Source organism: Chiloscyllium punctatum, chromosome 11 (assembly GCF_047496795.1).
Source record: "Chiloscyllium punctatum isolate Juve2018m chromosome 11, sChiPun1.3, whole genome shotgun sequence".
Taxonomy (NCBI): domain Eukaryota; kingdom Metazoa; phylum Chordata; class Chondrichthyes; order Orectolobiformes; family Hemiscylliidae; genus Chiloscyllium; species Chiloscyllium punctatum.
Genome location: NC_092749.1, coordinates 103,989,985 through 104,255,430, shown reverse-complemented (window position 1 = coordinate 104,255,430; position 265,446 = coordinate 103,989,985). Strand labels below are relative to the sequence as shown.

The 265,446-nt window shown below is 41.4% G+C and overlaps 3 protein-coding genes and 1 long non-coding RNA gene across 10 annotated transcripts; 2 read left to right on the top strand and 2 right to left on the bottom strand.

The window, feature by feature from the left end:
• The first annotated feature begins 22,387 nt into the window (after nt 1-22,387).
• Nucleotides 22,388-68,987, top strand: LOC140483283 (beta-soluble NSF attachment protein). The gene is made up of 11 exons (XM_072581434.1): nt 22,388-22,679; nt 27,122-27,201; nt 40,238-40,354; nt 44,241-44,287; nt 44,437-44,514; nt 51,719-51,774; nt 51,861-51,945; nt 57,714-57,818; nt 58,952-59,020; nt 59,526-59,576; nt 65,074-68,987. The coding sequence occupies exons 1-11, from the start codon at nt 22,582-22,584 to the stop codon at nt 65,170-65,172; spliced, it is 885 nt and encodes a 294-aa protein (XP_072437535.1). The 5' UTR covers nt 22,388-22,581; the 3' UTR covers nt 65,173-68,987.
• Nucleotides 68,988-73,982: 4,995 nt separating this feature from the next.
• On the bottom strand, nt 73,983-107,195 carry gzf1 (GDNF-inducible zinc finger protein 1). Of its 4 annotated transcripts, XM_072581442.1 has the most exons (7): nt 106,916-107,195; nt 97,802-99,246; nt 92,349-92,443; nt 84,399-84,566; nt 83,742-83,899; nt 80,656-80,891; nt 73,983-75,430 (listed from the first exon to the last, which is right to left on the bottom strand). In XM_072581442.1, exons 2-7 carry the CDS (start codon nt 99,223-99,225, stop codon nt 75,391-75,393), a joined length of 2,121 nt encoding a protein of 706 aa, XP_072437543.1. In that variant the 5' UTR covers nt 99,226-99,246; nt 106,916-107,195; the 3' UTR covers nt 73,983-75,390. The 4 variants fall into 4 exon arrangements, with proteins under 4 accessions (XP_072437543.1, XP_072437540.1, XP_072437541.1 ...); XM_072581439.1 differs by lacking the exon at nt 73,983-75,430 and having other exon boundaries at nt 75,437-80,891; XM_072581440.1 differs by lacking the exons at nt 73,983-75,430; nt 106,916-107,195 and adding an exon at nt 100,890-101,525 and having other exon boundaries at nt 75,437-80,891.
• Nucleotides 107,196-107,421: 226 nt separating this feature from the next.
• LOC140483288 (uncharacterized) lies at nt 107,422-110,474 on the top strand. Its single transcript, XR_011961927.1, has 3 exons — nt 107,422-107,501; nt 108,656-108,756; nt 110,113-110,474. It is a non-coding gene; the product is annotated as an uncharacterized lncRNA (long non-coding RNA).
• A 3,338-nt stretch (nt 110,475-113,812) lies between these two features.
• On the bottom strand, nt 113,813-176,544 carry LOC140483284 (uncharacterized). 4 transcript variants are annotated; one of them, XM_072581435.1, is made up of 8 exons: nt 176,471-176,544; nt 153,098-154,441; nt 139,029-140,003; nt 138,297-138,391; nt 134,280-134,447; nt 132,909-133,066; nt 131,911-132,122; nt 113,813-113,919 (listed from the first exon to the last, which is right to left on the bottom strand). In XM_072581435.1, exons 2-7 carry the CDS (start codon nt 154,438-154,440, stop codon nt 131,943-131,945), a joined length of 2,919 nt encoding a protein of 972 aa, XP_072437536.1. In that variant the 5' UTR covers nt 154,441; nt 176,471-176,544; the 3' UTR covers nt 113,813-113,919; nt 131,911-131,942. The 4 variants fall into 4 exon arrangements, with proteins under 4 accessions (XP_072437536.1, XP_072437537.1, XP_072437538.1 ...); XM_072581436.1 differs by lacking the exon at nt 113,813-113,919 and having other exon boundaries at nt 131,962-132,122; nt 132,909-133,098; XM_072581437.1 differs by lacking the exon at nt 113,813-113,919 and having other exon boundaries at nt 131,962-132,122; nt 132,909-133,095.
• Nucleotides 176,545-265,446: the final 88,902 nt, after the last annotated feature.

Below are 265,446 nucleotides of genomic sequence, written 5' to 3'. Positions count from 1 at the left end.
ATTTAAGAAAGGAGCATCCCCAATATGCTCCAAATTGTAAAACAGATGTTGGTACTCTTACTCATTGATTGTGGCCATGCCACAAACTTCGTAGGTATTGGGGCAAGTGTTTTGGAAGGGGTCTTGATAACCAAGCTCAAGGTAGATCCAGTATCCCTCCTCTTGGATTCGCCGAATCTCACCTTGGGAAAAAAACTGTTTAATATTCTTTCATTTTGGGTGAAAAAGAATATCCTGATGAGCTGAGTGTTGAAAAATCCCCCGGGACTCTCAGGGTGGCGTAGATTAGTTATGGAGCACATCTGCCTGGACTTCCTCATGAGTATGGTACATCAGAAAACGGAACTGTTTTATAGGACATGGCGACCCTTTCTGAACTATATAGACGCAGACTTGTTGGCTATATTGCTCAGGGGTTTTGTGTAGTCATTTGGGCTGTGTCTGGTGACCGGAGGCCATCAGGAGGAAGAATTCCGAACAAATACAGGTTTGTCAACTGATTCTCCCGGTGATGGGGAGCTTTGGTGGTATTGCGCTGAGTGCTGTAACTTAATTTAATTTAATTTGGTCCAACTCGGTTTAATTTAGTTTCTATTTGTTGGATTTAGTTATTTATTGGATTGTAGTTTATGTAGGCTTTTTTTCTCTTTATTCTTTTATTTTCTTCACAATTGTTTGTGGAATAGTTTGTTTACTGTTATCGTTGTTATGTTATAAGATTGTTATACTATTTTGTAGTAATTCTATAATTTTGTAAAAAATTTCAAGATCATTTTCTCAGTAAAAATACTTACAAGGCACAGTAAAAAAAAATGGTGTTCACATTTGCTGTTTTCCAATCTGCTGGAACTACCCCAGAGTCCAGCGAATTTAGGAAAATTACCACCAGTGCACTTGCTATTTCTCCCACCATCTCTTTTAGTACCCTGGGATGCATTCCATCAGGGCCAGGAGACTTATCTATCCTTAGTTCCATTAGGTTGCCCATCACTATCTCTTCCATGATGATGATTGCTGGTATAGCATTTATTTCAGATTTTGCTGCAGACTTTAGTTTTCAGCATGGCACTATAATAGATTAGATTAGATTAGATTCCCTACAGTGTGGAAACAGGCCCTTCGGCCCAACCAGTCCACACCGACCCTCCGAAAAGTAACCCACCCAGATCCATTTCCCTCGGACTAATGCACCTAACACTATGGGCAATTTAGCATGGCCAATTCACCTGACCTGCACATCTTTGGACTGTGGGAGGAAACCGGAGCACCCAAAGGAAACCCACACAGAAACAGGGGGAATGTGCAAACTCCAAATTGGCAGTCGCCTGAGGCTGGAATCGAACCTGGGACCCTGGTGCTGTGAGGCAGCAGTGCTAACCACTGATCCACTTAGGCAAAATTAATTTGGGCAACAAACACAAAATTGTATCTTAGCTACCATTTAAGTTGTGAAATCAAGAGAAGCAGTGACTGGAAGTTAGGGGAAAACAGTCTTCAACGTGTTTAGAAAGACTCCCCCGCTCATGTGGAGGGGTGAAGTAAGAAAGTACCAGGGGAACATTACGTGAGAGGAAATCCAATGTGGGAGCATGAAGTGGGGTGATGTCTGGGGGTTGCTCACACTGAAGCATCTAGATCTTGGATCCATGGTTAGTAAAGTGGGCATGCAATCAAGGACTACTCTCTTAACATTGAGGCTTCAGTAAAGCGTGGTATTGCAGCATGGCTGAAGGAGGCTTGGTCAAATTCAATGCCTCTGTGCATAGTCACTTCCTATGCTATCCATATGTAACAATGGTTCAATTTTCTTGAAGATCCCTCTGAGCTTAGACAACAGATGAAACAAGTGCATAGAGATAGACGTGGTGTTGGCCTAGGGTGCTGAGTGCAGGGTGATATAATGAGTTCCTGACCCTAGGCAAATCTGTTTATTGAACTCTTAACTCAACACTGCTCTTAAAGTGATAACACTCACTATGAACTACAGCAACATCCAGGAATAGACTCAAAAGACAATGCCACTGTAGTATAGGAGCTCATAGATATTACAGTCATTGTTAGAGTACATCCACAGTGATACCAGGTCTCATACGGTTGGAAATGGAGAGAATAAGGGTCTGATGAAATCCTGCAACAGTCTACCTTAGAAACGGCGTTGACAATAAACATTCAGCACATTGCATCAGTCTGCTTTCTAACCCTCTTCTAACAAAGACCCTCCCCCCCACCAAGCGTGACTATGACAATAATGCATGCTGGCAGCAATCTACAAGTGAATTTCCAAGGAGCACTGTTGATCTCGAGAAAGATGGGAAAATGGGAATGCAGTTAGCTCAGCTCAGCACACTTCGGAAATGTGTATACCAGCAAATTGAGTGAGTCCTGCGAATAGGTATATAGAGATATGACAAACACTTTAGCCTTTCTCAAGCCCTAGGGTTGCTTTAACCAGTACTGCACCAGGACTGATGGAGAAACCAGCCAGGGATGGGGACATTTCACTACAATAGACAATCGGCAGCATTTTGTCATTCTCATTTGCATCAATGATGAACATGCCAACTACAAAGAAGCCCTCAAAGCTTTTATTTCAGACTTTAGTTTTCAACATGGCACTACAATAGACTAGGCACAATTCCCCATGGTGCACCCAGTGAAAACATTTATTTCTTTATAAAGTTACTATGCCACATCACAAATATTGGATATTGACAGAGGAGCTCATGAGAGATCGTATCAGAGTGAGGATGTTGGAGGAAGCTTTATCAGAATTCCTGCAGTCTAAAAAGGACCTTATGTTGGCCAAGACTGTTTACCAGGCAGGCTGAACTTCACAAACTGAACAAGCTATTCAGCTGGAAGGGTAGGGAGGCTGTGTGGGACCAGACTGTCCACTCTGACTCAGTCCAGTTTGTCAATGCCGCTAATGCGCCAGCAACAAAACAGTCAACAGGGATGAGGGTCACCATCACCCTGGACACAATGGATCCACCGGAGGATTTCTGGTACGTACATGTCATGCTTAACGGCTGGCACACAAAGTTGAAACTTGACTCAGGAGCAGGAGTTAGTGGCCACACCATGACTGATGGCTGAAGTTTTCCAACCGTCTTCCAACAATGTCATGGCACAGGAAGCATTCCACTCAGGGTGCGAGGCCAGATTCACGCCATGTTTCAGTGCAATGGGAGGGAGGTCACTGGTTTTCAGGATGCCATCACTATGAACACTGCATTTTATCAAGCAGAGAAGCCCATGTTCCTTTCTATCTTCTTCCATTGGCCAATTGCAATTGAGTTAACTCAATAAGATTAGGTTTCCTACAGTGTGGAAACAGACCCTTCAGCCCAACCAGTCCACACTGACCCTCCAAAGAGTAACCCACCCAGACCCATTTCCCTCTGACTAATGCACCGAACACTATGGGCAATTTAGCATGGCCAATTCACCAGCTCCTGGGAAATACTTCCACCCAAAACATATTAAAACAGCCATCCCCTATGGATAAGCCCTACGCATACACCGGATCTGCACAGATGAGGAGGAATGTGACGGGCACCTGGACGTACTCAGGGATGCCCTCACAAGAATGGGGTATGATGCCCAACTCATCGACCGCCAGTTCCGACGTGCCACAGCAAGGAACCGTAATGACTTCCTCAGAGGACAGACACATGCTGCAACCGACAGGATACCCTCTGTTGTTCAGTATTTCCCAGGAGCTGAAAAACGATGCCATGTTCTTCATGACATGCAACACATTATCATTGAGGATGAGCACCTCACCAAGACCTTCCACACACCCCCACTGCTTGCCTTTAAACAACCGCCAAACCTCAAATAGATCATTGTTTGTAGCAAGCTGCCCAGTTTTCAGGACAACTCCATACAACCCTGTCACGGTAGGCGCTGCAAGACGTGTCAGAGTGTGGACGTGGATACCACCATTACACTTGGGGACACCTCCCACCTTGTACATGTCAGGTAATCATGTAACTCAGCCAATGTTGTCTATCTTATACATTGCAGGCAAGGATGCCTGGAGGCATGGTACATTGGGGAAACCGAGCAAAGGCTACGACAACGGATGAATGGGCACCGCACAACAATCAACAGACAGGAGGGTTCCCTCCCAGTTGGAGAACACTGCAGTGGTCCAGGACATTCGACCTCGGACCTTCGGGTGACCAGCCTCCAAGGCGGACTTCGGGACAGGCAGCAGAGGAACGTGGCCGAGCAGAGGCTGATAGCTAAGTTCGGTACCCATAGGGAGGGCCTCAACCGGGACCTTGGGTTCATGTCACATTACAGGTGATCACCATTGCACTACACACACACAGATACTCCTACACACACACACACACACACACACCTATGCACACATACACACGGACACACATATACACAGATGCGCACACAGACACCCACACGCACCCTTACAGACACACGCACTCCCACACTCACACATGCACCCCCTCACAGACTTAAGACACTCTACACTTAGTACACATACACACATACACTTTCTCACACTCTCAACCCCCAACCCAAACAGACAGACACACACAGACAGACAAAGACCCACATGCACACATATGGGGTGAATTTGTACTTTCAGGGTTACATTGTACTTTGCTCAAAAACTGCATGCATTCATGTAAAACTCTGTTATATCATTTTTTAGATTAGAATCAATCTAAACATCATGGCATAGACAGAGAACACAGGGGGCTAACACCTTCAACATATTGTCTAGCTATCACCCATTGTTAACAGCTAACCTGAGAATGCAATTTTTAAAAAAAGGTTTTGTGATTTACACATGAAAGAAGTGAAACTTTCATGGTATTCAAACAGCTGATAGACTTAACAATCAATTTTTCAATGTATAATTTCAGTTACATCACACTGTAAATTTTTGCTATAAATTCAGTGTGTTAGGATTGAGCCCTCCACTACCACCTGATGAAGGAGTGACGCTCCAAAAGCTAGTGTGCTTCCAATTAAACCTGTTGGACTATAACCTGGTGTTGAGTGATTTTTAACTTTGTAGACCCCAGTCCAACACTGGTATCTCCAAATCATGAGATATATGGGGTCAGTGAGGTCAGATGAAGGACAAATAGGGGCATAGTGGCAACATTGCGAGACTAGTACTCCAGAGACTGAGACTTATACAGTGGGGACAAGGGTTCAAAGCCAACCTTGGTGTCAGAATTCCGCGAAAAGCAGCCTTAAGTTGACTATATTACTACTGTGGATGGTCACTAACCCCATTTACGGAAGGAAATCTGTCACTCTTACCTGGTCTGGCCTGCACGTGACTCCGGACCCACTGCAATGTGGTTGGCTCTTCACTGCTGTCTGAAATGGGATAGTGAGTCACTCAGTTGGAGGGTAATTAGGGGTGAGTAGTAAATTCTGGCCCAGCCAAAGATATCCACATCCCAGGGATGAATTTACAAAGTTGAGGTCACATATAGCTTGAACCTGAGAGAGAAAAGTTTTGATGAAGCCCTGCCACACTCTACTTTGTAAGTAGACAATAAATGTTCACGAGTTTGCAGCAGTGTAGCTTCCAGCTCTCCTTGATCAAAGACACCCAGAGCAGGGAAATGATAATAATGCAGTCTACTTTGGAAGAATCAGGCAGGGTGAAACTACTGGACACTATGTAGTTTTACTTAATGCACTGTTTGTTAAAGCTTGTCCCATCTTCACTTCTTCTCGATCTGAAATTGAAGTTAAGAAATGCTCCAGCCCTCTTTTGCATCATGGACATTTTTGGGGCACATATTTCAACCACAGCATACAACTGAAAGCTTTACAACACTTAAGTATTCCCAATGACATAATACTAGAGGATGACAAAGTTAGTCATGTGGTCCATTTATTGTGATTCTGGCTGACCTGTGGCTCTTTGTTGTTGTTTCCTAACACTTTTGTGGCCTCTTGTGGCACAGTGGTAGTGACCCTGCCTCTGAGCTGGGAGGTCTGGGTCAAAAACTGGCTGAACTCCACCAGGGGCATCTAGAGATCTCCAAAATGGTGAGGAGTGATGTCTGATGGCCAAGCTTGGATGCAGACTTGGCTGCCTTGGTGGGGCAGTGTCCTGAGTGCCAACAAAGACAAAATTTACAGTCAGGAGCTGCCCCACATCTTATGGGAATGGCTGGGTAAATACTGGACTCAGTTATACAGCAACTATGCAGGTTCTTTCGTGGGTTCAATGCTCTTAGTCATTGTAGGTGCCCACTCAAAGTGGTTAGACGTACATAAGGTCCATTTGTCAAACAGTGGGATGATGATAGAAGAAACATCTTTTTCAACTTATGGAGACCTGGAAGTGTTGGTCACAGATAACAGGCCATTGTCTACCAGCAGGGAGTTTGATTATGTCTTGAAGTTGAATGGGATTCGACATATAAGGCCAACTCCATATCTCCCATCATCCAGTGGCTTGGGAGAAAGAGCAGTCCAAACTTTGAAGGTTGGAGTGCAGAAACAACTTACAGCCTCCCTAGATACCAAATTGTCCCTCGGTACCAAACTGTCCCGAGATACCAAACTGTCCTGAGATACCAAACTGTCCCTCGGTACCAAACTGACCCAGGTACCAATCTGACCCTAGGTACTAAACTTTCCCTACATACCAAAATGTCCCTAGGTACCAAACTCTCCCTGGATGCCAAAATGACCTGAGATACCAAACTGTTCCCAGGTACCAAACTGACCCGAGATACCAAACTATCCCTAGATACTAAACTGTCCCGGTTCCTTTTTGATTATAGGACCATTCCACATGTAACTTCAAGGATAGCACTGACAGAGTTGCTAATGGGTAGATGAATTGCCATCAGGTTAAGTCTGATATTCCCAGACCTGGGGGTGAGGGTATTACGGCATCAGGAATGGTAATACCAGAAACAGGACTCTGCCAAGTGCAAGAGAGAGAGTTTAATATCAGGGGCTGAAGTTTGTGGTGTGAATCACGAAGTGGCCCAGTGATGGTAAGAGGCATGGTTGATGCAAGGTCATGGTCAGTGATGTCTAAACTTCATGAAGGCACGGTGGTGCTGAACAAGGACGTGGACCGTATGAAAGCCATGAATTTGCCAACAGTGTTGGCGCAAAATGTGTCCTGACCCTCGGAGCATTTAGAAAGGCTGCAGGAACCTGTGGCTTCACCCTCTACCTCAAATGTTGTCGAGTGCTCAGAACCTGAGGTGGACATGATGGATGTATAGCCACCTTGATGTCTCTGCTACCGAAAGAAGAGAATTAAATTGTCCAGATGCCCTCCAGGTGCAAGAGGTGAACTCCCATGTGTTACACACTGTCAGTATGCAACACAGAGACAGAGGAACCTGACCTGGTGCTAAAACACTCCAGGAGGCTCTCCAAGAAAAAGGATGGGCCTATCTCCTCAGACTCAGAGTGGGAGGGATGTAGTGAGTGTAATGGGGTCAGCCAGGTGTACCTCATAGAATATGAGTTCCCTGATTAGGGCTGTTAACGCAGTAGCTGACTCTGAATGAGGCAGTACTATCGCCAAGGCCAGTTCATGTGTAAATAATGGGGGACTTGGTGATGGGATACTGCCTCTGTGGAGTTATTCCAGAAGTCTCATTATCCTTTGTTTTGCATTAATTCTCAAAGAGAAGAAATGCAAGGTAACTAACTAGGCCGGAAAGAAATGATTCAAGAACTTCCTGTTTGTGAATAGAAGCCAAAGCCAGAACTTTGAATTATATCCATCAAAATACCACAACTATATTTCAGTGAAAAACAGTTTATTTTCAGTCATCTCCTTCTTGGGATGTTGGTAGTGACCCGAAAGGTGTCTTAGTTCCTAACCAGTTTACAGACATTTCTCCTGAATTACAAAGAGGCATTGCACCTGGAATGCCTGGGATTGTACCTACACAGTGAAACTTGGCAGCTCAATGTCAACCTCTGAAAGCTGATTAGGAATGGGTAATAAAGCCACATTCCCTGAATGAACGAGCAAAGAGAGAAAACACGGCAGATCTCAGAGGCGAGATCTGCATTGTCGTCACAGGGCAGTTTTGAAATGTGCCTTAGAGTAATTAAAACAGATGGAAGGGTCATGGTGAAGTTCAATATTATTCTTCAGAGCCGCATGCATGGAAGGATTTGACACATTTCACCATTAACTGAGCAGATGGCAGAACCACGATCAGCTACACTGCTTGTCTGCTGACAGGGAGACTTCCTGAAACAGGCAGTGAGCCCCCTTGTGGATGTTTTGAGACTTCACCTTCAGCATTTTGGGGACTGTTTGGAGGGAACTTTGGTGGGTAGTATCCAAGAGCCTCAGCATCTGGGTCCAGCCAAGAGTTTCAGGTGGACCTGCGGGATGGCACTCAGATCCCAGATACAGTACAAGGGACATGTCTAACATCATATTGTTTATAATTTATTGATTCTGTGGGATGTGGGCCTCCCTAATTACCCTGAGAAGGTGATGGTGAGCTGCATTCCACTTGCAATGGGTTGACCCACAATACCGTGAGGGAGGGAATTCCAGGATTCTGACCCTTCTGTGACACTCCTGTGATGGTGCCTGCTACAGAATCTGATGGTGATTCAAAAACTTTCAGGCAAAGGCCATACAGAGAAGGTTTAGTGAATATGTTTAAGCCTCTGTGCTAAGCTGTGATGTAACTCTGTTCCCTCGGTAGTCATAGAGTCATCGATCGCTGAAACAGACTCTTTGGTCCAGCCATGCTGAACATAATCCCAAACTAAACTAGTTCCATCTGCCTGTGCTTGGCCCATATCACTCCAAATATTTCTTATTCATGTAATTATCTAAATGTCTTTTAAGTGTTGTAACTGTACCTGCATCCATCACTTTTTCTGGAAGTTCATTCCACACACAAACCACTCTCTGCAAAACGATTGCCCCTCACACCTTCTTTAAATCTTTCACTTTTCACTTTAAAAATATGCCCTTGAGTCTTGAAATGTGAGGGAAAAAGACACCCACCTTTCACCTTATCTACACCCCTCATTATTTTATAAACAACTCATAAACTCATTGACCCAATTGATCAAGACGTGTCCTAATACCCTGCTAGAAGGTGGGAATCCCAACAGCTAAGAACATTCTTATCCCTGTATTGCAAACGGACATTGCACCTGGAATGGTAAAATCTGGAATACCTGGAAGGTTAATAAACCTCATTTAAAAGGAAACTAGAAGTCAGCTCTGAGCTGACTCTAAAGAACTCATATTGTAAAGTAATAGCAGCAACAGAGTTGATTAAGTTGTTTTCTTTTGAGGAATCTGAACAGCCACAAGACAACATTGAACAACCACATGGCAAGGGTGGATCACAAGTCAAAAATCCTTAGAGGATTTTCGGAGTATATTGACTCCAAGTGAAACGGTTTAACACTGACCTGAAGGGAAGTGCATTCTGAAGTGATAGTGTCTGCGTCAGATCACCAATCCTGGCCATTCCCTTTGGTTCTGCCGATGATGTGATACATGCACTTAGGTGGGAAAGTGCAGTTCCACAAGTGGCCTCAGGTCTCCAGCTGAATCAGCTCCAGGCCCCAGATCAGTATTTTCTTAGACATATTGGGCCTTATTGCTGAAGAGACCATGAACAGGCGAGGTGCTGATGAGTGCTGGGTGGATTTTCAGTCAGTCCTAGAAGCCTTTGATGCTTACCTTAGTCTCAAGGATTTCATTCATGAACGCACCTAGAACATGATGCAGAGCAGCCAAAGGCCTTGTTACAGACAATTGAAAATTTATAAAAGGCAGCTGTATCGTGTGATGATGAAATATTGAGGGGTGAGCTTATACACATTCGTGAGAGGGCATGCTCTCTGTTTTACTGCAGCCTAAATACAACTTGACGATTGGAGTGATTGGGACCAAATGGATCTCATTGATTACGAGATTGGGGTTGTTAACCTGGGCCAATCAGGAGGCATTTGCTGATCAATATAAACAAGGGATCTCCAACTCTATTTTGATTTGATCCCTACCCTCCCCTTCACTGTTTTGATCACACAGCATTGCCCTGTGGTTTGAAGGGCAGTGCTTGTCACTGGCCACGCGGGTGTTTTTCCTATCTTCCTGGTGGTGGAAATTGAATAAAGATTCGTACACTTTGTGTCTTTCACTGTGTCTCACACCTGCACACACACACCATGGGTGCTGGGGAAAAAATAAGCACTACCGCACTTAGGCGGTAGTGTGGGGGTTAATTTAAAAAAAATAAAAAAAAAAAAAATAAAAAAATAAATAAAAAAAAAAAAAGAAAAAGAAAAAAAAAAAAAATATAAACAAGGGATCTCCAACTCTATTTTGATTTGATCCCTACCCTCCCCTTCACTGTTTTGCTCACACAGCATTGCCCTGTGGTTTGAAGGGCAGTGCTTGTCACTGGCCACTCGGGTGTTTTTCATATCTTCCTGGTGGTGGAAATTGAATAAAGATTTGTGCACTTTGTGTCTTTCACTGTGTCTCACACCTGCACACACACACACACCATGGGTGCTGGGGAAAAAATAAGCACTACCGCGGTTAGGCAGTAGTGTGGGGGATGAAAAAAAAACAAAAAAAAAAAGAGAAAAAAAAATTAAAAAAAAAAAAAAAATAAACAAGGGATCTCCAACTCTATTTTGATTTGATCCCTACCCTCCCCTTCACTGTTTTGATCACACAGCATTGCCCTGTGGTTTGAAGGGCAGTGCTTGTCACTGGCCACTCGGGTGTCTTTCCTATCTTCCTGGTGGTGGAAATTGAATAAAGATTCGTGCACTTTGTGTCTTTTCACTGTGTCTCACACCTGCACACACACACCATGGGTGCTGGGGAATAAAAATAAGCACTACCGCACTTAGGCGGTAGCGTGGGGGTTAAAAGAAAAAAAAAAAGAGAAAAAAAAAGAATAGGAGTGTCCGCCCGGGTGTCCTTGGAGAAGGAGCACGCGGGTGTCCAAAAAAGAAAAACAGATAAAAGAAAAAAAGAAAAAGAAAAAAAAAAACCAAACAAACAGGGAATTTAAGGGCAGTGCTTGTCAAAACAAAACAAACAGGGAATTTAAGGGCAGTGCTTGTCACTGGTCACTCGGGTGTTTTTCCCCCCCATTGTGTGGAGATAGCAAGAAAAAAAAAGAAAAAAAAAAAAATAAACAAGGGATCTCCAACTCTATTTTGATTTGATCCCTACCCTCCCCTTCACTGTTTTGATCACACAGCATTGCCCTGTGGTTTGAAGGGCAGTGCTTGTCACTGGCCACGCGGGTGTTTTTCATATCTTCCTGGTGGTGGAAATTGAATAAAGATTGGTGCACTTTGTGTCTTTCACTGTGTCTCACACCTGCACACACACACCATGGGTGCTGGGGAAAAAAAACAACAATATAAACAGGAGTACACCATGGGTGCTGGGGAAAAAATAAGCACTACCGCAGTTAGGCGGTAGTGTGGAAAAAAAAAAAATAAATAAACAAGGGATCTCCAACTCTATTTTGATTTGATCCCTACCCTCCCCTTCACTGTTTTGATCACACAGCATTGCCCTGTGGTTTGAAGGGCAGTGCTTGTCACTGGCCACTCGGGTGTCTTTCCTATCTTCCTGGTGGTGGAAATTGAATAAAGATTCGTGCACTTTGTGTCTTTTCAAAAAAAAAAAAAAAAAAATATAAACAAGGGATCTCCAACTCTATTTTGATTTAGTCCCGACCCTCCCCTTCACTGTTTTGCTCACACAGCATTGCCCTGTGGTTTGAAGGGCAGTGCTTGTCACTGGCCACTCGGGTGTCTTTCCTATCTTCCTGGTGGTGGAAATTGAATAAAGATTCGTGCACTTTGTGTCTTTTCACTGTGTCTCACACCTGCACACACACACACTATGGGTGCTGGGGAATAAGAATAAGCACTACCGCACTTAGGCGGTAGTGTGGGGGTTAAATATAAAACAAAAAAAAAAAAAAAGGAAAAAAAAAAAGAGGAAGTGGGGCCCGAGTGTCCTTGGAGAAGGAGCACGCGGGTGTCCACTGACACCCTGGAGTTGTGACTGGCCACTTGGAAAAAAAAAAAAAAAAATATAAACAAGGGATCTCCAACTCTATTTTGATTTAGTCCCGACCCTCCCCTTCACTGTTTTGCTCACACAGCATTGCCCTGTGGTTTGAAGGGCAGTGCTTGTCACTGGCCACTCGGGTGTCTTTCCTATCTTCCTGGTGGTGGAAATTGAATAAAGATTCGTGCACTTTGTGTCTTTTCACTGTGTCTCACACCTGCACACACACACCATGGGTGCTGGGGAAAAAAATAAGCACTACCGCACTTAGGCGGTAGTGTGGAAAGAAAAAAAAAGAGAAAAAAAAAATATTAAAAAAAATATATTAAAAAAAAATATAAACAAGGGATAAGAACTCCTGTCACTCTGAGACTGAAAAAAAAGAGAAATGTCTGTGGTTCTGTTCACTCTGAGATCTGGCTCTGAGGGAGCTGGATCAGTGGAGTTATTTCATCTTAGATTTCTGTGGTAAAAAACAAAGAAAAAAAAACAAGAGATACTTTGGTGTTTCCTTTCTTCTTGGTGGTGGAAATTGAATAAAGATTTGTAAACCTTGTGTCTTTCACTGTGTCTCACACCTTCACACACACAACATGGGTGCTGGGGAATAAATAAGCACTACTGCAGTTAGGCGGTAGTGTGGAGATGAGCATAAATAAAGGAAAGTCAGGGATTCTGTAAAAGAAAAAAGAAAAAAAACAGGAATGTCAGACAAGAAAAAACAGGTGCGCCAGAAGTTCTGTTCACTCAGAGCTGGCTCTAAGGGAGCTGGATTAGTATCAAGGACTTTCCATTTTGTGTCAGGGAGGGGACTGACTCTGAGCTGGTTGTCCAGTCACAGCCAGTGTACTGTGAGGAGGGAGAAGAAGAGGAGGAGCGGGCTTTGAGTGGAGAGACATTTTGACTTCAGGTTTTCATTTTTTGTTTTTTTCTGGTTTTTGGGTTTCTCTTTTTCTTTTACCGGGCTGTACTGAATGCACAAGCAGCTAAACAAAAAATAAACAAAGGATACTCTGGTGTTTCCTTTCTTCCTGATGGTGGAAATTGAATAAAGATTTATTCACCTGTTGTCTTTCACTGTGTCTCAAACCTGCACACACACAACACGGGTGTTGGGAAAAATGTTAAGAGGTAGTGTGGGGAATTGAAAAAAAAATATTTTTATAGCCAGGAAACTTAAAATAAAAGATATAACAGTGAGATTTAGAAAAAAAGTACAAAATATAAACAAGGGGTTTAGAATCTCCTCAGTTCAGGAGACTGACTCTGAGCTGGCTGGCCACAGCCAGTGTACTGTGCACCAAGTAAGTAAAGAGTGACCTGTGTTATTAATGGTAGAGCAAACGTGCTAATGGATAAAGCAAATGTTGGTGCAAACTGCAAAGCCTGGATGCAACTTGACCCAAAGTTAGGCCCAAAAGGCATTTGTCTCTGCAACAGGAAACCTGTCAAAAATGAGGAAAAGGCAGGAGGCGCCATTTTGAAGTGCTGATGTTGTGGCGCAAGGAAGCATCCCAAGTGACAGGATTGTCCACTGGGGGAATGACTGTAACATGGGCATATTCAGCCCAGTTCTACAACATGAGATCAGATATTAAAAGGAAGTCAAACAGCCTACCTCCGGAATGAAAAGGCATCCAGCACACTGAGCAGAAAATTATAGATTTTCTCAGTCATGTGGATGTCATTTGGCGCCACAGCAGAAGATAATGATCTGGACCAGGGTCAATAATCTTGGAAGTGAAGAATTTCAATGCCACATTTTTGTTTGATTTAGGAATAACCATTAATGTGTTGCCTAGCAGATTAGAATGGCTTTGAGTTGTACACATTTGACCGTCAAGAATCAGAGATCTAGAGTCTGGGTGGTTATATCCTTCCATTAAAGATCATTTTGAAGCAATGCTTGGCAAAAATGGTAAATCTCTTAAGTCACCCCTTTGTACCTCATCAAATCAGATCGAATCCTTGTAGAGTTGACAAGTAATGTGTCAAATTTGCCCTTCCACAGCAGTTACCAGATGTTCCAAACCAGGTAAAAGACACAGGATGATGACTGCATTGTGGGGCTTGAGGTATTGCCCCAGACTCTTCATTAACATCAGTTTTCATTCACAGAGGATGATCTATGAAGATTTCCCTTGGCTTTCTTTGCTTATTGAACTTCATGGGGAGAAAAACTGAATGTAGAGAAATCTCTCAGCTTTTCAAAGAGTTCGATCAGCTTTCTGATCCTTCCCCAGTTGTGTCAGAAGAGGTCAAACCTCTTCCTTCAGAGATTTCTGCCCAGGATTCATCCAGAGGCATAATCTAATAACATGCTATGATCAGACTCAGTTTCATCATCCTGAGGTATCAGATTCTTCAGTTCCAGATGCAGTACACCACAATCTGTCTAATGCTCTTCCAGACCAGAGAGAGTAAATTTCTTCACCTACTCCTATGTTGATGCCAGTTTTTGTGATTAACTCTTTTCACAAAGAAACCCCACACTGACGATTTGCTGGAGTTTCCGAAAACTACGCCTCACATGTGGTCACCAAGGTCTTGCATACAGAGTGTAGCTTAGGTGATCAGCCAACAGTGCAAGGGACAATACTGAAGCAGGAGGGTAATCTTCTACTCCAGTATGAGAGCCTAGAAATTCTTCATGTTCATTCACTCAAACTGGCTGCAGGGGCATGAAAACTTACAAAGGAAAAGTGGGCCAGGAATGCAGCCTATCGGGTGGGGGTAGTTGCTGGGTTTTTTTCTGCAGAGGTGGAGTATTATTCTTGAAATTTGAGACTTTGCTAGGAGCTGTTGCAGTAATCATGCCTCCACTGATTCAGTATTGCCATCCATCTGGCTTCAATGTACACTTCATCAGTAGAGTGGTTAGCACTGCTGCCTCGCAGCACCAGGGTCCCAGGTTCGATTCCAGCCTCAGGCGACTGTCTGTGTGGAGTTTGCACATTCTCCCCGTGTTTGCGTAGGTTTCCTCTGGGTGCTCTGGTTTCCTCCCACTGTCCAAAGATGTGCAGGTCAGGTGAATTGGCCATGTTAAATTGCCCATAGTGTTAGGTGCATTAGTCAGAAGGAAATGGGTCTGGGTGGATTACTCTTCGGAGGGTCGGTGTGGGCTTGTTGGGTTTAAGGACTTGTTTCCACACTGTAGAGAATATAACCTATGGTCTATCTAATTATGAATTATGGTCTCAAGCCAGCATTGTAAGCACTAATTGCCTCCTTCTCATGTTGGCTCAGGAAATGTCATCAGAGCTAGGCACCTCAAAGCATGTTTCCATTCCACAACCACATTCCACCAGAAGCCCAGTTCTACCACCTTCACACAGCAGGCTGTAGATAGACAAGGGCATGCTAAGTGTATGGAAAGGAGCCTTTACCCCCTTTGTGTGGGGTTGGGCAGATATGATGGTGGCAGAATTTTGCATCCCCCGTTTGACGTGAAAACATTACTTGTAGGGCATACCTTTGGATAAAGTGACATATCTTATCAGGGTTCCTTTTGGAGGCATGACATTGATTTCCTTGAAGGCATCAGCTGCAACTTCATTGTGATGGATGTGAAGGCTCAGTGGTTTGACTTTGCCTTCAACAAGATGTTTCGCTGGATGCTGCAAAGTTTATTTTACTTCTTGTTATGTGAAAAACCTGGTGTTGATATTGTGGGATTGAAAAATCCAACATTCATTTGTATAATAAATATTATGGACAAGCATTACACTCCTTACATACATTAGCATTTGGGCTAATACTTGGCAAGTGATTTTTTTTATTATTCATTTATGGGACTGGGTATCACTGGCTAGGCCAGTATTTATTGCCCATCCCTAATTGCCCGAAGGGCAATTAAGAGTCAACCACATTGCTGTGGGTCTGTTGTAGGCCAGATCAGGTAAGGATGGTAGCTTCTTTCCCGAAAAGACATCAGTGATCCAGAGTGGTTTTCGACAATGAATTCATAGTCATCGTTTAGCTCCAGATTTGTATTGAATTCAAATTCCACCATCTGGATTTGAACCCAGGTCCTCAGAATGTAACTGGGGGGTCTCTGGATTAACTGTCCATCTTCCTTCCCAATTATCTCCTCCACCCTTTGCTCCCAACCTATCACCACCACCCCTCACCTGCATCCACCTGTTGCCTTCCCAACCACCTTCCCTCCAGCCCCACCTTCCCCAACCCCCCCAACCCCATTTGTCTCTCAGCCCCCTTACTCTCACATTCCTGAAGAAGGGCTTATGCCTGAAACATTGATTCTCCTGCTCCTTGGATGCTGTCTGACCTGCTGTGCTTTTCCAACGCCACACTTTTTGTCTCTGGATTAACTGTCTGACGATAAAACCGCTAGGCCATTGCCTTCCCATTGTAGTAGCTTACTACAGAGTTTTATGCTTCCAGTGGAGTGGTATGCTTCACGATATCTAAGGTAATGTGGAGTATGAGATCTTAATACTCAAGGTCAAATGCCATGATAGAGCGATAATATCACAACCATGACTCTTACAGGTATACGCATAGATAGACTGCGAGATCTAACACAACACTCAGAAATTCCTTCATTGCGTAAATTTACTGACGTGTCCCATAAATTATCTGCTCACACATCTTACATTTTAATCACTATGCATGGAGCCATAGTGGCCTTTCCTACAAGGTAAAAACAATGACTGCAGATGCTGGAAACCAGATTCTGGATTAGTGGTGCTGGAAAGGCACAGCAGTTCAGGCAGCATCCAAGGAGCAGCGAAATCGACGTTTCGGGCAAAGCCCTTCATCAGGAATACAGGCAGAGAGCCTGAAGGGTGGAGAGATAAATGAGAGGAGGGTGGAGGTGGGGAGAAAGTAGCATAGAGTACAATAGGTGAGTGGGGGAGGGGATGAAGGTGATAGGTCAGGGGGGTGGAGTGGATAGGTAGAAAAGAAGATAGGCAAGTAGGACAAGTCATGGGGACAGTGCTGAGCTGGAAGTTTGGAACTGGGGTGAGGTGGGGGAAGGGGAAATGAGGAAACTGTTGAAGTCCACATTGATGCCCTGGGGTTGAAGTATTCCGAGGCGGAAGATGAGGCGTTCTTCCTCCAGGCATCTGGTGGTGAGGGAGCGGTGGTGAAGGAGGCCCAGGACCTCCATGTCCTCGGCAGAGTGGGAGGGGGAGTTGAAATGTTGGGCCACGGGGCGGTGTGGTTGATTGGTGCGGGTGTCTCGGAGATGTTCCCTAAAGCACTCTGCTAGGAGGCGTCCAGTCTCCCCAATGTAGAGGAGACCGCATCGGGAGCAATGGATACAATAAATGATATTGGTGGATGTGCAGGTGAAACTTTGATGGATGTGTAAGGCTCCTTTAGGGCCTTGGATGGAGGTGAGGGTGGAGGTATGGGCGCAGGTTTTACAGTTCCTGCGGTGGCAGGGGAAGGCGCCAGGATGAGAGGGTGGGTTGTAGGGGGGTGTGGACCTGACCAGGTAGTCACAGAGGGAACGGTCTCTGCGGAAGGCGGTAAGGGGTGGGGAGGGAATATATATCCCTGGTGGTGGGGTCCGTTCCGAGGTGGCAGAAATGTCAGCCTTTTCGACTTCATCAGTGAGAGTAGCCCCCTCTAGTGGCTGCTGCACAACCTGCAGGGGGAGAAGCAGCAAGTGACAATCCACCAAAAAGGACAATGGAGTTTGATGATCCATGGATCCCGTTGCCACTTTCTTACAGCTCTCTGTAAGACAGGACAGGCTCTGTTTAAGGTTGTCCCAGGTCACTTGCACCAAATTGCATGATCGGCTGCAGCAGGACCTGTGCTCAGAAGGACCTGGTGACAGTCTGCATCCCAGCAGTCCTCAAGGTCACAGCTGTCCTGCATTTTAACCAGTAGCTTGTTTCATGAGTAAACTCAGGACCTAAGAGGTGTCTGCCAATACTCGACCCTTAAATACATCCAGGATCTTTTTGATGCCACTTTGTCCAGAGTATAGTCCTTCAAATGTGATGAAGGGAGTCAAACAGCCTCAGACTGCCAACCATCATGAGTATCCCATGGTGTAGGACTCTGTTGACTGCACCCCTATTGCTGTGAGAGTATCCCATCACCAACCTACAGGGTTCATCAATGGAAAAGGCTTCCATTTCATCAAATTCTGATTATATGTGACCATTGAGGCCAGATTTTGGAAGTGTGAACCAGATATCTAAGGAATTGGCCATTACTCTTAGATATCCAATAAGTCATGGACTCCTCAATCCTAAGACAAAGCAAGGCAAGGTAGGGATATTTCAGGTAGTCTCAAAATAACTGGACGCTATGAGAGTAAGTGAACTGTCCAGAGGTACTGCCTGGTCCAGACCAGGAGCTGTGTGTGTGTGCACCTGAGTGCGCAGTGTCATTACTGCTGTATTATAATAATAGGTGTCATTGTATTCTGAGGTCCAGCACTAGAGTGCAGAAGTGTCCTGTAAGTAGATGGGATGTGTGCCATGAGGGTCCTTGGAGGCTGGCACATATCAGGTGCCAATATCTGTGGATGTGAGGTGCATGCAGCTGATGCCCATTGATTGTACCCTGAGGTGCTGTTGTGTTGTGACCAACAAGGAGATCATTCAGAGCAGATTTCCACTCTGACTTCCATGTTGAGAATTCTTAGTGTCTAGCTTTGTTCACCGTGGTTGGCACAATAGAAAGCTGCATGTTAATATGATGAAATGTGCTGTTAAGAAGCAATAATCCCCCTTTAATAAGCAACTGGTGAGAATCTCGGCTCGATGCTTGGAACTTAGTTAAAAGATGCAGAGTGTTCTTCCCAATGCTGTGATAGGCCTGTGCAACTCTGACACAAATCTCACCGGAGCCCAAATTGTTCAGGTCAGCTTAAGATTCCACTTAAAGTTTCACGTCTGTGAAGTTTCGTCCAGAAGAGAAAGATATTTTGGATTCAACAGCCTTTAAGCAAGGACAGGCATGTTAACTTTTATCAATACAGCATTGGTCCTGTGCACAAATCACATAGTTTAGCTGAGCACACAGTTCTGTCTTTAAATGAAGAACCATCAAGCATGAAGCATTAAGTCTAGAACTAGAGGTTACTTTTTAAAGGAAGAGGGTTCAGATTCTTTGGAACTCTCTTCCTCAAAAGGACGTGGAAGCCGAGTCTTTGAATATTTTTAAGGCCAAGTTGGATAGATTCTTGATAAACAGGAGGGGGCGAAGGTGAAAGGCAATTGGAGACAGGCAGCAACTGAGAGTAATCTCATTAGCCATGAGCTCAATGAGTGGCTGACATGTGCATCTGCTTTGTATGTTTCTAAGCATATACAGCAATCTGGGGTCAGATGAAATGGAATTCAGCCCCATTATCCATCACCCCATCTCATTTCAGTCTCTTGGTTCAGTCCATTGGCACAATGAGACTCATTCGGTCAGTCTGATGAACAGAAATTGCTTTCACGTTGCCAAAAACCACAGCTCAGTTCATATGTTTCAATACATCTCAGCCTTCCAGGCCATGACTACAGCTTAGTTCTCATTGCAAAATGTAGGACACTACAAGGCATATCTAGCACAAATTGAACTGTTTGATAGTTTGCGATGTGTGGTCTCAAATATGGTTTGTAAAGGCTGGGTTGTAGCGCACCTGGAATTAAGAGAAACTTCCTGGTGTGTGTTGGCTAACACCCAATGATATTCAGGGAGTAGCATAAATTTGACAATGAGATGGGAATTACAATCCACTATTGACAGATAGATCTCTGTCTCCCATACTTGCCACATTTGTTTTGTTCCTGTATCTGTCTCAGATTTATTTTCCTGTCTTTCCCAATTTCCTTGGCTCTTTTATTTTGATAATCTAATGTTTTCTTACTGTCCAATGCTCTGCTCTCTTGTCTCACTTCTTTGGTGCACAGAATCAAAATTATGTTTCAATAAAAGCTCAATTGCCTTGTTCTCGTAGCCCTTTGAAGCAAGGAGGACTTTGTCATGGAATACTGTCTGTGGCAAGAAGCTGCACAAGGGGTCTTTAAACATGTGGAAACTATGGTGCTGCAGTTACTACATGTAGCATTTGAACAGGAGGTTCCCCTGCTCTTATCCCCTGTCATAGAGATATTGGAAAGATTTACAAGTTGATGGTCAACCGGTATAACCACACTGTGAACACAACTTCCTTAACTATCAAATTCCCAGAGTGGGACTAGAAACTGGAGCCTCTGGATTAGAACTAGGGACCTTCTCAAGGGCAATAGAGAGACGTGACAAATGCTGGCCAGCCAGTGATGATTACATTCCACATGTGAATAAACAAAAGGTCACTGCACCACATGCCTTCCCTCAAGCTCAAATGGAATTATACAAATAGAGAACAGAGGAAATCTCATCCTTTTATCCTCCCGAACAAAATAGGACTAAGGAAATCAATGAAATCTCAGTAGAGAATAACTCATGTTGTATATACTGGAGGGCAGGAAACAATGTTGTAAGTGGACCAGTGTGAGTAACTAAAATAATTTAATTAAAGTAGGAGAAGGTGAGGACTGTAGATGCTGGAGATCGGGGTTGAGAGTGTGGTGCTGGAAAAGCACAGCAGGTCAGGCACTTTCCGAGGAGCAGGAGAATCGACGTATCGAGCAGAAGCCTGATTGACGGGCTTACGCCTGAAACGTCGATTCTCCTGCTCCTCGGATACTGCCTGACCTGCTGTGCTTTTCCAGCACCACACTCTCCAATTTAATTATAGTGCCAATAATCTGACTCCTTGCACCTCCCAAACAAGATCCTGGAGTTTGCAAAGGGATAATGTAGCCTCGTGTCAAATGTAAGCAGTATATAATAAGGGATTGGATGCCTACAAATATGTGTGCTGCATTAGTACATGTATTCATGGAACCTGGCTGTCACTAGAATGCACTGCCCAAGCTCACTTTTGTGAGACTTGATCTGTTTTTGTCTCAGTATGGTATTAAAAATAGAAAATGCTGCAAGTGATCACAGATCAGGTGTAATCTGTGGTGGGAGAGAAACTGAGCTGACATTTCTGGTTGATGATGTTTTATTAGAACTGGGAGAAATTAGAGATATTCTGATGAAGTAGTAGGACTCTGGAAGCTTGGGGTAAGGTCTGCAGACAGAACTTGGAAAGAGCTGAAAACGAAGATGAGAATTGAATGGATTAATCCAAATAGGTCAGTGAACACAGAGGTGATAAGAGAACTGGATGTTTTGAATGGTACCTAGTTTATAAAGTGTAGAATGTAGAGGGCATTGGAATATTTGGGATTCAAGGATTTTTTTTATTCCTTCATGGGATGTAGGATTCATTAGATGGGCCAGCATTTATTGCCCAACCATAAATGCCTTTGAAAAGAGTGTTGGTAATTTGCCTTGAATGGCTGCAGTCAATTTGCTGTAGGTAGACCTACAAAGCTGTACAGGAGGGAGTTCCAGGATTTTGACCCAGGAATGCTAAAGGAATGATAATATATTTCCAAGTTGGTACAGTGATGGCTTGGAGGGGAACTTGCAGTGGTGATGCTCCCATGTTTCTGTTATCCTTATTGTTCTAGATGGCAGTTTCTTGGGAAGGTGCTGTCGGTGGAGCCTTGGTGAATTTCACCAATGCATTATTTAGATGGTAACACCACTATTACTGAGCATTAATGGAGGTGGTGAATGTTTGTGGATGTGGTGCCTGTCAAGTGGGCTGCTTTGAGATGGTTGGCATCGTATTGTTGATCCTGACCTGAAACATTGGCTCCCCTGCTCCTCTGATGCTGCTTGACCTGTTATGGTTTTTCCAGCTCTGCACTTTATTGACACTGCATTCATCTAGGCAAGTGGGGAATATTCTGCCACACTCATAACTTGTGTTTTGGTGGACAGGGCTTTGGGAAGAGGTGGAATTCTCACCAGAGGATTCATAGTCTCTGATATGGTCTTATAGTATTGGCTAGTCCAACTTGATTTCTAGTCAATGGTAACCCTCAGGTTATTATTGACCAGAGGTAAGGAAGGATTAAAAACAAAACTTGCATTTTATCCGATGCAAGTTTTATTCTGTAGTTTGCATTTTAAAAAAAACCCTTGCTACCTGACATGAACAGACATCTGAACACCAATCTGTCTGTATGCTGTCCAAACTCAATACAATCTCTAGCCCTTTGGCGTCTGGGCTGGCAGGGCGCGATTGGCCCTCTGGGACTTGTAGTCCTGTAGCTGCCGGTCGGGCGCCGGAAGTATTGGAAGCGCTGGAGGAGATAGGACTACAATAGCCGGCACGCTTCGCGCGGCGGCTGGTCCACGGGGAGGGGGCGTGGCCTCCGATCAGCTGGCGGAGTCAGGGGCTCAGTCGCTGCGCTGTCTTGTCCTGTGGGCGGATTAAAGAGGCTCAGCTCTTAACTGGGCAAAGGGAAGAGGGATAGAGAGAGAAAATAGCTTGCACCATTTGCAAAGCTAGGCGAAGGATTGAGCCTGCATTAGCAATAAATTATATGTTGCATTGAAAAAAGAAGAGACGCAACATTTAAAAAAAAATGGATAATTCCGGTAAAGAGAAAGAAGCCATGCAACTGATGGCTGATGCAGAGAAAAAGGTGAAATCATCGCATTCCTTCCTTGGAGGTTTATTTGGGTAAGAGCAGCATCAGTTTAATTTTGTGCATCTTGTGTTTTATTTTGAGGGGGGAGGACAGCCCTTCTGGCAAACCGTCTTGGGGTTAATACACACTGACTCTTCGCCTTGTCAAGTCTATTGGTCATGCATTTTTCAACAAAGGATATACCAAATATTCCAGGGTTTTGCTTTTAAATATTGCATCTGTGGGGGAGTTATTCCGAAGCATTTCGCAGACCGAGCATTCACTGAAAATGCTGCAGTGCTCGCTGGCTGCCATTTTTTTTAACCTCCCAGAGGAGGGTAGTGGGATAATTTCAGATATGTGTTTTGTTTTACTAGGATATGAGGGGATTTTTAGAGGATTGGTAATATTTCTCCTTTCCGACAATCTGCAGTGTCAGGACCATACGGGGAAATTATATAATCATCACTCATTGGGAATTAAACATCTTTTTTTCTTGTTTGGGGGTGTGGTGTGGGTGGGGATAATATTTTAATTCTGTCCAGCAAGATTGCTACAAAGGCCAGTTGCAGAGGCTCTATGCGTCAAGTGTGGCAGTTCAAGGTTACGGTAGCTGTCCAGTCACTAGTGCTGGCTGTTGGAAGCTGTTCTGGCACTGTTACTGGATGTGTGAGGTTCCATTGCATAACATTGCACCTTCGCCTCTCGATGCACTCCTGATTTGGGATTCGGTTCGCGAGTTGTACGGCTGCTGACCAGGAGTACATAGAACATAGAACGTTACAGCGCAGTACAGGCCCTTCAGCCCTCGATGTTGCGCCGACCCTGTGAAAATAATCTGATTCCGGATTAGTGGTGCTGGAAGAGCGCAGCAGTTCAGGCGACATCCGAGGAGCTTCGAAATCCTGAACTGCTGTGCTCTTCCAGCACCACTAATCCAGAATCTGGTTTCCAGCATCTGCAGTCATTGTTTTTTACCAAAATAATCTGATGCCCACCTAACCTACACTGTTCCATTATTATCCATATGTATGCCCAATGCCCATTTAAATGCCCTTAACGTCGACGAGTCTACTACTGTCGCAGGCAGGATGTTCCATGCCCCTACTGCTCTGGGTGAAGAAACTACCCCTCATATCTGCCCTAAATCACCCCTCAATAGTCGCATGCAAATTAATAAATCCCTGAAAAGCTCGCAAGCGCTTACGGTTTTAAGGAAACGAATTTGCTGCTACAAAGACTCTAGTGTATTTGAACTGAAGGCAACTAATTGAAATGTAAATCTGTTGTATCAGCATCTTTAATACAATAATATTATTTGGAAGTTAGAGTAAAGTAAATGGTGCTACTAAAGTGCAGTGTTGTTTATCCATAATGCTCCTATTAGAGTCTCCAAGTGTGAAGTAAAACATTTAAAGCTTATTTGCCCATTAAAGAAAGAAATGGCTAAAAGTGCCCATTTTCTCTCCAGCAGAAATAGAGATTGTTGGAAAAGCTCAGCAGGTCTGACAGCGTCTGTGGAGAGAAATCAGAGTTAATGTTTCAGGTTGAGTGATCCTTGCTTAGAACCCTTTTCTGTCTTCCTGCTTCCTTCCAGCAATATACCCACTGAATCATCAAAGCGGTAATTGTTTATTTGAGTGATGTAGGTGTGTGCACCATTCTGGTATTTGATCTGAGTGGCCATCATAATGTATTCACCAAATAGAGACACCCACACCCCCCCCCACACACACACACACACACACACACACATGCACCCTGACATACACGCACTGCCCCACATCCCCCACACATACATCCCTCCCCCCCTCTCTCTCTCTCTCTCTCTCTCTCTCTCTGTCTCTCACACACGATGGGAGTTGTGGTTACACTGGATAATAAGGGTCACTCAACCTGAAATATTAACTCTGATTTCTCTCCACTGATGCTGTCAGACCTGCTGAGCTTTTCCAGCAATTTCTATTTTTGTTGGAGAGATAATTAACAGCAGGAACTGATAAGCCATTCCCTATCTAACCTAATTTTAGTGCTGCTACATTTGCTTCAGCAGATATCATAAACTCAAACAAAGACCAAGTCATTGAACTTTGGACTTTCATAAGTTCCAGCTACTTGTTGGATTTTCTTGCTCAGGCAATGGAAAATTCCTTGAGGTGATTAATGAGAGATATTACACCACATTGTTCTTATTAAGACCTAAGAGCAGCTAAGCACTTTCTTGCAAGTACATTATTTTCAATGTTTAAGTTAATATTGAAACTAAAATGTTGATTATATAACAGCAAAGCGCTATTATATAAAGTGTTCTGAGACATTGGCAAGTCTGGCTAAATTCTTGTCATAAACTACTATTCCAAGATATAACCACATTTTCAAAAATATTATTCTGCTAAGATGCTATTCTATACATTTGAGCCACCTCTATCAGTCTATAACTGAGACTGTGCCCCTTACTCCTGAACTCTCCAGAATAGGAAATGGGGTCTCAGCATCCTCTTGAGTTCTATTCAAACTCTTCTCACAGAACAATGCTCTCAGCCTAGGAATCAATCCAGTGAACCTTTGTTGTGTTCACTCCCTGAGGGAACCTTAACTTTCCTGAGCTAGCAGAACCTGGTTTGTTCCTGAGTGCTCAAATTTATTGTTTTCATAGACCACTTAATATTGAGAATCTTTACTGTCACACAGAAAGTTCAAGTCCATGTTTCCATTCATTGCATCTACTTTAAACTCTTAACATTTTAAAAAAAAGTCTTCTGAATTCGTCTATGTGAAAACTAAATCCCTAATCTCCTAAAATTCAAACAGGTCAAACTAATGATAAAGATATGTAAGTATAGATAGTATTGAACTTCCTGAATTTTGTGAGTTGTATTTTGGACAGCCCCTGTCTCTAATCTGCACTGTACCTCCACAGCCTTGAGGTACCAATAATGCAGCTTTCTTAGACTGGGACCTCTTGCACTTTAGACTTACTTTATTAATGTATTATATTTCATCCCTGACTTTGCATGGGCTTTATTATTTTGGGCACAATGTCAGCAAAGATTGCTGCTGAATAGGTGTCAATGTAGAAATGGTTGAAGAAAGCAAAGATCAGTCTGCTGATCATCTGTTGGGAAACACACACTGAGTGTTGAGGTGTGTCTGGGAACTCATCAATGTAATTGTGATTGCAGTTGGATCAAATACATGCATTTCCATCAAGGATCACGTGGGATTGGTAGGAGTGTGCTAAGGTGCAGTGACACTGGGAAGCACACTTAATGTTGTTCGTCTCAATTTAAGTTCGTATGCAGCTACAGCAAGTGATTAAAATGGTTGCTGGCATGCTATTCATTATTATGAGAGGAACAGAATTGGTGAGAACCACATCACTGTGTGCAGTTTTGGTTGCTTCATTTAAGGAAGGATGTAATTACTTTTAGAGGCAGTTGAGGGGAGATTGATGCCTGGGTTTTATTTTCGATGGGAGGATGAACAGACTGGGTTAGTTTCCACTCGCGGGAGGGGTGACTTGATGATTGAAGTGTATAAGATCCAAATTTTCTTGACAAGATGGATGTGTAAGGATGTTAACTCTTGCGGATGAATTCTGAACTGGGGAGTGATGCAGCACAGAAACAGACCCTTCGATCCAACCAGTCCTTGCTGACCATAATCCCAAACTAAACTATTTCCCACCACCTGTGCTTGGCCCACATCCCTCCAAACAATACTTATTCATGTACTTTATCTGAACGTCTTTTAAACATTGTAACTGTACCTGCATCCGTCACTTCCTCTGGAAGTTCATTACGCATAAGAACCACACTGTCTTAAAAATTGCCCCTCCTTTTTAAATATTTCTCCTCTCACCTTAAAAATATCACCCTAGCCTTGAAATCCCCCATCCTAGGGCAAAGGTATCTGCCATTAGCCCTATCTATACCCCTCATGACCTTATAAGGTCACCCCTCAACCTCCTACACTCCAGTGGAAGAAGTCCCAGCCTATCCTTATAACTCAAGCCCTCCATTCCTGGCAACATCCTGGTAAATCTCTTCTGAACCCTTTCCAGCTTAATAATATCCTTCCTATAACAGGCGTGACCAGAACTGGACACAGTACAGGGTTTTAGGTCACCTTTTGTTTTAGGACAGAGATAAGGAGAATTATTTTTGAGGGTTGTGGAACTTTGGAACTCTCTGCCTCAAAGTGGCGGGTCACTGAATATATTTGATCTGAGTTTATTAGATTCTTGTTAGGACACAGAATCAAAGGTTATTAGGAGCAGGCGGGAGTGTGGAATTTGAAACCCAAACAGATCAGATGTGACCTTATTGAGTCAAGCAACAGCAGAGGGGCAGAATTTGTATGTTGTACAAACACATCTCCAATCTTGATTGCGACAATGTTTGGAAAGTCGAGGGGCAAGGCAGAACTCTTCAGGCATTCAAATGGAACAAAATTTTGTGGTATGTTAAATCTTTAATGTTGTATTTCTTAACAGAGGCAACACAAGAGTGGAAGAGGCATGTGAAATGTTCGCCAGAGCTGCAAACATGTTCAAGATGGCTAAAAACTGGAGTGGTGAGTTGCTTATTTCAACCTGGATTACAATTTACAGGGTGATTGCTATCTCAATGTTGCTGCTATTAAAAGTTTCAAAGCAAAAGTGATCATTACACTTAAACAATTAGGCCCAGCATTTGATGTTCTAAGAGAATAAGATTTCTGTCTATTAAGTAGGGTTAAGCTGCATGGGCCTCATAATTTATAGTTGAAATTATCATTGGTGATATTACAGCGGTTGAAGTAATCCATGGGTACCTGTATACTGGTTCTGAGGATTCCCCATATTTCTATAGGCCCGTCAAGTGATCACTGAAGAGACCTTTATGATCTGCAGTTTGCCTCCAGTAACATATAAACTCTTAGCATTTGTAGTGCAGCTGTAAATGATAGGTCTGGTGCAAGACACGGTCGAGATTTGATTGTGTGGAATTAAAATTCTGCGAAGTTTGTGCATTTCAGAGGAAGTGATTATGTAGTTGATTTGCAGATGTGGAGCTTGCTGCCGCCTTCCACATCTGCTGGAGTGACAGATGCACAGACTGCCTGTGGCTTATGTCACTGTACCACTGGCTTTCTGTCAAAAGTAAGTCACAGTGCAGTCAAGCATGTGTGTGGCTACTGGGGAAAAAAATAAACAACTATGGAAATCAGAAACAAAAGCAGAAATTGCTGGGAAAACTCAGCAGGTCTGGCAGGGTATGTGGAGAGAAATCAGGGTTAATGTTTCCGGTCTAGTGACTGTATTTTGTATGTGTGACTACTGATCCTCAACCCTTCAGCCATACGGCATCAACGTTGACTTCACCAGTTTCCAAATCTCCGCACCTCCCAATTCATCTGAGATCTAACCCGGCCTTGTCCTCTTGACCTATCCACCTATCCATCTTCCTTCCCAACCATCTGCTCCACCCTCCCTACCAATCTATCACAGTTGCCTCGCACCTGCATTCACCTATCGCCTTCACACCTGCCCCCTCCCCATCCCCTATTTATCTCTCATCCATATCTTCCCCCTCCACATTCCTCATGACTTGCTTATGCTTGATACGTCAACTCTCCTGCTCCTTTGATGCAGTCTGACCTGCTGGTGCTTTTCCAGCACCACCCTTTTTGACTACTGATCCATAGAATCCTTACAGTGTGAAAAGAGGCCATTCAGCCCACCAAGTCTGCACGGACCCTCTGAAGAGCATCTCGTCCAAACATGACCCATTACTCTATACCCATAATTCTGCATTTACCATGGTTAATCCACCTAGCCTGGAAATTCCTGGACACCACGGGGCAATTTAGCTCAGCCAATCCACCTAACCTGCACATCATTGGACTGTGGGAAGAAACCCACACAGACACTGGGAGAATGTAAAAATTCCACACAGACAGTTGCCTGAGGGTAGAGTGGAACCACTGAGTCACTGTGCTGCCCTAAAAAGGGAACACTGCAGAATGATATTCCTGGTACTGCTCGCCAATTTCACCATTTAGAATGTACCTCACAGTTGATTTTGTTTCTGTTTGTTAATTGCTTATTTCTGGAAGTAATTGATTTCAAAGCATGAAGGGAGGGGCTTTAAATATTTTTTAAATGAAGTATCTGCAAAAAATATTCTTGCAATCATCATCCATTTGCAAGCTAAACTTAACATCAAACAAGCATGTGCAGTATTTAGGATCTCATGGGTTGATGGAAGAACAGATTTTGTTTTAAAAGATAGATCTACTTTAGGAGTTAAACATAAAAATAAATCTGCAGTAGGAAGGATGTTAAGAAACCACAAAATGGATGAAAGGAGATTAGAGGATTAACTGTGATGTTTGGCAGTAATCATACACCAATGAATCGGTGAAGCGTTCTGAGAGTTTGGAAGGCAATTCGGGTTTTGATCAGTGTTATTTATTCAAATACGTCTTGCCTTTTAAATGTCAGTGTATTGTGCTTAGAGGTGTTTAGACCAGACATGAAGACGTGTAAACCCAGTTCATCATGTTCCAAGCCAACCAAGAATTTGCATTCTTGGGCATTAACGTTAAGTAGCCTTAGTGTGTATAAGGTCACACTGTATAAATCGAGCTCCAATAATGGGCTATGATTGAGATCTTCTGTAAAAACAGGATTTCAAAATAACATCATCCACCACATGCCAGCAGATGTGAAATGAAATTCGACTTGAAGCACAAAATGATCTCTTGGATTTTGACACCAATTTGTACAATCTATTGTTAAGCTTGATCTTATTGAAAATAACTTCAACTCAGTCTTGATTATTTTTAATATTTGTATCTTTCTGCTTGTGAATTTACAGGCATTGTGTGTAGCTACATGCATTCAAGCTGACAACTCAACTTATAGCTTGAAATGCAGTTTGCCATTCAGATGGATTATCATACAACATGGTCGAAAACAAACATAGGTTTCTCAATTTAGCTTTAGCATTTAATTTTCTTCACTGTCCTTTCATATGGGAATTTTGCTTCCTTCCTCCACACAAATAAATTCATTAAATCACAGAATCCCGACAGTGCAGAAGCAGGCTATTCAGCCCATTGAGTCCATACTGATCCTCCAAAGAGCATCCACCTATCTTTTTGGAAAGATGTTGTAAAACTTGAAAGGGTTCAGAAAGGATTTACAAGGATGTTGCCAGGGTTGGAAGATTTGAGCTATAGGGAGAGGCTTAACAGGCTGGGACTGTTTTCCCTGGAGAGTTGGAGGCTGAGGGGTGACCTTATAGAGGTTTACAAAATTATGAGGGGCATGGGTAGGGCAAATAAGCAAAGTATTTTCCCTGGGGTTGGGGAGTCCAGACTAGAGGGCATAGGTTTAGGGTGAGGGGGGAAAGATATAAAAGAGATTTACGGGGCAACTTTTTCACACTGAGGGTGGTATGTGTATGGAATGAGCTGCCAGTGGAAGTAGCGGAGACTGATACAATTGCAACATTTAAGAGGCATTTGGATGGGTATATGAATAGGAAGGGTTTGGAGGGATATGAGCTGGATGCTGGCAGGTGGCACTAGATTGGGTTGGGATATCTGGTCGGCTTGGGCGGTTGGACCGAAGGGTCTGTTTCCATGCTGTACATCTCTATGACTATGACTCTATTTCCCATGACTAATGCACGTAGCCTGCACATCCCTGGAGTCTATGTGCAATTTAACATGGCAAATCCACCTAATCTGCACACCTTTGAACTGTGGGAGGAAACCAGAACATTCAGAGGAAACTCATGCAGATATGGGGAGAATGTGCAAACTCCACACACACAGTTGCCAGAGGCTGGAATTAAACCAGTGTCCCTGGTGCTGTGAGGAAGCAGTGCTAACCACTGTGCTGCCCCACAGAGAGGCCAAGCGCTAAATATTGGGGATACTTCAAATTTTGAAATTATAAACAGAAACTCCTGGGAGTATTCAGCAGGTTTCAGGAAAGAGAGAAATGGAGTTAACATGTAACATTGTTAACCATTTGCCAGAACTGCTGACAAAAGTCATTGACCTGGAATGTTAGTTCCAAATGTTGTTCCTCCTTTTTTGAATATGTAGATTTGTTTCTTTTTGTTTATTCTGGAGATATTGCTGCTTTCTGATTTCTCTGCAAAGCCCCACAACAATCCATCTGTTAAATAGGAGCATGAATTGAGAGAGGTCAACTAGACTAGTCCAGCTGTCAAGTAAATGGACATACTTTCTTTAATGTAAGCACAATGTTTTATTTTTCTATATGCTTAATTGTTTACTGAAATGGAATAAGGACTGTCCTAGAGCAAGGAACTGAGGGAGGAATTGCTGACATTTTGGAGATAAAAGTGCTGCTGAAACTAAGTTAATCTAATTCATGTTTACATTGCTTCAATGTTCAAGGCTGTTTGTTGATGGACCAGAAGCAAGGGGATGGGTATCAAGTAAGATTCAGCCAGCAACAGGTTGCTGATTGGTTTGTGGAGTTGTGACCAATTGTGAATGCCATAAGCATGGTGGGAACGATCTGATTCTTGTAGGGATGATCAACTTGTGGCTGTGAATGATACTGGCAAAAGACTTTGCACAGCTGAAAAGACAGGAGGTGCATCTTTTTTCTCCAGTAAAATACTTAAAGCCTGAAGAAAGACAATTTATTTCTCCTCACCAGTTACTGTAAGCTATGGCTGTTAGGAAGTAACAAAGAGACTTTGTAGTTAATTTACCAATTGCCTGAGACTCCTGTGGAGAAGTAAAACGTGCCTGGAGAAGAGAATGAAAAGCAGAAAATCCTGGAAAACAAAATGATCATCTGAGCAAACCCTGTGTACTGGTTCCATTGGAATGCTCCCCCATCCTTTTTTTTCACCTCCATCCATAACACCAATTTTTCTTTGTGTGTCTCTGTCTGTCTGTGTGGAGGGAATGGATAGTCTTAAATTAGTAGTATTACACATTGACAGTTCATAGTTGTTTATCTACAGTCAATCTATTCATCTGTAATAACTACTAAAGCCATAGAGTCATACAGCATGGAAACAGACCCTTCAGTTCCACCAGTGCATGCTGACCCTAATCCCAAACTAAACTAGTCCCACTTGCCTGTGCTTGGCCCATATCCCTCTGTATGTTTTTTATTCATGAACTTCTCTAAATATCTTTTAAATGTTGTAACTGTACCTACATCCACCACTTTCTCTGGAAGTTCATTCCATACATAAACCACGCTATGTAAAAAAAAAAATTGTCCCCATGTCTTTTTAAAAATCTTTCTCCCCTCCCCTCTATAAATAGTCCCCTAGACTTGAAATCTCTCACCATAGGTAAAAGACCTCTGCCATGCACCTTGTACCCCACGTTATTTTATAAACTGCTATAAAGTCACCCCTTGGCCTCCGATGCTCCAGGTGAATTAGTCCCAGCCTATTCAGCCTCTCTCTGCAGCTCAAACCGTAAATTTTTTCTGAACCTTTTCAAGTTTCACAACATCTTTCCTGTAGCAGGGAGACTGGATCTGAATGCTGCATTCTAAACGTGGCCCACCCGATGTCCTGTACAGTCCCATTCTGTTCTTATTTGCCAGAATGAATCAGAACCACAATGAGGTGGCTTGCTGGACCTGTCACTGCAACAGCTTCACTGGTCAATGTTGAAATACCCGGTGTCATAATAAACTAGATTATACATAATCTCTGTACGGGAGATTGATTGATTATATTTGGTTACAGTACGGTATGTTTTGAACATTGTTACACGGAACCCTGCCCCTTTACAGGGAAATCAGGGACAAGAATACAGACAGAAAGCTCTAGAGAAACTCAGCAGGTCTGACAGCATCTGTCGGGAGAGAAGCAGCAGTCACGTTTTGAGTCTGATGTGGTGCTTCTTCAGAACTGCGACAAGGGCAAGGAAATGAGAGAAAATAATTTGGTCTATCAACATTCATTTGAATATCCTAAGTATTTGATTTTTGAGCATCTGCTAATGTTACTAACTGATTACTTAATTAGTCCTAAATCATTGAGATATAGAGATTTTTCGTAATTTCGTTTGGATTCTTACCAATTCCCATTTGTGCCATTTTGTTCTACTTACAAAGCTAGCTTTATAGTAGTAATTTGGATTCACCATGTTAATATGTTTAATATTTCTTCATGACCCCTTCCCACCCCCACAAAATCCCCTTTCTAAGTTACTTTCCTTCTGGACTGCAAGTCTTAGGGATTATCTATTCTTTGCTCACAGGAGATATCCTTTCCTCTTCATTCCTAGTTTCACTATTTTTAATTTTTTTTAAAAAAACCTTTCCAATGTATATAAAGCAGATGTGGTTAGAATGGTTGCTCTTGTCATTAAAGCACTATTTGACAGAGTGGGACATCAGTGAGCCCTGGCAAAACAGAGGTTGATGGGGATCGGAGGGAAAAATCCTGCCACTGATTGCATGTAGCACTCTGCACAAAGGGTAGTGGCACATAGAAACCCCATCACCTGAATTGAATTGAATTTATTGTCACATGTACCGAAGCACCCTGAAAAGCTTCGTCTTGTGAGCAACACAGGCAGATCAGAGTTAAGTAGCATAGATAGTAAATAATAGATAAACAGTGGCAAAAATAAAAACACAGATACAGGCGAATGCTAAGAGTTTGAGTCCATTCAGTATTCTAACAACAGTAGGGTAGAAACTGTTACAAAACCGGTTGGTGCGAGTGTTCAGGTTTCTGTACCTTCTCCCCAATGGTAGAGGTTGTAGAAAGACATTGCCAGGGTGGGATGGGCCTTTGAGAATGCTAGTGGCCTTTCCTTGATAGTGGGCCTGGTGGATTGGATTCTATAAATGAGAGGTTGGCCTTTGTGCTTGTCCGAGCCGCGTTCACCATTCTCTGTAACCGTCTCCGATCTTGAATGGTACAGTTGCCGTACCAGGTAGTGATACATCCAGACAGAATGCTCTTGATGGTGCACCTATTAAAATTGGCAAGGGTATTCGCCATCATGCCAAATTTCCTCAGCTGCCTGAGGAAGAAGAGACGTTGTTGGGCCTTTGTAACCAGTGCGTCCACATGAAGAGTCCAAGAAAGCTTGTTGTGGATGGCCACTCCCAGGAGCTTGACGCTCTCTACTCGTTCCACCTCTGTGCTGTTAATGTGTAGGCTGTTAACCAGCAGGCTCCCCTTCAATCCACATTACCAAGATGTGGAACTAACCCCATCGCCATGCCATTGTCAATGGCTCACAAGCTTTTATTCTCTTCCTAACATCACTGTGGATGTATCTATGCCACATGGACCAAGTATCTACTCCATCAGTGCCTTTCAGTTCTATATTCTTAAACTTTAATGGTAAATTTTAACATGCCATTAACCATAGCATTGATTAATTTTAGTATGTGATCTGCACATTCAGAGTGACATGCCAACCATTGCTACCAGCTTTCCCTTAATTTTTCCCGGGCTGAATCTGTTCCATTCAATACAACACAGGAACATTCCCTTTGGCCCTCCAAGCCTGTGTTGACACATTTTGCCCTCCCATGCTAAAATGTGTACACTTGTGATTGCAGTTTTTTTTTCGTTCTGTGTTTACTGTTATGTTTCACAATGCTCCATTTCATCCATCATTTGTCATTCCAGTTGCAAATTCAAAATGAATTTATTTTGCAAATCTTTTCATTGTGTTCTCTTATCCCTGCTGTTTTCCTGAAATTAATATCCCCATTTCCTCTCTGTATTTTCTGATTCAGTTGCTTTAAGTCTGAAATCGAGTTTTGTACAAAATCTAGGATTGCAGTGGATTATAGAGTGTTATCACCATCGTGTTCTGTCATTGTAAGATCATGAGGGTAGTGTGTATTGTTGAGATTGGTTACATAATCAGTTGGTTTCCTACCAGTTTGCTTTATTGTTCTTAGCACTGATATGGAGTTTTGGTGACGGATGAAGTCTGGCAGCGTAGAATGATGCCCCTTGGGCTCCTTGTACAGGAGCAGTATCAGCTTGTTGAAAGAGCTGCCCAGTTTCATCCTAACTTTTCTTCCTGCAAATAATTCCTTTCCTTTTTGGATTGGATTAGATTAGGTTAGATTTGATTCCCTACAGTATGGAAACAGGCCCTTCAGCCCAACAAGTCCACATCGACCTTCTGAAGAGTATCGCACCCAGACCCATTCCCCTACCCTGTAATTACCCCTGACTAATGCGCCGAACACTTTGGGTGAATTGGCCATGCTAAATTGCCCAATCTGCACGTCTTTGCACTGTGGGAAGAAACCAGGGCACCTGGAGGAAACCCATGCTGACACAGGGAGAATGTGCAAACTCCACACAGTCAGTCTCCTGAGGCTGGAATTGAACCCTCTTGCAGTGTCCAATTGCCTTTTAGTCACTCAGAGTAGAATCTGATCTCACTGTCCATTCTTGAATTGCCTTTAGGGTAATGATTCTGTGTGAGTGAGGGGGACTGTTTAATTATTCTATAGCTTTTTCTTGTCAATTATAATCTAAATCCATTACAATGTGGTTCAGTTAACCACTAAATTTCCTTCACAATCAAAAACAGAAATTGCTAGAAAACTCAGCACATCTGGCAGCATCTGTGGAGAGAAATCAGGTAACATTCCTCAGAACTAAATTCCCTTATGTCCAGTAAGTCTCATTGCTCCCAACAAGAAGTAAACCTTCATTTTAATCTTAATTTTGCTTGTCAGAATTTGAGAATATAAGCATTTTTTTAAAAAAAAAAGTTAATACAGTCTGGTTAAAACATAATCTCATACTTTGGACCTTCACCATCTACAATATAATTGACTTCCATTGAGCTTTAGATCGACAACTTTTGGTTACCAACTTAGCAGAGGAAACATTTTCTTGTTCAAGAAGACTTCTCCTGATTTAGAATGGTGCTAATGGGTCTCTCCTTCACCATCTCTCGATTAGAAACCATTTTGTGCATTTATTTATTTAGTGACTATATCTCCTTTTGGCTTCCAACAAGCTTCAGCCAGATCTTCAAATCTAATGCAGTACCATCACTTCCCTCTTGGGGGACTCCTGCTCACTTGCTCGTGCCATCACAAGCACAATGGTTAGAGCATTATAGATGAGTAATATTATATGCAAATATGGGCTTCTATTTATACACCACCTAGCTGTAATTTGAGCCAGTCAGTCATTGTTTTCAGCCTCGGTTGTCTCTTAAAGAACAACTAAAGCAAGGAATGATTGAGATTTAATCTCCTTCTCTTCAGTCTTTATCATAGTGTGTACCTTTGTGTAAAAATTTTTGTTTAGATCTATCTTCTTGAAAATGGTCTGGGACATGCTGGAGGGGTTGGGGGTAGTTGAAAATATAGTGAAAGGCTCTTTGAAACTGGTGTCACCACCAACATTTAGTGAGGAGTGCTGAGGTCCCCTCAGCAATGTTTGCAAGGACGGGCCAGAATTGATTGGAGCATGTGGAGGTTTCCAAGATTTCAAGCTGGTTAAACTATTATTAATTATGAAGGCAGTTTTAATTGGTGGTTGTGCAGAAAGAGAAGATAGACGTAGGCCATTCAGCCCCACAAGCCTGTTCCACCACTCAATATGATCATGACTGGTGGTTGAGCTCAGTACCCTAATCTTTTGCTCCCTCGCGCACTCTCTCTCCCTCGCGCTCTCTCTTCCCCATATCCCTTGATCCTTTTAGCCACAAGTGCTATATTTACCTCCTTCTCGAAAACAGTGTTTTGTCCTCAACCACGTTTTGTGGTAGTGAATTCCACAGGTTTGTCACTCTCTGGGTGAAGATATCTCTCTTCATCTCAGTCCTAAAAGGTTTACCCCTTATTCTTAAACTATAAGCCCTGGTTCTGGACTCTTCCACCATTGCGAATATCCATCTTTCATCTAGTCCTGTTAGAATTTTATGGGTTTCTATCAGATCCCTTTTCATTCTTCTAAATTCTAGGGAGAAATTTGGAATGATATTGGGTTGGTTAATAAATATAGCTTAAAAATATGTTGCTGGAAAAGCGCAGCAGGTCAGGCAGCATCAAAGGAGCAGGAGAATCGATGTTTCAGGCATTAGCCCTTCTTGGTTAATAAATATGTATGCTTTCTATAGTTGACCATTCCTGTGAGGACAGCATGTAATCTCCAGTTACAAACACCATTTGTCACACTTGCTTTCTTCCCTCTCTGCTTTTACTGTGAATATTTCACTGGTTTCTTCCCCTTTCCACCTAAAAGTATTGGCTTGGTTTCTAGGGTTTGATAGCAGGGCACCAATCCTTCTCTAAGAAGATCACCCAAATATGACCATTCCATAACCAACACAGAGAATGCTGGGAAAAACTCAGCAGGCCTGTGGAATGTGAAACAAGTCGAAGGTATTGAGTCTGGTATGATTCTTCAGAGTTCATGCATTTTTAGCCACTCCCTTGTGAGTTTGGATAGTCAATGTGTGCTCACAGTTTGACTGTGTGGGGGAAGGTAATCAAAATCTTCACCGGCTTTCGTAAACACATCAGCAGCAGGAACCCTGGGCTGATTAACTATTTTACTTTAGCTATTTTTAATCAACCTGTTCAGAAATGTTATGTCACATGCTTGAAATAGGTAGGACTTAAACCTAGACCATCTGACCCAGAGATAGGGACACTCCCACTATGCCTCAAAAGCCCTACAACTTTATTTACCTATTATCCAGAGAATTTTTGAGGCCTTTCATCTTTCTAACAAGGACGTGAAGGATGCTCTCTGGGCGGTCCGAAACCTGTTGATCTTCCAGCTGAAGGAGTTGACCCCGACTGAGTGTTGCAGACTGGCACATTCCAAGGTCCAAGACTACGTGTTGAGGGACGCGCTGAAGCTTGGGGCAGCTGCCGCCAAGGCGCGGTGGGGAAAGACCACCGTGTAACATCGGCCTGCCTAAAGAAGAACAGGGGGCCCATGCGGACGTTTTTTGGGCTCTGCTGATGCCTCAGCCAAATATATGCATAAGATTGAGAAATGCACAGACCTGTATATAACAATGATAAATTCTGATCTGTGTATGTAAATGTTGACATATGTACGGCATGACCAAATGTACAGACCATCAAATCATTTTATGAATAAAGTATATTTTTGAAATAAAAAAATAAGGACGTCTCTGCATAACAGTGAAACACCCTAACCTTAATAAGCAGAGCCATTAGGAAAGCATAGTTCATTAGCGAGTTTTGAAAAGATTTTGAAAAGCTCCGGTTGAGGTTCTGGATGTAAATTTGCTTGGTGAGTTGGAAGGTTCATTTTCACGAAAATGGACCTTACAGCTCAGTGAGCAAACTGATCTCCAGCATAGTTCATCTTGTAAGTTGATTTAAGCAGTCACTTAGTGATTGAAACAGGAAAACAAAGTGACCAAAGGGTTAAAAATAAACATTTTCAGTACAGGAAATGCTTGCAATAGAGCATTTGAAGATATCACAAAATCGCTGCATATTCTGATGATCAGATAATAATGGGTCATAAAAATTAGCAACCCCCATACCCTTTGGTTGTGATTCAGGATTTTTAAACTTTCAAAATACAAATGAATGACAATCCTGTGAACATTTTTGGTAAAAATCTTGTTCAGACTGGTGAATAAATGAGATAATTGTGTTTAATACCAGTTTGTTGCTGTGGGTAAATTATATTGATTGAAGGGGTAAATGATGGAATTAGGCACTCTAGAATTTCCAAGGTATTTCTCTGGGCATTTATAAACATTGTAGACTAAAAATCACCACACGTCGTTGAATGCTTAAAATTTTCAGATGATATTTTTCTTTAAGCTGTTTCAACTAGACATTCATTCTGTACAGAGGATATCTCATAAAGATATTATGTCAGACAGGACTAGGCCTTCAGCCTACTGTATATGTGCTGACTGTGGTGCATTCTAAATTAACCCCATCTATCTGCACGTGGTTTATATCCCTCTATCCCCTGCCTGCTCATGTGTCTGTCTAAATGTTGCCATCATAACTGTTTCCAACATTTCCCCTAGCAGTGTGTGTTTTTTAACAAAAGGACTCACATTGCACATCTCCCCTAAACCTATGCCCCCAAGTTATTTGACATTTCCCACTCTGGGGGAGAAGGACTCCCATTATCTACCCTGTCATAACTTTATATACTTCCACCAGGTAGCCCTCCCCACCTCCAATGCTTTAGCAAACACAATCCAAGTTTGCGAGTTTTGAGAAGATTTTTAGCTCCGGTTGAGGTTCTGGATGTAAGTTTGCTTGCTGAGTTGGAAGGTTCATTTTCGAACATTTCATCACCCTACTAGGTAACATCTTCAGTGAGCCTCCAGTGAAGCACTGGTGCTATGTCCCGCTTTCTGTTTAGCTGTTTCACTTTCCTTGGGTTGGTGATGTCATTTCCTGTTCTTTTTCTCAGAGGGTGGTAGATGGGGTCCAAATTGACATGTTTTGTTGATTGAGTTCCATTTGGAATGCCATGCTACTAGGAATTCTCGTGTCTCTCTCTGTTTGGCTTGTCCTGGGATGGATGTGTCGTCCCAGTCAAAGGATACTAGTGAGAGTGGGTCATGTCTTTTTGTGGCTAGTTGATGTTCTTGTGTCCTGGTGGCTAGTTTTCTGCCTGTTTGTCCAATGTAGTGTTTGCTACAGTTCTTGCATGGTATTTTGTAAATGACGTTTGTTTTGCTAGTTGTCTGTATAGGGTCTATTAAGTTCGTTAGCTGCTGTTTTTAGTACGTTGGTGAGTTTGTGGGCTACCATGATGCCAAGAGGTCTGAGTAGTCTGGCAGTCGTGTCTGATATGTCTTTGCTATAGGGGCAAGTGGCTAGGGTTTCTGGATGTGTTTTGTCTGCTCGTTTGGGCTTGTCGAGAAATTGGTGGACTGTGGTCATTGACCCGTTCTTTTTGAATACACAATATAGATGATTTTCTTCTACACTGCAGTGTGTAGACACAACCACACAACCAACGTCTACAGGAAAAAAACATATGGACCAAATACTGAACTACAGAAGTAACCATCCCAACACCCACAAACGAAGCTACATGAACTCATAATTTAAATGAGCCACCATACACTGCAGCACAGAGGAACTATGAAGAGGAGATATTATAATATCGTTGATATGAAGTAATGCTGTTGTGTTGACAAATTAAAATGCACATCAAAACATGTCCATGTTTGCTGCTACTGTGCGATACTGTAGAGTAGAACTGTTGACAGCTAACAACAAATGCTGGAGATCCCAGTGGGTCAGACAGCATCCATGGAGAGAGAGCATGCTAACATTGAGTCTAGTTGACTCTTCTTCAGAGTCAGCTATGATAGGGTCATCTAGACTAAAAAAATGTTAGATTGCTCTCTATTCAAGGATGCTGTCTGACCATTGTTGTTTTCAGTACGGATTCCAGCATCTGCAGTAATTTACTCCTACATTTAGAACTGTTGATCAGCCTGAGAGCATTTAATCATTGCTAAAGTCATAACTTATAACGTGTTGAGATGTTCTGACTCTCCTTAGATTCCATAGATAATGTTACTATTTCACCATGTGCTGACGTGCAGTAGATGTTACTGTTTTCTTTGCATTGACCAGCTGCAGGGAATGCGTTTTGCCAAGCCGCCAAACTGCACCTACAGTTACAAAGCAAACACGATGCTGCCACCAGTTTTGTGGATGCTGGGAATGCGTACAAGAAGGCAGACCCACAAGGTAGGTGACCCTTTATATTGCAGAGCTCCTGCCTGATTTACTTTATTCAGACATTTTGTTCAAGTGAAGGGGAGAAACAGAATCATATTAACTCTTCCTTAAGCACTTTGGTCCCTCTATCTCTAATTGTTCTCCAGCTCTTGCTTTAACTGCTCAGAAGCAAGTGGCTTTGCGGCAGCATGTCCCTGCTCTGAGCTGCGAACGAAGGTTATTGGCTGTTCTGTGGCTGACTTGATCACAGCAACAAGCATCATGCACCAAGCATTTACAGAGCTCTCCAAACCAGGTTTGAACCAGACCACCTGCTTTGTAAGGGAGAGGAGAACCAGCTGTGATAGACTTAGCTGCAGCAGACCTTCAGAGGGCATGCTGTGCTGAGTTTTAATGGAGACCCCTCTCTTTCTAAATTTACATTAGCAGACTTGGAATTTGGCCTGGGGGGGTGTATTAAATTCAGCAATGTAGCAGTTTTCGAGAAATATCTATAGCTGTCATATTTCTAAATTATACAATAGATCACTGCAAAGTAATGCAACTACTATTAATTTTTAGTCCTCTTTTTGTATCTAAGATTTGTACCTAACAACATGGCGTTATAAGTGGTGACATTGTCCACTTTTCACTGTACTTCTGTACTTGAGTACACGTGACCATGAACAATATTCTATTTTTTTTCTACATTCTCAAGTCAAAGAGTGTGGTGCTGGACAAGCACAGCTGATCAAGCAGCATCTGAGGAGCAGGAGAGTCAACATTTCTGGCTTTTCTGCCTTCCATCCCACATCCCATCCTACCCTGCATTCCATCCCACATCTCATCCACCCTGCATTCCATCCCACATCTCATTCCACCCTGCATTCCATCCCACATCTTTATTCCCTTACGGCATTTGTTTGTCTCTGGTAAGGCCAGTATTTCCTGCCTATCCCTAATTGCCCCTGAATTGAGTAGCATACAAGAGTCCACTGCGTTTCTGTATGTCTCGTTCGGACCAAATAAGATTTCCCTCACAGAATCATACAGCACAGAAGAGGGCTTTCAGCCTATCCTGTCTGCCTGGCCTATCTCCGCTAATTCCACTATCCAGCCTTGAATGTTATGACAATGAGCGCACCCCTCCGCATGCATTTTAAATTTGTGAGATGTCCAGTCTCTCTCACCCTCCCAGGCAGTGCATCCCAGATTCCTGGCACCATCTGGGCGCAAATCGTTTTCCTGAAATCCCCTGTGAACGCCCTGCCCTTCACATTAAAATAATGCCCTGTCTTGTTATCAATCCTTCAAGTAAAGGGGACAGCTGTTTCCTATCCACCCTGTTCATGCCCCCCCCCACCCCCCTGTGTACACCTCTATCACACTCCTCCCTCAGCCTTCTGTGTTCCAAAGAAAACAGCCAGAGTCTATCCAGCCTCTCTTCGTAGCCACTAAAGGGCAGTCGTGAACCAAATGAAACAATCAATATTGGTTGTCACGGTCGCCTTTGTTCAAAAGAGGTTTCAATTCCGAATTTTAATTAATTGAATTGAAAACTTCTGTCAGCTGCTGTGGTGGGATTTGAACCGGTGTCCTCACAGCATCAGCCTGGGTCTCTGCATTGTTGCTCCATTGGTGTTTCTGATGGATGTGGGTTCCTGTGCCATGGAAGTGTTGTCAATTGTGCTGTGGGCGATGTAGGGAAGGAGAGTGCTCCAGTTTTAAGCTGAAAGCCACCCAGTGCCAGTGGTGTACAGGGACTGCTGCAGTCACTCAATGTCCTCATAACCTCATAACCTTCTCCCCGTGTCTGCGTGGGTTTCCTCCGGGTGCTCCGGTTTCCTCCCACAGCCAAAGATGTGCAGGTCAGGTGAATTGGCCATGCTAAATTGCCCGTAGTGTAGCTAAGGGGTAGATGTAGGGGTATTAGTGGGTTGCGCTTCGGCGGGGCGGTGTGAACTTGTTGGGCCGAAGGGCCTGTTTCCACACTGTAAGTAATCTAATCTAATCTAATCTAAAACCAGCTACAAAATGAGAAAGAAATCTAAAGTCCTCATTTTGTTCACACTTCTTGGTTTTATCCAGCAGAATAAGTTTGAAGAGAACGGGAGGGGAATCTGGCCACAGGTAACAGTAACGGCACGGTGGCTCAGTGGTTAGCAATGTTGCCTCAGCGCCAGGGACCCAGGTTTGATTCCTGCCTCGGGTGACTGTCTGTGTGGAGTTTGCACATTCTCCCCGTGTCTGCGTGGGTTTCCTCAGGTGCTCCGGTTTCCACCCACACTCCAAAGATATGCCATGAATTGGCCATGCTAAATTGCCCACCGTGTTAGCTGCATTAGTTGGGGGTAAACGTAGGGTAGGGGAATGGGTCTGGGTGGGCTACTCTTCAGAGGGTCGTTGTGGACTTATTGGGCCGAGGGGCCTGTTTCCATATCGGAGGGAATCTAATCTAATCTAATGAAGTTCAATAAAGACACGTTTGCAGTGCATGGGAGGCCCAGAGAGATTGGTCAGGCCTCGAGTTAAGAGGTTTGTACAAAACATCAGTTCTTATATTTTTTTAAGAAAGCTCAGTTAGTTTGCTGATGGAAAAAATTCACCGTGATCCTGCTTTCTGCTTAAACCGCATGCTTTCTTCGCAATAAGTGGTGCATAGACAACACTTGCACACCCAAAACAAAATGTCTCTGTTTAGAAGTGATTTTGCATTTGGGCAGCGCTGACTGAACAATCTGGAATGTACCCGATACTCAGCCAAACCTTTAACGTGGCTCATTTGCTCCTCGGATGCTGCCTGAACTGCTGTGCTCTTCCAGCACCACCAATCCAAAAAAATGTAGCTGAACCTGTCAGGCTTTCCACATAAATAATCTGCACAAGTTGGCAACTTATTTACCTGCATCCTAGTTAACTCCTGGATACCAAAGAAACGAATTGATATCATTGTTACGCTTCAGTTACACAGGACATGGGTGAGACTGTAATTGGATTACTGTGTACTGTATTGGTCTGCTTATTTAAGGAAGGATGGAAAAGCATTGGAAGCAGTTCAGAGGAAGATCACTGACGCCTGGAATAGACAGATTGTCTTGTGGGGAAAAGTTGGACAGGCTAGGCCTGTATCTGCTAGAGTTTAGAAGAGGCACTGAATTCTTAAAATCATAGAATTCCCTACAATGTGGGTGCATGTCACTCAGCCCATTGAGTCCACACTGATGCCCGAAGAGCATCTCACCCAGACCCAACCGCCTACCCTTTCCCTGTAACCCTGTGTTTCCCAATCCACAGCTTGCACATCTCTGGACACCCATGGGCAATTTAGCATGGCCAATCCCCCTAACCTGCAAATCTTTGGGAGGAAACCAGAGCAAACCCACGCAGACACTGGGAGAACGTGTAAACTCCACACAGACATGCTGCCCCTAATGCTGGGAATTGAACCCGGGTCCCTGGCACTGGTAAGGCAGCAGTGCTAACCGCTCATGCAGGATCTTGGCTCTTGAGAAAGCGTGCGTGTGAAAGATGTTTCTCTTCTAGAAGTATCTAGGTTTAAGGGGGTCACTTTTTAAAAATAAGGAGTGGCCAATGTAAGATGGAGATGAGGATGAAGTTTTTTTTTCCCCCTCACACAGTCTTAGGAACTTACTTCCTTTCTTTGGATATTTTTACAGCAGAGATTAGATTCATAAGGGGCGAATGGGCTGTGGTCTTGTTGAATGGCAGGACAGGCTCTGTCAGCTGAATAGCTGACTCCCCTTTTTAATTTATACGTTTGTGGGACTCCTTAGCTCACTTCTTATTTTTTATTTTAAAATGTTAAGTGAAATGACTGAGATACATTTTTTAAATTGAACACCGAAAAACTGGAAGCATGGCTTTTCTGAATTAGCTTTTGTTGTTTTCCCCACAGAGGCCATCAACTGCTTAAATGCTGCTATTGACATATACACAGATATGGTAAGAAGCTTCATTAACATTGCTGTGTTCAGAAGGAGATCAATGTAACTCGACTCTGCAGAGTAACTGATGATGTTTGCATAATAAATTCCATTTGACGTCTCCAGAAACAACTTACTGCATTCTTTGATTTTGTTATTATTTTACAGGGGAGGTTTACAATTGCAGCAAAACACCATATCACCATCGCAGAGATTTATGAATCTGAGCTGGTAGATATTGAAAAGGTACTGTGTTAGACTAAATCTTTTTTTCCACACTCTCCACGCTCTTCTCCCTAATTGTTTTCAGCTGTTTGTCATTCATTGTAAAATCAGATTACAGTCACTGTTAATGGCGACTATACACTCTGGGGGGGAAAAACATTTTGTTGTGTGATGTCCCCTTTAGCGTGTCAAGACTAAAGTAAACTTGGGAGTATTCTGAAAGACTTTTCTTTTTAACTGGTTATGATGCCCAGAGTCCAATAAATGTCAGTGTCACCTGAGATTGCCTGGGGATTAATAAAAAAAGCTATGTAGCAAAAAGGTTAATAGAAAGTTAATGGAATGATGAGGTGGGCACAAGCGTTCGTTTGTTTAGAACATGCAGAATTGGTGAGTCTGAAAGCAAGAGAGACAGTACGTAAATGGATCTGTTTTCTATTTAACATCTTAATATGGAAGTAATTCTGTGTGAATAGGACAGAGACTGTGTATGCAGTTGTAACTTCCAGTGAACTGGAGACGGGAAGAACAGGAAATGATGGATTGGAAAAGACCGACTGCTCCTGTTCCAGTTTACCAGAGCAAACCGGAACATTTTAAGGGATTGACAAAGGAATTTCTCGGGATTCTGTAGCATCAGCACTGATATGACTTGTATGAGAGTGATAATTGTTGGTGTTAACAAAACCCAGAGATTTTGGATGGGATGCTGATGAAATTTATTCAAGGGCCGAACTGACTTGAGTAGGAAAGATTTGGAGACAGTTTGGATACGGTTCACATTTATGTAGGAAGTAATGTGAAGGCTTGTAACTACTTAAGGTATATCTTTGACTATTTGAAGTGAAACTTACTTTTCAATTTGAAATATCCTTCTCTTGTTAAATACTGTTTGAATTATGTTGATTTTGATTGGTTTGTTGCAGTAGAAGTTTTACAAAGTGAAATATTTTATTTCAGTTGGTGTCGTGGGGGTTCCTTTCTTTTTTAATACCTCTGGGTTCAAAAAATACACTTTAGTAACTGATCCTTTATAAATCCTTAGTCGTTTCCTTTGAATATTATTTGTCAAAGTACTCTTGCCACTCTCTGCTCAGTAAAAGTTTTCAAAGCTCTCTCACAATTTCAATGACTAAGTTATTAATATTTTTGGATGTTGTCTCTTGAATAATAAAGTGGCCTTGATAATATTGAAGCCTATATTAGAAAATTATCTTTGTTATAGCCGTTACATATTGCTAATTTTTGCAATAATTCAAAATTTGAAAACATGAAACAATTGATCTATTCATTTGGATGACTAATTGCATTGTTGCGTTTTATGAAAAGTTTGACAAAATAAACAAGTAATGGTGAGGTGCTGCATTTTTTTGGAAAGGTAATTAGGACAAGACTTGTAGACCTTTTATTGGTAAGGTCCTGGGAGTGTTGCCAAACAAAGAGACCTTTTGAGTGCAGGTTCATAGTATTCCTTCATTTTGAAGGAACTGTGTTCAATTCTGGTCTTCCTGCTATACAAAAAATGTTGTAAAACTTGAAAGGATTCAGAAAAGATTTACAAAGATGTTGCCAGGATTGGAGGGTTTGAGCTATAGAGAGAAGCTGAATAGGCTCGGGCTGTTTTCTCTGGAGCGTTGGAGGCTGAGGGGTGACCTTAGAGGATTATAAAATCATCAGGGTAAATAGTCAAGATATTTTCCCTGAGGTCGGGGATTCCAGAACTAGAGGGCATAGGTTTAAAGTGAGAGGGGAAAGATTTTAAAAGGGACCTAACTAACTCTTTGACGCAGAGGGTGGTCTGTGTGTTTTTTTTAAATTCATTTGTGGGACTTAGGCGTCGCTGGCTGGCCAGTATTGATAGTCCATTCCTATTTGCTCTTGAGAAGGTGTTGGTGAGCCACCGCCTTGAATCGTTGCAGTCCACTTACTGCGGGCTGACCCACCATGCCGGTAGGGAGGGAATTCCAGGATTTTGACCCAACAACTGTGAAGGAATGATGGTATATTTCCAAGTCAGGGTGGTGAGCGGCTTGGAGGGAAACTTGCAGGTGGTGGTGTTCCCAAGTACCTGCTGCCCTTGTCCTTCTAGATGGAAGAGGTTTATGGATGAATTTCGGTGAATTTCTGCAGTGCATCTTTTGTAGATTGGTACACACTGCTGTCACTGAGAACCGGTGGTGGAGGGATTGAATGTTTGTAGATGTGGTGCCAATCAAGCGGGTTGCTTTGTCCTGGATGCTGTGAAGCTGCTTGATTGTTGGAGCTACACACATCCAGGCAAGTGGGGAATATTCCATAACACTCCTGACTTGTGCCTTGTAGATGGTGGATAGACTTTGGGGTGTCAGGAGGTGAGTCACTTGCCGTAGGATCCCTAGTCTCTGACCTGCTCTTGGAGCCACTGTGTTTATGTAGTGAGTCTAGTTGAGTTTCTGGTCAATTTTTTTTTAATTTCAAAAATATACTTTATTCATAAAATTATTTTGATATCTATACAATTGGTCATGCCAGTCTTATGCGCACATTGCATTCTTTTACATACAGAGATCGGAATAAATCATTCGTATATGCAAATCTGGACATTGACCATCCAGATATTTAGCTGAGGCGTCAGTGGGGCCCAATTTCTGAGTGGGGCCTCTGTGCTTAGGCAGGCAGACATTACACAGTGGTTTTTCCCCACCACGCCTTGACGGCAGCTGCCCCAAGCTTCAGCACGTCCCTAAACACGTGGTCCTGGATCTTGGAATGTGCCAGTCTGCCACACTCAGTCGGGGTCAACTCCTTCAGCTGGAAGATCAACAGGTTTCGGACCGCCCAGAGAGCGTCTTTGACCGAGCTGATGATCCTCCAGGCACAGTTGATGTTCGTCTCGGTGTGCATCCCGGGAACAGACCGAAGAGCATGGAATCCCCCGTCACGGCGCTGCTCGGGACAAACCTCGACAAACACTACTGCATTCCTCTCCAGACTTCTTCTGCGTAGGCACATTCCAGAAGGAGGTGTATGAGTCACGTCCCCTCCGCAGCCGCGTCGAGGGCAGCGTGCGGTGCGGCTGAGAGTCCGGGCGTCATAAAGGATCTCACAGGCAGAGCCCTTCTCACCACCAGCCAAGCCACTAGTTGGAAAGTTCTGGAGTTGAGGCATTCTGCCAAATGGTTTTGACAGTCTGCTCAGGGAACCGCTCGATAGGATCCGCCCTCTCCTTTTCCCGAAGGGTCTCAAGGACACTAAGGGCTGACCACTTCCTGATGGACTTGTGGTCAAAGGTGTTTTTCTTCATAAATTTCTCCACAAATGACAGGTGTTACGGAACGGTCCAACTACTCGGAGTGTTCCGCGGCAGTGAGGCCAGGCCCATCCTTCGCAACACCGGGAACAGGTAGAACCTCAGTATGTAGTGACACTTGGTGTTTGCGTACCGGGGATCCACGCACAACTTGATGCAGCCACACACAACGGTGGCCATCAGGGTGAAGGTGGCATTGGGTGTGTTTTTTTTCCCCCATTACCCAGATCTTTATACAATGAGTCCATTCGGATTCTGTCCTTCTTTGATCTCCACATGAAGTGGAAGATGGCCTGGGTGACTGCGGCGGCACAGGTTCTGGGAATAGGCCAGACCTGTGCCACATATAACAGCAATGACAGTGCCTCACACCTGATGACCAGATTTTTAACCACAATGGAGATCAACTGTTGCTTCCATGTGCCCAGTTTCTGCCTCACTTTCCTGATACGCTCCTCCCAAGATTTGGCGCACACACCAGCCCCTCTGAACCAAATACCCAGCACCTTCAGGTGTCAGTCTTGACGGTGAAGGGGATGGAGGGTTGGTCAGCCCAGTTCCCGAAGAGCATGGCCTCACTCTTGCCTTGGTTTACCTTGGCCCCAGAGGTCCGTTCGAACTGGTCATATATGCACATGAGTCTGTACACGGACAGCGGATCCAAGCAGAAAACAGCAACGTCATCCATGTACAGGGGGGCCTTAACCTGTAGGCCCGAGCTGCCAGGAATAGTCACCCCTCTCAGGCTCGCATCCTTCCTGACGGACTTGGCAAATGGCTCTATGCAGCACGCAAACAAGGCAGGAGAGAGAGGGCAGCCCTGCCTGACTCCAGATCTGACTAGGAAGCTGTCTGAAACCCACCCATTGATTGAGACTGCACCCACAATGTTGGTGTAGAGCAGTCTGATCCAATTGCAGATTCCCTCCCCAAGGCCCATTTTGGAGAGAATATCTCTCATATATGTATGCGATATCCTGTCAAAGGCTTTCTCCTGGTCCAGGCTGATGAGGCAGGTGTCCAACCCTCTGTCCTGCATGTAGGCAATCGTATTCCTGAGGAATGTGAGACTCTCAGAAATCCTCCTGCCCAGTACAGCATAGGTTTGGTCAGGATGGATCCTCTATGACATCTATCCCCGTTTTCTGCATACTTTCCTGGAGTTGGGACTGTTTTCCCTGCCTCTTTCTTGCCTCATGAACACCTTTTGAGGATGAAGAACCTCTTGATGTTCCCTTTTACCGTTTCCCACCAGTCTGCCTGGAGACTCGGAGGGGCTTCACGGTTCTCCAACCTGTGTAGTCCCTCTTGAGCTCCTCCCTGTTTCCTGGGGCCAACAGCTTGGTGTTCAGCTTCCACGTTCCCTTACCAGCCTGGTGCTCATCCTGTAGGTGACAGTCAGCCAGCAGGAGGCAGTGGTCAGAGAAGAACACCAGCTTGATGTCGGTGGATCTGACCAAGAGCATTCGGGACACAAACAGGTAATCTATCCTTGAGCGATAGACCCGTCTGCCCGTGACCAGGTGTATCTACGCTGCGCTCCATCTGCAAGGGTGCTGAAGACATCATACAGCTTGGCATCTTTGACCATTTCCATCAGGACTCTGGACATGGCGTCCAGTTTACTATCTTTCCCCCCCCCCCCCCCCAGATCATCCATCTGCATTAATGATACTGGTCAATGATAAACTCAAGGATGTTGACAGTGGGGGATTCATTGATGGTAATACTGTTGAATGCCAAGGGGCAGTAGTTAGTGTCTCTCATTGGTGATGGTTATTGTCTGGCATTTGTGTGTGCGAATGTTACTTGCCATCTGATGGCCCAAGCCTGGATATTGTTCAGATTTTGTTGCATTTGAGCACAGACTGCTTCAGTATCTGAGGAGTTGTGAATGGTGCTGAACACTGTGTGCAATCATCTGCAAATATTCCCATTCCTGACTTTGACAGAGGGAAGGTTCTTGACGAAGTAGCTGAAGATTGTTGGGCCTAAGACACTACCCTGAGGGACTCCTGCAGGGATGTCTTGGAGCTGAGTAGACTGACCCTCTACACTCGCAACCATCTTCCTTTGTGCCAGGTACGACTCTAACCAGTGGAGTGTTTGCCCCTGATATCCATTGATTCCAGTTTTGCTAGGGCTCCTTGATGCCATACTCCGTCATATGCAGCATTGGTGTCAAGGGCTGTCACTCTTCCCTCCCCTTTGGAATTCAGCTCTTCTGTCCATGTTTTGAACCAAGGTTGTAATGAGATCAGGAGTCGGGTGACCCTGGCGAAACCCAAACTGGGCATCACTGAGCAGGTTATTGCTGACCAGGTGCTGCTTGGTAGCACCGTTGATGATACCTTCCATCACTTTACTGATGATTGAGAGTAGACTGATTGGGCAGTAGTTGGCCGGGTAGGATTTGTCCTGCTTTTTGTGTAAAGACATACCTGGGCAATTTTCCACATTGTCGGGGTGGCTGCCAGCGTTGTAACGGTACTGGAAGTGCTTGGCAAAGGGAGCAGCAAGTTGGGAGGACACATCTTCAGTAATTTCCCATATTCAGTACCTCCAGGTGTTTCTTGATATCACGTGGAGTGAATTGATTGGGTGGACACTGGTATCTGTAATACTGGGGACCACTGGAGGAGCCCGAGATGGATCATGTACTCGGAACTTCTGACTGAAGATTGTAGTGCATGCATCAGCCTGATCTTTTGCACTGATGTGCTGGGCTCCTGCAACATTGAGGATGGTGGATATTTGTAGAGCCTCCTCCTTCAATGAGTTGTTAATTATCCACCATCATTCATGACTGGCTGTGGAAGGATTACAGAGCTTAGATCTGATCCATTGGTTGTGGGATCACTTAGCTCTGTCTATCACTTGCTGTTTATGCTGTTTGGCACACGAATAGTCCTGTTTGGAAGCTTCACCAGGTTGACACCTCATTTTTAGGTATGCCTGATGCTGCTGCTGGCATGCCCTCCTGCACTCTTCATTGAACCCGGGTTGATCCCCTGGCTTGGTGGTAATGGTTGATGGGGGATATGCCAGGCCATAGGGTTACAGGTTGTGCTGGATAACAGCTGCTTCTGTTGATGGCCCACAGTGCCTCATGAATGCCCAGTCTTGAGCTGCTGAATTGGTTTGAAGTCTGTCCCATTTAGCACCGTGATAGTGCCATACAACATGATGGAGGTTATTCTCAATGTGAAGGCAGGACTTTGTCTCCACAAGGACAGTGCGGTGGTCATTTACTGATATTGTCTTGGACAGATCCTTCTGCAGTTGGCAGAAGAGTAAGGATGAGGTCAAGTATGTTTTTTTTTCCTTCTTCTTGGTTCCTTCACCACCTGCCGCAGACCCAGTCTAGCCATTATATCCTTTAGGACCCAACCAGCTTGATGCTGCTGTCGAGCCACCCTTAGTGGTAGATATTGAAATCCCCCACCCAGTGTACATTTTGCACTGTTGCTGCCCTCAGTGCTTCCTCCAAGTGCTTTCTCAATATGGATAACTGATTCATCAGCCGAAGGAGGATGTGGTAACCAGTTAGAGGTTTCCTTGCCATGTTTAACCAGAAGCCGTGAGACTTCATGTGGAATGAGCTACCAGAGAAAGTGTGAAGGCTAATACAATTGCAACATTTAAAAAGCACCTGACTGGATATATGAACAAGAAGGGTTTAGAGGGATATGGGCCATATGCTGGCAAATGGGATTAGATTAATTTATGATATCTGGTCAGCTTGCCGAGTTGGACCACGCTGTGAAGCTCTGACTCTATAAATACCTCCTCCAATACAGTGCACCATCCTACCTGTGTACTGGGGGTTGGAGGAAGAACCTATTCGTTGGGAAGACGGGGAGAACATGGTAAGGACTGCAAAGAGATGGAACTGTGACTTTTAAACACTGTCACGTATTTGTTTTAATTTCTCAGGCGATTGCTCACTATGAACAAGCTGCGGATTACTATAAAGGAGAAGAGTCGAACAGGTAATTATCAGTGTTTAATGAACATTTACATCGTATTTCTATTAACGTTACTGGAAGCACTACTAATTTGGTCATTCTTGTTTCAGTTCTGCTAATAAGTGTCTGCTGAAAGTAGCGGCCTATGCAGCCCAGCTGGAACAGTATCAGAAGGCAATAGAAATCTACGAGCAGGTCAGTTACAAAATGAGAATTGTTTTACTTATTTATTTTTCTTTTATCTTTTATATCTTTTTTCTTTTTTTTTCTTTCTGTTTCTTTTTTCCCGTGTGTGTGTGTGTGTGTGTGTGTGTATGTGTGAGACACCGTGAAAGACACAAGATGCACAAATCTTTATTCAGTTTCCACCCACCCGAAAGAAAAGGAACACCCAAGTGTCCAGTGACAAGCTTCACATCAAAGGCCAATGTTGTGCGATCAACCAGTGAAGGGGAGGGCAGGGATTAAATCAAAATAGAGTTGGAGGGGGAAATAATGCACTCCACATCCAGTGGCGCCCACCTCTCCCTGAACGACTCAAGGGTGTTGGTGGACACTGCGTGCTCCTTTTCCAGAGACACCCGGACTCTAACATAAAGGGACTTGTTTTATTCTACATTTGCCACACCTCTTGCTTCATTTATCTAATGCTAATCAGAACAAGGGTTAACACTGGGGTCGAATAAGTGGGGCCACTGTGGTTGTGGCTCTGGGGCCCATCCTTGATCCCAATATATTCCGTAACATATCCCTCCACATTGTTTGAAAGGTGGAATGGGAAGAGTATTGTAGCCTTTTTTTGACCTTTTAAACCTTTCACAACCCTGGATCATTTCTGTTCTGTTAAATCAGAGTGCTTTTACGGGAGTGCTTCGAACATTTTCAGAGAGTCTCATCTTAGTCTTGGGGTTTTGTTTTGTTCAGCAAAGCAATTGGCAAAATCACTTCCAGATGCTGGGCTATCTCCCAATAACTTTAATTCCAAGGTCAAACCCATGGTCAGCAATCGCCTGACCTCGGTCCTCAAGTTTAAAATATCAAGCAAATTGCTTAAACAAGCAATTCTTACATTTAACCTGATATAGTTTTAAACTGATAAGAGTTATTTGATTGAAGGAGACAACAATAAAAGATAAGTCAGATGGAAGAATTTCCTCATCACAATCCAAGATAGAGAACAGGAAAAATGTCTGGCCGTAACAGCTGCTCCTTTTTTTTTTTTAGGTGTTGGAGGTGATTTCCTCAAATTCCAGGAGCAAGCAATTACTGTTTTATAAGCTGTTGCATTGTTTCAGAACTTTGGAGGGAAAAGAAAGTCAAAACAACAGCACTTTTAAAAGGGAGAGGAACAGACCAGGACAGTACATGGTCAGGTCAGTGTAGGAGAGAGAGGGAAAGAAACCCACACTGCTAACTGATGCAGCAGTGAACCTGTGCAGTTGCTGCCTTTGCTGTTTGATTTTATGTATCGCTGGACATTGGAGTGCGTCTGGGAAAATTAACAAACAGTGAAATTCACAACTGATTTTGGAGGAACCTGTTAGGAGAGGTCACAGCACAGAAACAGATAAGTGAATAGTACTGAGTGTGGCCTTGCTGTAAGTCTGCAGTAGTGAACAGAGTGGGTTCTTTCTTGATTATATGTTTTATTGAGATATGCCTCTTGATTAAACGTAAAAGTATAAGCCATAATAATTAAGTTAGCCTGGAGCAATGTTTTGTAGAGGAATAAGACGGTGCCATTTTCTGGGTCCGCATATTGGAAGAAACAAAAATGGCCCTTAGTGGAGTGATATGCTCTTCCTGTTGGATGTGGGAGTTTAGGGAGAGTTTACATGTTACTGAGGATTATATCTGCAATAAATGCCTTTGGTTGCAAATCCTTATCAGTTTGAATGGATTGGTTGGAAAGACAGTTAGAGGCAATGAGAAACTTATAAGAGCAAGGGGGATGTGATGGATGGCAGTTATAAGAAGGGGGAAAAGTCACAGATACAGTTGCATAGATGGATTAACTTCAGGAAAAGTAAGAGAGGTATCTAGGTAGTGCAGGAATCTTCTGTGGCTATCCCCATTTCAAACAAGTATGCTGTTTTCGAAAATGTAAGGGTGATGGATTTTCAGGGGAGTTGTAGTACGAACAGCCAGATTTCTGGTATTGATACTGGCTCTAATACAATGAAGGATATGTCATGAAGAGATTGATTTTGTGTTAGGGGACTCTCTAGTCTGAGGCACAGACAGACATTTCTGTGGCCAGCAGCGAAAAATCAGAATGGTGTGTTGCTTCCCTGGTGCCAGGATCAAGGATGTCTCAGAGAGGGTGCAGAATGTTCTCCAGGGGGGAGAGGAGCCAGCAGGAGGTCATTGCACACATTGGAACCAACGACATCGGAAGGAAAAAGGATGAGATTCTGAAGTGAGAATATATAGAGTTAGGCAGGAATCTAAAAAGGAGGTCCTCGATGGTAGTAATATTTGGATTACTCCCAGTGCTACGAGCTAGTGAGGGTAGGAATAGGAGGATAGAGCAGATGAATACATGGCTGAGGAGCTGGTGTATGGGAGTAGGATTCACATTTTTGGATCATTGGAATCTCTTCTGGGATAGACGTGATGTGCACAAGAAGGACGGATTGCACCTAAATTGGAAGGGGACTAATATACCAGCAGGAAGATTTGCTAGAGCTGCTCGGGAGGAGTGGAGGGTGGGACCCAGGGAGATAGTGAGAAAAGAGATCAACCTGAGACTGGTACAGTTGAGAAAACAAGCGAGTCAAACAGTCAGGGCAGACAGGGACAAAGCAGAGAACGAGGTAGGACTGATAAATTAAACTGCATTTATTTCACTGCAAGAGGCCTAACAGGGAAAGAAGATGAACTCAGGGCATGGTTCAGAACATGGGACTGGGATATCATAGCAATTACAGAAACTGGGATATCAAAGCAATTACAGCTCAGGGCTGGACAGGACTAGCAGCTTAATGTTCCAGGATACAAATGATGCAGGAAGGACAAAGGGAGGCAAGAGAGGAGGGGGAGTGGTGTTTTTGACGAGGGATAGCATTACAGCTGTACTGAGAGAGGATACAGCTGTACTGAGGGAGGATATTCCTGGAAATACATGCAGGGAAGTTATTTGGGTGGAACTGAGAAACAAGAAAGGGATGATTGTCTTATTGAGGTTGTATTATAGACCCTCTAATAGTCAGAGGCTAAATTGAAAAACAAATTTGTAAGGAGATCTCTGTTACCTGTCAGAATAATAGGGTGGATATGGTATGGAATTTTAACTTTCCAAACATAGACTGGGACTGCTATAGTGTTAAGGGTTTAGATAGAAAGGCAGTTATGTGTGTACAAAATTATCTGATTCAGAATGTGGATGTACCTAGTAGAGAAGGTGCAAAACTTGACCTGCTCTTGGGAAATAAGGCAGGGCAGGTGACTGAGGTGTCTGTTGGGGAGCACTTTGGGGCCAGTGACCATAATTCTATTTGTTTTAAAATAGTGATAGGAAAAGATAGACCAAATCTAAAAGATTAAGTTCTAAATTGGAGGAAGGCTAATTTTGACGATATTAGGCAAGAACTTTCAAAAGCTGATTGGAGGCAGATGTTTGCAGGTAAAGGGACAGCTGGAAAATGGGAAGCCTTCAGAAATGAGATAATGAGAGTCCAGAGAAAGTATATTCCTGTTAGGATGAAAGGAAAGTCTGGTAGGTGTTGGGAATGCTGGATGACTGGAGAAATTGAGAAGTAAGCATATGTCAGGTATAGACAGGATAGATTGACTGAATCCTTAAACTATAATGGCAGGTGGAGTATACTTTAAAAGGGAAATCAGGAGGGCAAAAAGAGCACATGAGATAGCTTTGGCAAATAAAGTTAAGAAGAATCCAACGTGTTTTTACAAATACATTAAGGACAAAAGGGTAAATAGGGAGAGATTGGGCTCCTCAAAGATCAGCAAGGCGGCCTTTGTGTGGAGCTGCAGGAGATTGGGGAGATACTAAACGAGTATTTTGCCTCAGTGTTTATTGTGGAAAAGGACATGGAAGATGTAGAATGTAGGGAGATAGATGGTGACATCTTGAAAAATGCTCATATTACAGAGGAGGAAGTGCTGGATGTCTTGAAACGCATAAAAGTGGATAAACCCCCAGGACCTGATCAGGTATGCCGTAGAATTGTTTGGGAAGTTAGAGAAGTGATTGCTGGGCCTCTTGCTGAGATATTTGTATCATCGATAGTCACAGTGAGGTGCTGGAAGACTGGAGGTTGGCAAACGTGGTGCCACTGTTTACGAAAGGTGGTAAAGACAAGCCAGGGAACTGTAGACCGGTGAGCCTGACATCGATGGTTGGCAAGTTGTTGGAGGGAATCCTGAGGGACAGGATGTACATGTATTTGGAAAGGCAAGGACTGATTAGAGAGAGTCAACATGGCTTTGTGCGTGGGAAATCATGTCTCACAAACTTGATCGAGTTTTTTGAACAAGTAACAAAGACGATTGAGGGCAGAGCGACCTATATGGACTTTAGTAAGGCGTCCCCCATGGGAGACTGGTGAGCAAGGTTAGATCTCATGAAATACAGGGAGAACTTGCCATTTGCATACAGAACTGGCTCAAAGGTAGAAGACAGAGGGTGGTGGTGGAGGGTTGTTTTCAGACTGGAGTGCCACAAGGATCAGTGCTCTACTTTTCTTCATTTATATAAATGATTTGGGTGTGAGCATAAGAGGTATAGTTAGTAAGTTTGCAGACAACACCAAATTTGTAGGTATGGTGGGAAGGGAAGAAGGTTACCTCCGATTGCAACGGGATCTAGATCAGATGGGCCAATATGGGCTGAGGAGCGGTAGAGTTTAATTTAGATAAATGCCATGTGCTAAAATTTGGGAAAGCAAATCTTGGCAGGACTTATACACTTAATGGTAAGGTCTTAGGGAGTGTTGCTGAACGAAGAGACCTTGGAGTGCAGGTTGATAGCTCCTTGAAAGTGGAGTCGCAGGTAGATAGGATAGTAAAGGAGGCGTTTAGTATGCTTTCCTTTATTGGTCAGAGTATTGAGTACAGGTGTTGGGAGGTCATGTTGTGGCTGTACAGGATATTGGTTAGGCCACTTTTGGAATATTGTGTGCAATTCTGGTCTCCTTGAAGGATGTTGTGAAACTTGAAAGGGTTCAGAAAAGACTTACAAGGATAATGTCAGGGTTGGAGGATTTGAGCTATTGGAAGAGATTGAATAAGCAGGGGCTGTTTTTCCCTGGAGTGTCGGAGGCTGAGGGCTGACTTTATAGAGGTTTATAAAGTCATGAGGGGCATGGACAGGATATATAGACAAAGTCTTTTTCCTGGGTCGGGGAGTCTGGAAGTAGAGGGCACATGTTTAGGGTGAGAAGGGAAAGATATAAAAGAGACCTAAAGGGCAACGTTTGCACGCAGAGGGTGTTACGTGTATGGAATGAGCTGCCAGAGGAAGTGGTGGAGACTACTACAATTGCAACATTTAAAAGGTATTTGGATGGGTATGTGAATAGGAAGGGTTTGGAGGGATATGTGTCAGGTGCTGGCAGGTGGGACTAGATTGGGTTGGGATATCTGGTCATCATGGACGGGTTGGACTGAAGGGTCTGTTCTTGTGACTCTACGCTTCAAGTGCTTTAATATTGTACAACCAGTGCAGAACACTTTTTAATTTACTGACCGTAGCACGGGAACAATAGTTTTCCCGTGCAACTCCCTGGCAATGCTTCAAGCAATCAGAGTTGACTAGCTGAGCAGTGTTTTTCATGTAGTGTACATTGTTGTCCCCTTTTGAGATTTGGTATTCTTGCACCTGTCCTGATGGGCCCAGGACAAAAATATCAAGAGCATATCCCTCTCTCTCTCTTTTCTCAGCAAGAATCTGTTAAATGTTATGCCTAGTAAAGTGTATTAGAGTGCTTTTTATCCTTCAGGTTGGGACCAACACCATGGATAACCCACTGCTGAAATATAGTGCAAAGGAATATTTCTTCAAAGCAGCGTTGTGTCATTTTATTGTTGACGAGCTCAATGCTAAGGTGGGTGTGACTTCCTTCTTCGTCATTGTTACTAGGGCACAGTGGGAAATGGCTTAGAAATGAACTCATGCTGGTGTGTCCAAAACTTATTTCTGCAGCTTGTAAGTGAAAATAGTTTGAACAGCATAAACCCAATTTCTCTGGGGCCATAGAATGCAATCTGCCTGAATAGCAACAAAATGGCTTGCTGGGCTTAATGGCGGTGTCTCCCTAGTGTAAGTAATTGTGTAATTCTGAAATTAAAAGTATTTTTGTGTCCTTTTTTTTGTTTTAGCTTGCTGCTTTTCTCTCTCTCTCTCTCCCTCTCTCTCTGAGGTCTCTTCAATCTGATTTGTTGAGGATCCACCCTGTTTTTTCCCCTTCTCACCAACTCCGTAGATTCCCTGTAGAGGGCGCTGAATTAGATGCGGGACATGTGGAAGTTTCCACTGATGAGTCTGTCCCAGCAATTGCAAGGGAAGTGAATGGAAAAGCCCATTCCTTCTTCCACGCTTATTCCAGAATTTGAGCCAGTATAGCATTTGTTCCTATGTCTTTGTAAGGGCACGTAATTTATAGCAGTGTAATCAGGTTGGAGATGCTGGTACCTATGATGGAGATGGAGATATCTTATATTTCAAGTGCTTCTTAGAATGCGAATTATTCAAGATATTGCCAATCTTAGTTAGTTGACTCCTCTTCCTGATTTTAAATTTAATCTAGGAGAAAGTGAGGACTGTAGATACTGGAGATCAGAGTCAAAGTGTGGTGCTCGAAACACACAGTAGGTCAGGCATTCCTGATGAGGGGCTTATGCCCAAAGCATTGACTCTCCTGGTCCTCGGATGCTAACTAAGATTAATAATTAACACTTCCTGCTGTATATGCATGCCACCCATAATCCAACCAATCAGCACCATCTTCTTGTGCTGTATAAATTGTTCCTTTTCTAGATCTGATTTCTTGCTTCCCAGTGCTGACACGCGCAAGATGGAAAGTTTCAACATTGTGTCATTTTTAAAAAAAATTATCATCTACCAAGCAATTATAAGTATCATCACAGTAAACAAACTTGAGTAGAAATAAGTGAATCTTTATGCCTACATTTTATCTTAGCAAGTATGTAATGAAATTAAATGTTTGTTTCATCACAGCTTGCTCTGGAGAAGTATGAAGAAATGTTTCCAGCATTTTCCGATTCACGAGAATGCAAACTTTTAAAGGTATTGCTTGAGAATAATTGCACGGATGGTTTGTCAAAGAAAGAGTTTGCAGAACACCTCCAATCTTTATACACATTACAGCATGCATATTACCATTTCCATACTTCAATCTCCATACGTCTCACATTACCTCTCTGCACAACCTTTCATACGCATCACCTGATCTTACCCAAAGCCACTGACAGAGTGTGAACTACTAACTTTGGCAGTCTGAATGTCTTGTTTATCATTACACTCTCTGCATATCTGTGATCCACACATGCTGACTAAATGATGAAAGCTCAACTAACTTAACTTCTTCTTAAAAGCTGATCTTTCAAGCCCCTTTTTCCTCTTCGATACCAGAACTGCCCCAGATATGCCCCCCAGTCCTTTGACGTAACTTTCTCTCCAACACTTCATTGTCACTTCATTCAGCAGGGCTGGTGTGACAGCATGTGGATGCCAGGCGGACAATGGACATACAATTACAATAATATTGACTGTTCTTTTTCTTTGTTAATAGAAATTGCTTGAAGCTCATGAGGAACAAAATGGTGAAGCTTACACTGAGGCAGTAAGTACTGATACGTTGTGAAAAGTGCACACATCAATTCACCAATTTGAGATTCTTAATAGAAAAATAATATTAGTTCCATATATATAGGTGTCAATCCATGGTGGTGGGAGTTCAGATTTATTAGTTGTTTGTATCATTTGTTGAAAGAGCTTTGGAATTGCTGGTCTAATGCAAAATATACAATGGTGCTTATAATTCATTTCCATTGAGATACCATTTGGCTGCTATATTGGTTCAACTTTTCCATTGAGAAATATGGACTCCTCTTAACAGGACATGGTTGATGATACCATCCTTGTGGCACTGTTACTGGACTAGTAATCCAGAAGCCTGGACTAATGCTAAACCCATCATGCCAACTGGGGGAATTTAAATTCAGTTACTTTATCAACACAGGCTAGCATTTCCTATCATAATGGAACCCACCAGATTGTCGTAAAAACATTTGAATTGTTATGATCTTTAGATATCCCTGCCTGGTCTGGCCTGCATTTGACTTCAAGCCCACAATAGGTTGAGTCTCAGCTGCCCTCTGAAATAGCCCTGCAAACTAATCAGTTGCATTCGGCCTTCGTGTATGACTGGAGGTCCCTCAATGTTGCTCAGTTGCAGCAAGACTCTGCAGCTACCACACTGCAGGCTCTGTATCTGAATGCACACAGCATTTGTAGCAAAGTAAACAAATTGGTAGCACACATTGCATTAAGCGATTATGATCTGATAGCCATGTGGCCGCATAATCCTAAGAATTGGTTTTCTGAACCTTGAGGGATATATAACATTCAAGCAAAAGTAGCAAGTTAGGTAAGGGTGGAGAGGTCACACTGTTAATAAAGGACATCACTATTGCAGTAACTATCCCTGAATGTAGCAGGGCAGATAGATAAGGTTGGACATGATGGATCGAATAGCCTCCTTTTGTACTGTAAATGCCTGAGTCAATGAGTTAGAGATGACCTTGGTTCGTGAGATCGGTGGAGATCAGGAATAGTAGGGGAGCAAAGTCGCTAGTAGGGATGGGATAGAGGCCACCTACAGTGTGGGACAAAGTATAAAGGAGGAGATATTGTATGCTTATGATAAAGAGAAGGCAATAAGAGTGGGCAATTTTAATCTATAAATAAACTGGAAAAATCAGGTTGGCAATGGGAGCCTGAATGAGTTCGTCGAATGCTTTTGAGAGTTTCTTCAGCAGCACATTTTTGAACCAAGCAGAGAGCATTTGACGAACTCATTCAGGCTCCCATTGCCAACCCGATTTTTCCAGTTCAAGAGGAAGCTGAACGTGGCCCATGCAGCTAAAGGGATCAAGGAATGCAGAGAGAAAGTGGGAATGGGATGCTGTATAATCGGTCATGAACATGTTGTAGGGAGGTGTGGGCTGAATGGCCTATTCATGCACTCTATATTCTATGTTTCTATTAGACAGAATGCTTTTGAGAGTTTCTTCAGCAGCACATTTTTGAACCAAGCAGAGAGCATCCCATTCCCACTTTCTCTCTGCATTCCTTGATCCCTTTAGCTGCATGGGCCACGTTCAGCTTCCTCTTGAATATATCTCCTGAACTGGATCCAACAGCTTCCTGTGGGCGATGTGACAGAATAATTAGTGTTCTCAGAGTAAAGACAGGTCTAGGTAGCAGTGACCATAATATAATTGAGTTTTACATCCAGTTTGAAAGGGACAGTTTGTCCGAGATTAGGATGCTCACCTTTTAAATAAGAGCAATTACATGAGGTTGTAAACTGAGCTGGCTGAAGGGAACTCTGAACCAGACTGGGGATGGATCAATGGAGAAACATTGGCAAATTATTTATGGGGATATTTCGGAATACTTAGGATTATGTATATTTCCACTGTAAAGAGAAAGGTCTAAGGGGAGCACTCACTGTCTGTGGCTAACGAAGCAAGTTAAGGAAAGCATCAAATTTGAGGAAAAAAGCATTTAATTGCACAAGGCAGAGTAGTAGGGCAGAGAGTTGGACAGACTATAAAGAACATGTCTGAGACTGACTAAAAGTTGAGTATGAGAGGAATTAGTCAGAAATGTAAAAACAAACAGGAAATGTTTTTATGGGAATTTAAAAAAGAAAGAGGAGGTAAAGTGAGTGTTGATCCTCTCAAGAGTGAGAATAGAGAGTTAATTGTAAATAATGAGGAAATGGCAGATGGAATAAACCAATGTTTTGCTTCTGTCTTTACTATAGAGGTTACAATAACCATTCTGGTATAAGCAGTAAATCATGAAGTGGATTGGGAGGACAGGAACATGGTGAAATTACATTCGCCTAGGCAAGGGATACTAAGCAAACTGATGGAAGCTGATAAGTGGGTCCAGATGATCTTCATCTTGGAGAAGTAGATGCATTGGTATTTTCCAAAATCTGTAAAGGTTTCATCAGGTTTTCAAGTCGCATGAAAGAAGGGAGATTTTCAACAGAACTATAGGCTAGTTAGTTTGATGTCTGTGGGACAGAATTGATCATTAAGGAGTTACTTAGAAAAACTTCAGTTAATTGAGAAGAGTCAACGTGTTTTTGTGAAGGAGAAATCCTGTTTAACCAATTTGTTGGAGTTATTTGAGGCAGAACTGTACACTGGATAAAGGGGAACCTGTAGATTTGCAGTGTTGGGATTTCTAGAAGGCATTTGACAGGGCACCACACGAAAAGTTATTATACAAAGCAGCAGCCCATGGGGTTTGAGGGAGAGGGGTTGGAGGGTGGTAATATATTAACGTGGATAGAAGGTTGGCTAGCTGTCAGAAAACAGCATTTGTAAATAATTGGGTCTTTTTCTGATTGTCAGGAGGCAATGGGTAGAGTCCCTTAAGGGTCTGTACTGGGTTCTCAGCTTGTTACAAATCATATCAATGTCTTAGGTCAGAGGAGCATGTTTCTTGCCTGGGTGTCATTGAAAGGGAGCGCGTGATGTCCATCAAGGCTCTTAATGCCTTTAGAGATAAGTGGACATCGTGGGGGATCGAGTGCTTTATTTCCCCCTTGAACTTCATTTTGATTTACCCCAATCTTGCTCTCTCTATCCCCCTCACCTTTTGATGGTTTGCATTGTCCATAATGGGCTTTTCATGTGATCACTTTCGATAGTTAATAGTTTTTTTTTTGAAAAGTCAGTGATTTGCTGATGGAAAATCCATTCAGTTGTGTGTGATAGCACTTCTAGATGAGGGAAACGAGGGGTCTTATAGCACTGTGGTAGTGTACCTCTGGGGCAGGAGGCCCAGGTTCAAGTCCACTTGTTTTAGAGGTGTATCATAACACATCTGAGCAGGTTGATTAGAAAATATCTAGATGAGGGGAGTGAGAGCATGGCAGCGTAATTTGCTAATGACGCAAAGATAGATACAAAAGTGAAGAGAACATGAGGATGATTCTGACAGACCTAGATAGTTTGAGCTTGTGAACAAAAATCTGACAGATGGAGTATAATGTGGGAAGATTTGTAATTGTTTACTTTGACAGGAAGAATAAAAAAAGCAGCATCATTTAAGGGAATTATTTTAATGGTTGCAGCTTATATAGTAGTGAGATGTAGAGTGCTCTAGGTATTCAAGTGCATTAATCTCTAAAGGTTAGAATGCAGTACAGCAAGTAATAGAAAAGGCTAATGGGATGCTGTCCTCTTATTATATGAGGAATTTAACAAAAAGTTAGAATGTCTGATTTCAGTTCGGGCTTTGAGATCACATCTAGAGTAGTATGTGTAGTTTTGGTCTCCTTTGTTTAAGAAAGAAGTCAATGTATTGATGACAGTTCTGAGGAGGTTTACCAGATTGATACCTATAATGAGTGGCTTATCTTATGAGGATATGTAGGACAGACTGGGTCGTTTCCATCCCAGTATAAAAGAATGAGAGTGATTTAATTGAAGTATGTAAGAGCCTGAACAAGGTGGATGAGGATTGGATGTTTCCTCATGTGGATGTATCCAGGACTAGGAGGCACTGTTTAAAGATTAGGGATCACTCTTTTAGAACAGAGATGAGCAGAATTTTTTCTTTCTGAAGGTTGTGAAACTTTGGAATTCTCTGCTTGAAAGGGCAGTGGAGGTGTGGCTGAATATTTTTTCAGGCAGACATTCGATTCTGAGGAAAGGTCACCAGACCTAAAATGTTGACTTTGATTTCTCATCATAGATGCCAGACCTGATGAGCTTTTCCAGCAACTTCTGTTTTGTTTCTGATTTACAGTATCCACAGTTCTTTTGGGTTTTTATTGGATTTTTGTTCGGCCATGTCATTGGTTACCAAGAGTAGATGGGAATGTGGAATTCAAAACACAGATCAGTCTTTATAACCTTGGATGGTGGAGTAGACTTACTGGGCTGAATGATCTGCCCTTGCTCCTAACTCGTACATATTGTTCTGCCTGATCAGGAAACCTGCCTGTTCTCCCTGCCTGCCATAAGGTTTACAGGTTGAGAACAAACCTGTTTGGCCTTGTATGACATAACTTCCATGGCCATCAAGTCCTGAGGTGAGACTTGAACCTGAAGCTTCTGACCCAGAGGTAAAGATGTTACCCACTGTGCCACAAGAGCCTCTGCTAGCATGTCTTTGTAGAAAAGTCAAATATAGGAGTTAAATCTGATGGTACCCAGCCGATTATAGATCTGGGCATCAGAAACACCCTGACCAAGTTAATGCTGCAAAGTTGTCCTGGGCCTTGTACCAAAATTGGGAGAGCCATCCCATAAACCAGTCAAGAGACAACCAGGTATGTCCACACTCAATGAATCGTGTTGTGCAGCCATGCCCATACACCATCCCTTCATCACCAGCCCTGTGTGCCTTGTCCCAGCGGAAGGTATGGTGATCGCCACTAGGGAGGTGATAGCCTGGTGCTTAGACTATTCACCATGGGAACCCAGGTTTAGATCATGCCGTGGCAGATGGTAGAATTTGAGTTTGGAAATCTCCAGTTAAGAATCTAATGATGACCGTGAAACTGTTGTCGATTGGTGAACCAGTTGGGTTTTTCTGACAATGTCCTTTTTTAGGGGAGGAAACTGCCATCCTTACCTGGCCCTAAAGAAGGGTTACACCCAAAATGTCGATTTCTCCTCCACCACCTGATGCTGCCTGGCTTGCTGTTTTCTTCCAGCTTCCTGCTTGTCTATTCTTACCTGGTCTGGCCTATATGTGACTCCAGACCCACAGCAATGTGGTTGACTCTTAACTACCCTCTGGGCAATTTAGGAATGGGCAATAAATGCCGCAATACCCCACACCCCATGAATGAATAAACAAAAATATTGGGAGCACTTAATATTGGCTCTGGACTGCAAAACATTTACTGCATCAGGACCCGCATTGACAACTGATGACCTTCCCTTAGTTGGCTAGAGATGCTATCTAAAGGACATTAATAACTCAGTTGGTAGCTACCTAGAACACTTCTAGATGTTTTTATTTAATGTGTGTATTAAATATTCCTATCAATTTGAATTGGCTTTATTTCTGTCTGTCTGTAGGTGAAGGAATTTGATTCTATATCACGACTGGACCAGTGGTTGACAACAATGTTACTGCGCATCAAAAAGTCCATTCATGGAGAAGGGGACCTCAAGTGAATTAGCTTTGCATACACTTGAGGCATTTTGCCAATTGTGACATGCTATTGTGTGTGTGCTGGGTTGTGACAAACATGGATATACCTGTTTCAATGTTAATAATTCAGTTTTGTTTCCTTTGTTTAATATGCCTGATTAATGTTTCATTTTAAATATATTGTTTTCTCCATTCTGCTGATTAATGCCCAATTTGGGAACTGATCCCAGCCAAAAGCATTGCAGCACTATAAAGGGCATGGTTAAGACTCATCAACATTTTTGCTTGAGAACCACTCTAAGTGCTAGTAAAATTTCCTCTTTAGTGCTTGTGAAAAATCTATTGGGTGGTGACTAAATGTTGTAGGAAAGGATTATGAAGAAACTTAGGCTGGAGTACAATTTCTGAAATTTTTATACTCTGCACAATCCTAAAGTTCATGGCATTAGTTCACCAAATAGCACATACCTAATCTTTTTTTAAAGTGTTGATTCCATGGGATACAAAATGTTCCATCTGGAAAACTTAATCTGCACTTGTTCTTCTGTATTTATCAGCTGATAAGTCACTTTTGTTGCTTTGATTTTTAATTTTACACATTGTCAGGATTTATAGATGATTAAAACAATACAAAGGAAAAGATCAATATATCCTTTTCATTTTGTATTTTAGAAAATGCTTTTCATCAGTCATACCAATTAGAGTAATGAATTTAATGGTTGTAAACTAGTGGCCTTTTAGAATGGTGTAGGAACGTATTAAAACAGTTATGCTAAATTGTAAATACTCACCTTATGATTGAAGTAGATTTTTAAAATTGGCATTCTTTTAACCATTTATTCTACTCTTGTGTATTTTATTTTAATCTTAAAATGTTCATGGACAAAATGGAAACGACTTGCATCACATTGGTTACATAATATGGTGGCAGCCACCAATTATTTCTGTTTACAATGTGCAGCTGAAAATGTGGAACCTTTTTCCAATTTGCAAAATATCTAAATGGGTTGTAACTACATGAATTATTCTACATAATGTTTTATATAAAAGAAAGCTTGGTTTTGTAAATCTAGAATTGAATATTTTGTGAAAGGTTTCCACAACTTTTTTCCACATTTGAGTGTGTATGTGCATGTGTGTTCATGTATTTGTAACAACCTAAAGTGTATCTTTGTCTCATAGTGTGCTGCTTTTTGTTGTACATTGTGCAAGTCCAATTGGGCCAGTGTTAGCCTGGGCACATATTCAGTTGTGAACTCTTTTGTTGGAAGCAACTTTGCAAAACGTCCTAGAACAATGACTTGATGTGGTCTTTGTGTGAAACATTTAGCTATATTATGGAAAAACACTAATTATGATTCTAGGATCTTATTATTTCACTGCAAAAATTCATGTAAGCTGATTCCACAGATCAAATATTATCACTGACATATGAATTTCATTGAGCAGTATTATTCTTTAATGCTTTAAAGACTGTAAATGGCAGTCTACCAGTGATAAGTAGCGATAATAATCTCATGGAAGGGCAACGATAGGACCTCAGGGCATAGAGGAAGAAGGCGATACATACAAATCCATTCAGTGTCCAACTCCTTAAGCTAGTTTTCACAAATTAAATATTCTGTTCCTGTATGCAATCTTCAAAAGCTGAGCACTTTATATGTGAGCATGTGGATGTTTTGTAAAATATCCTGAAGAAGCTGGTGAATGAGCTGTATCCTAAGGTTGTGATATACACATCTTCAAAGACATGACTACATTTAATGTGTTTGTTTGCCATGATTGTGACAGTGGCATTAAACTTGACCTTGAACAAAAACCTTAATCCATTCATCTATTTTAGGGCTTCAAACTTGGTTCTTCAGTGAAAACACAATGATACATCTTGCATGAATAGGTGTTTTGTGTTTCAAAATGTTTAGTTGTGTAAAATGCAAATATTGTGTACTGACAAACGGACTCAGTTCAGATATTGGTATGTTTTTCAGCTATAACAATTTCTGTATATTCAGTATCTGCAGAATGGAAATTGCAGGTCAGTCCAGCAGCAAGAGCTTCTAATGCCAATGAGGACTTATTTGTCCTCTTTGTTCATTAGTGCACATCAACATCTGTTTCGTTATCATGTTTAGTGATTGTTGTTATTTTGTCTCTATATTTTGTAAATTGATTTTTTTAAAAAAGAACTAAATCCTCAACTACTTAACGTAAAGAATGTATATTGAATTAAAGTTATTTATTTTTTGACTAAAAGAACAGAAACTAAAAACTCTTTTTCTTTGATTCATATAATTTGTACGGGCAGGTCATTTTGGATTGTGCAACAGCAAAACCAGGAGTTAAAATGATGCTGTGAAAAAATAACTTCTCGTATCAGACACAATTCTGGGATCACCATTTCAATTTGTGGAAAAGACTCAATTTAGCAAGTGTGATAAATTTCATTGAAAGCAATTCCTCATTTAGAACGAATGTAGATTAAAAATTCCTTTTATGGCAGGCATTTCACATTCTCTTAGTAATGGATTTGTTTTTTAAAAAATAACTTCTATTGCAACTTTAATTTCAATGCACAATTATTTGTGCTAAAATTTATATACATAAAAGTTTAAGAAAAATACTTTGGAAATCTATGGAGAAACCCTATTTAATGCTGCAGATATCAGTGTGTAATCCAGTGAATTGTCACACAAACATAGTGATCGAAACAAAGTAATTTTAACTAATTTTGTATTCCTGGAGAATGTATTTCAATACTATTGAGAAATGGCTGTGAATTGCTTTGTTGGAGCTGTTAGCAAAGTTTGAAAACTCCAACAATTTTTTTTTTAAAAAGTAGTTATTTAAAGGTTGTCAGACCTTGTGTTTTTGTTAACTAAAACAAAAGTGACCCACAGTTGTCAAGAGTACTTTTTTCTCTACTTGACAGCAGAAATTCAGAAATCCAGACTCCTTCACCATCCCTAAAAAATTGTAGATATAGAATGATACAAAAAAAATTTCAATAGAGGCCAAGCAACTTGTATATACCTAATGCCTCTTCCAAACATGAGCTCAGTAATTGTTAAAAAGCATTAAAATAGAACTCATCAGTTTAAGTATGTAATGTTGATATTCTCTATATTCATGTCTGAAACTGTAAATGTATTCATAGCTTTCATTTTTAACTAGTAACTCCATAGCTCTTGCTGTGATAAGTTCAAAAATGTTGACAATTGTGGGGCATGATAAATTTATCTATAACCCATAAAGCCAGAGACTTTAGAATGATAAGGATGAAATTTCTTCTGTTAATTACTTTTTCCACTGGAATTATGTTCAATGAACCCCTTTTACATTTTAAGGATAACTGTTGTATATTGGTGAAAAGAAGCTAAATGAAGTCATTTAATGTATTCCCACCACCTTCCCTCTCCCCACTTCCAATTAGGAATGAAATCTTTTTGTATCTGCGATGCTTTTTTTTTTAAAAAGTGAGATGACCAGCAGGCATTTTGGCAGGAATTCCACTGACTTTCCTTGGTATTTTACCTAGCCTATTGTTATCATTCAGAGCTGTAGCCACTATGTTGTGCAGGCTGTATGCTTGTTTCTGTGTATTGTGGTTAGATGTCATGAAGTATTGTCCCAGTGTAATTATTTAGCATGTTTTTGTCTTCACAGGCATTGTTAATAAATCTGTGACACAATCTTTAATATTGAATGCATCAGGACAATATAGTCTTTGTGGTGTTTTGTCAGATTTGCAGAATTATGAAGGCCATGCTTCTGAAAGTTGGTCTGTTCATGAAACACAAAACAAATTCCTCCATTTAAAATAAAATATCCTATCATCAAAGCTTTGTTTTTCTTGACTTGTTCTTTTCTCTCATGTAATGTGCACAAGAGGTTTTCATTCTTGGTCTCTGGATTACATCAGTCTCGCAGGAGAGGTTGGACATGCTAGGCTTGTCTGCACTGAAGTTTGGAGTAAAAGGCAACATGATTGAAATATTAAGATCTTGGGGTGGGGGTAGTAGGGTTTCTTGAGAGAGGAGATGTGGAAAAGACATTTCCTCATGTAGAATCTACAACTAGGGATCAGTGTTTTAAAAATGAGTCACTCATTTAATTCACATAAGGAGATATTTTATTCCTCACAGAGGGACAAGTCTTTGGAACTTTCTTTCTCTAATGTGATGAAAACAGACCCCTTGACTCTTTGACAGTAGCACTAGATAGATTCTTAAGGGAGGGATTAATTGTAGGTAGACAGCATTGGGAATCAAAATTGCAGCCAGCTGAGATCTTATGAACATGCTATTATTCAACATTGCTCCAGGTTGTTTTTTTCCTTCCCCCAGTACAACATAGTGTTTCACTTGAAGGTAGTTCTTGGTCACCACCTTTGTCTCCTCCAACACAGAATGCTTGACTAGCTCCATGGCCAGCAACAGGCACCTGATAGTCTGGATCATGCAGATGAGTGTAGCACTTGTCACAATATGCCAGGCACAAAGCCTTCCCTGCAACACACACATTCGTGATGCTCACAGCTTTGGAGGAAATACTGGTGTTGGGGTGAATCTAGGCACAGAAACAGACACTTCAGTTCAATTCTAGGCCAACCAGCACAGTGGTGCTGTGAGGCAGTCAGTATGAACCAGAGACCCAGGTTCAATTCCGGCCTCCCGCAATTGTCTGTGTTAAGTTTGCACATTCTCCCCGTGTCTGCATGGATTTCCTCCAGGTGCTCTGGTTTCCTCCCACAATCCAAAGATGTGCAGGTTAGGTGAAGGGGTAAATGTAGAGGAATGGGTCAGGGTGTGTTGCTCTTCGGAGGGTCAGTGAGAACTTGTTGGGGCAAAGGGCCTGTTTCCACACTAAGTAATCTAATCTTAATCCCATTTGCCAGCAGTTGGCCCATATCCCTCTCACCCATCCCATTCACTTATCCACGCAGATGCTTTTAAATGTTGTAATTGTATCTAACTCAGTTACCCCTCAGGTCCTTTCTAAACCTTTCCTTCTTCCTCTTAAACCTATGCCTTCTAGTTTTGGACATTTCCCCCCACCCAAGGAAAAAGGACCAGAGTTATTCACAGTATCCATGCTCCTCATGAGTTTATAAACCTCTATCAGGTCACTCCTCAGCTTTGGAAACTCCAAGAAAAAAAACCCAATCCATTCAGCCTCTCCCTATGGCTAAATTCTCCAATCCCAAAAACCTTGTAAATCTTTTCAGCAACATCCTTCCTATAGAAAATTGACTATAATCGCATGGAGTATTCTAATAGTAGCCTCACTAATGTCTTGTACAGCAGCAGCTTGACATCCCAAATCCTGTACCCAATATCATGGCCAATGAAGGCAAGTATGCCAAATACCTTCACCACCCTGTTCACCTACAGCTCCACTTTCAAGGAACTGTACACCTGCACCCCTATGTCCCTTTGCTTGGCAGGACTCTACCATTAACTGTAGAAGTCCTGCAACATCTCACATTTATCTGAACTCCACCATTCCTTGGCCAATCAAAATTACTTTGTACATGATTAAGTTTCTTTCCTGGACTCACTCCTTTTCTCGCCCTTCACTGCTTCCTTATCACTCTCTTGACAACTCCTTTCCTATCCTAGAACCATGAAGAACACCTCTTTATCTCCTCTTCTGATCCCAGTCTGTTGCTGTATTGTCCTAAATATGTGGGTAAACTAAAACTTGGTATCACTTTAAAGTCTGCACATCTATTCACTTCCTGGCAGCAAATAAACCCTCAGATTTGGATGATAGTCAAGCAGATTGCTGGAATCAATCAGATGAATAGGAGTTAGTGGAATATGAATGTATAAAGGAATTTAGCCCTTTAACTTGGATTTTTTTCTGTTGGTATCACACTTGAAGTAACTCCTTCCACAAGCAAGTCACTTGGGCATCATCAACATCTATTTATCTTAGCAATGGCAACATAGTTTTAAACAAATACATAAAGGACAAACTTTCAAATCACATCCTTGAAGATCAGTTTGGTTGAAAACTCTATATTCCAAGATCCTGGGCTAAACTGCACCTTAACACTCCTGCACAACTTTCTCTCAGATTGTGACGTGCATGAGCCTTTTTGGGAACATTATTTAAATTGCTGTCCATCACAGAGACAGAACATAATGCGTTGTCCTGTGATTCTGTAAACAGAACATCGCACCAGCACTACAGGCCAGATGTGTCTGCACAACCTCAGCAAACATTAGTTGAAGGCACGACTACACACAGGAAAACATACAACATTGTTTTAAAAATCCTGTTGTATGTTTGGTATGTTAACAATATTTTGATAGCAGCACTAGCCTCTGCATACTGCTGCAGTTTATAGTAAACTCAAAAATTGTTGAAGCTAGGGTTGAAGACGGAATCTTTGTTTCCTGGGAACACCTTTGTATTCTTCAGTTTTTATTTGGTCAAGCATTTCAAGAATAATAAACTTAAAATAGAAGAGTCACAATTACTGCCTGCAGGATTGATTTGGAGAGCCACAACTGGACTTGCAGTAATTTGGAGTGAAAACCTTTAAAAGGGTACAGCCCTGTAGGTAGGCTAAGTAAGTTCTGAATGTTGGAAGAATTGTCTAGATTTCTCAACAAGTCCACACCGACCCTCCAAAGAGTCACCCACCCAGACCCATTCCCCTTCATTTATCCCTGATTAATGTACCTAACCAGCACATCCCTGAACACTATGGGCAATTTAGCATAGCCAATTCACCTAACCTGCATGTCTTTGGACTCATTAAGGACTTGAAGCTGATCAAGTAAGCTTTAATGCAACACTCCAAAGCCTGCCTCTGCTGGATTGTATCCAACAGCAAAATAAGACCATAAAAAACAGGAACAGGAACAGCCCCTCTGCCATTGAATTGGATCATAACTGATTCAACACTTCTCACATTGACAATTTCCTCCCCTTTCACTCAAACCTTTGATACCCTATTAATCAAGAATTCATCTCAACATTAAATAAACACAAAGACTCTACCCCCACAGCTCTCAAGGCAAGAAGTTCCAAAGACTTTCACCTTAAGTAGAAATTCTACCTCATCTCAGTTTTAAATTGGCACCCCTTATTTTTGAGACAACACCCTCTGTTCCTAGACTGTCCCATGAAGGGGAAACATTCTTTCTGCATTTACCCTGTCAATTCTCTTAAGAATTCTACATGCTTCAATGAAAACACCTCTAGTTTTTCTAAATTCCAATGAAGTGAGTCCCAACCTATTTAACCTTTACTTATAAGATTATCCCTCCATAATGGGGATCATCCTACTGAATGTTATCTAAACTACCTCCAATGAAGTAATACACTCTTAAGCAAGAGGATTAAAATTGGTCATGGTACTCTAGATATGGTTTCACCAGCAACTTGTACAGCATACTCAGCTACTGCTTCCAACAAGAAAGGTACTGACTACTGAGACTGCTCGAAAAACTTGCAATAGTGTCTAACATTAGCTGTGGTTCTGCAATTATAGAGCATTTTCTGGATAATCCTGTGTGCAAAGAATTCGAGTGACAACCATTTAGGATTGCCAGTTAGGCTTGCAGTGGCACACTTGCATGTATCGGAAGCTATGTATATATATTAAAATACAGTGCCCTGTTGTTTACTGCAGGAAAAAAAAATCATACACAAATTGTGCCTGTTTCAACTCAACAATAGGTGATGGACAACAGCTGGTTCATTGCTCAGGCCTGTGCCCTGACCAGAGTCAATCTGCCTTATTTAAAAGTTTAAACAAAGCTTGGCAGGTAACTGTCAATCATTATTTACTGGCACTTTCTTCATGGCAATGCTACAACCAATCAGCATTCTCCACTCATCCTATTTAAACATGGATTTTTATTATTTCCCCCTCCAACTCTATTTTGATTTAGTCCCTACCCTCCCCTTCACTGTTTTGATCACACAGCATTGCTCTTTGATGTGAAGGGCAGTGCTTGTCACTGGCCACTTGGGTGTTTTTTCATATCTTCCTGGTGGTGGAAATTGAATAAAGATTTGTGCACTTTGTGTCCTTTCACTGTGTCTCACACCATGGGTGCTGGGGAAAAAATAAGCACTACCGCACTTAGGCGGTAGTGTGGGGGTTAAATTAAAAAAAGAAAAAAAAAAGAAAAAAGAAAAAAAAATTAAACATGGATTTTCCCTTAAATGGGCATTCTTGCATCTTGATTAGTGCAAGACAAAAACATTTTGATTTTTCAGCAATTTAAGTTTAAAATGACATCTGGAACAAAGCTTTATGAATCTTCTGCACCAATTACCACATTACCATATGTAAACAGGGCAACCTCAACAAGAATCCTAAGAAACTGCACATACTAACTGAAGCATTATCAAAAAATAATTTATATTTTAAAACAAACCCATGCTACCTTAATGCCTGATCAGTGGGCAATGTGAAAAAATAATCACCCCATGATTTTGTAGTCAATGTTGATCAAGCAATCAATATATATTTTACATTTTATTTTCAAGTTAACACCAGCTGCCATCCTACAGGAGAGGCTGGAGATCAACAGTATCGCAGATTGTTTGTGGTTTTACTGATTGAACATTATTTGATTGGACATAAGAAAATTGAGAAGGAGGGACTTATTTGCGATTTCGGCAACATGACTGATCTACCAAGGCAGGCAGGCAGGTCTGGGTGGGGATGGTGTGGGGTGAAGTCTGAATAATACAATAAAATTTATTTATGTAGAGCTAAAAATAATCACTACCACTGAACCACAACTCATAACAGACCACAGAAAGAAAATACTAAACACAAAATTGCTTTTACTTTTAAGCTACTATTTCAAAAGAAATTTTATTTCTCCTTGAAACGGTGTTCAATTCCTGTGAACAATTTTTATGCAATTACACACACTATTCTAATAATCAGTAACAATGTATTAATGAAATTAACGATCATGCAACAAAACAAAGACATGTGCAAAGAGAACATCCAAACAGGCTGTAGATAGCAATTTTGAAATCTCTTCTAATACTAATCAGTAGCTTATTCAGCAATTGCTCTCTTTCTGCCATAATGGAGTTCACTAACCTGCAAACTTCAGAGTAGTATAGAGCAAAATATTGCTTGTACAGCTTAGAACTGTATATTACCAGTAAAACCAAGTACTCTTGCTCAGCTTATCATCGGAATGGAAATAATTAAAACACTTTCTATACTGAATATATTAATTGTGTGAGCGGGCTCACTTGACTGCACAATCTTGTTTGACATTTGCAATGATATAGCACTCTCTTACTATCAAAATAGAGGTGCTGCCTTTTGAATAAGATTAGGTAATAGTGTAGCCTGTACCATCAGAGTCAGAGATGTACAGCATGGAAACTGACCCTTCGGTCCAACCCGTCCATGCCGTCCAGAGGTGGTTATTAAGGATTCCACAGCACTATTCTAAGAACTGGACGTTATCCAGCTACCTACACCAACATTCTTCCTTAATTGGCAGTTGTCGTTTATGGAACCATACTGTATATAAGTGAGTAGTATGTCAGCCATCTGGGTTCAAGTCTCACCTGTGCTGGAAAAGGATTGAACAATTTGATTCAAAACACTTCAACTACTCTAAAAATGCAGATCACTTTTAATCAACTCAAAAGATTTCTAAGCATTAGAAGCAAATGAGAGTATGCACAGTTCTAGAGTTAGAATGTGAATTGGGTTAAAATGTGGTTAGGGAGTAGAGAAAGTAAAAGCATGGACTTTGGTAAGATCTTAATCAACTTTTCACCACAATTTGTTTCTTAACGATTTGCATTAAGGAAGATCTGCAAGTAGTGCAAACGGGAGTAAGCTGCAGATGGAGAGCACAAAACTGAATTTGAGTTTGATGTGGGCTAATGTGACCCTATTATTTTAAAAAAGAGAGAGTTCAATGTCAGATTGTTTTCCAATTTGTCAGAGGTAAGTAGTACAGCAGCCAAGATGTTTAAGAGTCCAAGCAGAGAAATTCTTAAAAGGTAGCAGGCAAGTATTAGGACAATAAAAAGATAACGGGATGTCTTATTTTATATCAAAGAGGCTAGAATCCCAAGAATAACTTCAGTCATGTATTTCTCATCTGGAGTACTGCATTCAGTTTTGACCATTCAGATGATACATCGACCTTGTAAGGAATGCAGCAGATTCACTGGCATGACAAATGGCCAGAGGATTAAACTTTAGGAACACACATTGTCACTTTGAAGATTGGTCAAGATGTTTGACAGTCCTTCACATCCACAGTATTTTCTCTGGAATCAAAAACAAGCGGTCAAAATTTGAGAGCTAGGCCATCTAGGAATAAAATCAAGGAACAACTTCCTCTCAGAAGGAAACATTAAGACAGAACTTATGTCCTTAATATTCCTGAATACATATTTTATGTCACATTTACTGCTAGGATTGGACCTATTAATTGAAACAAAATACTTGAATAAGCTGTTCAAGATCAAGTCTGTAAAGGAAAAGAGAACACAACTTAAAGGAGTTGATTTACGTTTATATTTTACTACCTATATAAGCACTTTCATAGGAAAATAAGAAAATAAACATAGTACTTGATATTTTCTAAGATAAATAACATTTTTGATTGAGGCATTCGACTATTAATACTAACAAACCACGAGAAATAATGACAACATTGCTTCACTCAAAATAGTGATTTAACGTGATGAAAATACACACCATAATATATTTGAAGTATGAAAATAAAATAAATAGGATGCTTTTGGAAGTCGGTGTTAAACTCTGACGACTGAACTTGTGAATATATTTTTATAAACCTGAATGAATAAACAGCAGGGCAATGTCAAGTGTGTTATCTAGTCTGAATTTAACAGGTACCATGTTTGTTCATAAAACATCTCTCAGAATGTGTGCAACATTTACTTTTCTGTTAACACATTCTTTACCTGCATCTATTTTCAGAAAGATTTGATAAGCGGAAGACAAATAGGAATGGAATAACAGCATTACAGTAATGCAAAATTGCATTTGAAGTCAAATTATTTTTTAATACTTGCCTTTTTTTCTGTGAATGGGGGCAAGAGGAGAAGTGTGGTTGGTTGCAGAGACAGCAAGAGCGAAAGCCAGACAGAGAGGAAGCAAGAGGGAGAGAGACAGACAGCTGGAAAGTCACAGGACTCAGGCAGAAAAGATTGGCATCAGGGGACACATACGGCCTGCAGCTCTGTTTGATAGCACCAAATGTTACTCAAAGGTTTGCTCATTAGGAAGTTACAAATAATCCTGAAGAAACAACAAATCATTCCTTATTTTATAAGAAAAGTTACCAAGCAAACACTACAATGAAATTGTTGTATGCCTAACTTTTAAATTCTACTTCTAATACATCTTTCAACTGTTCTGCTTAAAAATTAAGTTAATATTTCAAAGTGCTATTAATATGCCTGATCATAGAACAATTGTAAAAGTCTCAACACTTAATGTCAACTTAAAACTGGAATAACATAAAAAATTACAAAAATTAAAATACAGTTCTCAATTTCAAAAATGCAACTCAAAAATCATGAGAAGGAATCAAAAGATGAGAAGACTTCTACATACTTTGGATACACAATATAATCCACCTTCCCCTACTTTCTTTATGGATCTGCCTCTAGATTCCTTAGAAAGTGTAGCCTATGAACTGAGCAATATCCTTAGTGCCAGATGCAAAATAATTTCAATGTTCACTAGGGTTTCACCTACATTTGCAGGAAACTTTAAAAAATACTATTGTTAATAGATAGCTTTGTGGAGGCGAGCTTGAATGTAGCAAGTAGTATGAATGCGCAGGTTGTGTGTAGGTCACCAACACTTTTCAGTCATCTCTGCCCCATGCAAATATTGCATCATTGTTACCAGTGTGCAAATGTTACTGGGCATGATTATTTAACCCAGCGGAATCATATGACAACATAAGCCAAGTAGTTGATTGAGAGACTTAGATTAAAACTATTTAAATTCTGTAGAGCAGAGATTGTTTTTATTTGCATCTGAGAATAATGCTTTTGTTTTTTCAAATAAGTTGTTCTGTGGAAGACACTTTCCACTATGTTACCTTCCATTTGTGAAAGGGGTAGTCTTGGTCAAAAACTCTACTGCAATCATTAGAATTTCATAATTGAGAAGTGGAAAACATATCTATGGTGAGACAAGGCAATATTACTAGTCCCTGCTTCAAATTGGAACATTCACTATATTTATTAAATTATGATAAACCATCTAAACTCTAGAAGGAAGTCAGAACATACAAAATGGATCATGCCACTCAAGAGAGGATTATATGTAGGCACTGGTGCAGAAGGGGGAAGGAATAATAAAACCTTAAATTGGGAAATAGGTGAACAAAATACCAGCCAATATCAAAAATAAATGGTGTCAGGAATGAGAGGTATATTGATGAACGTGCAAAATATTCAAAAGAATTACTGCAGCAACTCACTATGGCATCGGTAGCACCTACCAAACCTATAACATCTACCACCCAGGAAAACAAGGGCAACAGATGCATGGGAACATCACATGTGGGCTCTGCATCAGGTCACATACCATTCTAACTTGAAGCACGTTCCTGTTCCCTCACTGTCACAGGGTCAAAATCCTGGAACACCTGCCCAAAAAGCACTGTGGGTGCACCTGTTGAATTGCTGCAGTCCACATGCAATCTCACAACTCACCATCATCTTGTCACTGGAAATTAGAGATGGACAATAAATGCAAATAATGCCCATGTGATTCATAAATAAGCAAGGAACTATGAAGGACGTGATGCTGACCCTACAAGAGGAGGCCCATTTTCATTTGGAACAACAGTAAAACCATACCTTTGCAAAAATTGGCAAGGATCTTGCTTCAGAGTTTTGGGCAAAAATGTTAACAAGTCTACGGACAGCAGCAGGAAATCCAAACATCAAAACTGGTAGATTATTATGGGAGAAGCTCTATTTTACTAGAGATTAAAATTAAAAGGTAGGCTTGTTATTAACTTTATTGCTGACCTTAATTTGCACTAGATGAAACTGGAGATCATAAATACTAAAAGGTGTTTTGAAAAAGATAACTTGTAAGTGATGGAGAATTTTTAAACAATTAAGAACTTTCAAGCATATTAAACATTAAGACAATTAAGAATAATAACTGCTTAGGAATGAAGGATGATTAACTGTAAAGGGTAGAGGCTTGGCATATAAGTTAAATAAATACTTATTGTTTTGTCATGAATAACAAAGTATATGAAAATTTATAAATTTCAGGTCACTTGAACAACTAGCAAAGAAAAGAGTTGATGACTCTCATCACCAGCACCTTACAACACACTCCTTTAGAGCGCGTGCGTAGGCTTTGAAGTGTTTTCCAACCCTTGCAATTAACATTCCATACCCTAATATGGAAATTCTGGTGTTGGTAAGAAGCTTTCTGTTCTAGAGGTAAGTGGATGATGTAACAGGTTACTAGTGAGTATATTCTACAATCTTAAAATAATTTGTTTATGTCATGTAATGTACATCATTCTGCTGTTATTGTGTTTTAATGAGACATTGCTTTAAGGTTACAAGATCCTCCATATAAGGTCAAGGAGCATTTATCTTTTGAGGGAGATCGACAATCTTTAATCATTAAAGGGGAGAAAAAGAAAGTAATGACTACCTTTCTCATTCCAAAGTACAACAAACTCTTTCAAATAGTTAGGTAAAACAAATGGTGGTTATCACCACATTGAATTACAGGAATAATTTCTAAAGTTTCTTTTTAAAAGAGCCAGATAATGGGACTGAAATAAACTTGTTTAAAGTCTGGCCAATTTGATAAGAGGCTTGTCCATTATTGAGAGGACACATTGTTGTTTACAAATTCCAGAAGCTCCATCACATGCCTTTTCAAGAGTGCTCACAAACTGAAACAAAAGAATCAGGAAAAAAAATGATCTCCTGCAAAGCATTTCAGAAGCTGTTAAGACAATAAGTTAATGCACACAGATACAAAGAGAACAGTACATCATAAATTACCCAAATTGTTTTTTTAAAAAGAACTGCATGTCATTTTTACTTGACAATCTCTACAACTGCATTTGAGAGATTCACAAAACCAATTTATATTAAAGTTCAATACAAGTTTACAAGATGATCACAAACCCCTAATATTATAGTTAATGATATAGTGAAGCAGATTTCTCCTACTACAAATATTCTCCATGTGCCTAATACACTTAAAATGACCACTTTATACATTTTACAGGTTTAATTATCATTCTGATTTAGGGTTTACAATAGCTCCAACATTTTGGTGGCAACTTTTGATCTTAAAAGGAATCTTTTAAACATGTGTTATGACATTATCAATAAAAATGCGAACTCATACAGCAAAGCTTCCCTCAAACTACTCATCCACCTACATAGTATTAAAAGGCACGTGCATTTCTATGGGGGAATCTGGGATGTAAATACTGCTACCCACATCGTAAAGCTATGGACCTGAAACATGATGGATAACCAAAAAAGAAACCACACTTGCCCATTGCCAGCCAAACAGATTCTTTTTATGAAAACTTAAAGATGCAGTTTGTTATCAAAGACTATAGTATGCCAAAATTAAGGACTGATTTGGAAAAAATATTGTGCAACGCGACAATTTAAACAATTAGCATCCCGTGATTTGCTCCAAAGGACCTATCAAATCACAAGGTTAAAAGATATTTTGATGCTCAACATCCAATTGTCAAACTTCAACAGGTTACTAAAACCATCTCCTCTTTAAAAACAAATTCCCAGAAAGCCCAGCAGAAAAGGTAACAGGAAAAATGGAACAAAAAATAAATTGCAGCCTTGAGAGCTTCAAAAGGAGTTAAGGAAATAAACCGGTGTTCATGATGCTCCAGATTATACGCTGCAACTAGTGAATAAAAACTGCAAATATTTTACAGATAACTAAAAGGTTGACAAAATGTGACTTATTTCTTTTTCACTTGCAAGATTTAGGTTTTGATCATTTAAAATTAATCCACAAGTCTATGGGCTGATGGAAACATTACAGCTGGTTAATATTAGCTTAGATCTGAATATTCTGTATACTGGTCACTCCATTTACAGTACTCTGCAATGTTGATAGATTATCAGTCTGCATAACAGTTAGCTGTGAAGAACCTGTTGATATGGTGACAGGTGTTCCACTCTGCATTTGCCCAACCCCAGCTCCATGTGTTAATATATTACTTATGTGACTAGTCATGGCTAGACATGCAGGCACAGAAATTGTAGTCACAATGCTTGTGCTAGGGGTCCCATTTTTTTCCAATGTGTTATTGTCAAGCACTACAGCTTGTGTACTTCCAGCACCTAACTGTTCAACATTTGCCAAGATATGCAAGTGAGGCTGCACTGAATCGGTTGGTGCATGGAGTACTGCAAGCTCATTAAAAGTTGCTGCCATGGAGGCTGCTTGAGTTACCATAGTGATGGAAGGCAAACCAGCTGACCTCCAATCTGAAGTACCAGATGTGTTTTGTTCATGTGAAGAGATGTTTCCATGGAGCGTGACTGTATTTTGGTCATTGAGTATTTCTGTACAAGTCACTGATTCTTGTGCTTCTGAGGGGGCAACTTGCTCACAATCCACAAATGGATGGAGATCTGTTCTTTGAATATGGCTCTTTTTAGAGCCCTCATCCAAGATGACAAGGAAGGATTGCCATGGTGCATTCTTGTTATGAACCTGTTAATTAAAACATTGAGACAATTGTTAAAAGATCATTTAACTAGTTTAGAATCGCACAGTTCAAATACAGATGGGTTTAAAATATCACATGAAGCATATATAAACACAATATATTTGTGTTTAACTCTTGATAAACATGTTCATTCTGCTGTACTATTCACCATTTTCATGACTATTATACATTGCAACAGAAAATGGACCAGGAATAACTTCAGAGGTTTAAAAGTTCCACAAGTGCAAGTGATACCAGCACTGAAAGTCTATAACTATTAGGAGCGATGAACAAATTGGGATACATGTCTTAAGAAACGGCTGCCTTAATAGAAATTTTAAAACTAGAGGGAGATTAAGTAGGTTTAACATCAAAAATTTGTTTCTCCAAAAATAGTCACTCATAAGGAATTCAGAAGAACTTGATCAAAAATTGATTCACAGTCGCAACATAAGAAGCAATTAGCACAGGGGAATGAATCAGGGAGAAAGAATAGAAGGATACATTGTTATCATTAGAGAAAGAAGATTAGGACATGCAATGTTTCAATGATAGCATAGATTAGTTGGGCCTAATAGCCTGCTTCTCTGCCACAAAATCTGCACAATACATTTAGCAGTTGGATGCTGAAATACAAAAAGCAACTTGATAGTGATAATGAGAATTATACATTCTATGAAAGATGTCACTCGTCTGGTGCCTATCACTGTCCGAGAGATCACTAAGTAATTCTGACATTATTTCAAATCTTGGTTGGTACACCTCAGAGCAGGTAATTTGCAACTTTGGCATTTTAGAAATTCTCAGGAATCCCAAAGGCATTTTACAAAACTACAAGAATCTTTACCATGTTAATGACTTAATGCAACAAAATTAGCTAAAATTCTAAGTTGTTACAGAGGAAATTTGGCATTACAAGGGTAGGTGCTCCAGTTATTCATTAGTATCAATATGGAGCTAAGTTGCATTTAGTCATTAAGACCATCCAGGAATTATAGTAACTAGGTAGTCTTATTGGTGGTACTCTAATTTTGCACTTTAAATGTACTAAAGTAAACACGTTCTTGTCAATTAAAATGCTACTTGTTACATTAAACTTTTGAATCTTCTGTCCATGTTAATTAGATAGAGATTAAATATCACAAATTAAGAAAAAATCCAATTAAACTAAAATGCTGGTGAGGAATGAATAACAAAATCAGAAGCAAAGTACAGAATTCAATTTGAGACACTTGCTCCAATTTAGGCAGAAAACTTCACAATTCAAAAACCATTGGCTGAACATTGAGAAAATAATTTGTGAAATGTAATTGAACAGAAATTCTAGATCCATTCCACTGCTAGGAAAGATTGCCATAGCAAACAATAAAAGGTATTAAAGAAGTTTTAAAATAATATTAAAAGTATAAGGACAAATGCTTTTATGTCAGCTAAGTCAAAAATCAACAATTCTTGCCTCTTACTCGGCCTTAATGAATCTCTTTTCTTTCTGCTTATCGTAAATACTCATTTATAGGTCAATCTCGTGTATAAGTAGACCCCTTATTTTGACTGAAAAATCTGGTATTTTTCAATTAGCTTGTGTATAAGTCAACCCTAGTTTTCAGGGGTCTCTTCCTGACTATCCCATAATATTTGTGATATGTGGTGAGAAGAGTTTTTTGCTGAGAATATCAGTTTTTGATGTAAAGTGTTTATTGTATATTAACAGTTTTATGCAGTCTTTTCATAAAATACTACCAGTTTATTTTTGTTTTTACTGCTCCTCTGTTTTTATTTCATGAATGGTGTTGTACAAATTTCCCCTGGTAGATGGCCTGACCACCTGCTGGCATGCCTATTAACTTTTGTATATGTGTACACCTATGCACTTTACGGTACTGGTAAGTGGAAATCGGTAGGACCGTACTGTTCGATGGTAGCAGGCAGAATGGAGACAGTTATTTTGTAGATAAATATTCAATAATGGCCATAATTCTTTTTCCTTTTGTTGTTTACTATTTTACAGAGAGATCTGGCTCGTTTGTCTATTTTTTGACTCATGCCAAGCATGAATTTCATCTCCGTGAAAACAACAACTCATGTGTAAGTCAACCCTCTAATTTCAGCTTAAAAAGGTCTTCAAAACTCAACATATACATGATAATGTTCTCAATATGGCATCCATTAACAACCATTCCCAGAACGCAAGTAATTAATGCTAGCGGATTTCCAGTATCATTACATCTGTTAGGAGTGTGGGTGAGAAGAAGGCAATTACAATAGGATCTGTCTAATAACAATAACGAGTATATAGTTGAAGAGTTCGATAGTGGAAAAAAATGTGGGAATGCAAAAAATGTGCGCACATGATATCAAAATGATGGGCAGCAATGAAGGGCACAAATACATGCTGCTGTAAAAGCTGAAGAGAAAGACAGTATCTTAGGGAAGGAACAGTAGACAAATCCACATGGACAATTTCCAATATAAAACGTTGATAAATTCAGAGTGGAAAAATTCACAGGAAATTCACTTACAAGCAAAATGTTAAACATTGAATGAAAAGGGACAAAACAAGAATTTTTTAATATATATGCACACTGGCTTTTTTGTGATAAAGTCTCAATCTGTAAGGTTATAATATTTGTTGGTGTTTGCAATGTATTTATGGAAGACTCTTCATTTTGGGCGAAAGTAGATGACATAAGATTGCAATTTTGTTAGGAAACAGGAACACCCAACTATAGCCATACCATAATCCACATTCATTCACAATTCCTTAATGTCACTTTCAACAAAAATATTCTGGTGAAGGAAATTATAGTTTAAGCAGTCTTATAGAGAAATCTGCATGGAATCTGTTAGATACTCACTGAAGCATGTCTTCTGAGCGTAGATTTATCAGTAAAGGTCCTCCCACATGCACTGCACATAAAAGGTTTCTCTCCTGAATGTATGCGATAGTGACGTTGTAGAGCATTCAGCTGTGTAAACTGCTTTCCACACTGATCACAACAGTAAGGCCTCTCACCTGAAAAAGACATTATTAGAGGCTTGTCTCCATTTTTTCAAAGCTTCAAACATTTGAATCGTTGACATTTGGCAATATGTCAGCAGATTACAATATAAAAAATAGATTTGTTGTAAGCTGATATTCATGTTTTCTGGTAGAAATTGTAAAAGCAAAAAGGATCTTGATATATATTTTGCAGTCCAGAAAATTGTCAAATTCAGTTTAGTAAATTATTTATAACACTCAAAAGAATCAGGTTTGAAGACCAAAGACCATTCATCAGCTATAACATCCCCATATCAAAGTTAAGCAGTTGCTTCCCCCAGTAACTAGAGTCTCTGACCTGCAATGCCATTCCTTCAATACAGGTGCTCAGGTGACTGCTAAATTAGTAAACCTCATTTAAAACAAGGTCAGGTTTAGTATTTAGATTTCAAGAAAGAATGAAATGAAGCAGGTCTTTATTTGGTTCACACTGCTTATATAAAAGGCGAAGTCAGAACAAATCAAATGATACCTGTATGAACTCTAAGATGTTGATGAAGAGAATTTCTCTGTGCAAAAGCACGGTAGCAGATCTCACAAACAAATGGTTTTGATCCAGTATGGATTCTGTTGTGATGTTTCAGATACTCCTTAGAAGCAAAACTCTTGCCACATGTTTCACACATAAATGGTCTTTCACCTGTAAGACAATACAGTCAAATTAATACAACTACATAAGCTTGCTTGAGAAATTATGTTTTAGAAATGAACACTGGTAACCAGATGACATGACAACTGCTGAGGTCCATTCAACCTCTGAAGCATGTTCCACCAATCAACATGGTTGATCTGTATCCTAACTCCATTCTCCTGCCTTAGCTTCATAATCCCTTAACACTTTTGGCAAGCAAAAATGTATTGATCTCAAACAAAATTACTAACTGAACTAGCATCTACTACTCAGAGAGAGGGACATTGAGAAGAAAAGCGAGGGGGAGGGGTCCACATTTTTACCATTCTTTACATGAGGTTTTTCCCAATTTCTCTCCTGAACAGTCTGGCTCTAATCTCACCCTCTTAAATGGAATGCATATATCCTAGAGAACATAAGCTTAATTTATGTAACCGTCAATCAGAATGTTTGGAGCATTTATAACATTTTTTAAACCTATTTTGGACTCTTAAGGCACCTTTATAGCACCTTCCCTTGACATTCAATGGTGTTACCATGACTAAATCTTCCACTATCCTTGGGGTTACCATTGACCAGAAAGTCAACTGGACTCACCAGACATTGGCTACAACAGTAGGTCAGAAATACTGTGGCGAGTAACTCACTTCCTTATTCTTCAAAGCCTATCCACTATTTACAAGGCACAAGTCATGAGTGTGATGGAATATTTCCTACTCGAGTGGCTGGATGCAGCTCCAACAACATTCAAAAAGCTTGACACTATCCTGGACAAAACAGCCTACTTTAATATCCACATACATCTACTCCCTCCACCAACACTCAGTAGCAGCAGTGTCTATTATCTACAAGATGCACTGCAGAAATTCGTGACAGATCCTGAGATAGAACCTTCCAAACCCACAACCACTTCCAACCAGAAGGGCAACAGCAGCAGATACATGGGAACACCACCACATGCAGGCTCTCCTCCAAGCCACTCACCACCCTAACTTGGAAATATATCACTGTTCCTGGGTCAAAATGCAGGAATTCCCTCCCTAATGACATTGTAAAAAAAACCTACAGCAGTCCAAGAAAGCAGTTCACCACCACGTTCTCAAAGGCAATGAGGATGGGTAATAAATGCTGGTTAGTCATTGACACCCATGTCCCATGAGTGAATAAACAAAAAAGGTGTACTGTGTAGAAGTGTACACGGTTTTCCATACATAGTCTAGACCCCAGTTTTGTAAAATTGCAGTGACCGTTCCTTAATCGAGATAAAAAGATAAATTGTAATTGCTAGAATTCCAAAACAGAAACAGAAAATGCTGAACTATACACAGATAAATGTCTGAAAAGAGACGATCAGATCAACTCAATCAATAATGACAAACTGATATAACTGCTCTACAAATGTGGATCAATGAAGCTGAGAATGGGAAAACAAAGCATGATAATAGGTTTCAATATAATGACTAGTTTCATGAATTAACAATTATACAAGGGATATGTTTACATGGATGCTGCATTTTCAATTTTAGCCATCGTGGAGAAGGTGTTCTATATTTGTGTTCTATCAAAGCTGCTTTTAAACTGTAGTATGCAAATATCACTTACACGCCACAAGTTTGCAGAAACTTTTCATTCTATTGTGTTCCCAATGTCCAGACAATACAAAACATAAGTACTGAGACACTTCAAATAAAGTAGAATCAAAATGAATTTCTGGAACATACTAGACATGGTTCATGCCATTTGTTTGAACATTTCTAAAGTTAAGATTGTGGATTCATTAAAGTCAACTTGAGACTATAACCTTGCTCATTGTCTTCAAACAGCCAATGCTCTAGTGGTATAGATCATATGCATGCGCTGCAGTTTAGAAACTTATGCTTTATAAGAAAAGTGCAACTTGTAAAGCCTGAATTCAACCACTTCATGAAAGAGGTCCCCCAAATCAGACAATATGAAATCAGATTGTAATGGTAACATTGTGATTAGTCAGCATATTGTATACAATCAACCTAATTAATCATTACTGCATTTAAGCCATTTTACCACTCCCTCTTAGAAGATAGTTGATAGGATGTTAGTGAGTTTTGAGACAGCCTATAGCTCAGGTTGAGGTTCTGGTTGTAGGTTTGTTCGCTGAGCTCGAAGGTTTGTTTTCAGATGTTTCGTCACCATGTTAGGTAAAATCATCAGTGAATCTCTGGATGAAGCACTGGTGGCATGGTCTGTTTTTTATTTGTGTGTTTAGGCTTCCTTGGGTTGGTGGTGTCATTTCCTGCTGTGATGTCATTTTCTTTTTTTCCTCAGGGGGTTGTAAATGGGACCCACGTCAATGTGTTTGTTGAATTAACATATCAACAAACACATTGACTTAGATCCCATTTACCAGCCCAAGAATAAAAAGGGAATGACATCACAGGAAATGATACCACCAACCCAAGGAACACAAATAAAAAGCAGGTCATGCCAGTAGTGCTTCATCCAGAGGCTCACTGATGATGTTCCCTAGTATGGTGACGAAACGTCTGAAAACAAGCCTTCTAGCTCAGTGAACAAACCTACAACCAGAACCTCAACCTGAGCTACAAACCATCTCAAAACATTTTGATGAGGAACTAGAAATCTTATTAATTTGATGCTTCTGTAGAGTGCTTTGTTTTTCATAAATGGAAGAACGTGTCTCTGAGTGCATAAATAATAATTCTTGAGCAAAATAACAAAACCATGTTTATCTGTTCAAGTGATTGCAAAAGGTCCGTACACATGGAAGAATAAGGAAGTTTTCCAGTAGTCTTCGCTAACAGTTATCCCACAACCAACTATACAAATACAGATTAGCTGAATTGCACTGCACTCTGCACTGTATTGAACCTAGGTATGTACAAATTCCAGTTGTATGGGCCTTCATCACAAGAGTCATCTTGCATCAAAATTATTTGTGATGGGTTTTGCCACATTTAGACTCTAAACAGCTTTACAAAATATTAATTTCTTTTTCTTCCTGTGTAATTTTGTTAATGTCTTTAGAAAGAAAACAACACTCTTCCTGTTAGCTAAAGTTCAGCATCAAAACCCTGATTTTTTTCATGTGTCTTGAAAATCCAATCAACAGATACCAAAAATGGCCTAGAGTCAATTAATATACAGGCTGCATTATCTCTTCTCAGTTCAAATACAGCATCCAAAATTCTTCCATATTAAAGATGCCTTCAAGAAATTCAGTTTCTTATTCAAGCATATATTTAATTTTCATTTAAGCGTCTTAATCTAAGGAAACTCTTCTTTCTCTCAGTTCAGAAAAAGTATCGGATAGGCGTTTCCCCCTTTCACGAGACTGCAAACTGTCATGTCTTTCTGTTTTATCAAAGATGTTTGATGAATCTTCTCAAAATTTCTCCAAGCTGCAAATTTGCTGTTTTGCTTTCTCATTTTCTTCCTACGATGAAATGAAGAGTTTATTCACAAGACCTCAAAGCTATGAATGTACCCACAATCATCTTCTTGCTGCAATCTTTCAAGCTTTTAACATTAAAGCTTGGTTTGCTTTTCACCTTTTCAACATAATGGATTATAACTTTTCAACCTTGGCTAAAAAAATTCAAACTTCTGCTGCAATTCAGTTGAAGTTATGATTTAGATTTTACTTTAAAAGCAGAGATTATCACCACTTTGTTGAAACAAATTAAAACTAAACTGCAAACCTGTGACCAAATTAGTGAAAGCAGGAGAGAAGGGAAATTAAGATAACTCAAGACTTTGCTTCCATTATGCTCCAACTGTATTTCTCAACATTTTACATAAAAACCTGCATTTTCCCTTCCCATTGGCCAGGTGAAAGTAGTTCAGATTTTCCAAAGCCATCAAAATTGATGAAAATGACAACCAAAGTTGCTTTTGAGGTATGTAAACAAGAGAAATTAGAAGGTAATCACCAAGAATTTCATGGAGAGCAGAAAGAATAGTTATTTGGCTGAAGCATTCCTTTTCCAAACAGTGTGCTAACTGCAATCCATTCTGAGAAATCAGCTGCACTGTCAGTAATATTGTTGTCATTAAAGTAGATCAAATGCTAAAGAAATGGAGAAATTCTAGAATTGAGATATTTCCTGAACAACCCCTTTGGGATGTTATCATACACCTGGGTATCTAGGTCCAGAGATAGGGACACGACCGCTGTGCCACAACAGTCTCAAATTCCAAAACTAAAAATATCAAGCTACAAGTCAATCAAGTGAATGCATTGTTTAATTACACACTTTAATGATGGTTTCAGGAAGCTTTTAGGTGAGTAATGAAGTCTAACAAGGATTTCCTAGTCATGGTTGCAATTTGAGATTTACCTTGTGCACTTTCATCAGAATTATAATATCCAATTTTACTTCAAAGAAAAGCATTTTCACAAAATTCTACAATATTTCTAATTTCAATTCCCATATAAGACACTCAATTTTGTTTTAACTCATGCTCACAGATTCAAATAGATTCATTTTTGACCAACTAGAAAGCACTAACACAGGCCACAGTAGCATTCCTCTTCTGGTAAACAAGTCTTCATTGTAGGACAAATCCAAGCAAGACGTTTTTCCTTGCGAATTACAGGCATGAATGTTCCAGTTAAAAACAAAGGCCAGGAACACATTGACATTCTTTAAAAAATGCTGATTAAATAGTCCCAATGTTCAGTGTAGTAAGTAGAAGTAAGTGGAAAGTACAAAACGTAAAATTCATATACACTGAAAACAGTAATGGTTGAAAAACAAATGATCAGAATGTTAATTTAAGTCTATTATTAAATGTAAGCATCATTTCAGCTCAGTTTTATTCACACCCCAAGTGTCAGACTATGGGAGCATATGTGCATCATTTCTTGTTTCTCAGAAGTTAATAGAAGGTTGTTAAAAAGTGACTGTTGCGATTATTTAAATAACATGAAAATAATGATAGAATCAGGAATTTATATGTATATTACATATTAATGACTTCGATAAGGGAAGTGAATGTACTATCAACAAGTCTGTACATGGCACAAAAATAGTGGGAAGGCAGGAGGTGAAATTGACAAAAAGGTGCAGAGGGATTATACACAGATTAAGTGAGTGGGCAAACGTATGGTAAATGAAATATAATGTAGGAAAATGTGAGGTTATGAACTTTGGCAGGAAAAATAGAAGTCAAATATTATTTAAGTACAGACAGATTGCAGAAATTTGCAACAGAGGGAGTTTTGGAGGTACCCTTACGTAAATCACAAAAAGGTAGTATCCAAGATCAGCAGGCACAGGGAATGCAAATGGAATGGTAGCCTTTATTTCAAAAGGAATGGCATATAAAAATAGGGCAGGCTTGCTAAAACTGTACAAGGCACAATTTAGACATCTTAAATAAATTACCAAAACTTCACAATATTCTAGACATAGTTGAAATTGTGCCAATACAGTTTTAGCAAGACTTCCTATTTGCATACTCCATTCTCTTTTTTTGTTTTCCCTATTATCTATTGAGCTTGGATATATTAGCATTGCACGGAGGTCTGACAGACTAGGATCAGAGGGCATAATCTCAGAATAAGAGGTCACACATTTATGGGCGGCATGGTGGCACAGTGGTTAGCACTGCTGCCTCACAGCGCCAGAGACCCAGGTTCAATTCCTGCCTCAGGCAACTGACTGTGTGGAGTTTGCACATTCTCCCCATGTCTGCATGGGTTTCCTCCCACAGTCCAAAAATGTGCAGGTTAGGTGAATTGGCCATGCTAAAAAAAAAATTGCCCGTAGTGTTAGGTAAAGGGGTAATGTAGGGGAATGGGTCTGGCTGGGTTGCGCTTTGGCGGGTCGGTGTGGACTTGTTGGGCTGAAGGGCCTGTTTCCACACTGTAAGTAATCTAATCAAATCATTTATGAGAATTATTTTTTAACCATAAAGGGCTGTTGAGGCTGCAATGTTAATTATATTCAAGGCTGAAATGTATAGTTTCAGTTAGGAAATCAAGAGTTATGGGGAAAATGCAAGAGAGTGATATTAAGGATCAGATCAACCATGGACTCAGTGAATGGCACAGAAGACTGGATGGACCAAAATGGTTATTTCTGCTCCTGTGTCCTATGGTCATTTGATCCGTTTGCAGTCCTTTTCAGATATTATATATGTGTAAAAGGGAGTAAAAAGAAAATGAATCAAAGTCAAAATAAAAACTAGAAAACTTTAGAAACATTCAGCAGATTGATCAGTTTCTTGAAGAATATGCTAATGTTTTAGACACAAGATGTATATCCAAAATGCTAACGTAGCCTTTGCTTTGGATGTCCAACTGTGCTGTTCCATCATTTTCTGTTACCACATATTTAGATCCAATGACCATTTATTTTTACATATAATTTCTTTTTGGATATGTAGTGGCTACATACATCAATATTTCTTCTGCAACACGGTTGGCTGAAACTTATGAGTTTGTTCCCCTAAATTCATTTAATCAAACTTGCCTTCATAAAGTATCATATTATATCTCTTGGGAATATGTCAAAGCACAACAAACTTGATAAATTCCTGACTCCTCTCAAGATCCTGGTTCTGTAGAGCTTGACCAAACATTTAAACTTGGACAAACACAAACTTTAGAAGAGTACCAGCAGCTCCTAAATTTCTTCACACATCTGAAATATCCAGAAAAACACCAGTAACAATTATTTCTAATAATTATTACTTATACAAAAACACATATGTTCTTGTTTTGGAGTTCTGCAAAACATTAAGGAGGTTTCTTCAAGGATGCCCCGGGGCTCAACAGTTTATCACAGTAAGCTGCACAAAGTAGTTCAATCTCCAATCTGTGAAGGCTTATTTGATCTGTTAACACTGCAGTAGAACAAGGCAAGGGGAGGAGAACTGGCCAAGGTTTTGCTCCTGACCAATATCCAGTGACCTTTACTTAAACTGAATGAGTGCACATTAGCCAAGGTTAGGCTCAGCTGCAGTTCACATGAGGTAAATAGCTTGTGGACACTCCAAATGACACACCCTCACTAAGAGTGATTGTTGTAAGCACAGCAGTCCAATGAAAACAATAAAGGCCTGTTTAACACTTAAAGAAAAGCTGGGAAGAAAATTAATGTAAAAATAAATGGTCAAATCTGCACAAATATAACTTTTAAAAAGGCTTTTTGAAAAATTAACGTTTTTGCCTTGTTACATTTCGTTTTACATCATCGCAAAAAAGTTTTTCTTCATCTGTACATGATTGTCAAAGCAACCAAATTGACTTCTTCACAGCTTGATTTAATATTACAAATTGCAACAGAGATGCGAGACAGTTCTTTGCAAGGTGATACTTCCATTTTATTTCCTCCATTACCATACTCTTCATTCAGAAACTTATTTCCTCTAGTGTCTAGGTACTTACCTTCCAGAGGTCAAACTGTTCAATGGAGAGCAGTAATAATTTAACAGATTGTGGACCATAATAATTGGGTTGAGGTACTTCCAGAGACAGATCAGCCGAGCCACTTTTAACTTGCACCGGCATATCATGTTTAACATTCATTTATTCTTTATTACTACCAATTTATTTAGCTTCTATTTTCACTTTCTTTCAAATATATGCCATTTGCTATGGCACAGCTCCAAGGTTATCAGCTGTTTCGAGCAGCGCTGCCAATTCCAGATACTTGTTAATAAGCTAGGAGATGTAGCTGAATCACAACTTTTGATTTGCATTTTACACCTTCTTTCAGGCTGTACAAACTGAACTGCCTCAAGTAGACGTACAAATAGAATTCAGAAAAGTGAAAAACAAATTACCTGTGTGAGATCTCTTGTGATATATCAACATATGATTCTGTGTGAACCTGGCACCACATTCATCACAGGCAAATGGTTTTTCACCGGTATGGACCCTTGAGTGTGTGAGCAAGAGAAATAAAGTATTGATATACTTGTATCAAAAAGATTTACTTTAAAAAAATCAAATTACAAAACATTGCATGAAATTTCATAAGAACTACATTAAATTCTAAAGCAGAAATGCCCTTTCCAATGCTGCATGCAGTATAGTTACAACTTCAAACAACCAGTGGCAGTGTGATTACTTTGTTTGAAGGTTCTGAAATTAGGTATGCATTAGTAACTCTGACAAAAATCTCAATTTTCAAGTGGGGATTCACAAATACTATCAAATTGACCTGAAAAGGTTTTTTTTAAACAATATCAGTCCAAAAAATATGATAAAATACTTGAAGCAAGTCTTTCCCTTACTTCTTTCCCAATCTCATTACCAAAGGAGAAAAGGGGATGCAAGAAAGTTGCATGCTCCTACACCCCAATCTGAAATCCACTATTGAAACTTTGGTTTGCTAATTTTTCTCTCTATCTTCAAAAGACTCCTTAAGCCCCCGCTCTCGGATGCTTTGTGATCTTCCCCCTCTAATTTTTCTCTTTTACCTGTTTGGCATTCATACTTTTGTTTGTCATACTGATGTACAGGTAAAACATTACATAAATTCAAATCACCACTAATCTTTCCTCTAAACAGTGGGGGTTTGTGGCCCAAAAGCTCTCAGGAATGTGCCATGAATAATAAAGTGTTTTAAGATATGCCTATGCATGGTCATGTGACAACCTTAGAGACTATGCACTGCAGTGTGCAAACAGACACTGTAAAGAATGAGAGGGAACAATGGCATCCCAATACTACTGGTTTCTAACCAGCTGCTAGACTCCAGAACGTAACTAGGGTCGACTTTCTTTTCAACTTTTGAATCTTCTCTTGATAACATTGGTTGTACATTACAAATTGTCACAATTCCCATGGGAATTCTCTAACAGTAGGAATATACTTGAGAGAGGAATCAGGTGGGCAAAAAGGGGACATGAGATAGCTTTGGCAAATAGAGTTAAGGAGAATCCAAAGGGTTTTTACAAATATATTAAGGACAAAAGGCTAACTAGGGAGAGAAGAGGGCCCCTCAAAGATCAGCAAGGCAGCCTTTGTGTGGAGCTGCAGGAGATGGGGGGAGATACTAAATAAGTATTTTGCATCAGTATTTACTCTGGAAAAGGAGATGGAAGATATAGAATATAGGGAAATAGATGGTGACATCTTGAAAAATGTCCATATTAGAGCGGAGGAAGTGCTGGATGTCTTGAATCACAAAAGTGGATAAATCCCCAGGACCTGATCAGGTGCATCCGAGAACGCTGTGGGAAGCTAGAGAAGTGATTGCTGGGCCTCTTGCTGAGATATTTGTATCATCGATAGTCACAGTGAGGTGCTGGAAGACTGGAGGTTGGCAAACGTGGTGCCACTGTTTAAGAAAGGTGGTAAAGACAAGCCAGGGAACTGTAGACCAGTGAGCCTGACCTCGGTGGTGGGCAAGTTGTTGGAGGGAATCCTGAGGGACAGGATGCACATGTATTTGGAAAGGAAAGGACTGATTAAGAATAGTCAAAAAGGCTTTATGCGTGGGAAATCATGTCTCACAAACTTGATTGAGTTTTTTGAAGTAGTAACAAAGGATTGATGAGGGCAGAGTGGTAGATGCGATCTATATGGACTTCAGTAAGGCATTGGACAAGGTTGCCCATGGGAGACTGGTGAGCAAGGTTAGATCTCATGGAAACCAGGGAGAACTCACCATTGGACACAGAACTGGCTCAAAGGTAGAAGACAGAGGGTGGTGGTGGTGGCGGCGGAGGGTTTTTTTTGCAGAATGGAGACCTGTGACCAGTGGAGTGTCACAGGGATCGGTGCTGGGCCCCCTATTTTCATAATTTTATAAACGATTTGGATGTAAGCATAAGAGGCAAAGTTTGCTGATGACACCAAAATTGGAGGTGTAGTGGACAGCAAAGGTTACCTCAGATTACAACGAGATCTTGATCAGATGGGCCAATGGACTGTGAAGTGGCGGATGGAGTTTAATTTAGCTAAATGTGAGGTGCTGTATTTTGGGAAAGCAAATCTTGGCAGGACTTATACACTTAATGGGTAAGGTCCTAGGGAGTGTTGCTGAACAAAGAGACCTTGAGTGCAGGTTCATAGCTCCTTGAAAGTGGAGTCGCAGTTAGATAGGATAGTGAAGGCGGTGTTTGGTATGCTTTCCTTTATTGGTCAGAATACTCAGTACAGGAATTGGGAGGTCATGTTGCGGCTGTACAGGGACATTGGTTAGGCCACTGTTGGAATATTGCATGCAATTCTGGCCTCCTTCCTATCGGAAAGATGTTATGAAAGGGTTCAGATAAGATTTACAAGGATATTGTCAGGGTTGGAGGATTTGAGCTATAGAGAGATTGAATAGGCTAGGGCTGTTTTCCCAGGAGCGTTGGAGGCTGAGGGGGTGACCTTATAGAGGCTTATAAACGTCATGAGGGGCATGGATAGGATAAATAGACAAAGTCTTTTCCCCGGGGTGGGGGAGTCCAGAACTAGAGGGCACTCGTTTAGGGTGAGAGGGGAAAGATATAAAAGAGACCTAAGGGGCAACTTTATCATGCAGACGGTGGTTAAGTGTATGGAATGAACTGCTAGAGGAAGTGATGGAGGCTAATACAATTGCAACATTTAAAAGGCATCATGATGGGCACATGAATAGGAAGGGTTTGGAGGGATATGGGCCAGGTGCTGGCAGGTGGGACTAGATTGGATTGGGATATCTGGTCGGCATGGACCGAAGGGACTGGTTCTGTGCTGTACATCTCTATGACTCTAAGTTCCGTGTGACAAACCCCATCTGTCAAGTGGCAGGCTTTGAAATAGCACAGTGAAAATTGGACCTTAATAAAGAGGCTCAGCACAAGCTAGGACAGGCAATCTCTGCCAATGAGGCCTCAGTACAACTAATTATGCGCTTGTTGAAAGACAAACAATGCTACACATTATCGAGGTGCTCACTTCCACAAAGTGGTGTAATAATCACCTTAAACTCAGAAAAGAGGTGGCTATTGCCTGGCTTCCTGGAATTGCAGTTGCTGATTAAATAAAAATCAACACCACAGACTGGAGTCTGGCTAAGTGGAATGGCAGGCATGAGGTTGTCTCACCATATGCATGCTCAAGAACATTTCCTTTTTACTTTGGTTAGCAAATCACCTCGTCAATGAAATGATGCATTCAAAGAAAATGCGGTTTTCTAAAGAAATTTCAAGATGAAGAACTCTTCTGCATATTTTTACATGAATAAATTACTTCTTCCATCTTGCTCATAAAACTGTAAAGCACAAGATTATACTTTAATTATGTGTAGATTATATTGCTGTAACTAACAAGATCATTGGGACATCCTCTGGACTACCTTATATACTCGAGTATAAGTCGATCTCATGTAAAGTTAACCTCCAACCTTTCATCAAAAAATCTGGAATTTGCAATATAAGTTGGCCCTAGATCTTCACAGATAACAGATCAACATTTATGAGTCAGTGTGCCTGCCCGTTGCACTCCACTCCAGCTTTCCAGTCTGCTGGGTGTACCACTCCATTCCGACTGGATCTTCCAGTCTACAGTCTACTCTCTTTTCCAGATTGTCAGAATTACTGTAATTTTTGTGTTTTTCTTCTTTATTTGTTTAGACATCAACTGGACTTCTGTTAATGAAACTGTATGAATTTTGAACTTGAACATGAACTTCAGCCCCTCAAAAGTAGTCATCCCTGTAATAGTCATAGAGATGTACAACATGGAAACAGACCCTTCGGTCCAACCCGTCCATGCCGACCAGATAACCCAACCCAATCTAGTCCCACTTGCCAGCACCAGGCCCATATCCCTCCAATCTCTTCCTATTCAAATAGCAAACCAAATGCCTCTTAAATGTTGCAATTGTACCAGCCTCCACCACATCCTCTGGCAGCTCATTCCATACATGTACCTTTTGCGTGAAAAGGCTGCTCCTTAAGTCTCTTTTATATCTTTCCCCTCTCATCCTAAACCTATGCCCTCTAGTTCTGGACTCCCCGACCCCAGGGAAAAGACTTTGTCTATTTATCCTATCCTTGCCCCTCATAATTTTGCAAACCTCTATAAGGTCACCCCTCAGCCTCTGACGCTTCAGGGAAAACAGCCCCAGCCTGTTCAGCCTCTCCCTGTAGCTCAGATCCTCCAACCCTGGCAACATCCTTGTAAATCTTTTCTGAACCCTTTCCAGTTTCACAACATCTTTACGATAGGAAGGAGACCAGAATTGCACACAACATTCCAACAGTGGCCTAACCAATATCCTGTATAGCCGCAACATGACCTCCCAACTCCTGTACTCAATATTCTGACCAATAAAGGAAAGCATACCAAACACCTTCTTCACTATCCCATCTATCTGTGAACTCCACTTTCAAGGAGCTATGAACCTGCACTCCAAGGTCTCTTTGTTCAGCAACACTCCCTAGGACCTTACCATTAAGTGTATAAGTCCTCCTAAGATTTGCTTTCCCAAAATGCAGCACCTCGCATTTATCTGAATTAAACTCCATCTGCCACTTCTCAGCCCATTGGCCCATCTGGTCCAGATCCTGTTGTAATCTGAGGTAACCCTCTTCGCTGTCCATTACACCTCCAATTTTGGTGTCATCTGCAAACTTACTAACTGTACCTCTTATGCTCGCATCCAAATCATTTATGTAAATGACAAAAAGTAGAGGGCCCGGCACCGATCCTTGTGGCACTCCACTGGTCACAGGCCTCCAGTCTGAAAAACAACCATCCACCACCAACTTCTGTCTACCACCTTTGAGGCAGTTCTGTATCCAAATGGCTAGTTCTCCTTGTATTGCATGAGATCTAACCTTGCTAATCAGTCTCCCATGGGGAACCTTGTCAAGTCGACCACATAAATTTAACCTTAAAAAGTAGTCAAAAAAATTCAACTATTACTAGACTATGTATGGTATGTGCAGACCCACATGCATTTTACGGTACTGGTAACTGGAATACTGTATGACAGTACCATCCTACTGCAGGAGGCAGAATGGACAGTTATTTTGTAGACAAATATTCAATAATGTTCATAAAATAATAAACAAAAGGAAAAAGAATTGTATCGTGATCTGGCTCTTGTATGCCCATCTTTGACTCATAACAAGCATGAATTCCATCCCCTTGAAAACAATACTTGTGTGATAGTCAATCTCCTAATTTCAACTTTAAAAACGTCTAAAAAAATTTGACTTTTACACGAGTTTATACAGTACCTCATATCCATGCAGAGATAACTGAGTGGCTCAAAATCCATGTTATAAAAAGTTATTCTGCACAATTTTACCTCAAGTGCACCTTCAGTGCAGATGGCTGAGAAAATTTAGCATGACATTCCGTGCACTCATAAGGCTTATCTCCAGTGTGCGTCCTTTCATGGAGTCTCAAAGCAGTTTTGGAACTCAGTCCTTTACCACATTGCAGACATAAGTGACGCTCTCCACCACCCTCATGAACCTGAAGGTTATGCCGCTTCACATCTTTTTTCCTTTTAAACTTTTTACCACAAAGTGAGCATGGAAAGCGACGCTCTTCAACATGGACATGCCTTTGGTGGCTTTTTAAGTTACAGCGGTTAGCAAAAGTCTGATTGCAAGTGTCACAGCGATAAATTATTTCAGGCGTAACACCATGATTCTGCTCGATGTGTTTCAAGTAGCTCTTCTCATATTGAAAGTCTTTCTCACATTTGTCACATTTAAAATTTCCACCTCTTCTCTTTTTCTCAATCTCATCAGGTGTCTTTTTGGTATCTTCATCTAATTCAAAATCACTATCACTCTCTGCTTCATCTTCATCATCGTCCCCTTCCATCATCCCATCTTCTTCATCTGGATCTTCAACAATTTCCGCCATTGTTTCTTTTTTCACTTGGTCTTCATCAACTTGGTTATCTTCTACACAGGTCAATTTTTCAGATCCCTCTTCCAAATTTTGATCAACCTTCTCTTGCTCACGAAGCTTACGAGTATATTTCTTTTTGGGAATTTCCAAAAAGACTTTTCGGCCTGCCAGCCTTCCACTGGCTCGCTTGGCCTTTACATTGAAAGGTTTCCCCATTTTCTTCTCTTTTTCTGACTTTTCCCAGCCTTTGGCTCTAGTGGTTACTAGCAATGGCTTATAATCTTGATCATGAGATTTCTCTTCATCAGAAATATCATAGGCAGTGGACACTTGGCGAATGTCTACTGTTGAAGGAATTGCTGATGTGTTTTGAGAAGAAATCGAAATACAATCACTGTCCTGTTTATTGTCTATAATTCCTTCTGCTCCCTGGGAATCAGCCAAATTGCCCAAGTCCATTAGAGCTGACTCAAGTATCTGTGATTTTACTTGACTGCAAACTTCGGCTAGTTCCCTGCACTTCAATTTCTCTGCAATCTCCTGTAATCTTTGTACCCTCTCAGCTTCGACCTCTACTTTTGCAGTATATACAAAATCCAAAAAAGAGGCAAAGTCTGCTGTGTAAATGTCTTGCAAAGTAACGATAGTAATCTTAGTGTTCACCATTTCATTAAGGAACAGTTCCTTAAAGTAACTGCTGGCAGCTGCCAATACAGCTTTGTGAGCAACAAATTCCTCTTTGTTGCCTTGGTGCTCTATCTGCACAGTTACATCACAGAAGTAGCATAAAATCCGGAGTTTGTGCATTTCATCCAACAAGTTTTTAGGGGCTGCCCTTGACTCCAGTACAACTTGATTGCTGACCATCTTCCTTTATTTTGTCAACCTCTGCAACATAAACGTGTATATAGTCAAATTCAGCAATTATGTCCTCAGCTTGCCTAATACATTCTGAATTTGTTTGACAAATAATGTGTATAATAAACAATACATCATATACTGTTTCTTCCAATTTTTGTGAGTACTCTTAAGCACCAATTTTTATCAAAAATATCTGATTGCTCTAAACACAAAGGTGTAAGAAATGTATTCAATGTAGAGCAACGTGATTTAATGAAAACAGCTCACTGCCAGCAGAACAGGAAAACACACAAATCCAATGCAAGAATCAAATTCTAAATTTGTTACATCTCAAAATAACTTTTGTTACTGTATGTGAGTCTGAATACCTTACTGTATGATCTGAATAATAATATGTAGACAAAAAATTAATCAATGAATTTTCCCTTCCCAGTCAAAATGTTTTGGACCATCTGATCAACTAAAAGCATTACTGCTTATCTATTACTAATAGACATGATAATCTCAGAATCCCTACAGTGTTGAAACAGGCTATTTGGCCCAAAAAGTCCACACTGAGCCTCTGAACAGCACCCCACCTAGACCCACACCCCGACACTTCCCCGACCAATGCACCTAACCTACACATCCCTGAACATTACGGGCAGCTTAGCACGGTCAATTCACCTAAACTGCATGTCTTTGGTCTGTGGGAGGAAACCAGAGCACCTGGACGAAACCCACGCAGACACGGGGAGAATGTGCAAACTCCACACAGTTGCCCGAGGCAGGAATCAAACCGGGTCTCTGGTGTTGCGAGGGAAAAAATAAATTTAAAGACCATATTTAGAAACACTGGACTACATTAATATTATGGAAGGACATCACATAGCCCTCATGACTTATTCTTTTCCATGGAAAATGTCAGACAATAGTTACAAGGTAGAAAATCAAAGTTTGAAAACAACCTAAACCCAATGGGGTGATGCATAATGTTGTCTCCATTTTTAAATAAAATATCAGAAGCTGACAATTCAATTTTGGATGTGGAATCAGGTTCTGCACACACTTCTCCCTTACCTGACCTGACCTTTAGATGTGGTTTAGTATCAATCAAAATCACCCCATCTCTCAGACTCTTGGCACTCATTCCATATTACTGTCTCATGTTGAACAATACTGAGTGGCATTTATATCTGATGCAACAGCAACTTTAGCTTGGGACTCTGATCTACTATGTTACAAAGTACCTCCTTTCTCCTTGGTTCACCTCAGCCCATGTGTTCTTAAAATATTTAACAATGTCAGACTCAATTATTTCAAAGCTGTTTTAGCCACCCATTCTGCATAAGTTTCAACTTTTCAAATTTCCATTGCTTGATACTAAATAATAATTACCCATTACTCTTGCCCTTGCTCATCTACACTGGCTTCCAACTTTCAATTTAAAATTTTCATCCCCATATACAAATCCATTTCTGATGTCTCCCAATTCCAGGATTCAAAGTACAAGAAAGCCTCCAAATACCCAGCAAAATTCAATCATGGGGCAACCAGAGAAAAGTCATGCTGCACATTGAATGGACAGAATCAGCGAGAAGTTGCTCCTCCAATTACAGGCTTTTTCTCCAGTACCTGCTGCTAACAGGCCAAATATTATGAGCTTCTCATTCAAATGTCTCTGTATTCACCTTAATGTTAGTGGCATGGCTTCAACCATCGAGGCCCTGTGCTTTGGAGTATCATAAAATCTTCCAAGACCTCTTCTTTAGGATTCAATTTAAAATTCGCAGTCATTACCAAGCAGTTTTCATCCTGCTTCCAAACTTTCAAGTTTACTGTCTACTATGAAAATATTTGGAATACTTTTCTAAATTAAAGGTTCTATGTAAACACAAGTGACATGACAACAGAAATACAATAAAGACTGCAGGCTTTAAAGCCAAACAAATAATGCAACTCAGTTGGTTTAAACAGTTTAAAAAAAAACAAAATGACACAGTTGTAAGGTTTAGGATGCCAGAGTCAATTGTGTCATGACTATAAGATGATCAGTATTCTGGATATTAAGTACAAAAATATAGTGTAGATTAAATTGTGGCAATGTTTCCAACCTTAATAAAGAAGTATGGTTGTTAATATAAAAACAATGTGCATTCACTCAATTCTGATTTTAAGAATATTGCTGCTATTTAAAAACATGGATTGAGGAAGATATACAGTGCATGGAAATGATTAAAGCAGAAATCACATCACAGGAAAGGCTAGAAAGTATTCACAAATAATATAAATATGAATTCTGTTTCTAAGTTACATCACCCGGCTGGTAGGTGGAACACAAGCATCGGATGCATAACTTTCAGTTAGGAAAGAAGATAGCCAAAATCTCCAGGAGTCCTGTAATTAAATTAGACTAAAATTCCTCTTTTCTCCCCTCAACAATAAAAAAAAGATGGTATTTTCATTAAGAAAGTTGCACTGATGTTTCATTTTGCAACTTTGTTGTATTAGTCAGAAATTCTTAGTGATGAAAGTTTGATTGCTTGAGAATACACTGATTTAAATCCAAGATCATTATACCTTACTTCTAAAACTTTTGGAGCTTTTAGAAGATCTCCACAGGGACAAGCTATAAAACAAATGAACTCACCCAGTGCAGAAAAAAGTCCATGTCTGCAATGTAACAATGACAGCTAATGAAATAAAAGTACAATTTCAACAGATGGAGCATTCCCCCTCCACACAACCCCCATGCCCCAGGAACAGCTATGGGAGCTGGTATAATTACACATTTTGGTGTACATTATGAAGTGGCATATCAAATTGAAGAATAGCAGGCTTTTAATATATATGTATTAAACACTCTACCATGCATCCTCTGCATGAAAAGGTTTCCTCTTAAGCCCCTTTTAAATTTGTTTGCTCCCTCACCCTAAACCCAAACCCTCTAGTTCTGGATTACGCCACTCCAGAGAAAAGATTTTGTTGATTTATCCTATCTATGCCCCTCACGATTTTATAAACCACTGTAAGTTCAGCCCACAACCTCCAATGCTCCAGGGAAAACGCCCAAGCCTGTTCAGGCTCTCCCTACAGCTCAAATCCTCTAACCCTGGCAACATCCTTGCAAAGCTTTTCTGAACCCTTTCAAGTTTCACAACATCCTTCTGACAGGAGAGAGTCCAGAACTGCATGCAACACTCCAAAAGCAGCCCAACCAATCTTCTACACAGATGCAACATGACCCCCCATTCCTATACTCAATACTCCGACCAATAAAGGAAAGCATATCAAATACCTTCTTCACTATCCTATCTACCTATGACTCCACTTTCAAGGAACCATGAATCTGCACTCCAAGGTCTATTTATTCCCAGGACCTTATCATCAAGTGTTCAGTTGCCAGAGAAAGTGGTGGAGGCTGGTATAATTACAACATTTAAAAGGCATCTGGATGGATATTTGAATAAGAAGGGTTTAGAGGGATACGGGCCAAGTGCTGACAAATGGGACTACATTAGGTTAGAATATCTGGTCAGCATGGACAAGTTGGACCGAAAGGGTCTGTTTCTCTATGATGGTTACTGTGTGACTTTAATGAGTGTTATCTATTGTGGACCAGCAAAATTGTCTTCACTAGCACATATGTGGAAATAAGTTAACTGTTCAAGTTTTACCAGATTACCTTTGGAGATCTGACAGTACTTATGTAAATCATACTACCTGAGGACAGAATGGCATGTCTATATTCACCAAATGGATGGGACCCAAATATGAATACTAGAAATTCACAAGGAGTTTCAAACTTCGGTCTTGCATGCATAGAACAGCAATTCCCTAGACACAGGAACAAAAACAAACTGAATATAGTTCCTCCTAGGAAGATGATTCAAATCAGGACATAATTCAACAGTCTGTGCAATAACTTAGACAAGATTTGTCTAAAATTTCAGTGGTTAATCAGGAAGATAAATACACATTGCAACAAATATTATGTTTCAATAGTGAGCCAATTGATTCCTATGTAGGTGGGATCATGAGCTTTCAATGAAAGTAACAAACTTAATGGGCTGATTGGCTGTTTTGTTTCATACTTTATAGCCTTGGGAGGAGTAGAAAGTTACAACTGCCATAGCTAGAAAGTTTTCATGTCCTTCATGTACACAGTACTCGCAGCAGTATTTAGCAATGGGCATTATAAAGGTAGAGGCATGTTGTTCAGCATACTGCAGTTCAGGAGTGCCTGTATTGAGAATTATTGATGGGGTAAAACAGAACATTATTAGTTTCACAAATACAAGTTTGTCTGCAGAAAAAGTAAACTTACTAAAATAATCACACTGTAGGAACAGCTCAGTTTTCTCAATATTTTGAAATAGTGGAGGCTCCTAAGATGGGATATATAAAATCATAGAAAAGTTTGAAGAATCATCCTGGAGGATGATCAGATAAAAATGTGAAAAATTATAAAGCAAAACAAAAACTGGTGGATTTAGAAAACTGTCAGATTCATGAACTGTTAAAACTGTTAGTTAAAAATTTGAGGAAAAGGTTTGTAATGAAAACACATGTTAATGCCAAGTGCAATGAAACTATTTCCAACTTGCTTACTGCTTGAGGTAAATTCTACAATATATTATACGATAGAGCAGAATTAAATTAATGACATTAACGAAAATGAAATTAATTACTTCTGTTGCAATTCATTGAAATATACTAAGGATTTCTAATACTGTATTTTAGTCAAATTTTAATTGATACTTGCAATAATTGTCCTAGTAGGAATTCTGTAGAATGGATCTTTATTCTCTGGTGTTTGAGAGGGTAAGAGATCATCTCATTCAAATATGTAAGATTTGCAGTGTTTTTGACAGCACTGAGCTTGGGACCCCGGCTAGAACGAGTCTACAGTCTCGGGACAAGGAGCACAATAATTCCATTCTGAGACAAGAAATTTCTTTGCTCAAAGGGCTGCAAATTTCTTGAATTATCCATCCTAGTGGGCTCTGGAAGACCAGTCAATCATTTTGTTCAAAATTGAGACAGATAGTTTTTGGTTTCTTAGGAAGTAAAAGGACATGGAATAGGGTTGGACAATAGAGTTCAAGAAAAAGTTTAGCCATGATTGCACTGAATGGTGTGGCAAGTGTGAGGGGCCTCGTGGTCTCATCATGCACACCTTCTTAGAAATTCCTGTTAGCTAGGTAAAACAGCAAACTAAGTAACTGATTTAAGCAAAATATTTGCATACAACATAGTTTTTGTTATAAAGGCAGTAAGGACATCTTTAATTTAAAAACTGGTAATCTATAGAATATTATTTTCCAAAGCTTACTGATGCAGAGCAGCTTAATGGTCAACTAGCTAGTTTGAATGTCACACAATATATATTAACACTGCTGAATGTTCAATTATACATCAAGTCATCCTCACGTCAGACTGCTTTATGTTGCTGTGAAAAGTCAATAGGATTAAGTAGATGCTACATTGATACTAGCAACTCTGCACTTCTTAAAGGTTCTTAAACTTTTTTAAAGAAAAAACATCTTAATTAACCAACTTTATAAAAGCAGAGAACGGGAGAACGGTGATAGAGATCCTTGAGGTCTGCAATTAACTTAGCAATTCGCCTTCATTAACGGACATTAAAGGACAGCAGGAAGGTGGTCAAAATTGGCGAGAGATCAATACATAAGGAAGGAGGTACTTCTCCCAAAGACTTGTGAACCTCAGCTGGAAGAGGTCACCCTGGTACAGAACTCCCGAGAATGACAAGGCACAACAATCTTTTGGAATTGCTGTAATGTAATTGCCACAGTGGGGATCTGGGAATTAGGATGTTGCAGAAAGTCGACAAGAAAAATTCTCTACTGCAAAAACAGACCGGCTTTGGTACAGGGTAAGAGGTGGGTAAGAGGTGGGTCAGAGAACATGGGCACCTCCTTCCCTGAGGCACCTCATTTAATCGACCCTGGGGCTGGGGTGGACTAGAGGCTCTTTCTGTACCATATATCCACTCACAGTGCCATAACACGCGAATGATGCGGGGAGGGAGAACTGAGTTAAGTTCACTCTCCAACACTGTGGTGGCAAAGAAACAAAACAAAAAAAATTGGAAATGCTCTGACACGGCCAACCCCACACACACAGTCACGATCCCTATACGCCCTACACACCACCCGCCACACATTCGGACGTGACCCCCACCCCCCACACACTCGGTCACAATCTCTCACACACAACCCCCTCCCCAACCCCCACAATTGCAGTCACACCCCACCCTAATCACCCCCCACCCCAACACACTGTCACATCCACTCCCAGTCACACCCCCATCACCTCCCAGCCACTGGTCACACCCCCCACATCACCCAATCACAGTCCAACACCCCCGCCAATCACAGTCCCCATGTTTCCCCCCCACCAATCACAGTCCAACACCCCCGCCAATCACAGTCCCCATGTTTCCCCCCCACCAATCACAGTCCAACACCCCCGCCAATCACAGTCCCCATGTTTCCCCCCCACCAATCACAGTCCAACACCCCCGCCAATCACAGTCCCCATGTTTCCCCCCCACCAATCACAGTCCAACACCCCCGCCAATCACAGTCCCCATGTTTCCCCCCCACCAATCACAGTCCAACACCCCCGCCAATCACAGTCCCCATGTTTCCCCCCCACCAATCACAGTCCAACACCCCCGCCAATCACAGTCCCCATGTTTCCCCCCCACCAATCACAGTCCAACACCCCCGCCAATCACAGTCCCCATGTTTCCCCCCCACCAATCACAGTCCAACACCCCCGCCAATCACAGTCCCCATGTTTCCCCCCCACCAATCACAGTCCAACACCCCCGCCAATCACAGTCCCCATGATTCCCCCCCACCAATCACAGTCCGACACCCCCGCCAATCACAGTCCCCATGTTTCCCCCCCCACCAATCACAGTCCGACACCCCCGCCAATCACAGTCCCCATGTTTCCCCCCCACCAATCACAGTCCGACACCCCCGCCAATCACAGTCCCCATGTTTCCCCCCCCCACCAATCACAGTCCGACACCCCCGCCAATCACAGTCCCCATGTTTCCCCCCCCACCAATCACAGTCCAACACCCCCGCCAATCACAGTCCCCACTTTCCCCCCACCAATCACAGTCCGACACCCCCGCCAATCACAGTCCCCACTTTCCCCCCCCACCAACCACAGTCCCCACATCCACCCCCAGTCACACCCCACCACCAGTAAAAGTCCAACACCCCCGCCACAGTCCCCACATCCCCCCCACCAATCACAGTCCCCACATCCCCTCCCCTGTCACACCCCACCAGTCACAGACCAACACCCCCAATCACAGTCCACATATCCCCCATTATACCCAACCCCCACCCTCAAGTCACATCCCCACACCCCCCAATCAAACCCACCCCGACACTCCCAGTCACACCCCTCCCCCACACTGAGTTCCTCCAATCCCAATGGCCGCCTTTGCTACTCCCTCCATCTGTCCGCCCTCAGACAACAATGCCTCACCGACCACTGCCCCTCAGGCTGTCACAGTCTCTCCCCAGCCCTTCCCCCAGGGCCCAGGCTTCACTTGCCCTCAGCCCGAAAGGGAAGGGAGGTACCACCGAGCGCACCGTACTCTGCTCCCACCTCCCCGCCACCCGAATGGGAAAACGTTTCCCTTCCCCGCCCGGGACAGACTGACCTGTTTCTCGGCCCCCTCGGTCTCCGACGGCCCGGGGCAGTGTGAAGAGTTGTAGAGAGGTGCTTGTGTGTGTGTGTGTGTGGATATGGAAGTTATTGGGCGAGGAGTGGTGCAGGGGGGAGGGGGAAGGCGGTGGATTCCCACACCCAAACACCTCCTTTCCCCCTCCCCACCCGCGGGCCAGCGGGCTCTAGGTCGCCATCGGACGCCTCTCGCGCAGGGCCCCTCTCCCTCGGCGCGAGCAGGCAGCGAGCTTTCCGGGGAGGTGGGGACGACGCGACGCAGCAGCGCGTGCGCGCTCACGCACCAACTGTCAGGGTCAAACCGAACCAAACGGCCGCGCCTCGCGCTCCCCTCGCTCCTGCGCACAGACGCCAGCCCTTCCGCACGACGCAAGCGCAGTTGAGCACCGCCGCCCGTCGCCTGTTCTCCACACCCCGCCCGTCAAAACCAAGACCGTACTGCGCCTGCGTTTCGCCCTTTGCCCCGTGCCGGCGATTGGGTGAGGTTTAGAGACGCATTTGCTAGCAATGCGGGTACTGTCAATAAATCTAGAAAGACGGTTCGAATCCTGCGTTGACAAATGGTGGGATTTGAATTTGGAAATCCGCAAATATTAAGAGTCTGACAATGACCATGAAACCATTCTCCATTCTGAGAAAAAAAATTGGTTCACCAATGTCCTTTTAGGTTAAGAAAGAGCTGTCTTTAGCTGGTCTACATGAGACTCCAGACCCCACAGTAATTAGATTACATACAGTGTGGAAACAGGCCCTTCGGCCCAACAAGTCCACACCGCCCCGCCGAAGCGTAACCCACCCATACCCATACCCCTGCATCTACCCCTTACCTAACACTACGGGCAATTTAGCATGGCCAATTCACCTGATCTGCACATCTTTGGACTGTGGGAGGAAACCGGAGCAAACCCACGCAGACACGGGGAGAACGTGCAAACTCCACACAGTCAGTCGCCTGAGGCGGGAATTGAACCCGGGTCTCTGGCGCTATGAGGCAGCAGTGCTAACCACTGTGCCACCGTGCTGTCCATAATGTGGCTGACTCTTAACATAGGTACAGGAGCTTCCCTGTTCGACACCCCTACTCTCTGGGTACATGTTGCCAGCCAGGAAGTATTACACAGTTTGTAGAGTTTCAGGTGAAGCTGGTCACTTCTGGGTCCTTCCCCCAAACTAAAGATGGAAGTGGTGTTAGCAAGTTTTGAGATTTGTAGCTCAGGTTGAGGTTCTGAATGTAGGTTTGCTTGCTGAACTGAAAGGTTCGTTTTCAGATGTTTTGTCAACACACGAGGTAACATCTTCAGTAAGCCTCCAAATGAAGTACTGGTGGTGTAGCCTGCTTTTTATTCATATGTTTGAGTTTCCTAGGGTTGGTGATGTCATTTCCTGTGGTGACATCATTTCCTGTTCTTTTTCTCAGAGGATATAAATGGGATCCAAGTCAATGTGTTTGTTGATAGAGTACCGGTTGGAATGCTATGCATCTAGGAATTCTTGTGTGTATCTCTGTTTGGCTTGTCCTCAGATGGATGTGTTATCCCTGTCGAAGTGGTATCCTTCCTTATCTGTATGTAAGGATATTAGTAAGAGAGAGTCATGTATCCTGGTGGCCAGTTTTCTGGCTGTTGTGGAATGTAGTGTTTGTTACAGTTCTTAGACAGTATTTTGTAACTGACATTAGTTTTGCTTGTGGTTTTCTAATTCTCAAATCAATCTACAGGGAGAAATAAAGGGCACTACCATTGAAGCCTGCCAAGATGGAACAATGGAGAGGAAATGGCCTGATGGTATTATTTCTGGACTGTCAATCCAAGGACACAGGTAATGCTCTGGGAACCCAGGTTTGAATCCTGCCATGGGAGATGGTGGAATTTGAACTTAGTGAAAATCTGGAATTAAGAATTCTACTGACCATGAAACCACTGCCGTTTGTTACGACATGGTGTAAACCCCCTGCTAACTTAAACCAGCAACACAGAAAAGATTTAACCTATGCTGTAATCTGTTAAAATTTGAGAGGCCAAGAACTATCCTGTGGTCACCATGGTAGGCACAGAAAGTGCTATCAAATGTTGATAGGGCAGACATTCGAATGAGATGTCACTGTCACGAGGACTTGAGATCTGCCTGACGTTATCTAGAGTCACCAAAGCTGCTGGATGAGCCTGGATTGGTTTTGGTCTGATAAGTGTATGCATCCCTGCACAGGTCAGCACTCGTTTGCATTTATTAGCTCTAGAATTACCACAGTTAACCAAGTAACGTTTGGAGCGATCAAAGGAACCATAACTGATTTAATGAGCCATTCGCAGTTTTACTGTACTTAGACATGCGTGGCTTAATCTTTAAGACAAGCATATGCTACTGGCAGGATCAATGAGGTTGAATATTGCATGCAATTCTGGTCTCCTTCTATCGGAAAGATGTTGTGAAACTTGAAAGGGTTCAGAAAAAATTTGCACGGACATTGCCAGGGTTGGAGGATTTGAGCTATAGGGAGAGGTTGAATAAGCTAGGGCTGTTTTCCCTGGAGTGTCGGACGCTGAGGGGTGACCTTCTAGAGTCTATAAAATCATGAGGGGCATGGATAGGATAAATAGTCAAAATCTTTACCCTGGGGTGGGGAGTCCAGAACTAGAGGTAATAGGTTTAGGGTGAGAGGAGAAAGATATAAAAGAGACCTAAGAGGCAACTTCTTCACTCAGAGGGTGGTACATGTGTGGAATGAGCTGCCACAGGAAGTGGTGGAGTCTAGTACAATTGCAACAATTAAAAGGCATTTGGATGGATATATGAATAGGAAGGGTTTGGAAGGATATGGGCCAGGTGCTGGCAGGTGGGACTACATTGGGTTGGGATATCTGGTTGGAATGGATGAGTTGGACCGAAGGGTCTGTGTCCGTGCTATACATCTCTATGACTCTATAACTATCCCAAAGGTCACTATTTAAAAAATTAACAATTTTTTTTTCTTTGACAGTCTAAGAGAATAGTTAACTAACAACTGGTTACAACTCCTTTCTCAAACCTATCTTTTACTTACCATTCTTTAATACTGGTCTGATTAAAAACCCCTGATTAAGATTTACCAAAAAATTCAAATTTCAAAACCAGCCAGCTGTCAAATCTTATCTTTATATCTTCTTCTGTCTTCTTCTTTGGACTTCTGTTCCACAGGTTGTTGATAGATAAAAGTACCTTTATGAGAGCTATTCTGCGGGCAGTCTGCATATGTTGGGAGCTTGGCCGTTCTCCTCCAATTGCTCAATTTATCCTGGACTTATACCCCAAAGCATCAGATCGTTCACTGGTTTCAATAGTGTCAAAATACCAAATTTAAACTTGATTGGAGTTTAGTATCATGAGGCATAATTTAAACTGGTTGGCTGAATTTGAATGTGTTTTGGTCTCCTAGCAACTCAGGTACTGCTAGCTGCTGGACCAAATGTTACATTGTAAATTCTCCAGCACTCTGTGTGCTTGCTAAGTCCTTCAACTCTCTTGAATTACAGTACCCCTTCTACCTTCATAACATTTTGTCAAGAAAATCCCATCTGATTCACGAATGCCCTTTAGGGAAGAAAATGCCATCCTTACCTGCATTTGGCCTACATGTGACTCCAGACTCTCAAAAATATAGTTGACTCTTAAATGCCCTCTGGATCGTCAGGGATGGAGAATAAATGCTGGCCTAGCCAGTGACTTCCTCATGCCACAAATGAATTTAAGGGACTCATGTCCAGAATCACCACTATACATTGTAAAAGGCAAAAAACCCTACATTTGTCAGATACACCTGGTTACAAAAATTGGAGCAGACTCAAGCAGGAGTTTATACTTGTCCAGGATGTCTTGTAAAGATGACTTCACAGGAATCCTGGTGGAAATGAAAGGAGTTGAAATTAAAATACTGCTGAAGTCAGATGTTCATCCACCGAGTCTGCAGGTGCATCCACTACGGTATGCCATTTAGTCTAAAGCAGAGGTGGAACTGGAATAGAACATGACAGTGCAGTACAAGCCCTTCAGCCTTCAATGTTTCACCAAGCTGTGAAACCAATCTGAAGCCCATCTAACCTCTACTATTCCATTATCATCCATATGTTTATTCAATCTATTTAAATACCCTTAAGGTTGGAAAGTCTACCACTGATGCTAGCAGGGTGTTCCACGCTCTTACTACTCTGAGTAAAGAAACTTAGTCTGACATCTGTCCTATATCTATCACTCCTCAATTTAAGGCTATGTTCTCTCATGCTAGCCATCGCCATCGCCATCGCCATCCAAGGAAAAAGGCTCTCCCTGTCCACCCTATCTAATCCTCTGATCATCTTGTATGTCTCTACTAAGTCTCCTTTCATAAGTCTCCTTCTCTCTTACATAAACAGTCACAAGTCCCTCAGCCTTTCCTGATAAGACCATCCCTCCATACCAGGCAAAATCCTGGTAAACCTCCTCTGCACCTTTTCCAATGCTTCCACATCTTTCCTATAATGTGGTGACCAGAACTGTACAGAATACTCCAAGTGCGGCCACACTAGAGTTTTATACAATTGCAACACGACCCCATGGCATCAAAATTCAATCCCTCTAACAATAAAAGCTAACACATCGTATGCCTTCTTAACAACCATATCAACTTGGGTGGCAACTTTCAGGGATCTGTGTACACTGATACCAAGATCTCTCTGCTCATCCACACTACCAAGAATCTTAACATTAGCTCAGTGATTTGCATTCCTGTTACTCCTTCCAAAGTGAATAATCTCACACCTTTCCACATTAAATTCCATTTGCCACCTCTCAGCCCAGCTCTGCAGCTTAGCTATGTCCCTCGGCACTGCTCACAACTCAGCAACATCCTTCAACACTCCCCACAACTCCACCGATCTTAGTGTCATCTGCAAATTTATTAACCCATCCTTCTACGCCCTCATCCACATCATTTATAAAAATGACAAACAGCAGTGGCCCGAAAACAGAGCCTTGTGGTACACCACTAGAAATCGAATTCCAGGATGAACATTTCCCATCAACCACCACCCTCTGTCTTCTTTTCAGCTCACCAATTTCTGATCCAAACCGCTAAATCACCTCAATCCCATGCCTCTGTATTTTCTGCAATACCCTACCACGGGGAACCTTATCAAATGCTTCACTGAAATCCATATACACCACATCAACAGCCCTACCCTCATCCACCTGTTTAGTCACCTCAAAGAACTCAATAAAGTTTGTGAGGCACGATCTACCCTTCACGAAACCATGCTGACTATCCTTAATCAAATTATTCCTTTCCAAATCATTTTAAATCCTCTCTCTTCTAATCCTTTCCAACACTTTACACACAATTGAAGTAAAGCTCATTGGTCTATAATTATCAGGGTTGTCTCTACTCCCCTTCTTGAACAAGGGAACAACATTTGCTATCCTCCAGTCTTCTGGCACTATTCCTGTAGACAATGATGACATAAAGATCAAAGCCAAAGGTTCTACAATCTCCTCCCTAGCTTCCCAGAGAACCCTAGGATAAATCCCATCCGGTCCAGAGGACTTATCTATTTTCACACTTTCTAGAATTGCTATCATCTCCTCTTTATGAACTTCAATCCCATCTAGTCTAATAGCCTGTATATTAGTATTCTCCTCAACAACATTGTCGTCTTCCAGTGTGAATACTGATGACAAATATTCATTTAGCGCCTCCCCTATCTCCTCAGACTCCACACACAACTTCCCACTACTGTCCTTGACTGGCCCCAATCTTACTTAGTCATTCTTTTATTTGTGACATACCTATAGAAAGCTTTAGGGTTTTACTTGATCCTACTAGCCAAAGACGTCTCATGTCCCCTCCTGGCTCTTCTTAGCTGTCTCTTTAGGTCCCTTCTGGCTAATTTGTAACTCTCAAGTGCCCTAATGGAGTCTTCATGTTTCTTTACGTAAGCCTCCTTCTTCCACTGGACAAGAGATTCAACTTCTTTAGTAAACCATTGCTACCTTGCTCAACCACTTCCTCCCTGCCTGACAGGTACATACTTATCAAGTAGCAGTTCCTTGAATAAGCTCCACATTTCAATTGTGCCCATCTCCAGCAGTTTCCTTCCCCATTCTGTGCAACCTTAATCTTGCCTAATCACATCATAATTGCCTTTCCCTAAGCTATAACTCTTGCCCTGAGGTTTTTAGCTATCCCTTTCCATCGCTAAAGTAAACATAACCAAATTGTGGTCACTATCACCAAAGTGCTCACCTACCTTCAAATCTCACACATGGCCTGGTTACCAAATCCAATGTGGCCTTGCCTCTTGTTGGCCTATCTAGGGAAACCCTCCTGCACAGATTGGACAAAAAAAACCCATCTAAAGTACTCAAACTATAGTGCTTCCAGTCAATATTTGGAAAGTTAAAGTCCTTCATAACAACAACCCTGTTACTTTTGCTCATATCCAGAATCATGTTTGCAATCCTTTCCTCTACATCTCTAGAATGTTTCAGAGGCCTATAGAAAACTTCCAGCAGGGTGACCGCTCCTTTCCAGTTTCTAACCTCAGCCCATATTACCTCAGTAGACAAGTCCTCATCAAATGTCCTTCCTGCCACTGTAAAACTGTCCTTCACTAACAATGCCACACTCCTCTTTTACCATCTTCCCTGTTCTTACTGAAACATCTAAACCCTGGAACCTGCAACAACCATTACTGTCCCTGCTCTATTCATGTCTCCGAAATGGCCACAACATTAAAGTCCCAGGTGCCAACTCATGCTGCAAGTTCACCCACCTTACTCCAGATGCTCCTGGTTTTGAAGTAGACTCACTTCAAATCACCTTCCTACCAGTAGGTAGACTCTTGCGACCTTGAAACCTTATTTATGGCTTCAAGTCTCCTCAGCACATCTTGTAACATGCCACACACAACCGAGTAGTTGTTGGCCTCCTTAATGTTCAACCGCTAGCTGAGAACCATGTTTGATTTTCTGTAGCTGGAAGAGATTGGAGAGGTGGTATAGCGTAATCAAGAGGAACCAATGGCTAGAAGCACAAAAACCTCAAAGTGGAGGATATTCCAAAAAGAGAAACTATCATGGCCAGAAATGATGTGCTTTGGGAAAAAATGGGTTACAGCAATGGTGATGGTCCAAATAAAACTGTTGTCATATACAGTGCAGACCAGTGATGAGTTGGTTTGGAGGAGATATGTGGACCAGCTCTTTGCTGCACCTCACTACGACAGGGGGTGTAAGTTCCTCAAAATACAGAGCTGGGCCAGATGAAACCAGGGGTAAGAACTGAAACTTGTGTCACTGAGCCGGGATTGGCCATAACCAGGGAGCTCTCAGCAGCTGCATCGCAGGACAATGGCAGCAAATTAGAGAAGGCCGCATCTACTGAATGGCGGGAGCTTTTGAAAGTCTGGGAGACTACATCAGAAAAGGCTCCTCAGGCTAGAAGATGGTTTTGTTGAAGATCATCATGAGACTAATCATGTCGATTTAGACTACAGAAACTTGTATTGGGAAAAGGTAGTGGTTGTTCACACACCCTTTCTGTAAATATTCCTGACTATGTACATATGTTAGGCAAAAGTGAGGACTGCAGATGCTGGAGATCAGAGCCTAAATTGGAGTGATGCTGGAAAAGCACAGCAGGTCAGGCAGCATCAGAGGAGCAGGAGAATCAACATTTCTGGCAAAGGACCTTCTTCATCAGGACCCTAATCTATGTACATCTGTTGGCCATGATGCCTGTATAATATTTTACAAATATATATATTATTGGGAGTTTTTGAAATAAATGGGGAGGGATATTATGCATGTAGTTGGTGGTGCAGGCTACCGCTTAGAGAACAGGACATTTAGGTCAATCTAGGTCTGACTGTGTACTTGTAAAGACGTATAATAAATTGTTCCTGGTTCAAATTCTATAGACTCATCTTGTGTCTTTTTATAATTATAAATTGACCTAAACCTAATAATCTGAAGTCCACATATCATTCTTGTATACTCACATTGTGCTTCCTCCAATGCCGATATATCATTCCTAAGGTGTGGTGCCCAGATCTGCTCACAGTACTCCAGGTGGGTTCTGACCAGGATTTTGTTTAGCTGCAGCATAACTTCTAAATCCTTATACTCTGGATGTAAACACTAGCATTCCATTAGCCGCCTTAATTACTTTCATCACCTGTTTGTGGTATTTTAAGTGGGCGGCACGGTGGCACAGTGGTTAGCACTGCTGCCTCACAGCGCTGGAGACCCGGGTTCAATTCCCGCCTCAGGCGACTGACTGTGTGGAGTTTGCACGTTCTCCCCGTGTCTGCGTGGGTTTCCTCCAGGTGCTCCGGTTTCCTCCCACAGTCCAAAGATGTGCAAGTCAGGTGAATTAGCCATGCTAAATTGCCCGTAGTGTTAGGTAAGGGGTAGATATAGATGTACATGTAGGGGTATGGGTGGCTTGCGCTTCGGCGGGGCGGTGTGGACTTGTTGGGCCGAAGAGTCTGTTTCCACACTGTAAGTAATCTAATCTAATTTTAAAGGTCTGTGAGTTGTCCATCTAGATAATGAGGGATGGGCAATAAATGACAGTATAGCCAGTATTCCATGAATGAATTAAATGACTGAACCATCTGCAGTCAGTTTTTACAAAATCTGGGAACATTATAAACTGTGAAGAGGGCATGAAAATATCAAAACAAGGTAGTGGAAAGTATAGGTAGAGTCAATGGATGGAAAGTTGTTTTGCGTGATGGACTGGGCTGTGCTCTAGTTTCATGCGGTCTTGGGAAAAGCAGTTGCCACACCACATTGTGATGCATCCAGACAGGATGCTTTCTATAGTGCATCTATAAAAATTGGTAAGAGTCCTTGTGGATATACTGAATTTGCTTAGCGTCCTGAGGAATTAAAGTTGTTGTTGTGCTTTCTGGACCATTGTGTCGACATGGGTGGACCAGGACAGATTGTTGGTGATCATCACTCCCAGAAACTTGACACACTAGGCCATCTCCACCTCGGTACCACTGATGCAGACAGGGGCATGCCTTCCACTCCGGTTCCTGAAGTCAATGACATCGCTGGGAAAATTGTTGCCTTTATACCATATCACTAAGCACTCAATTTCTTTTCTATATTCTGGCTCATCATTGTTTGAGATTCAAACTATAATGGTGGCTTCGTCAGTAAACTGTCAAAGGTGTTGGGGTGGAATTTGGCCACATATTCCTGAGTGTATAAGGAGTATAGTAGGGGATGAGTATGCAGCCTTGTGGGAGACAGGTGTTGAGGATTATGGTGAAGGAGGTGTTGTCGCCATTCTTATTGGTCGTCTGTCAAGGTGCCACCATTAGACTGGGTGGACATGGGTCAACACTCCATTCATTTATATGGTCTTTTGATCTTTCTGCCTATAAATTCTGTGCCTGTGAGATTCTTGCTCACTTCACCTGACAAACAGGCAACATGTCGAAAGCTTGTGATTTCAAATAAACTTATTGGACCATAACCTGGTGTCGTCTAACTTCTGACATTAATGGCTGTGGTCTCTGGGTCAGGAAATTGAGGATACAGTTACAGAAGAGGAAGCTGAGACTTAAGTCTTAGAGTTTAGAGATGGGTTTTTTTAGAATTAATGTCATAGTCATAGAGACATACAACACGGAATCAAACCATTCGGTCCAACTTGTCCATGCTGACCAGATATTCTAAATTAACATAGTCCCATTTGCCAGCACTTGGCCCATGTCCCTCTAAGACCTTCCTACTCATATACTCATCCAAATGCCTTTTAAATGTCGTAATTTTCTCAGCCTCCACGACTTCCTCTGGCAGCTCATTCCAATACATGTACCACCCTCTACATTAAAAGATTGCCCCTTGGGTGTCTTTTAAATCTTTCCCCTCTCACTTTAAACCTATGCCCTCTAGTTCTGGACATCCCATCCTTGCCCGTCATGGTTTTATTAGTCTCTACACTGTCACCTCAGCCTCTTACACTCAAGGAAATACAGCCCTCACCTATAGCTCAAACCCTCCAACCCTAGCAACATCCTTGTAAATCTTTTCTGAATATTGTGTTGAAGGTGGAAAAGTAGTCAATGAGTCAGTGGCCAGACTGCTTAAATGTTAATTCTGACCTATCTCTGCACCTTCTCTGTGGCTGCAACACTATTCTACACTTGGTTCTGCGATCCTGATGCACTCTGGTACGATCTACACGTATAGCATGCAAAACAACACTTTTCACTGTATTTCAGTATGTGGCAACAATAAATCAATCAAAGACAAGCTTGTGGATTAGCCAACTAAATGGCAGATGAAGATTGATGCATAGTGTGAACTGAAACAATTTACTGCAAGAACATAGAGAGGTTGTGGAAAACAAAGGGTACTATAAAGGGTGTGCAGGAACAGAGACTTGTGTGTATATTTCGGATATTCTGTTTATAGTCTGGATTAACATCCAGACTACTGTTTGGGGACCTGTAGATAACTCCCAAGAGGGTTTTTTTTAACCTTAGTATTTCTCAGCTCTATCCACACTGACTCTACATCCCCTGATTCTAGGTCCCCTCACGCACGGGACTGAATATCATCCCTTACCAACATGGCCACCCCACTCCCTCTGCCCGTCAGTCTGTCCTTACAACAGCATGTGTAGCTTTGAATATTCATTTCCCAGGCCCTGTCCACTTGAAGCCACGTCTCAGTTATCCCCACAATATTGTATCTGCCAATTTCCAAAAGAGCCTCAAGCTCATCCGTCTTATTTCTAATGCTTCATGCATTCATGTATAGTATTTTTAATTTGTTACTGCCCTCACCCTTCCCATCCACTCCTATTTCACTCAACCTTACAGTGTGATCCTTTGAGTTTTCTGCCTCATTGATACAGTTGTCTTTCTTGACTTCCCTTGTTCTAACTTTCCCTCCAATTTCCTTCTTAAACATCCAGTTTGTCCCCTCCCCCCTGCTACTTAGTTTAAATGTAGCTGTGTTGCAATAGCAAACCTGCCTGCCAGAATGCTGGTCCCTAACCTATTAAGGTGCAAACCGTCTCTCGTGTAGAATTTATGCTTACCACAAAACATACCCTAGTGATCCAAGAATTTAAATCCTTGCTTCCTGCACCAGTTCCCCAGCCACACGTTCAAGTCCATTATCTCCCTGTTTCTGGCCTCACCAGCCTGAGGAACTGGAAGCAAACCTTGGATGTCCTGCTTTTCAGCCTTCTTCCTAGCTCTCTGAAGTCCTGCTGTGGTAGGTTCCTCCTCTTCTTCCCGACATCATTTGTGTTGACATGTACCACCACCTCTGGCTTTTCACCGTTGTCCTTGAGGATTTCCTGCACTCTGTGATGTCTTTAACCCTGGCACCAGGAAGGCAACACACCATTCTTAAGTCCCGTCTGCTGCCACAAAACCCCGGTCAGTTCCTCTCACTATGGAGTCCCTTATTGACCACGGCTCTGTGCGATGTCCGATTCTTCCGCTCTGTCTCCATGCCAACTTTTGATTGACAGACCTGGCCGCTTCGCAGACTGGGAGTGTCATCTGTCTCTACTGTTTCCAAAAGATTCAACTTGTTCCTGGAAGGTACTTCCCCCGGGGTCTCTTGCACCTGTCTCCCCTCTGCCTTCCTCATCGTCTGCTCTCTTCTGGTATGATTGGTGTAATAACCTCGCTGAAGGTCTTGTCCAGAAAGATCTCATTCTCTCGGATGAGCCTAAGGTCCTCGAATTCTTTCATCAGTGCTGCAATATGCTCTGTCAGTAGCTGAACGTGCACACACTTTCCACACTTATACAAGCCAGACACACCAGAGTCGTTGACCTCCCACATTAAGCACGTAGCACACTGAACCAGCTTGGCAGTCATGTCTTCACCCTCTTCAACTGTGGTGTAATCACTTCACTCAACCTCCTTATCAAAGACTCCTGAGCTAAAGCCTCACTCTTCAATCCACAGGAACTTCCTTGGACCCTCTTTTTGGGGCAAGTCTGTGGACTTTAAATTTAGGTTAGAGGAGGGAGGGAGGCCCTACTTTGTAGGACCTGGGGTCTAGAACACACCCACTCAAATAACAATCACTTACCTTCCCGACCGGCTGTGTGCTCTGCCTTCACTTCTGCCCAGCTCCCGCCGCTCTCTGATGCGAAAGGACCGTTGGCATTGAGGTAAGTTCTTAAATAACAATCACAAGGGTAAAAAGACCCTTTTGGGAGTTATCTACAGGTCCCCAAACAGTAGTCTGGATGTCAGATGTAAGTTAAATCAGGAGCTGAAATTGGCCTGTCGCAAAGATATTACTACAGTTGTTATGGGTGATTTCAACATGCAGGTAGATTGGGAGAATCAGGATGGTATTAGTCCTCAAGAAAGAGACTTTGTGGAGTACCTCGGAGATGGATTCTTAAAACAGCTGGTGCTGGAGCCGACCAGGGAGAAGGCAATTCTGGATCTGGTATTATGCAACGAACCAGAATTGGTCAGGGACCTCGAAGTGAAGGAGCCATTGGGAAGTAGTGACCATAATACAATAAGATTCAATCTGCAATTTGAGAGGGAGAGGGTACAATCGGAAGTGACAATATTTCTGTTGAATAAAGGGAAATATGGAGCTATGAGGGAAGAGCTGGCCAAAGTTCAATGGTGCAACACCTTAGCAGGGATGACAGTGGAGGAACAATGGCGGATATTTCTGTGTATAATGTAGAAGTTGTAGGATTAGTTCATTCCAAAAAGGAAAAAAGATCCTAGGAGGAGGCATGGGTGGCCATGGCTGATGAGGGAAGTTAAGAAACCTATAAAGTTAAAAGAGAAAAAGTATAACCTAGCAAAGATAAGTGGGAAAACAGAGGACTGGGAAGCTTTTAAAGAACAACAGAGGATTACTAAGGAAATATGCAAAGAAAAAATGAGGTACAAAGGTAAACTGGCCAAAAATATAAAGGAGGATAGTAAAAGCTTTTTTAGGTATGTGAAAGGCAAAAAAATGGTTAAGACTAAAATTGGGCCCTTGAAGACAGAAACAGGGGAATATATTACAGGGAACAAAGAAATGGCAGAAGAATTGAATTGGTACTTCAGATCTGTGTTCACTGGGGAAGACACAAGCAATCTCCCTGAGGTAACAGTGGCTGAAGGACCTGAACTTAAGGGAATTTATATTTGCCAGGAATTGGTGTTGGAGAGACTGTTAGGTCTGAAGGTTGATAAGTCCCCGGGGCCTGATGGTCAACATCCCAGGGTACTGAAGGAGGTGGCTCAAGAAATCGTGGATGCGTTGGTGATTATTTTCCAGAGTTCGATAGATTCGGGATCAGTTCCTGTGGATTGGAGGGTGGCTAATGTTGTACCACTTTTTAAGAAAGGTGGGAGAGAGACCAGTTAGTCTGACCTCAGTGGTGGGAAAGATGCTGGAGTCTATTATAAAAGATGAAATTAAGACACATCTGGATAGTAGTAACAGGATAGGTCAGAGTCAGCATGGATTTATGAAGGGGAAATCATGCTTGACTAATCTTCTGGAATTTTTTGAGGATGTAACTCTGAAGATGGATGAGGGAGATCCTGTAGTGTACCTGGACTTTCAGAAAGCTTTTGATAAAGTCCCACATAGGAGGTTAGTGAGCAAAATTAGGGAGCATGGTATTGGGGGCAAAGTACTAACTTGGATTGAAAGTTGGTTGGCTGATAGGAAACAAAGAGTGGTGATAAACGGCTCCATTTTGGAATGGCAGTGGGAGTGGGCTACCGCAGGGATCAGTACTGGGACCACAGCTTTTTACAATATATGTTAATGATATAGAAAATGGTATTAGTAATAACATTAGCAAATTTGCTGATGATACTAAGCTGGGTGGCAGGGTGAAATGTGATGAGGATGTTAGGAGATTACAGGGTGACCTGGACAAGTTAGGTGAGTGGTCAGATGCATGGCAGATGCAGTTTAATGTGGATAAATGTATGGTTATCCACTTTGGTGGCAAGAACAGGAAGGCAGATTACTACCTAAATGGAATCAATTTAGGTAAAGGGGCAGTACAGAGAGATCTGGGTGTTCTTGAAGGTAAGCATGCAGGTACAGCAGGTACTGAAGAAGGCTAATAGCATGCTGGCCTTCATAACAAGGGGGATTGAGTATGGAAGCAAAGAGGTTCTTCTACAGCTGTACAGGGCCCTGGTGAGACCACACCTGGAGTACTGTGAACAGTTCTGGTCTCCAAATTTGAGGAAAGACATTCTGGCTATTGAGGGAGTGCAGCATAGGTTCATGAGGTCAATTCCTGGAATGGCGGGATTACCTTACACTGAAAGACTGGAGCGACTGGGCTTGTATACCCTTGAGTTTAGAAGACTGAGAGGGGATCTGATTGAGACATTTAAGATAATTAAAGGATTGGACACTCTGGAGGCAGGAAACATGTTTCCGCTGATGGGTGAGTGTCGAACCAGAGGACACAGCTTAAAAATACGGGGTAGACCATTTAGGACAGAGATGAGGAGAAACTTCTTCACCCAGAGAGTGGTGGCTGTGTGGAATGCTCTGCCCCAGAGGGCAGTGAAGGCCCAGTCTCTGGATTCATTTAAGAAAGAGTTGGATAGAGCTCTCAAGGATTGTGGAATCAAGGGTTATGGAGATAAGGCAGGAAGAGGATACTGATTAAGGATGATCAGCCATGATCATATTGAATAGTGGTGCAGGCTCGTAGGGCAGAATGGCCTACTCCTGCACCTATTGTCTAATTCCATAAGTCATGAAACATGGTGGGATCCTGGAGAGAATAATTTATAAAATATAATGTATACTAGACTTTCATGGGGGCGCAGAGAAGAAAAAGTGGGGAGGTTATGCTGAACTTGCAAAAGACCCTTGTTCGACTTCAACTAGAGTAGAAAGGATGTTAACACATTGGAGAGGTTGCAGAAGAGGTTTGCAAGAAATGGTTTAAGGCATGCCAAACTTCAATAATCAAAATCAATTACAGAAGTTGATATTGTTTTCATTGGAGGGGAGAAGCCTAGGAAAAGAGTTTATAGAAGCTTACAAAATCATGAAGGTTCTGGACAAAGAAAAACTTTCCCACTGGTAAAAGGATTGAGAATGACAGGGCACAGATATAAAATAATTTACAAAATAAGCAAATGTGATTTGAGAAAAACAACTTTTGTAAACAGAAAATAGGGTCTGCAAAGCACTGCTTGGAGGTGTGGTGGAGGCAGATTGAATCAATACATTCAACAGGCCGTTGGATAATTGTGTGAGTAAAAGCAACGTATAGGATTACAAAGAAAAGGCAGGAGAATGACACTTAATCAAAACGTACACTCAGAGAGCTGGTACAGACATGCTGGACCAAATGATCTCCTTTCTGTCACATTAACAATTATGATTAGTAAATTTATTGCAACTGTAATTAAAATACAGGAGTTACAGTAACTATTTCACCAAATCCTTTAAAATATATAAAACATCTCACCCTGGAAGGTGTTACACAAAGCTGTCCATGTTTAAAAACAGGTTGAAGAATAGAAACATGAATTTTGTCAAGAGTCTGGTCGTGTGACTCAATTATATTCATAAAACATGAATATCTATTTGGGAATTGTTTTCTTCCGAAGCTGAAAAGGCAGACTTATAACTGTGATTTAAGGAGTAATGACATTTTATTGGTCAGAGTATTGAGTACTGGAGTTGGGAGGTCATGTTGCGGCTGTACAAGACATTAGTTAGGCCACTGTTGGAATATTTTGTGCAATTCTGGTCTTCCTGGATAGGAAAAATGTTGTAAAACTTGAAAGAGTTCAGAAAAGATTTACAAGGATGTTGCCAGGGTTGGAAAATTTGAGCTATAGGGAGAGGCTGAATAGGCTGGGGCTGTTTTCCCTGCAGCGTTGGAGGCTGAGGGGCGAAGTGTAGAGGTTTAGAAAATTATGAGGAGCATGGATAGGATAAATAGACAAAGTCTTTTCCATGGGGTCGGGGAGTCCAGAACTAGAGGGCATAGGTTTAGGTTGAGAATGGAAAGATATAAAAGAGACCTACGGGGCAACCTTTTCACACAGAGGGTGGTATGTGTATGGAATGAGCTGCCAGAGGAAGTGGTGGAGGCTGGTACAATTGCAACATTTGCAAGGCATTTGGATGGATATATGAATAGGATGGGTTTGGAGGGATATGGGTCAAGTGCTGGTAGGTGGGACTAGATTGGGTTGGGATATCTGGTCGGCATGGATGGGTTGGACCGAAGGGTCTGTTTCCGTACTGTACGTCTCTATGACTCTATCTGCCTGTTATAACTTTAGCATTCAGCATTGAAGGAAAGGGTTATCAAAGTATCAGTTAGTACGTTGACAAAGACCTTGTTTAGGACTCAAATTTTGTATCAACAGTATAATTCCTTGAGTGTACCATATATACTTGAGTAACAGTTGATCTCGTAAGGGCTCTCCCAAACTATTAACTTTTTATTTATTTTATGTACAAGTCCATCTCCAATGCTTACCCAAAGATCCTTCAATTTTGTAGCTTTGGGGAGTAGGGTTGTTGGAACAGTCTTTTTTACATTTACTATTTTCTTATTTAAACATCGGAAATACCAGTTGAGCCTCGGACAGCTGTGTCCTGACTAGTTCAGAACCATGGCCAGCAACCAACATCAGCCTCATTATTGGTAGTAATGATGACTTGGTTTGGTAAATTAGGGAATATTAATCATGTAAATGTCCATCCTCTACATCCTGTCCAAAATATTTAGCCTCAATCTGCCTTTTGCGTGACTATACAGGAAAAGTTTGAGTAGTGGCATACCTACTGGATTTAAACTGTACAGAAACTTTCTATTACCTAAAGTTTTTTTTCTTGATCTACAGAATTAACACTGATGTTTTCTTTAATTCACCTGACAGCTTTTTTGAAACATTTTAATTCAAATCTAGTGAATCTTCATTACTTTTAGTACAAAGAATAGCTTTCAATAAAATTGTATCAAATATTGTTGAACAGATACGCTATTGAAGCATTTTGCCTTGTACTCATCAGGACAGATACAACAATGCAGTAGTCCCAGCGTACCCATTGGGGATAGGTTCAAAGACCTTGTGCGGAAGCGCGAAACCGCAGATAGTAGTGAACCCATTCATTTAAATGGGAAACTTACCTTCCCAGCAGCCCCTTGGCCCCTAGTTCTGGAAAGTTCCCTGTAATATGTTTGGGCTGCGGTAAACCACGGGTGACTGAAACCATGGTAATAGGACCCGTGGCTAGGGCGGTCGCCCTGTATTGAATTTCAAATTGAACAACAATTTATTTTGCACAAGAAAACGTGTTGATTAGTTGGCTCTGATTGATTAAGACATTTCTATTGCAATTGCACAAGTGAAGTATTGTTCATCATGCTTTTTGTTTAATTTACAAAAGATGCCACATCGGGATATGTTGCTTTTGCTTGCAGAGTTTCAGTCATGGAGTAATAGTGATAGAGATGTACAGCATGGAAACAGACCCTTCGGTCCAACCCATCCATGTCGACCAGATATCCCAACCCAATCTAGTCCCATCTGCCAGCACTTGGCCCATATCCCTCCAAACCCTTCCTATTTATATACCCATCTAAATGCCTTGCAAATGTTGCAATTATATCAGCCTCCACCACATCCTCTGGCAGTTCATTCTCCGTATCACCCTCTGCATGAAAAAGTTGCCCATTAGATCTCTTTTATATCTTTCCCCTCTCACCCTAAACCTATGCCCTCTAGTTCTGGACTCCCCGATCCCAGGGAAAATACTTTGTCTATTTATCCTATCCATGCCCTTCATAATTTTGTAAACTTGTATAAGGTCACCCCTCAGCCTCTGACGGTCCAGGGAAAACAGCCCCAGCCTATTTAGCCTCTCCCTGTAGCTCAGATCCTCCAACCCTGGCAACATCCTTGTAAACCCTTTCAAGTTTCACAGCATCTTTCCGATAGGAAGGAGATCAGAATTGCACGCAATATTCCAACAGTGGCCAAACCAATGTCCTGTACAGCCGTATTTATGTAGGTTCTATGAAGTGTAAGTGGACCGTATGGAGTCTCACTGATCATCTTAAATGGTTGTTAAGTGTCATTTTGAGCACATTTGGAATTGCTCATAAACATTTGTCCAATTCCAGAATCAAATCTGTTAACCATTATGTACTGAGTTTTGCAAACACAAGCCCATTGAGTATGGCCAGTACTCCATTGTAAGCAGCCAAAAGGACGAGTTACAAATGATCTCCCAGTCATTGGAATATGCAGCTGATACACCTGACCTTGCAACAGCAGTGAAATTCGTATATCACATGACCCATTTGTGTAGTAACAAAACATATTTTTGGCTGAAGGGTAGCATCGGAAGTAGAAAATTCCATTGTGTTGTTATCACATAAAAATGACATGAAGCAGCAAGCTTCACCCACTCAAGTTGTTTGCTATACCTTATACTTGCACAGTAATTTGAGGTAGTCTGCTAATTTTCAAAGCCCAATGTGACAGCCTGAGGCCTATTTAGGAGTACGTACGATACACTGCATCATAATGTTTCCGAAAAGTGTCTGAAAGCCTCGATAAGTGTGAGGCAGGTAAAGGGATCTTGAATGTAGTATTGAAAGAGCCTCAGCCCTTGACCTTGTCGAACAGGAATGAAGGACTTGCTCCCTGTTTGGAAAAAAGTCTTCATGGATGATGATCAAAGCACCACTGGACTGTGGTCCAGGAAGCCATGCAAGCAGGGAACAAGAAGAAAACGATAGTGGTAAGGGACAGGGAGGATGCTTTGTGAGCAGGATTGAGAACCCTGCATGATGTGTTGCCTACCTGATGCCAAATTGAAGGAAATCTTAAGTTAGCTTGAAAGGATACTGGAGAGGAAGGGGGAGAATCCAGTTGTTGTGGTCCACGTTGGCATCAACATTAGCAAGGGTATTGGCATCAATATTGGGACAGGAAGGAACAGCATCTTCCAGGTGGGCTCCACCTGAATTGATTGGACACCAGGATCCTAGTGGAAAGACTAAATAGGGTGGTCACAGGAACTTTAAACTACTTAAGTGGGATGGGTGGATGGAGGTTTCAGGAGAGGTTATAAAAGTTTCTAGAACAATAGGACAGAGTACAGAAAGGGTCAGGAATCTAACATCAGGCACTGCAGACAAAGGAGGCAGTCAATGCAGGACGAGAGATGTTGCACTTAAATGTATGCTGTATATATAAACAAGGTAAATTAGTTTCTTGTGCAGATTGAAAGTGGTAGATACAGTGCTGTAGGCATCACAGAGATGTCTCTGCAAGGGGATCAGGGCTGGGAACTAAACATGCACATCCTATCGAGAGGTCAGGCAGATGGGCAGTGGGAACGGGGTTGCCTTCTCAGTTAGAAATGAAATTACATTGATAGCAAAGTGATAAAGGGTCAGAAGGCACAAAATCTATGTGGGCAGAGTTGAGGAACTACAAAGGAAGAAGACTCTGATGGGAGTTATGTACAAGCTTCCTAACTAATCTGGATGTGGGGAAGGAAATAAATCAGGAGATATAAAAGGCATGCAAGAAAGGCACTATTACAATATTCATGAGGGATTTTAATATCTAGGTGGACTGGGAAAATCAGGTCCCAAGAAAAATAATTTGTGGAAGGTGTACAAGTTTTTTTGGGGTCAGTTTATGGCAGAACTCACAGGGGACAGGCAATTCTGGATTTGGTAGTGTGCAATGAAGTAGACTTGAGGGAACTTGAGGTGAAGGAACCCCTAGGGGGTAATGACCACAATATGGTGGAATTCACTCCAGAGTTTGAGGGGGAGAAGCTGGAATCAGATGCAAGGGTATTACAATTGTTTAACGGTAACTACAAAGACAGGAGGGAGCAACTGGCTTGAGGTGATTAGAAAAGCAGCCTAGCAAGGAAGATGATGGAACAGCAATGGCAGGAATGTCTGGGGTTAATTCGGGAGGTACAGCAGAAATTCATTCCAAGGAAGGAGAAACATACAAACTGAGGACAAGGGAAGACAGAAATAGCATAAAAGCTAAGTAAAAAGTGTACATTGTGATGAAAGCGAGAGGATTGGGAAATCTTTTAAAACAAATCAGCAGAGGGCAACCAAATAGCAATAAAGGAGAAGATGAAATACGAGGGCAAGATAGCTCGTAATATAAAATAAGATTGCTACAGTTTGTCTAGCTATCTAAAAAGGTAAGAGAGGAGGCAAGAATGGACATTTGATTGCTGGAAAATGACGTTATCAAAATAGTAAAGGGGAACAAAGAAATGATGGAGGAACTTAATAGATACTTTGCATCATGATGGAAGGCACCAATAGCATACCAGAACTTAAGGTGACAGAGGCGAGTGTAGTGGCCAACACTAAGGTTCTGTGGGAGCTATAAAGTCTGAGGATGGATAAACCACCTGGATCAGATGGACTGCACCCTAGAGTTCAGAATGAGATAGTTGATGAGGAGATTGTGGAAGCGTTGGTGGTCATCTTTCAGGAATCACTGGAGTCAGGGAAGGTTCCAGAGGACTGAAAGATGACTAATGTAACATCCCTATTTAAGAATGGAGGGAGGCAGAACACAATAACTTATAGGCCAGTTATCCTGACCTCAGTCATTGGTATGATTTTAGTCCATTATTAAGAATGAGATTACGGAACATTAGAATACATGGTAAAACAGGGTTGAATCAGCATGTCCTCTTCAAGGGAAAGTCATGTCTGACAAACTTGTTAGAATTCTTTGAGGTGGTAAGTTAGACAAAGGAGAGCCAGTGGATATGATCTGTTTGGATTTCCTCAAGGCCTCTGATAAGGTGCCATAAAAGAGGCTGCTAAATAAAATAAAAGCCCATAATTTGAGGGACAAGGATAGGCATGGATAAAGGATTTGCCGACTGGCAGAAGACAGTGCATATAAAGGTGTCTTTTACAGGGTGGCAGCCGGTGACTAGTGATCTGCAGGGATCAGTTTTGGGACCACAATTATTCACATTATACTTTAGTTATCTGGATGAAAGAATTGAAGGCATTGTTGCTAAGTTTGCAGAAGACACAAAGATCAGCAGAAGGACAGGTAGTATTGGCTATCTGTCATTTTCTACAAAGGCGTCGATGGCAGCAAATCATATTTTTTCCCCCATCTTCAGTGGTTAGTGCCTTTTCTGGTTGGGCTAAGTTAGGAATAAAAACAGTGAAAGATTTATATGTGGATGGCCTTTTTGCATCTTTTCAAAAATGAGTTGATAAGTTTTTACTTCCTGAAAGCCACTTCTTTATATATCTCCAAGCTCGCAGTTTTGTTCGTTGTTTATTTCAGGTTCTTCCTGCCCTTCCTAATGATTCTGATTTTGACATCTTTCCAGAACCACTTTCTTCACTAAAGGGGGCTATTTCAGTTATTTATTCAAACATCCATAAATTATGTTCAGATTCTCTTGACTCTATTAAAAGCTATCTGAGGGGCAGATCTGGAAGAGGTAATTCCCCGTGATGTATGGGATGAGATTTTACAAAGTATGCACAGATTTTCTATCTGTGCAAAACATGGTTTTATTTAGTGCAAGATTCTACACCGTACCCACTACACTAAAGCTCGACTTCAAAAATATTTGAGGAGGTGTCTCTGTTCTATGATCGGTGTGAACAAACCCCAGTAAATTAGATGCACATGTTCTGGCTTTGTCCTTCTTTAAGTAGATAGGACATAGAACATCACAACGCAGTACAGGTCCTTCGGCCCGCGATATTGCGTTGACCTGTGAAACCAATCTGAACCCGTTCTATCCAACACAACTCCTGCATGAGTAGATATTGGATTGATATTTTTGACACCTTATCGAAGATATCTGGTGAAAATCTTACTCCTAATGCTATTACCGCTTTGTTTGGGGTGTCACCCTCTTTACCTAATCTTACTTCCTCTAAAAAAGGCAGGATAGCATTCACTACCCTATTGGCCAGAAGATTGATATTGTTAAAATGGAAATCCCTAACTCCACCTACTAATACACACTGGGATAGAGATGTGTTATACTTTCTTAAAATTAGAAAAGATTAGATTATCCTTATATTGCTCCTCTAACAAATTTACAAAAAATTGGAACTTTTTTCTTTCATATGCTGATGGTGTTGTCTTTTTAACTGTTCCAGACTGAGGTATCTTCTGTTGTGACTATTTTTTGTTTCTTGTTTATCTCTTTTCCTTTTGTTAATGCAGTTATCTTACTGCTGGTTTAATTCATTATGTTATGTGCTTTGTATATGCTTATATTTATTATGGTTGCTTGTCATTTTTCTCCCTTTATATTTTTGGGGGAGGTATGTGCTGTGCAGAGGGTGGTTGGGGTTTTGTTTACTGCTTGTGACTGTATCTTGTTTTGCTGTCATTTGTTGGAGAAAGACCAATATTAAAAAAAAGAAAATGCTCCAAATCCTCAGCAGGTCAGGCAAAATAAAAAAAAACGTACAATTCATGTTTGAATGGCAGAGCAGAGTCAATGGGTCAAATGGCCTCTTTCTACTCCTATGTCCTATGGTCACGTGAATGTGTCCCAAAATTTTAGCAAAAAATCTTCATCTTATTTGAACATGTTCAAATAATCACACTTTTCCAAATATATTGAAAAGTGTTGTGCTAGAAAAGCACAGCCGGTCCAGCACCACATTTTATGACTGATCACCAGCATCTGCAGTCCTCACTTTCTCCTTTTCCAAATATGTCTATCTTCCAAAAGAATACAAATCAGACAGTTGGTTTACTGCACAATAATTAAGTGAACTAAGAGAAAAACATTGTACCTCTTTCAATACATTTTATAAAAATACACATTGTTACTTGTGACAAAGAATAAAAACAGATTGCCAGTTCTTTCTGAATCTGACTAGCTTCATCTTAGTATAATTTTTGAAATTATTGGGCTAAACATAGTTTGTGTTCTCTTTTTGAGCAAGTGACAGGAGCAACCTCTGATTTCTCTGCCTGGGAACAAGCCAGCTAATAAAAAGTGATACCAAAAATGTTGGAAAGTCTGACAGCACAATCTTCTGCTGTAATATTGTCTTGACTACTAATTTATTTTCCATCACCAACCATAATGGCTGACAGTGCCCAAGGCCACTATGAGATGGGTGGCATTGTATTCTGCTCTGTTGAATTACCAGATTTGTTCTTGTATGTTTGAGACAGCATCAGTATTGGGCTCCTCTTCCACCCTTGTTTATGTTTGGGATTATTCAATTACAACTTTACCATTACTTTTAGTGCAAATTTCAACAACGTATTTTTTAAAAATTGCAAAAAGCATAGAACTTTTCATTACTGAAACTTACATTTTACAATTAATGAAGAATTGTGAAGCTGGGTATTAAAAGAAACGTTCATATGCTGTTGCCTTATTAAAATAAAACAAATTAAAAACAATGACTTTTAAAGATCTGATTGAATTAAAACATTTTAATGTTTCTGATTTCATACTGCTACTTTAATAGATTAACAATACATGTTTTGCAATTATTATTGCACTGAAATTTTCAATGTGACATCTCTATTAACAATTCAAAGTCAAATGTATTGAAATATACCATCATGGTACATTTAACACACTAGAATTAATGAATGCATCCTTAAATTACAATGGATGAATTGTAAAACTGATTTTGTACCACAGCAGATGTTCTCTCCATACCAGAAAATAAATGGAACACAATACACAAAAAAGTCAGTAACGTGACATCATTTAGTAGTATTCCTTCCTACAGCACTTTAAAATGCAGTGTTATGACATTATTGGCAAACAAGACATTGTAGTCCCTTTAGATACTGAATACATACATGTCTAGTGAGAGTTCTAGAAAATTACAACTAGTTCTCAAACAATCAGGCATGTAGTATGCTGCAAAACATGTAACTTTGTAGATTTGATCAGTGGAGGAAAAGATGATTCAATCTTCAGATTTCTGTACCACAATATTGAAACATTGGTCAACAGTAGGTCTACAAAAAGTATTGAAGTTAGATACCTTGTGAAAGCTATTCTGATCAAATAACAATGCTTTTTTTTTGGTGTTTTGCTTCTCTATTTACAAACCATTCATCTTCCATAATCCTACACTACATGTCTGCTTCTAAATACAGCACAGCATAACGCTGAAATATTCCCATGCCAATTTATGTCATTAATCAAATTATTCTGAACTTCCTGAGTTCAGAATTATTAAACATTTGAGGAGTTACACTATTGCATTTAAACACTTAAAATATATTTTAAATTAATTTAGGGATACAAGCTGTGATGCGAATAGCAATCTTCACAGAAAATGTTTGATAATTATAAGTCTCTAGTGCTATAAGAAGTAGAAATATACTTTCAGGTACACAACAGATCAGATTATTTTATAAGATGTCAAACAAGTGTAGAATTACATTTTGGAATCCTACAACTGAAATGATTAAAACAATTTGACTGTACAGATGTAAACTGTGTATTTTTGCTTATTGCATCAATGAAGCAAACTGCTTTTTTAACATAGAATTATTAATTTTAGAATTAATATATAAAAGAAAATGATGGTGTTGATGAAAATAGTTAATTTCTGTAATACTAGATAATGCCATGTTGATATGCTGATCTCCAACAGCAAAATACTAAATATTCACTGTAACTGTAGGAAATAATGTCTGACAATGATTACGCATTATACCTCACTATCACCAAATCAAAGTGAAAGACGTAGGATATTTCTGGTTTGAATTGCTGGACTAAACTCAGAAAATTCCAACAGATGCCCAATAAAAGCCCTAAAAATGAAAATCGGGCTGATTACTGTACATTTGACAAAATGAAGCTGTGAATGTGGTGTATATGATTGAATTATTACTAACTTTTCACAGAAACAGTGCATTAAAAATAAAAATATATCCAATTTTTCATTGTAAGTTTGAAAACAATACATACTGTGTTGTGTCCATCTGTTTTAGTAATATTGATCAATGACCAGGCTGTATTCCTTCCACTGGTAGATCAGTCCGAATATTCATCCATTTCACAGGTACAGGGTCATCAGAAAGGCAAACGTCGCCTAAAGTTTCAATTTTTGACCAATTGTGATCTTTCTTCGAGGTAAGATCAATCAAGTACGATCGCCAGTGAGCATTTCGGTCATGAACCTAACAGCAAAAGATAAGGTGAACTGAAAATGAAATTTTCTGTCGGATAAACATGTAGCAAATGTTTAGCATTAATCATTTATGAGCAACCTTTTGTTTTTATATAGAAGTAATGACCAGAATCAAGACAGCTTACAATATACCTGTGTAGTGGAGTAATGTCTTCAGAATATGCAAAATGATGACTAAAAGTATTGTCTGGTGACATGAAAAGTTAGATGAGTCCCAAGTTCAAATCACAGAAAACCAGTGTGAGGTACAGCAGATAATAATGGAATTTTGGCATTTATTGCTAAAGGAATAGAGTGTAAAAGTAGACAGGTGTTGCTGCAACTTTACAAGGCATTAGCAAGACCACACCTGGAGGACTGCAAACAATTCTGGCCTCCTTACTTGAGAAAGGGGGGTTACTTGCATTACAGGCTGTTCAGAAGTGATTCACTAGATGGATTGCAGAGATGGGGGCTTATCTTATGAAGGAAGAGAGTAAGCCTATACTCTCTGGAATGTGCCGTCACTTTTTAAAATATAAACAGGAAGGTAATTTTTATAATATTTAAATATCTGCACAAATGTCCAACTTGTGAAGTATTTGAGAAATATGAATCTATCACATGATAGAGGAATATTTTACTTACTATAATTATATTAATCAAGAATGTATTCTTATTTGTGGGAATGAGAGCCTTTATTGGCAATAATTGTTGACAATGTGATTCCAAGATACATTTTTCAATAAGCAAAAAAACAGCATAATTTCTAAATGCAAAGTCAGGCAGCACTTACAGAAACGTGTCTTCTCAAAGTGGACATGTCTGTGAAAGTTCGTTCACAAGCCTTGCACTTATAAGGCTTCTCCCCTGTGTGAATTCGCTGGTGACGTCGAAGCGCTCCTTGCTGAGTAAAAGCCTTTCCACACTGTTCACAAAAATATGGACGTGTTTCTGTGGAAAATTACAAGATTCAAGGAATACTACTGAAAGATAGAGAGAGAGAAATAATAAAGCAATGCCACTTTCAATTATTAGGACTGTGCCTAAATGTGAGAATATGTAATCATTAATACAAATCTACCAAGTCCTTTGTGGTCAGGTGAAGTAATTCTGACCCTAATCTCTGTATTAGGTCATCCTTCAAAAGGTTTCTTCATTTACTGTTGTATATGTTGGGCACAAATCTTTAAACTCGTCCATTATACTTACTCAGTACATATTCAAGATTTGGTACTGAGCATCTTAAAATCATCTGTCCCATATTTCAAAATGTACTGCTTAAATCCATTCACTTCATTGTTATATCAGAATTTATTACAAATCACTGACCAAGTGAGGTTATTCTCTGCATGGAATCCTCCTACCAACTGAGGCTTCAGCATTTAATTGCTGTTAATCAAGCACCGAGTAAGAGCAAATTACTGCAGATACTGGAATCTGAACTGAAAATAAAAAATGCTTCCTCCCCCAGTACTCCAACCACCAACCCCACCAAACTATTGCATAAATGCTGCCTCCTCCATATTCACCAGCCCTGATGAAGTGTCATCTAGACTTGAAACGTTAGCTTGCTCTTTCTCCATGGACCCACTGTGATCTACAGCAGTTTTTGTTTTCAGTTCTAATCAAGCACCTAGTTGGGTTGAAGGAAGTTTGGTATTTAGGAAGTGTCTCATTCCACAAAATAAAAGGTAGGAGCTATTGTAATAAAATGTACATAGACTCTGATCATTCGTAAAGCTTAATGAAGAGCCAGCTATTTACAGAATTCATATTATATGAGACTATTGTATAATTCAAGTTAAGCAAAGTGCTTAACTTAACATCAAAAGTTTTAAATTTGTTATTTAAGTACCAATGCTCGGTGTCAGAAGTAATGACAAATACAGACAATTACAACATCAGTATTTTATGAAAGGAATATATCGTACTGTGACCATTAAACAATGAATTAAACATGCTTTTTCCTAACATGACCATTTTGGCTGGTTCCTTAACAATATTTCACACATTGGAGACAAATTTAAAAATGTAATATATTTTTGATAACTTTATTCAAAAATTATTTCAGTATGTTCTTTCCAGCATGAAAGCCATATTATAGCCGATAAACTGTATAAATTTGAAACATAGATTAATGCTGTATAATGGAATTGTTACACACCTGCATGTATATTGCTGTGCTGGGCCAAGGAGGCTCTCAACCCAAAGGTTTTCCCACAAACATCACATTTATAAGGTTTGGCACCCATGTGACATCGCTTGTGACATTTCAAGTATTCATTGGTGGCAAAATGTTTGCCACATACATCACATCCGAAAAGGCGTTCTCCTGTAAAATAAAACATTGTTAATGTTCTTTTTCTTGCTCTGTATGACTCACTGACCTAATTAACTAAGCCATTTGAGTAGAATGAAAAAGTAGTAGTTTGACTTTTTCAGTGTCCCTTTAATAAAGTACTTCCGAAGTGCACACTTCAGACACTTTCATGACCAGTAGAAAGCAGAAAGAGATAACCGTTCAAATGGTTCAGGAACATAGATTAGGAATTTACATTAAAAAAATCTATAAGTGAATCACCACAAAGCAAAAAACATAATTCTATGGCAATGAGGACAGGACAGGCCTTGCCTCCTGCTGAGTAATCTTTCTCTTGACTACATGAATTCGTTTCTTTTGAGAATAGACTCATATTGTCACAATTATAGTATAATCATAATATAAAAGATTGTGCTATTGCTGTAACCTAAAGATCAGATTGTTAGGTCAAGCGTACTTAAATGTAGTAGAGAACATAGCAAGGGAACAACTGTGGTCACTTCATTAATTTTAAGTTATTTTCAAAAGATTCAAATAATAGTGTACTATATGATCAGAGGAGGAAGGGCTGAAAGGCTTCCCTCTTTTCCCATTCTCTGTCTGACTCTAACAGGTTTCTTCTTTAAAAAGAATCTTGCTAACTCAGTGAACATCTAACTTTTTATGTGCTTAGACTGTAAAAGACATACATGGACAGGGTTCCTTGAAAGGTTTTAAAAACTTTGACGATGAATTGTACATAGCACCTAGTCTATATGAGAAACAAAACGCTCTGTAGACAAAGATTTGTGAGTTCACAGACACACACATACGGGTTAACTATAAAGCGTAATCATAGGGTAAGTAATTTTGTTTTTTTTAAAAAAATGTCCAGTAAAAATCAGTGGTATACGGATCTTGTGGGTTGACTAGATTTGAAGCTGGGCTCAATGGTCCCTCTGGATTTAGAATTTATACAACATAAAGATGTTGCTAAACAATTTATATATTTTCTTTTGGAGCTTATGGCTGCTGATTTGACTCTTAAAACACTGTCTCAAGTAAATGGATGCCCAAAGAGCAGATAGGGCTTGAGCTTGCAGAATGAATAAAGTAAATGTAACAGAGTGTTCCCACGAACATGATCCTGCTTTTTCTGCATCTTCCTAAACCCATCACCCAACATCAGGTTATAGTCTAAAACAGGTTTATTTTGAAGTACTAGCTTTTTAGGCACTGCCTCTTCATCAGGTGGTTTGGAACATGTCCATACGACAGAATTAATAGCAGAAGTGTTACAATGTCATGGAGTTGTAATGATATAGTAAACAACTTTAGTTAAAAATCGCACATCACCAGGTAATAGTTCTTAAAAAAAAATTAGATCAAGTCTTTCATCATTTAGAATGGGATATGGTAGTTTAGGTTCTTTAATATGTAAATGCCAGAATTAATTCTCAAGGTGGAGTCACCCTATCTAATAATAGGTGTCATCGCAGCTCAGACAATGCATTAAATGTGGGAAGGTAAAGTCTGTACCAATGTTGTGTCAATTCTATTTCTAAGGTGAGGCTTACAGAATCTTATATAGATTTACGCAGTTTTTGAGCAAAAACAAATTGTAATTCTGCAAATACAATTTCACCCCATCAACTTATGTGTACACGCACGCAGGAGAGACAGTGGGTGCATTTGAGCATGTGCGTTTGAGTGTGAATGCATGTAAAAGGGTGTGTGTATGTAAGCATGTGATGGGGTATAAGTCTGAGAGAGAGGGTGCGGGTCAGAGTGGGTCTGTGTTTGAGTGTGCGTGTGCATGAGAGAGAGCGAGTGCGCACTCAGTATTTATGGATTTTCAGACAATGTACAAACTGAGTTTGCTTTGTTCGTTCCAAAAAAACCACATTGTGACTCCCCAGCGAACTATGGATAACAAACCAACAGCAGTCTTTTAAGAGAGGAGTTGATTGGTTTGCCTCTAGATGTGGAACAGTCCTGCCTGATGACTGTTGAGCAGATGCTGCAAGACGTGTCGGTGTCAACACAGATATCACCATTAATCATGGGGACAATTCCCACAATATACACAGCAGGTACTCATGTGACTTGGCCAACATTATCTATCTCATTTACTGCAGGCAGGGATGCCCTGAGGCTTGGGACATTGGTGAGACTGAACAGACGCTATGACAACGGAAGAATAGACACCATGCAATGATCACCAGACAGGACTGTTCCCTCCCAGTCAGGGAATACTTCAGTGGTCCAGGACATTTGGCCTCAGATCTCTGGGTGACCATTCTCCAAGGCGGACTTCAGGATAAGCAACAATGCAAAGTGGCCGGGCAGAGGCTGATAGCTAAGTTGGATACCCATAGGGGCGGCCTCAACTGGGACCTTGGGCTCATGTCACACTACAGGTGACCGCACTGCACTATACACTATCTCTCACATACAGACTCTTTCTCATACACACATACATGCACTCCATGCACTCACCCTCTCACAGGCTTAAATGTCATCACACTTACACTCTTTCACATGCACTCACATCCACACATGCACACACTCTCATACACACACCCACTCTGTCACCCGTGAATGTGCACACAAATGTTTATGGGGTGAATTTGTACTTGCTGAATTACATTTTATTTTACTCAAAAACTGCATAAACTTATATAAGCTTCTGTAAACCCCACTTCAGAAATAGAATTGGCTCAACATTGGTACAGACTTTACCTTTACATATTTAATGCATTGTCTGAGCTGCGATGACACCTATTATTAGTTAAGCTGATGCCACTTTGAGAATGTAACTCTGGGATTTACATATTAAAGCACCTAAACCACCACATCCTATTCTAAAAGATGAAAGACTTAAATAAATTTGATTAAGAACTATAACCTGGTGTTGTGTGATTTTTAATTTACCATTACAACTCCATGACACTAACATTTTTGCTATAAATTCTGTGTTGTATGGTCATGTTTTACAACTATCTGATGAAGAGGCAGTGCCTTGAAAGCTAGTGCTTCTAAATTAATCTGTTGGACGATAACCTGGTGTTTTGTGAATTTTAACTTTGTCTACTCCAATCCAACACCGGCATCTCAAAATCATTCCGAAACCCAAATAGGGTTAGTTGCACACCACATGATGGTTTCACCAACTGACCAAACATCAAACATGGTCATATCAAATTATTTTTAGATATGTGGTTTTGACATAATTTGAATACTTTTGGACAAGTTCGTTTCTTAGCAAAAGCCCCACCCAGTTGCATATGCTAATGACTATCTGGATGTTTTTTGAATGGGTCAGAAATTGTAGTCATTCATCTTCTTTTAAGGTGATTGTCTTTGCTATGTTCTTCTAGACATTCTGACTGTAATCTGAATGGGTCTGGAATGTGTAAGGTATATTCATATAGATGTTCGGATATCTTAGACACTGAAATGCTACTGTTGAGTTTTTTTTAAAATTCAACCAGTAACTCACTGATTAAATAAAATCACTTCCTACAATTTAAAAGTTAACAGCATATAAGAACAAAGCAAAACTTAACTTTAGTGGTCACAATGTGTAGTTCAGTCTTTGCTCAATGCTGCATACAATGGCATAACTAAATTTAAATATAGAATACTTCTTCTATAGCCAACATTGCTAGTTATTGTACAGCAGGGATCATCTAGAAAATATGATATATAGTTGTCAGATCACTAGTGCAATTAATTATAATACAATGATTTATAATATTTATTTTGTGCCAGCAATACCTTTTGTTTCAGCACTTTGGATGTGATATCAGGAAATTATCTACAATCCTGCCATGATTATTCCATCAATAATTTTAGTACATACCCACAATATTTTCCTACCTGTGTGAGTTCTCTTATGCCCATTTAATTTAGCTTTATCAGTGAAACAGGCTCCACAGTCCTCACAAATATAGGGTTTCTCTCCGGTGTGAGACCTGAAATTTGCATAAAACAAATTTTAAAACTATCTTGGACTGAAAACATGTAATTTTATGAAACTTCAAAAAATAAATTGCATTTTGCACTATGTAGACAAATAGATTCACTGCTGCTGCTGGATCTGCATTTCTAAAATAATTGATTGTGTATTTAACCTAAAAAAAACTTATTTTACAGTAATTCATCCATCACTTTATAAGTTTATAATAACATTCTTAAAAACAAGTCTAATACAATCCAGATTAAGCTATTGCTTCTCGAGTCTCTGAATCGTCTGAGATGTGACTCAGCACCAGTCAATGGCTGTAATGAGCTTTATTAGTTCTTGCACATGTTGTTGAATAGCAAAAACATTTGAACAGGCAACACTGATGCAGCAAGATAGTATCTAATTTTAACTCACGTTGATGCAAATGTGGAGAAGACAGCTGCCTATCTGCTCACCCTACCCATCTAACCAGGACAGTAGACTTAACAGAAGTAAAAGCTTGCTTCTCCACAATATTAGGAGACACTCTGTTGATGGGAAAGCCTGCTTGCCCTTTTTCTCACAAAGAGATGCCTTGTACAGATGGATGTCTGTAAAGTAAAAAACAAATGTGGATAAATGGAAACTAAATATAAGGACATGACCTTGTGTGTATTTTCAGCTGTGATGGTTGGGCAAATCGAGAATGGCAAATGGAGCATTCGTAAGGCTTCTCTCCAGTGTGTGTCCGCATGTGAAACACCAGTGCTGTTCGTGAACTCAGAATTTTCCCACAAACAGAACATAGTGGACGTTTAATACGCCCTTCATGCTTCCGCGCATAATGTGTCCGCACATCTCTTTTTCTCTTAAAAGTTGCATTGCATAGGGTGCAGGCAAAGTGCCTTTCATCACTGTGAACACAAGCACAATGTTCTTTCCAACTGTTGTGGGTTGCAAAAGCCTTCCCACAGATCTCACAGTGATAGACTTTTCCTGGTAATGACTGGTGAATATCTTTGCAATGAACCACATAATCCTTTCTGGAATTAAATTCATCATCACATTTGTCACACTTTATTTTATGATTTGACTTTCGTGATCTTCCCCTCTTACTGCCTTTCTTTACATCAACGTCCTCATCAGAATAGTTTGGTTCAGGATCATGCTCATTTTGATAGTCTTCATCTTTACTATTATCATCGTCATCATCTGTACTATTTTCTTCATCATCTTCTACTTCATACTCTGTGTCACCATCGTTATCGTCATCTTCATTTTCCAAGTCTTCAGTTTCATCCTCTCCAGTATCTTCTTCATTCTTAACATTAGCTTCTTTGTTATTGAATGAACTATTTTGTGCAATCTTGCTACCTTTATCTTTCTCCCCTTCTATTTCATTTGTATTATTGCATCCAATCTCTGCATCAGATGTGCTATGTTGCTCTTTCTCATGACATGTTTCCTTGTAATTGTTAATGTTCATGACCAAGTCATTATCTTCTGGTTTATCCCAACTGTGTTTGTCACTACTGATGCCCATGACAGAATCAGCCGTGTTATCTGACTTATCTATTTGTGGCACCATTTTCCAGTAAATAAATGGTGGTTTCTTCTCTTGACCAGATTCATGTATCTTTCTGTAAAGAAAAACACCTGATTTAATTTTAAATACAGCTTTCATAGTTCAAAAATTATAATCACTTCAGTACATAAATCTTATAATTAGTTTTCCTATGTTCACATCAACTAATTCCTTAGAACATAAATAAAAATATGGCTCAATTTTAGGTGCAGATAACCCAGTATAGCAAAAACATTAAAGACAAGACAAATTATCAGTCATTAATTCTGTAATGTGATTTCTCATTGCTAATATTTTTGGATAAATTACACCAAAATGATTCCCTGAAGTATATAATTTATTAAATGTTTGGAAATGACTATATATGGTGATTTTACAGTAAACTAGACTGAAAGGAGAATTGCTAATCGTTGAGCAAAGTGGAAAAAGCTCAGGAGGCTGTAATCCGAGAAACAAAGTTTCAAAGAGGACAAGGCAGTTATGGCACAACAAAATGTTGCAGAATTAGGAATAAGCAAAGTGTGGTGTGGATTTAAACATTAAATTCATTAAATAAGTTTAAATTCATTATATAAATTTAGGAACCAGGAACAAATGCGGGTTGATTTCTACGGACAGTGAAAAAAATCAGAGACTGTCCAGCAGAGCATTGTAATAGCTGACTCTCGATGTTCTTTGCAAATAATGAAACAAATAGGCTAAGGAACAGACAAAGGCAGAAAATGACATACAGATAGTAAGGTTGTATGTGAAGGCAAAGATCTAGAGTTGAATGCTTGCCAGTTTTCATACACTCTTATACACTGCGATAGTGACCAAGGAGGAGAGAGAGCTGGTCACAAGTGTACCAACTTTGTGGCAATAGTGAAAGTTGTGGAGCTTGCTTTTACTAATGTTTAGTTGAAGGGAATTTCAGGCTGTCAAAGATGTCAGATAAGCAGTCTGATAGTACAGCAATAATGAAGGACACCAGAAAGTTAGAGAGAGAGAGCAAAGTGTCATCAGCATATATATGGAAGTTGATCTCCTATCCATATATGATATCACCAAACACGTAGCTGTTGAACAGGAGGAGACTAAGGATGGATTCTCAAGGGATTCTGGAGGTATTGGAAAATGAGACTTTCGCAGTGATACTCTGGCTATCCTTGGATAGGCAGGAGTGGAAACAACTGAAGATAGCCTACCTAAGCTTGTCTAAGAAAAGGTGTTAGATGATATGAATGCCTACGTTGAAGATTGCATACAGTTTAAGGAAGAATAACACAAAGAAAATGTTATTCATAACTTTGATTAGGGTGTCTTTATTGATGTGGGAGGGACAGACATCAGTTTTAAGGGATGCAAATGAATAGTTTTGGGACACAGATCTGGGGGATGAAACATTCAAGGATTTTGGAGGGGAAAGGGAGGTTGGTGACGGTACAATATATAGACATCGACTGTAAAATGTTTGAAATGGATGGTCATGATGATCATTTTGAAGACCGTCAGGAAAGGGAACTATTTACAATGTCAATTACGATACAGCAAAGGAAGGAGCTGGGACGGATAACAGTTTAATAGGAATAAGACTGAGCCAGCAAGAGAAATATGTTATGGACAAAATGAATTTAAAGAGTGTATACAAATGCAGATGAATGGGGGAAATGAGGTTCGGAAAAGAGTTGAGATGATTTACAAATATATTTTCGAATGCCACGCTAAGGTTACAGGATTAGTTTGACTTTACCTTAAATTATTTCAATAGAATTACAGTTTATGTCTCATATTTGTAACCATATAACTGTATAAGGACCAGATATTTTAAAATACATTACAGAATTAAAACATGCACATCATGTGTATAATAGTAGTAAATAACATGCAGACTTTTAAGGATTTAAGGTGCAGTAAGGATTTATGAGAATTATTTTAGGGACAGGAACTTCACTTACATGGATACTTTAAAGAAGTCGGAAAAGATTTAAGAATGTTGTCAAGGTTGGAAGGTTTGAGCTATTAGAGGAGGTTGAATAGGCTGGGGCTGTTTTCCCTGGAGCATCGGAAACCTAGGGGTGACCTTTTGAAGTTTTAAAAAATCATGAGGGGCATGAATAGGGTAAAGGGACAAGTTCTTTTCCTTGAGTGGGGAAGTCCAGAACTAGAGGGCATAGGTTTAGGTTGAGAGGGGAAAAGGTTTAATTGAGATGTAAGGGGCAACTTCTTCACGCAGAGCATGGTAGGTGTATAGAATGAGCTGCCAAAGGAAGTGGAGGAGGCTGGTACAATTGCAACATTTAAAAGGCATCTGGATGGGTATATGAATAGGAAGGATTTAGAGAGACATGGGCCAAGTGCTGGCAAATGAGACTAGATTATTTAGGATAGCAGGTTGGCATGGATGATTTGGACTGAAGGGTCTGTTTCCATGCTGTATAGCTCTATAAAGGAGAAGTTTCAGAGCAGGTTTGATAGAGTTGTTTAAAATCATGAGAGGTCTAGAGAAGGTAGATTGAGAAAAAAACTGTTTCCATCAAGAGAAGGGTTGAGAATTAGAACATGCAGATTTAAAGTGATTGGCAAAAGAAACAAAGGTAACATGAGCGAGAGCTTTTTCACTAGTGAACAGTTAGAATCTGAATGCACCATTAGAGTGGTAGTGGCAGATTGAATAATGGCTTTCAAAAGGAAATTCGATAATCTCCTGAAAGGAAACAAAATAATTGCAAAGATAGGAGATAGGATACATAGGGTTGAGATATATTGCTCTTGCAATTAAATGTCAGTGTCAAAATGCGTGGCACTGGAAAAGCACAGCAAGTCAGACAGCATCCAAGGAGCAGGAGAGTTGATGTTTTGGGCATAAGCCCTTCATTTGGGGGGGGGGGGGTGGAAGAGAAGGTAGCCACAAATGCGATAAGTAGATGAAGGTAAGAGTGATGGTGATAGGTCAGAGCGGATAGGTGAGAAGGAAGATTGACAGGTAGGACGGTGCTGAGTTATAGGATTGGATCTGGGATAAAATGGGGGAAGAGGAAATGAGGAAACTAGTGAAATCAACATTGATGCCATGTGGTAGGAGGATCTTAAGGTGGAAGATGAGGCATTCCTCCAGGTGTTGGGTGGCTTGGATTTGGTGGTACAGGCGGCCCAGGACTTGCATGTCCTTGGCAGAATAGGAAGGGGACTTGAAGTGGTCGGTCACAGAGCAGTGAAGTTGTTGGGTGCGTGTCACAGAAATTTCTTCCTGAACCCTTCCATAAGTTGCCGTCCTGTCTCCCCAATGTAGAGGAGACCACATCAGGAATAATGGACACTTTCTCCTTGCAATTAATTGACACATGCTCAATATGTCAAATGGACACCAGCATTGTAGCCATTCTATTATTTTAAATTTGTACAATCATGGTGCTGGCTTGTGGGAAAAAAAAACTTAGGTTAGTAAAACCAAACAATACTCGTTGGACTTTTGTCTGTATTCATGATTTTCTTCAAAGTGTATTTGATTACTTGAGCTCCGAGATTCAATGAGCAAAATATTATAGAGAAGTGGTCTGATCTCTCTATAGATCAAAAGTTGGCAGTGATCTGATCAATCAGGAACTGCCTGGGCCTGCATCCATAACAATCTGTGTAGTCTACATTGCCTAATTGTGGAATTTCTGCCCTTGGTGAAGATGTTCTGCCCATGAGAGCTGCAGGTTAAATTGATGGCCAGTAGATTATTTACAGTGTGGAAACAGGCCCTTCGGTAGCTCTCAGTCCTGGCACTGCCAGGATAGAAGAAGGTCTAAGGAGGTAATGGCTTCTTGAGAAGCCAATTCCTGGGTTTTAAAGTGGGGAGGAAGCCTAGACCCAATGGAAGGCGAGAACAGACTGTAGGACTACGGTTTGATTAGGTTGGAAGGAAGGTTGGGTTGGCATCTTGATGGGGCGATACACCTGATGCACGCATGGGCACACCTGTAATGATATACACCCCTTCCTTCCCACCTTTATTCACATAGATCTTCTAAAGCAGCCTGCCCACTCCTGTCTGACTGCCTACATCAGCTAGTTTGGCACGGGCAGAGTATTGTTGGGGTCAACCCAGCTTTTAATGAGTTCAATTGAGTATTAATTAGGTGAATATCATTAGCTCCCTGCCAATTTTGGCACTAGCCCACACTCTGTATTATGGGGACAGCTTGAGAGTTGGTGGGATATGCTATGCAGCTAAAATTCAAATCACTTCAAAGCTGCATTTTTCACTGGGTATTTTTAGTGTCAAAGTGTTCAATAAAATAAACTCATGGGATTAATTGATCTTGTTGCAGAAACATTTGAATCAGGAACATGAAAAAATAGACAACTTTGGAGAAAGAATATTTGCAAATTTATTTCAGGGTGTTTGCTAAGAAAACCATTTTGGATTTTATTGTTAGTGCATTGAACTAAATACTTGAAACAGTATTTTTAAGAAGTATGCATCCATGTCAGATACAAAATATTACATGTTCCTGCTAATCAATATTCATCAGAAGGTAAGTCTTTTGCTGACATTCCAAAGCACTGTATAATATGGAATTGTTCCCCACAAAGAGATCTCAAGTTCAAAACACAACTAAACGCAAGTACTTTCACAAGGGGCAGGAAAAATAGAAGGAATCTAATAATGCAGTGCCTTACCACATGGTGACATCCAAAAGCGCTTTATAACCAATATATACTTGTAGTGCATTTGCAGTTTTTAATGTGGGAAATATGACAGACAAATTTGTACATAGAAGGCAAATGAATGAATGAGTGATCAGCCTACATTTTCTTCGTAGCTGAGGAGTGAATATTGACCTGGACAACTGAAAAATGTTTTTCTTTAAATAGTGTTGGCTTTCCTACAGAATTTTGTGTCTTCCCTTTATTATTTTTAAGTAAGATAGTGATTCCTTGAACAGTCAGCCAGGGATTCAGTTCAACATGCCATCTAAAAAGATGGCTCCTCCAACAAAGCATTACTGCACTGACATGTCAAACTAGATCATGTATTGAAATCCTGAATACACAATGTCTAAACATGGTGCAATATTACTGGCAACATGGTTGGTTACAGTTGCACAGCAGATGGAAGTAATGATAATCACGCATCCCATGATACATCTACTGCCTTCAAAAAGCCATCTGTAGTATGGCATTAAAGAAGGTTTACAAGTAGGCTGCTATACTGCCTTGTTAATCTAGGATTTTGTGACATTTGGAAACTCTGGGATAACAAAACATGATAAAGTTAAATACTTTTTTTCAGTAAAACAGCCAAGAGAAAGAACGTCATGTTATTTAGTAGTTAGGACTGAAGAAATCATTCCCACAGCATGAATAAAGTGCTAAGTAACACTGTGTTCATGTTATTCATGATTTTGAATTCATAACTTAATTTAGAGTGGCAAATGGAGCTCATATTTCAGAAGTGAACTGATTTTTGATGTTCCTTTTAACGGAACTTAAATTAGTTGCATTGGTTTATGAAGTTACTACATCGCAATTTCTTTCTTTAAAGTTACAGATGTCCTGAATAAATCTTACGCAAATTCAATTCTTTAATCAAAATTGAATTTTGCTTTTATCTGTATTACCAAGGTTTACAAAAATAATATTAGGCTTTAGAATTAATCATTTCTGCAAGATCAATGTTAGGTTTGCAAGACTATGTTAAATTTATTTTAAAATAACAGTTTTTCAGTTTTAAGTAGACATTATGTAGCATTATTGATTTATATCTTTTAATTTTTTTTAAAGTGATATCTACTCCATCACGTTCCCTCTTTGACCCAATGCAAAGCTATTTTCTATCTCATCACTTTTTCACCCACATCTTTTACTGATGATTCAAAATAAAATTGCTATTTTGGAGGTGCGATTTTAAAATTGAGTTATGCAACCGTACTTTGTCTTGGCCACAAACAACTCATGGATTAGGCATATGCTGAGAGTTTTAATGAAACAAACTCCATTGGGAATTGCTTTCTTAGCAATTATTCTGCAGCACATTCTGAAAGCATCCTGTTTTCTCTCATCACACCCAAATCAATGACCAATATAGATGAATAATAATCAGATGCGATTAATCAGCCCAAAACAAAATGTTTCAAGGCTAATTAATGAACATATATTTTGATAAACAAACCAGGATCCTGCTATTCTATCACTAACACCAATAGTAAAGCCCCAGCAGAACACAACCAAGCCTAATTATAACATAACCAAAGTTCCTTTTAATAGAAAAAAATGAAGCCACAATTCCCTGGTATGATCAATACAATACTTGCTAACAGATCTTGTTAAATTCATCAACCTGATAAAATGGATAGAAACAATGAACTGATCAGTTTTTATGCAAATGCGAATTTTAAAATTATTTATTTGCTTTAATGTAAAGTTCTAAATAGACACTGCAATTATAGTATGCCTGACAACTAACCTGTTTATATAAATATTTTACTAGCTTCTCAAGTTTTACATTCTAAATGATCATTTGCAATAAGGCTCAATTCTTCATTACTTAAACACTGATTAAAACCTGATATATACAGCATATAGCAAGGCAGGTGATTAAAACCTACACTGTAATGCTTGAATCTGATCAAATGAATGGTGAATGGCAGCTATGCAAGCCAGCTACTCAACATAATATAAAATCCTGCTAAAGAGGTACGAAGGACCATTTAACATACAAACCCACTTATTTGCTGACAATTTTCCAGATTTGAAATAATTTCACCCCAGGACCTATTTTGACTATTTTTTCAAAAAACATAAATGTACCAGGACTGGTGAATTCCTCAAATAAGCATTATGACTGTGCTGCAGATCCTAGCCCAACCATTACCAGTTGAGGTAACTCAGTGATGAACTGCTAGTGAACTACTAAAGATCCTAATATTCCTGCCCTCATTACAGCATATATTTGGAAGCATTTTATCTTGCTTCACAGGGACTACAAAATGCATATACCTGTACGTATTTTGCAGATGGCTGCATCATGGTATTGTCACTGGACCAGTAATCTAAAATTCCAAGACAATGGGGAAATGGGTCCAAATTGTGCCATAACAGTTGGTAGAATTTAAATGCAATTAATAAAAAAAAAAATCTGGAATTCAAAGCTAGTCTCAGTAATGGCAACCATGGAACTAAAGTCTGTTGTCATAAAAACCCACCTGATTCAATCATGTCCTTTTATCACTCATAGAAGGTGGACATTGCTGGCTGGGCCAGTGTTTGTCTATCCCTAGTTAACTTTGAGAAGACGGTGATGAGCTGCCTTCTTGAACCGCTGCTGTCCATGTGTGTAAGGTAGACCCCACAATTCTGTTTGGGGGAGGGGTGATTTCCAGGATTTTGACCCAAGCAAGAGTGAAGGAACAGCAACATATTTCCAAGTCAGGATGGTAAGTGACACGCAGGAACTTGCAGGTGACGTTGTTCCCATATATCTGCAGCCCTCGTCATTCTCTATGGTAAGGGTTGGAACATTTGGAAGATGCTGTCGAAGGAACCTTGGTGAGTTGGTGCATTGTGTCAGTAACACCATTACATGCCTCTTTCCAGTCATTTCACCATGATCTTCAAGTCCCAAACCAATTTTTTTTCTATGCTCCCACTGTCTTTTTTAACCTCACTTCTTTCCCTTCTATTGAATTCCCTCCCTTGTTTTTTTACTGTTTAGATGAAGGTCTTGAGGTTTGAACCATTCAGCAATGAACATTTTAACTGAAGAGATTTGCAAGTTTAGTTAGATGTCCCTGCCTAATGATCTTTGGCGAATTTCTGTATTTTGATAATTGTTGTTACAGTCCAAAGCTCCTATCTGCTGTTCCTATCCTGCAAACCGATTCCTCCACCTCCCACTAGGGCCAATACCAACCACCCGACCATTCGATTCTCCAAGTTATGGATTCAGCTGAGGGAAGGAAATCTGTCATCCTTGCCCAGTCTGGTCTACCAGTGACTCCCGACTCTCAGTAATGTGGTTGATATTTAATTACTCTTTGAATTGACCAAACAAGCCACTCAGTTCAAGGGCTAGTAGGGATGAGCAAATGTTCACCTTACCAGTAACATTTACATCCTATGAAATGCTTTTTAAAAAAAGTACAGTAATATCTGTAGACTGCTAGATACAATTATTGTAGAAATTGGGGCGGCATGGTGGCTTAATGGTTACCACTGCTGCCTCACAGTGCCAGGGACCTGTGTGTAGAGTTTGCACATTCTCTCTGTGCTCTACATGGGTTTCCTCCTGGTTCTCTGGTTTCCTCCCACAATTCAAAGAGGTGCAAGTTAGGTGAATTGGCCCTGGGAAATACAGGATTAAAGGGATGGGATGGGTCTGGGTGGGATGCTTTTCAGAGGATCAGTGTGGACTTGATGGGCCAAATAGCCTGCTTCCACACTGTAGGGAATCTGAGATAGAAAAATACATGTTTATGCAAACTATCTAGCTTTACATCATGTTGGATATTTAAATTATGTTACTTGGAAACAATCCAAAATAACTGACTATTTTCCTTCCCTACTGGATTGAGCCTGTGAACTGCTTTGCTGCAGGGAACTGTTTAGCAAAGTGAATCAATCTATACTCAAATTCATAATGTGGGATTAGACAATAGATTTTTGGTTAATGTGTATACACATTCTAGGATATCATTACAGTATGAAAGAGATTATTGTTTGAAACATTTGTGAATGAGATCCAATTGGGTACTAATCAAGTTGTATACTAGTCAACTGGGTTCTGAAGAGTCATGTCAGGCTCGAATTTTTAACTTTTTCTCTGCACAGATCCTGTCAGAACTGCTGAGTTTCTCCATCACTTTCTGTTTGTATTTCAGATCTTCAGCATTTGTAATACTTTTAAATTATGTGGGTACTAATCAAATGTGTTTATCTGTAGAGATATGGAAGGTGGAGTTTAACATAGGTCTGAAGTGTGCACTCAAGGTTTGATAAAATAAGGGGTAATGTGTAAATTATAGCACAAATGGAAAAGTATTTTGAGGTAACACAGCTAGAATATGTGCTTGAAATTTTGCTGGTTAGTTATGAAGATTGAAGGCAGTCAAGTAAGCAAATAAAATGCTTTAGCACACAGCTAAATCATTCCTATTATTCTACTGGATTCAGCATTATTGGTTCCAAAATCATAGTACAGCACCTAATGGGAAACTTGAAAAGATTGGCTAAATGAACATGGTCACTTCCTGACCAACACATTACAATGTTACTATTAGCCTTAGTAAAGCAGTATCTCTAAGGTGATATTATCAAATCTCATGGATAGGCAAATGACAAGACATGTTCAATACTTATTGACTGATTTTAAGACATTTTTACACTATTAATAATGCCATCTGTTCCTAGCACACAGATACAGCGCAGTCAACATCACTACCTAAAGTATATTTACATGTCTTCAATTAGCTGAAAAGAGTGATGGAACCCCATGTTTCCAGATATAACCACCCATTGCCCATTTCCTCAAAAAACATTCAAGAACTTGGCACTCACAGAATCACAGAATTATTATGGAATAGCAGGATGCCATTCAGGTTGCACCAGCTGTACTGTCTCATGCCAATCTCCTGCCCTATCCCCATAGAGAGTCCTTGAGTGGCTCATTTGGACTTACCTCCACTCCTGTTCCAGACATCCCATTCTCTCACCATCTGGAACATATTGACAAATGCGTCGGCTTGGAATGATAGATCAATATCATTTCAAATTCTGTATCAATGGAATACTAACTGATGAAACCCACTGAAAGTATAACCACACAAATTGTCAACTGTATGAATGTTGAGATATCCACATCAGGTGAGTGAGCTAAACAAAAATGATTTATTACTAGCTTCTAGATACTTCTAGAAAAGCAAAATACCGTGGACTCTGGAAATTAAAATATAACATGGAACATTAGTGCAACACAGGCTCTTCGGCCCTCGATGTTGCGCCGACCTATGGAAACAATTTGAAGCCCATCTAACCTACACTATTTCATTCTTGTCCATATGACTATCCAATGACCATTTAAATGCCCTTAAATCTGGCGAGTCTACTACTGCTGCAGGCAGTGCATTCCACGCCCTTACTACTGAGTAAAGAATCTACTTCTGACATCTGATCTATATCTATCCCCCCTCAATTTAAAGCTATGTCCCCTCATTCTAGCCATCTCCATCTGAGGAAAACGGCGCTCACTGTCCACCCTATCTAACCCTCTGATTATCTTACATGTCTCAACTGAGTTGCCTCTCAAACTGCTGCTCTCTAATGAAAACAGCCTCAAGTCCCTCAGCCTTTCCTTATAAGACCTTCCCTCCATACCAGGCAACAGCCTAGTAAATCTCCTCTGAACCCTTCACAAAGCTTCCACATCCTTCCTCTAATGCAGTGACCAGAACTGTACTCAATACTCCAAATGTGAATGCACCAGAGTTTTGTACAGCTGCAGCATGATCTCATAGTCCCAAAACTCAATCCTTCTACCAGTAAAAGCTAACACACCATATGCCTTCTTCACAACCCTATCAACCTGGGTGGCAACTTTCAAGAATCGATGTACCTGGACCTGTAGATGAGGAGAGAGATCTCTACTTCCAAGAATCTTACCATTAGTCCATGTATTCGCGTTACTCCTTCCAAAGTGAATCACCTCATACTTTTCTGCATTAAACTCCATTTGCCACCTCTCAGCCCAGTTCTGCAGCTTGTCTATGTCACTCTGTAACCTACAACATCCTTCGTCACTATCCACAACTCTACCAACCTTAAGTATCATCTGTAGACTTACTTACCCATCCTTCTATGCCCTCATCCAGGTCATTTATATAAATGACCATAAGACCATAAGACATAGGAGTGGAAGTAAGGCCATTCGGCCCATCGAGTCCACTCCGCCATTCAATCATGGCTGATGCGCATTTCAGCTCCACTTGCCAGCGTTCTCCCCGTAGCCCTTAATTCCTCTAGACAACAAGAACCTATCAATCTCGGCCTTGAAGACATTTAGCGTCCCGGCTTCCACTGCACTCCGTGGCAATGAATTCCACAGGCCCACCACTCTCTGGCTGAAGAAATGTCTCCGCATTTCCGTTCTGAAATGACCCCCTCTAATTCTAAGGCTGTGTCCACGGGTCCTAGTCTCCTCGCCTAACAGAAACAATTTTCTAGCATCCACCTTTTCAAAGCCATGTATTATTTTGTACGTCTCTATTAGATCTCCCCTTAATCTTCTAAACTCCAACGAATACAACCCCAGTATCCTCAGCCGTTCCTCATATGCTAGACCTGTCATTCCAGGGATCATCCGTGTGAATCTCCGCTGGACACGTTCCAGTGCCAGTATGTCCTTCCTGAGGTGTGGGGACCAAAACTGGACACAGTACTCCAAATGGGGCCTAACCAGAGCTTTATAAAGTCTTAGTAGTACATCTCTGCTTTTATATTCCAACCCTCTTGAGATAAGAGACAACATTGCATTCGCTTTCTTAATCACAGACTCAACCTGCATGTTTACCTTTAGAGAATCCTCGACTAGCACTCCCAGATCCCTTTGTGCTTTGGCTTTATTAAGTTTCTCACCATTTAGAAAGTAGTCCATTCCTATATTCTTTTTGCCAAAGTGCAAGACCTCGCACTTGCTCACGTTAAATTCCATCAGCCATTTCCTGGACCACTCTCCCAACCTGTCTAGATCCTTCTGTAGCCTCCCCACTTCCTCAGTACTACCTGCCTGTCTACCTAACTTTGTATCATCGGCAAACTTCGCTAGAATGCCCCCGGTTCCCTCATCCAAATCATTAATATATAATGCGAACAGCTGTGGCCCCAGCACCGAACCCTGCGGGACACCGCTCGTCACCGGCTGCCATTCTGAAAAAGAACCTTTTATCCCAACTCTCTGCCTTCTGTTAGATAGCCAATCCTCAATCCATCCCAGCAGCTCACCTCGAACACCATGGGCCCTCACCTTGCTCAGCAGTCTCCCGTGTGGCACCTTATCAAAGGCCTTTTGAAAGTCCAGATAGACCACATCCACTGGGTTCCCCTGGTCTAACCTACTTGTTACCGCCCTAACCTTACTCTAAAATGACAAACAATAGTGGACCCAAAACAGATCCTTGCGGTACCCCACTCGTAAATGATCTCCAGGATGAATGTTTCCCATCAACCACCACCCTCAAATTTTCTTTCAGCTAGCCAATTTGATCCAAACCACTAAATCTCCCTCAATCCCATGCCTCCATATTTTGTGCAATAGCCTACTGTGGGGAACCTTATCAAACGCCTTACTGAAATTCATATACAACACTTCAACCGCTTTTCCCTCATCCACCTGTTTGGTCACCTTCTCAAAGAGTTCAATAAGGTTTGTGAGGCATGACCTACTCTTCACAAAACCGTGTTAACTGTCCCTAATCAACTTATTCATCTCTAGATGATTATAAATCCTATCTCTTATAACCCTTTCCAACACTTTACCCACAACCGAAGTAAGGCTCACAGGTCTATAATTTCCAGGGTTGTCTCTATACATTTTCTTGAACAAGGGAACAACATTTGATATCCTCCAGTCTTCTGGCATTACACCTGTAGACAATGACGCCATAAAGATCAAAGCCAAAGGCTTGGCAATCTCCTCCCTGGCTTCCCAGAGAATCCTAGGATAAATCCCATCCATCCAGGGGATTTACATATTTTTACACTTTTCAGACTTGCTAACACCTCTTCCTTATGCACCTCAATCATATTTTGACTAGTAGCATGTATCTCAGTATTCTTCTCAACCACATTGTCTTAACCTGATGTGAGTACTTACAAAAATTATTCATTTAGCGCTTCCTCTACCTCCTGACTCCATGCACAACTTCCCACTACTATGCTTGATTGGCCCTAACCTTACTCTAAAATAAAATAGAAAATGGTCTATATACCAAGCAGATATTTGGAAAAAGGGTATTGTGAAGAAACATTAACTCAGTTTCCCACTTCATACAGGTTATCTGACTTAAGTATTTCTTGCATTTTCTGTTTACATTATGTGACATTTAAAACATTTCAATATGGACTCCTTTATGTAATATAATGAAACAAATCAGTTCTGAAAGCATTGTGTGTATAAATTGTTAATACCTCACGTGAGTGTTGTAAGCAGACCGTTGAGCAAAGCTTGCTGGACAAAACTGGCATTTATATGGTTTTTCACCAGTATGTGTTCTGATGTGAACAGTGAGTCCACATTTTGAACTAATAATTTTGTCACAATAAGGACAGGTTTGAGGAGTCCTTCTCTTCTCATGCACTCTCCTAACATGGTCATTGATGTCCTTTTGCCGCTTAAATCGCTTGTCGCACAGTGAACAGGCAAAGGGGCGCTCATTGTTGTGAACAGTCAGTCTGTGCTGCCTTAGGTTCTGATGATTGGAAAAAAGCTGAGAACACATACTGCAGCTATACTTTATGACAATAGTAATATCATGCTCAACACTCATGTGAGTTTGGTATGGTTTTAAGAAGTGAAAAATCTGGTGACATTTGTCACACGTGTAACTCTGAGGCATACGCTTGGACACACTCCTGGTAATTTTTTTCAGCTCGCTACTCTCTGAGCCATCAAACTCATCATGCATTTCATCGTCATTTCCCAAACAATGTAATTTCTTGATCACAATTCGTGTTTTTGGTGATTCTGTCTGGCTTATTGAATCAGTTTTACAATCACCTTTTTGACCAAGATCATCAGCACTATCAACATCTTCTTTGTTCACCTCTTCTGTGGTATAGGTAGTTGATTTAACTATTCCTGTGCTAGGATCAATAACAGCGACTGACTCAGTGACTTCCTTTGCATTTCCTTGTTGTTTGCAGTGTTCCATCTGTGATTGGCCAGTATCCAAGGTTTTCTTTTTTGATAGTTTGTCCCAAAGTCTGTTCTTCATTGGTGTAGCAACAATTCTCGAACTGTCTACCTCCTGACTGTCCAGATGCTGTGAGTTTGTTGTAGTCCAAGTATTTCCAGGCTTATCAGCAAACTGATACTCTTGGCAAACTTGTACCTTTAAATCTGGGTTCTTCTCCGATAGCTCATCCTTCAGATGTTCGCAAGCTTCAACAAGATCTTTACATTCTAGTCTTTCAGCAACATCCTGTATTCGGTATACTTTCTGAGGCTCAATTTCCATTTTTGCTGTGTATACAAATTCTAAAAAAGAGGTAAAGTCCTCAGTGTAAATATCCTGCAATGTGACCGTTGTTTCCTTTTTCTCAGACAGTTCATCCCTGAGGAATATTTCTTTGAAGTAATTGCTAGAGGCAGCCAGCACTGCTCTGTGAGCTGCAAACTCTTCTTGAACCCCAAGGTGCTCTGTGTGGACAGTCACATCACAGAGATGGCCAAGTTGATAGAAAGAATGCAATGCATTTAGAAGATTTGAAGCAGCAGCCTTTGATTCCATCGTAACTTTGTATGGAGCCATCCTTTTGGAATAGAAACAGAAAAATATAAAAATGGAATAAAAACTGAATACTTAAACACTACGAACTTAGATATTAAAAAATCTACATTTTCCCCCTTATTTTTCTACTGCTTTTCATAGATTCCCTAGATTAAAAGCGATAAGGAGACTGCTCCTAAGTAATCACACAACACCAGGTTATCGTCCAACAGGTATATTTGCAAGCACTAGCTTTTGGAATGCTGCTCCTTAACCACCTGAAGGAGCACGCTCCGAGAGCAAGTGCTTCCAAATATACCTGTTGGACTATAACCTGGTGTGTGATTTTTAACATTGTACACCCCAGTCCAACATCGGCATCTCCAAAGCATCGCTCCTAAATAAAAATGTTTCACTTATTTTTGCAATGTAAAAATTTACAATCTTCAAAATTGCCGTACTAGCTTCTTAAAAACAATGTAACACAACAAAGTGACGAGTGTCAGGCACAAGAATTATTTTTGGAATCCATAAGGTTCATTTATGAATCCCCCTGAATCTGGAGATCCCAATCTGAAAATGTCTGGATTGAATCAATGCTCTCAAATGTGGCCATAATGGACAATTAATTACAAATATAAAGGCATTGTGATGCTGTGCATAATTTAACTTGACACTTTCATCATTCAGGAAAGAGGGTTACATTCATAGAGTCATAGAGATGTACAGCATGGAAAGAGATGCTTCGGTCCAACCTGTCCATGCCAACCAGATATCCCAACCCAATCTAGTCAGTTTCCTGCTGCTGGAAAAGGAAAATAAAAAAGTGAGGGTGCCATAATATAGTCTTTGTTATAGCACCAACACTTATATATCAATCTCACATGATGCTACGTTAACATCAGCTTGAGCTGGTACTTGCTGTTCTCTTTATGGTATATTGTATTGACGTTTTCTGCGTAATTTTCCCTCTTTGAATATTCAGGACATTTTACAAATCTTTTAGCACGTAGCAGAAAATAAATATCCACAAATCCAAACTCTTGCCGCACATTTTTGTTACAGTTTATATTGACATGCAACATTGAAAATCATTGTGTAATCCATGGAAAAGGAAGATTTGTTTGTAAATTATGTAGTTCAGAACCACTGGACATCCCAAAGCAGTTTACAGCCAATGACGTCATTGAGAATTGCAGTCACTTTGCAATGCAGGGAAATGCAACAGCTGATTTGCATACAGCAAACACCTACATACAACAATGTATTAATGACCAGTTCATTTTTTTGTAATACCGATCGAGACCAGGACACCGAGATAACACACTTGCTCTTCACCAGAATAAAAGCAGTATATGATCTCTTACCATCACATAGAACAGAATTAAAAGAATGCAGCTCTGATTTACAGTACTCACACTTGACTCCAGACTGTTAACCTATAATTCTGCTCTCAACTCTCTGGGTGGGACTTGAACTCATATCCTTGTGACTACTTAAAGGTGATCTAATACTAACTGTGCTATGATGTAACCAGTCTTTATGTAATGACTTTGCTATATTTTCATGAACCAGTAGAATTAAACAGTGTCCATAATAAATTTACTTTCCATTTTATTTCGATAACAAATGCATAATTCCCAAAATAAAGCTTTAAACAAAATAATACATTGCACAATAACATGATTACATCAAAGCACTGAATTAATCATGTGTCCTCTAATACCTTAAAGATCTTACTTTAAGCTCTCAGACTCTTCCTAATATCTGAGCATCACTGAATATTTTGAATCACAGCAGTTTGACAAGATTTCAGCTATATCGGTGCATGCCAAGTATATGCAATTTGCAGAATTCCTCTCCATGTAATCTATGTATTAGCACACGATCATGGTTTTGTGTGGAATTCAAATGTTTTGAAAAGATTTTCAAACAGGTTGAATTCTTAAAACTATGTTAGGCATATAAATACATTTAACTACTGATTAACAACAGAGATTTTGTTATGACTTTCGCAGGTAGAAAGTATCCATAATCATGACTTCTTTGTCTGTGGTGAAAAGAGTTTGTAAACAATGTAATTTATTTTTAGTCACTTACAGACTTCGCCAAAAATGCAGCTTGAAAATTGTTTTCTGAACCGTATGAGACTTAAGAAATTTATGGAAAGTTGGAAACTGCAAATTATAAATTTAAGTATTTTATCAGGTCAATGTTATTCATATAAATTTACATTTGTTAAAGACTTTTTAAGCCATATAACTCTCAATTGGTGCGTTATTGAGTAAATGTTCTGCTCCTATTGGGGGTCAGGAATTGAAGACTAGGGTTAGATATTAGGAGACAGTGAGGCCCGCAAATGCTGGAGATCAGAGTTGAGTGTCTGTTGCTGGAAAAGCACCTGCTGAAGGGCCCTGGCCCAAAACGTCAATTTTCCTGTTTCTCTGATGCTGTCTGACCTGCTGTGCTTTTCCAGCAACACACACTCAACTTGGGTTTGATATTGTTGAATGGTGACACTATGCTGAAATCAGATCTCATGGACTGTAGCCTATTGAGCAGTTTAAAATTTAATTACGATGCTTTCACACATATATTCAATTTAGTTATTTTTGAAAACTAATTTAAGGAAAACTTGAGGACTAATTTCAAAAGGCTGATCAGGTAAAATTTCTGTTTTTTTTGAACTAGTAAGTGTTTATATGTATTGAGCATACGATTGAGTGTGAATAGGAGTGACTGATTAAGGACACTGATGTTTAAATTCCAGAAGAGTTCATAAACGTGAAAAAGAGACAGGCAGAAATGAAAACAAAAATTGCAGAAAATACGCAGTCAGATAGGTTGCATTTGTGGAGAGAGGAACAGAATTAGTGTTTTAGGTCAATAAAAGCAAAATACTAGATACTGAAAATCTGAAACAGTCACAAAGAATTCTGGAGAAACTTAGCAGGTCGAGCAGCAACTGTAGAAAGAGAGTGTTAACATTTGAGGAAGTCATACCAGACTCAAACTTGTTTAAGATCAATAACATTTCACAGCATAGGAAGTATCTTGCTTCAGTTTGAGGTTTTAAAAGTAAATTTGGAAAGCAAAGACTTTTTTTCCCATAAATATTTATATTTTCTAATTATTGAAATGTGGCAAGTAGCAAATCTTTAAATTTAACAAGTTAAATTTTGAAAGCAAAAATCCTCCATAGCTTGCTGACAGAATATAAACATAGATTAAAGTGCAATCGCTCTGGTATTTCTAGATCTTCCCACATACATAACTTAATAACCACCACATGCGGATCTCCCACATTCCAACTCATTGTTTGCTTCCAAAACCAACAGTCCTCTCCATAAGTTCCAGACCTTCTTTCTCAACACGTACCGATGGACAAATCCAACAATCTCTCTTAATTACAGCAACTATCTTATTTGCTTGTATCAACCATTATAAGTGCATTCCCAGAAGAAACTGCAGAAGAGCTACATAGTTACTATATGGGAAAACATTGTTACTAAACTAGACAGACAGAAAACAAAAGGTGAAAGTAGCGGAAGGATAGAGACAGTAACAGGAAAAAACAAAGAATGCACAGGCAGAGATAAAATGCTAATTGCTTGAGTAATGCCCATGAAGATGATCAACACATTGTATCTGATGTTTCTTTCATATAATAAAGGAAGATCCTATTTTATCACGAGCACTAATACAAAAGAGTCCATGTTTATTTAAACACAAGATAGCAATATAAAATATACATGTGTTTAACTGTATGTTTCATGCACCAATATTGATTACAAGAATTGACTGTGTTTTATATGTATATTTTCATACCCAAGCTAAAGTTCAAAACAAAAACCTTGAAGACAAGAGATGAAGTTGTACTGTGACATGTAGTGTTTAGTAGGAAATAGTGTGACTGGCAGAGACATCCTTTCTATCTTAATTAACTATCAACACTGAAGAAGGAAACTGAACATATGAAGCTTGAATGATGAAACTCGGTAATTTATTTTGCAAAGTTAACAAATAAATTACTTTAACATATTAATGCAAAAATCAAAACAATTGAAAAGAGGATGTCAAAAGAGCAAAGGAATTGCATTTAGTTAACGCCTAATGTTTTCAGGGCATCCAAAATGTTTTGCAATCAATTCACTGCTTTTTAGGCAAATGCAGCAGCCACACAAATGGCAAATAAATGACAAAGGATTCTACTTTTGTTGGTTTGTTCTATGCGTTGGTTAGAATGAGGAAATTGGCAGGGATAATATGGCATGGGGACGTTTACATCCAGCTGAATAGACATTGGAGATTAGAACTGCAGTATATCCTTGCAAAGCACTGAAACATTAGGCGAGATTTTATGCTCAATTTATAATCTTTTGATTCTAGCATGCTAACAACCAAACCAAGTTGGCAACAGTAAATCATATATGAATTTTTAAAAACGATTTTTGCTTTTTTCTATGGCAAGAAACTCCACATAATTCCGCTGACTACAAAGTAAACTTGATCAGCTATCTGGATTTTTGTGATGCACTGGAATTTAATTTCAAGTAGCTACATAAAGTAGCATTCAGGATGGAGACACAGCTACAACACTCCAGGTCACAATGTGCTTCAGGAAATTGCTGTGGAACAATCTTGTTAGGTTTACATCAACTCTAACCCCAATTGACTAAAGTGTCATCCTCAACTGGAAGTGGCTGAAGAAGTTCTTGTCCTGGAGAGCTCTTCCTCCCAATACATCGTATTGGATGCAAACTCCTCAATAGGGTTAATTCCATTGCATTTTGGATTTGCCATTAGTCTTATGAATTAAATAAATGCTTATGGAAGTTGACAACAAAGTCTGTATGTTCAATATACTTTGGTTATTAAAAAGTACATAATATATTGAAAATTGATTCACCAGATGCAAAAGTTATTTGAACCTTCTTACTAATAAAGTTGAAGTATTTCCTCTGGGAAGCAGTTGGCAAGATTTTCCTAATGGCATAGCAGTACTGGATCATCTTCAGTCCACTTTGATACTCAAACCTTTTACAGGTTAAATTTCATAAAATTAAACAATTCTGTTATTTTCTAAAAATTCCGGTCTTCAAGTCAGATATTTTATTCATGTATTTTGCCTAAGCTTCAATGTGAAGGGGCAGGATGTTGCAACCAACAAAATTACCTGCTCTCCCTTTTTAAATTGAGAACTCATTGCTCTCCAGGGAGAACACAAACATGAGTCCCCGAAGCTTAGCTCACGTATGAACAACTTTCAGACATGACGAGAACTCCCTGCTCTTCTTCAAAAAAGAAATGCTACATCAAAGCAGACAAGATGAACTTTAGTTACACGGTGGATTTTGAACAAATAATTTTTTATCATTATATTTGTAAGAAAGAACAGATACGAGGGCCAACTTGCTTCTATTCTCTGGGTTTATGTGCCTCAGTATAAGACACAGAAGTCTCTCCAAATCCATATCAAGCAAACAGCACATGTTAGAAAGAGAAACAGAAATTGCTGGAGAAACTGCGGTCTGGCAGCATTTGTGGAGAGAAAGCAGACTTAGGAGTCCAGTGACCCTTCTTTGGAACAGTTCTAAAGAAGGATCACTGGACTCTAAATGTTAGCTTTGCTTTCTCTCCACAGATGCTGCTAAACATGCTGAGTGTTTCCAGCAATTTGTTTTTCTTTCAAATTTACAGCAACTGCAGTTCTTTGCTTTATTTTAGCATACCTACAAGTTTGATTATTTCTTGCACATATGGATTGGTTTGCATGCATGGCAAGTACCAAACAGAAAATGCTGTGTGCTGTCTGTTGGGTATTGCATCATTTCTCAGCAATGAACTAAGACTCCCATTGTTAGCAATCAAACTAGAACTAATGCAGTTCTACACAATGTAATACATGTCACACTAAAAGTTCTCTTGCTAAAAATGTTTGCATTTTGCTTAAAAAAATGCTGCAAGCTATTTTGTTCTTTTTTCCATTTTTAATCACCCTGGTTGGACACATTATTAAATAGCTCTGTAGTTGGTGGAACTTGAATGCAAACTCCAAGCCCAGAGGTAGGGACACTACTATGTGCAACATATTTTGGTTTGTTTTACTGCAAATTAGAGTAACTTAATTGTGAACAGTTATTGACAATGACACTTTATTGGTTAGCGTATTGAGTACTGGAGTTGGGAGGTCATGTTGCGGCTGTACAAGACAATGGTTAGGCCACTATTGGAATATTGTGTGCAATTCTGGCCTCCCTGGATAGGAAAAATGTTGTAAAACTTGAAAGACTTCAGAAAAGATTTACAAGGATGTTGCCAGGGTTGGATAATTTGAGCTATAGGGAGAGGCTGAATAGGCTGGGGCTGTTTTCCGTGGAGTGTCGGAGGCTGAGGGGCGACCTTATAGAGGTTTGCAAAATTATGAGGGGCATGGATAGGATAAATAGACAAAGTCTTTTCCCTGGGGTCGGGGAGTCTAGAAATAGAGGGCATAGGTTTAGGGTGAGAAGGGAAAGATATAAAAGAGACCTTCAGGGCAACTTTTCACACAGAGGGTGGTATGTGTATGGAATGAGCTGCCAGAGGAAGTGGTGGAGGCTGGTACAATTGCAACATTTGCAAGGCATTTGGATGGGTATATAAATAGGAAGGGTTTGGAGGGATATGGGCCAAGTGCTGGTTGGTGGGACTAGGTTGGGTTGGGATATCTGGTCGGCATGGATGGGTTGCACCGAAGGGTCTGTTTCCGTGCTGTACGTCTCTATGACTCTATGACAACTGTAAATTATAATGGAATTAAGGAAAATATTATAGTCATACCATCAATGCATGCTCAAAAATTACTGAATGGACAGAAGGATTCTTCTTTTGGAAGAAACATTCCCCAATTTTTAAGATTAGCAGATGATGTCAGAAATAATCCTGGAGGGCAAACCAAAGATTGTCTGGGAAGACACACACACATTACCCTGTCCATACAAAGTGGACCACAGTATTTCAGATAATCTAAAGCAATGGTACAAGCAAATAACTCCATTTCCTTTCAGCAACAGTTCTCAATAGACAAGACAAATCTGTTTCACTCACATAGCATTTTTAATAACAAGAGAGATTACACCATTCTAGATTTTTAAAACAACTTAAAAATTCATCACTAATTTGATTGAACAAAAATCTCAAGAATTTTATTGATAATTTTCTGTTCTTTGATGGTAAAAATTGTTTTCTATGTACTCTGTGTCAAGTTGATATTTGGCATCCAGTCAAAATGAGTATTCCAGTTTATTTTAGTCAAACAGCCAGTATGACTAAGTAAAATTCCAGATAGTAAATCAAAAAATAAAGGTGCGTTAACAACTGAAATGTACGTAGTGTGAGATGATAAACACATTAAGCAAGGGCTAAACACAAGCCTGAACAGTATGAAAACAGTAGCTAAATTCTTATTTTCACAGGCAACTCTGAACAGTTCTATCTTTGTGCTTTGTCAAAATTCATTGAGATTTTTGTTACCATCTCAGTCACTAAAATTCATAAAGTTCATAAAATTGGAACATTTCTTTTTATCTTAGAATTAAAACAGCTTTCATTGTCACTTGCATTCATTTAAGTGCAGTGAAAAGTTTGTAATGTCACCTCTTGACGCCATTTTAGGTACACATACTTTAAGTGCTGTTACAGATATGAAGTAGTTTAAAAAAAAGACTAGAGTTTAAAAAGTATCTTTAAAGTACTTTAGTTATAAGCCTTTTTCACTGAGTCCGTGCCCACTGGACTTCAGAACACAAGGCCCTGTTGCCTCCATGCGCTGACTGCTGTCCCAAAAGCATCTCCAGGACTTGTCCCCCAGCTGACCTGGTCTCACTTTGCTCCCACTCCGGGCTCCAGACCATGATTTGTCTCCCAGCTCGGCCCAAGCTCACTCTGCTCCCTAGCCACGGCTGGGTTCCAGGACTCAGCCCATGCTTGCTCTGCTCCTGCTCTGGATCTAACTTGCTTCCAGGACTCCACCCAAAAGGTTGGCCGAGCCTTGGTCTACTCCAACTCTGGGGTCGGTCAGGATTCGCTTCCCGCACTGGCCTGGTCTTGGACTCATCTCCCACACCAGGCTGGTCTCATCCCCTCCATTTGGGGTAGTTTAATAAGTTAAAAGTTGGGTGGGGGTAAGAAAAACTGCTAAGGGGACAAAGAGGAAGGAAAAGGAACTGGTGAGGACAGATGCTCCGGCTGGAGTGTCTCTCTCTGCCGCCATCTTGCAACTTGTAGATGCTGCCAGACCTGCTGAGCTTTTCTGCCAATGTTCTGTTTTTGTGTAAACACGTTAACTTGCACTGTGAAAAGCTGATAGCGGTGAGGTCCTGGTGAATGGACTGACTCTGGTAGATCTGTGCCATCTGGTTGGAATAGGCAAGCTGTGCATGCTTCCTACTGAATGTCTGTAAAAAAAAAAGTGGACAAAAAGCAGTCCTCTGCTCTGTCCAGGTCATAATAGAAGTGTGTTCTTCAATTGCCTTTTATCATTTCAAATCTCTGGCATAAAGCAGCATCATGATGTATCTTTACATTTTCCACTCTTTAAAAATAGTGTCAAAAATTGGCAGTGCATCAACTTTGTTGATCATTATCCTCTATCAGTGTTGCAATTAGTAGCACATTCAAAGACTATTTTTTTCCATTAACTCCGGCATATTCCAGGGCTTTCTGCTTCCGCTCTGTCACTTCTCAGTAAAGGACAGAACTTCTCTTTCCTCTGTTAGAAATGGGGTAAAAGTGTTGTTTTTGCAGATATAGAAAAAGCATACAGAAAAGGGGTACAGCAAGAGAACTATTAACTCTGCAGGTATTTAGGGAAGAATATCTCTACTTTTTAGTGCATAATTATGGATAATTAAGTACTAACTTTAATATAGATTTATTAAAGAAAATAATTCCTTTTACCATAATGTTTAAAACAACAGTTTCAGCAAAAACCTAAGATTACTGAAACATATAAGCGAAGCATGAAAAAGATACATTGTTAAGATGTACGTACAAGAATGGAATGTACCTATGGATAATGAAAGAAGTTACAAAGGGGAACATCGAGATAAGAGTTTAGCCTTATGACAGCATGTGCAAGGGGAAAATTGCCAACTTGGAAAGAAAGGGGCAATGGGCGTGGAGCATAGATGAGTAGAGGTGAAATAGTAAGAGAGAGATTGGGTAATTCATAGTCTGGAGAGATGACCTCACTCAGCTCAAAGGGTATAACTGGACACTAACCTAAGTTCTAATTTGCTTCATTTGCTTATGTAATTGAGGCCCGTGCTTGCAAGTTCGTAATAAATTGTCTTGTTTCCAGTTTTGGTGGTCTCGTCTAAATTTTATTGATTTTGTTTCGAACAGATTTGGGTGCTCGTCCTGGGATCCCATCATCCGGTCGCTCGGCAATTGTTGGGAAAACGAAGAAGGTGCATCTCGCTGATTTCGGCGGTCTTTAGTTTCCCTCTTTGCCACAGCGGCTTTGGGCGAGCGGGATCTGGACTGAGACCCTGGAAACGAGACGGGTTGAGATGCGGCAGGTCCAGTCGGGTGACTCTTGTGTACACAAGACTCAGGTAAGAAAGGTCTTAAAAGATTTATCCGGGCAACCGGGGTAGGCAGGGGTATTTGCTGTCATTCGGATATATCCAGGGATCCGGGGAACTGGTGACTGGAATAGGCTAATCCAGTCAGCCAGGGTGGGTAGCCGTTGATACTGTTGCTAGGTGGATGTATCCAGGTGGCTGGCAACAGTAGTTGCTGCCAGTTGGATATATCTGGGGATCTGGGGAACCGGAGGTCTGGTCGACCGGGGTTGGTAGCAGCAGTTGCTACCTGGTGGATACGTCCGAGTGTGTCCACGTAGCCGGCAACCGGGGTAGGTAGCGTTATTTGCTGCCAGTTCGATATATCTGGGTAACCGGCGACTGTGGTTGGCAGCGGTATTTGCTGCCAGGTGGATGTGTCCACGTATCCGGTGCCAGTTGGATATATCCGGGGAACCAGGGTTCTGGACGACCGGGTTAGGCGAAAGTGATCAACCAGGGTTGGTAGCAGTTGTCACGGTTGCCAAGTGGATATATCCGGGGAATTGCTGCGGGACAGGGTGCACAAACACACGGTGGGAAGTTCGGTCGGGAACGGTACTGGTCGCCAGGTATTGCCGCAGAACAGGGCACGCTGACATGCAGCAGGAAGTTCGGTCGGGTAGGCGACCGGGTATTGCCACTGGATAAGGACGCGCAAATTCGACCAGGTAACTCTTATGCACAGATCAAGGTATGAAAAGGGACCTTTAAGTATTATCTTGGTGGTTGGGACGTACGGAATGTACGGGGAATTGGCGATATTAAATTAAGCATATGTCCATGGAAAAACAGCCCGTGTCAGAAGGCTACTGAAGGGCTGCTGAGGGTACACGACCTTAGGTGGTCCGGCATGTACGAGAAGTACGGGGAATTGGCAACACATAAATTAAGATATTTAATTTAAGAGGGAGGTGTCTACCTGATTCAACCACCCAGCTTTAGACCGGTTGTTAAGAGGGGAAATCCCCCACGGCAAGGTCAGGACTCTGAAGTGGGTGCTGAAGAAGGTGACCCCGAACCTCAGTAAGGTTAACTAAATTACATAAAGAAATGGCCGAGTATTGAAATGGGAAATAATAATAGTGATTTAAGTGTAGAAGAAGAAACTAAAGGGATGTCCGAGGACTGCATTAGGAAAAACGTTACGAGACTGGAAGTACAATCCTCGTACGCGAGGAAAGAATACAAAAATGATAAAATGTCAATGAAAAACAGCCTTACAGTCAGGAGGAATCAGATTATGCTTCATGTCAGAAGGGCTACTGAGGGTGCACTTCGTAACTAATTTACGGCCAGACATCCAGAAAAATATTCAAAAGCGAGAGGAGTTGTTGCGGGAAACTCAAAGTGTCTATGAGACTCTGTGTGAGTGTGTGAGTGTGTGAGTGTGTGAGTGTGTGAGTGTGTGAGTGTGTGAGTGTGTGAGTGTGTGAGTGTGTGAGTGTGTGAGTGTGTGAGTGTGTGAGTGTGTGAGTGTGTGAGTGTGTGAGTGTGTGAGTGTGTGAGTGTGTGAGTGTGTGAGAGTGAGAGAGTGAGAGAGTGAGAGAGTGAGAGAGTGAGAGAGTGAGAGAGTGAGAGAGTGAGAGAGTGAGAGAGTGAGAGTGTGAGAGAGTGAGTGTGTGAGAGAGTGAGTGTGTGTGAGAGTGAGTGTGTGTGAGAGTGAGTGTGTGTGAGAGTGAGTGTGTGTGAGAGTGAGTGTGTGTGAGAGTGAGTGTGTGTGAGAGTGAGTGTGTGTGAGAGTGAGTGTGTGTGAGAGTGAGTGTGTGTGAGAGTGAGTGTGTGTGAGAGTGAGTGTGTGTGAGAGTGAGTGTGTGTGAGAGTGAGTGTGTGTGAGAGTGAGTGTGTGTGAGAGTGAGTGTGTGTGAGAGTGAGTGTGTGTGAGAGTGAGTGTGTGTGAGAGTGAGTGTGTGTGAGAGAGAGATAGAGGAAGAAAGAGAAAAGAGCTGTACAGCTAGTAGAAAGTTTAACTCTTTGTGATTCAGTCTGAATGCACATTTGTTTGTTGGTGATTGAATGTTCCCTGGAGCTTGAGAGCCGGAACTGTTTTGAATCTGATTTCTATTATGGAAATTTTAACAGGATTTCTTTTAAGGTTAAGGACTTTACAGATTATGAAATAAAATGTTAACTCCTGCTCTTTTTACAGGTCATAACTGCCTTACTATCAGTTTCTAACTGATCTTTTTTATCCTTACATAAAAGCGATTTATGGAGGACAGTTGAAGTTTCAGTCCAACATTAGATTGTAATAAATAAATAAAAAATCCTATGGTTAAAATTGGTGATCTTGGATTCGGCCATTATTCATGCATTAGAAGTTTTTTTTAATCAATCTATATATAGCATTGTAATTGAGCAATGACTGGTCAGGACTACTTAAGAAAACTGATTTTGCATTTAAATCAAGGGACTAAAACTGGGTAATTATAGTGAATTTACAATCAAGATTCCTAAATGTATATTTAGGAGCAGGCTTTAAAGTTAGACAAGCATAAATTGACAAATTATATTTGAGATTACAGGGAGCAAGAAATATTGCAATATTTCTTTAAAAATCAAGGTCTAAACAAAACATTGGGTGATGAGGAATGACCATGAGGTTGCCCTAAAGCTGTTCAGTTGGTTAAATTGGCTCAGCAGTTGATCTGGCAATATAACATGAGAAGCAGAAACAGAAGGAAAAAATAATGATAAGCCACGGTTAATGAGGTAATAAAGAAAAGGACAAAACTAAAAGGATAAGGAAACCGAAATGGTGGCGGGCAGTATGTTGAAAATAAAGTGAGGAGAAAGAGATCGGGGAGGAGATGTTAAGGGGTCTGGTAGACAGGAACAAGGATCAAAGTGGAAATCCCCACAGGTGGGATGTTATTACTGTGGAAAGACAGGTCACTTTAAGAGCGAGTGTCCTGATCTGAAAAAGGAAGTAAAGGCAGTGCCGTTTATTAACCTTGATGAAAAATAGATTTAATAAATTTAAAGGTGGGACCTTACAAAGAGGACATAGTTTTCTTAGCCGATACGGAGGCAGCAAGGTCATCCTTAAAGTTTAAGCCAAAAGGAGTGGGAACGAAAAAGTTAATTGGATTATGGCGACAGTTTTGTGATGAGAGGCACGAAGAATCAGTTTTGTGCTCATGACAAGATATTGCCACCAAATTGGGGACTGAATTAACTGCAAGGGGTGCTATAGAGTCTGTTGAGGTTCTTAAAAATGAATGTGCTCGAGCAAACAATTACAGAAACAGAGTGAGAAGTCACAAGTGACTGGTAAACAAACAGAACTGCGCGATTTCAGTTTTGAAAATGTTTTAGTCACTTGTTGTATTTCCGCCCTGAATTATAATATATATATATAATTAATATTTATAATAAATCAATTGTGTTAGCCTGAATCAATATTAACTGGCAGGATTCCTTCACATATTCTCAGTGACCTGTTATATTGATTCATGGTTAATTTAAAACGTGAACTGCATTAATTCATTGTTAATTAAAGAATGGAAAGATACATTACTGGCCAGAGTGTGTGCAGGCAGTGGCGGCAACAGTCTTATTGGTAGAGGAGAGTTGAAAACGTACTTTTGGGGGAGCCTTAATAGTCAGCACCCCACATCAGGTACGGACCATACTAAATCAGAAAGCAGGACAATGGCTCACAGACTCTCGATTCTTGAAATATGAGACAATCTTAATAGAACAGGATGGCCTTGTATTAGTCACAGACAGTTGCTTGAATCCAGCTGCATCTCTGTGGTGGAGAGAGGGGCGTGGCCCTTGGCAATCCAGAACATGACTGCCTTGATATTACTGAATATCAGACTAAATTGCGAATGAACTTAAGAAACGTACCGTTGCATGTGGGACCTTGGTTGTTTATCGACGGGTCCTCCCGGATGATTGAGGGTAAAAAAAAACACAATGGATATGCTGTAGTAGAGGGAAGCATATCGAGGCTGAAAGACTGCCTAATGGCTGGTCAGCCCACACTTGTGAACTCTATGCCCTAGAAAGAGCTCTCAGAACCTTAGAAAACAAAAAAGGAACGATATGTAAAGACTCCAATTATGCGTTTGGAGTGCACATACCTTCGAAAAAAAAATTTGGCAAGAAAGAGGACTGATAAATAGCAGAGGAAAAAAACTAGCTCATGAGGAATTGATAAAACAATTGCTGAAATCTCTGTTACTCCAGAGAGGAATAGTGGTAATTTATATAAATGGACATCAGAAGGTGAATGACCTGGAAGTAAGGAGAAATAGACTGGTCAAAGAGGTAGTTAAAGAAGCAACCCTGAATCCACAAGGAGCAGTAATATACTCCCTAATACCTGCAATTTCAGATCTTCAGGGTGCTCCGTTGTTTACTACAAAGGGGGAAAAGGGACCAAAAGATTTAGGAGCTGTAAAGACAGCAGATGGAGCAGCCTTATAGTAGTTAGTAACCCCCCCATCAAGTCAGAACTGTGTTAAACCAAAAGGCAGGGAGATGGTTGACGAGGCCATCCTGATGGAAAAAGATGACCTGGTGTTAGCAATAGACACTTGTCTAAACCAAGCTACCTTCTTATGGAAGGGAGAACCCCTAGACAAATGAGAATTAGAACATGACTGTTTAGATATCATAGAGTATCAAACCAAAATTAGACAGGACCTGAGAGATCTACCTTTACATGACGGGGATAGATCGTTTATAGATGGATCATTGAGAGTAGTGGAAGGAAAAAGACAATGGATAACAAAAGCCAAACAGTAGAGGCAGACCGGCTGCCTAACACATGGTCAGCCCAGACCTATGAATTATTTGCATTAAATTAAGCTTTAAAACACTTAGAGAATCGGGATGGAACAATTTACACTGACTCTAAATATGCTTATGGAGTAGTCCATACCTTTGGAAAGATATGGCAAGAACGAGGACTCATCAATAGTCGGGGAAAAGGAGTTAGTCTATTACGTGTTCGGACTGCCCTAAGACATGACATCTGCCTTTTTCCTTATGAAATGATGTTTGGACTACCATTTCTAGGAGGGAAAGGAGGTGCCTACAGCTGAATTTAATGACAGGTTTTTGAAAAACTATATTGTGGCACTTGGCTCTTCATTATCTATTCTTAGGAACAAAGGCCTGCTGGTGCAGACACCGCCACTCAAGTTTGCAGCACATCAGATACGACCGGGTGACTGGGTCCTGATCAAGACCTGGAAAGATATCAAACTACACCTGACTACTGAGACAGTCATCCGAACTGCTAAGAAAGGGTGGAGTCATCACACTTGCGTCAAAGGTCCTGTGAACGCCCCATTGGCGGAGTGGCACGCTCATCCTACAGACAACCCTCTGAAAGTTAAGCTGAGAAAGAGGGAAAAGACTCTTTTTTTAATGTTTGATGATATATATTGTTATTGATTGTAAGGGCTATGTGGACTCACCTCTCCCTGACACCTAAAAGGTCAAGACAGGACGGTAGGCAGGGTTTAGAGTTGGGTAGATACTGATATAGTACGGTAATATTAGTAATACTAACTATTCAGGGAGGCGGGAAAAATCACTTCACTACACTGTGCCAGAATTATGCTAAACAAGAGGGACTTGCCGACTGTTGGGTCTGTGCAGAGGTCCCACACCATGGCGAATCTGGGATCCCCACCTCGGTAATACCGCTCACTAAAAAGTATACGACATACAACAATTTGATGTGGGTTCAAATAATACAAAGTGGAGATCTGAAAGGTGCAAATATAACTAAATCAGGGCGCTATTAATAGTCTTAGAATTTCCCCACTGAAAGGAGCAGTGAACACCACCTGTTTCTGTAATCAGAATGATGCTGCACCTTTTCAACTAGGAAAATCATCTTGTGTCCATACCAGTCAAGCCACGACCACTCCCCGAATATTAAATGGCACATATTGGGTATGCTGTCTGAAGGCCTATCCATTTATTCCCAGGGAAAAATATGTTATGAAACACTTCCTCAAGACAAGGTTGGAGTGGCTGCTGTTACCTCGCTTATATAGTCCCTCACCTCCAAATAGAGCCCAACCTGAGAAAGGAGCGGGGGGGAATAAGACCCGAGAGGTCTCTGAAGGAGACCGTCTGCTGTGGACACTACGCCCAAACTATGGTACTACAAGGGCAGGGGTGGAAATACAGAAACTGGCGGCTGCCCTTGAAAATTTAATTAATTATACCACCGACGCAATGGGGGAAACTCAACCCCAAATATCGGCCATAACCACTGAAATGATTGCCACGAGACTAACAGCTTTACAAAGTCGAATGGCTTTAGACTATCTTTTGGTCGAAAAAGGGGGAACCTGTGCTCTGGTAAAGAATGTTGCACCTTCATCCCAGACACTTCTTCCATAGTGGAAGATAAGGCAGAAATAGTAAAGAAAAAGATAAGCAATACAAGAGAAATTGGAGATGAACTCCGAAAAGATGAAGGATGGGAATGGGGATGGGGTAACTGGAGATTGACCGGGTGGGGAAAATGGTTAGTGAATTTAGGCATTTATGTGCTACTAATAATTGTAGGTAGGGTTTAATGTGTTCACAAGTGCAAGAAAGAGAGAGTAACAGATTACTCCTAAAGTTTGAAAAAAAAGACAAATTTAGAAGGACAGAAATGACTAGATTGTGAACCTCGACACCATAGGATGAAAACAGGGCAGAAAATAAGATTGCAAAAACAACAAATGGTTAAAAGAAATGGGGGATTTGTTAGAAATGGGGTAAAAGTGTTGTTTTTGCAGATATAGAAAAAGCATAGAGAACAGGGGTACAGCAAGAGAACTGTTAACGCTGCAGGTATTTAGGGAAGAGTATCTCTACTTTTTAGTGCATAATTATGGATAATTAAGTACTGACTTTAATATAGATTTATTAAAGAAAATAATTCCTTTTACCATGATGTTTAAAACAACAGTTTCAGCAAAAAGCTAAGATTACTGAAACATATAAGCGAAGCACGAAAAAGATACATTGTTAAGATGTATGTACAAGAATGGAATGTACTTATGGATAATGAAAGAAGTTACAAAGGGGAACATCGAGATAAGAGTTTAGCCTTATGACAGCACGTGCAAGGGGAAAATTGCCAACTTGGAAAGAAAGGGGCAATGGGCGTGGAGCATAGATGGGTAGAGGTGAAATAGTGAGAGAGATTGGGTAATTAAGAGTCTGGAGAGATGACCTCACTCAGCTCAAAGGGTATAACTGGACACTAACCTAAGTTCTAATATGCTTAATTTGTTTATGCAATTGAGGCCCGTGCTTGCAAGTTCGTAATAAATTGCCTTGTTTCCAGTTTTGGTGGTCTCGTCTAAATTTTATTGATTTTGTTTCTAACGTGATGAAGGGCTTTTGCCCGAAACGTCGATTTCCCTGCTCCTCAGATGCTGCCTGAACTGCTGTGCTTTTCCAGCACCACTCTAATCCAGAATCTGGTTTCCAGCATCTGCAGTCATTGTTTTTTTTACCCACTTCTCAGTGAAGGAGACCATCTACAATGAGCATTTGAACTGAAATTTTACTGATCATCAACTTACTTCATATTACAAATCCTAGCTGCACATAATCCACGATCCTCTTGTAGTGGAATAGTTAAATCCTTACACAGAAGGTAGAGGTTTATATTCAAGAAGATTGTTATTGGGTCACTGTTGCAGTAAAATTCCAGCACAATACAAAACTACCCTTCCTAGTCTCTCACAGCTCAGTGTCTTCACCAACTTCAAAGGTTTATCTATGTTGCCCTTAAAATAAGTTAGTTCATGACTTTTAATGCTATCAAAAATATATTTTCAGATTCTTTAAGAAAATACCTCATGCCACTTCATCCAATTACTATTACCTTTTATAGCAACACATTTAAATTTTACTTGTCTTATCAAGACCTATGCCTTACACTTCATATGGAACTCCCATTTTCCTTGGTTTCAGAGACAGTATGCCAGAGATTAATGTTCTGAGGACATGGGTTTGAATTCCACCTAGGCAAATAGTAAAATCTAAACTCAAACCTCCAAAATTAAAAGTTGGTTAAATGGAAACCATGTTATCAAATCTGATTGTCATAAAAACTATAATGGTTCACTAATGTCTTTTAGGGAAGGAAATCTGCTACTCCCACTTTCTGATCCACAGCAATATGATTGCTTCTTAACTACCCTCTGAAGCGGAAGAGCATATCATTCAGGTTATGGGAAATTAGGGGTGAACAACAAATGTTAGCCTTGTCAAAGAAATTCATGTCCCATGCAAGAATATTAAAAATACTCACTTTTAGACTCTATTCAATTCCCAAAATCATAATCCCACACTGGGGATGCACTATGGGGCAGAAAAGAGAAAAACTTCCATCTAAATTATGAGTCCCTCTTCATTTCAAGTCTCAAACTTTCTTTATCTTCTATCCTACATAAGCTTGCTTATTCCTGATTTATTGTAATAATTAAGACAGAATCTTCTGAGGAAACTGGCTAAAGTTGCAAATGTGTCACTCTATATGCTTTTCCTCTTTCCTAAACAGTTGTGATCAAAGTTTCTCTCAATTTTCACTGCACTCTTCCTTGGATTCAAAACTGTGAAAGTATGCGATCATTCTTTGCATTTTGCAATTTAGAGGCTTTTTAAAAAAAAATTACAAAAATGGAGAAAATATTGAAAACTTGGAAAAAAATCAGTTAGCATCAGTAAAGGGAAAACTTACCACCATGATACATGCACCTGAAACAAGACAAACCATTCCTTTATCTCGATAAATGCGCGAATTGAACGAGTTGTCTAACATTTTTTTCTTTTATTTCAGTTTTGCGGTCTTTGTTTTCATTTGTAATTCTAAAACTTAGTTTCACTTAAACACAACTTTCCAAGTAATCTCACCCCTTTTATTCTGTACTATCATTTCTTTTAGGAAACATTAATTAAAAAAGCTTTGCTGGACCAATCATTAGACTTTTTAAAAAGTTCTCAAGTAAATACAACACCTTTTTGACAGAACTCTATTTAACACACGGAATAACAAAGTCAAAGTAATTAAATATTTTCTACCTTCAGTACTTTTGTACACAAATTGATTTATCCATTCCATTCATTACCATTCATTAGCAGCGAACTTTGAATTTTTTTAGGTAAAATTTTACAAGTGAATTCAACTTTGACGAAGGATCACAGACCTGAAATACTAACACTGTTTCTCTCTCCACAAGTGCTGTCAATATTTTCGGTCCTTTTATTAACAACTACAGTTATACTTTGTATCAATCCACGACAAAGCACATTATAGAAAGTCTGAAGGAGTTTTAAGGAAAACACAGAGAAGGCAACAAGGAATGGGGATAGTAAATACAAACCTTATCAGTAATACCCAACAGGATTATTCATTTTTTTCTAAAAAAATCACTGTCGTCAGCAGTGTTTTAACAAAATAACACTAGACCTGTGCATTACCAATCTGTTCTTTCCCATTCTAAGTGATAATTTCCCAACATCTTCAAACTCTCCCAACAGCCACACAACGCATTTTCCTTTGTGGGTGGAATGTGATATCGGTTGAAATGTGTAATGCCATTCTCAATCCCATGCAAACTGCAGTCCATGTTGGCCCAATGTTTTCCATTTTAATGCCTTATTCCTTATTTTAACTTATTGCCCCATGTTCCTTAAGAAGTTTGTTGCACTGCATTTCCACTTGTCTGGTCATGGGAGACTGCTCTGAAGAGTTTCCAGTGTATAAGTGACCACAAGTGAAAGACACTGCCAGCAGAGATACATAATACTGTTGACACACAAGCTGCAAGTTTCAGCCCCTCCACCCACACTGGCTGAAGTGCCTCTATTTCATTTAATAAAAGCCCAGCACTTTGATTGTACACAGCTGAATCTTTGGTTGCCTATGGACTGGGAAAAGTCAGATCAGTGATGGATTTCCTTCGCAAGTGTGTAGAGGACGGCCCCCCAAAAGAGTTAATCCATATATTCCACAATCGGAAACCATGGAAGGAGGAGGAAACCTATAGCCTATTGAAGACCAGGTATGCTGCGCTCAAGTCAGGCACCCATACCTTTACAGAAATTCTATTAATGATCTCCAGATGGCCATCAGAGATGCCACAAGGCAATACCAGATTAAGTTAGAGACCCAAACTAACCACATGGACACCTGCCGCCTGCGACATGGCTTACATAATTGGATACAAAATGAAGCAGAACAGAATAGCTGATGAAAACACATTCCTCCCTGATGCACTTAATGCTTTTTATGCTCAGTTTGAGCAGAATGCCAGTGAAACAGGGTCACCTGACCCAACAGTCCTAGACACACCTGTTCCCTCAGTCACCGCTATTGATGTCAGATCAGCTTTCTTGAGAGTGAACCCAGGGAAAGCGACTGGCCCAGATGGAGACTCCAGATATGCATTCAGATACTGTGTGGACCAGCTGGAGGAAGTATTTGCTGACATTGTTAACCTCTCCTTGCTACAACCTGAAGTCCACACCTGTTTCAAGATGACCACCATCATCCCAGTTCCAAAGAAAACAGTACAGTACAGCACAGTGCAGTACAGGCCTGTCAGCCCTCAATATTGTGCTGATCTTTTATTCTACTCTAAGATCAAACTAAACTACATACCCTTCATATTACTCTCATCCAAGTGCCTAAATATGCAACGTACTTCAACTACTATCACCAGTGGCTCTGACCCCCATAATTATAAATTGCTTCAAAATGTTAGTCATGGCTGACATCAACTCTAGCCTCCCAGCCTACCCCAATTGCTTGCAATTTGCCTACAGACACAAGTCCACATTTCCCTAGCCCTACACTCATCCCTGCAACATCTGGATAAAGATACCTATGGTAGGATTCAACTATTGACTACAGCTCTGCCTTCAAAACTATAGTCCCCACCAAACTAAATTCCAAACTCAAAGACCTAGGTCTCACTCTGCCCTGTGCAACTTCCTAGATCATCTTCCTGACCCATAAACCACAATCAGTGAAGATAGACAACAACTACTCCTCCATGGCAATCCTCAACACCAGCACCCCAAAAAGATGCGCACATAGCCCCCTACTATATTCCCTGTACACTCATGACTGAGTGGCCAAATTTTATCCAAACTCCACCTACAAGCTCGTTGACGACACCACCGTGTTAGGCTGGATATCAAACAATGACAAGGCAGAACGTAGGAAGGAGACAGAATACTTGGTGACATGGAACAAGGATAACAAGTTCTCCCTCAATGTCAGCAAAAATAAAGAATTGATCATTGACTTCAGGAAGCAGAGAAGAGGGTACCCTCCTAACTACGTTAATGCAACTGGGGCGGAGAGGGTTGAGAGTCAAGTTCCTCGGAGTGACAATGACCACTAAGCTGTCCTGGACCACCCACATGGATGCGACAGTCAACAAGGCACAACAACGCCTCTTCTTCCTCAAGAGGCTAAGGAAATTCAGTACATCCATAAGTACCCTCACCAACATTTACAGATGCACCATAGAAAGCAATCTATCTATCTGGATGAATCACAGCTTCTACAGCAACTGTTCTGCGCAAGACCATAAGAAACGACAGAAAGTTGTGAACACAGGCCAGACTATCACGCAAGCCAACCTCCCATCCATTGACTCCATCTACACTTGTTGCTGCAGAAAGGCAGCCAACAAAGATGCCTCCCACCCTGGTTATGATCTCTTCTGTTAGGCAGAAGATATAAAACCTAAAACACATACCGATAGGTTCAAGAACAGTTTCTTCCCCTGTCATTAGACTGCTAAATAGACCTTTCAAATCAAACGCTGGCCTTGCTTTAATACACCTTCTGTGCAGCCGTAAATTTGTATGCCTCTCTCTGTATGTCCTAGTACATTATGAACTGCCTCTAGTGCATGCAAAACAAAACTTTTCACTATACTTAGGTACATGTGACAAGAATAAATCAAAATCAAGTTTTGTCATGGTGGAATGGGCAAGGGGGCAGGGAGACAGCAGGCGGGCAGTAGCACAGGGGCAGCATGGAGGGAGCAGCAAGATGACCAAAGCGAAGCACCGATTAACAAAAAAAATCCACAGAAAATATCCACTGCTGTGGATCCTCCTGGTATCTGGTGCCTCTCTCTTTCCTGCCCTCATCCTTCCAAACCGAGTTTCTCACACCCCTCCGTAAACAAAGCTGATCGACCTGGAGATGCTGCACACAGCTGTCTCCTCTCCCATTACCTGCCGCTTACACATAGACACCCCCGTGGGGCCTTGCCCGGAGTGCTCAGGTTTCACACCAAACCTCCCCCCCCCCCCAACTTCCCACAGCACCGCCCGCCCCGCCCCCCTCCTCCCACCTCAGCCCCGAGGGGATCCGGGGAAGGTTGAACCCCGACCGAACGCGATTGCCCTCCCGCCCTCATCAGCAGCTCGAACACGAACAGACTGCTCCCGGACAGACTGACCTGCTCTCCGGTTCTCTCTCCCAAAGGTCTGGGCGGTAGACAGACCGAGGAAACAAGAGGGGGGGGGGGGGGGGGGGGGGCAAGTGGGGGTCGCTGCAGTGCCCGGAAGGGCAGGTGTGGGTCCGGGAGGGGGAGGGCGTGGCCAGGTGTGGGCCCGAGGGGATGTCTCAGGAGGCCTAAGGTGGTAGCGGACACCGAGGGGTATATTGGGCTCGGTGGACTGGAGATGGAGGGAGGCAGCAGGTTATCTCCAAAGCGACTCCCCTGGGCCCTCGCTCCGGCGCACGCGTACTCCCACCTCGCCTCGCCCCGCCCCCTCAACCAAACGGCCGCCCCTCGCGCACCCCACCAGCTGTGCGCAGGCGCCCGGCAAGGGGCGGAGCGATACCGGTCGCCAGCGTTCGCTTGGCACCGCGACGTGCGCCGAAGCGGTAACGCGCCGTCCCTAGCACTGACGGCATCACGTAGAGCTGACGCATGGCGCCGTTGTTCACGCATGCGCACCACAGCAGAAACGATGTCCGCAGGTGAATTGTTAATTTTGGCGTCACGCGGGAGCATGTGTCACGTGACAGGGCGCTGCAGCCTCCCTGTCTCTTGTGGCACAGTGATAGCGTCTCTATCTCTGAGCCAGGAGGCCCGAGTTCGAGGCCCACCTTGCCCTGTATTTGCAGGTTGATGAAAAAAAGAGGTGGATGGGCTTTTGTAGAGCCCTGAGACCATAAGACCAGAAGTTAGGCCATTCAGTCCATCGAGTCTGCTCTGCCATTCAGTCATGGCAGATATGTTTCTCAACCCTATTCACCCATTGTCTCCCCACTCTGGAACCCTTGATACTCAAGAACCTATCTATCTCAGTCTTAAATACACTTAATGACCTGGCTTTCACAGTTTTCTGTGGCAATGAATTCCAGAGATTAAGCACTCCCTGGCTGAACACGTTTCTCCTTATCTCCAACCCAAAAGGTCTTCCTTTTTACTCTAAGGCTATTGTCTCAGATCCTAGTCTGTCCGACCAATAGAAACATTTCTCAACATTCGGTAGTCTGTATGTTTCAATTAGATCCCCCCCTTCTAATCTCCATTGAGTATAAACCCAGAGTCCTCAAATGTTCCTCGTATGCTAAGCTTTTCATTCCTGGAACCATTCTCTGAACCTCCATTGAACATGCTCCAGGGCCAGGTACATCCTTTTTGAGATATGAGGCCCAAAACTGTGCACTCCAAATCTGGTTTATCCAGAGCCTTATACAGCCTAAGAAGTACTTTAATATGCAAGTCCTCTCAAAATAAATGCCATCATTGCATTTGCCTTCTTAACTACTGACTCAACCTGCAAGTTTACATTGAGAGATTCCTGACTGGAACTCACAAGTCACTCTGCACTTTCAACTTATGACTTTTGTCTCCAGTTAGAAAAGTGAGTCACAGAGTCATAGAGATAAACAGCATGGAAACAGACCCTTTGGCCAACTCACCCACGATGACCAGACATCATAAATTAATCTAGTCCCATTTGCCAACATTTGGCTCACATTCCTCTAAACCCTTCCTATTCATATACCCGTCCAGATGCCCCTTAAATGTTGTAATTGTACCAGCCTCCACCATTTCTTCTGGCAGCTAATTCCATACACGCACCACCCTCTGCATGAAACAGTTGCCCCTTATGTTCTTTATAAATTTTTCCCCTCTCACCCTAAAACTATGTCCTCTAGTTCTGGAATTCTCCCATTCCGGGGGAAAAAAATGGGTATTTACCCTATCCAAGCCCCTCATGATTTTATAAACTTAATGTCATCCCTCAAGCAAAAGCAAATTACTGGAGAAGCTCAGCCTGTCGGAAGCATGTTTTGAAAGAAAGTTAAGAGCTTATCTCTGAGCCAGGAGGCATGGGTTGAGGTCCCACCTACTCCAGATCAGAGTAATAACATACCCAAACAGATTGATTGGAAAAAGCCCAGACTTGCACACCCTTGCCACCCAATCTTTGTCAATATTTTCAACGGATAAAACTGAACAAATTGAAACAAACAATAAAATATATTTATGGTCTGCCTGGTTATCAATCTCCACCTCACGTAGACTCCAGAACCATCCCTGCTAGATTTGCAGCCCTCTTGGGGACAACAGTTATGTCCTGGGGAATGGTAAGATATTATTAATTACATAAAAGAAACCATCGCCAAATAGACTGGTATATGTTGTGGTTGTGCTCACAGGTATCATCTGAGCTGCTTTCTGTAGCTTCAGTGCTGGAAAATGGGATGAGCATAGAGGGATGTTTGATGAACATGATGGGCTGAAGGCCCTGATCCTGTGCTATAAAAACTCTATGACTCAATCCTTCTTATTGGCATTAGTTTAAGTTATTGATTCTTAAATGAGAAGAAATGTCCACACCAAATATTTGTCAGAAGTGAGGTTCAGTTATTGTTGAAAAATATATGTTTATTTATTAGTTAATAGCTAATGATATTGCATCTGAGCTCATGAGAGTCTCTTTTGAAATGTCAGGCTGGATGTAAGAGTATGAACACACACTGTTCAGAGGAAGGGTCACTGGACATGAAACGTTTACTCTGATTTTTCTCCACAGTTGCTGCCAGACATGCTGAACTCTTCCAGCAATTTCTGTTTTTGCTTCTGATTTACAGCATTCGTAGTTCTTTCAGTTTTTAGGTACACATAACCTTTGAGTAAGATAGAAATTGCACTGGAAAATTGATTAACTCTTCTCAGGAACAGTACTTGATCCCCTGATGGGTGGATCTTCTCTTGTGCCAGTTAACCCTTTCAAATGCAGATGTTAATTATCAAATGCAACATAGGTTATGAGACAGCCCAATCTGCTACTTTATAATTCTCATGAATGGTATGCGAGAATTTATTGAACCAAGCCTGACAACACATGATCCACTGGAGGTTATACAAATTCCAAAGTACAGTGAACCTTTCACTCTTATTCTGTAAGTTAAAGAAACTAGCATTTTGCAACCTGTTGTAATTATTTATGCACTGATATATTCATTATTGTGTTATACTTAGTTTTATTCTTTTAGACTATTTATAATTATTTAATAAATTATGATTACTTGTTTGATTTGAATTTACATCATGATTTTTCAATAAGTCAACCATATATAACACACAACCACCCTTAATTATAGTTCGTGTAATTTAGGGAAAGCAATGAAAAGCATACGGACAAGGGATTGAATGGTCTTCTGTAACAATTCCATCATCGGAATTAAATGGTCCTATTTTAAAGAGGGTCCAAAAGCAAGGACACCTGGGAATGCACATGTACAAAGTTTTCGATGCGGCAGCATAAATTGACAAAGCCTTTGCCAAAGCATATTGGATCCCCCCCCCCCCCCCCCCCCGCCTCATTACTTTATTGATGTTAAGCGGTTTGTTGTAGGACTGGAACAGATCACGCAAGGGAGAGGAGAGGCCTTGAGGGAATTGTAAAATTATAACATTGAAGCTTTGCCAGATCGGGAGCAAACACAGAGGTGATGGAGAGTGGGGTTTTTTGCGAGTTACAATATAGGTGTTGCACCGCTTTCTTGTCCGCTCTTATCTTGTTACCTCAAGAAACAGATGACACAAAGCACTTTCAAATCTTAATTGAGACATCATTGCTATGGTTCACATTTGAGCGCAACTTTGTGATGCTTCACTTGCGTTTGTATGTAATTTTTATTTTTAATTATTCCATTCCATTATTACATTTACATAAAAGTGTCAAGGGGAATGGAATATAAATGTGGGGAAGTTTCACTGCAGCTTATACAGGGCATTTGTGAGTCAGCGTCTGGAGTGCTCTGAACAGTTTTGATCCTACTTTAGATAATTGCTTTAGAAGCAGTTCAGAGAAGGTTCACTTGACTTACTTCTGATCATCTAAGGAGCTATCATATTAAGAAAAGGAAGGCATTAAGCGTAAGTATTATCGCTGGACTGTTAATCTAGGGATCCAGAAAATGTTCTGGGGAGCCGGATTTGAATCACGCCATGGCAGAGTAGAAATAGAGTTCAATAAATATCTGGAATTAAAGAGTCTAATGATGACCAGGAATGCATTGCTGATTGTTGGGGGAAAAAAAATCACCTGATTCACTAATGTACTTTAGGGAAGGACACTGCCATGATTACTGTGACTCCAGACCCACAGCAATGTGGTTAACTCTTAATTGCTCTCTTGGATGAGCAATAAATACTGGCCTAGCCAGCGATGTCCTCTTCCAGTGAAGGAATAAAAAAGAAGAAAGGTAGAACAAGGTGAGAGTTTAGAAGAATGAGAGGGAATCTCATTGAAACACGTAACATCTTAAGGGCACTAATAGGATGGGTGTTCCCTCCCGTAGAACATGGTTTAAGAATAAGAAGTGTCCCCTTTAAGACAGATGTAAGGAGAAGTTTTTGTTCTCTTAAGTGGTCATTAGAATGTGGAGTTGTCTATAATGTAACGCATTCTGAGTCATTGATTTAAATTCAGGTTGAATCAGATGATGTCGCATATGGGCTTGAAAGAGTTAATACTGAGTACCATAAGCACTACCACAATAATGAAGTCACATAGCCATCAGGAACAACAGCTTTGGATATCAAAGAAGTGTGACATAACATCTGGGTTCTTGTCAAATTCTTTGGAACAAAGTCTATCATGTTAATGTAACCTGCAATCAGTTGCTAACCAGCAATATACCGCATCTTGTTAACTACCAGGGATTCTATTACTTAGACTAGGAAGTGGTTTTCCTCAATCACACGACACCAAACAAGCCATGTATTTTCCTGCATTTAGAGGCAGTAACCTTCGTCTTGAGCCTCAGCACATACAGAATAGTGACTTGGCGTGGTCATGCGGTGAGCTGCCTTATGGATTTGGTTTGACTGCTCATCCAATACATGTGAGCTGTGGGAGATTCAGACTCAGCTTGAAGTCATCTGCTCGTACAGCACAATCAGCAGGGAAGAGTTCAAGAAAGAACCTGCCAGAAGAAGCCCTGGATGCAGTTGTCAATGAAAAGGAGTGTGTCACTGAATCATGGTTTAGACATGGTGAGAGGTGCCCTACAACAGCAGCTTCCTGGAGAAGGAGAGCTAGTAGCTCCAAAGCTGCTAACAGGTTGCATCGCTTAGAGATTTTTCAATACGCTATGTCGAAACATTTTTTAAATCTTCATGGAATCGAATGCCAAGTTGATACATGAGAACCAGTTCAAGACCATGATCAGAGCGTGTGTGCAGACTTAAATCACACTTAGCAACAAGTCTCATTTCTCCAACTAATCTTGGAATACATTGTTAACCATGAAGGTATATTGGGGATCCTCAGTTGATGAAAGCCTGAGTCTCCCACTCCAAAGTCGGTCCAGAATCTAAATGAGTTGGTGGAAATTTTGTCTCAGTTGGCAACTACTGCAACTCCTTTGGGACGACTCCTTAAAAAGGTTCAAGGAAAGTGTTGGAACCCACACCAAAAGCATGCTTCACAGAGGATCAAGAGAATTATGATGTTCATATAATCCATTACAATACAACCTTTCCAACCATGATAGCAGCTCCTGTTTCAGCTACAGGATTTGGAGGAGAGCTGTTCCAGGAGTTGCGAACTGGACTCTTATGCATCCTGAGTATAGTTAAAAATCACACAGTTGAGGAATTACCTGATGAAGGAGCAGCGCTTGGAAAGCTAGTGCTTCCAAATAAACCTGTTGGACCATAACCTGATGTTGTGTGATCTTTAACTTTGTCCATCCCAGTCCAACACTGACACCTCCAAATCATGGGTATAATCAGACACAGAAAAATACAACAACTTGGAAGGTTTTGGACAGGTGCCACAGAAAAGATTGGAGTCAATGGTTAAGCCACATAAAGATGATGGTTTTAGTCTTATTGACTTCAGAAAACTTTTCAAGCTTACAATATTACTAATGTACATTTATTTAGAAAAATTGTAAAATTTAGTAAACGTAATCTAGAAATTACATAAAATAAAATTCTTGAAATTTGTTTACGCTAGAACTTCTAATATTTGACATTACAACTCTTGATTATTTTTACAGAATTTCATATACTGTCCACTAGAGGTCAGACTGCTGCTATTGTTAAGAGAAACAATTGTGTCGGTTGTCATTTTATTGTCCAGAATAATTTGCAGGCAGCATTGATGTCCTGGTGTCTTGATGTCCTGTTGATATTGAATTAACGCAAAATATTGGTGTAGCACTGTTCTGAATGTAATAATTTGTTCTCTTTCATATAGACAATGACAACATCATTACTAACTTATGAAGGCTTTGTGTTCCCTGACCTGTGGTCATCTCCCCCACCAGTTGCCCCTGTCCTGAACAACTCTATCCACTTCTGATTGACTATCATCCATCTGACTGATCCCCCTAACCATCTGATGAAGGGCTTTTGCCCAAAATGTTGATTCTCCTGCTCCTCGGATGATGTCTGACCTGCTGTGCTTTTCCTACGCCACACTCTCGACTCTGATCTCCAGCATCACTTTCTCCTCTGTCAAAAATATTGCCCTATGACATTTTGCAGCCATGCTGAGAGTGATACTCTGCTTGTGTTTCAGAATTTAGGCAGTGGTTCCGAATGCTCCAGAGATATAGAGGCAGAAGAGTATGTTCAAGTCAGAGTCTCGGTTGAATAATTTAAGCATAATGGGAAAAAAGAATAGAAAGATAAAGCTTAAAAAAGAGTCCATCAGACTTGAGCCAGCTCATCACTATCAACAAAGCCTTTGCTACCACATCTCTTCTGCCGCCGACTACCCTGGACCCAACCAATGTCAAAGTTGTTGATTTTCAGGTGCCATCTTTTGCTGGTGGACCGATTCCCCTCCGTCACTGTCCTGTCACCACCTGCGCTGGATCCAACAACATCGGAGTCACATCTCTCGGCGCTGGGCCCACTCAAGGTCCATTCTGGACTGGCTGTGCACTGGGCCTGGTTGAAATCTGCCCTTGGCCTGCTCCATGTCCTGGCTCAGCCCATTCCAGGTTCTCCCTCAAACCACTCCAGGTCCACCCTTGGCCTGTTCCAGGTACCCCCTTAATCCATTCGAGGTTCACCCACAGCCTGTTCCAGGTTCCCCCTCAAACCACTCCAGGTCCACCCTTGGTCTGTTCCAGGTACCCCCTTAATCCACTCCAGGTCCACCCTCAGCTCACTCCAGGTTCCCCCTCAATCCACTCCAGGTCCCCACTCAGCTTGCTCCATGTTCCCCCTCAAACCACTCCAGATTCCCCCTCAAACTACTCTTGGTCCATCCTCAGCCTGCTCCAGGTTCACCCTCAAACCACTCCAGGTCCACCCTTGATTCACTCCAGGTTCCCCCTCAATCCACTCCAGGTCCATTCTCGGCCTGCTCCAGTTCCTCGCCTGGCCCACTCCAGGTCCCTGCTTGTTCTCCTCCAGGTCTGCACTGGCTCACACTCATCCGAGCACAGGTGAGTGAGAACCAGAAAAAAAAGAAAAGCACTGGTCCGCCGCAATCTTAGATATTGAAGATGAAATTCATTGTCACCAACAATATCAGCTCGATCAACTGGGAAAAAGAGTATATGAGGATCAGGATCTCAAACTCAAGATGAACATTGTTGTTTGCTGGCAGCAGTGATATAGAGTCATAGAGATGTACAGCACAGAAACAGAAACTTGGGTCCAACTTGTCCAGACAGATGGTGGTGGTGGAGGGTTGTTTTTCAGACTGGAGGCCTGTGACTAGTGGAGTGCCACAAGGATTGGTGCTGGGCCCTCTACTTTTTGTCATTTACATAAATGATTTGGATGCGAGCATAAGAGGTACAGTTAGTAAGTTTGCAGATGACACCGAAATTGGAGGTGTAGTGGACAGCGAAGAGGGTTACCTCAGATTACAACAGGATCTGGACCAGATGGGCCAATGGCCTGAGAAATGGCAGATGGAAGGTAAAAACAATGACTGCAGATGCTGAAAATCAAATACTGGATTAGTGGTGCTGGAAGAGCACAGCAGTTCAGGCAGCATCCAACGAGCAGCGAAATCAACGTTTCGGGCAAAAGCCCTTCAATGGAGTCTAATTCAGATAAATGCGAGATGCTGCATTTTGGGAAAGCAAATCTTAGCAGGACTTATACACTTAATGGTAAGGTCCTAGGGAGTGTTGCTGAACAAAGAGACCTTGGAGTGCAGGTTCACAGCTCCTTGAAAGTGGAGTCACAGGTAGATAGGATAGTGAAGAAGGCATTTGGTATGCTTTCCTTTATTGGTCAGAGTATTGAGTACAGGAGTTGGGAGGTCATGTTGCAGCTGTACAGGTCATTGGTTAGGCCACTGTTGGAATATTGCATGCAATTCTGGTCTCCTTCCTATCGGAAAGATGCTGTGAAACTTGAAAGGGTTCAGAAAAGATTTACAAGAATGTTGTCAGGGTTGGAGGATCTGAGCTACAGAGAGAGGCTGAACAGGCTGGAGCTGTTTTCCCTGGAGTGTTGGAGGCTGAGGGGTGACCTTATAGAGGCTTACAAAATTATGAGGGGCATGGATAGAATAAATAGACAAAGTCTTTTCCCTGGGATAGGGGAGTCCAGGACTAGAGGGCACAGGTTTAGCGTGAGAGGGGAAAGATATAAAAGAGATTTATGGGGTAACATTTTCACAGAGGGTGGTACGTGTATAGAATCAGCTGCCAGAGGATGTGGTGGAGGCTGGTACAATCGCAACATTTAAGAGGCATTTGGATGGGTATATGAATAGGAAGGGTTTGGAGGGATATGGGCCGGGTGCTGGCAGGTGGGACAAGATTGTGTTAGGATATCTGGTCAGCATGGACAAGTTGGACCGAAGGGTCTTTTTACGTGCTGTACATCTCTTTGACTCTAAATCTAGGAGAAAGTGAGGTCTGTACATGTTGGCAAGTCAGAGTCGAAAAGCGTGGCAATGGAAAAACCAACAGGTCAGGCAGCATCAGAGGAGCAGAGGAGTCGATGTTTCGGGCATAAGCCCTCCATCAGGAATGTGGAGGGGGAGGGAAGCTGGGAGATAAATAATGGGAAGGGGTGGGGATGGGGCTGGGGTTGGGGAAAGGTGGGTGGGAAGATAATAGGTGGATGCAGGTGGAGGGTAATTGTGATAGGTCAGTGGGTAGAGTGGAGTGGATAGGTGGAAAGGAAGATGGACAGGTCAAGAGGGCGGTGCCGATTTGGTGGGTTGGATCTGGAATGAGCTGGGGGGAGGGGAGATTTGGAAAGTTGATGTTAATGTTGGTTGGAGGGAAGATGGCGCCTTCTTCCTCCAGTCAGCGGGTGGCTTTGATTTAGCGGTGGAGGAGGCCCAAGACTTGTATGTCCTTGGGGAAGTAGTAGGGGGAAATGAAGTGGTTGGCCACAGGGTGATGGGGTTGTTTGGTGTGTGTGTCACAGAAATATTCCCTGAACCGCTACACGAGTTGGTGTCCTGTCTGATTTGCTAGCATTTGGCCCATATCTCTCTCAGCCCTTGCTTAAATATACGCAAACGGATGCCTTTTAAATGTTGCAATTGTACCAGCCTCCACCACTTCTTTTGGCAGATCATTCTATATACGTACCACCCTCTGTGTAAAAAGTTGCCCCATAGGTCCATTTTAAATCTTTCCCCTGTTACCTTAAACCTATGCCCCCTAGTTTTGGACTCCCCCACTCCGAGGGAAAGACCTTGACTGTTTACCCTATCCATGCTCCTCATGATTTTATAAACCTCTATAATGCCATCCCTCAGTCACTATGGGAAAAATAGCCCCAGTCTATTCAGCCTCTCCCTGTAGCTCAAACCCTCCAACCCTGGCAACATTGTTGTAAATCTTTTCTGAACCCTTTCAAGTTTCACAACATCCTTCCCATAGCAGGGAGACCAGAATTGAATGCAGTTTTCCAAAAGTGGCCTAACCAATATCCTAAACAGCTGCAAACATGACCTCCCAACTCCTTTACTGACTAATAAAGGCAAGCATACCAAATGTCTTCTTCACTATCCTATCTACCTGTGACTCCACTTTCAAGGAGCTATGAACCTGCACTCCAAGGTCTTGGCTTGGAGTTTTGGACAACCTACAGCAGTAAACAGTGCGTACTGTAAGTTTGGTGAAAGAAAGACGATCCTTCAGCAGTGTCCTCTTCAGAGAAAAGGTGCCAAACCTCTAAACACTCGAAATAGACATACTCAAATATATTTCCGTGTGTATTTCTTTAATATCCTGGTCATGATTCATAAAATGAGAAGATGGTCAGCATCTGGTTGTCATGATGTGGAGAAGCTGGTGTTGCTATAAATTCTGTGTCATATGATCTTGTACTCCACAACCACCTGATGAAGGAGTAGCACTCCGTAAACTAGTGCTTCAAAATAAACCTGTTGGATTAAACCTGGTGTTGTGTAATTTCTAGAATTTGGTTGCACATTGTAGCTTGGCAATGCTTACTCAGAATGTGACTGATAGCAGAGGGAATCCTACACCATCGGTGGTATTTAATGGAGGGGTCGGTGTCTCACCCCCTGGGTAAAGAGAAACCTCACGAAAAGCATGATTTGGAGATGCCGGTGTTGGACTGGGGTCTACAAAGTTAAAAATCACACAACACCAGGTTATAGTCCAACAGGTTTAATTGGAAGCACACTAGCTTTCGGAGCGACACTCGTTCCTATCACCTGATGAAGGAGCGTCGCTCCGAAAGCTAGTGTGCTTCCAATTAAACCTGTTGGACTATAACCTGGTGTCACGAAAAGCAGTGCAACATATAAATGCCACCTCTAGATGGCGCATTGTGGGTACAAAACAGTCGAGTGAATATTGTCCAGTGCTTTTCAATGAGCCATTTCGAGTCTTTGTAAAATTTAATAAAACAAACTTTTTGGATGTAGCTCTCATAAACATTTAATTGCATCTGTAAGGGTACAAAAATAATGAAATCCTTCATTATGTGTTCCTTTCCCGGTCGTGACAGTTATTGTTTTTTACGCCTCACAAATCAGAAAGCCCAGTCTCTGAAACTAAGCTGGGATCACTTGAGGTAAGAATTTGCAGAGAAAACACACAGGAGTATGATTTTAATGTACTTACTTCCAACCTCCACTTATCTTCCATTGAATTTGTAATTCTGGTTTCTTCCTCGTTGCTGATAATGATGACTTTCCCTGAATTGTGCCGTGAAGGTATTTCACACCCTGGGGCAATGCAGAGAACACTGGCCCCACCTGGGCATATAGAGGCAGCATCCATCTTGGCATCTGTAGCATTCACTCCATTTTGGATGCCCCTGCCGTATCCTTTGACAAATGGGGCAGCAGTGGACCTTCTCTGCGATCAAGCACCAAGGACCCTGGTGGCAGTTGTCCCACCTGCCAAGAGTTGCCAAGCAATTGAGAGTCAGAAGCTGTACCCTGCCCAGCAGTGCCACTGGACAGGTGGTGGTGGCTGTCAGTAGTGCACCCATCCGACACTAAGGGTGAGTGATGAATAGTGGAGGGTTCCGTCGTGGGGCTCTCGTTGCAGGCGAATAATGATTTGACAGCAAAAGGGAATTGCTTCTTAGAGTTTTTGATGAAGGGCTTATGCCTGAAACTTCGATTCTCCTGCTCCTCGGATGCTGCCTGACCGGCTGTGCTTCTCCAGGGCCACACTCTTCGACTCTGATCTCCAGCACCTGCGGTCTGCATTCACGCCCTGTTTTTCCAATGCCCAAACTCTTGTCTAGGCACTGAGCTGGAGAACGTCAACAATAGTGGGATGAGGCCCCTGAACAGACTATCGATTGCCCCACCTTGGAGCCTCAAGCAGCTGCATTATGGGGAGGGAATCCACAGGCCTCCCCATAATATGGGTAGATGTGGGCCTCATGCATAATTAAACTCATCAAGGCGGGGGGTGTTAAATTCCATCCCAGTATCTCACAACATCATTGACTATAGTGGGGCACTCCTCCTTCACAAATAATACTTCATGCCGACCAGCTGTACCCCTCAATCACAGTGCTCGCAGCTCTAGAGTGACCCTTGGCTGTCTTTTATAGCTGGTCTCTGCCCTCCTATTATGCATTGAAAGGGATCAAAGGAAGGTCATTAATAAAACAGTAGAATATCACTATTCACTTAACTCTACATAGAGAATCTTAATCTTGCATTGAAATTCCAAATCTGTGCTTTCCACCAGAAGGTGAATGGCCATTTCTCAGTGGGTACCCATGCCAGCACATTCAAAACAAAGAAAGCTCACTCCACGTTTTCATTGGATCCAAGCCAAGAAGGTCCACTACTCCATAAAGCAGTGTTCTGCATTAATCCTGAAAATTACATTGTTAAGATTCTTTTTGGTTTTGTGTCCCTTGACAATAATGTAATGCATGATATTTTAATTCATTTCCATTCGAAACCATCCATTTGCTCAGTGTTAAAATGAGCCAAAAAACAATGACTGAATTAAAGAATTAAATAAAAGATGGGGGTATTGTGAAAATGGTGGTCCTTTGAATGGTGTAGAATTTCTAATTAAAGGTTAGGAGTATGTATTTTGATTCATTCTATGTGGGTATCACTGGCTGCCCCAGGGTTTATTGCCCATCCCTATTTGCCCTGAAGAAGATGGTAGGAAGCTGCCTTTTTAAACTGCTGTGAATCCATTGGCGGAGGAGACCCACAATAATGGTTAGAGAAGTAGTTTCAGGATTTCGACCCAGTGATTGAGAAAGAACATTTCCCAGTCAGGATGGTGAGTGGTTCGGAGGAGACCTTGCAGGCACTGGAATCATATCTTCATTGTAAGAGAAGCAGGAGTAGGCCATTTGGCCCATCGAGCCTGCTCTGGCATACATTAAGATCATGGCTGGTCTATCTATCATCTCAGCTCCTCCAACCTGCATTATCCCCATAACCCTTAATTGCTCGACCATGCAAAACCCATGCAACTGTGTCTTGAATATACTTAATGAAGCTGCCTCTACTGCTTCCTTGGGCAGAGCATTCCCTAGATTCATTACTCTCTGGGAAAAGCAGTTCCTCCTCATCTCTGTCCTAAATCTACTCCCCCTAATCCTGAGGCCATGTCCCCTAGTCCTAGTCTCACCCACCAGCGGAAACAACTTGTTGCCTCTATCTTATCTATCCCTTTCATAATTTTATATGTTTCTCTAAGATTCCTTCTCATTCTTCTAAATTCTAGTGAGTACAGTCCCTGGCAGCTCAACCTCTCCTCACAGGGTAAACCCCTCATTTCTAGAATCAACCTGGTGGACCTCCTCTGCACTGCCTCCAAAGCCAGTATATCTTTCCCCAAGTGAGGAGACTCACAGGACTGCTGTCCTTGTGCTTCTAAGTGAAAGTGGTTGTGGCTTGGAAGGTATGGGCGAAGGATCATTGGTGAATTTATCTTATAGACAATACATACTGATGCTACTGAGCATCGGTGGTGGAGGGAATGGAGGTTTGTGGATGTGATGTCAACCAAGTGAACTGCTTTGTCCTGAATGGTGTCAAGTTTTTGAGTGTTGTCACAGCTGCATTCATTCAGGCCAGTGAGGAGTCTATCACACTCTTGACTTGTGCCTTATTAGCAAGTTTTGAGAAGGTTTGTAGCTCAGGTTGAGGTTCTGGATGTAGGTTTGCTGGCTGAGTTGAAAGGTTGATTTCCAGATGTTTTGTCACCCTACGAGGTAACATCTTCAATGGGCCTCCAGGCGAAGCACAGCTGATGATTCCTGCTCTCTATTTATATGTTTGGGTTTCTTTGGGTTGGCAATGTCTTTTCCTGTGGTGATGTCATTTCTGGTGGTGATGCCATTTCTTGTTCTTTTTCTCAGAGGGTAGATGGGGTTTAACCCAATGTGTTTGTTGATAGAGTTCCGGTTGGAATGCCATTCTTCTAGGAATTCTCATGCGTGTCTCTGTTTGGCTTGTCCTAGGGTGAAGGTGTTGTCCCAATCGAAGTGGTGTCCTTCCTTATCTGTAAATGAGGATACTAGTGAGAGAGAGTCATGTCGTTTTGTAGTTAGCTGATGTTCATGTATCCTGGTGGTTAGTTTTCTGCCTGTTTGTCCAATGTAGTGTTTGTTACAGTTCTTGCACAGTATGTTGTAAATGACATTAGTTTTGCTTGTCTGTATAAGGTCTTTCAAGTTCATTCTGCTGTTTTAGTGGGTGAGTGGGTTTGTGGGCTATCATGTTGCCAAGGGATCTGAGTGGTCTGGCAGTCATTTCCGAGATGTCTTTGATGTAGGGGAGAGTGGCTAGGTTTCTGGACATGTTTTGTCTGCTTGTTTGGGTTTGTTGCTGAGAAATCGGCGGATTGTGTTCATTGGGTACCCATTCTTTTTGAACACACAGTATAGGTGATTTTCCTCTGCTCTGCATAATTCCTCTGTGCTGCAGTGTGTGTTGGCTCATTGAAATAATGTTCTGATGCAGCTTCGTTTGTGGGTGTTGGGATGATTGCTTCTGTAGTTCAGTATTTGGTCCGTGTGTGCTGTTTTCCTGTAGACGTTGGTTTGAAGTTGCCTATTGGCTGTTCGCTCTACTGTGACATCTAAAAATGGCAGTTTGTTGTTGTTTTTCTCCTTTTTAGTGAATTATATGCCAGTAAGGGTATTATTGGTTGTCTTGAAGGTTTCCTCTAATTTGTTTTGTTTAGTGATGACAAGTAGTGTGCCTTATTGATGGTGGATTGGCTTCGGGGAATCAGGAAGTAAGCTGCAGTATTCCCAGCCTCTTGTAGCCACTGTATATATATGAATCATCCCGTTCTGTTTCATTGTCAAGGAGCCATGGCTAAATCCTCTCTTTTTGGAGATGGTCATTGCCTGACACTTGTGTAGCATGAATGTGACTTGATACTTTTCAGCACAAACCTGGTATTGTTCAATTCTTGCTGCATTTTGATGTGGACTGCTTCAGTATCTGATTGACACAAATGGCTTGAACATCTGCAAAGAACCAGCTTCTGACCTTACGGTGGAAGTAAGATCATTGATGAAGCAGCTGAAGATGGTTAGACCAAGGACATTACCCTCAGGAAGTGCTGCAGAGACGTTCTGGTGCTGAAACAGCTGACTTGAAATGTTCTATGTCATTTGTTCTAAGTACCACAGTCATTTTCCTTTGCACTAAGTATGATTCCAAACAGCAAAGAAGTCCCCCCCCACCTCCCGTTTCCCATCGACTCCAGTCTTGCTTGGATTCCTTGGTGCCACAGTTGGTCAAATGCGATATAGGTGTCAAAGGCAGTCACTCTCACTTCATGTCTATGGTGGTCAGAACATTTAGTGAAAAAAAATGTTTTAAATCAATAACTGTTAAATAAAGAAAGCACTGGATATTACCAAATGCAGCTGTTTAGATTTAATTTGTAATCTGGCAGGGCACAGTAATGTATGGTTTTTGTTAAAATGTACTTATGTAAATAAGATTTATAGTTCATGTACACACTATGCTACAATAGAGATTTAAGCATCACTCAAAACATTTTAACTGGATTTATGCAGTCTTAGGAAAACTAGTAAACCTGTTTTTTTTTTAAAAAAGCAGCTGTATTAGCCAAAGTTTGTGGTTTAAAAAATATTTGTCCAAAGTGACGTTTAATTCAACAATGTAGAGTTTATTTATAGGGCCAATGCCTCAATAGAAACTATACAAAATGACTCCCGACTTGCACATCATCCCAGTAAAGTCATTCATGGTTCCCAGTGACAAAGACCAGATGTTGCTTTGTTGATAGATCCCAAATAAACCACATATTTTCCAAAGTAGTTCACAAAGCGTCCTCACCAAAGTTACAAAGTCAATTGTAGGATAAAAGCAAATTAGTGGTTCTGAACAAAGAACATCTGCACAAATTCTGGAAAATAGATGTAGTGTTGTAGATTGTAATTGATTTTTAAAAATATCTATTAAATGTGACATTTTGAATGATTTATACATTTGTGAAAAAATGTAACACATAAAATCTTTCGAATACAGTGTACCAACCTCTTGCTCTCTCCTGCATTCCTTGCTGCTCTCCCTCATCCTCCAGCCCCAAAGGCAGCCCTGACAAACCGTTAAAATTGCTCAGCAGTCTGGCACCAACACGCAATTGTTAGCCGTAGTCAGAATTCAACCACAGAATACAGAATAAAAGCAGAAAGATTATGATACCTCCTTGTGTACCTTTTCTTCCTTGATAGTTTATTTCCATTTCAGTATAAGGACTTAATCAGAAATTTTGAAGCATTAATAGTTTGTACAGCTAGAATGAGAGCCTTTTCACAAACTGACTGCTGCCAAAATGTCTTGCAGCGTACAATAGTGTGGCGTTTTTAAATCCAGTTTAATGGTGAAGATTTTACTTTTTCCTTTGGTGCAGCTATCGAAAGATCCTTTAAAGAGACCGTATGGTCAGTCACATTTATTCAACACAACCCTTGAGTTTTTTTTAACCCTTTCAGACATCTGCGTAAAACTTCAAAAATGGCCAAACAGAAAAAAGAGAAAAGAACCCTATCCAGAAGCATGTAAATCATACAATGTACTGATAAGTGCTTACAAAACTTTATAATACTTTGAATCACTGTATAGAATGCTACAATTGTTTTGTTTCTTATTTTCCACATTGTTGAATAAACTGTGTGCAGCAGTGAGGAAAGAAAGAAAATAGGCATCAGCTAAAAGCCCAAAAGGACAAAGTACCATTTAAGTTATATACACAGTGAATGAGCCCTTTAAATATAGTGCTTCTGCGGACCCCTCAGTGCCTGTGTGTGCGTACATGAGCTGGATTACTTACAGTGTGGAAACAGGCCCTTCGGCCCAACAAGTCCACACCGCCCCGCCGAAGCGCAACCCACCCATACCCCTACATCTACCCCTTACCTAACACTACGGGCAATTTAGCATGGCCAATTCACCTGACCTGCACATCTTTGGACTGTGGGAGGAAACCAGAGCACCTGGAGGAAACCCACGCAAACACCGGGAGAATGTGCAAACTCCACACAGTCAGTCGCCTGAGGCAGGAATTGAACCCAGGTCTCTGGCACTGTGAGGCAGCAGTGCTAACCACTGTGCCACCGTGCCACCCGAGCTAGTGCTCTTGCTGATCATTTCTGAGAATCAGATGCTTTGGCAGACCAATTCACACAAGGATCCTACAATAAGGACCACAGAGTGATTACAGCATAGGAAGCGACTGTTCAGCCCATTGTGTCAGTACTAGCTCTCCAAATGAGCAACACGCTCGGTACCGCTCCCCCACCTCCTTCCTGGAATACTGCACATTCTTCCTTTTCAAATGATAAGGGTTCTATTTAATAACTGGAAAGGGCATTCAAAACATTTCCAGTCCCTGCTAGTGGGGAAGCTCATTCCAATATTGCAAGTAGCAATTTCTCAGGTACTGAATAAATATATATGCCCACCTCCTCCCCCACCTCCAAATCTTCTTAGCAACCTGGATTCTGTTTTTGATTACCCTGTTTTCTATCTACAAAACAGGTGGTGCTCAATCAAATTTCCAGGCCTATGTATTTACTTGAATTTGGAAAAATCTTAGAGAGTAGGAAAGTGCAAAATAGTAAAAGGATGGGTAATGGAACATTAAAGCATCATTTAGAAGATGCAACCACGATTTCTTTCACCTTAATATTCATTTCTGATGGTACAAATGCAGTGCATCAATAGAACTGAGCACACCAGAGCACAGGACAAACCAGCTGCTGAATGTCTAACATAGCTTTGAAATTTGCCCTTGCCAACATACCTGAGCACTTAATGAACTGGGTATTGTGGTAGGTTTTTAGTCTCCTCCTGAATGTTCCATTAAAGCATTATTGAAAAGTAATGTGAAATGATGCTTGCAAAGCGCAGAGAAAAAGGCTTTGCATGCTGAAATTATGATTCCATTAAAATAATGGAATAAGTCAGATTGTAACATCCGGAGTTTCACCACCATTTATTATCCGAGTGAATATGATTCTGCTTTTATCCTCCAGCTATGGACGGATGTGTTGATGTTCAAGAAAACGAAGACAAGATTCACTTTGAGACCTAAAAAATACATTCTTATGATTTGGTGTATTTGGGGACGAGATAATTTAAACTAAGAATTAATCAGCTCTTGATGATTACTATGTTTTCTTTCTCCACTTTTCTTCCCAAAGTATGTTCACATCACTTATCTATCCCAGTTGAAAAGTCATTCTCATAGAATCCCTACAGTGTGGAAGCAGATAACTTAGCCCATCCACACTGACCCACCAAAGAGCAGCCCACCCACACCCACCTCCCTACCCCTTCCCTGCATTTCCCTTGGCTAATCCACCTAGCCTGCACATCCCTAGACACTATGGTCAATATAGCATGGTCAATCCATCTACCCTGCACATTGTTGGACCATGGGAGGAAACCACAGCACCCAGAGGAAACCTGCGCAGACACAGGGAGACCATGCAAATTCCACACAGACAGTTGTCCAAGGTTAGAATTGCACCCAGGTCCCTGGCACTGTGAGGCAGCAGTGCGAACTATTGAGTCACTGTGCCAACCATCTGTTCCAAGGGTAACATGCTTTCTGATTTCAATTTTCTTGCGAAGGCGACTGCCTGAAGTCACCACTGGATCAGTTTAAATTCTGGAACTACTTCTGTCACAACATTGTGGTTCTAAAGTGGTTCACTGTCACCTTCTCAAGGGCAATAAATGCCAGCCTAACCTGTGGTACCCACATCTGTAAATACATTTTTTAAAAGTTGCTCAGTTTTGGCAAAAAATTAGCTGACCATGCATTTGTCTCATTAAGGCAATGATTTTATTCAATGTCTTTTTAAAATCTGACAGACTGCTTGATAATCTGCAGTCATGAAGGTATCACAGGTTGTCATAGGGCTAAGATATCAGACACAAACAAGGGGGTTGTGGGGAGGAGATGAAAAACAGTTGTTGAGGGCTGTAGTTCGAGAAGTAAAAATCAAACATGGAAAATTTAAACACTGGGGATTTCAATTCTTATATTTCTGTTGGATTTAACATTGCAACTGAGAGATTGTCTTTGACAAATGACCTTCTTCAGGAACCGGTCATATGAGAATAAATTCCCATTTAATTATTTGTAATTGGCTTGTTCAGACATATTTTGACATCCCCCTGGAGATAGTGGAATTGAGCATGGACCTTTCATCCATTAACCAGAATCATCGCAACAGATGTTCTGGCTATATATTGCTTATGGAACCTTCCTCCCAAATATTGCTGTCAATTTTCACTTCTATTAGCTCAGGCAGCAACAGCATCAAGATGGAATTGATAGCACTATTGTCTGATTAATACTAACAAGAGAGATTTAATACTAGAAACAACAGCTTTTTTTGAGTGGTGACCCATTTTGAACGTGTACCCTGGGACCCCAACTGCTGTTCTGGATGAATGGTCAGAATGTGCACTGAACTTCACTCCAATTGATTCTGTGGTTGGTGGAGCTGAGGATTATATTGGACCAGATGTAACCAGTTATATTGGACTTGGTTTCATGGGACCAAGAGGAGCAAGTATGATTATCTTGCCACTGCATCAGTGGGCATCAATCCTGTACACAAAAGCAGGACAAACCCAGTCAATGACTGCCTCATCAGTCTACTCTCAATCATCAGTGAAGTGAGGGAAGGTGTCAACTGTGCTATCAAGCAGCAACTGCTCAGCAATAACCCACTCAGTGATGCCCAGTTTGGGTCCCGCCAGGACTCCTGACCTCATTACAGCTTTATTTCAAACATGGAAAAAAGAGCTGTGTTCCAGAGATCATGGCCTACAATGCTGAATGTGGCACCTAGGAGCCCTGGCAAAATTAGATTCAATGGGAATCAAGGGCAAAATGCTCCTTAGATTGGAGTCATCAAAGAGAATGGTTGTGGTTATTGGCGGTCTCTAATCTCAGCTTCAAGACTGCAGGAGTTTCTCAGGGTAGTGTTCTCGGCCCGACCATCTTCAGCTGCTTCATCAATGACCTTTCCTCCATCATAAGGTCAGAGGTGGGGATGTTCGCCAACAATTGCACCAAGTTCACCACCATTCACAACTCCTCAGATACTGAAGGGTCCACATCAAAGGTAACATGAGTTGAACGATATCCAGGTTTGGGCTGATAAGTGACAAGTAACATTTGTGCCATACATGTGCCAGGCAATGATCATCTTCAACAAGAGAGAATCTAACCATGGGTCATGGACATGCAATGACATTACCATTACTGAATCCCCCAATACTACCATTTTAGGGGCTGCACACCTAGATTAGATTTTTTTTGGATTAGATTATTTACCGTGTGGAAACAGGCCCTTCGGCCCAACAAGTCCACCCGACCCTCTGAACAGCAACCCATCCAGACCCATTCCCCTACATTTACCCCTTCACCTAACACTACGGGCAAATGTAGCATGGCCAATTCACCTAACCTGCACATGTTTGGACTGTGGGAGGAAACCGGAGCACAAATGCTATGGATAGTTTTAGTCCTCTTATCTAGGGAAGATATATTGGCATTGGAGGCAACCCAGACGAGGTCCACTGGCTTGATCCCAGGTACAGAGGGATTTCCAAATGAGGAGAGTTGGGTAGGTTGAACCCGTACTTATTGGAACTTAGAAGAGTTAGAGGCAACCTTATTGAAACACAAGCTCTTTAGGGGGCTTGGCATGATAGATGCTGGGAGGTTGTTTCTGCTTGTGGGAGAGTCTAGGTCCAGAGGGCATAATCTCAGAGTGAGGGATCAAATTTAAAAACAGAGATGAGGTGGAATTTCTTCTCTCAGAGAATAGTGAAACTATGGAATTCTTTACCACAGACGGCTGTAGAGGCTGGGATGTTGAACATGTTCAATATGGAAAGGACAGATTTTTAAACAGTAAGGGAATCAAGGGTTATAGGGAAATGGCAGGAAAGTGGTGTTGAAGATTATCAGATCAGCCATGATCTCATTGAATAGCAGAGCAGATTTGATGGGCTGAATGGGCTACTTTTGTTCCTATGTCTTATAGCCTTATGGACATTGCTATTCTTGTCCCTCTCCGTGGTTGTTGTTGCAAATGAGGGAATTGCTTTCAAAGTAACATTGTGGAGATTTCTATCTTTCACCTAATTTAAAATTTGCCTGTGACAAAGTGATCAGTTAAAAAGGTTTTTGATGAACATTTAATTATGTTAATAATTAGGCAGGTGAGATGCTATGGCTTAGATCTGCTCAGAAACTGGTAGATTGATCAGCTCTTGATTGTCTGATTCAGAATTGCAATAGCCAGAAAAATCGAGTTGCCAAATCAAATGAAAGTATTTATTGTGCATTGATTGTGGCTAAAGAAGGTGAACCAAGAAGAATTGTATCTAAGTTTAATTTATATTCAAATCGGGGAGGAAGCTCAGTGGTTAGCACTGCTGCTTCACAGCGCCAGAGACCAGGGTTCAATTCCAGCCTCAGGCGACTGACTGTGTGGAGTTTGCACATTCTCCCCGTGTCTGCGTGGGTTTCCTCCGGGTGCTCCAGTTTCCTCCCACAGTCCAAAAATGTGCAGGTTAGGTGAATTGTCCATGCTAAATTGCCCATAGTGTTAGGTGCAGGGGTAAATGTAGGGGAATGGGTCTGGGTGGGTTGCGCTTCGGTGGGTCGGTGTGACTTGTTGGGCTGAAGAGCCTGTTTCCACACTGTAAGTAATCTAATCTAATTGGGTGTGAGTTGTACCTTCTTGAAATGGGAATTACCTCCCATGACAACATCCTATCTCATGTGATGGAGTTGGGTTGCATTCCTGATGTCATTATGCTGGCAAACAGAGTACACTGGTTGGGCTGTGAATTCGGGGCACTGACAATAAAGGGAGGGTTAACCTCATTAGCAGTTCAATTGACTGCAATAATACAGTCTTAGGATGGGAGAAAGGCCAGCTGGGAAACTCTTTATCGTCACAATTGCTCAGCAGGGTGGATATAAAAGCTGGAGTTGAATAAATATGTGATCTCAGGAGGAGGGACTGCTGAGAGGTTTGTGATACATCATTCTGGTAAGGGGAAAACTCTCTGTCCATGGTCAGAGTTCCTCACCATTCATTTCCCCATAAACCTGTATACATTATCCCCACTGCACACGGTTGTGTCTGTGAGAGATGTACCTTGCAGTGAGGAGACTAAGAATGAGAAGAAGGGTGGATGAGGTCAGATGTTCAGAGGCAGGAGGTGCAAACTGTGTGTGAGGGAACACACCAGTGCAAAGGTCTCACTGTAGCTGCCACTGTGATATGGGAGGAGGCTGTCCCCAACCAACCATGTCTACAGGGAATGGATGACAGAGACACAATCCCTGGGGAGACTGGTTTCCAAGAGCACCTGTGACTTCTCTCTGGGAAATGTTGGTTAACAAGATAGCATCAAGCTGTGTTGAGGGACATCCAATGTCAGTTGCCTTAAAGTGACTGTAGCTCTTATGTTTTTTCCTCTGGCTTATTTCAGGCTGGATGTGGGGACCTCAGTCTGCAACACTCCCTCATTACTGCAGTGCAGTGTCAACCTTTGATTGCTGTTCTTAAGTCACACACCAGACTTATTCTGCTCACCAATCAAGAGAAGAGGAAGGGAGTGTACCTAGGCTGTTTTAACATCAGTGTATTTAGTAGATGGAGTACAGTGCAGCAGAATATCTCCTGATACCAGAGGAAATAGATCTCTATTATGCTTCCTGTCCAAATACTTATTGAAGGTAAGATCACTTCATTAGGCTCAATCAGTGAGAAATCAGTAACAAGATATGCTGTTGATTTGTGTTCACTGTGAATTGATAAAACTGCTTTCAATGGGAGGATCAACACAATCAGAGGCAATGATTCTTGTTAATAAAATGAAACCACATTTAATCAATCATAATAACAGAAAGATTTCTTGTCTGACTGTTGATCCAGCTGCTTTCCTTTGAGTTTACATTGGGTCGAGAAGATGGTTAGCCACATGCAGATGCTTTGAATTTATATGTATTTCAATATTGTTCAGCTATGAACGCAAAATTACTTTCTGCAAACCAATACATTTGATATACTTTGCTATCTCAAGAGAGAAATTATAGAAAAAATGTAAACATAATGTTTCCTACCAGACTTGAAGGGGCAGACTGAAGAAAAGATTCTAAAATAGAACAGGTAATGGGTTATTTTGCCAAAGAATGAAGCAAATGTGACTCTCAAATTTATTTTTCCGCATTTACTTTCGAATCCTATTTGTGAATCTGATAACAAATCATCTCAAGTAAAAGATGTGCCAGCTCTAAACTCACCCTTTTGATATTGCAGGGTAGATTTAGAGCATTGGAGGTAGCAAGGAAATGTCAGCGTTGGGCAATAAAGTTATGAAATTTTGCCTTATTGGACTTGTGATGCTTTATTGCAAGAAATAGTACCGCTGTGTTCCTACTCATGGGTATAAAGGATGTCAGTTTTATTATAGAGAAACATTTGATAATTTTCTTGTATTTGGAGACATTTGTATATTATAAATGCAATATCAGTGAAGGACATAATCAAGGCCTGAACTGGATGAATTCTTCTGCAATGGAAATAACGAGACTGTTCATTGCAAGGAATGGGAAACACTCTGATCAGCCCCATCTATGATTTATTCTCAAACGTCCTACATAAGTACCCATGGTGTCAGAGGCAAGGTGCTCGCATGGATAGAAGCTTGGCTGTCTGGCAGACACCAGAGAGTGGGGATAAATGGGTCCTTCTCTGGATGGCAACCGGTGACAAGTGGTGTTTCACAAGGCTCTGTGTTGGGACCACAACTTTTCACTTTATTCATTAACAATCTAGAGGAAGGAACTGAGGGCATTCGGGCTAAGTTTGCAGATGATACAAAGATAGGTAGAGGGACAGGTAGCATTGAGGAGGCAGGGAGGCTGCAGAAGGATTTGGACAGCTTAGGAAATTGGGCAAAGAAATGGCAAATGGAGTACAATGTAGGAAAGTGTGAGATCATGCACTCTGGTAGGAAGAATAGAGGCATGGACTATTTTCTAAATGGGAAGAAAATTCCGAAGTCTGAAGTGCAGAGAGACTTGGGAGTTCTAGTCCAAGATTCTCTCAAGGTAAACTTCCAGGTTGAGTCAATAGTTAGGAAGGCAAATGCAACGACGGCATTTATTTTGAGAAACTTGAACATAAAAGGAAGGATATACTTCTGAGGCTGTATAGTCAGACGACATTTGGAGTATTGTGCACAGTTTTGGGAATTAATGTACTGGCCCTGGAGCTGTGACCAGAGGAGGGTCTGAAAAGCTTAACATATGAGGAATGTTTGGGGACTCTGGGTTTATACTTGATAGAATTTAGAAGGATGAAGGGGTTCTAATTGAAGCATACAGACTACAGAATGGTCTGGACAGAATGGATGTTGGGAAGATGTTTCTATTTGTTGGAGAGACTAGGACCTGAGGGCATAGTCTGAGAGTAAAGGGAGGACCTTTTAGAAAGGAGATAAGGAGAAACTTTATCAGCCAGAGAGTGGTGAATCTATGCAATTCATTACCACAGAAGACTGTGGAGGCCAAGTCACTGAGTGTGTTTAAGATTGAGATAGATAGGTTCTTGGTTGTAGGGGCCTTGCCTTGTCTTGATTGTAGGGGGTCAAGAGTTAAAGGGAGAAAGCAGGAGAATGGGGTGAAAAACCTATCAGCCATCTCCAGCATCTGCAGTCCTCACTTTCTCCTCCTTGAGAAACTTATCAGCCATGATTGAGTGGCGGAGCAGACTCGATGGGGCTGAATGGCCTAATTTCTGCTCCTATGTCATATGATCTTCTGGTCTTACTTGAAAGGGCAGTGCGCCTCCACAAATAACACAGCAGACTTGCTGTGTTTTGCAAGAACACTACAGCACAAACTAATGAATGTTTTATAAAGTTATGAAAACTCAGCATGATACATTTCAAGTTATTGTTGTTATCATGAAGTAAGTCATGAAGCATTCAGGTATGTGTTTCAGAAAGGAACCAAAACTACCCATGAACTTGTTGATGTATTTTTTTAAAATTGGGAAATAAGGTTACAGTCATGTTATTTATTATCCGTGCGTCATTGTGTGTGCTTCTCTAACCCCCTTTGCTACTGCTGTCCCCTTGAATCTTCTTTCAGCTTCTCTTTGTCCATTTCTATTTTCTCTGCTTTTTCCTTTTTTCGTTTTGTGTGGGAAGAACTGTTGAAAGCTGCATGAGTAGGAGGCTGGAGTGAAAACATTCCCCTCAATGAATTCTTGTGCTATTGTATTAGCTCTTGTAACATGAACACTGAGACCATGTTCTTACTGCAAACACATGACAGGAAATGTAACTACAACGCAGCTATATTATATTACAATTGCAAGACATCAGTACGGTCAGGGCTTTGCCCAAGTGATTTTCTTGTTGGGATTCAAAGTACAGTGGCAAGGTGGGATTAATACCTTTTTAATGCAGGAATATCACATGACATGACAGCACAATATCCACATGGCATGGTGTCACATGGATAATATCCCTTAACTCTCTTAATTGTACATGCTTTCCTAATCATAGATACATGCAATATTGCAACTCACCCTGAATGGTTCCCTTCCCATCCTTCCACCTCACTGATGCTTCTTACTCCCCGTCAATTTCTCTACCTCTTTCTCGACCCCATTTTTGGCATTCATTGCTAATAGAGTATAAGATTAGATTAGATTCTCTACAGTGTGGAAACAGGCCCTTCGGCCCAACAAGTCCACACCGACCCTCTGAAGAGCTACCCACCCAGACCCATTTCCCTCTGACTAATGCACCTAATAGTATGGGCAATTTAGCATGGCCAATTCATCTGACATGCACATCTTGGGACTAAAAAAGAAGTATTCCTGCAACTTTGCAAGAAATTAGTAAGTCCATAAAGTATTGTGTCCAATTTTGAGGAGGGATGCAGTTAGAGGTAATTCAGAGCAGTTTCACTAGATTAATTCCAGGGATGACGGGTTTGTCTTACGAAGAGAGATAGAGCAGTTTAGGCCTAAACTCTCTCAAGTTTAGAAGAATTAATGGAAATCTAATTGAGGTTTGTAAGGTGCTAAAAGATATTGATAATATTGATGTCATAAGGATGTTTCCACTTGTGGGGCAACCCAGAATGAGAGCATAGTTTAGGACAACGGTAGCACATTCAAAACAGAGATAATGAAAAATTGTTTCTCTGAAAGGGTCACAAGTGGGCATTCACTATTCTAGAGTGCAGTGGATAGTGGGACATTGAATAAATTTAAGGAACATACAGATAGATTTTTGATTAGTAGCTGATTGTAAGGTTATGGAGAGCAGGTGAGAAAGTGGAGTTGAGGTTGTAATGAGATCAATCACGATCATATTAAATGGTGGAGTAGATTTGACGTTCTGAATTGCCTACTCTTGTTCCTAGTTCTTGTGTCTCCCTCTCATTACCCTTGAGCCTTCATACTAACGTCGTATTCCCATCACTATTCCGATATATTCCCTTTTATCAACCAAGCTATGGTCATGTCTCCTCTCCCCCTTGCTCCAATGCCACTGACTTCCCCTTTCCTACTCCCATTCCACTCTTCCCCACTTTCTCTTTACTTCAGATCATGTTTGTTTCTTGTTTAAAAAAAAATCTTTCAACACCAGGTTTGCATGAGCCAAAGCGTTGATCTTTGTTATGTTTCCAGAATTGAATTGAGGAAACTGATGGTGATAAAGATAATTCACCCACTGTCACAGTTGAATAAATGATACCAGGATCTCCAAGAAAATCTAAGAGCTCTGAATCGACCATACAAATTTAGCTCAAGGTCACTATTCAAAGCAAAGAATATCATGACAAAGCCCAGGATTTTTGGAGAGGCTGGGTCCTTTATGTTTCAAAATGTTAGCGAAATAATTAAAATGATACTGAGTCATAGAGTCATAAAGATGTGCAGCACAGAAACAGACCCTTTGGTCCAACTCGTCCATGTCAACCAGATATCCTAAATTAATCTAGTCCCATCAATGTAATGATAGTTTCTTGGTAGTACACAACATAGTTTAAAAATCACACACCAGGTTACAGCCCAAGAGGAAGCCTCATTCTTGATGATGGGCTTATGCTCAAAATGTTGACTCTCCTGCTCCTTGGATGCTGTCTGACCTGCTGTGCTTTTCCAGTGCCACACTCTTTGACTCTGATCTCCAGCATCTGCAGTCCTCATTTTCTCCTGATGTTTAACTTTGTTCACCCAATCCAACGCCAGCACCTCCACAACATGTACAGAGCTTAAGCATTGCTTGTCATTGTGTACTCATCAGGACAGACACAAGGATTTCAAATTTCGAGTGGTGCAACAATTTATACAAGAAAAGAAAAAGGCTGTTGATTGGTTGGCAAGTAGACACCAACTGTTTCTATTTTCTATTTTTCTGTATGAATGCATGAGGGGACTTTAGTCCCTTGGTGGATGAGACAAGGAACTTTGAAAGCAGGCCTCTTTTTCTCAGCAATATAAAAGTAATCATGTTGTGTTATCTGAAAACAACTGCTTTAGTCTTTAGCTTGCACAGTGAATTTCCTATCATTGGAAAGCATTTTGAACCACGTGTGTAAACTTAATGACCAGGCTGTTCAATATTCTTAGGGTGAAGTAACAGTTATTGAGTGACACACAGAGTGACATCTTGAAAACTAAAAAGGCCTATCTCAATCTTTATTCTACATTTATACATAAAATTCTTTATTTTATCTATCTTTAATAGTTATTAGAGAATTTATAATTCGTTTTTTTAATGGAACATTCATCCCCTGTTTTAACCCATCTTTTGGAAAGGAGGAGATTATTGTATGTGTACCTTTCCTTAAAATGACTTCACCTTTAAGGAGGAGAAAGTGAGGACTGCAGATGCTGGAGATCAGAGTCAAAAGGTGTGGTATTGGAAAAACATAGCTAGTCAGGAAGCGTCTGAGGAGCAGGAGGATCAATGTTTCAAGCATAAGCTCTTCATCAGGAATGTGTGATCAGATAACCCCAAAATAAACTAGTCCCACCTGCCTGCTCCTGGCCCATACCTCACAAAACCTTTCCTATTCATGTATTTATCAAAAAGTCTTTTAAATATTGTAATTTTACCCACATCCATGACACCCTCAGGAAGATCATTTCACATGCGAACCACCCTTTGTGTAAACAATTTGTCCCAATGTCTTTTTAAAATCTCTCTCCTCTCACCTTAAAAATGTGACCCCTAGTCTTGAAATCCCCCATCCTAAGGAAAAGACAACTACCATTAATGCTATCTGTACCCCTCATTATTTTATTAACTTCTATCAGGTCGCCTCTCAACCTCTTATGCTCCAGTCAAAAACGTCCCAGTCTATCCAGCCTTTCTTTATAACTTAAACCTTCCATACCCGGCAACATTCTAGTAAATAGCTTCTGAACCCTCTCCAGTTTAATAATATCCTTTCCATAACTTGTATATTTATGGGCATCAGGCAGCAACAAAAGTTGGTGGCTACATTCTTTTCCATTACATGCTGTTTTAATTCAAACTTGTTACGTACTTAAACCAACATCATTTCACTTTGCAAGACATGAACAATCCAATGGAGGATGCCTTTGTACTGACACAGGTTGTAATTGAGACTGCAACATGTCTTTTGTATATTTCTGAATCAAAGAGCATTGACTGTTTCAAATTACTGCAGAATCTCTAAAGGTGGAGCTGTTGTATTTTGAAACCTTGTTAGATGTTAGCGTCTTGGACCTACAAATCATGAGCGTGGCTGTCCCAATCTATTCAACACATTCTGTATAAAATATCATAACTGGATCATATTAGAAATATATATACAAAAAGGGAAGCGTCTAATTATTGCTTACCCTTTTGTACATTTTGTCGAGTTAGCAATTAAAAGAGGTAATCAAGCAAATCTTCCAGTAACAGTTTACTTGTTATTTAGATTTAGCAACTTCCTGCATCTAATGCTCCATGAAGCAGACAAATAACCTGCTTAAACAAACACAGAGAATGCTGGAGAAGTTTAGCAGCCAGGAAGCATCTGTGGAGAGAGAAACACAATTAATGTTTTAAATCCAGAAAGGCTCATCTTCAGAATGCTGCCAAGTTGGTTAAATCATGGATTCCCTACATTGTGGAAGCAGGCCATTTGACTCACACTGCCCTTCCAAAGAGCATCCCCACCCAATCCCTGTCACTCCACATTTCCTGTGGCTAACCCACCTAGCCTGCACACCCGTGGACACTATGGGTAATTTAGCATGGTCAAGCCACCCTAACCTGCACATCTTTGGACAGTAGGAGGAAACTGGAGCACCTGGAGGACACAGGGAGAGCATGCAGACACCACACAGATGATCACCTGAGGGTGGAATCAAACCCGAGTCCCCGGCACTGTGAGACAGCAGTGCCAACCACTGAGCCACAGTGTTATCCCAATTAGTTCATGTCTGTTCTGAATATTACCTCCAATGGTTCACTTTGGGTCTTAAAACCTTAGTACCCTTGTCCAACAAACATATGTCTACCATTCTCTGTGTTTGTTTCAGACTTTCAGCATCTGTGGTGTCTTACCTTTGTTATAAGAATGTACTAATTTTCTTTATGATTTCTCGAATGGGTCACCACTATTCTGTCACGAGAGGGAAGAGCATGAGGAGTACAATTCCTCATCACGTTTGATAGACAGAGAGATTCTCCCACTCTTGGTGCATGCCATTAGCATCTGGAAAGGATTTACAAGTTGATAACTAACCTATGAATGTAAAATAAAAACAGAAATTGCTAGACAAAATCAACCGATGTGAGTTAAACATGTTTTGAAGAAGAGTCACTGGACCCAAAACGTTAACTCTTGTTTTCTCTCCACAGATACTGCCAGACCTGCTGAGTTTTTCCAGCAATTTCTGCTTTTGTTTCTGATTTCTGGCATCTGCAGTTCTTTTTGATTTACGAGTGATCGTTTGATTTTTAAAATGTAACCTTTTTAAATGTACGTTATGTTTATAATTAGTATAACTTGACATTTTCTAATGTCTCAAATCTGTCTCACTCTTGCCAATTAGAAATATAATTTGATTTGCATGCACCTTGGGAAAGTATATTTGAAGTTATTGCCAATGCTTACATAGGTAAAGTTGCCAACTTCCTGCACACCCATTAACAAGGGGTTGTGGTTTAATCTGATAGTCACTGTGTTTCAGACAAGGTTAAGGTTGGGAAGGCAGGATCTTCATGGTAACCTCAGCTGGTAGAGAAATTGAACCCACACTGTCCATATCAATCTGCATCATAAGCCAGCTATCCAGCCAACTGAGCTAATCAATCCCTAGTCTTTATGTGCCACAACAGCATTCACGGCATGATGTATAGGCAGATTTTGGCAGCAGTGGTGGAGATCAGATGTACAATGCTTGGCTCTCAGTGAGCGTTATCTGTAAATAGTTTTAATTTCTCATTGAGAACCTACATAACAGTTCCACCAATCCCTTTGTGTGAATGATATGTTTGCTTCGAAGAGAAGACTGTATCATGCTGGTAGCTTGTCGTTTCTGAAAACTTTTTTTAAAGAGTACCTTCCATAAAATGGAATAAGTTTTGAAGATTTGATTGTAAAATTTAGGTGGAAGGGTTTAGTAATCTATGTGATGTAAAGTTTATTCAGGAACAGAGGTTGTGGTGCGGCACAGTGGGCCAGTGGTTAACACTGCTGCCTCACAGTGCTAGGGATCTAGGTTTGATTCCAGCCTCAGGTGACTGTGTGGAGTTTGTACATTCTTCCCTTGTCTGTGTGGGTTTCCTCCCATAATCCAAAACTATGCAGGTTAGGTGAATTGGCCATACTAAATTGCCCCATAATGTTCAGGGATGTGTAGGTTAGATGCATTAGTCAGGGATAAATGTTGGGGAGTGGGTTTAGGTGGGATATGCTTTGGAGGGTTGGTGTGGACTTGCTGGGCTGAAGGGCCTGTAACCACACTGTAGGGATTATATTCTATTCTATTAAACAGCAGATTCCGGATGTGTCCTCTTTAAATAAAACTTACCTTCACTTACTTTACACTAACTAAGTACTTTAGACTGCATGGGCTGGGAAGATAAATTCTTACTCTAGCAACTCTACCAGCCAGAACGAGGCTGTTAAAAATAAAATCCTATAAAAATATTACTTTCAGTGATTTGTTGCATTTTAACAAACCCATAGCCATTTTCCCACCTAAAATCAGTTCTGCAGGCAGAATATAGATCCAAAATAGGAAAACACAGACAGAACTCAAGAGCACCACCACAGAAGTCAAACAATAACCTACATCTAGATGATAAGGCAGTGGCTATTAAACATTCTGTAAATCAAAGCAAAGTTGATTCTAACTGAACTGGAAGAAACCTGAATAGCTATTAAAAGGTCCAGATAGCATTAAAAGCTGCAGTCAACCTTCAATTGGAAAGCAACAGATCTCCAATCATATTTATAGTGTTCTGACAAGGTATTGAACCATATTTTCCAATACTTCTGAATCAAATAAACAAGCCACTAAAATTAAAATTGCTCCCAGCAATGAGGATTGATCAAGTCAGGTCTGTCTAACAACCATCATAAAGATCCAGGTCAGATCTAGTCACAACCTGAAGATCAAATGAGAGTTAAGCTCAGTTCCAAATTATGTTATCCAGAGCTCAGGCCTTTTTAATTAGCATTGACTGATTCATAGGTAGATGCAGAGATAAGGGGCAGGTTTGTGACTTCACTGCAAACAGAGCTAGCCAACAGAATAATCAAGCTCATGTTAACATCTATCCCACTGGAAACATTTGAAGGAGACATCTTGGATCACCTCAAAGATGATACTGTGGAAGAACAACTACAAAACAGACCCAATTGCGAAGGCATGTGGGCTGAAAGAGTGTAATATATCTGCCATTGGGAGGTAGCAAGTCCCTTAAACAATGTAGGTGGTGCAGCCTCATATGTGCACACAGAATCTGCCCAGTTGTGAATGTAATATGCAAGGCATGCAACATCAGAAGTCATTGCAAAATGCAAAGAGCAAAACAAATGGTTTGATGCCATGAGTGGCTAAAAACTAAGGTGCAGCATTTTAAACACCGAAACAGTGAGTTACATGGTTTATAGGCAAGACCCACTGAAGTTCTAGCCTAGCTAGAGAGTCAGGTGGTGACAATGAGCAGCCCATTGAGACCCAACGTGAGCTAACATTCAACAGTGTGAGTATCAAAGTAAGTATTTACACCATGTCATAGAGTCATAGAGATGTACAGCACAGAGGCAGACCATTCAGTCCAACCTGCTCATGCTGACCAGATATCCTAGATTAATCTAGTCCCATTTGCCAGCATTTACCCTTATCCCTCTAAGCCCTTCCTATTACTGAACCCATCCACATGCCTTTTAAATGTTGTAATTGTCCCAGCCTCCACCACTTCCTCTGGTAGATCATTCCATCCATGCAGCACCCTCTACGTGAAAAGGTTGCCTCTTAGCTCCCTTTCATATCTTTTCCCAATGGCACCGACAGAAGTTTTCCTTCCACTCCAGGTGAAATTCCCAGATGCTGCATTAGGATGCTCTCTATGCAAATGGAGGTATCAGTGTAAACACTCTACCACTGCATACACCTAAATACCTCCAGAAGTGGCATTCGATGATTTGACCAATCAATGTCAAACTTGCGTTGTAAAATTGATGCAGAACGTCCATCTGTGGAATCCATTACACTCGTGTGTCACTACAAGAACTCACCCTGGTCACACCAGATACTTTATATGGTGGACACCATGGGTTTGGTGATTGCAGGCCTACTGTTGTGCAAGGACATGGCTTTGGCCAAGATGCACTGATGAACATCACAGCATGGAGCACCATTGGAGACCCTGTGCTCACAGTGGGAGAGGAATCTTTCACCTTGTGACACAGATCATTGGCCAACATCCCTCCTCCTTATTACCCACGTGCAGGGATTTCCAAAGGGTTGGTCATGACCTTCAAGGTCGACAGCCAAAATCTTGAGCTCCCACACAACAACAACTCTCCAACCAAGTGCTACCAGTGGCAAGGCTCCTTTAATTTGTGTAGGTTTTTTGATAGTAAGAGTGGCCTAACTGCCTGATCTTGACGACCTGAATCCTGTCCTAAAAGATTCTCACAGGAAGGTGGATGTTTTCTACTTATAAACACTGTTGAGTAAACAGTTTTCCCTCATGCTCTCTCACCGATGCCCAATCACACTCCCACAACTTCCCTCCGCACTGCCCAGTCTCTCAGGCATCACCTCATACCTACCTTCCCATCTCTTATAGGTATCTCCCATCTCCTACCACAATGACAGGCATTTCCCACTGACACGGGCATGTCACCATGCTCCCTGCCTGCTCCCACAGGCCTGACGTCCCAGCAATCTTTGAGGCACCAAAATAAGATCACAATAGGAGAAGGTTCAGGAAATAATGCTGCGATGAACATAATTGATGGGAAATTTTCAATGTATGGAAAAATATCCTCTTGAAAGTAATTCTTAGTCCTTCCACATACTTTACTATTTCTCAGCAGTACGGCAAGTGGAATCGAGTGAAAAGCAATAATTTTACTTTTAAAGAGTAACCTTTTTAACGTATGTCATGCTTACAGTTGAGCACAGCTTGACATTTTCAGCGGTTCCAATCTGTCTCACTCTTGCCAATCAGAAACACTGTTCATAATATTTTCTTAGATCTGCAAAGTACCTTGCTCCTGGCGCTTGCTATGGTGCTTTTGAAGTGCTGTGGCTATCTCCTCATTCACGGTGGGAGTTGGGGAGAAGGAGGTGGTGCGGGTGGGGTGGGGGGGAGGGGGTGTGAGATTTGCCACTGCTTAACATGATAAGCTAAAAACTCCAAAACAGAATCCATCCAACATCATGCACAAAAACTCCTCCTGGCTGTTTCAATCTAATACAAAGTTCAGAGAAATGTGACAGTGTTTACAGCAGAATGCCATTTGATTCTACCCTTCAAAAATATTCCATTAATTTTCTTATTGTGCTTTTGGAGCCAGGGCTGTCATTGTTACCAGGTCTTCAGAACCTACATTCTCTCCAGCATTAAATGCTCCCAATTCTTTTATTCACTTTCAGTGTGTACACTTCACAAATGCATGGCAGCAGCTTGCTAAGGGTCTTTGACATCACCTTCTAATTCTGGAGCCTCTATTGAATTGAAGAATAACAGCTGCAATTCCGTTGGTGCATCACACAAAAATAATGAGCTTTCAGAAATCATTAAGTTCTCAAATGTACTTTTTTAAACCCTTCCTTGTTATATAATGAAATAAACTCTTGAAATAAAATGAATTTAGCTTTTTCAGCTGGCCTCCTGTAATACTTTGTTGTGAACCTTGTTATGAAACTCCGTTTTGTGCAGTTATGAGGCTATACTGTAAGCAAACTCTCATTATCCAGATCAAAATGCAGACTGTGGATTCATGATGAAGTCAATCCCAGAATGGAAAACCAAGTCAATTGGCAAATGGTCTGACTTGTTTTGTAAACTTCAGAACAGAAACACAGAATAACATTCATTTTCAAGTATTCCTTATTTTTTGTCCTGAATGTGTCAATTACGTTACCTGCAAATCAGTAGGATCGTACAAGGCAAGGGTATTGGCTCCTCAACAGGCTAAAGTGTTTGGACAGTTTGAAGACAGGAACTGAGACAGAATGAGATGGGAGAAAATCCAAAGGGGCATAATGCCTCACTAACTCAGAGAAGCAAGCACCAGACAATACTGATCAATGACTGCCAATTCTTAAGTATCAGTTTGTGCACTGTTTTTATTCTCATTGGCTGGGCCAGCATTTATTGCTCATCTCTATTTGCCCTCGAGAACATGGTGGAGAGCTGTCTTGTTGAACTGTTGCAATCCGTCTGACCTAGGTAGACCCACAATGCCATCAGGGAGGGAGTTTCAGGACTTTAACTCAATGACATTGAAGGAATGGTGATATATTTCCCAGTCAGGATGGTGAATGATCTGGGGGAGAACTTACAAGCGCTGGTCTTCCTATGTATCGGCTGTCCTTGTGCTTCTAGGTGTTAGTAGCTGTGGGCTTTGGAAGGTGTGGGTTAAGGATCCATGATGGAATTTCTGCAGCATATCTTACAGACAATACCCACTTCTGCTAATGAGCGTCGGTGCTGGAGGGAGTGGATTCTTGTGGATATGGTGTCAATCAAGCGGGCTGCTTTGTCGTGGATGATGTCAGGCTTCTCAGGTGTGTTTGGAGTTGCAGCCATCCAGGTCAGAGGGGAGCATTTCATCCCACTCCTGACTTGTACCTTGCCTTTGGCGTGACAGGCTCTGCGGTAATCAGGGGGAGAGTTACTCGCCCCTAGCCTCTAACCTTCTCTTGTAGCCACAGTACTTATGTGGCTCATCAATTTCAGATTCTGGTCAAAGGTAACGCCCAAGGCTGTTGATAGTGTGGGATTCAGTGATGGCGATGCCATTGAAGGTCAAGGGGTGATGGTTAGAATTTCTCTTGTTGCAGATAGTTATTTCGTGGCACTTGTGTGCCATGAATGTTTCTTGCCATTTATTATTCCGAACCTGGATACTGTCCGGGTCTTGCCTCATCTGGCCATCGACTGCTTCGGTATTATGCTGCAAATGGTGCTGGACATTCTGCAAAGGTCGACAAATATCCCCACTTCTGACTTTATGATCACGAGAAGAGGCATGCTGAGGCAGCTGAAGGGCCACCCGAAGGAATTCCTGCAGAGATTAGCCCACCTCCAACAGCCATGGCATTTTTTTCCATGACTCCATATAGTGGACAGATTCTCCCTGATTCCCAATGACTCCAGTTGTGCTACAGCTCCTTGACGCCACACTCAGGCAAATGTAGCCTTGATGTCAAGGGCAGTCACTCACTTGCCTAATCCTAGCCAAATTCTCCCAGTTGCCTTAGACAGAAGTATTCAATAGTATTAGAACCTTCAGGGATTCCTGGCACTTGAGTTATTTTTAAAAGACCGTTGCTTGCTGCCTAGAGCTGCCCCTATGGGTTCGTGACATTTGCCCCAGACATTGCAGCTAAAGGGGAATTGGTGCTGTCTTTGAGGATAGGGGCCTGGAGTGGATGGATAATGCAAAAGAGGGCTGTCCTCTTTCCGTAGGACCTCCAAAGGAGGCCAAGACACCAGACTTACTCTGCATCATCCAGCAGAGTCCAAGGATGTCATTTAGGCCAACGTGGTCTGATCTGTTTGGAGCAAGTCAAAGCTGGTCAATGACATTCTCCGGTCTGCCAGGGTAAGTGGTGTCAATTCACACTCACTCAATCTCTTACTACACCAACCTCTCAACTCATCATCTACCACTCTCACTATTGCCTGCAACAATTTTCACCAGTCGCTGTCATTCCCCTCCCCATCACTAAACCTTCCATCACCTTCTGCTTCTATGACTCACTCACTCACTCATTCGGGCCAAGTCACCACCTTTCCCTCACCCACACCAGCACAAACAGATGTGCAATCACTTCCCTCATCACACTCATTCTCTCCCTCATTCCAGACAAAAACCATAAGACCATAAGACATAGGAGTGGAAGTAAGGCCATTCGGCCTATCGAGTCCACTCCGCCATTCAATTATGGCTGCTGGGCACTTCAACTCCACTTACCCGCATTCTCCCCGTAGCCCTTAATTCCCCGAGACAACAAGAATCTATCAATCTCTGCCTTGAAGACATTTAGCGTCCCGGCCTCCACTGCACTCTGCAGCAATGAATTCCACAGGCCCACCACTCTCTGGCTGAAGAAATGTCTCCGCATTTCTGTTCTGAATTTACCCCTCTAATTCTAAGGCTGTGTCCACGGGTCCTAGTCTCCTCACCTAACGGAAACAATTTCCTAGCATCCACCCTTTCCAAACCATGTATTATCTTGTACGTCTCCATTAAGTCTCCCCTTAATCTTCTAAACTCCAATGAATACAATCCCAGGATCCTCAGCCGTTCCTCATATGTTAGACCTACCATTCCAGGGATCATCCGTGTGAATCTCCACTGGACACGTTCCAGTGCCAGTATGTCCTGCCTGAGGTGTGGGGACCAAAACTGGACACAGTACTCCAAATGGGGCCTAACCAGAGCTTTATAAAGTCTCAGTAGCACAACGGTGTTTTTTATATTCCAACCCTCTTGAGATAAGTGACAACATTGCATACGCTTTCTTAATCACAGACTCAACCTGCATGTTGACCTTTAGAGAATCCTCGACTAGCACTCCCAGATCCCATTGTACTTTGGCTTTACAAATTTTCTCACCGTTTAGAAAGTAGTCCGTGCTTTTATTCTTTTTGCCAAAGTGCAAGACCTCGCATTTGTTCACGTTAAATTCCATCAGCCATTTCCTGGACCACTCTCCCAAACTGTCTAGATCCTTGTGCAGCCTCCCCACTTCCTCAGTACTACCTGCCTGTCCACCTATCTTTGTATCATCGGCAAACTTCGCTAGAATGCCCCCAGTCCCTTCATCCAGATCATTAATATATAATGCGAACAGCTGTGGCCCCAACACTGAACCCTGCGGGACACCGCTCGTCACCGGCTGCCATTCTGAAAAAGAACCTTTTATCCCAACTCTCTGCCTTCTGTCAGACAGCCAATCCTCAATCCATCCCAGTAGCTCACCTCGAACACCATGGGCCCTCACCTTGCTCAGCAGCCTCCAGTGTTGCACCTTATCAAAGGCCTTTTGGAAGTCTAGATAGACCACATCCACTGGGTTTCTCTGGTCTAACCTACTTGTCACCTCTTCAAAGAATATCAACAGGTTTGTCAGGCATGACCTCCCCTTAGTAAATCCATGTTGACGTGTTCTAATCAGACTCTGCTCTTCTAAGAATTTAGAAACCTCATCCTTAATGATGGATTCTAGAATTTTACCAACAACTGAGGTTAGGCTAATTGGCCTATAATTTTCCATCTTTTGTCTTGATCCTTTCTTGAACAATGGGGTTACAACCGCGATCTTCCAATCATCCGGGACTTTCCCTGACTCCAGTGACTCTTGAAAGATCTCAACCAATGCCTCTGCTATTTCCTCAGCCACTTCTCTCAGAACTCTAGGATGTATCCCATCGGGGCCAGGAGATTTATCAATTTTAAGACTTTTTAGGTTTTCTAACACTAGTTGGACAGATGAATCAAGACGGGTGATGACAGTCCCAACATTCGGTAAAAACAATGGCTGCAGGTGCTGGAAACCAGATTCTGGATTAGTGGTGCTGGAAAAGCACAGCAGTTCAGGCAGCATCTGAGGAGCAGGGAAATCGATGTTTCGGGCAAAAGCCCTTCATCAGGAATACAGGCAGAGTGCCTGAAGGGTGAAGAGATAAAATCTCGGCTTTTGCCCAAAACGTCGATTTACTGCTCCTCGGATGCTGCCTGAACTGCTGTGCTTTTCCAGCACCACTAAGCCAGTCCCAACATTCGGCTTCTCACCCACTTTGGGGGGGGTCATCCTGACCGTGATTGCTCTGAAAGACTGACTGCCCATGCCCCTGGACAGCTATAAGATTGATATACTATGCCCCTGCTTGGAGGGCGTCTCCCTTAACTTAACTGAGGACTACTTCCATCAGACTTTGAGACATGGCCATTTAGTTGAAGCACATTCAATTTGTTTGGTGCTTTTGAGCCTGGCACAGATAGTACAGGTGTGAAACTATGTCACACAGAACTGCAGAGCAACACATCCAGCCCCTTGACTGATCACTTTGACAAACCGCCTGGCTATAAGTCTGCAAGGAAGGCAACACAAGTCAAAAGTACAGTGAACATTCAAGATCTGGCTAAGGGGTAGACCACAAAAAGGCAAAGCAAAGCAGATAGGCTTTGAGCATTCAAGCAGGTACAAAGTGAGTGAGTTCTAAGTGTGTGAGTGAGTTGTTTGGAGATGCACCTTTGTTTGATCCATGAATTGAAGCTTAACCCTTCACACAAAGTGGCAGGAGCATTACAATGAAAGGGTGGGAGAATGGGAAACCACATATTAATGATGCGTGATTTGTTAGTAATGAGGATGATAATCAGTGATAATCCATGCAAATAGACCTCTTGCCTCTCTAGTGAGACCCTTATTTCGCAGTTCAACATTTGGTTGGAGAATAAAAGTTTTTTGATCCTGTTACCCAGAATGCCCTTACTATATCCCAGCTAATTTTCCTAGCATTCTCGCTCACATCATCCAGTAGTTGGGAAGTTTCCATCATTCTCTCTGTATCAACTCTATCAGAATCTTTTGTAATTTGAAGACCCAATTGGGTCAACTTGGACTTCTGTTTAGGTAAAAACAAGGACTGCAGATGCTGGAAACCAGAGTCTGAATTAGAGTGGCGCTGGAAAAGCACAGCAGGTCAGGCAGCATCCAAGGAGCAGAAAAATCGATGTTTCAGGCAAAAGCCCTTCATCAGGAAAGGAAGGGCTGTTGTCCAAATCGTTGATTTTTCTGCTCCTTGGATACTGCCTGACCTGCTGTGCTTTTCCAGCACCACTCTAGTTCAGACTCGGGTTTCCAGCATCTGCAGTCCTTGTTTTTACCTAGTTGATTTTAACCTTACTGTGAATCCTCTTGCAAGGATGCCTGCCTTGAAGAAGTTTTCCTCCTCCCTCTACAAGAATCTCAGTGAGTCTCTCTCTCACTGCAACCCCCAGGTCATCTCTTCTGAGTAGGTGTCTAATGGTCACACCCATTTAATTTTAATTGGAGTTGTTCCAAAAATTGGTTTTGATTTCCAAGATAAAGTCTGGGGTGAAATTACATAAAGGACAGAGAGCTTCTGTGGAAATTTCATAAAGGTACAGAATTTGAGTGTGACTGATACAACAATTTTAAGAAAGAAGGCTTGATTCCGAGTAATGATATACAACTTTGACATTGTCATTGTACCACTGAGGATGTGAGAAAAAAAAATCAATTCTTTGTGATATTGTATAACAGTTGCTTCTGAATGTCCTTTTATGGTGTAGATTTGTCTGGTTAAAAGGAATAAATTGCACTAGTGAAGACCTTAAGAGAACATGTTGTCATGGATCTATGGTTGACATGGTGACTGTACGAGGTTATGGATGCTCTGAAGCTGAAGTGACTTGTCCTTTCAAATGAATTGTCCTCCAAGTTTCACAGAAAGCAGATGGAGGTTCTGTGTTAAGATGGTGATGGAATATTTGTATCAGTTGAGGTTGATACTCAAGTAGTTAGAGATAATAAAAATTAAACACTATGGATGCTAAAACGCTGAAATGAAAAGCAATGAGCTCTGGAGAAATTCAACATGTCCTCCAGCATCTGTGAAGATAGAAATATAATAATGCTTTGAGTCATATACAACTCTTCTTCATAACTGAAACAAAATCAAATTTACATCACACCGGGTTATAGTCCAACTGGTTTATTTGGAAGCACTAGCTTTTGGAGCGTTTCTCCTTCATCAGGTCAGTTACTTCCCTTAACGTCAATGTAAAGTACCACTGGGGATCTGAGCCATTGCTGAACTTGCAAAAAATAGATCAGTTTCAGAATGTACCAGTAAAAGGCTTACTTAAAGATAGATCTGTGCATCATCTAATAATTCTGCAAAATAGTTCTGCGAAGAAAGGCATCAACCACCTGCTGAAGGAGCAGCACTCCAAAAGCGAGTGCTCCCAGAAAAACCTGTTGGACTATAACCTGGTGTGGTGTGATTTTTAACTTTGTACACCCCAGTCCAACACCGGCACCTCCAAATCGTTAAGCAAAATATTTTGTTACATAAATAAATCCCATTTATCTTAGAGACTGCATATATGCAGGCAGCTTGACTTACCGTGGCTATCTTTATGAGGTCATTCTCCTGCATTGTGTTGCATTTCTTCAAGTTTAACCTCTCCTTTGCAACTCATTTCCCGCTTTTAATTTCAGATTGAAAACCTCTATTATTTAGTTTTTACATTTTAATGCACCAAAACATCTTAAGTTTGTGCACAATTCTCTTCAAAGTCCAAAATGTGAATTTTCCAATCTTCCCTTCAAATATCACAACTGTGAAATGTCTACTGTCAAACCTGGGTGATTAACCAGATGGATGGTGCACCTCTGCTGTGGGAAGTCCTTGACCATAATGTCTTGTATGATCTCAGCCACAGCGGCAACCATGCACTATAACCAACCACAATGCTCTTAGTCTGAGCAAAATAAAGAATTCAGCCTGAAATCCTGTTCTTGGTTGCAATCTCTTAGCTACTGCCATGCAAGCTGTTCTTGAGTGGAAATCTGGGAAGGATAGGGTCAGAACAGATTGTGGAAGTTTTCCCTGTGGTCTCATGGCTTTGGTTAATGTGAGAATTACCATTGTCTAGGCGACACATAAACAATGAAGATGAGGTTGAGGAATTGGTGGACAATTGGCTTTAATGGAGTCCCATAAATTTAGGAGAGAGTGGAGAAAGTCTCCAGTTAAAAATGTGGAAAGAAGTTCAAATGATCAAAAGTTTTCATCGAATCACCACAGTGTGGAAACAGGCCATTTGGCCCAACAAGTCCACACCGACCCTCCAAAGAGTATCCCACGAGACCAATTCCCCTGAATGATGCACCTAGCCTACATACCCCTGAAGATTATGGACAATTTCCCATGGCCAATCCACCTAACCTCCATGTCTATACATTGTGGGAGGAAACTGGAGCATCCAGAGGAAACCCACGCAGACACAGGGAGAATGTACAAACTCTACTCAGACAGCCGCCCGAGACTGGAATTGAACCCGGGTCCCTAGCGCTGTATGGTAGCAGTGCTAACCACTGAGCCACCATGATTAGCTAATTTTCCTAATTTTCCCAAATAACTAAAAATGACTGTCTGTGTGGCGTTTGCACATTCTCCCCGTTTCTGCGTGGGTTCCCTTCAGTTGCTCCGGTTTCCTCCCATAATCCAAAGATGTGCAGGTTAGCTGAATTGGCCAGGCCAAATTGCCCACAGTATTCAGGATGTGTAGGTTAGGTGCACGAGTCAAGGGTAAATATAGGATAATAGAGTAAGGCAAATGGGTCTCGGTGGGTGACTCTTCGGAGGGTCGGTGTGGACTTATTGGATTGAAGGGCCTGTTTCCACACCGTAAGGATTCTGTGATTCTATTATTCTATAGATAACAGAGGAATTGATTGAATTCTGTATGACAGGATTGAAGAAATGCTGCTGGTCTTTCTTTTGTGTTGCAGCTTTAGATGTAAGTGTAGCAGCTTCCGATGTAATAAGACAAACACTTTTAAAATGTTGAGAATATGGACAGGTAGAGCCATAAACCAAAAATGTTGGCGAGCTAATGTTACATTTATTGTTTTGATTGATTGGTTTTAATCAAACTCCAATTTGCAAAGTTGTTTTAAAAAATGCTGTCCTCTCTGCTTTCACGACCAATTCAAAGACGTGCAGGTTAGGTGGATTGGCCATGGGAAATTGCCCATAATGTTCAAGGGTGTGTAGGCTAGGTGCATCATTCAGGGGAATGGGTTTGGGTGGGGTACTCTTTGGAGGGTCGATGTGGACTTGTTGGGCCAAATGGCCTATTCCCACACTGTGGGATCGCCACATATGTTCAAAGGTGTGTACATTGTGTGAGAGTATCGTTATACATCTTAGGCACACTCAACTGGATGTGGGTGGCAAATTAACAACAACAAATTGTACTTCTCTAGCACTTTTAACAGAGAGAATGATCCAAAATGTGTTTCAAAAAGTATTCTAACCTGGTGTATTTTTGCAGCCTCATGCAAGATTAGGTCAGATTTCTAGGTTACTTCTAAACTGTATTTATGAATGGGCTGTAAATGATGAGGTTTATACAATGGAATGCTCTGTTCTATACTGGTTCCTAGCAGAGTACTACAACTAGCACATGACTACTGAGATCATAGATATGTTGCAGTTTACCTTAGAGGCTTGTCTACATATTCATTAAACCTTACCTCCAAAAAAACCGTAATATGAACGGACATTGAACCAAAGAAAGATTTAATAGGAGATACAAGCAAAACTTTCATTGACAGTGTGGATTTTACAGATGGACAGGATTTAAGAGAAAGAAGGATTAAAAATAGATTGCAAAACAGAAGGACTGGGTGGTTGAACGCTGGAGAAAAGGGAGGTAGGGACCTACAAGAATATAGAGTGAAAGAATTTTTTTTTGTTTTCTCTAGTTACAAGGCAGTCACAAAGAAATTGAGGGGTCCAAGGTTATGTTCAGTTGAAGAGGATGGGGGATTTTAAATTTGAGCCATTGGAAGTTCAGGGACTAAGGCAGGCTAGCAGGAAGCTGGTGAGGGGAGGTGAGAACATCATGACGATGGGCTAGAGATAGCAGAGCCTTTTTTGTGCAGAAATTTACAAAGCTTGAAGGGTGGGAGTTCAGCTAAGGAATAATCAAATAAAATGAAGAACTGTGGATGTTGAAAATCTGAAACAAAAACTCAGTCTAGATCAAGTGCTCCTTTTTTTGCTACTGGACATGCAGACACACCTTGATTGATAAGCACAAAGCTTCATTGATACTCAATCTGTCTATTAATCTATTAAAAGGCACTAAGTCTTCCTCTCTAGTTCTTTGTTGTCTTGTTTGTTATCTGCTTCTCCCAGCTCTGCCTCTTTTCTTCTATCCTTGCCTCCCTCACCCAGTTGCTGGCAAAACTCAGCAGGTCTGGCAGCATCTGTGGAGGGAAAGCAGAGTTAACATTTTGAGTTCAGTGACCCGTTTTCAAAATAATAATAATAATAATAATAATATTTGAATTTGTCTGTGACAAAGGCATGTATGAGATGTTCAGCAACTGAGGTAATGGTAGAAACAGGTGTTTTTTACAGAGGAGAAATTGGGGGTCTTTTTAATAGAAGTGATATGAATCAAAAATTCAAAATAGGGTTCAAAAGAATATTGACATTGCAAAACAAAAAAATGCGATTCAATCTAAGATAGCCTGAGGAAGAATAGGAGATTTTTTTTTTTGGAAAGGGATAGAGATTGTAGATGATCATCCAAAGATGGTGGCTTTATAGTCTTCCCAATGTTTAACCGAAGGAAATTGCATGAAACAGGTTTGCATAAACAATTTGAAAGCACAAAGATAGCAGAAGGATTGTATGAGTTAATTGGGAGGTGGACTTGTTCACCCATGAATGTTGCCTCTGAAATTGTGAAAGATTCCAACAAGAGACAGTATAACAATCAGGAAGAGGATGGGTCCAAAAGTGGTCACTTTATGGGACTTTCAGAGGTAACAATAAATAGGTGAGAAGAGAAACCATTTTTGACAATGCTCTGGCTAAATATAATAGATATTTTTCATCTACCTGTTCAGACATACTATGGTACATATCGAGGGGACCTGGGCCTCCTGGCTTAGAGGTACATGCACTACCACTCTACTGCAAGAGCCCAATGACTGAATATATAAGCTCAGAAGAAAACCATGGTGGGTCTTCTGAGAGGCAATGGAGGAGGGTAATGTGGTCAGCTATATCAAAGGGTCCAAGTGGCAGAGAAAGTACAATGTATCTTGATCTTAATCATTGGAGGACATCACTTATAACTTGGGTTGTGCACTGAAAATCTGGCTGGAGGGAAAAGGAAGACGGCATTCGAGCATAAATACTAGGAGCGGCTCATGATCAAAATTAATTTGTAGCGGGAACATGATAGTCTTCTTCCTTATACAGTTAACAGATCAAGCCGCAAATTGGTACACTCAGCATGTGGTAAATATTGAGACATCTGGGAGGTCATACACTACAGAAAAAATATTATTGCAACCACTTCTTTGCTTCTATTCAGATGTGGTCGAAAACCACAACGAGGAAGCCAAAAGCCACCGCAACCATTGGAAACATTGAAAAGCCAGCAATTGGCTCACATAAGAAACTACACCAGACGTTTTGCAGGCACAATGCATTCACTGTGCTTACTCATTTTTCCAGGTAGACACATGACCAGAAGTTGAAAATAGCCTGCTGTAGGCTATTGGGAGGAGGAGTAATTATTCATCATTTATTTTCAAAATTTTGCAGCAGAAAACCACATGATGGGCACGTAGAAATAATAATTCACAGCCATGATCTTCCATCTCCTGAATTATTAATCTTAGACACACTACACAGTCTAGACCAAGTGCTCCCTTCACACTACTGGACATGCTGACACACTTTGCTTGATAAGGATAGAGCTTTACTGGTTTTCCATCTATCTATTAATCAATCAAAAGGCACTAAGTGTTCCACCCTAGTTCTTTGTTGTCTTATTTGTTATCTGCTTCTCCCAGCTCAGATTCTTTTCTTCTGTCCTTGCCTCCCCCACCCAGTTGCTCAGCTGATCCGGTGACTGTTTTCCTTCCTAATTTCCTTCCCTTACTTTTTTTCCCCAACAATGCTACAGGATGTGATTGCACTAGAGAGAGTGCAGAAGACATTAACCAGGAGGTGTCTGAGCTGCAGCGATTCAGCTGTGAAGAGCCCTAGACAGGCTGGGGTTGTTTTCCTTTGAACAGGGAAGGCTGAGGAGGGAATCCAATTGAGGCGTACAAAGTTCTAAGCAGCGTAGAGAGGGGGAAACGTTTCTCTGTTGTGGAGGGATCAATAACCAGGGGGAACTGTTTTAAGGTAAGGAGCAGGAGGTTTAGGGGAAACTTGAGGCAACATTTTTCCAATACAGAGGGATTTGGGAATTCTCTGACTGTACAGGTGGGAGAGGCCGAAGCGTTAATAAAATTTGAGAAATATGTGCTTTCGATGCCAAGTTATTCATGGCATTGGGGCCATTTGTTGGGAAATGGGGTTAGAATAATTAAGTGTTTTTTTTTGACCAGTGATGGACTTTAAGGCCTTTCTCTGTGCTGTAATCCTCGACTCTATAAGAGTGTGGTAGAGGTAGGAACACTCAAGACGTTTCAGAAGTATTTAAATGGGCACTTGAAACATCAAGGCATACAGTGCTGTGGTGCCAAGTGGGTGGGAGTCTGATGGTCAGTATGGGCTCAATGGACTGAAGGTCTCTTTCCATGCTGTAAAACCTCTATGACACTCTACAGCTGCTGCAGAATGGGAAAAGATGAAGACACAGGGAGAATGTGCAAACTCCACACAGACAGTCTGGAATTGAAACTGGGTCCCTCGTGCTGTGAGGCAGCAGTGCTAACCACTGAGCGACCCCAAATAACTTGTTTTTATGTAGTTTGCTTAACCATAGAAACCCAACAATGCATATAGAGGCCATGCAGTCCATCAAGTCTACACTGACCCTCCAAAGAGCATCCAACCCAGTTCCACACCCACTATCCTATTCCCACACTTCCCGTGGCTAATCCATCTAACCTACGCATCCCTGAAAGCTATGGGGCAATTTAGCATGGCCAATCCACCTAACCTGTACACCTTTGGATTGTGGGAGGAACCTGGAGCATCCACTGGAAACACACACATACACGTATACGGAATGTGCAAAGTCCACACAGACAGTTGTCCGAGGTTAGAATTGAACCCGGTGCTGTGAGGCAGCAGTGCTAACCACTGAGCCACTGTGCCAACCATAATGGCATCATTTTATCCCCTTTCCCTGCTGGCTGTTTTGGAAATCATTTGTGGAAAGAGTTTTTTTAATTATGCTGTAATAAGAAAGGGATGGTGTACTGCTCTTGTTACTAGATTAATAAGCCAATGACCCAGATAATGGTCTGTTAACCTTAGTCCAATTCATAGAATCCTTATAGTGTGGAAACAGGCCATTTGGCCCAACAAGTCCACACCAACCCTCTGAAGAGTATCCCACACAGACCCATTCCTCTAACCTATTAGTCTCCATTTCCCCTAACTAATGCACGCAACTTACACATCCCTGAACACTATGGCGATTTCACATGCCCAATCCACCTAACCTGCACATCTTTGGGCTGTGGGAGGAAACTGGAGCACCCAAAGGAAACCCACGCAGATAGTCGTTTGAGCCTGGAATCATACAACAGATGACAAAATTTGACTTAAATAAAAAGTGAGTTAAAAATCTAAATGATGTCGGTGAAACTATTGCCATTTGTTGTTAAAAAAAATCATTTGGTTCACTACTGTCCTTTAGAGAAGAAAAACTGCCATCCTTACCTGATCTGGCCTATAAGTGACTCCAGACCCATAGCAATGTGCTTTACTCTGAAACTGGCCTCTGGGCAATTAGGGATGGGTTATAGCTAACAACACCCACATCCCATGAATGAATAAAGAAACGATTCTCGGGTCCAGCAAAAGCCCAGTTCTGCTGGCTTAGGAAGATGTAACCTAACTCAGTTGGCTGGATCATTGGTTTATAGAGCAGTATGATGCCAACACCAAGGATTCAATTCCCTTCACTGGTTTGAGGCTACCATGAAGGACTCTCCTTCTCAACCTCTTCCCTCACCTGAGGTCTGGTGGCCCTCAGGTTAAATCACCACCAGTCACTTCTCTCTAAAGAGAGCAGCCCCTATGGTCTGGTAAGATTCTGGCGACAATGCAGTCTATAATTAGTATCCGCAGGCATTTCCCTGTCTTTCTCTTTATTCACCTCTTCAAAAACTTCATCAGGTTTGATAAACCTGCGCACATCCACTCAACTTTCTGTTCAGGTGGAAGTTTTCAAACTTTTCAGTCACTTTGACCTTAATTATTGACTGTGGTATTTTGCTTACAGCAGATGTGAGGTTAACTGGTTTATTGTTCCCTGAGCAGGAAAGTGAGTTGAGGTGGATATGAACTATGATCATGTTAAATGGTGGAACAGGCTCGAGGGTCCAAATGCTTCCACATATTTATTAAGCAGCGGGCAGTGCTGCACTTCCCTTGTAAATGGATTCAAAAATGCCTTCACTGCAAGAAACATCCTTTGCAGCACCAACACAACATTATAACTCAACAAATCACAGCAGGTGCTGGAATCTGTGCTGAAAACAACAAATGTTGGAGATCACAATGGATCACAGCATCCCATGGATGCTAGTCAAGATTAGAGTGATGCTGGAAAAGCACAGCAGGTCAGGCAGCATCCGAGGAGCAGGAAAATCGAGGCCTCACTTCTGATGAAAAGCTTTTTCCTGAAACGTTGACATCAAAAAGCAAAACACTGAAATAATAAACAAAAAGCAAAATAATGAAATCCATTATTTATTCCACTAACACTTGAGAATAAGTTTGACCCATTTCTGTCAACTCAATTCATCCTTTTGTTTGCTACATTTTGGTAATAAATCTATTCCTGTCAAGTTGAAGCATTTCTGGATTAGTGCCTGTAGACCCTTGTCCATATCTGACCTCCATCATCACATGCTGACATTGTGAGCTGGCTCAATGAAGTCACATGAACGTGCTTAATAAACTCGGGATATATCCATATGATAAAACAAACAGTATCATGAGGTGATAAATCCTAAAATTAAAGCTTCGAGTATGACAGTCATTTAATCTTAAAGAGTCAGAAATTGTGGCACTGGAAAATCAGGCAGCATCTGAGGAGCAGGAGAATCGATACTTCCGTCATAAATCCTTCATCAGGAATGTCAAGAAATCAGAGCGTTGTGCAACTGATTTCTCTGTGGCTTTTGACAGAGAAGTGGCATTAGCTCTATCTTCCAGGTTTCCTGACATTCCTGATGAAGGTCTTATGCCCGAAACGTTGACTCTGCTGCTCCTCGGGTGCTGCCTGACCTGCTGTTCTTTTCCAGCATTGTACTTTTTGACTCTGATCTCCAGCATCTGCAGTCCTCACTTGCTCCATTTATTCTTGATGAGTCTGATAAACTAACAATCCAGCAAGTTCGAACTGGGAATTTTTCAATGGACATTTAAACTGATGGCAGTCTAATCAGACAAGATCAATGGTGCCTCTGTTTGAAATATGGAAATAACCAGGAGTAGGTCATCTTAATAGTGCAATAACATTCTGAGAAAAGTGAGGACGGCCATCTATGTTTCAGGTAAGTATCATTATTAGTTACTGTGAGTGTTTTATGGCCTAAATTCTTGGCAACTTGTTCAAACATAATGAACTGAATTAACCTTTCAACCAATATGCAGTAGGAATTCCAACAGAGTACCAGAAGCTTTGTGCAATAGATTTCTCTGTGGCTTTTGACTGAACAGTGGCATTAGCTTTATCTTCCGGGATTCCTGACAAATTTGAGTGTGCAGTGTGACAATGATCCAGAACTTCACTTGATTGGCATCTAATTCATCATCATTACACATTCACTCAGTCCACCAGCTACTCAATAAGCTTATGTTTACAAGATACACAAGCAGTAACTCAACTAGGATCCTTTGACTGTTACCGTAAATCCCCTAAACTCTACCATTGAGAAGGTGAAGGGCATCAGGCAAATGGGAATTCAACCACCTACAGTTTCCCCTCCTAACCACTCGCCATCCTGACTTTGAAATATATCACCATTTCTTCAGTGTCACTGGGTCAAAATCCTGAAACTCCCTCTTTTATAGGTCTGCGAGGGCCCTTATGTCCCAAGAATTGCAGTGATTCAACTTGACTGCAATCAACACTTTCTCCAAAACAATTATGGGCAGAAAATGCTGGTCTCATCTGTGATGCTCAGATACACTGTAAATGAATATTAACAGCAAAAATGAAGTGCTGTTGAATGAAAGAATGTATAAGACACTTTTGTCAAGTAGCATACTTTCTCCAAGTGACCACATAGGAGGAGGTCAGCACATTGATAACCATGCTAAAACCTCATTTGAGCTGTTGAAAGGAGAAAGTGAGGACTGCTGATGCTGCAGCTCAGAGTCGAGAGTGTAGTGCTGGAAAAGCACAGCAGGTCAGGCAGTATCCGAGGAGCAGGAGAATCAACATTTCGGGCATAAGCCCTTCATCAGAAATGAGCTGTTGAAAGGACAATGTACGTGTTCAGGATCCAATTGTGAAAACCTAGGGCCAACAGAAGTTATTGCTGAGGCTGAGACACTGAGGTGTATGTCATTGAGGAGAAAGCCAGTCAACAAGCAAGAGGGAACAGAGTCTGTGTTGTATTCACTGCCTGCTCTACATTGCTAAAAATCACAGAACACCAAATAAACAAGTTGATTTGGAAGCACTAGCTTTCGGAGGGCTGCTCCTTTATCAGGTAGCTGTGGAACAGGATCATAAGACACAGAATTTAGAGCAAAAGATTACAGTGTCATGCAACTGAAATGAATAAACCCAGATTGCTGTTAAGTCTTTCATCTTTTAGAATGGGTTGCAGGTTTCGGTTCATTAATATGTAAAATCCAGAACTTCTTTTGAGTCACATGCTCGAGATAATTTAAGGTTTTATTTAAATAGGTGACATCTCAGCTCAGACAATGTATCAAAGGTGTGAGGTTAGAGTCTTTCTGTATTCCAATCTTGAGTCAGACTGGTTCTATTTCCAAAGTAGCAATTTATAAACTATTACATGGATTGACTGCTTGCATTGACTGCCTGCAGATAGTGTGCTTTTTGAGCAAAATAGAATGTATCAGGAAATACAATTCTGCAAATGCAAATTCAGCCCATACACTTATATGTGTGTGTGGGTGGATGAGAGACAGAGAGAGTGTGTGCAGGTGAGTGTGTGAGTGTGAGTGTGCATAAGAGAGTGCGCGTTTGTGTGTGTGCATGCTTGGTAAAGTGTGTGTATGAGTGTGATGGAGTATAAGCCTATGAAAGGTTGTGTGCGTGGGTGTGAGTGTGGGGCGTGTATGTGTCTGCCTATGAGACACAGCGTGTGTATGCGAGAGAGTCCATGTGAGTGTGTGAGTATGTAAGAGTGCATGTGTATGAGAGAGTGTAAAGTGTAGTGGGGTCACCTGTAGTGTGACATGAACCCAAGGTCCTGGTTGAGGCCATCTTCATGGGTTCTGAACTTGGCTATCAGCCTTTCCTCTACATTGGAGAAACCAAATGCAGACTGGGTGATCGCATTGCAGAACACCTCTGGTCCATGTGCAAGCAGGATCCAGACCTTCCCGTAGCCAGTCATTTTAAGACAGTGTTCTGCTCACGTGCCCACATGTCTGTCCTCAGCATGCTGCAGTGTTCCTGTGAATCACAGCGCAAACTGGAGGAACATCTTATCTTTAGACCAGGCACTTTACAGTCTCCTGGACTCAATATTGAGTTCAGCATCTTCAGATTGTGAATCTACTTCCATTCCTTCTCTTTCTTTTAGCTTGATTTGTTACACCCTCTGTCACCATGTCCTCTCTCCCCTCCTCTGACTCCAGTGGGACTGTCTGTTCTTTCCATTCTGGCAATTAGACACACCATTGTCCCATTTTGATCACTTAATCTGAACTATTAGTATCTTAACACCCCCAGCATGCCATCCTCCCCACTTTCACCTCCCCTCCAACAACTATTGCATAAATGCTGTCCACTCCATGTCAGCTCTGATGAAGAGTCATCTAGACTTGAAACATTAGCTTGCTGTCTCTCCATGAATGCTGATCTGCTGTGATCGCCAGCATTTGTTGTTTTCTGTATTTGACAGTCAGCTGAACTGGAAAAGCAGAAAAGATCTTAACATCAGCAACGTCACATTCCTGATGAAGAGCTTATGCTCGAAACACCGACTCTCCTCCTCCTCAGATGCTGCCTGACCTGCTGTGCTTTTCCAGCACCACACTTTTTGACTCTGATCTCCAGCATCTGCAGTCCTCACTTTTTCCGAACATCACGACCCAGGAAGCCATCATCACTGATAAGTAATCCAACATCAGTGACAAAACATCAGCAGAATCCAGCCTGGGTATAGGTACACCAGGAGCAAAATACACAACATTGCCTGTAAAGAGTGTCTACGCACCACTGACAGTGACAGATGCTGACCCTACAAATGGGAGATCACCATTCTTCTAGCTAACCGATACCATGAGTAATGTTTTGGAGAAGAATGTTTGGAGCACCATCCATGACAGACTCTAAAGGTGTTCAGTTTAATTACAGAAGTTGATTGTTAATATTTTAGAAAGAAAAATTAATGATCATGATAGTTACACTGACATAGAGGCATTTCTGGAGGAATGCAATCCTCCCCACATTCACCTCCCCTCAACAACTATTACATAACTTACATAAATGCTAACCCCTCCACACTACATGTCAGCTCTAATGAAGAGTCAGCTAGACTTGAAAGATTAACTTGCTGTCTCTCCATGGGTGCTGACCCGCTGTGATCGCCAGCATTTGTTGTTTGCTGTATTTGACAGTCAGCTGGACTGGAAAAGCAGAAAAGATCTTAACACCAGGGTTATGTTAATCATAAAGGGATGGAACTGATTGCTATGGCAATGTATATCCAGGGTTCCATGTTCACTGTAGCACTGTAGTCACATACTGAGCAACAATGACTCAGTCCACCAGTCACATGGAGAGCTCAGTGGTGCTCCAGGATTTAGGGTGTAAAGGTGTGATTAATTTGAACATTTGAACTATCCAAGCAGTGCAACTTCCTGATCCCAGTGATCCTCCGGGTGCTTAGTAGCCTTTCAAAGATGGTGTGGTTGCAAGGGATGCTGGTCTTCAGGTGGATATCCTCAAGAGAGGCAAGTTGTTCTGGGAACGCAGTGTGGTAAGACGTGAGAATGAAAACAGACATGAGGGCCACCAAACAGACAAGATTAGCAATTAGTATGGCAAGATATGGTGAAAATAGTCCCTGAGTCATGCAGTGAGGTTCCCTCCACAAAGCACAATGTAACCCAGACGTAGACACAAAAACAGTAAAATTCAGACTGATGTAGGGTGGCACAGTGGCTCAGTGGTTAGCATTACTGTCTAACAGCACCAGGGACCCAGGTTCAATCCTAGCCTTGGGCAAATGTCTGTGTGAAATTTGCACATTCACCCTGTGTCTATGTGGGTTTTCCTCTGCGTGCTCTGGTTTCCTCCCACAGTCCAAAGGTGTGCAGGTTAGGTGGATTGACTGTGCTAAGTTACTTGAGGTGTGCAGACAGGTGGATTAGCTGTTTGAAATACAAGGGAGTGGGTTTGGGTAAAGTGCACTTCAGAGGTTCAGTGTGGACTCATGGGTCAATGGCTTGCGTCCACACTATCGGGATTGTTTGATATTTATTTGGTTAGACTTAGTTCAGTTTCCTGGCAACCACCAAGATGTTCGTAGTGTATTCTGGTGTAACAATTTGGTGTTGCAAAGCTGATGTTACTCTGAAGACATCAGACAATCCTAAGCAACCAGTAACTTTGCTTTACTTTGTTAGCACACTGTACTTGCATGATAAGGTGGAGTAGAAATTATTTTCTATAATGTTACTGTATAAGTACTAACTACATTAGGAAGTCAAAACTCACACTACACTGGGTTATAGTCCAACAGCTTTATTTGAAACCACAATCTTTCAGAATCCCTGCTTTTTCTAGCTTTCTGAAGGAGCAGGGGCTCCGAAAGCTTGCGGTTTCAAATAAACCTGTTGGACTACAACCCAGTGATTTTTGGCTTTGCTCACCCCAGTCCAACACTGGCACCTCCACACCATTTTAGGAAGAAATTGCTGATATAACTGTTAAAATATGTTTGTATCAACTGTTTTTCTTTGTTCGATTCAAAGTTATTAACCATTGAAAATACATGCCTCACTTAAAGCAGTAATGGTTTGAATTTGATACGTGTGTAGTAAATGTTTGTGAGATAACATCAGCTGTTGTAATTACAATCCATATAGGATCTGAGATACAGCCTGTGAAAGGTTATCTAAACACATCAATGGTACATTATTTCCCTCCTTAAAGTTGTCAGCAATGAATCAATCAGTCAGCAATCTTATTTATTTAGCTGGTTACATTTGATTGTGTTATCTACCTCCCAGTGTCTGTTTACAGTGAATTTCCACTTTCCAACAGCAATGCATGCAGTTTGAGATGCCTTTACATTGAATGTATTGTTGTCACCTGTTTGAACACTGCAGCTTGCATTGGATTGTGGAAGTGCTGCTTTTGGAGATGCAATTTCGCCCTTCATATTTCAGAATTACACCAATCTTTCCCCAAAATACAGTTGACACAAATTTATGTCTCTTATAGAAAAACCCTATATTTATTCTACAACAGGTTATTTGTCTTACAAGCTACTCTTTAAACATGCTGCTAGGATGAGGCTTAGTTTGCTTTAGCCTGGTTGTCAGGAGCCTGGGAAATGTAAGAGTTGGGGGAGGTGTAGTTGAGGTGTCAGTGGTGCATTGGGAGGTCAGTTTAATTATTACCCAGAAGTTAGACAATGTTTTTAATTATCTAACTTTTTCTGGTTAATTATTAATTTAATTGAAGCCCGGAATGTGGATAACTTTACCATATTGTATTCTATGTGCAGTTTTTTCACCTATTCACACAACCTGTCTCTATCTGTCACTCTCCAGCCTCTTTGTATCCTCCCCACCATTTATTTTCCCAGTTAATGGTCTATCGTCAAGAGACTCTGATATCTTACATTCGGTCTCCTCATCTAAGTCAGTGATATCGATTGTATATTGCTGAGAAAAAGTACTGATGTTTCTGGTACCTCGCTAGTTATGACTCACCATTGGAAAATTTCCCGTTTATTCCTACTCTTGGCTTTCTGTCCATTAAGCAATCCTCAATTTTAAAATATTTTTGCATAGTGTAGAAGTATTGCTGGCTAGGCCTGTATTTATTTCCTGTTCCTAATTAGAGCTGTCTTCTTGAGCTGCTGCACTCCATGTGATAGATAAACCCACAATACTATTAGGGAGTCCAAGGATTGGGTCCTAGTTGACAGTGAAGGAACAGTGATTTCTTGCCAAGTTAGGGTTGTTTGTTGCTCGGAAGGAAACTTACAAGTGGTGATGCTCCCTAGTGTCTGCTCCCCTTGTCCTTCTAGCTGGAAGCTGTAGGTTTGTAAGGTACTATCGAAGGAGATTGTGTGAGTGACTGAAATGCGTCTAGTATATCATAGATAATGCTGACCTTGTGGATCGGTGGTAGAGGGATTGAACGGTTGAATGTAGGCGGTGGATGGGATGCCAATCAAGTGGAAGTTTTTGTTTTGGATGGTGTAGATTTTCTTAAATGTAGTTGGAGCTGCATCCATCCAGGCAATTTGAGACTCCAATATATCCCTGACTTGTGCCTTGTTGATGATGGACATGTTTTAGGGAGTTAGGAGGTGAGTTACTTGCTACAAAGTTCCATGTCTCTAACTTGCTCCTTTAGCCACAATATTTATAAGACTTGCCTAGCTCATTTTCTGGACAAAGGATATTGTTAGTGAGATTTTGAGTGATTGTAATGTCAAGGGAAGATGATTGATTCTCTCTTGTTGGAAATGGTCATTGCTGAGCAGTTGTATGACACAAATGTTACTTGTCACTTGTCAGCCCATACTTAAATGTTGTGCATGTCTTCCTGAATTTGGCACAGGCTTCTTCAGTATCGGTGGAGTTGCAAATAGTGTTGAAAGCAATCATCAGTGAACATACCCACACCTGACTATATTATCCCAAAACTGCAGATTCTAACTTTCTGTAATAACATCTTGTGTGGCAGCTTATTGAATGATTTTGAAAATTTAAAGGCATTACATCCACTGATTCTCCTTTATCCATCCTATTGGCTGGACACCCAAGCAGAATTGTCAAACATGTCAAAAATACTTCTCTTTTCATTTCCCTTTCAAATGTACTGTCCTCCTTTCTTGAATTTTAACATATAATGCTCTGTTTAGTAGCGTTATATGTCTCTTCCTTGAATCAAATGCTGTTTTTAATACCTCTTGACACCATGGGGTTTGTTTTTTTTAAGGAATACAAATTATTCGTTATTGTAAATTCTGTATTGAATCTATAAATACTAGCCATTTCTTCTGTATTGTCTCTGTCATATCTTTTAATTACTAAATGCAGTATTGCATTTGTTTGTTCAATTTGCCCTCCATTGTTCCATAATACATTTAAACAGTTGGTGAGCTTTTTGACTTGAGCTGCTTTGCTTTTTCTGGTCAATGTGAGGTTTAAATTGAAAGTCTCTGAAATGTTGTGAAGGCATTTTTTGAGGTTGGGCCAGCAGATCTGCACAGCCCAGTCCAAAATCATTCTCGTCATTGACCTTAATTTTGCTACTGTACCATTTCTTTATTGTCCAACCCCTTCCAGTTGCAAAGGCATGGCACAATGAGCTGAATGGTCTCCATCATTCTTTATCCATGTAAGGCAGCTACATTATTAATAAATGCCTCCATTAGACTAGACCTTTCCAAGTACAATGAAGGATACAATTCCTTTCCTATTTGAGATGCCTGCCAATGAAGGTTTGCTGAAACATTTCAACTTCGACTTAACGTTTAATCTGACTTAACATTGAATAATTCTCTAAATGTAACATGTGCTGTAAATTCAAAGATGGTACCAGGACATATTTTGAGATGTTTGCCAGCTAATTATGCAGCAAATTGATTGCATTGGGTGATGTATAACTTGCTTTACTATCATTTGTATTCCAAGTTATGACAAAATTTATATACTTCAGAGGGATACTGCATCTATATTGATTATGGTAATGCATATTTCATTGTCAGTTAACTAAAAAAAACTACCCAAAAAGGGTCTATTTTGTCAATATTCTACCTCATAAACGTAACATTGATCAAAATACCCAAATGTATATAATAATACTGGTTTATTTTTATTCAGGAGTGTTTTCATTTAAATCCATAAATTTAAGCTTGTGATGTTAGTGTAAAAATCTCTTTATAATCCATCTCCCAACCCTGCTATTTTAAATCCATATGGACTATTTAGTATGCTAACACCTCTAATATGCTTCAGGCCAATGGAATATCATTTTAAAATTTCATTTACAGGAGTAAGGTGTCACTGACCAGGACTATTGCCCATCCCTAATTGTCCAGAGAACAGGTCTGGAATTGCATGTAGGCCAGACCAGGTAAGGATGGTAGTTTCCTTCCCCTAAAGGACATTAGTGAACCAGATGGGTTTTCCCCCAACAACTGTTCTATGATCATCAGTGCATGCTTAATTCCTGATTTCTGTTGAGTTCAGATTCCACTATCTGCAGGATTTGAACACAGGCCCCCAGAACACTCCCTGGGTCTCTAGATAGCTGGTCAAGCAACAGTACCACTAGGCCATCACTGCTTGATAAAGCATTTCTGTAGTTTTGCAAGTTAACTTATTGGCTTTATCTCCAAAGCAAATCCCTCATTACTCGTCTGGAGCTCAGTGTAAAGTAGCAGAAAATAGAATCATTGAATGTTTAGGCAAAAATGCAAAGCAGTGCAGGGGGCTGCTGGGTTATCTGAAAAAAGCGGTAGAAAATATTTGGATGATTCAACAGGCCAGGCAGCCCCTATGGAAAAATAAAACTCAACAAAGTGAAGTATTATGAAACTATAGGTCACTCATGTTAAGGGAGACAATGGGTGCTAGGACCCCAAATGCATTCACGAGCTGAGATTTTGTGATTCTATGACATATTTTCTGTTTCAAATAATCAACAAAATAGTCTCTTTTAATATAGTTTCCCTTTAGATCAGCTTTAAATTGGGGAAACAATATCTTTAATTCCTATTTCAGTCTGAGGCCTGCTTTTTCACTGCCTTTGTAACAGTTGGCTGATGGTGAACAGGATCTTTCTCTCATATTTATTAATTCTGATCTCAGCACAGCAGACTCGCCTGGCACTGTCCCTGAAGAATCTAAATGAATTGCTTCACCTCAACACGAGTGAAAGTAAACAATCGTTGAAATGTCTGAGCTGATTTTGAAACAGCCCCCAGATGCAGGCACTGTATCTGAATTTTAATCCCATACCACAGACATTACTGCTCTGTGCATTTAACCCTTTCTGAGTGAGGCTGAAGTCAGTAGCTGCACTTTTTTTCAAACAATGATGCATCAACAAGTGCTCCTTCCAGATAAAGGTGACAAACATTTTTAAAATTAAATTTTCTTGTAAGGAATACTCTGAAATGCAAATAGAGAGACTGCCCCAATTTGTGACTCAGTGCATGAAGCTCAGCCTCATATTAATCCCTCAATGACCCTTTGCGTGCCCTATCCGGAGTGCTGAATTTTACTAGAGTCTACAATTCTCAACCACCAAAGGATCTTGGGTAGCAGAGACGCCAATCTTCAGGAAGTGTCCTCACCGTGAAATCTGCAGATTGACAGATACTGGCCTGTGGAGGGAGGGTAGAGCAATTAATTGTATTCTGTGAATAAGGATTTTGGAAACCTCAGCAGGAACAACAACAGGCCAGGAGGATCTCGTACTTTTAAAGGCTTCATCCTTACATTTTTCTTTATTTGAGATTGTGGAAAGTGCCTGCTTTAAACCAGGGGACTGTGGAAGGAGTTGTTGCACTTTTAAAAGCAAGGAACTGGAATTGCCAGAGGAAGTGATGGATGCAGGGACAGTTACAATGTTTAAAATCCATTTGGATAAATACATGAATAGGAAAGTTTTCATCAGGATATGGGCCAAATGCAGGCAGGTGGGACTAGGTCAGATTGGGATGTTTGGTTGGCGTGGACTAGTTGGACCGAAGGGTCTGTTTCCATGCTGTATGACTCTATAGCTCTATAACTCATTGTGAGTTGTATTTACACTGATTCTTTGTTTAAGCAGTGGGGGGTGGGGGGTGGGTGTCGTGCTAAATACCATGGCACAGTGAGTGTATGCAAAGCAAGCTTCATTCAGAGACGAAGTCGAAAGGTGTGGCGCTGGAAAAGCACAGGAGGTCAGGCAGCATCCGAGGAGCAGGAGAATCGATCTTTCAGGCATAAGATTTTCATCAGACTGCTGATTGGTTTGTAGAGGCCTGCAGATGAAACATCGATTTTCCTGCTCCTCGGATGCTGCCTGACCTGCTGTGCTTTTCCAGCACCTCTGTAATCTTGATTGGTTTGTACAGTCAGGACTAGTTGTAGAGTCCATGAGTCATGAACATGATACTATCTCTCTGAACAATCCAGGGGAAGAAGCCTCCAGATTAAACCAAAGATACTGTCTTTCACTCTTTCCCTCTCTCTCTCTCTCTCTCTCTCTCTCTCTCTCTCTTTCTGCAGTGAAGTAACCAAAACCTGGAAGATCACTCCCTTCTGCCAGTGTCTGAAAGCATGGCAATGGATGTGCCAATCATCTTGTTTCTGTGATAAAGAACGGAAAGAATTTGAAAAGAAGAAGAAGTTTGGAGCATTACCTGTGGGCCAAGGGAAACTGGAGCTCTTTCCCCCAAGACCACCAAAGTTGCCTTATTACCTGCACTTTATTGGAACTCCCTGTTTCCCATTATGCATGATCCAACAAATCACTCGGTATTTGGTCTGCTGGGATCATAAACTCAACTGTTTCTCAGATTGGCGACCATGCCAGTACCTCCCCATCCTCCTATGCCACCTTGTGGTCAGATCTCATCTTTCCCTGTGATTGGAAGCTCTGGGAACAGAGGTGAGACCCCGTGTCTTTGTCAGTGATCAACTCCCTGAGATGTGAAGCCCATCCCAACAGCCACCAGTCACCAGAATTTGGGATCACTCACCACTCACCCTTCCTCAAATATCTGGGCCACCTCTCCAGGGACACAACAATGAACAACACTAGGCTTCTTTCCCTGCAGTAAGATTCTCAAAATTGTCATAGTCCTAGCAGACCATAGCATTGCTTTCTCTCCCTTTAAGAGTAATTTTTGATTTGACTTATTACCGTCAGATGTACTGAGTCACAGTGTAAAGTGTTCAGGCAAGGGGAGAGATTGAGAGTCCCTCAGCCAGTGTGGGAATTGAACTCACACTGTTGACATTACTCTGTACTGAAAGACAGCCAACTGAGCTAACCAACCTCCCCCACTTCATACATGTGAGTTTCAACTCTTGAAAATCTAGCTGTAAACAAATGACTCTGCATATATCTGGCTCAAAGTCTTCCTTCAGTTGTTAAGTGCTGACTTGTGGTTTGTCTGCATAAGAAACCAAAACTGACAAGATTTTAATGTGTTACATTTGGCATACTGTTATTCTAATGATTCTGTTTTAAAAGGATAATAAACAGCAAATGTTTCCAAAAGAGCTCAGTAAAATTTGAAGACCTTTTCGACAAGCCTGCATATGTAGCATTTTAACTCATTTCTTTTGTTGCTTACAATCTTCATCTCCCTATTTCACTGTACCCAGAAACTGTTTAAAACCCAGCCGTGAACAGTAATTTAATTATTCAGCAGTTCAATCATTCACAGGAATAAACTGGAAGATATTTCTGTTTTATTAACTAGCAGTAAACACATTAATACAATAGCATATCAGCAAACAAGAAAAGTAACTCAGAGTGAATTTACCATGTGTATTATCCACCTTCTTTTTCTGAGGTATAAACCTATCATCATTCACTTTTGTCTGTAACACTTAAAGCTCTCACGCTGAGGAACGTCAATATGGAGCTCCTGTTCTTTCATCTTTTGCGCTAGTCTGTTTCCTAACATGTCAAGACGGTTGTCTGTGTGAACATAAAAGCTCAAACAAAACCTGCATAACAGTGTTACAAAGTGAGTAAAATATTAGATTTCTCATTGAAAATAAAGCACCAATTTGCTAATCATTAAGAAAATGAATAAAGGATCAATTCTACATTTGGGGCTCCATTTTGTAATGGGTTTTTTCAAATCTTTTGGAACAACTAGCTTCTTCTTGGGAGTCTCCCCTCAACAAAGTCAGTTTTGGACTCGTAGTCAGTCCAAAGATGTGCAGGTCAGGTGAATTGGCCATGCTAAATTGCCCATAGTGTTAGGTGCATTCGTCAGAGGGAAATGGGTCTGTGTGGGTTACTCTTTCAGAGTGTCGGTGTGGACTTGTTGGGCCGAAGAGCCTGTTTCTACACTGAAGGGAATCTAATCTAATCATACAGCACTGATAAAAGACCCTTTGGTCCAACTAGTCCATGCTGACGATAATCCCAAACTAAACTAGTCCCACCATCTAAACTGGATGTCGATGATGAATTTATATTCTCCTCTATCGTGCGGGCTCAGCCTTCGGCTGACTGAGGGAAAGAAGACTTGAGGACCAGGATCTCAAACTCAAGACTAAGGCTATGATTTACTGGCAGTGATCCCCACGTTCCTACATTCCACAAAGATGCAATTGGACAACCTACAATAGGCACCTAAAAGAAGTATCACCAGTTTGGGTTTCTGATAGCATATGCACTGCACAGAACATCTGCTAAGTCATCATGTTCAAGGTAAATCGCTGAAAAATACCTTTGCAGGGTGGGATATGTTGCTCAAGTACCCAATAGCAGACACCTGAGGAAATCACTCTACTCCGGACTCAGCAGGAGACTCCCAGAAGAGCAGTGGAAAAGTTTCAGGGGATGTCCTCAGGGCTTCCCTGAACAAGTCAATCTCTGCAATACAAGTCACCAGCATGTGACTGAGTAAAATGGAGATGGTTCAGCCGGTAAGATATGCAACATGTTGGGATTCCTGTTGGAAATATTTCAGGGCAAAATTTGAGGGATTGAAAAACCTCCAAATACCTCATCTATCCAACGCTCATTGCACTCCCTGCCTCACATTTGGCAGAGTCTGAATTGAACAGCCATCTCCAGATCCATCAAACCAGAGTGGGTGTGAAGAATATGATATGTAAAGTTGCTTTCTGTCTTTCAGTCTTTCTAGTCTCTCCTAAACTTTCTTCCAATCACCTCAAAATTATTGTTCCCTCATGATAGCCATTTTTGCCCTGGGAAAAATGTCTCTGGCTATCCACTCTATCTACGCCTCTCATCATCTTGTACACCTCTGTCAAATCACCTTTCATCCTTCTTCGCTCCAATGAGAAAAGCCCGAGCTCCCTCAACTTTACTTCATGACCACCAGTCCAGGCAGCATCCGAGTAAATCTCCTCTGCACTCTTTCTAAAGTTTTCACATCCTTCCTATAATGAGGTGACCAGAAGTGAACACAATATTCCAAATATGGTCTAACCAGGGCTCTGCGGAGATGTAGCATAACCTTGCGGCTCTTCAACTCAATCCATCTACTAGTGGAAATGAAGTGCTTATCATATTTTTTATTCACTTGTGGGACATAGGCATCACTAGCTGGGCCAGCATTTATTACTTATATCCTAGTTGTCCTTAGGAAGCTGGTGGTGAGCTGCCATCTTAAACCATTGCAGTCCATGTGCACTCACAATGCCTTTAGGGAACGGAATTCATTAGCTCCTATGTGTTAGTAGGGACGACTTTGTGGGGTCTGCAGTTGATTTTTCCAGTGCCCTGGTAGACGTCCAGTGGTCTGTCTGGTTGCATTTCCTTGCTGAGATTTTGTGGTGCTTAATACAACTGAAAAGCTAGTTAGGCCATTTCAAAGGGCTGTTTCACGTCAACCACATCACCGTGTGTAGTCACGTGTCGGCCAGATCAGATCAGGATGACAGATTTTCTCCCCTCAAGGACATTAATGAGCAGTTAATAAGGAGCAATTGAGGACTCTGGGTCTGTACTTTATGGAGACAGCCTGGCTGAAGTATTGTTCCCTTTTGCAACAACACCAGGAAATGTTCACACATCCCTCAGCTTGATAGCCAGATCTCTGCAAACAATGGAGTCAGTTCGAAAGCTGGCAGCAGAGTACAGGTTCTTAAGGAGATTCAACCTATTTGTCACAGTCAATGAAGGCAGTCTTTTGTAAATCCCAGACAATCTGTCAAAATACCATCGCCAAGGTTTTCCCACTTGGTTGGCTGCCAAGGATTGGATCTCCTGTTTCTGCATGTATTTTTTTTATCCAAAGTCATTAAGATCAGAGATGAGTGAACAGGATTAGAATGTCACATTAGGTCAGAGGATGCTGCAGTAATGTGACTGGATTCTTTATGTTGTGAGGATTTGGCTGTAGTAAGGCTCCAAGAACCAATGGTATTTCAGAGGGCTGTGATCCATATAAATTCCACCTGTAGTTGGCGCAAAGACTACTCAGGCCAAAGAGAAGGCCGACGTCATTGGTAAACAATGGAAAGAGGCAGATTTTCCTGGTCCCAGTATAGGCTTCACCACTCTCCTGGCGTAGGCCTTCCTCTCTGAGCACAGGCCTTCCACTTCCATCTCCCACCCTCCACTTAGCCCCCATCCTCTCACTTATCCCCCACCCTCCCCACATCATCCTTCAGCTCCTCCCTCACCCTGCAGTCACACCCTCAAGCCACCACCCTCCCCTCACCCCTTCAGCCTCCCTCTTGCCCCCATCCTTCCCCTCACCCTCCACTTCCCCCTAACCCTCCACCCTTCCTGTCACCTTCAGCATCCCCTTGCCCCCACCCTCCTCTCACCTTGTCCTCCCCCTCATCCTGCCATCCACCCCTCACCCTTTACCATCCCCCTCACCTCCACTCACCCTCGCACCCTCGTACCCTTCCCCATTCCCTCACCCGTGCCTCAAACCTCATCCCTCCCCACCCCCAAACCCCAGCTTTTCCCTTATCCCCCCACCCTCTCCTCACTCCCCTCACCCTCCTCTTCAACCCCCAGCCACCCCGTCACCTCCCCATCTTCCCCTCACTCCTCTCACCCTCCTCCTCAACCCCCAGCCTCCCCTCAATTCCCCACCCTCTCCTCACTCCCCTCAACCTCCTCTTCAACCCCCAGCCACTCCCTCACCTCCTCTCACTCCCCTCACCCACATCCTCAACCCCCAGCCTCCCCTCAACTCCCCACCCTCTCCTCACTCCCCTCACCTTCCTCTTCAACCCCCAGCATCCCCCTCACCTCCCTACCCTCCCCTCACTCCCTTCATCCTCCTCCTCAACCCCCGGTTTGGATACTATCGATAACCTCTCTGATTTAAGACAGATTTCCGTGAACACGGGGCGGAGAGTGGGACTTTGCAATTCCACCTTGATTCAAAAACGTCTGGAAAGGGATAATAGCCAAAGCACATGTACAATTTCATTTGTAGTGCACCCTTCTGCCAGTCGTATCCCTTGGAAGGTCATACTTTGGGTGCAGTAACGTAAATGGAGAGTAAGCCAGCAGTTAGTGGAGAATGTCATCATTAGGCGATGGGAAAACAGCACTCCCTCCATTCTCACTCCAGTCCACGTTCTTTACATTGCTATGTGCACTGTCTTGCCACAGGAGCAGTGTTGTTAGATATCTGTGACAGGCCTCTGACAACTGTACACTGTTATGGCCTTGTACAGAAGACAAACAGACAATGACTGGATCTTGTAAAAATACACAATGAGAAACTGAGGCCTTGCTGAGCATCATTCATTTTGGTTTGAAATCCTGCTAACAGATTTTAATGTGGAACATCTTGCACCAAAAGCTAAACAGAGCTCTTTATCCTTCAATAGCAACTGGCAATCTGGCTGACTTTAAATTATATTCACCAGTGTTGACAACTTGGCAAGGATAGACCTGACAATAAGCTCCCAAGGGCTTGCTTGCATTCTTAATGGCATCGGTTCTAAACAGGACAGCTATATTAATAACTAAGAGCTTTTGGCTTACGGTAAGTGTGATGACTTGGCCTGCTTTCTTAGAGGAGAAATCCTCAGTGTACAACCCAAATATGAACACTTCAGTCAGAAACTAATCTTGCATGACCAAGCCGACAGCCTTCCCTCCCACTGTTGTTAAACATGATTGAAATTGCAGAATTATTATGGTATAGCCGGAGGCCATTTGGCCCATCATGTCTGCACCAGCTCTATTACTGAGTGCCAATCTCCATATCACTGCACAACGTTTCACTCTGAGAACTAACTTTGAGGGAATTTGATCCATGTCAAAGACTCTCCACGTGTTAATGAGAGGTGAGTTAGTGAGGAATGCCGGTGTCTGTGGCGTTATTTCACCCAGCAGAGCATTTCCTGTATAACATCAATATTCTTCCTCTTTACTTATTGGTAACAGTTAATGCCAAAGGGCAGGATCACATTAGAAGGAGTGAGCTAGGCCCAGAAACAAGAAGCAGGTTGATACCATTGCATTGTCATAGAGATGTACAGCACAGAAACAGACCCTTTGGTCCAACACATCTATGCAATCCCTACAGTGTGGAAACAGACCCTTAGGCCCAACAAGTCCACACTGACCCTCTGAAGAGTAACCAGCCCAGAGCCATTCCCTTACATTTACTAATACGCCTAACCTATGGTCAACTTAGCATGGCCAATTCACCTAAACTGCACATCTTTGGATTGTGGGAGGAAACTGGAGCACCCAGAGGAAACCCACACAGACACAGGGAGAATGTGCAAACTCCACACAGACAGTCACCCAAGGCTGGAATTGAACCCAGGTCCAGTGACACTGTGAGGCAACAGTGCTAACCACTGAGCCACCATCCACCCTAATTAAAGGGCAGGGTCACATTAGAGGGAAATGGTGAGCTCGGCCCAGGAACGAGAAACAGGTTGATACCATTGCATTGTGAGTGCATGTTCCATGGGCTTATTTGTCTGAAGAAGCAAGAACATTAATAATGTTAGAGAGCGACAAACCTCAGGATGTTGGAAGGGGAAAAGAAAAGGGTGGCTTGGTGTCCAACTGGAAATAGAAAAATTCTAGAACCTCGTACCAGACCCAAACCCAGCTTGAACTCACTCACGTCCAAACATAATGGAGCATCAATAAATGTGTGTGCCAGGGAGAATATAGAGTTGATAATCAAGCTTTTTCTCGGAGATAGTTTAATCATTTCAGTAGTGTGTTAAGTCTTCATAGAGTCAGAGAGTGGCACAGTGGTTAGCACTGCTGCCTCACAGCGCCGGAGACCCGGGTTCAATTCCCGCCTCAGGCGACTGACTGTGTGGAGTTTGCACGTTCTCCCCGTGTCTGCGTGGGTTTCCTCCCACAGTCCAAAGATGTGCAGGTCAGGTGGATTGGCCATGCTAAATTGCCCGTAGTGTTAGGTAAGGGGTCGATGTAGATCTTGATCTCGATGTAGATGTAGGGGTATGGGTGGGTTACGCTTCGGCGGGGCAGTGTGGACTTGTTGGGCCGAAGGGCCTGTTTCCACACTGTAGGTAATCTAGATGTACAGCACAGAAACAGACCCTTTGGTCCAACCCGTCCATGCTGACCAGATACCCTCACCTAATCTAGTCACATTTCCCAGCTCTTGGCCATATCCCTCTAAATGCTTCGTGTCTCATCATTTACTTGCATTTTATTTGGAATGCCAGCTGGCTGTTTACTTTCTGGGTCTGGGGTAATGCAGCTATTGATGACGCTGGTGTGGAAGAAGTAAATATAGCAACATTGAAAATAGGAGAGGGCCATTCAGTCCTTCCAGTCTATTCCACCATGCAATATGATCATGGTTGATCATCCAACTCAGTCCCCTGATCCTGATTTCTCTACGTGTAAGGTGGTTGCCTTGCCTTGTGGGTTAGATGGAGCATAACCTCCACCCCATTCCCAACAATAACCTGCTCTCCTTGCCACCAGTTTTTCTCCAACTACAGTTAGATCTCCTCACTCCTAACTCCCAGCTGAATCCCACCTTGCGATCAAGCTCCCTCTCAATGGGATTTTCATCACTGCTCACAATAACTGCATGTTAACGCATACAGATCTTTGGGGAAGCATGTGGAAAAACCAAGATTGCAAATAATGCTAGGAAGCATCTTTGAAAGAGCAAAGAATCAGCATCTTTGCAATTCCCTGATCTCCGTTGGTTCATTGATCACTGGTACTCAGGATCCTATTCCTATCTACATAACACACCGGGACCTCTCCCATTCAGAAACCTATTGTTCAGAAACACTAGTTGTCCAGAAAGAGGTTGAACCTGCCCATTCAACTCAAGTAAAGACTGGAGGGTGGAAACATATCAGATACTGCAAGTGGTTTATGAGACATTTTTAATATTTTTCTGCCGGTATGGCTGGTTCAGTGCTGCCAGCAATACTGCCCATCACTAATTGCCCTTGAGGAGGTAGCAGTGAGCTGCCTCCTTGCAGTCCATGTGGTGCAGATATAATGACAGTGCTGCTGGGAAGGGATTTCCAGGATTTTCACCCAGTGACAGTGAAGGAACAGTGATATCATTCCAAATCACACCAGCTTGGTGGAGAACTTGCAAAAGGTGGTGCTCCCATGCATCTCCCGGCCTTATCTTTCCAGGCGGTCAGGTTCATGGGTTTGCTTTCAAATAGTTTATCACAACTTTACAACTCGTAAGTAGTTATATCAACAGTGGTTTTCTGCTTCATACACTTAGGCATTTTAAAATTGCTCCATAATTCAGAACATTCCAAAATCCAGCAATGAATTGGTCCCAAGTATTGGGACTGGAGAGGGTATAATGCAGTGAGGTATCTGTTGTCTGTGACTTTGACAGCTGTTTCCAGACAAGTGAGAATGGTTTTAATTTAGCTGGACCATGTGAGAAGATCAGTAGGTCCCAAGACCATCTCAGGCCTTGAGAAATTTGAGATAAAAATAGGCTCAAAGACAAAAGAACAATACAGCACAAGAACAGGCCTTTGGCCCATAAGACTGTGCTGACACAAGACATCTTTTAAAGCCTTTTGACCCTTATCCCTCTACTCCCTACCTTTTTATGTATCTGTCAAGATAACTCTTAAATGCTGCTATGATAAAGTCATAGAGTCATAGAGATGTACAGCATGGAAACAGACCCTTTGGTCCAACCCGTCCATGCCGACCAGATATCCCAACCCAATCTAGTCCCACCTGCCAGCACCCAGCCCATATCCCTCCAAACCCTTTCTATTCATGTACCCACCCAAATGCCTCTTAAATGTTGCAATTGTACCAGCCTCCACCATATCCTCTGGCAGCTCATTCCATACACGTACCACCCTCTGTATGAAAATGTTGCTCTGTAGGTCTCTTCTTTATCTTTCCCCTCTTACCCTAAACCTCTGCCCTCTAGTTCTGGACCCCCACGACCCCAGGGAAAAGACTTTGCCTATTTACCGTATCCATACCCCTCATAATTTTGTAAACCTCTATAAGGTCACCCCTCACCCTCCGACCCTCCAGGGAAAATAGCCCCAGCCTGTTCAGCCTCTCCCTATAGCTCAGATCCTCCAACCCTGGCAACATCCTTGTAAATCTTTTCTAAACCCTTTCAAGTTTCACAACATCTTTCCGAAAGGAAGGAGACCAGAAATGCACGCAATGTTCCAACAGTGGCCTAACCAATGTCCTGTACAGCTGCAACATGTCCTCCCAACTCCTGTACTCAATACTCTGACCAATAAAGGAAAGCATACCAAACGCCTTCTTCACTATCCTATCTACCTGCAACTCCATTTCAAGGAACTATGAACCTGCACTCCAAGGTCTCTTTGTTCAGCAACTCTCCCTAGGACCTTGCCATTAAGTGTACAGGTCCTGCTAAGATTTGCTTTCCCAAAATCGCCTCCTCTGGCAGCGCATTCCTGGTACTTACCACCTTCTGTGTAAAGAAATTTCCCTCTCCCACCTCCTTTTATCTTTCCTCCTTTTACCTCAATTATCTTCGTAATTGACATTTCTACCCTCAGAAAAAAGTCTCTCTCCGCTTCTTGTAACTCTTTCGGTTAATTATCAGGTTGTCGCTCAGCCTCTGGTGTTCAAGAGAAAACAAACCAAACTTGTCTAATTTCTCCTCCTGCCTTGGTGCCCTCCAAACCAGGCCAATCCAGATAAAACATTTTTACAACCCACTCCAAAGTCTCCACATCCATCTAGTAGCGTAGCAACTAGAAACTGTACACAATATTCCAAATATGGACCATGACTTGCCAATTTTTATATGCTATACCCTGACCAATGAAGGCAAGCATGTCATTTGGCTTTTTGACCATCTTTTCCACTTTTGTTGCCACTTTCAGGGAACTGCGGACCTCTGCACCTCTATCTCTCTCCATATTCATGCTACTAAGAGTTCTGCCATTTACTGTATACCTCCCTTCTGCAGTAGGCATTCTGAAATGCATCACTTTGCATGTGTCTGGATTAAACTCCATCTGCATTTCTCTGCCCAAGCCTCCAGCCTACCTACCTCCTGCTGAATCCTCTGGCAACCCCCCTTAATATCCACAGTTCCTCCAATCTTTGTGTCATCCACAAACCTACTAATCAGGGCACATTCATTCTCCTCCAAATCATTCTTATATAAAATACAAACAACAAAGGTCCCAGCACCGATCCCTGCTGAAAACCCTGGACACAGGCCTCCAGTCAGAAAAACACCCTCCCCTGCTGTACTCTGTTTTCTGTGACCAAGTCTGTTCTGTACCCAAGGATGGATTGGTTTTATACACAGCAGCCATAAGCTGAGCAGTCCCTGACGGCCATGTTGATGGAGTGACTTGGGTGCTCAGAAGTGGTGTCTATTGAAATAAAATCAAATACCATTTCGGCAGATAGCTGTGAAAATATTTCATGTGGGATTGTTTGTTCTATCAGTTCTGCCGCATGAGAGATAATGTTGACACTCAAAATTAGAATGAAATGGCGAAGGGTTTTGTTTAGGCTACACAGAGTTTGGTGAAAGGAGGCAGTTTGATAATGAGCTTAGATTTCCAAATAACATAATTTTAGTTGTGCATTTCTGGTGTACCTGCTTGGTAGCAGTTGGCATGGTAATGGATTGTTGTTCTTCATAGGTGAAATCATCAGTCGGGCGTGTCATCATCAGGGTCCTAAGAGTATCAATTCTTGATTGCACCCTGGTGAGGAATACCAGGGCGTCCTGGTTTGATCTTGGGTGATGACCTTAAGAGGGCTGGCACCGCTCACTAGACATTTCTCCCCATCTTCTCTTCCATCGAACTCCATCACACTCCAGTGCCACACAAAGGCAGTTCTTCCTTTTGGTTGATTTGCCAAGTTAGCAATTTGACTTCATGAATGAATGGCGAGGGTAATGTACATTAGAATGTAACACTGGTGGAGCAACTGTGTGCTCTTTACAGGCTGGGGGCTGAAAGGTTGCTGCAGAGTCAGCGGAAAGAGAATTGTACATTTGAGTCTGTAATGGCGGAACCGTTGATGCGGACACTTGAGTGGCAAACGTGGCTACAAAGGAGAGTTTCCAGTCTCAGGGACAACATTTTCAAAAGGACAATGTTTAACCAGGACTAAACTACAGGAAAATGAAACAAAGAATATAATCATGCACATACTATACTGCTTGGGAAGTAGATTTAACTTGAAAAATCAAATTCAAAACAACTCTTTTATATAATGCACTTAATGACCGCTCTCTTAAAATTATGGGCGGAAAAGGAAAAATAATTTTTTTTTAGTTAATTATTCAACCACTTTAACCTTGGCAAGTAAGATTAAGGAGAATCCAAAGGGATTCTACAAACACATTAAGGACAAAAGAGGAGCGAATAGGTCCCCTGAAAGATCAGCAAGGCCATCTACATGTGGAACTGCAGGAGATGGGGGAGATACGAAACGAATATTTTGCATCAGTGTTTACTGTGGAGGCGGATATGGAAGATAGAGAACCTGGCAAAATAAATAGCAATGTCTTGAAAAATATCCATATTACAGAGGAGGAAGTGCTGGAAGTCTTAAAATGCATAATGATGGACAAATTTCCAGGACCTGATCAGGTGTACCCCAGAACTCTTTGGAAAGCTAGGGAAATTATTTCTGGGCCCCTTGCTGAGATATTTGTATCATTGATAGCCACAGGTGAGGTGCTAGAAGACTGGAGGTTGGCTAACATGGTGCCACTATTTAAGAACAGTGTTAAGGAAAAGCCAGAGAACGATAGACCAGTGAACCTGACATCAGTGATGTGGAAGTTGTTGGAGGGAATCCTAAGAGACAGGATTTACATGTATTTGGAAAGGCAAGAACTGATTACTGATAGTCAAGAATCCTATGGTTCCAACAGTGCGGAAATAGGCCATTCGGCCAGCTGATCCACACCAACACTCCGAAGAGCATCCCACCCAGACTCACCCCCTACTCTGTATTTCCCATGGCTGACCCACCTAGCCTGCACATCCCTGAACGCTATGGGCAATTGAGCATGGCCAATCCACCTAACTGCATATCTTTGGACCGTGGGAGGAAGTCAGAGCACTCAGAGGAAACCCACGCAGAAATGAGGAGAATGTGTAAACTCCACACAGACAGCCACTCAAGGGTGGAAGTGAACCTAGGTCAGTGGTGCAGTGAGGCAGCAGTGTTAACCACTGAGCCACCATCCTGCCCTAATACAACTTGGCTTTGTTGGTGGGAAATCGTGCCTTACTAATTGAGTTTTTTGCGTGCAATTCTAGTTTGTCTCCTATAGGAATGATATTGTGAAACTTGAAAGGGTCTTGAAAAGATTTATGATGATTTTGCCAGGGTTGAAGAACTTGAGCTGTAGGGAGAGGCTGAATAGACTGGGGTTATTTTCCTTGGAGCTTCGGAGGCTGAGGAGTGACCTTATAGAGGTTTTTAAAATCATGGGTAGGGTAAATTGACAAGGTCTTTTACCTGTGGTGGGGCAATCCAAAACTAGAAGGAATAGGTTTAGGGTGAGAGGGGAAAGATTTAAAAATGACCTAAGGGGCAACTGTTTCATGCAGAGGGTGGTACATTTATGGAATGAGCTGCCAGAGGAAATGGTGGAGGCTGATACAATTATAGCGTTTAAAAGGCATCTGGATAGATATATGAATAGGAAGTATTTCGAGGGATATAAGCGAACTGCTGGCAAATGGGACTAGATTAGGTTGGGATATCTGGTCAGCATGGACGAGTCAGACCGAAGCATCAGTGTCAGTGCTGTACATCTCCCTGACTCTATAAATCTAACTTGATATTGGCAGAAAAATAATTAAGTAACACTGTATCTCCTGATGTGCTGATCCCAACTTGAGTTGACTGAGCGATCTTTGAAAACAAAAGCTGACAATGTCAGCAAGAATGCTACCAATTCTTTCGATATTTGGAAGAATAATTGAAATGTGAAGAACACACTTGATGATTACGCTGAAGTGAGAATGGGGAGCGGTTTGATTAATTGTGATTTGATGCTTTAAAACATCTCTCAGTCCTCAGTTTCTCAGTCAAGTGAATACATGCAAATACAATTTCTTCTAAGCTATGTTTATTCAGTATTGCTGCAGTTTCTTTGACATTACTCTGGGGTTTACTTATTCCAAGCAATAGAAAATTACATTTGGGAGTGACAGAAAGTTTTGTTGCCCTAGCAGAGAGAAACAAAGTAAAATAAAGTATAACCAGTAACTCTGCAAAATGAACATACTTTTGTACTAGAAATCTATCTCTTGGCATACTGAGTTTTTGTATTATTTCCAAGTTTTAGAATAGAATAGCAATTTATTTTCACTTGTATTTATGAAAATGCAGTGAGGTGTCTATCAGTCATCACAATTTGGCACCATTTTAAATACCGAAATTATAAAAAGAAATAATTGAGACAAATTTAGGACAAAGTTCATCTTTAGTTCCCTCCGTGGCTCCTGGGTTTCTGAAGTAGCTACAGCCCCTGAAGCCGCTGAAGTAAGGATTTCCTGACCAGACCCACCACTCTGCCATTGCCAACATCGAAGCCACTGTATCGCTGCCATAGCCAGGAGGGACAGACTGGACCCACCTGTCAACACTTGGCCCATATCCCTCCAAACCCTTCCTATTCATATACCCATCCAAATGCCTTTTAAATGTTGCAATTGTACCAGCCTCCACCACTTCTTCTGGTAGCTCATGTACCACCCTTTGTGTGAAAATGTTGCCCCTTAGGTCTCTTTTGTACCTTTCTCCTCTCACCCTAAACCTATATCTTCTTATTGTGGGCGTGTATGAGTTACTTCTTAATGTATACACATATTTGAGGCAGCAACCTGAGTAGTTAGAATCTTTATGTGGTTGGATTCCCATTAAAATGAATTGATAAAAAGACCTTTACAACTCATTGAAGAAACAGAAATATCACAAGGTCTAAAATAAAGATTTCTAATGTAAGAAGTGACCTCGATCTATCTGATTCACTTTTGAATCAGAGATTAGCTATTGCTCTTCAGACAACCCTGTGCCATCATTGTTGAAATGAAAGGAACTTTGAGAAATAATTCTCTATTCTTGTGATCTGGAATTTTGATCTCCAGAAATTAATTTCCCTGTCTGTAATAATTATTATCAAATTGTCCATTTTGGTTGTCTTGTTTGTGAACGAATATGTGAGGTTTAATGGAGTATAGTTTCAGAGGCATAGTAGTGAATTAGTTATACTTGCTTACCACTTGTTAAAGATTAAGTTTGGTTATGAGAGATAGAGTTAATATTCTGTTGATGATGAAAACTACTTTTAACATGAATAGCAGTCCGTCAGGCAAATTGATCACTTTGGTGCTTTATATGGGTATTTACATGTTGCGATGGCTTGTGGTAGATTGGATAGTAACAGTATTCCTCTTTAAATGCTGACCTCCATGGAAAAAGTCCTCATGCTTCTGAAATATTCCTGCATAGATAAAAAAATCTCCATCCAAGCAACTTCAAACTGAATGATTTTTCTGTTTATTTTTGCTTGTCAGCAAGATAGATTGTTGTATAATGCCAGAAAATAGAAACATTTTCTAATTTCAGTGCCCAGTCACATTATTAATCATTCCCAGATTTTGCTGAGGTAAATTAAAATTCCCTTTCACTCAATTTCAGCCTTAAAACAACGGAGCACATTCTTTTAATTAGCACATTTGGCTCTTGAGACAACATGCCAATGTTCTGCTACATTACAAATAATGTTGCCCTCTGCGGTCTACACTAAATTTGAATGAGGAATTTTATTCCCGACACAAAGAGAAATTATCAACCCAAGCAATAGTCAAATGCAAGCACCAATGCTGAACTGAAATAAAGTAATCTCTCTGATGGCAATCAGGAGCAATGTCAGTAAGGTACTTGACTTTTTATTCACTCTCGGGGCATGGGTAGTGCTGGTGGCCCAGCATTTATTGCCAATCCCGAGTTGGTCTTGAGAAGGTGGTGGTGAGCATAGTGACTGCAGATGTTGGCGAAGGTCGCTCACTACCACTTTCTTAAGGGCAACTAGAAATGGACATTCAAGGTTGACCTCAACAGACACACTTACATCCCATGGATGAATAAGAATTAAGCCATTTCTACTTTGCTTTCCAGAACACTGTCCTCAGGATCTGACCATGTTAAGTTATGAACATTGGAACTGAAGCAAGCCATTTAATCTTGTGTGAGTCTGCATTGCCATTCACTTAGATCATGGCTGATCTGTACCTTAGAGGTAAAAACAATGACTGCAGATGCTGGAAACCAGATTCTGGATTAGTGGTGCTGGAAGAGCACAGCAGTTCAGGCAGCATCCAAGTAGCTTCGAAATCGACGTTTCGGGCAAAAGCCCTTCATCAGGACCTTATTCTATTTACCCATTTTAGCTCCATTTTCCTTAATACCCAAAAAGGCCTTGGCATTCTTGGTTTTGCGCGTCCCAATTGTCCAGCATTACAGACTTTTGGAAGGAGAATTGCAGACTTTTCATTGTTCTTCATGTGGAGAGTGTTCTCTGTTTTAACTCATGAATGACCAAGCTTTCATTATGAGACTGTTCTCTTTATCGAGATTCCCACTGAAGGATTTTCTTTTTCTGCATCTTTCCTATCACATCCTTCAATGCTTTGAGCAATTGTATCAGAGATCTCTCAATCATCTGTCCGAAGGAATACAAACCGTGTAAGGGAATGGGAAGTTTGCTGGAGGTGTGGTGAAGGCAAAAGGCAGGGCAGTGGAATATGGAAGTAGTCCTACTCATTTAGAAACTCAACTTTTGAAACTCAAACTCAGAGATGGGTCAAACTCAACACAGGACTGGACATCTTACAGAAAACAATGGAATGCTTCAAAATGAAATACTAAACATCAGGATAAACAATTAAACACTGAATTGCATGGGACCAACTGTGGATGACATTGTAAATTGCCAAAATATAACACTCATGTTTCTTAAAACAAAATTGTAGGGTATGGGAAAAGAGCAAAAACACCTCAAATGGGATGATGGTTTTCTCAGGATCTTCTTCTAGGTAAATTTAGTAAAGTACAATGTTAGCAAATAAAATTGGAATATTACATGGAACTAGAGAGGGTTACTCCACTTATAGAATAGAATGCCTACAGTGTGAACGCAGGCTATTCAGCCCATTGAGTCCACACCAACCTTCCAATGAGCAGCCCACCCAGACCCACCTCATATTTCCCATAATCCATACATTTCTTATCTACCTAGCCTGCACACTATAAGTAATTTCCCATGATCAATCCACTTAACCTGTACATCTTTGGACTGTGGGACGAAACCCACGCAGATGCAGGGAGAACATGAAAACTCTACAGAGACAGTCACCTGAAGGTAGAATCAAACCTGGGTGACTGGTGCTATGAGGCAGTGGTGCTAACCACTGAGCCATGGTGCTGCTCCAACTTAACTTGTGTAAATACAGTCATTCCTCTGTATCGGCAAGAGGTCCAACCCTGAGAAGTGTTGCAAATGATGAAATTTGTGAGTGTGAAGCCCATTTGAATACAGGTCAAAACATTTTGCCTGTGGACGTTGATTTTTGGTGTAGCTTTTTTTTTAGCAATAGTTAAGCAAATTTGCAATTCATCGTTTCTAGGATACCAATTGTTTACATTTTCATTGATATATAAAGTCCATAAATAACTCACTCTCTTTCTGTAATTATTCCTTTTCATAAACTCTTTTTTTTCAATTCTGGTCTCCCAGCTATAGGAAAAGTATTATTAAACTTGAAAGGATTCAGAAAGGATTTACAAGGGTGTGAGCTATGGGGGTTGGGGGGGGGGTGGCTGAATAGGCTGGGGGTGTTTACCCTGGAGCGTCGGAGGCTGAGGAGTGACATTATAGAGGTTTATAAAATCATGAGGGGCATGGATAGGGTGAATAACCAAGGTCTTTTCCCCAGGGTATGAGGAGTCCAGAACTAGAGGGCATAGGTTTAAGGTGAGAGGAGAAAGATTTAAATGGACCTAAGGGGCAAGCTTTTAATGCAGAGAGTGGTGCGTGTATGGAATGAGCTGCTAGAGGAAGTGGTGGAGGCTGGTACAATTACAACATTCAAACGGCATCTGGATGGGGTATATGAATAGGAAGGGTTGAGAGGAATATGGGCCAAGTGCTGTCAAATAGGAGTAGATTAATTTAGGATATCTGGTCACCATGGACGAATTGGACCGAAGGGTCTGTTTGTCTGCTGTACAATGTTTTGACTCTATAACTCTAAGTTACATGAATTGAGTGGGAAAATGTTATTGCAAAGAAGGTCAAGTGGAACAGGAAAGACACATGGGCAGCCCAACATTTTTGGCCTGTAAATTGCATTTGTCTGCATCATTTCTCATCCTCACTACCAGAATCGAGAGAGAGAAAAAACAGATTCAGCTTACATCCTTAAAGCTCCCTTGGAATAAACTAAGAACCTAAATAGAGCTTGGCAAGGAATCAGCAGTTGTGAACATTCACAAAGAAGTTATAATACAAACTGAGGTTTTAAATTAGTACATCGCGTTCAATATAGACAAGGACAATGTTGGTCTATGAGAGGAACTGTGATCCACTGGAAATACTTAGAATTGAGTTGGAGGAAACATCAATGCTTTATCGGGCTTGAAGTAGCTAAATCCCTGGGCCAGATGAGACGTATCCAAGGCTACTGAGGAAGACAAGAGAGGACATCCATTTTCAAATCCTCTCCAATCACAGGAGAGCTGCCAGATGACTGGAGATCCAGGCCAGAACCCCCCCCCCCCTCAAAATATGTTAAGTAGGTAGCCCAGACCCGAACTTATTTTAAAGCTAATGTGAAGTAGATATTCCAAGAATGATGCAGCTGGTGAATCCACTTCACTTTAATTTATTTAAACACGACAATTGAAATACGAACAAACTAAAATAGACTTTAGAATAACTTAACCATTTGAAAACCCAGCCAACTCAATACCATAACTTAACTAAGGAACTGTTCCAATTCCCATAACATCCCTAAAAGACACCCCTTGGCAAAAGGTAAATTCAAACAAACAGGCAGGAGAGAGTTCAAAGAGAGAAGTCGGTCAGGAATCATCTGCTGAAGCTTGGAACCTTTCTCCGGACTGCAGCAGCTTCTCACTGTTACAGCTAAAAGAAACTAGAAAACATCTGATCTGGGAGAATTGGCCACTCTCCTGCTGGTGTTGAATTAGGCTCCTCCCCGGACATTTCAGCACCTGTGCCTTAACAACCTCTCTTGAGAAAAACCCAAGGACAAAATAACCTTGTTAAAGGGGCAGCATTATCACAGGTACCATAATCAAGAAGGGTATCATTATTCAAGAAGCCAGGAAACTGCAGGCCAGTGACCCGAACAATTGCGGTGGGGAAACTATTGGGAAAAAAATTTTACAGACAGAATTAAGCTCTACTTGGAGATGCAAGGATTAATCAAGGGAAATCAGCATGGCTTTGTAAAGGTGTAACAACTTTGACTGAATTTTTCACGGAGGTGATCAGGTGTGCAGATGAGGGCGGTAGAGTTGATGTAGTCTACATTGACTTCAGTAAGGCTTTTGATGAGATCTCACATGGCAACTGGTTGAGAAGCCCAGGGTCCAATTGGCAAATTGGTTGAGTGGCAGGAAGCACAAGTTGTTGGTTGAAAGGTGTTTTTGTGACTGAAAGCATCTATCCAGTGGCCTACCTCAGGGTTCGGATATGGCAAATAGGAAGTCTTTGGACTACAAGCTAATATTAATGGATTTGTCAGACTGGCTAAAGAGTGGCAAATGGAATTTAATCCTGAAAAGTGTAAGGTGATGGATTTTGGGAGGACTATCAAGGAAAGCGAGTACACACTGAATGGTAGGACTCTAGAAAAGGACCAGGGTGACCTTGCTGTGCATGTTCACAGATCCTTGAAGGCAACAGTACAGGTAGATAAGTTGATTTAGAAGGAAGCTTGTATTTACTGGTCATGGCATTGAATATAAGGAAACAATGATGGAGCAGTATTAATACTAGTTAGGGCCCAGTGGAGTACCAGGCACAGTTCTGGTTGTCATGCCATAGAAGGGTTGTGATTGCATGAGAGAGAACGCTGAGGAGATTGACCGGGATGTTGCCTGGGCTGGAACGGTCCAAGGAAGACTAATAGGTTGGGGTTGATTTTCTTAGAGCAGAGGAGGCTGAGGGAGGACCTGATCAAGGTGTACAATGTTGTGGAGGGGAATAGATATGGTGAATAGGGGAGACATTTTCTCCCATTATTATCCCAGAGGTCAATAACCAGGTGGAACAGTTGTCAGAGGGGGTTCAGATGAGATTTCAGGAAAAAGATTTTTCACCTAGAAGGTTGTGAATTTCTGGAGTTTGCTGCCTACAAGTGTGGTTAGAGGCAGGAACCTTCTAGAGCTATTTAGATGAGCACTTGAAATGTCTTAGCATGCAAAGCTATATACCAAGTGCTGGAAAATAGGATTAGAACAGATGGATCTTTGATAACATAATGGATGCTGACACAATTGGCCAAAGTACCATTTTCCATGCTGCAAAACCCTACAACTTTATTACTCGACAAACGAAAGACAGATATGTTCCTTTTAAATTCATCATAGTTTCATCCTGTGCTGACTCTGACAATACTTTAAAACTTTGCTTGAATTTATATGAAATATGGGGATGTTCTTTAATTCTGCAGATAGAAAGACATGCATTTAGGTGGCATCTTCAGAACAACTCACAGCGCATTTATTTTTTTCAAGTGTAGCCTCTATTGTCATGTAGCAACTGGGCAGCCAATTTGCAAACTGCAAGTTCCCACTAACAGCACTGCAATAATAACCGGATAATCTGTTCTTGTGACGTAGAGTGAGGGATAGGTACTGGTCAGGATAACTCCCCAAGTCTTCTGCGGGATAATGCTCTGGGGTCTTTTATGTGTACTTCAGGGGACAGACAGGGTCTTGACTAACCTATATCTGACTCTTCAGCACTCACTCAGTACTGGAAACTTTACCCTTGATTTTTTTGTTTGAGTCCTGCTCTTGATTTTGAGTCTAAATTCTTCTGACTCAAAGGCAGTTGAACCATGACTGACTTGTTAAATTACAATAATGCCTGTTTGTATAACTGACTGCTTTAACCTTCAGTGAATCATTTTAGAAAACTGTTCCAATTCATTTGTGTTCTTATCTCTTGAATATAGAGCATTTGGAATTCCTCAGTACGTCTTGGATTGAACTTATGAGTTATTTATCTGGATGCACATTCCATTCCATCCTTTTCACTAATTATCTTTGTAACAAATCCATTCTAAACATGTCATGCTAAATTTGTAGGCCTGTAATATTTTCCTTAAGTCTCAGTGTTCGTGGGGGGAAAAAAGTTGTCATTTTGTTAATTTGACATTGTATGGATATTGGATGCAAGTTCACAGGTAACTGAGATCATACTGGACAAGGTAGAATGTATACAAAAACAGATGTATAGTTGCATTAAGGTCAAAAACACTGGGAAGTCATAAATCAACCATCAGCTCTTGTGTTATGCTCAATAAGACTTCCAAAAGATGCTACTTTATGCAAGTTCTATTTTCAGCAAACAACTTTTTTATTATGATTTTAGGTTGGGCTGGTGGGAGCAGAAAAGAAAATCACTTTCCTAACTGAGTCGGTTTTTATATGAAAATTAAAGCCAAAATATTTTTTTAAATCATTCAAGGGATGTAGGTATTGCAAGCTAGATGAGCATTTATTGTCCATCTCTCGTTGCTCCGGCAACTGGGAGGGAACCAAGAACAAAATAGTTCCAAGTTACTTGACTTGATTTAGTTTCATTTATTATTGTCACATGTTCCTAGGTAGAGTGAATAGTTTTGTCTTGCATGCAGTACAGGCAGATCGTACCATACAAACTGCATTTGGGTAATAGAACAGAGCGAGGAATACAGTGTTACAGCTGCAGAGAAGGAGCACAGAGAGCGAGATCAATGTCAAATTTAACATTTGAGAAGTCCATTCAGAAATCTGTTAACAGTGAGGAAGAAGCTGTTCTTGAATCTGTGCGTGTATACAAACTTATATATCTTCTGCCTGATGGAAGAAGGTGGATGAGAGTATTGCTGGGATGAGAGGGGTCTTTGGTGATGTTGGTTGGTTTCCTGAGGCAGTGGGAAGTGTAGACAGAGTCAATGGAATGATGGCTAGTTTGGCTGATGGACTGGGCTGTGTTCACGACTCTCTGTAGCTTCTTGCAGTCTTGGGAAGAGCAGTTGCCAAACCACGCTATGATGCATCTGGATAGAATGCTTTCTATGGTGCATCTGTAAAGTTTGGTTAGAGTCCTTGTGGACAAGTCAGATTTCATGACCGTTGTGTAACATGGGTGGACGAGGACAGATTGCTGGTGATTATCACTCAACTTGGACCATCTGCACCTCACTACCATTGATGCAGACTGCACTCTGCTTCCTGAAACCAATGACCAGATCTTTCATTTTACTGACATTGGTGGAGAGATTATTGTCTTTACACCATGCCACTAAGCACTCAATCTCTTTCCTGTATGCTGTCCCATTGCTGTTTGAGATCTGCCATTCAATAGTAGTGCAACTTGAACTTCCCCTGCTTAGCACTTGCCCAGATGGATGTTCAGAAAGAGGCCATAAGCTCCTTATTCCCTTTGTAGTCACAAGAGATCACTGTGCAGACTGTCTGAAGTTTCCTTGGCATCTTTAGGTGTTTTGCCCCATCAGTCTCACACAGAATTGTTTTACACCTCTAGTTACTATTTCTGTTGTCATGTTCTTTTAAAGAACATACTTTGGCATTTCGGGCTTAAAAATGTCCACAGCACTTTGGGGTTTATTTCCATCACCTCACACATTTCCCCCTCAGGATAAATGAACGGAGATCGATTCACATTTCATTACAAAGAAGTAAAAGGGAAAAAGTATATAAAGTTACATAAACCTCACACACACACAATCATTCTTCTACTCTTGGTCAATTAGCTTTTTGGTTCTAACCATGTCACTTTATGTTCTAATAGGATGCCTGCAATCACATTCAATTTCCCAACTGTGTGGGAGGTTTACAAAGAGGTACACTTGTAGCAACAAACTGAGTTTTCTGGACCCTAAACTTTATCACAATAGTTAACATGTTGTAGTCAGTTTCGTTTATGGTCACTCCGTACCCATCCTGGACATATATAAGTATTTTTTATATATATATATATATATATATATATATCAGACAGCTTTTCTAGCCCTAGCTGATAAAGATGTTGTCCTATGGAAGGTACCGCTCTCAAAGTAGTATCAGTTAGCTCAGTTGGTTAGTTGGCTGGTTTGCAATACAGTGTAACACCAACAGTATGGGTTTAATTCCCACACTGCCTGAGGTTATTATGAAGGACTCTCCTTCTCAATCTCTCCCCTTGCCTGAAGTGTGGTGACACTTAAGTTAAACCACCATCAGTCATCTCTCTCTAATCAGAGAGGAGGAATATGTTGACTTTACCTTTACCTCACCCTCAAACACAGCCCAATTTGCCTGCATTTTTCTACCCCTGAGTGAGTATATAAGGAGTCTAAGATCGCCAGTATCTCTACATTAGTTTCACCAGATTTAAAAGGATTCAATGTGGGCCTCAACCACATCTCCATCCCATTCATCCCTGCCATTACCTTCATCCTTTAGATGAGGAGGCAGTGGACAGACCTTACCTGCGTGTCCCCATCTTGGTGGTGGTATTGCTTTATCATGACACAACACAGCCTTCACTTCCTTCCCTGGTCTGAAGGTGTCAATCAGATAGTTCACTTCCCTGAGCCTTCCTTGGCTGCTCTCTACAGGGTTCACCTGGTGTTGGTGGAACTGCTAACACATAGTGTTAACGGCCCTGTGTTGTCTGCTTTTTGATTCATCACTGTTGGTGGGAGATTTCAGGTGTTCTGGGTCTACTATACAGGATAAAATGCACTCATTATTGTTTTTACACTCTGGGGTTATCGTTCTTGTGCCCAGATGAGATATGCAAGGAAACTTATTTTCTAGAGGGTGGTATGTGCCTGGAACACATTGCCAGTGAAGGTGATAGAAGCAGATATGATAGCAAAGTTTAAGAGGCATTTAGACAGATAAAAGAACAGGCAGGGAATAGAGGGATATGGACCCATGTGCAGACAGATGGGATTAGATTAGAATAACATCATGTTCCTGCTGTACTGTTCCATGTTCTATCCTGACTCTCAGCTACAGTGGGAACCATAGCCTTTTCTGCAATACTCTCTGACTGATTCCTATTCTCTTCACAGGGACTTCAGGAATCTCCTTGATTTTTCCTGTAGCCTCCAGCATTTGGCCCAGGCACAACCTAACTTAAGGCAGTTAAAGCAGACAGACATCTTGAACTCAGCTTTCATCTCAGCACCACCATTTAACCCGGAGAGGGCTCCCAGCACTCTCTCTCTCTGTCTCTTTTTCTCTCTCTCTCTGTCTCCCATGAGTTTTGATCCATCACTGTAACAATGGCTCGCCCACATGAATTGCAGTAAGTGACTCACCACCACCTTCTCAAGGGCAATATCCCATGAAACCATAAACTAAAACACTTCGCTGGGAAGCCACATCCAGGTTGACGATGGTCTCCACTAGGTACTGATCAATGTCAGCCTCTGGAGTCAATGCCCTTTGACCTTTTCCAAAAGTATTTTCAAGACCTGGGCACAGGGCCATACTATATTTGTTGAGCACATCTTCAATCAGGATGGGAATTCTCAATGCTCGCCACAATGACCGAAGGTGAGACCATGACCCAGTGCCGATGGTGCCTGGATGGGGGCTTTGGCGGTCTGAGATCCCAGCAGCTGACTCAACGTGGCGATGGAGGTTCCCCCGACACCTGCAGTGACGACGAGAGCAGGGAAGATCAAGCCAAGCATGGGGAAAGCGTGCCAAAGCTGAGGAGATTGAGTCGTTGTAGGATACGGATTCCCAGAATGGCTAAGTGCTCAAGAAAGACTGCAAACGTTGAACTTTTAGCTTTATGTCTCTATTTTTTGACTTAATCCTTACAAGGTTTAACTTTTAATTTTTTCTTTCTACCTTGTTCTTATGTTTTTGCACCTAGATACTTGTACCTAAGATGGCACTGTGTGGAGACAGTGAAAACTTTTCATTTTACTCCTGTACTTTTGTACTTAAATATAAATTCATTTTTCAAATGGAGAGCACACTTAATCCCCAATAACACGAGACACGTTTGATAAAAGGTAGTCAAGATTATTTCAAGCATGAATCACTATAAATAATGACAGGCTTCATCTTTTATAATGACATAAAGAATAATAGGGGTGGACTAGCAGGTAATCTCACCTCATTCCTTTTTTGAAATCGCTTGCTAGATCTGTTTTTAACTTGTTCAAAAGTTAAAAATCACACAACACCAGGTTGTAGTCCAACAGATTTATTTGGAAGCACTAGCTTTTGGAGCACTGCTCCATCATCAAGTAACTAGTGGGGCAGGATCATAGGACGCAGAATTTATAGCAGAAGAGACTAATAGGGCAGAATCATTTTAACTTGTTCAACATAGGTCCCAGTTTGAATGTAGCTGTGGCTATGCTGATTTTCTTGTGCAACTCTTGTCAGGCACTTTGAACAGTGCAGGAAACACCACTTTAATGTTATGATGGTGAAGGACTAACCTTGTGTAAACATTCCAAAACTTCCTGCTAAGGCTGTGCCTCGACCCAGATTGCTGTCTGCTTTTGCACAATAGACTGCCAGAGATACTGGTGATTGTTTAGCGTGCAAATTAAGATAACGTGGACTAAAGAAAGTTAATGTAATGATATTGAAGAATGATTTGTTAGCAGTTTTGAGCTCTTTAGTGATCTACTTAATTGTTTGAGAGGCTTTGCAGAAAGGGTTCATGCTCTGCTGTAGATAGACAATGGATTCCTATTTGGGAATGTTTTCTGAAAATGTAAACAGGAGGAAAGATTGGAAAGGTGTAACTAGCCTCTAGAGGGTGCCATCACTGAAATCCATACCATTTTATACAAAAGGAAGTGGTTTATCAAAAGATTGCCTAATCCATATGCTATCTTCAACATAGGGAGGTGAACATTTGTCCTCTGCTTTCTTATTTCTTTTCTCCCTCTCTCTAGAATGGGGGCTTCATCTAATTCTTTCCAGTAGCAACCCTATTCGAGGGCCATTTCAGATTTTGGCCAGGATGTGGAGGTGCCGGTGTCGGACTGGGGTAGACAAAATTAAAAATCACACAACACCGGGTCATAGTCCAACAGGTTTATTTGAAAGTCAAGCTTTTGGCGCGCTGCTCCTTTGTCAGATAGCTAGCTCCAAAAGCTTGACTCTCAAAGAAACCTGTTGGACTGTGACCTGGTGTTGTGTGATTTTTAACTTAGATTTTGGTGGCAAGGATAACAGTCCAAAGCTGAATGCTGTCATATCAGGGCAAAACTAGTTGGTTAAGTGTGAAATTAGACACAACTATGTTTTCTAGAAAATAGATTTACTTGCAGAATGCAACATTCCTACCTAACAATCGTAGCAGTCTCTCTTTATAAGTGCTCCAGATACTTAATTAAACAATGCCCTTCACCTACGTTCCCTAGCTCCAAGGAAGAAGCCTTTGCTTCCCATCACCTGTTTCACCAGACGCCACAGCAGCAAAACAACTCAATCCAGGCATAAAAAAAGCACAGCCCCAGTGAACCCCACGCCTGAGCTGCTAGAGAATAAGTTTTTAAAATGAGAAACGAGTCTGAAGAGTGTGAGAAGTTGAACAGCAGTTCAAAAGATCTGCTTGTAGACTAATAAGCCAGAGGTTTGTTGGATGGCAACTAACACTCACCGATGATTATAGGTGCTGCTAGACTCCGGATCTGCAGATTCCAGATTAGAGTGGTACTGGAAAAGCACAGCAGGTCAGGCAGCATCCGAGGGACAGGGACATCGATGTTTTGGGCAAAAGCCCTTCATCAGGAATGTGAAGAGTATGACTTTGCTTCCCCATTGCCAGTTGTGAGACCACGCTGGAGGGATGGCACATTGTCATCAAGATGACCTAAACCCAATAACATAGGTAGGATTATGTGGTGTTTTGGAGAGAATGTATTGAGTGTGCTTTGTAAAGTGCTTTGCATTTATGTTGCACTTGTCATGACCACTGGAGGTCTCAAAATTCTCTACAACCAATCATTTGAGGAAATGTCACTGTTTGATGCAAGAAATATGGTAGCCAATTTTCCCCCATCACATAGCATCACAGAGTTGTTACAGCACAGGAGGAGGCCATTTGGCCTATTGTTGCTTCATGGTTCTATTACCTAAGCCAGTATCTTGCCTTTCCCCCCATTTCTTTGTGTAGCATTTCTATCCAAGTAATCATCCAATGCCCCTCTTGAATGCAACATTTCTAGGCAGTGCCTTCCAAACCCTAATGACTCGCCATGGGATAGTTTTTTTTTAACATCGCTCTTGTTTTGTTTGCACAATACTTTAAATCGCTGCCGATTTGTTCTTCTTTTCTGTATGAGTAGAAACATTTTCCCCCTAGCTATCCTGTCTCGTCTGCTCGTGATTTTAAAAACCACTATCAGATCTCCTCTCAGCCTTCTGTTGTCCAAGGAGAACAATCCCAACTTGTTCAATCTATTCTCATCATTGAAGTTCTTCATCCTTGGAACCGTTCTTGTGACTTGCTCTGTACTCATTTCAATGCATATATAATGTGGCACCCACAACTGTACCAAACACTTAGGATAAGGTCTTAACAAGTGTCTTTAACAATTTCAACGTCGCCTTCTTGCTCCTGTATTCTCTGCCCTATTAATAAAACCAAGAACACTGTATCCTTTATTAACAGCTTTTTCTTCTGGTCTTGCCACTTTCAATGATCTGTGTGCACATACAGTCCTAAAAATCCAGTGTGTTAACGATGAGCTAATCTGTCATTTTATAATGTACATTGGAGAGTAAATATTGTCCAGGATACTGGGGATCATTCCCAGTTCTTCTCTGATACAATGTCATGGGATGTTTCAATTGTCAGATTTAGATTTAGATTAGATTTTATTGTCATGTGTACTCAAGTACAGGGATACAGGTGCATAGTGAAAAGAGTACAATGTCACCATTCCTGATGCCACCTAAGGTACAAAAGTACCTGGTACAAACTCTGAGATACAACAATAGAAAACTAAAGCAGTAAGTTAAAACGTTCAACACTACAGTTCTTCTTAGTATAAAGTAAAAACATTACAGCCCCTTCCTAAGATGTGGCCTAAGTATAGTGTCGCATTTATATGTTGGGCACCTCCAACAGTGAAAAGTTCCCTCAGTGTGGCATTGAAGAGTCAGAATTGATTTTTGTGCTCAAGTGGGTCTTGAACCTCATGATTCAGAGTTAAGTATGTGACCAACCTAGCCATAATTGCCAGTCCAGGTATAGGAGCAGGGAAATGGAAAATTGCCCCATAAATTCATAAATTTTCAATTTGCATTACAGGAGATTAGACTCAGATAGTTCGCAGAACTTGTGTAGTATTTGTTTAAAACAGATATTTTCTACTAACATTCTCCTTGCATTCCTTCTGAAGATGTTGACTCTTTCTGTGCATTGGTTCTCTGCTCGCTTCTGTAACCCTTGATTCTTCGTTATCTGGGAAAATAAACATTGAGGGAAATTTTTTAAGTAAAACTCACATTGGGAAATTGATGGACATTGGTGCACCCTCTTCCCTTGTACTGAAATCATTGAAGAGCAAACCTAGCTAGTCGAAAAAAGCTGACACTCAGTCCTGAGCATCTTCTGCCTGACAGACAGACTAAAATCAAGCACTGAGTTTCAGCAGACTGTGGGATCCATTAAGCTAATATCCACTTGTACCCATTTAGCAGCTATGGGTGGGGCAAAGCCCTTGACTGTATGGTCATAAGACCATAACACATAGGAGCAAATGGAGGCCATTCAGCACGTATTGCACCAATCAATGAGATCGCGGTTCATCTGATAACCCTCAACTCCATTTTCTTGTCTTATTCTATAAGCCTTGATTCCCTTACTGGTTAAAAATTTATCTATCCCAGCCTTGAAGATAATTAATAACCCAGACTGGATAGCCTTCTGCTGGAAAGAATTCCACATATTCACTGTCCGTTGAGAGAAGAAATTCTTCATCATCTAAGCCCTTGAGTGTGCAACGCCTCATTCCTTCTGGTTACACCCGCTGGTTCTAGACTGACCCATAAAGGCAACCAACCGGTTTGCATTAAATCCCCCAGGAATTTTGTATGTTTCAATATGGTTGCCTCTCATTCTTCTATGTTCCAACAAGTTCATGCCCAATCTACTCAACCTCTCCTCACAAGACAGTCCCTCCATACCCAGGACCAGCCCAGTGAACCTTCTCTGGATTGCCGGTCCATCATTCCTTAGATAGGGGTCTCAAAACTGTTCACAGTGTTCCATATGTGGCCTGTCTAGTGCCTTGTATAGTTTTCGGAGGATCTCCCTACATCTGAGACCCGGGTTCAATTCCCGCCTCAGGCGACTGACTGTGTGGAGTTTGCACGTTCTCCCCGTGTCTGCGTGGGTTTCCTCCGGGTGCTCCGGTTTCCTCCCACAGTCCAAAGATGTGCAGGCCAGGTGAATTGGCCATGCTAAATTGCCCATAGTGTTAGGTAAGGGGTAAATGTAGATGTAGGGGTATGGGTGGGTTACGCTTCGGCGGGGCGGTGTGGACTTGTTGGGCCGAAGGGCCTGTTTCCACACTGTAAGTAATCTAATCTAATCTAATCTGGATGGGTTCTTTGGGTGTTGAGAGAAGCTCAAGTTAGACTTATGAGTAGCTGTTAAACTCTATTTATTGTTACATTGTACAAGATGACAGGGCTATGAAGCAACATGCTCTGAGTTGTACATGCGTCAACTTCTTAACAAAACCCTAACACTGGGATGTGAGCACTTTACTCAGAGGATCAATTGTATCATTATAAGACTCTGTCACTTCAGTGTCTGAGTCAGCTGTGGGATTTGGATGTTGGTGGAACTTGCTTCCTCAGCATCATTGATATCAATCTTCAGATTTTCCTGATGTGCATCGCTTATTGTTACAGGTTGTATCTTTCTTACCCAGCACTCTCTAGTTCAGGAATCTCTGTGATTCAGCACCCACAGTACACCTGTTTCACGACATTCTCACCCCTGTCTCATCCCTAATGGTACGACCTTGAAGCTCCCTTTATAAAGTCAGTGCAGAATGACAATAACAGTGCAGAAGGAACAACTGCTGCTTACCACTGGGATAGGGCAGTATGTCAGTGCCTAGCAACCAGTGGGAAGGGATGGGTGCAAAGAAATTGTGCTCAGATCAGGGACAGTATCAGACAGATGACCTCCTGTGGCCTGCCAGATTCTCTGCTTCAGCAAAGGTCCAGCCTTGAGGTTACCAGTTTACGTAGGTATAACCCATGCACAGGGAGCATTTGAAACAGCTTTAACTGAGGATGAAATAATTCAAGCTGTGATAATGAATAGATTTGCATTTTGATAGCCTTTCCTGTTGGATTAGTAAAGCCATAATACATAATTTATCGCCACCATGTCCTCCTGAGACTGTGCTCCCTCGTTGCTGTAATTAGTTTTCTTTCATCGTTAGAATAAAAATGTGAAAGTAATTAACTTGAGCGGGAAAAGTCATAATCATGATGGTTCCTTCAACACGTTCAAAGTGAAATAAATGTTTTATGATATAATTGCAATTTTTTTGGGGAATAGCAGTGAGTATTGCTGTT

What these genes read in the sequence shown, in the direction of transcription:
- LOC140483283 (XM_072581434.1), top strand. Translation starts at nt 22,582, where the DNA reads ATGGATAATTCCGGTAAAGAGAAAGAAGCCATGCAACTGATGGCTGAT. An exon ending in TTCCTTGGAGGTTTATTTGG is followed by an intron (nt 22,680 to 27,121) that starts GTAAGAGCAGCA and finishes ATTTCTTAACAG; the next exon opens with AGGCAACACAAGAGTGGAAG. An exon ending in GAGAATGCAAACTTTTAAAG is followed by an intron (nt 59,021 to 59,525) that starts GTATTGCTTGAG and finishes CTTTGTTAATAG; the next exon opens with AAATTGCTTGAAGCTCATGA.
- gzf1 (XM_072581439.1), bottom strand. Translation starts at nt 99,225, where the DNA reads ATGGTCAGCAATCAAGTTGTACTGGAGTCAAGGGCAGCCCCTAAAAAC. An exon ending in GCACTGAAGGTGCACTTGAG is followed by an intron (nt 92,444 to 97,801) that starts GTAAAATTGTGC and finishes CACACACTCAAG; the next exon opens with GGTCCATACCGGTGAAAAAC. An exon ending in CGCTCAGAAGACATGCTTCA is followed by an intron (nt 80,892 to 83,741) that starts GTGAGTATCTAA and finishes TTTAATTAACAG; the next exon opens with GTTCATAACAAGAATGCACC.
- LOC140483284 (XM_072581435.1), bottom strand. Translation starts at nt 154,440, where the DNA reads ATGGCTCCATACAAAGTTACGATGGAATCAAAGGCTGCTGCTTCAAAT. An exon ending in GCACAGCAATATACATGCAG is followed by an intron (nt 133,067 to 134,279) that starts GTGTGTAACAAT and finishes AATTTTCCACAG; the next exon opens with AAACACGTCCATATTTTTGT. An exon ending in CTTTGAGAAGACACGTTTCT is followed by an intron (nt 132,123 to 132,908) that starts GTAAGTGCTGCC and finishes TTTTGCTGTTAG; the next exon opens with GTTCATGACCGAAATGCTCA.